This window comes from Denticeps clupeoides, chromosome 3 (genome assembly GCF_900700375.1).
Source record: "Denticeps clupeoides chromosome 3, fDenClu1.1, whole genome shotgun sequence".
Lineage (NCBI taxonomy): Eukaryota > Metazoa > Chordata > Actinopteri > Clupeiformes > Denticipitidae > Denticeps > Denticeps clupeoides.
This window is the reverse complement of record NC_041709.1, coordinates 15,858,907-16,147,264: the sequence shown is the minus strand read 5'-3', so window position 1 is coordinate 16,147,264 and position 288,358 is coordinate 15,858,907. Positions and strand designations below refer to the sequence as shown.

Below are 288,358 nucleotides of genomic sequence, written 5' to 3'. Positions count from 1 at the left end.
TAGCTCATCAGCTTGTTCCTCTGGCTTGAATTGTTGTTAAGTCAATGAAAAGCAGTCACTCTGCACAACCTTTGTTTGACCTCTCTGGAATTTAATGAACATAATGCCACTGGGATGTGTGATGAATGAATTTGTGTCCTTTCTTGGTCCTCATGTGTTTCGGTAGCATCTTTTGTAGAGTGCATTCAACTTGCACAACATTCCTCTTTAATTTTTTAGGACTTTTCTTATCTGATTCTTCTGCCCTTCCAGCAACATCCTGCAACATGAATCCGATAGCATCAATTAATTATCATGTTACATCTCCTCAGTGGTCCATGTTGTGCTAGATGCCCATGCAGTTCAGATATGCAGCACCGCCTGGAAAGGATGACATCTTCAGTCTTCTTTGGTATTTTGTCCATTTTGAATTTCACAAAATCTCATACCATGACATCAGACCACTCATTCTGCAACCCTTCAGATGGTAGAGCTTTAAATTCAGGTAGGGTGAGTCCTGCTGATCCTGTGCTAAAATCGTAAGGTTCTCTTGAGACATGCAAGACGCTGTAGTACCAGGCGTGGAACCATGCTTCAAGCATCATTCTTTCGTTTTCACCATGTACACCCTTAGGGCCGTTCTCATTAAATATTAAATATCATATGCCAGTGTGTGTGTGTGTGTGTGTGTGTGTATGTGTGTGAACAATGCCTTTGTCCTGTTTTTTTTCTCCAGCAGAAGTAGACCTCACACCACTGAAATCCTGCTGCCTCGTCTTTACTGATATAAGGGAAAGCGCTTCGGCTACTGCTGCCTGCAAAGCTTGTCTTTGAATCAGGCAAAATCAGGTCACGGTTGTATCATTCATAAAATGTTTGCACTATGCTGGTGAATATAGTGCCTTTGTAAGCATTTAAACTGTAATATATGTGTTAAATCCCTATGGGTCACAGGACAAGAAAATCACAGTGACCCAAGATATAAGGGATTATAAAACTTTAAATAGAAATTCGCTATAGCGGATAAGTCTGTGCTGATTTGTTGGTGTGTGAAATCCTGTTGCTGTGAGAAATGAAAAGGGCTGGGAGTTCAGAAAGAACGACTTAAAGGACAGAGCAGAGATTAATGTGCAGTTTGCGCTCCATGGGGAAACACATATGTAAACTCCGACCTTGAACACCTGAACTGAACTGGTTGATGATGGATGTATACACGGAAACCAAATAGGTAAAAAGAAGCAAGTTAAAAACCTGGTCTGCTGGCTGACTGGTATAAACTAGAGCAGAGCTTAAATGAATTTTTCAAGATGGGGTGGAATTACCTCCTTCAATACTTCACATAGGGGAGAGGGATTTTACTATCAAGAAAAGATAGTAGATAGACCTTTCACTTTAAAAGTTTCTTTGGATAAAAGTGCCATGCTATAGTTTAATATAATGCAAATTCTGCATACTAGAATCAAGAATGTTCTTATGAATATTAAATAATTTAGTTAAACTTAGAACAATGTTTTACAGCATATTTGACTGTTTAAAATTAATTAATGAATTAAATAAATAAATAACACTTGCCCTCAGTTCAACTGCATTCTGTTTCATCTTCATCCTTTTGCCCCAATCAGACCGTGCATTACCCAGCACCCCCACTGTTTATTTAAGGACTTGGTTTTGTTCATATCGGGGGAAATTCTGTATGTGTGTGTATGTACCGTAGGTGGACAGGATCCTGACTCATAGCCTGTGCGAGCCAGGCTGGAAGAATATGGCCTGTTGTGATGAATCACATTTAAATTCTGTGGGATGCCAGGTCCATAATACATGTAGAAGAAAAAGCAGGATGCATATATTTTTAATCTGTCATGTATTTAAATGCAATGTATTTATTATTCATAATTTTCTCAATGTAACAGTTAATGCCCTCATTTTCTGTGTGTTTGCAGTATTGTCCTTGGAGAACAGTCAATAATAAATAATATTCATTTAGGAATAAATATACCTTCTGTGTAAACTAGATAAATAGGCCTGTATAACATCGGTTACTTGAAGAGGCGAATATTTTCAGAGGTAGTACTCTTTATCCTCTCTTTTAAAAATCAGTTTTGTTAGAATTTTGTTATCACGACCTTATCATGGCCAGTGCTAAGATCTCTTTACCTATTCTTTATTCAGGTACCCTTCTCTTTGAAGAACAGATCAAACACGTAGTTTCTCTTACACACTTTCTCCTCTGACTCAGTATGTACAACTGTAGGAAAGTAAATGATGCAGAATCATAGTTTGCAGACCTTATGCTTATTTTCCATTCTGTGTGGCAAAAGTGCAGAAAGTGGACTCTGCAGTAGACTTCCCATAGACTGGCGTCAAATGCTACAACCAACCATCAGCGAGTCTTACAAACTCTGACTGAACTTTACCTCCCTTCCGCTGAATTCTCTGCATCTCTTTTCACAGTCTGTTGCCCATTGCCCTCCCCAGCAAATTCCACTCAACCTTGGGCAAAGCCACAACCCCAAACGTGACCTTCATTGACAAAGCCATCTTGACGCTGTGAGAATGTTTCACAGTGTGTTAGAGGCCATATCCAGCCTTTTTGATATTACACACTGCATCCTGTCTGAGGTCCATTTCTCCTGTGAGCAGACTGCAGAACACAAGCAGGGAAGGTGCAGCTGGGCTGGCAGTTGATGGAGCTGGTAAGATGATGCATTGAGCTGTATGGAACACAGCCCTGAGCAATGTATGGATTTCTCAGCCGGTCATTTTCATTCATACTTTTGAAACTGTTGACTTTCAGGCAAAAATAATTTGAGGACATTTCAAATTCTTATAGTTGTTATATATGTTGAAGTTTATATATCAATATAATTTCAATGCATTCATGACTATTTGAATACACTGAATACTACTACTACTACTTTAATTATTATTATCATAACTAGTAAATATATGGTGGGCCTTCAGGCTGAGGCACATATTTGATTACTGGGATGAAAAAGTTTTACAGGTAGACAACCAATTATGGGTCTATAGATAAACAAAATATGCTATATTAAACAAAATAAACTATTTAATGTTCATTTCAATGTAATTATATAATTGAACATTTAATTGCATCTAAAAATAATCTCAAAACCTACCAAACCACATTTCTTATTCTGCTACAAATGCTACCTCTACTAATAATAATGCAAATTTAATAAGAACATTAATAGGAGTAGAAACTATATATCTACTTTTGCATAAGATAGTGAAATATTGCAGCATATAAACTTTATCTAGAACGTGTCAAGCCAAAATGCCATGTGTGTTTAAGACTTTCCCCACTGATTCCGTTGTGAATTGTGCAAATGACTTTTAGGAAAATTACAATTTGACATTTTTTCCCCTTTGCCATTAATGCAGTAAAACAACCCCACTGCAGATGTTCATGATTACCATGGCTCCTAATACGCTGTGCACAGCACATTATGCTGTAAAACTGCTGTGGCCTCGATACACAAATCACATAAAATGTCACATTTGCAAATGTTTGGAGACACTAGAAAAAAACTGAATTGTTAGTTAGCACATTCCATGAGAATATGTACTGTTTGCTTCCTGTCAATAAGAAAGGTTTTGTCATCTCAAGAAAAAGGATGAAAAAAGATAATTGACTGAGTTGGCTAAAATGACAACAACAAAAAATAAATTAATAAATTATGCACACCGAAGTAATGGCCCTTTGACAGGGATTGGAACTGCAACCTTTCTACCAACTGTAATTACCTCAGTTCTCATATGAGGTCAACATTGTTGCTGCTTATCAAACGTTAATGGGTGGTAGTAGCCTAGTGGGTAACACACTCGCCTATGAACCAGAAGACCCAGGTTCAAATCCCACTTACTACTATTGTGTCCCTGAGCAAGACACTTAACCTTAAGTTGCTCCAGGGGGGGACTGTCCATGTCACTACTGATTGTAAGTCGCTCTGGATAAGGGCGTCTGATAAATGCTGTAAATGTAAATGTAATAAAAGACATGCAAAACTTGCAGGATGTGAATTTTATATCTGCCGCAAACCATAAAATATTTTGTAAGGAATGTCTGTGCTTTAAATATTTAAATATTTACTCATCCCAAAAGGCCGCACTCGAAATCCAATTTACCTCATAGAAAAATACCAAAATAATACCTAGTTAAGTCATAAAAGGTCAACTCTGCACTGACAAAAAACACTAACAATAAAAAGAGGAATGACATTATTAAATAAATTAATAAATTATAATGATTTTTTTTTTGTCTGTATTAAAACACTTAACATCAAATCCCACACAGTGCACTTGATGATTATGCCAGAGTTTCAGAACAATTAATCACATGCCTCTTTTCCAGCTTTTCACTCAGCATTGCACTAATACTGGGTTTGTTAATAACTATGTACTGCACATCACAATAAGCTGATGGGCACAATGTTGTGTTGTACAAATTAAATATATATCACACCAATTTGGGATGCAGCGCTGTGGTATGCTATTATTATCAAATTGGGTTTTACACCATTCCGTGTATTTTAGAAAACTGCAATCTCGAACTTTTCATTATGTTGTGTGCTTAAAGAAAACTAGTTGTGATGCAAAAGTATTTTAGTTTGACAGTATGTCATTTGAACAATCCTAAATAATATAATCCTCCTGAATATAATCCTTTCTGAGGGCCTCAGAAACACACTTAACCTGCTGTTGCTGGCCCTGAAGTGTTCCTCTGGATTTACATTTAACATTTAAAGCATGCGGCAGACACCTTTATCCAGAGTGACTTACAATCAGTAGTTTCAGGGACAGTCCTCCTGAAGACACTCAGGGACAAGTGTCTTGTTCAGGGACACGATGCATTTTTGAACTTGTGTATTTACACTGATATTGTGGATTGTGCTTATCGGATTTTATGTTTTTATTACAATATGTTTTGATAATGCAATATTTTAACAATTGTTCTGGAGATTTTTACTAAAATAAACTACTACTGGTATTAAATGTGTATAAGTACATTTGGGTGGAAATTAGCAGAAAAAGTTAATTCTACTAAATGAGGAGATGAGTGCCCAAGGGTTGGGGTAGACTTGCAGACTAATCTATTTTAATCATGGGGGTCTTAAAAAAGTGTTCTTCTTTGATGATCTTTCTCAGGCTTGATGACTTTGGTCTAGCCTTGTGTTTAACTTAATTGTTAATCCATCCATTTGGCCAACTAACTTATGCAAATGATGCTGTGCATCATTTTAGCCATGATCCCCCTGCAACAGGCGCATATAGTTTGTTTATTAAGCTCAGTTCCATCCCTGCTTTCCTGAAATAGAAAAATGAATGAATCTACAATCTACACCACGTGCTAGATTCACCAAACCAATTTATTTTGTTTAAAACCATTCTTGTATACGAACATCTCTACAGCATTTAAAAAATATGAGCTCCCTTCATAAGCATAGAGACAAAGGTTATTCTTCTTTTTTCTGTAAACAGAAAAATCCCCAGAGGATGATTCTAAGTCCCAACTCCCACCACTCAGTGGCATGTGTCATGCTAATAAGTGCCAAAAATGAAACAGACGGATTCATAGTTTATTTTCAGCCTGTGGAGGTTGGGTTAAAATCATTCATAAACGTTCAGTCTCTCTCCATCCTGGATATCTGTGAATTTCACGCAGTGTGGGATTACTGCTTTTCTAGCTCAGTGTCAGTGCTATTTACCAGCCTCTGTTGCCAGGTCTTTGTGTGTTCAAGTGTCTCTTCCACTAAGCAATAAAGACTCAATGGTGCCGTTTTTCAAGAGTGGACATGCATTGCCATGTCCCCATCCAATTCAGCATGATTAAGACCATTGTAAGATCCAAATAAATAATTCTCCTCTCTGAATGTTTTCATATTTCCATTAAACTCTTCAGTTGAAAATAGAGCTGCAATTCACAGCCTTTCAGAAATGTTTTCTGAATGGTGGGGTTTGAAGTAGGCTCTGATTCTCAACGTGTTTGAAATTAATTGCAGCAGATCATCGGATTTGTAGCACAGGTTATCTATGCCGAGCAAATATATATATAACAATAAAAAATAAAATGTGTGTGTGTGTTTTATGTCCCTGAATGTATGCTCCCACGTGTTCTGTGTGGCTGACTGTGTTTTTGTGTCCTGTCTCTTTTGACTTCGTGGGAGGAGTTGAAGCCTACCATCTCCACCTACCATCTGCCTATTGGTCACCTCCACCTATATAAAGAGACTTCGGATGGTGTTCTGGAGGTCCCCAGGGTCTGCTAGGCCCTTACTCTTTTGGGAGGTCATCAGGGTCCACGGAGATCTTCAAGGAGCTCCATTGGGGATCTCATTTGTGTGTCTTGTTGCTTTGTGTGATGTACCCTTTATTGTTAGCTTGTGTTAGCCTGTTTGCTTTATGTGTTTCAGTTATGCCCCCTGGACCACCCCTTCCTTTAGGCAGTTTTGATGTTAGCTGTCCTGAGTCCAATGTTTTAGTGTACCTGTTAGCTCACTGTAAATAAAAGCACTGTTTGAATCCTTTGTTTGGTTGTGTGTGAAACAGTGGACGTCCTCCTCTCCACACCCTTGTCACGTTTCGTAGACCCTTTGTTTGGTACTTCATCCCAGCAGTGTTTGTTTGGTATCTTCTACCTCTTTACCCATGGCCATTTGCTGACTGTGGACTGCTCTCCACACAGCAGTGGAGAGAGCACATGCACATGTGTTAAAAGTCTCATCACAGCCGCTGTGCTGGATACACCAACACCGCACTACTGCCCCAGTGCCCACGCTGTGAAAGGAACCCAGGTAACATCTAGCCAGCAGTGGTCCTAAGATCAGAGACCACGGAGCTTAGTAATAAACTGATTCCATTGGCTCAATAGCTACGTCTAAAAGCAGATGTTAGTATGCTCTGCATATCAACCTGCCCACTGCTCACTAAGGGCAGCCATGACAGGCGCCCGGGGAGCAGTGTGTGGGGACGGTGCTTTGCTCAGTGGCACCCTGGCGGATCGGGATTCGACCCGGCAACTTTCTGATTACAGGGTCGCTTCCTTAACCGCTAGGCCACCACTGCACATATTCATGTATTTATTGAGAAAATGCTGCACATTTGCTATATATTCACAGGAAATTTATTGAGCAGAAAATGCTGAAAGTCAAAATAAAATATGCATCCATGTGCACAGCGGAGAACAGAGGTCGAGATTTATACAATCTCCCTACATGTCCCCCATTAGGGTGAGCCTGAAGCCGCAAACGCTTGCTGGCCTCTCCAGACCAGTAATGGATGGCTAGTTGACACCTACTGTCTGCAGCTATAGTGTGCCTGTTCCAGGATGTATGGCTTTTAAAGTTGAGCTTCCTGGCAGCCCGTCCCATGCCTCCCGGGATTCACGGCAACTACACACCTTGAAGTGTAGATGTAGGACTTCAAAAGGGCTGAGAACATTTACACTTCTGACCTTTCCTAATGTGCCGTGCTTAACCCTTCTGATGTGCCGCGTGTTTCTGAAGTTCACTTTAAATGATTCTATTTGTGGCGCAGGGGAAAAGAGTGATAATACACCCAGCCTTTATGGTCCTGCTGCCGCATGCTTTGAGCTCAGTCCAGTGTGTCTGACAGTGTCCATATCAAATATGATAGCACCTCTTGTGAAGTTGCAGCCAGGGCTCCATGTGTGGAACCTGCATTGTTCAGCAAGAGAAGCATAATTTATAAAAGTTGTTGGCCGGGAGAGTGAGTCGTGTATTACATTAAAATGGACCCGCAGACGCGCCTGCGGAATATTAACTTTTTCCCCCGGACGGAAAATGGGTAACATGCCATTAGCATATGTCATTTTTATAATAGCATCTGCTGACGTTTGGGTAAAAGAGGGAGAGAGAGCGGGCGAGCCAGGGCGTCTCAACCTCCCGACCCTGCTCTCCAGAGACCCCGCGCCCTGCTGCACCTGTCTGCCACAGGTTCCTGTACAAAGCCTATTAGAAGCAGCGCCTAGATGTAATTAGAATTTCAGCATCACTAAGCATGGCCTCAGCAGTATTTAAGTCGCCTCTCCTTTTTTATTTATATATTTATCCATCTATCTAAACCCACCGAATATTCTGCACTTTCCTCCACATTCATCCTGTCATATCGGGCAGGCAAGCAAGCAGTGGAGGCAATTTTCAGGGGATTCGGGAAACACATCCGCAGGATTATGTAGGGGGACACAAAGACGCTGCACTCGCCGGCATTAGCAGGGCTTACGTGGCCTTATGTCTTGCATGTGTCAAGCATAAATATTTACCGCCGCCAGAACCCCCCTCACATGCGGGGTGGGGTGGGGTGCGTCTGCATGACGAATGCTGCGATGGTGTGGCATTAACCGTGTTATCATACACTCTCTTAAGAAGCCAGATGGTGCATCATCATTAAAAAAATGGTCCGCCAACGCGGGGTGCAGATGTATGGTTTAGTTTTCCCTTTTTTTTTTTCCGGCATGCAGTTTTATGCTCGGTAGGTGCTAAATCATTTTTTTAAAAAAGGATTACCTTAATGAGATGCTGTCAGAAGAGGCAAAGCTAAATGAAGCTGACTGGGGTCCCATTGGTGACAGATAGCCATGCTTTCTCTGGGCTGAGTGAGTTAATTAGGTAGCCCTGTGTCAGCTTAGCACCTGCCAAAAGATCGAGGCAGAAGGGGGGGGGCAGGCAAGAGTGAGAGAGGGTAGAAATTAATAAAAGATGCATTGTACAGTCCATTAGAGACAAATCAGGTCTCATGATTTAAATCCAATGATTAATATGCGTATGGGTGAACCTTGGAACATTAGAGAATATGAAATTCACTTTTAAGACAGCGACTGAGCATTGCATGAATATAAACTAGTGACGATAAAGCATTTAACACATGCATGCTCAGCACACACATACACACACACACAGAGAGAGACACACAGAGTCCTTGTTGAAATTCAGGTTGGTATTAAGGATCAAGGTTTAATTAAACCGGTTCAGGCGCAATAGCACACATAGCTGTTCGGGCAGGAGAGGAAGCAGAATGCACTGCTCAGGGTTGCATGGCAACTGGTTCTGAGGTAGAATGGATAAAGATTTTATATCTGAAAGAGCAAATCTGTACTTGGGGCAGTTCAGTTGCAATTATATTTACATGTAGGTATGTAATGTGTGTGTGCACAAAGACAATGCTTTCTTAATTCTTTAACTGGGCTCAGGTAATTGACAGTATCCTGAGAAATCTAGGAAAGTCAACATACTTAGAAATCCTCTCCCACCACTTCCAGAGTGAGAGGAAAACCACTGTGGTTTAGATCCCAACAGCATTTGCCCTTAATTAGTGGCACAGCAAGGAGAATCCTTATCTCTGGAAAAAGCCATAGGTTTTTTGGCACAGTTAGCTTTTCTAAACCAAACTTTATGCATGACAGAGAATGCAGCTTAATCCAACATCCTGTTCAGACAAAAGTCAATGTGCCGTTTTAAATTCCTATCTTTGTATGTTTCTACTCCAAATGTAGACATTTTAGGTCTCATACCTTTCTGCAAATCGCTGAGCAATTGCCAACCTCTGTATACTTTTTGTAGCAATATGATAATGCCATGTGTTCTTTGACATATAAATAACATAATTAACCTAAAAAAAAAATCCACTCTTCTTTTGTCCAGTCACATTCATTATTATCCTACTCGTTTTAATAGAAGCTTGATTGAGGTAGGCATGGAGTGGAAATATTGTGACAGGGGGTCCACCAGGATCAGGACTGAGAACAATTGATAAATATTTTAATAAATGATATAAATATGCATTGAATATAAAAAAATAATTGCCAGGACAGAAAAATGAGACCATAATAAATCATTTTAAAATTCACGAATTTTAATGTGACACATTACAATCGAATTGCCAAAAAACGTCACGTTATTCGGCTCACGTGACCAGGAGTGCTGTGGAAATGGGGCACTCTTATAAAAGGACAAGATGGCCACCACCCGTTGATCAGTCATTGAATGCCTTTCAGTATCAATGACTCACCTCTACTCACCTCGACTCTAAAGTAAGAACGTTCCTCTCCTGCCTTCCTGCCTTCCTGCCTCCTTGTTTTGTCTTTTTATGGCAGACCCCATGCTCGCAGATTAATGTTGTGGAAATTCACCTGCCTCCTTGCGCCTCTCTGCAGCTCTGTGTTGTCATTTCCACATACAGGTGCTCAATGTCCTGTCTCACTTAGTTTTCGGGACAAAAATACAAATGTAATGAGCTGGTGTGCACACTTTTACACACAATACTTTGGTGAAAGACCTTTAGATATAAGTACAGTCTGTAGATATAAGTCTTTAGATATAAGTACAGTCTAGGACACACGCATGCCATCAATTAAAGAGACTGATTGGGCCCAAAACACTCTCAGCCATCAACATGAGATTGCTTTTGTCTAAGGTGTTTTTTTGCTTTCTAAACTTGTGACCTCACAAGATCTGAAATGTTGTCCACACAGAGGCGCAGAAAACGTCCCAAAGGCTGTTTTAACCCCCTTGTGCCTTCCTGCCTCCTTGTTTTGTCTTTTTATGGTGAGTGCCAACATCCGAGGATGTCGCATCTTCGGCAGACCCCATGCTCGCAGATTAATGTTGGTCCAAGTTGAAATTTATTGAAAATTGACCACTGCGTGCATTTAAAGTTCATGTGCAAGTGCGTTGCATTGAATGCTATTTGGAATTGCGAACCTCGTGGCATACAAACGGCGCCACCATACGGCCCTACCACAAACAGCCCCGCAAAGGGCCCCAGACATCCACTGCATCCCCAACGCTCTGGAAACTGAAGAATCCATATAGCTGGGAGGCGCCTGAGTGCCTTTGACCTCCCAAGAACACAGGAATCAGATGGGAAACTGAAGTGATTGGCCAGCCCACTAACTTCAGCCACCATTACTCATCTGCCCGCCTCTCCCAATGCTGGAAGAAAACCCCTGGTGAGACCTGACACCCCTTTCATTTACATTTACAGCATTTACCAGACGCCCTTATCCAGAGCGACTTACAATCAGTAGTTACAGGGACAGTCCCCCTGGAGCAACTTAGGGTTAAGTGTCTTGCTCAGGGACACAATGGTAGTAAGTGGGATTTGAACCTGGGTCTTCTGGTTCATAGGCGAGTGTCTAACCCACTAGGCTACTACCACCCTTTCAGCTCTGCCTCCCACTGCATGCTGCCCGTGATGCTGTCCTGGGCCATCAATCCCACCTAAAACCACTAGGCGTGTGCAGTCATTGACACCGGAGTGGCCCTGATCAAGAACTTGCTGCCCATCTCCACCTTCCTATGGTCCAGATCGAACTCCCCAGAGCCATCATGGGCCAGGACTGCTGTCCCCTGGAAACTGGTTATGTTTTCTACTACTCAGCACTCCTCTGCCTCAAGATGGGCTTCCACCATAAAGAAGAAATCTCACCTCTAGCTACTGACCCACGATCCTCACATTCAATGCAGCACCAGCTGTCTACTGTAGTGGGACTGCACCTGTCGCTCCCAGACCACGCCCCCATCTCTGTTGCCTGTATAGTTGGGTTGTGAATAATATAGAGTTAACTAATTTAATAGCACCACACGGCCACACTTTTCCATAAAGTAAAGCTTCAAAATATATCAGAATCTTTCATTGTTGGAAGAATGCTAATTGCTGTCTAAGTTGACAGGTCAGGTTTAGGTAATGGATCCCTATATATTTCATTTGTTCTTGCAAGTACATTTTGTTTCAGAGTAAAATCAGGGCTGCGCATTCTAGAATTATCCGGCATTATCAAAGTTTTTTCAGCTCTACCTAAAGTAGACAGCTGTTGAAAAAAGCAAGAAGAAGCAAGAAAAATGCTTTCAAAAAAGATGACAATACATCACTTCCATGACTCTTTTCTATATTTTTGGGGTTGTTTTCCTGCTGCAGATTACATTTGGACAATTATAAACATACCTGATGATATTGCCTGTATTTCTTAGCATTGAGGACACCATGTATTAAGACGAAATCTACATTTCGATTTATAGAAATGAAGCCCCAACCTTTTGAGGAACGTCCACCATGCTTTGCTGTTGCCTGCAGAAAAACTATCTTGTGCTACAGTTACATATTTAAAACTTTTGACTTATTAGTCCAGAGCACCTGCTGCCATTTGTTTTTGTGAGTAGCTGAGTCCCTTCGCTTTGTTTCCATTTTGAAGGTATGGCTTTTTGACTGCATCTCTACTGGAGATCTTATCATTTCAAAGTGCGAAAAGCTTGATGTGTTTTTCATCTTTTGCCTTTGCCGATCTGTCTCCTTTGCCAACCACTGCATCTACAATATTGGCCATTTCTTTGAGCTTCTTCAAAACAGATTGACCAGCATATCAACCCCAGTCTATTCTGAAATCTAGAGTTAGTAACAGCAAATAATGGTTTGATTTTAGTTAAAAACATTTTATATTTTTCCAGGGGTCACACAATGAATCACATTTAACAGTGGGGTGGGGATTTTGTGTTCATATAAATTTAAAATCAAATCTATGCCACTTCCTTCCAATCCTCTCAGCTGTTTAACAAAAGACATGAATACATAGTGCCTAAACTGTTGCTGAATTCTTTCCTCTGAAAGCGGAACAAAATCCTTTAGAACAAAACCTCTGGGGCAATTTCATTCTGTTTTGCCCATCTTTTATTCTGCAGCTTGGCCTTAAGACAGCTGTGAATAATATACAGCTTCTTCTTAACAAATAAATGAATAAATAAAAACATTCCTTGATCTAAAAACAATATAGCCGGTATGCACACAGACAGAAAAAGAAGACAAGTCTGTTAACCTTCTGTTTCCTTAGCTCTGATTTAGTGGCCATATTGAGTAAATTAAAGATGTAAGGGCACCAAGCCTTTGCCTAATACCTTGTTGATGCACCTTTTGGAATTTTATGCCACAAGCTTGGCACACCTATCCTTGGCCAGTTGCACCTATTCCTCTTTGCAGCACCTCTCAGTCTTTATCAGGTTGGATGGGAAGAGTCAGTGGACAGCCAATTTAAGATCTCTCTAGATATGTTCAATAGGATTCAAGTCTAGGCTCTCATTGGGCCATTCAAGGATGTTCACACAGATTTTTTAAAACCACTCCTTTGATATACTCCTGTGTGCTTAGGGTACTTATGAAAGATGGACCGTCTGAGTTCAAGAGCGCGCTGGAGCAAGTTTTTATCCAGGATGCCTCTGTACAATGCTGCAGTCATCTTTCTCTCCATCCTAGAAACATCCTCACAGCATGATGCAGCCACTACCATGCTTCACTATGGATGGTACTGGCCTGGTGATGAGCACTGCCTGGTTTCCCTCTGGTGCATTTGGGCAAACATGGTGGGCTACAATGTTCCTTTTACTGCCATGTTCCTTTTACTCTTTGATACTCTTTGAGGCCTGATTGGTGGATTGCTGTTGAGATGGTTGTCCTTCTGGAACATTCTCCTCTGTCCACAGAGAACCTCTGGAGCTCTGACAGAGTGACCATTGGGTTTTTGGCCACTATGCTCATTGGGAACTTCAAGGCAGCAGAAATTTTTCTCTAGTCTCCAATCCTGTCTTGGGATTTTTAGACAATCCCTTTGACTTCATGTTTGGTTTGTGCTTATATAGACAGGTGTGTAGTTTCATTTTATCTTCATGGCAAAGGCTGTGAATACATATGTAAATGTGATTACTCAGTTTTTTTGTTGTTTTTTAATTTGGAAAGATCTGTAACATAGGCTGTAACATAACAAAATATGGAAAAAGTGATGTGAATGTACTGCATATATAAAGTTATAAAGTCCTTTTTCATGCTTTTCCTGTAATATTATGTTGTATGGTATAGTATTATGTATTGCTTTTTTTGTGCCAGCTGTGTGTTTTCTTAACCTTGAACAGGCATATCTCCAAAGCTACAGCCCTTATAGCTGCTTTGTGATGGATTTATAGTATTAAAAAACACAGAAATGTGCCATAGAAGGTTACAAGTGCAACTGTGACTGCCTGTGTGTGTGTGCATGTGCCTGAAAAGACTCCCAGCCAAGAAAGCCAATGCAGCGTCACTGATAGGGAGTGATTCAATTACACAGGAGCAAGATGTCCTTCCCCCAGTCACCCAGCCTGTCACCAAATGCTCCCTCCTTTCTGTTCATCTGCTCTGATGACAAAGGGAGTCCAGCAAACCCAGCATAGAAGGTGAAACCAAAGCCTACCTGCAGATGATTTGGTTTAAAGGTGAAAAAGAAATGTAAAAGGTTATTAATGTTCGTTCACTGTTACATGGCTTTCCAACAGAAGGGCAGATTGATCTGCTATTGTTGTCTTTGGAACGGTAGCTATGTTGTTTTAAAATACATAAAAACTTTTCACCTTATTTTTGGATGCTAGTTGAGACCATGTTCAAAAGTACATTGCATTGTAACATTAAAACAAACAGAAGCCGCAATTCTGTTGATGATAGTCCAATTCAACACATAAATACAGTTTTATAATTTTACTATTCTAATTTTCCCAGGTCTAGTTTTTAAGTGAAAGTGATTGTAACATACTGCAGCACAGCACACTGTGAACGAAATATGTCCTCTGTTTTTAACCCATCACCTTTAGTGAGCAGTGGGCAGCCCTGCCAGTGTGGGGACATTTACATTTACAGCATTTATCAGACGGCCTTATCCAGAGCTACTTACAATCAGTAGTTACAGGGACAGTCTCCCTGGAGCAACTTAGGGTTAAGTGTCTTGCTCAGGGACACAATGGTAGTAAGTGGGGTTTGAACCTGGGTCTTCTGGTTCATAGGCGAGTGTGTTACCCACTAGGCTACTACCACACTATACGTACTTTGCTCAGTGGCACCTGTGGATCGGGATTCAAACCGGCACAGAGCCATCAATGTTGCACTGAGAGCAAAAAAAATCACTTTTCATTCATGTCCACTTCTGTTTACAGTGATAGATTTCCCAGCAGTCACTGCTCTATGCACAAATCTGGGTAGGGAAAGGATGATCTCACAGCCACAGTGGCAACACAGGTTCAACAATTTGAAGCTTGGCCCATCTTCAAGCACTTCTCATGTGGCCTTACCTGAGAAGTCTGAGAGTGAGAGCTTGGGTCAGTAGAGCTCCACTCTGCCAAGTGTGAGTCTAGTTAAGATATGGTGTCTTGTGACCTTCATGTCAGATGTACTAGAACTCCATACTGGGAGTAATGGAGGAAAAACTGTCACACAGCGAAAATGCAGCCTTTCTTGAAAAGGATCAAAAATAGATCTGAAAATGTATTTGCACAGTGAAAGAAAACTGTACTGACCCAAATCTGAGTATGATTCAAGGTTCACATACCATCAGCACTTAATATGACTCTAAGATGCCACGGGAAGGTTCTGCTGCAGGCAATTTGTGCTGAGCTTTTGTTTTGACCCAAAAAATCTGCCCTGTCTTTAGTTTTTTGTTCTAAACATAACTTGAATATTTTACTTAATGCTGCATTATTTCGAAACTCCACATAATTATGAACTATATCATTAGTATATGGAAGTGTTTCAACAGAAAGCTGTCCACCTGTCAGGATTGACTGCAGCTGTGCTCAACACCGGTGGCCAATCCTGACAGCGCTTAAATGCCGGATGTTTCCGCCCCTTCCAGGTCTCCGGCATTTTCGTGAACTTCAGTTGGCAACAGTGTGCATGTTTGTAATTTGAGTTCTGGCAATCGCCACACGCCTACGGGTTAGTTTGTCTTCTTTATTTAAGTTAAATCGTTTTCGGCCACCGCGCCAGTCTTTATTTGTGTTTATTGTTTATTTAATAATAAAAACCCCTTCCCAGTATGTCAGACCTCTGCGCTTCCTTTCCCCGTAGGTCCCTCTGTTCCCTCTATTTTGAGAAACAAGGAAATGCACAGATCCCCTTGTCTGTAGACTCCTAATGAATGTTACTTGTGGTAAACAACAGATTTTACTTCTTAAAAACAAAAAAAAAAAAGAAAAGAACCCCAAAATTGCTATCACTGCAAGACCAAATAAAATTATTGTCTGTAATTTCTATAATATATGTGTGTGACTATTGTGCTTATAGACCACTATCAGCTTTCCCCAGAGGAGCACCAAGGAGAGACATTGTCTTGTTTGTGCTTCACTGTACCATTGTTCTAAGCTTTTCTACAGATGCACAAAAATTAATAAATCAGTAAAAGCATTTTGTTTTTATAAGTATGGTAATGTCTAGGCTATTATTATCCTCATTTCACCATCCATTCATCTACCTGACATTCCAGCCACTAACATGAGACGTGACAAATTTTAAAAAAGCTTTCAAAACATTGTGCACCACCAACAATTTACCCAGACTTTTCCAAAAACTCTCAATTTTTACTGCACTCAATATTCTTAAACCATAAAAAAAAAATAGTACAGGTAACCTTGGCTGGGAGTACTATGGAAACCTGGTAACGCAACTCCCATAAATTGGCAAGATTACTACCGACCCTGTGCTTTTTTTCTTTGGAGTGGCTTCTGTCTGGCCACTCTACCATACCAGATTGGTGGATTGCTGCAGAGATGATAATCCTTTTAGAAGATTCTCGTCTGTCCACAGAGGACCTCTGGAGATCTGACAGAGTGACCATCAGGTTCTTGGTCACCTCCCTGACTAAGGCACTTCTTTTCTGACTTTAGGCTAAAGATTTGTAGCCATTGACAAGATTTAAGGTGGCGCCCCTTGCATCGCAGTAAATTCCACAGCCGAATAGTTTAAATAAATGAATTGCAAATTTAAAATAAAAAAAATAATAATTTGAGTTTCTAAAAAATTTGCATAATCCCAAGTAGCAGGTAAAGACTAATTAGATGGAGGACTCTAGAAATTTGAAAACAGGCAAGAGCAGTACTCGAATTGAGAACCCCCAAAATAAAAACCATCCCCTTTCTAAAACAAACATCCCTCGTGCTTTTTTATGAATTAATGCATAAGTCTATTGAGTAAAATGGCGTGAGGGTGAGGGCATGCTCGAATAATGCTTTTTTTTTTTTATTTCCATCAGTAACCGGATTAGCAGGTGCTGGTGTGCCAACCTGTGGAATAAGCAGTATAGGCAAATTCTAAGGACGCTATCCATCAAAGCAGCGCCTCAAACAAAATTAGTAACAAAAGTGTTTCTTAAAACTAGTTCATATTAGTGTGTCTTAATAAGAAAAGAAAATATAAAATTTTTGTCAAAGCAATATATAACTGTCATGCTGGGCTGGACATGGTGAGGAAGTAGGACGCATACGCACGACGTAACAGGACAGGGGTTTTAATACATAACACGAGACAGGGGAACATCACCACGCACAACACAATGACCTGACGGCAAACAGACACAAACAGGATAGCTTTATACAATTATATGACTATAGAATGACTGAGCCCACTGTGAATCCCATGGATTTTGCGGCGTTATGTGATCCGGTGGCTCGTCAGTCCACCATCATTGAATGTTTGTCAGGAGAGACAGAGGAGATTTCGGAATGGTCTGTGTGCATACTGCTCTTCCCCTTTGCACCACCACGCAGTCTGCCCCATCCGTCCGGGAAACGAGGCACCCAGTTGATTGGAGCAGTGCGATCAACTGGGCCACTTCCTCCTCCCTCATCGTCACCAACATCCCGACTCACCCTCTCAGCCTCTGGAGTGGATCCAGGACACCGTCTCTACCATTGCCTTTGTGGACTCCAGGGTGGCCGGGAACTTCATAGACCATAACTTTCATCAACTTTTCAACCCTTTCATCTCCACTCAGAATCACCTCTGTGGACGGTCGGCCAGTTTCATCTGGACCCATCACCCACCGCACAGTGGCTCTGCGGCGCCGGGTCGATTCTAAGGTCGAAGAAATAAATTTCCTTATCACCACCATCATCACCTCATCACTCCTCCTCAGGTTTCCTTGGCTGTCTATCCAGGAACCTCACCTGTCGTGGTCATTGGACATTATGTTAGAGTGGGGCGTGCATTGTCATTGCCACTGTCTTCTGCCACAGTCCTCTCCACCCTCCACTTCGACTTCAGAACCTCATCTATTCACCTACCTTGGAAACCCACATCCAACACGTGAGAGCAGTCCTAATTGCTCACCCACCGACTGTACTGTAAGCTAGAAAAATGTGCTTTCCACCAGCGCTCCACCACATTTTTGGGCTTTATCATCTCGCCCCAGGGTGTGGCCATGGAGCCCAAGAAGCTGGAAGCAGTGGCATCGTGGCCCTTACCCACGACGCTGAAACAACTGCAACGGTTTCTTGGGTTTGCGAATTTCTATCGTCGCGTCATCTGTGGATACAGTACAGTCGCAGCCCCACTCACTGCTCTCACCAAACCTACAACATGTCCTTTTCACCTGACCACAGATGCCATCCATGCCTTCAAGTCCCTGTGTCGTCATTTCACCACCGCCCCTGTCCTTCCAAACCCTTCACTTCCATTTGTTGTGGAAGTGGACGCGCCAGAGGTAGGTGCTGGTGCTGTCTTCTTTCAATGCGGCCCAGACCAGAAACTGCACCTGTGTCGCTTCTTCTCACGGAAGTTCACTCCGACGCAGCAATGTTATGGGGTGGGGGACAGTGGGCTGCTAGCGGTCAACACTGGCTGCAAAGCTGTGACACCCCCTTTCTGGTCTGGACCGACCATCAAAACCCCATCACCATCAAAGCCTCTAAACCACTCAATCCCTATCAGGCGAGGTGGGCCATGTTTTTTTCAACTTCCACCTGTCCTACCGTCCTGGTTCATGCAATCAAAAGGCCGACACCCTGTCCCAACAGCACGCTCCAGACTCCTCCCCGGAGATTAAGGTCCGGGCCCCCCTGACGTCCGACCCTGTCCCATCCCCAACACCTGCTTTTCAGGTGTGCTGCACTTGGGTCACTCCTCGGTGCTCTCGGGTCATCCAGGATGCCAACGTCCAGGACCCTCTAATTAATTCACCAGGTAATCTGGTGGCCATCATTACGGAGAGATGTACAGGCCTCTATGTGGACGGCAAGACTCTAAACACTCCTGCTTTTGGTCCCCTGTACCCTCTTCCCATTCCTCATCGTCCCTGGACCCACTTAATCACAGGGGTCCCCAAAGCCAACGGAATGACTGCCATCCTGACCATAGTGGATCGCTTCTCCAAGGCGGTCCACTTGGTCACCCTGCCCGGCCTACCGTCCTCTGCCACAACTGCTGACCTTGTGCTCCATCACGTCGTCCACCTTAACGGGTTCCCCCAGGACATTGTCTCTGATCGGGGGGCCCCAATTTGTCTCAGCTGTGTGGAAGGCCTTCTGCCAGAGAGAGAGAGAGAGAGACATTAAATATATAAATTATTAACACTTTCTGAATAAAAATAATATATTAGCAACTGCAGGTTCAGGCTGGGATTTAGTTGTACCAACTACAAGGAGGTAATTAACTCTACTCACACACTTATAGGTAGGAGCCCTCAGAGCAAATTTACATACATTTGCCCTTTTAAAACTCTCAAGTGGAAAGAGAACAAGTTCAAACTAGAGAGCAGGAGTACAAGGTAAAATGGTGGAGAATATTGAAAAGGGCTTTTGAAGGTCAGATTATTGATTTATGACTAGATTAGAAGCCAATTATTGAAAAAACTAGACAAAAGAGTTTTGTCTGCATGAAATGCTGATTTACTGTGAAAATATTGGCAGTGACAATAAGGATGCTTTATTTGGTCCATACCTATGGTTCAGGGTGAAAAATTTTTAGGAATCTTGAGAGAAGTATCAACATTGTCAATGATTTTGACAATTATAAAGAAAACATTTATGTTTTCTTTTCATAGATGGTATCAAGGAATTTTGCATTAATATCCTAATGAATCTTTGTCAGGCACCTGCAACTCTGAAGTGCATAAACATGCTGTCCTTGACAACCCGGACTCTTTTGTCATAAACTTTTGCAATTTCTTTACCTGTTCTCCATTTCCTATCGCAGTATGTGTTTTGCCTATTGCACTGGGGGTGTTCTATTGCTGGTCATGCACAGGTTTTTTAATCAGTCTGCAGGACAAAGAGGTGGATGGATTTCAAATATGTCAACTTCGGTCAGAGCTTATGGTTTTCCTCAAGATCATCATTTACCACTCTCATATTGGAGGTGCGCTGCTAAGCTCATGCTTGTATAATGGGCTTTGAGCAATAGGCACAAAAATTAAGCAGCCAGGCTTTCCCCTATAAAATGAAAGAAACAGTTTGATCCTCTTGTTCTGTTCACAGGGACAATGAGTCTTACAAATAGTAAGACAAATAGTCTTTACTAGCTATACAACACAATATTGAATTGATTTTGCAGCAGGAAATTTATTTGCTGTGCATTATTAGATTGCTGCTCAAGCTCTGTTGTTACATGTAACCATAAATGAGTGACACTGAGAAAGTAAGAGGAGAAATAAAAACATTAACTTTTGATTTTTCCCCTTGAATGGTCATAGGGATGCAACCTAAAATCAGTAAATTTAAATTATTTCCTTTTAGCAGTGGCATTGCACATGTGACCAGTAGAAAATCAAAAGGCATGTTCAGTATGTGAGCTGAAAATATCAGCCACTAATGTGCTACCCACTCATTTTTGAAATACACACACGATTACCCATCCACTGGTTTCTTTCAGGCTTAGTAAATCACATTATGCACGTTAAATTAGTTCGCTGCCGTTTCTGCTGCAATCACACAGGAATGGGCAGGTTTGTGTGTTCATATGGGCAGGTTTGTGTGTTCATATATGTGCCTGAATGTTTTTAATTTGTGGGGAAACCACGTCTTATATGATCGCAGTCCAGGACTGTTAGTGTTCATCCAGGTACCTTTGTAACCATTGTATAACACTTCATACATAAAATATATGGTATTAGTTGCAACCTATTTAACCTAACAATGAAACATGCATGTCACATCCATTAATGTGCTGACAACAAAATTATTGATGACAATCAAATTCATCAGACCATTGAGGTCTAGATTTGGAGTCAGACTCAAAATTAAAGTGGAAAACATACTACAGGCTGATCCAAGTTTGATGTACTGTCTTTTAAACAAGTCGAAATGAATCTTGGTAGTGTATGTGGCCTCCACGTGCCTGCATGTCCTCCCTACAACACCTGGGTAAGCTCCTGATGAGGTCTCCTGAGGGATTTCCTCCCAGACCTGGACTAAAGCAACCACCAACTCCTACACAGTATGTGGTGCAACATGCCATTGGTGGATGGAGCGAGACATGATGTCCCAGATGTGCTCATTTGGATTCAGGTCTGAATATTGGGCGGGCCAGTCAATAGCACCAATGCCTTCATCTTGCAGGAGCTGCTGACACACTCCAGCCACATGAGGTCTAGCATTGTTTTGTGTTAGGAGGAACCCAGGGCCAACCACACCAGCATATGCTTTCACAATCTCATCTTGGTACATTTTGTCTTTTGTGAAAGTATCCTGCTAGTATCTTTGTCAAGCTGCGACCTCCCCCAAACAAGAGGTGTCAAAAGCCAGCAAATGGTTTGGGGTGTCATGATGAGAAACTGACACTGGACTAAAATCTACTATGCACTGTCCAGTACCTCCAAACATGGACCGAGGCTCTTTACAACACTTTGGACTTTGGACCACCTCTGTAGGACTTTTTCTCTTATTGGATAAATCATCACAAACCCTGCACTGACAGTATTTTCAGGCTCACTCTATCCTGAAAGGGGGTCCCTCTCTGTATCACTCCCTTTTTTTCTCTTTGGGAGTCAAATGTATAAAAACCTTTCTCTTGTGGGCTGTGCTCTCTTCTCTTTCTCCTCCACTGGGAGCTCACCTCAGTTTCAGGGATTGGTAGGAGCTTAAATGAAAAAAGAGGACCTGATGGAAATGGAACCTTCTATCATATAACAATATCATCACATATGGAATCTTACGTTATATTCATATTGTGTTCACTCAAAATAAAACACTCTTCCACATCTTTCACTGTATTATTGTCTTTGACCTTTTATTACCACGATTTTGCTCTTTCTATCTCAATTGACCATTGGTATTCAAAAACCAAATAAATAAATAAATCATTAAATCCAATTAATTTATTTTCCAAATATATTCTATGTGAAGTACTACTGCTTCTCTTTAACTGGACCATGCTAATTGTTATGTCTAATTAATGATTTGTGTTTTAAGGTCAAGTTTTGATGCCCCTGTCTCATTTGTATCCAAAGTAAATAGATCTTTTCGATTTCAACTGAGTTATTTGATTATTTTTATTTTAAAGGAAACTGATTTTTTGGAAGGTTCTTAACATCCCTAAACAAGCCCTACTGTGTAGCAATCAGGGTGAACCTACACAATACCAACCTGAATGCCTCTGATCACACACCTCAAAGACCATTGAGACCTTTAACTGAGTGACCTCTGTGCCCTGGCTGCCCTCTGTAGAATAGGGCAGAGAGGTTCAGCTCAGCTCCTTCAGCTAAAATGGCAGCCAATCATGACAGAACGGCTGGCGCCTGCTTTTTTGAGGTGCTCTTTGGAACACTGTGAATTGAAGCAAGCCTGTCTGATCTGCTAGAAATGCCATAGGTGAACATGTTTCTGCTGATCAGCAGCCATGCAGGATGCATTTGTAATGCAGTCAGGTTGTGCAAGGAAAGGAAGGAAAAAAAGCTGCTTCAAATTCCAGTCGTCTTTTTATCAGCTGTACAAGTCTGAGATGGTAATTTTGAGTCATTGATTTTGAGTCATTGTGTGGCTAAAAGTTCCAAAAACAAAAAGTATAGATTATCATTACAAGGTTTTTGTAACTAATTAAAGTTAACTAGTTAAAGATAAGTTTAAAAAATATTCTAACAATATTCCCACAGAAATAATCAGATCTACTCTATTGTCATCTCACTATATACGAGTACACAGAGGGATGAGATTGCAAAACTTCGGAGATTCGCAGTGTTCAAAAAGACAATTTCCTCCTTGATTAGTCACCTTATCATGGTGGAGGAGTTTGAGAGCCCTAATGATCCTAGGAGCTATGTTGTCTGGGGCAATTGGTTCCCCTGGTAGGGTCTACCATGACAAATTGGTCTTAGGTAAAGGGTGAGACAAAGAATGGTTCAGAAGATCTTTCATGTAAGGAACAACAAAGAGTCTGAGTACCCGGCCCGGAGGGTTACCGGGGTCCCACCCTGGAGCCAGGCCTGGTGGCCGGGCTTTTTCCCATGGGGCCCGACCGAGCCCAGCCCAAACTGAATACATGGGATCATCCAACTGTGGACCCACCACCCACAGGAGGAACATGAATGGTCCGGTGCAATGTGGATCGGGTGGCAGACCAAGGTGGGAGCTTTGGCGGGTCCCCAGTGGGGGACACTGAGTCCAAATTGACCTTGTTCCTCTCTGCGAATGTTGAGGCGGCTGTGGCTAGCTGTGGTCGCAAGGTGGCCGGTGCCAGTCATGGTGGTAGCCAGAGGTTAGGGGAGCCATCAGGCTGAAAAAGGCTGAAGTCAGGCTCAAGAAATTTGGGTAATGACAGAAAGAACGAGATCACAGATACAAGCAGCCGAAATTAGTTTTCTGCATAGGGTGGCTGGGCGAAGCCTTAGAGATATGGCGAGGAGCTCAGACATTCAGGAGGGACTCAGAGTAGAACCACTGCTGCTCCACATCGAAAGGAGCCAGTTTAGGTGGTTCGGGCGTCTGGTCAGGGTGCCTCTGGACGCCTCCCTGGGGAGGTGTTTCGGGCATGTCCTGCCGGCAGGAGGCCTCCGGGTCGACCCAGGACATGCTGGAGAAATTACATCTTCAATCTGGTCTGGGAATGCCTCGGTGTCCTGCCAGAGGAGCTGATGGAGGGTGCTGTGGAAAGGGCTGTCTGGGATTCCCTACTTGGACCCGGATAAGCGGAGGAAGATGACAAAAAGACACAATGAAAACACACAACATGACAAGGAACATTTTTTAAAGACCCATAATATAATGCAGGTCGAGACAAACTAGACAAACCAGGTGTAGCCTCAATACGATAATATGTCGGTGTATGGATATATTTAGTATATAGTGTATATAATACATGATATACTGTGATAATAATGATACTAGTAGTAGAAGTGATATAACATGATATGATACATTTACATTTACAGCATTTACCAGACGCCCTTATTCAGAGTGACTTACAATCAGTAGTTACAGGGACAGTCGCCACGTGGAGCAACTTAGGGTTAAGTGTCTTGCTCAGGCAGGGACACAATGGTAGTAAGTGGGATTTTGAGGAGCCGAACAGCCTGAGGATAAAAGCTGATGCTGCAGTACCTTCTTCAGGAGGGCAGGAGTATAAAAAGTCCATGTGAGGGGTGTGAGGGATCCTGCATGATGCTGCAGGTCTTGCGGAAGCTGCATTTGTAGAATATGTTCAGTAGTGTGGGACAGGTTCTCAGCTGTCTTCACTAGGCTCTTGTGGTTGGAAGTGTTGCAGTTGCTGTAACAGATAGCGATGCAGCTGCTCAGGATGCTCTCAATGCTCTCTGTAGAATTTTGTCAGGATAGGTGGGGGGAGGCTCATTCGTTTCGGTCTCTACAGGAAATGTAGTCTCTGTTCAGCTTTCTTGATCAATGAGGTGGTGTTGACTGTCCACATAACTTCCTCAGTGATGAACGTGATGCTCTTTACAATCTCCAGCACAGAACCCTTAATGATGAGTGGGCTTTTGGCAGGATGTGATGTCCACAATGATCTCCTTTGTCTTACCAACATTCAGAGACAGATTGTACTTGTGAAACCTTTAGGGAAGAACCTTTACACTATACCGTTCAAAAGTTTAGGATAATTTAATCATTTCATCTGGTGCAATTATTTTAGCCAAATTCACACTAGTACATTTTCTACTGCATCAACAGATGTGCGTTCGACTACATTATTATTATTATCTAACTATTATATATTATATGAGAATTTTATATATATATATTCTTTATTAAAAGTGCTATAAAACTATTTACTGTCTAGAATTTTCTTGTCTAGAAACGAATAAATTGATTTCACTCAAGAACAATGAAAATCTTTCATCTGGCACTTCAAAAATGTATGTCTTGAAATTCCATTCATTTCTAGTTTCATTTTTGTTCTTACATTTACATTTATCAGACGACCTTATCTAGATCGACTTATAATCAGTAGTTACAGGGACAGTCCCCCAGGAGCAATTTAAGGTTAAGTGTCTTGCTAAGGGACACAATGGTAGTAAGTGGGATTTGAACCTGGGTCTTCTGGTTCATAGGCGAGTTTGTTTTTTTCCCTAATTTGTTTAATTCCCTAATTAAACGTAACTTGTTGCTGTGCTTAACTGAACTGTTATTATAGCATTTTTTTTTTCTTCATAAACTCATGAACTTTTCTTCCAGTTTACTTTCTGTGTGTCATGTGCAAAGGCAGTTATGTTGTGTTTGAAAGTGCATAAAAATATCTGCTTTATTTTAGGACCTGACAGAATGAAGCACATTGTCTGAAAAGCCTCTCTCAAGCCACTGAAATTACCTTGTCTACTGTAGTAGGGTGTGTGGCAAGGACAGGGACTCTAGAGTACCCATCCTAAGATGACTGACATAAGGTAGCATGTGTGAGGGATATGTGTATGTTTGTACATGTTAGGGAAAAGCTAGACAGATAGATTTGATGAGCATTATAAATCTAAAAATCCTCATAAGAAGTCCTGAGATCATTATGCCACCTGCAATGAATCTCAATAATGCCTCTCTGCACTCACTGACTCATTTTAAGTTATTGATTTGGAATGCCCTGGAAAAACTCTCAAAATGGAATCGGGGAGAATGCAGAATGATTTAAATGCTGTCCCCAGATGCAGAGTGAATGAAAGTGAATCTTGGAAGTATATAAACATATATGAAATGAAACCAATAGTCGCCCCACTCAGAGAGAATGGTGAGAACACATGAAATGCAACACCATGGTAGCACAATAATAAATATAATGTTTTCATTTAGTAGTACTTCCTTTATTTTTTACTTTTCTTGACACACAGTATAGCTGCTCCTCAAGGTTACTGATAAGTAACCACTTGGGAATGTGAGGCCTTAACTGCTCAATTTACCACCGGTAATAAGACATAATCCTGCAGAGGATTCCCAAAGCACAAAGGGGATGACAATAAAAGAGTCCAAACACAACTTTCATTTGTTCATTTTCACATCGCAGCTGTCTCCCTGGCAGATTAAATCAAGGAACGAGAAGGGGAGAAGAAGAAGAAAAAAAAGGTGACAGGATGCATCATATCATTTGTTTTCATCTGTTTATCCGGGAAGATAGAGAGGGATTAAAAGATAAGAAGCAAATACAAAGAGATGGAACCGGCTTGTAAAGTGATTTTCATTTTGCCATTCCACGGCAAGTTTTCTTTTTCTTTCAGGAAGAGAGTCTCTCTGTCTTTTATTTTCCATTTATCTCACCCGTCTTCCATAGGACAGATACAGACAAGGCTACAATGAGAAATTTGCTGCACTTTACAAAAGAAGAGGCATGTGAATCTTTATAGTGAATGCCAGAAGTCTGAACCTTAAAATTAAAAATGTTTGCATTCTTGCTTGCTTCTGCATTCTACCATCTACGTAGTCCAGACCAATCAGCACGCACCAACCAAAGAATCCACTGCAGCCACCTACCTGTTAATCAAACGCATGTTAAACACACCTCACATCACATCACCTGTCCCCGGCACTGCGAAGCTCACCCGTGTTCACAACTGTCGTTCCCCTACATGCTTCATCCATTTCCCTTTGCTGTGAATTCCTCATTTTCTTGGACTGTTTTGCTGTTGGCTCCATTTCCTCTGTAAAATCAGTAATGGCACCATGATCAGTGCTGTGCTTTACATCTGGAGTGTGGACAAAATATTTGCCTTGCATTCTGAATTGATTCAGAAAATGAAACAATGGCAATGACGTTGAGGCTCAAACTGAGCTAATAAAACACATGCAGACAGTTGAGAACCATTTTTATAATGCCTGCTTAAGTTCACTTCAGACTCTGGCGGTGACAAAAAGCAGCCTCGCCACAGATATTTCAGGAGATAAAACGTGCCTTTGTTTGGCTTCCCTGCTTGGACGCAGTTAATGTATTATTGACTCATGAACCCTGTTTAAAAGTGAAATTGATGGAACCTTGGTGTTAAATATTACCGAAGGTACTTGTGCGTACAATAGTTCAGGAAGAGGCACTTTTAACGGGGCTGTCAGCCAGTGGTTACTATCCATCACTGCTGTCTTTGGCTGAGAAACAGCAATGATGGATTGCTGCGGTCAAACCTGTAAGCCTCGTGCTGCGATTGAGTGAGCAGTGTTGGGTAGTGAAGATGTTGGTCCCTATTTCAATAACATTTATGAGTGCAATTACAGTAGCTGCTAATGTGCAAATTACATTAAGAGAGTAAACCTGAGTGATAACACGGTGGTCTCCCATGACGGCTCTTTAATTATAGCACCATGCCACTTTTATATTTCATATCATGACCTTTATATCAATTGAAAAACAGTTTAAGCACAAGGCTCTCCAGACAAGTATTGGGTCCTAGAATGGCACCGGCCACTGTGTACCTGAGCGAGACATCTTCTCCGGGGTGACTGTCCCTGCAACCACTGATTGGAAGGTGCTCTGGATATGGTTGCCTGCTAACTGCTGCAAATGTAATATAAAAAATTACGATGAAAGCAAACAACAGAGGAACTTTTTCGTGACTGTTTATGGCCATTGTCTGAGAGTGTGAAATGCTGTCATCACAGCAAAAGTTTGCTGCTCTCAAGAGCCTTAAAAATGCAACGTTTTGCTTTGTTTACACCGTTTACTGTTAATTGGTGTATGTGGACCGCAGGCATTGTGTGGGAAGTTATGCTGTTCACATATACAATTAAATGTTTTCTACAGAGTACCGCATAAATACTGTCACTTCAGCTATGATACTTTTGAGTCATACTGACTATTTGTGGAACTTGTTGACAAGGAAGACTTGCAGGTTGTACAGCAAGCATGGTAATCTGTGCAATTTTTTCTGGTCTCCATCGGCTGTTTACACAAGGCTTGTCCTCGAAGCTGGAGTGATGCTGAGGAGCTGTTTTTTTTTTTTTTTTTGTATGCACATTGGGAGTTTGTGAAGGGGAATCCATCACTTAGCGACTGAATGCAAGCAGAGATGCGGACAGTAAATCCATCAATCTGCTCGGGTGTCACCTGTCTGCCATGCGCTCTCACTCATGCCTTATTACACAGGTAATGAACAGAATGAGATATTCTGCTACCCCTCACTCAAAAGTAGCTTATCTGTTTACTCAAACACGTGCTACGAAACAATAATCAGCGAAGCCAGAGCCAGAGAGATATCATCCCAAGATGGTATTCACAAGTCTTAATTAAATTACAGTTGAAATCTAATTTCTGCTGTAAAGCCCTTCTTGCAGTTAATAAACTATATAATAAGGAAAGTTAATGACCTCAGCAATAAAAAAATAAAGGATTACTTTTCTTCCAATTAGAGCCGGATCTCGTGCCGACGAATTTCTCAGATTTATGACTTGTTTGATTAGGACACTTAATGCAAAATGTTGCATTGTTCTTGATATTTCTTGTGTGCACATCATAATGAAATATAAAGTGTTTTGTGAAATATCGTATCTAAAATGAGGGGCTTTGAATGCTGTGTGTTCCCCCAGCAGTTTTTTCCTCACTTTGTGCAAGTTTTCCCTTCTGGCATCTGTATGCTGCCACCAGGGCTTTCCACCAACTGACGTATACAGTCCAATTAAGGCTTGCTTAGTTGCCCTGGAGTGCTCAGTCAGATTGTGCCACACGTGGAATAACACTTGGAACAGGTTACGCGAGGATCAGAGAGGATTATGGCTGCGCTTTAAGACGAGAGTCACTCCAGCAGATAAAAAGAAAATCTAATCGGGGTTTATCAAATTCTGGAGTGTTTTGTGATTCTGCAAGGCACGCTGCTCTTTGCTAATGAGTTTGGATGCCGTCTACAAAAATAAATAATTGAATTGGAATTGCTCAAGGAGTGCTGTGCTGAACTGATGCGAGGACACTGGCTTTCCCCCCCATGGCTCGTTTGACACCGGTTTGGAAATAAAAACTCTTCTGTCTGAAGGCGCTGCCTGTCATGCCCCCCACCATTAATCAGCGACTGACCCTTTTCTAAATAGCAGTGGTGGCAAAGCCTTTGTTCCAGTTAAACCCTGCTAATTATCCCTTTACCCTGCTCACCCTCATCTAATATGCAGTATTACCCAGAAGATGCAAAGCAATTAGCAAACTGGCAGCAAAAGAAAACATCCTGTGCTGCTGCACACTTTCAGCCTTTTTAAATATTTAATGGCTAAATATTCGGTAAATAAAGTTGTCAAGGATCCCTCTGTGCACGAAAAGAAGGACCAATTCAAAAAAGAAAGTGGCGATGGAGAAAAGAGAACGAAAGTGAAAGTGAAGTGATTCTGATACACTGCAGCACAGCACACGGTGACACGATGAAATGTGTCCTCTGCTTTTAACCATCACCCTTGCTGAGCAGTGGGCAGCCATGACAGCCGCCCAGGGAACAGTGTGTGGGGACGGTGCTTTTGCTCAGTGGCACATTGGTGGTTCAGGTTTCGAACCCTCAACCTTCTGATTACACGTATGATTCCTCACCCACTAGGTCACCACTGGCCCAGTGCTCCACCATGATGGGATGGAATAAAGGTTCATAGGGAATTAAAGAACAAAAGGATTTTAAGAAATTGTCAAGCTTTGCAATATTTTAGGTGGATAATAGAGGGACTACCCTTTGTCTCCTGAAGTGATAAACTATCAAAACAGGAAGTAATTTTTTTTTGACACAAAGCTTCCCGCCCGAGTAAAGAAATGCCTCTGATGAACATTCAGTTTATCCTTTCCTGACCAGTTTATCTTTTTCTGATCACAAATCATGACCTTAGTTTTCTCAAAATGTACAGCATGTGTCCCTGTTCCCTGCAGATTTTGAGGAAGGTTTGACATGGCACTTCTTTTTAAAGACCAGAAATGTGTTCCAAAAGAGTTAACATTACATTAAACAATTAATCAACCTGTTAAATAAGCTAAAAAAGATAGCATAGGTATGCTTGTCAGTTAGCGGCACATTAGCATTGTGTTTGTTATGGCGAATTAGGGAGTGCCATTTGCTAAATTAATTTCTCTTTACCGGTGCCTGTCTACGCTGTTGGCGGCACAGCGTTCGCTACCTCCAGCCTTTTGTCATTCAGTCACCCATGAACGTGACAACACACAAGCTCTTCGGCGGCTAATGCTGCGCTAACCAAGCGCGACAGCCAGCAGGTAGCAAGGCCTCTGCTTTCTTTCTGCAAGAGGCCGGAATAATGAGAAGTGACAGAGGTGCCCCCTCTCCTCCCCGCATCCCGCATCCTCACGTTCTCCATAATGCAATCACAGCTGTAGGTTTATACAAGCACTGGGACCGAAAAAAAAAAGAAATGCACGAGTTTTGTCTGCCAATTTGCAGACTGCTAAAGCTCTAGCAAAGGCCCTTTTTCAGCAGAGAGAAACAAAAATCACCCGGCTGGAAACTCAACCAATTACTTTTTTTTTTTTTCTCCCCACAGATATTAATACGGCATAATGCAATTTGCAAATACAGGAGTGATCCTCCATCATATTTTATACTGTGTGATTTCATAGCTGCTGAGCAGTCAATTCCCTGGTCAGCTTGCGGAAGCCATTAAAAGGAGCGAGGCATTACAGTAACCGGGGCCATTCTGCTGTTATGGCATTTGGGATATTTAGAAGACCTTGTATTGTCATTACTGATCACTTGCTATTTAAAATCCTCTGTATCTTCTTGTCCTGTGAGCCAAAGAGTCTTTCTAATATGTATGCTTGAGCAGATAAATGTCAACCTGATCTTTATGGTCATATCTGACCATAAAGATATACACTGTTCAAAAAATAAAGGGAACACTTAAACAACACAATGTAACTCCAAGTCACACTTCTGTGAAATCAAACTGTCCACTATGAAAGCATCACCGATTGACAATCGATTTCACATTTTGCTGTTGTACAAATGAAACAGAAAACAGTTGGACATTATATACAATTAGAAAGACATTTCTAATAAAGGCGTGGTTCTGCAGGTGGTGACCACAGATCACTTCTCAGTTCTTATGCTTTCTGGGTGATGTTTTTATAACTTTCGAATGTTGGCGGTGCTTTCACTCTAGCGGTAGCATGAGATGAAGTTTACAACCCACACAAGTGGCTCAGGTAGTGGAGTGTGACAATAAATCTCTCTTGAATCTTGAATTCGAACTGTGGCAGATAGGTTTGCTGTGTCTGTCAGCGTAGTGTCCAGAGCATGGAGGCACTACCAGGTGACAGGCCAGTACATCAGCAGACGTGGAGGAGGCTGTAGGAGGGCAACAACCGAGCAGCAGAACCGCTACCTCCACCTTTGTACAAGGAGGAACATGAGGAGCTTGCCAGAGTCCTGCAAAATGACATCCAGGAGGTCACAAATGTGCATGTATCTGCTCGACTCCATGAGGGTGGTATGAAGGTCCGACGTCCACAGGTGCACCAAGAACACCAAGATTGGCAAATTCACCACTGTTGCCCTGTGCTCTTCACATATGAAAGCAGGTTCACATTGTGACAAACGTGATACGGTCTGGAGACGCCATGGAAACGCCCTTCATGTGCTCGCCAGAGGCAGCCTGACTGCCACTAGGTACCAAGATGAGGTCCTCAGACCCCTTGTGAGACTATATACTGGTGCAGTTGGCCCTGGGATCCTCCTAATGCAAAATAATGCTAGCCCTCATGTGGCCTGAGGGTATCAGCAGTTTCTCCAAGTCTGGGAGGAGATCTCTCAGGAGACCATCCGCTGCCTCCTCAGCAGCATGACCAGGCGTTGTAGGGAGGTCATACAGGCACGTGGAGGCCACACACTACCTCATTTTGACTTGTTTTAAGGACATTACATCAAAGTTGGATCAGCCTATAGTGGGTTTTCCCACTTTAATTTTGAGTGTGACTCCAAATCCAGACATCCATAAATTTGATTTCCATTGATCATTTGTGTCATTTTGTTGTCAGCACATTCAACTATGTAATGAACAAATTATTTAATAAAAATAATGTATACATTCAGATCTAGGATGTCTTATTTTTGTGTTCTCTTATTTTTTTTGAACAAAGTATATACTGTATATAGTAGTATATAAATTAAAATATTATAGTATATAAATGATATACATATATACCCACAAATGATATACATATATAAATAAATATAAAAATATAAATTACTAAAGTGCAATTTTGACATCCTGAATTTGCAGGAAGCAATATAGGAGAGTGTACATTTTGTCTGCAGTAAGGATCATCAGCAGGTCAATATAAAAATTTAATCTGCTAAAAATACAGTTTAAAGTAAGAGTCTTGTCTACAACAAATTGAATTGCCTCATTGAAACAATGCCTCAGTGAATGCTGGTAGTAGAAGGCTGGACTGCTGGGGTGGTAGTAGCTTAGTGGTCAACACACTCGCTTATGAACCAGAAGACACAAGTTCAAATCCCATTAACTACCATTGTGTCCCTGAGCAAGACACTTAACCCTGAGTGTCTCCAGGGGGACTGTCCCTGTAACTACAGATTGTAAGTCGCTCTGGATAAGGGCGTCTGATAAATGCTGTAAATGTAAATGTAAATGAATGCGTGCCATAATCAAGACTAAAGGCAGTCCAACTAAATAATTGAGTGTCTTTTTTTTGGATAGACAGTTTATGTTCAAATCCATGAAGTCTTAACACTGGTGTTGTCCACATACATAAGACTGCATCTTCATTCTCCAGGCTTTTAACCGAGGTAATTATGATAGTTATGAGTAATTATGGCAAAGCTTGATTTAGTGTCAATAAGTATAACTACATGAGACTGATGACTATCCAGTTTGAGACACCCAATAGCAAACGAATACCTGTAATTGGCATTAGCAAAATATTTTCTCAATTCGCAATTACATTCTTTACCTGTCTTTTTGCCTGACTTTTTTCATTACTGGTTTAGAAAAACCAAACAATCCAAACAATCCCTGATATATATTCAGAATACTGAATGCCAAATATGTTTTAGCCAGAACTTGATTTACAGTGTGTGACTGATTTAAGCTTGCCAGTGGGAAGCTAAAACTCTGCTGGTAATAACTGGCTCTGCAACAGCCGTGACCTTTAAGATCAAAGTCAAATTAGGCCCCCCTCTCCTCCTCTCCTACCTTCCACTGCAAGCCCCTCGCCACAGGAGTGTTAATGTAGCACTTGCCCACAGCACTGTTAGTAATACTGTCAACAGCCTGGACCCCTGCTGGATGGATGGGTGTAAGCATGGATGGATGGATGGGTAGACAAACAGAGGACATAGGGACTCATTAATGCCATATGACAGTTTTCTGGCAGGATCCTGCTTGAATCCTGGCACTCCGCACTGTGATCTTTCCAACAAAATCTCACTCGGGGTGGGCCTGACACATCCATATAGCAGCCTCCAGCCAGCCAGCCTGCGGGCCCTCGGCACAGTGGTATGGAGGGTGGGTGGGTGCTGACACACATCGCACACATAGACATGATTTAAACAAATTATAAAGATGCAGATTAAAGATAGAAACAATTAATATTGAGGATGAAATAAAGGGTAAACAAAAATATAAATGGGGACAGTAGGGTGAGAATGAGGCGAGGGAAGGTGGCACAAAGAGAGATGTTAAAATGCAGAATGAAACAGCGCATTGTTCAAAACCACTTTACCATCTCTGAGGATGAAAACAAATCAATACCTTTTATTTATTTATTTATTTATTTATTTCCCCCCCCTCATTTTTCCTCGACACAACCGACATCAGAGGAAAATCCTGGTCTGCCACATTAAAATGCACCTTATAGCCATCTCATGTAGAGTCTCCCTCCCTGACGTTTTTGGTCCTCGCTATCAGTGCGGTGCCAGGTGTGCCCTTCCTTTCCCCAAAAGACTCACAAACAAATGGTGGCTGTGCCAGCTGCTGTCTCCGAGGAGCACATGCTCTGTTTGAAGTGGCTGTGCCTGCTCCAAGTTGTTCTGCGGTGGCTTGTCAGTGGCGCTTCCCTCAAAAAGAAAAACACCGCCAATCTTTTAAGTCATCCCAATTCTGGAGTTAACCCTTGGCCAGTGATTTAACGGAGGACCTTCTCTTTTGAATTGTGTCTTAAAACCAAAAATATTTCCTCCATGCCTTTCCTTGTTGGCATGGATGAACTGAAAACCCTTCACAGCAAAGACATGTTAATATCCGTATGCGGTTTCAGCCAGCAATGTGCTCAGCTGACCCAGGCATAATGCATTATTTACCTGTAGGTGTTTGGCAGTAAGACATTAACCTCTTTTACTCTGTTGTACTATTGCTCCGTTATTGCTTTATTACTTCACTGATTGCGAAATAAACCGGACTGGGTAATGCTGAATATTCTTGGTTGGAGATGTTTTTTACACAGTTTTTACACAAACTTTATTAGTTATTTTTTTGTTGCTTTTTTCTTGTTTTATTAATTCTCTTTCTCTACAATTTTATAATAAAGTATACACAATGTTTCTGTCACGACTGTGTGCTGACGGGGGAGAGAAGCGCAGAAGCAGGACATGCTGGGAAGGGATTTTATTAAGAAACAATAAATAAATACAAATAAACAATGGCACGGTGGCCAAAAACGGGAAAAAAAGGGGAGAACTCAAACGAGCCTGCAGGCGTGTGGTGATTGCCAGAACTCAAAATACAGCACAGAAACTCAAGTTCATGCACCAAGTCAACGAAAATGTTGTCCCTTCTGAAGGGGCGGAAATGTCCTGCTTTTATGCGCCATCAGGATTGGCCACCGGTGATGAGCCCAGCTGCAGTCAATCCTGACAGTTTCATTATTAAGTGATTGCATGATGAAATTAATGCATGGTGCATTATTGCAAATATATTCTTCATAAGACCAAACATTTCCAGGTTAAAAACACTTCTAACAACAGATCCATACATTTTCCTGACAGAGGCCATGTGAAAGCCACAGGAAATGATTTCTGAGTGAATGATAGCACTTTAGCACAGGATGCACACCTTCACCATGATGGACCCTCAAACTCTGCTCACGGTACTGCTGCTCGCTTGCTCATAGCCCCTAATTGGCATCAATCACGCAGAAAGTCTGACGGGGACAGAGGCGGTGACAGCATTTGAGAAAGATGACCTCACCGATGAGTCGTCTGTCTCCTACAGCCAGGAGCCACAAAGACCTTCGGCAAACTCATGCTGGAAGGTTAGGTTGTGTAAGAATGCCAAGAGAATGTCAACTTAGAGTCTCGGGGCTGTTTGAATCTAACACAGTTCACAAAAAGGAGAATCTCGCAGTTTCAGAATCACAGACAAACACTTTGGGGTTTTTTTTTTCAACGTCAAGAAGCACACTAAGTTCCGCCAAGCTCTTTCTTTTTCACTGTGATGTCTCTGCTGAGGAAAAGGGGTGTTGGCTTTGATTATTAGCGTCCGCCAGTTGCCAAGAGGAAGCTTACAAGGAACATAGGCTGAGAATCAGGCATGTTCTTTTTTTTTAATGAAAGCACACTAGAAAATGGTTGTGTGACAGCCTCTTAATTATGATAATTTTCTTTGATCCACAATTATCTGTGTGCATTTGAAGGCTCATTCATGCTAGGGAATGAATCAATATAAACCCATGAGTGATTGTCATTTGTGCTTTTTGTTTTGTCCTTTTTATATCCATCTTTAATAATAAAAGAGACAGCATGAAATGGCGGAGACCATATGTCATTCATGGTGTGCGTTCTGTAACTCTGCCTGGTGGATCCTTTTGTTGGGTGAGTCTTTCCCCGTTGCAGAGATGCTGCAGCGCCGCTTTGTTTGGCGTCTACCCTTTGTCTCACGCAAAAGCTGCAGTCTTTGAATCTGTTCAATTAGCCTGGATGAAGTGCGAGATTTCTGAATGCTCGAAAATGAGATGCAAATTAAATTAGGAAAAAGTACAGCTAAGATTAGAGTGCTCCAAGTTTATAAGCATGCCTTATGTACATATATACAGATTTTACTATGCTTTTTTTCCCCCTTTACACTCATATCATCCCTTTCTCTAATCACGTTACCAGAAAATGGAAAGAGTTCAGCAGTGGAGCGATAAAAGAAGTCTCTGACTTATTGCACTTTGTAACACCTGGCAGGAAGTGTAGATTGCCTAAATGTCAGCTTTGGTTTGCTATCTTTGGGTTCAGGTAAAGGTGAGGTGATGAAAGAAAAAGTGGAGAAAACTGGGAAAAAAAACAACTGTTATATTGACAGAAATGTGAACAAATTAGTTTAGAAGAATTAGTTTAATCTAAGTATTGCATTGTGGGACACAGGTGTAGAGTATCTTTATCCACTGTCTCTGTGATGTGCAAGCCATTCATCATGATCTTGGTTTTCCCAGTCATGTTTCTGAAAGGCCTTATTACAGCTGGATTTCACTAGGCGTAGCACTTCATGCTGTTTTTCCCATATATATTTTTTTCGTTTATACAGCGTGCAGAATGTTATGGAACATAGACATAGAGGTTCATAGACATGTGGAGGGGGGGGTGCACATTAAGTTGCCGCAAAGTGCTAATTGGTCATTTCTGTCCTTTAAAATGAAGAGCTTACTACATTTCAGAATCCATTTTACAGCATTTAGTACTCTGGCATTGCTGTCACTAGTGGTCCTCTCTGGCACCAGAGGACTCGGACCCTCTGGCTTACCCCCTGATGTCGTCTGGCATGTCCACTTTGGTCCCTTCAGCTACCTGCACACAGTAAACAGGGATGAAAACCTTCCAGGCACATTAAGCCCCTGATAATGCACGTCACCATTGACGCCTCAAGCTTCTCTCCTTGCCGCCCCCAGGGAGGTGGTTCTAGACCCTCCAGTGAGCACTTACCATACCGCAGGGTGGTGCCATCGGGGCATATGCATGCCCCAACTGGTCTCACCAGAGTCTCTGCATCTGGCAGTCTCGGATCACCCAGAGACCGTATACCATATCACAGAGCTGGACCTTCTGCATGACCCTGACACAACACATGGACAAAAACAAAAGAGAGGGTCATCTGTCTTAGTGCTCTCCAGAGCCTCCTCTGGAGGCGGGGTCTGGAGAGTGGGAGTTGGGACCCCTGGGCAGCCGGCTGCCACTGTTTCCTCCCTCACCGGTGGCACAGGAAGGTGGATTATGGGATCTGGAACAGGTGGCAGCGAGTTGAACACATCTCTGAATGTGGTAGTGGACGTGTGGTGGATGGTGGTAGCAGCCTGGGGGTTGTGTAGGGCGTGTGAAGAGAGTTGGTATCGGAGGTATCTGCAGGGGGCTGAGGCACTGTTGCTGTCCTGTTGTCCTGCTGGGAATAGTCCAGGCACAGAGTTATGTAGTCACTGACGATGGAAAGGCAGAGTCCCCAGGAGGCATGACTAGCAGCAAAGTTGCTGGTTGGTGACGACCCATCACCCTCTTCCCCAGCCTACCCTCGCACAGCCATCTTCCTCCTCCTCAAAGTCTGCCTCTCTCTGCTTCTTGCACCTTGAAGTGGCGGGGAATGACACAGGGCTCGCGGCTGGTCAGGACATACCCTGCAATCAGCCCCTCTTCATAAGAAACGTCACCAGGGAGCAATCAGCTCCCATGGGCAGTACTCCTACCTGTATTACCAAGTATTAACAAGGGATTTTATTAAGGAACAAAACACGAGGGCCAAAAGTAACAGGGTCCTGATCATGGACGCCTAATCATTGCACCTGTCCATGATTAGAGCCCTGTTGTCATGCTGATTTATTAAGGCTGTGAGCCCGGCTGCATGCGGCCATGACACAAGGTGGCAGTTTGAGCCAGAAAATGCTTCACAAACATAATAGACTGATACACTGGATGCATTTCAACCGTAATTACATTTGTTGTATCATACTTATTCACACATTTATGTGTACATGTCATACTGATATGATACATGATACATATATAAGGCTCCCTGTCCTGCCAAATGTTCAGTTTGATATTATGGCAAAAGTTATTTTGTTATGTGTTTGGTAGGTTGGAAGATGGGCTTTTCCTGGGCCCAAAGGTAGATGTACGAAAAAGGCAAGGTCTGTCCATGTCAACAAGACAGTAAAAGTACTACTGCTTGTGCCGAGAAGTACACACACTTGTCATGTATGGGAAAAGTAACAGCATATTCTAGAAAACAGCAGCTGAAAACAGCTGTCAGAATGCTTCTTTGAAAGACCATGTAAATACAGTGGTCAGCCATAAGATTATGACAAGGGAGGTAAGGGAAGTGGATCAGAAAAGTTGGTAAAACTTTAATATTTTTAGGCAAACGGCTGTGAAGTTCTTTAAGTTCATTCAACTTCACGGCCATGTGAAGTTCTCATTGCTCTCGACTTCACACCCATTGTATTAAAGTTGTAATTTTTTTTTCCCAACTTTTTTTAACAGTGTACAAAGGCGCCTATAAAGCAGACAAAGGTACGTACTAATCAGGCTAGAGTGAAAATTCTATGCCAGGGAATCCTCCAGGAGCAGTATTGGAAAGTACTGCCATGCTGCATTATTCAACACTTACACATGATCACAGAAAGACTAGTTAGCAATTTTCAGTGCACTCTTATATCACCACTATCTACAACCTGGCAGTTCTGGTCTGGCTGAGATGAATCCTGGGAGTCACACTATGAATACCTTTGCACCATATTACTGTTTTTAGTGTGACACAATAGTACCTGAACAGGGTTGCTTAGTAACTGGAAGATCAGATGGAGTTGTTTCACAACCAAGGCACAACATAAAGTTGTGAGGTTTTCTAAAAGTTTTTGTTGTCACAAAAGCCAGTAATAAATCTCTGCAGGTGTTAATTATACAGCAAAAAGAATTCAGCGTTGCAAAAAAGGAAAAAAACTCTCTCTACTAATGCTGCTTTGTGATATCTACTGTATAAAAGCAACAGACCACCTGTTCCTCTTCAGACAATCCTGTACTGCTGTGCTGATTTGTCCCTCTTGTACAAGAATAAAAGCTTTCTTACCTCTGGTCCAATGAGTCCAAGGGTGGTAGTAGCCTGGTGGGTAACACACTCGTCTATGAACCAGAAGACCCAAGTTCTAATCCAACTTACTACCATTGTGTCCCTGAGCAAGTCACCTAACCCTGAGTGTCTCCAGGGGGACTGTCCCTGTAACTACTGACTGTAAGTCGCTCTGGATAAGGGCATCTGGTAAATGCCTAGCATGAAGAAAATTTCTTACACATAACTTTGTATATAAGGGAGAAGCAATAATAAATATGGGAAAGGTAAGTTATTAACCACTCTTTGAAGTAATTAAAGTACAGGCCAAAAGTTTGGACACACTTACTCATTCAATGTGTTTTTTTTATTTTCATGACCATTTACATTGGTAGATTCTCACTGAAGGCATCAAAACTATGAAGAGTGATGGAGTGCTGTCGCTTTGGATAAAAGTGCCTGCAAAATAAAGTAAAGCAAAGTAAACAGTGTCAGATGACCTGGCCACCACAGTCACCAGACCTGAACCCAATTGAGATGGTTTGGGGTGAGCTGGACTGCAGAGTGAAGACAAAGGGGCCAACAAGTGCTAAACACCTTTGGGAACTCCTTCAAGACTGTTGGAAAACCATTTCAGGTGACGACCTGAATGCCAAGAGTGTGCAAAGCAGTAATCAGAGCAAAGGGCGGCTATTTTGAAGAAACTAGAATATAAAACATGTTTTCAGTTATTTCACCTATTTTTGTTAAGCACATAACTCCACATGTGTTCGTTCATAGTTTGATGCCTTCAATGAGAAGCTACCAATGTAAATGGTTATGAACATAAAGAAAACACATTGAATGCGAAGGTGTGTCTAAACCTTTGGCCTGTACTGTATATGTTTATCATCTGAAGCATGTCTTTGCCATGATCCCCCTGTTTAGAAAAAAGATAACTGAAAAGACATAGAAAGAAGTTTTCTCAATTCATGAATGTATCAAAACAAAGAATGGTTTTGATTTTGGTTTGGTTTTGTTTTCTCAGTATTTTGTGCTGGAGCTTAAATTTCCTGTTCTGAACAGTGTGTGTGTGTGTGTGTGTGTGTGTGTAACATTACAAGAGTAACAAAAACCTGCAGGCTAAAGTGAGAACAAGTGAAAGAGATGGATACTGTGGGCAAAACAGTGGTGAAAGGGAATCAATCACCAGTGGCACAGCATTTCACATTTTCATTGCACAGTGTATTGGCTCATGTGGGGTGGTCTTGTTAGTCGTTTTTATGACATGTGAATGGGGGAAAGTGGTGGTTAATTAGTAGAATCACTTTACTGGTGGCAGTTATAACTGTTCCCACAACATAAAAAGTGAAGGCCCTTCTTTCTTCTCTGGGTTTAATCGAGCTGAATATCCAAGAAATTACACTGAATGGAATTTCAGTTCAACTTGAAACAATTTACATACTACCAGTTCTACTGGATCATTGTGCCAGGTTTAAAAATGTTTTTGCCTTTGTGCTTCATGCATTTTAAAATCACTTGAGAACCCAGCAAAAGCAGAGTGACAATCCAAACCTACTGCATAAAGCTAAAATGTAAGACCATGTGATTTTCTTTTAATGCATACAATTTTGCAAACACATTCAGTTCTTCAACAGCCAAAACAACTCATGATTTGCTTTGCATTTTATTTGATTTTTACCTAAAGCTGCCCCACCTGTTGTGACGTCACCGGTCTTGTTTCCAGTTTTGGAGTTTGGAGCCAATTTTGTGGAACTTATAGCAGTTTCTTTCATTATAAACATGCGTCACAGGTTCCAGGATGAGGAAACTACATTGCAATGACACCAGCACTAGTCGATATCATTTTATGCAATTACTATAATATAAATTTTTCTAAATCTTGTCACGATCTGGTCCGGAAGGGGCCACTCTGGGTGCGCAGTTCCCATGCTTGTAAAAAAATCCCTCTTTAAGTGTGCAAGTCAGGAGATTGTGTCCTCCATGTCCACAATGGCACCTGCAACCATGACAATGACCCGACAACTTCAAGATCCAGCCGACTTCCCCCGATGCCGCTTTCTTGTCTGGATCCCATCTATGCACCTCAGGTGATCACCAGTTTCACCAGTGATGTGCTCTGAATACTTTCTGGATTCTTTTTGTCTGTGTATTCCATACATTACATTGCTCAAACTGAACAAGAGCTTTACAGTCTAATATTCTAGTATTCTGTGGGACAGGGCACTTTCATTCATATATCAGAAGTCAGTGTGCTCTTTTGACAGTAAAGAAAACTGATATTTATGTTTGCTATAGGAAGACGTAAAGTAAATTTTAAATTAGGTATTGTTTTACTTTTGCTTGAGTAGACTTTCAGCAAAGAAAAATACTTTATTTCATTTTTCAGTACTTTTCCACCTCAAACTGTACTGTATTAGTTGTGTGCATCTGTGCCTTTGAAGACACCATGGTAGGTGCCCTAATTTAGGTGAGGAGACCACATGCCTGAGTGGCAAAGGGAGGTGGAAAGAGCAAGGGAGGAGGTGTGAGCGAGGGCTTGCTGTTCGACAGCTTGATGGATCAAGTGTCCTCCACTGAAATCCACTGACCCCGCCCGCCACCTGCATCGCCCCCGGCCATCCATCACCAACCGCATTAGCCGCCTCTCTCGGGCTCTTATCAACGCCGTTTACATCCAGCAGCCATCTCAGCCCTCCATCTGTAGCGTGGTAATAGAGACCTCTGTCACTAACAGTTGGCACACACGTGTCACCCTGGAGATGCATGCTGGGGGTAAAGGGCCAGGTATTTACATTGTTAGTCCAAGGGAACATTGGCCAGAGTGTCCCTCTCATCTGTCTGTCTGAAATGGTCTTTAACTGCTCTCACTTCCATTTCCCACTCCTACTTTTTTTTTTTTTTTTTAACCACAGGGCAGAGAATACTGGACACTTCACTTCGGTGGACTTCAGTCATCATTCCCAAGCAAGGTTGGGCAATACAGTGGTGGCTGAACAACGAATACACAAATATAAATGTATTCTGTCACAGTATATATACAGTAATGTATTCTGAATGTTTGTAGAATGCATACAAAAGACATTATGTAAAACCATACTCTGTACAGAATCATGCATTTATTAGGATTTACATTTCACCACCAATATAAATATCACTATTAATATAATTTATTATTGACTGTCATTCAACGACAATGGGATCATTAAAAATATCGACTACTTTTTTCTGACTATGTCCCAATTAATACTGCTGGCAATTGCTGGTAAATTCTCATTTACATTTGCATCTATATTTGAGCATGCAAAGCAGATTCTTTTTTTGTATTGCAGCAGATGTATTCTGAACATAGTAATAATAAATCATAATAATATTTTGTCTACTCTAATATTTTAATATTACACTTTTGCATTTTAAAATGTGGACTGTGTACGATTCCTTTATTTCTTGTGCACTTTGACATCCTGGTTTAGGAACAGGAAAAAAACAGGCACACCAATGGGACATCGTAATGCACCTTGCTGTTTCTTTCTTGCGTCCCAGTCCTAGCCACAAGTCACGGCATTTCGCGCCATTAGAGAATAATGTGCCTTTGACGATGGCCTAAGATGGGCTACATCTCATGGATAGTAAAAGCCAATTACGCAGCCTCCGCGGAAGCAGCTGCCGGTTACGGGCGGCCACCTGAGGTTCCCCCCCCTGCGCTGCATTCATCCCGTTGACAAGCGCAACAAAACAGCCTCGTAGGCAGGGGATCGGTCCCCGTAACTCGGCTGGAAGCCGGGGAGCCGCGGCGGCGCGTCCCCGTGACCGTAGTGCTAATGAGCGGGTGTAATTAAGATCACCTGTTACCTTGTGACTTCATAATTTCCCGCCAGCCCTCTCCATCCCTGACACGTCTGCTGAGGATGTCAGCCTGCGAGACTCGTTATTGAAGCCCCGATGAGACTCTATTGACGGCTCTGCCGACTGTGGCATTTATGAGGTATGGCGGGGGGGATTACTGCAGATTTGAAATTGATTGCCTGCTAAGTTTACAAGAACCACGGAGCCATGAAATGTGCCTTTCTCCGACCAGCAGATTGGACTCCGCACATGACATGACTCAGGACGTCATTTGCTCTCCGTCTGGGTCACGGCGTGTGCCGCCTTAAGGAGATCAGAGCGGTGGCATTTGTTTCAGCGCAACCCCCCCCTCCCCCATAACTTCACCTGCGATTGTTTTTTCTTTGTCCTTAGCGGCTGTATCACGTACTGCTTTATATTACATCTAGGCAGGATGGCGCAACAAAGAAAAGGGCATCTGATACGGCCCCGCAAGTACCTGCTTTCTCTGCCGTGATCCCTTTCTTCACCTCGGCCTGTAATGCTAAACAACGTGCTTGTATAATGTGTCTCCTATCTGCTGCATCTATCTTGCCTACACTGTATCTACCTCCTGTTCCCCTCTCTGTGCTCTCTATCTTTCCAAAACAGAGAGGGGAAGAGAGAGAGAAAGAGAGACCTGGAGTTCTAAAAGAGAGAGAGAGAGAGAGATCTGAAATTCTCACCTCCCTTGGGAAGGTGCTGAATGCCAAATAGAGGTCACACACATTATGCAGATCAGAGATCCTTTCAACTGATATGTGTGTGTGGCATTACAGCCTCCTGCAGAATAATGATCCCTCCTTAGTATTACAATTCCCACTACATGATTTATGATGAAATCCCTGACTCAAAGCATCCAGAATAACATTTGAATATTTTAGCTTTACCCTGTGTTGGGATTGAGGAGCACACAATTTGATCGTTTTTTCCCTCCCTTCTTTTCTGTTTTTTACAGATGCTGTGTAGGGTTCATAGTGTCTGTTGTGGTAAAGCACAACCTGAAGATTAAGGTCAATCTACCTTACAATGACTAGCAGGATTAGCCTAGAAAATATTACTTTCATATTATCATTCATTGGGTGTAAAAATACACATAAAATCTAGTGAGAATGTGAACCTAATGTGAGTGGTCCTTTTGCTGGCGTGGGTTTGTTCTGGTCACAGCAAATAAATTCAAAGTGATTGTTAGTTATCACCTTTACACTCTACTGAAACCTTTCTGGCCTGATGGGACCATTGCCTTTCACAATTATTAGAAGCCAAATGGATTAAACTCCCTTATCAGAAGGACTTTTGCCCAGTCACACAATCCTATCTGCAGCAAGTACCCGGCCTAGTGTCTGGGCCTTAAAGTGGGTTTGCAGCGAGCAAATTTGCCTTCTTTTCATGTCCCCCTGATTGGCAGAGGGTCATTGTTTGAAGCTTATTTACAGCAGTAGCTGCGGAGAGCATGGCCATCGCTGCTGCACTAGGGTTAGAAGCTTTGCCTTGAGTGAGGATTACCCGTCAGCTTTAGACAGATTTTCGCCCGACAAAATCTGACGTTCCATTTCCATGATGAACACCATGTCTGCTAACTGGCCGGCCAACTTACATTGATTATAGGGAGGCGAGTGATTCCCACACTCCAGATCAATGGTATCAATTCTACACCTGTGGAGGAATAGATTTTTGTGTTCTGACCTTGAAGGAATGTCCTTTGAATAGAGCAGGGGTTGTTAGGACACTGCAGGAGTCCACAGCGTCATGTTTTGACATCCAATTACCAGCTGTAGCAGTGAGGTCCACGAACTGGTCATGACCTTTCTCTCATGCTCAGACAAAAGAGCTCTCCTTTAATTAAAGGCACATTGATTAATCTTTTGTAAATTCTTTTCTTATGAAGTCTGTGACTTTTCCATGGTGATCCTTACTCATTCACTCATTAGAACAATTTTTTTGAGTAATTGTAATCAGGATGATCAGGCTGGATTTTTGCATTTTCCATTGCGCCTATGAAGACGGGAATGCCAAGGAAGCTTCCACAGATGCTTGAGATTTGCCTGTCCATTGATGAAGACTATTTGTGCGAATGTTGCTGTAGAACTGTCCATATATTCAGTAACAATTTTATTTGTGCATTAATTAGCTTGATTTGAATACACATTTACATTGATTTAGTATTTATAAATTATATTATAAATATAAGTAAATATATTGCATTCAAAAGAATGATTTACACATGAAATTTTATATTCTTCTGTTTGCCTGCATAGTACAAAAACATTAACACATGTTTATAGAGGTGTCATGTATTACGCTTTTTAGTGCAAGGTTGTGACGTATAGCACCCCTGGACGTCACAGGGGGTGCAGGAGCCTTGAGGAGCCTTGATCACGCACAGCTCACGCTGATTCCATCTGCATGATTGGGCCTTCGATTTTAGGAGGCAGCGCCAGGGATCAAGAGAGCAATTATACAACACGCAGCCCGAGAGTTCCTCGTCCCACATGTCTCCCTCTTTCTGGTTCATGTGTGCTGTCATCTGTTTGTGTTTCTATGTAATATACAGGAGCGTGTGAGTGTCCAGGAGAGCTGGCAATTGCTCGTGGTTGTCTGAAAGGAGTGGAGGTTTTATGTCCTTTCCCAATAAACTGTTCCTTTTTTCCCATCGTCATCGTCCTTTTTTGTCCATCGTCTCCATCCCCCCTTGGTCATGACAAAGGTAACAAACCCAAATGGACCCTGAAGCTAACAAAGATAAAAAGTTGATATTTTATGAGACGGTGATTTCATAAGTAAGCCTCTTCCGTAAATGTTAATCTCCAAATGTCACTATAGTTAACAGCAAAGCCTAATCATGGTTAATGTAAATGCCCATCCATTTCCCAGCCGTGCACATTTCCCACCCTGACCCTTTCCAAATGCTATGATCGTAAGGATTGGAGTGAAAGTTGTAATGGTGGCCTTTACAGTTGGCATATTGAGAGTTTTTTTTACCCTTTTTTTTAATCCACCAACACCCCGCTCCATCCCACCCAATGCACTCACACACAGTCCTACAGAGACGAACTGGAGAGAGATGGCATATTGAGAGATTTTCCAATAACTTCTAAACCCCTTCCCCTGCTCCTTTCATACAGACATACAAACCTCAGGTCAACCCCCAGCCCCCTTCTGGGCAATCTACTTTCATCACTCAGTGTGTCTGAATCTGCATTGAAGCCAGGGCTTGATGGATAAGGGTCAAAGGTTACTGGTTCTGTAGAGCTAGGTGTGTGGAGAGAGCTCACATACTGACAGTGAGGCCATTCTCATAGGTCTTATTATTGTTATGGTCTGTGTACCCCTTTATGTATGTGTGTGTGTGTGTGTGTGAGTGAGAGAGAGAGTGTGTGTGTGCGTGTGTGTATTTGTGAGAGTAGACTAGCCAGATAGTATAGTAATTTTGATCTAAAAGGGTGTTGAATGTTCAAGAATAAGATTTCTGTACTCCTAGTACAAAACTAATTTCTGGCCTATTTCATTGAAGAAATCAAATCATTCTATACATTCACCCAAATGTGCAAGCAAACAAACACTTGAATTTTGGCTACAATGTACCATGTTGATAATATTTTAGAGATTAGATATAATACACAGAAGCCAGTATATGTATATGCCTCAAGAAAAAAAGTGTTCAGCTTGAAGGAAAAAGTGAACGTCCTGCAGTTCCACTGACTTTTGTTAAAAAGTATCATTTATGAATAATACTCTTGATCTCAGTCTTGACGCCATTGAAATTTGAATTTTGTGTGTTAATTTGAGATTTTAATTCTTATCACAGCTCAAGGGTATTGCTTAAAAAATGAAAGAAAATTTTCGATATGAAAAATGTAATAAAATATTTGTATGTTTACACTCATGTTTGCATTTTCATCAACGTGTAAAAGGCTGTAAAATCCCTGGTCCATGACATGCTCAGTGAGGCTCCTCCTTCCTGCCGCACCAGGTTCATCTACTGTCAGCCGGAGGGTTAATAGAAGGCCTGAAGTGTGGGGACCATGTTGTGTGACAGGTGGAATCCCAACCCAAAATAAATTGCTGTATCGGGGTGCTCTTTGAACAAAATGCCTATCACTCCCCCCAGAGTGGAGGGTATTTTTATTTATTTTTTTGGTTCTCTATTCAGGTCATCTTCAGCTTCTGTTGGCCAATGCCTGTTGTGCGGTGTCTAGTTAACCTTAGAAGAGCCAAACTGCATTGTTAAAAATTCATGCGGGCAGATGAGAAAGGTATAATAATACCTGACACACTGTCTATGCTGACGGCCGTATCATGCTTCTGTTTTTCAGGAGTAGCTAACCTCTGCTGGGGCTCACACTATGATTGGTGTGCCTCCGAGCTGAGGGGGATCGCCGAAGCCTTGGTGGGACTGTTTAAAGGCTTGATCCGCATGGGATGGAATGACAATATTGCTCCCTCTCACCCCCAGGGACTGGGAGCACGGCATAAAATCTTCCAGCCCAATACCTATCATCAGAGCCAGTGGCCACTGGAGTGTACAAAACCTTGCACTTTCATCTTGTCATGGGTGGAGCGAGCTCAAAAGGCAGGATAGTGGAGACAGTATTCATCTCATCAGGGAACACAAAAGGGAACACATGGATTGATTTGTAGTAGGGTTACATTTAATGGGCTTTTTATTTCTATAATACATGGGAGATGTCTGTATGTGATTCAATTTTATGGAAATTAAATTCCCTCACAAAAAATAAAAATATATTTTATTACAACAAAGAAATTTTGCATCACACTGATTAGAAAAATGCAATATGTGCATTTTTTTCTAACTGATGAGAACTGTCAGAGTTGGATAACATAGTATTAAGATATAGCATTTTTTAAGATTCTTACACATATATATAACATATATTACATGGTTATTGCTATAATTCATGATGACATAAATATTGAGGTGTGGATGTTATTATTACATTGTTATGATGGCACCTTTGCAGTTATTGTTATACATTCTTTTTATCTTTTCCAGCATGTGCCTTTCTTTCCACGCCCTCTGTCTTTCCACCTATTTTGATTCCTTTTCTGCTTCACGTACTTCCCTTCTGTTTTTCCCTTTCATTTTCCTATCCCTTTGATTTCCCCCTGATTCTGCTCGTTCCCTTTTATTTCCCTACCACTACTCTTCTCCTGGTTGATGGTGCTGCTTCGGAGGCAATATCTCTGGTAATGTGTCCCGCTCTCCTCACTCGTCCGCTCCCTCTCTTTGTTGCTTCAGGTGCAGATATAATGGACAATGGCAAGAGCTGTGTGTCCCTGCCACCGCAGCTGCCTGGGTGTTAGCGGTTAATATATGCGTCGGCCACCAGGAACAACAACACATTTCCTTTAAATTACAGTCACTTACCATTCATCAGATTCACTTAGCTAGGCTGTTGAAATGGTTGAGGACATGTGGACACCGAGCAGAAATGGGATTTGCGCTCGACATTGTCAAAATTCAACACTGCTGACACATGGCCATTGTGCAACACAGGAGCATATGTTCCACACACACTCGCACACTAAAAAGGTCTTTACTCCATATGTCTGAAAGAAAAGGACTTGGAGGTGAGCTAATGGTCTGTAATTGTAGACGCCGGGGTAACCGTTAGCCCCATTTAGCGCTGTGCAGAGACCACATCTTAGGGCCCTGATGGATTGAACGATATCAAAGAGGAGTCGACGTTTCGAGTGTGATTTCATTTATGATTGCACACACTCTGACAACCTTTTTTTTTTTTTTTGTCAGCCATTATGTCGGAGCAGCTTTGCGGTCGCAGCCATAAACTCTGTTATATAAAGGCATGGCGGTGACACAGTAATAACACTGCCCCATGGAAGATGGACGTTATTTTCATCTGACATCATTCCACGATCACCACTCAGTAATCAAGAGCGAGCAAGTATGTGGATGGTATATGGGATGTTAACAGGCAGGGGTTTGCTGTGTGTGTCTGTGTGTGTGTTGGGGGGTTGGGGGTGCGACTAAATTATTTTACTTGAGACAATGTAATCCATCTGTATCTTATTTACTTGGGCTCTGCAGTCCCCTGGGTCTGTTTATTCCCTTCCATTCCAGCTCAAATGATCTTTTATTAATTTAGTGCCACTGCAGTGCGGTGGATGAAATGTGGTGTGTCTGTGTGTAATCGCTTTGGGCACACGCCTCTACCTGTGTCCCTGCATCGGCCCATTCTGAGACACGGTCATCTGTCATGTTTTTTTTTTTTAATACCCAAAAAATCCCATTGCATGTAACTCATGCACAAGCCTTCATACACACACACACACACACACACACACACACACACACACACAAACACACACACTTCATATTAGTGTCAGCATTTTTTTTACATTTTCACTTTATAGCACATTCCACATGCACTCTTGATTAATTAAACAAATACACATATGTTTCTAGACATATGTACCAGGGAAAATCACATTACTTTAAATTGCAGCTGTTAGTAAGCCATATATTATGCTTTTACTTTTTATGAAGTTCAGGGTCTGTTCTGTTTCGCTGTTGGCTTTTGAGGATGCTCTGCACCGCAGTTATATTACTCCATCTATCATCTCTGCAGCAGACATACGAAAATGAAAGTTAAGTAATTTTTCACTTCAGAGGCACTTCCTTTAGGAAAATTACTTTCTTTTCTTTCAAGTTTTCAGTGAATAATAATCCAACCAAATCAGTAACACCACTTAGTCAAGTTAAATCTGCAAAAAATTACAAGTATTTTTTTTATGTAATGTTGTGTTTATTGGACTTTTAGATAATTCATACAATGGTATATCAAGAAACCTGAGCTGCTGATGGACAAGCTGAGGTAAAATGGTTACCAGAAGATTGAGGGATTGAGTGATTCACATTGTCTTCAAAACAGTTGATAACAAGAAGTTAATGTCATATACTGACTTTTCAGTGTGCTCCAGTTCTGTGTTCAGTGTGCATGTCCCTTATTCCCTAATTATATGCATTAGTCATGTGATCTATAAATGTATCCTGGATGTTCCGCGTTTATGCTGGTCAAGTTTTATGTCTGTCCAGTCTCATGTCTCTCTGTTTAGCAGTGTATTAGAGATTAATCTCTTTGCATGGGCGAGCTGTGGACAATGGTGGCTGCAAGAAATTCAAAATAAATCACTTTTTGTCTGTTTATGTCCTGTGTCTGTACATGAACCTTTATATTGTGCTCTTCTGCATTTTGTGTTTTACTTTACTTTACTTTATTTTGCAGACGCTTTTATCCAAAGCGACTTGGAATCTAAATTTTGTTTACTGTCTGGCCTGGTCCCTCCACCTCTGAATGTACAAGGAAGGCACTCGTCTAGACTCTTCTCTGTCTTGGCCCCTATAAGCTGAATTGAACTTGCCATTTAGGTCGGTGAATTTTCAAATTACATCTTAAGACTTTCCCCTTTAGAGAATACATTTATGGCATAGATATGTATAATACATGTTGTGTTGAATAAGGCCGTCTATAGGAGTAAATGCGTCAATAGTGCTGCCATGTTGGCATGAGCTAGAGCCCCTTTAAAAGTAATGAATTTCTTTCAAGGCCAAGGTGGCATACAGAATTAATGACAATTAACTGGCAAATTTGAGAAGCGAATTTTATTGTCTTCACTTCATTATTGTGTTCATTTCAAATGTCATACATTACGATAGAGCTGTGAATACATAGCATAATTTTATGTTCAAAATATGCATATAGGCATTTACTTATTTGAAATAAACTCACATTACACTCCTACCACATGCAAAACAATGCAAATATGCAAATATGAACACCAGATTGCAAATATGAACACCACAAAAAGGCCATCAATGTTAGCTGAAAGACCCTGACAATCTTCATGATAATCTCTGTAGCGTTACCACTCAATTGTATTCATGTTTTTATCCAAAGCAACAGTAGTTTGTATGGATTTGTAGAGAACTATAGACAACGAACTGTACACAATACTTTTTTCAACAAGGACAACACTATTTTTATATGTAATATGCTTGTATAACCTGCATATTGAAATGAACTAACTATGTGTCACGGAGTGACGCTCAGAGTGTGCACTTGGCCTTCAGCAGGCATGATTCAATCTTGGCTGCTTGTTACTGTTTGGGTGTCATGTCCAGGTGTTTTGGTTTGGAGTATGGGAATATGGGGGATACCATCACTGGGGGTGTTTGAAGGTTTGGTGTAGGTGTTTTTGTTTGAATTTTTGTAGCATATGCTTGTAAATATTTTGGGGTGTATATTTTGTGCTTTTTTTTAAGAAATGTTGAAGGTTTAATTTGTAAATTGTTTGATCCAGAGGATCATTGAACGAGGGCAGCTGAGACTGGTGGGAGACAGTGCTGCCAGAGAGAGTGAGACACACAAACGTGTGTTACTTAGTACTGGTGCATGACCATTTGGTTTAGCCTGACCTAATTAGTTTTTCATGTCTTGTGTTATCTGTGATTTTGCTTCTTTTCATTTTGATTTGAAATGGAAAAATAATAAAAACATATAAGATGATCGAATAAAATCTTACTTATGAAATGTTATGCATTAATTCTTAATTATTACAGGCATAAGCAGACACCAAGTGTGGTTAAGTGAGCTTGGAACCCTGTCCAAATATGGCAGTGTGTCACTGTGCGAATTCGGTGACGCACTTGCAGACATGCTTGGAGCGGGTAAACGAGTCGTTGTACAGGGAGATGACACTGAACAAGCTGGGGAGGAGGACCAGAGGCGCTTGGTTGGTGAGAGGGAGGCAGGAGGGAGTGGAGCAGGGGACTGGATGGGAGGACGTCTTGGGTGGCAGGAAGGTGGCGTAACATGAAGTATTGTCTTAGCAAAGTGGGCAGGCAAACTCAAGGTCAAGGATAGACAAAGGTCGTGGTCATAAGGTACAGTTGGTCAGGCTTAGGTAAAGAAGGCTAGCGTCTCTGGGGAATTAATTCAACAAAGAGCGGGCAGCGTCTACTCGGGGTTACTGCCCGCTCTCACTTCCGCTTCCGGTTTGCTGTCTCCCCGGCTGGCCAAGCGCTCTCCTGTGGGCTGGAGGTGTGTTTGCCATGACACAGTGGTATTGATGCATGCTGAGCGGCTGAATGCGACATCTATTGTATAAATCTATGTAGCATGGCTTGGGCATGGTCATGGCCTAGTTTGGGTGGCATTGCTTGCTCGGGGATGTTGCTTGGTTCTGGAGGTGTGGCTTGGTCGTGGGATTGGCATGAGCTTGGCTTGGGCATGGGTCAGCTTGATCTGGGCATGGTCTGAGGCATTGAACATGACATGGGTCTGGGAGCGACAATGGTGATCCCTTGTGTGGTGACAGGCAAGAATGGCCAAAATGTGTTCTTGGGTCAGTGATTCATACGATGGTCTCCCCACTGCTGAATGGATCCAATGGCCCACTGGGAGTAACTGTTAGAAAGAACACGGATGTTTTGTGGAGTTTGGGTACAATGTGCACTCGAATCGGCTTTATACGTTGTCCTGAGCCCAACGAGCAACCATCCAGACCCATTACAGTGTGTGGGGTGGTGCACACCCAGGGATTGGTGTTTTCCTGCTCATTGTGATTTGAATTGTGCTCTGGGTGTGGCACAAGGAGTTTCAGGGCTCACCAGGGGGAGAGTGGGAATTTTTTCCAGCATTGAAGGTCTGGGTCGCCAATTTGGGCAGTTAAAACTGAAATGGTTGTGACCACCAATATAGGTATGCTCACATCAGTGGCCACAATTGCACATCCCTGTTCTTTTCTTTGCTGTCGTCCTGGGTGTCAGGTAAAATGCTACTGGGAGTATGGCAGTACTCAGTTCAATGGCTGTCAAAGGTCAAGGCCCTTGGTTGCCATGTAATGCATAGCATAGCAACAGCGTGAGCACAGAGACATGTCACGCATTGCAGCGTGAAGTCAACTGTGTTCTTGTCGCATGGCGGGGATAACGTGGGAAGTGTTGGTGTGAGGCAAAAGGCAATCAGAAACAAGGCTTACTTCAGACGGACAACGAATGAGTTCGCAGGGATGTTTACTGTGTGTTGCTATTTATGTTGTTTGTTATCGTTGGCCGGAGGTTCCGGTGCCTGCCGCACGCCCTCTGCTGGCTTGGTGGATGGGCAGCAGCCATGACAGCTTCAAATTAAAAAAAGGTTTGCCATGGATTTTTTTGTTTGTTTTGATTTTTTCTTTTTGCTGTGACTGACTGTGCAGACAGTAACATTTTTGGAGCTTCACAATAATTGTTAACCTCTTTGTTGACTCATTCCACCGAAATCCAAGACCCCTGACACTCTTCCTTTTAACGTACTACATTAATAAAATGTACTTGTTGAATAATAAAGTGCTTATTTTGCATGTAGTGCTTATTTGTCAGTTTTTTGTTGTTTTCTGCATTTCTTTATTGTCTGCCAGTCTTGTTGTTGCCTATGATTTTTTGTTCTGGTCGTTTCTCCATCCTTTTTCTTGTGAAAGGGATATGTCAAGAACAGCTTCAGGGAATTTCTTAATATTTTGCACAAATAGTGACTTTGACTGTTCAGATAAACTGTTTTAAACTGCAGATTTTTTTTCTGGTCTAAGGTCAAGGTACCTGGCTGTTTATATTGTGATGGGATGGTTAGCTGAAGCTGAATTAGTTTTGCAGAGGCAATAATTCCAGTTAATGAAAGTCGTCTTTCAATAGAGCATCCATTTAACCTGTTTTTCAAAAGTGTCACAGGCACTACAATGTGGATAAAAGTTTGTCTTACGATGGCTATTTTTATGTGTAAGATGAAGGGGGCTGTGTTCATGATTATGCCAGTTGCTTGTTCAAAAACTCTGATCTTTGTTTCTGTGCATATTTGTGTCTGCAGTGACTGTGAAACTTATATATATTTCTTAATATATTAAACCAGTGGTACAGGTTTTCTGTGTACTGGAGCTGTAGCATGTCCAATTGGCCACTAGCCCAGTACACTTCTATAACAGAGGAAACAGAGACACAAGGCCTGGTAAAAGACACAGATACCCCCAACAGAGAAAAAGCATGTTTAGATGTCCTTCTCAACTGGGCGCCGTTCAAGGCTGTTATAGACGATGGATTAAATGCACATTGTCTCTTTTTCCACATTTCTAACCAGCAGTATTGGTTGTATTGGTTGTATTGCTTCCTGATGTACTAATAAACCAAGGCATTCTAGACTACATTAGAAATTGCATTGACTTCACTTTGGTCTACAGTGTTCTCTATACTGAAATGTGATCTGGCCAGAGAGGATTTCCTCTCTATTTGGAAGTGTAGCAGTAGTGGACCCCCTGTTGGGATTTTCATCAGCACTGCCAATTTAACTTCACTCGACTTTTCACCTTTCCCTGATTTTTCATTATACAATATAATGGCGCATAATAAAAGGCAGTGCAATAAATGTAATGATTGTAATGAATGTAAAACTATTAAAAGCTTGTACTAGATCTGATTTATTGTTTCGTGCTCTACTATGGAATTTAAAAATGCTGAGCGTTCAAAAATATTGAGAATTTTTTTTATATAAGATGTAGTAAATCAGAGGTGCACTGCAATGACACACCCACATGAAAAATGAAAATAACAGTGTTCTCATGCCTGTTCTGATGGTTCACACCACAGGACACTGCAACAGGCAGAATTGCGTACTGGAGACTCATTTGATTTGGAATGTGGGAAATTAAATCTTAGCCATGTTTACCTCAAAGAACAATTTAAAGACCTAAGAGTTTAAAAAAAAAAATTCTGCATGGCACCTTTGCAACATTCTATTACATTTGAAAGAAGTCTGAATTTGAGAATAAGAATGAACATTCTTTGAAGTATAAGGCATGCAGAAATAATCTTTTCTGCTGTATCTGGCCCAGTGCAGTAATATCACAGATAGAACCCACAAAGAGCTTCACCATGAATGGACTGCATTATGTTGAGGAGAATGAGTCCTGCTAACTGGGAGAGGATGCACCAAAGAAACTTGCTATCTTATCCATTGGAGGAATTGGAAATCATTGTGTCATTCCCATTGACACAATGATTTAATCTTCTTGTCTTGATTTTTATTATTAAGTCACAATATTGGAACAAATAACACTTTTTAAAGTGTTATTTGTCTTTTTTTTAAACAATAAAAATAAATCAATTTCCAAGGAGGAAAAAGGTTTCAGGCAACAAGAACCAGCTATGGGACATTTTGAGGGCAGCCTTTATAAGCTAGCCATTTATATTTTTAAAATTAGCTGTTTCAATGCTTTAAATCAGTGATACAATGTGAAGATGGTAAATAGTATTTGTATCTATGGCGTATATATAAAACAGAGAAACTTACAATCAGTTGTACAATCAAGGACAGTCCCCCTGGAGACACTGTTTCTTAGGCAAATGTGTTACCCTCTAGTGTCTGGGTTTTGCACATCAGATGCAGCCATGCATTTCATGCAGTGTATTTAGCAATTCTTGGCATGAAACTAGGACCAGTCATGTTTAAGCTTCTTCATTCTTTTTGTCTCTCCTATTGAGTCTCGCACTGCACCTCGTTTACTCCGAGCCTCCAGTACTGCTCGCCTGGTCCCTCCATCTCTGAAGGTAAAAGGAAAACATTCATCTAGACTCTTCCCCTTGAGGTCAGAACAGCTCAGTCACTGAGCACCTTCAAACGACAGCTCAAGACCTTCCTCTTTAAAGAATATTTAGATTAAATTGTAATTTTCTTGTTGTCGAACTTGTTGTGTACAGAATCTACAACAGAGTGAATAAAATAGATGTATTCATAGTTGGGGTCCTAGTAAAACGGAATTGATCTCTTCATCGATGGTAACTTAAGCACGTTGTAAGTCGCTCTGGATAAGGGCGTCTGCCAAATGCCATAAATGTAAATGTAAATGATGAGTCTGAAACTGAGTGAACAGGACATATTGTTCACATCTACAGTATAGTGAGTTTAGGAAGTGGGTAGTGAGGAAATATAAAATAAAAACAAAACTGTTGTACTTCTATTTTCTTTGCTTATTGGACCTTAGTTGAACTATAAACTTTGTACTAATAAAACAAAATCCACCTCTGTCTGTGCACATTTGAAGTGTTCTTGTTTTATGGTCAAATAAATAATTGAAAAAAATCAAATGTCAAAATGTCCCTGCTAATGCCCCCTTTAACTTTGCCACCACCACTGTGACTGTAAGGAGTTCGCTACATCCCCACTGCTCAGTGTGGATTTATTTAAGGAGTTAAATGCAGCTTAGCCTTGCATGCTGGTGTTATAATCATTATAAAAGTCTCTGTTGCTCACTCAGTGGTGTGGTGAGTGCTTTTTAATAGAGTCCTAAGTGCTGCAGCAGAAAGTCAAATGAATTGCAGATGTTATGTGTGCAAGGTCCTTTTAAAGCAATAATGTGAGGTCATGTGACGTTGAAGTAATTAAAAAACTGCAGAGTGGTGCAGGGAACTAAAAAGAAAATGAGGGTCATTGCAGAAAAGAGGCTGTGCTGATATAAAGTGATATTAAGTTGAGGGGAAAATGGCATTTTATAAACCTGCAGCCTTAGGTTAAATTTTTTTTTTTGTTGATAGCCATTGTTCAGTCAGTCAAACAGTTCAGTCAAATTTTTCTTTCCCAAATACTGAAAAAACAACAAAATAAATCACCAACTTTTGAAAAAGCACACTTTTTAAAAATGAAAAATCAACGACAGCAAGAAAATGAGCACCAGATTATAGAACTGTACAGTAGTGCATAAAACAGTTAAAAAATACAAAGAAAAATAAAAAAATTAAATGCCATGTGAGAGAAGGAATTTTGGTCTATAGAACTGATCAGGAAAGAGTTTTTCCCCCTCACGGTAGCAAACGAATGAAGCTTCCTCTCGCTTTATTTAAAGTTTTTCAATATTCTTATTAATTTTTAAAACACTCCTATTTCTCTTGGAGACACAATGTCTTCCCGGCCAACTGGCTCCTATTACTCAACGGCAAAAAGTGAACTAACAGCATCTACAATTCAAAATGCAAATCGAGCCAGATGGGCCACCAGAAAACTATCGAGAGTGAATGATGCAGAGTTGCAGTATTAAGAATGAAGTGCAGTGGGAGGCTACTGTTAACGTGTGACTCGAAGTGATTTATTTTTCTATAGTGTAGATAAGTGTAGTGCCAGCCTCCACTTTCCAAAATCTTTACAGACCTGACAAATGATAAAAATATACAAATGCACGTACATAAATACTGACTTCTTCAAATTAGAGTTTGATCCATTTGTTGTCTTATTAATGCACCAAACTATTTTTTTCCTATCAAAAACAGATGTTTCTAAATGACTCTAAAGTTTTGAAATGGCTGTACTTTTTTTTTTATTTATTCTTTTGCGCTTTTGGCAGAAATTGATAGATTAGCTCTTACCTCAACTAGTAAAATTAAAGTTAGCTCTGGCTCTATTATTGGAATGAAAACAGTTTGAAACTGTAGAAAATTGCTCTACCAATATAAACACTTTCAAGATGAGCACTATGAACATGCTGCATGTGGACTGGAAGACACAATCCTCATGAAATCATACGTTTATTTGTTTATTTCTAAAGGAATTCAAGTACACTGGCACATGGGCAAAAAAATGAAACCGCATGCCCAAGGCTCCGAGTGGAAGCAGGCGTCATCGACCCCACTGCATCAGGGACTGCGGAGACTGATCAGAGACCAGCAACTGGTTGGGGTTCTGTCACAAGTGGAGACAGAGATCTTAGAGGAGAAACTAGGGTTGTGTCATCGGAGCCTGACATCTGACAGCAAATTGGACTGGTTTATACACACTACCTACTCTATATTATAAACGTGAACACAGTGAACGCGATCATGGCGCGGGGCTTGTGGGTTCTGTGGGCGGGGCTTGATGGCATCAAACAACCTTGAGAGGTTTATTGTTTCAAAGTGAGAATCATTGCATTCCAAGTCCCATCAGGGTTTTTTTTTTTCTCGTTTCCTTTTCCTGTGGCTATATGATTGCCCAGCAAACTGAAGATAGTGAACATTTGTTAATGTTGCATTATTACTTGATTCTTTGTTAAATATAATAAACAAAACTAACAGCGGAATTATTGCCATGACTGTGGTTTGTCCGGCTTCACAGTTATGGTCTCTTTGTATGACACAATGTTTCCTGGACAGCATCGATATGCTGAGATGATTGTTAGGTAGGAGTCTGATCTCGGAAGGAGGCACAATCTGTCTGTGAGGAAAGGTTCTCCACCTTTCCGGTGTGTTCTTGATTATCATATTTGCCTTCTTACATCAGCCCAGTTTCCTTTTTTTGGATATATCTTTGATTACCAGAATGAGGCTCCTAGGAGAATTGAATTCTGCACACTATTAAATTGGAAAGTGCCATTCGGTGGTCACTCCATCAGGCAGACTGAAGGGCTCACAGTAAGTGTGTCACTGAAGTCATTTTAGATTTTTTTTTTCAAACAATTACTAAGAAAACATGTCCTTTTTCACGTTCTGGGACATTTTGGGAAATTGAGACACTGAAATGTTATTATAGGGAGAGAACTGATGCACGTTTTATTTTCCACTGCTCAAAGTTCACTTTTATTGCCCCCCTGTAATCAATATAAAGCATACATTTTTTGCCATGATTCAAATAACCACAGTATAACTTTCTGCAGCGTAAATGTCTGTTTACAAGTGAAGTATGACCATCGTAGTTGGCCATGCTAAAAATATCATGATGGTGTAACTCCAATGCAACAATGACATGAAATTCACTCTGATATTCAGGACACAAACACTGGGTTTTTTCCTTGTCAGAGCAGTAAAATAGCTCTAAATTGATATGAAGAATTTGGGTTTGGAGCAACTTAATTGTCTTGCTTAGGGTGGCAAAGGTTGTCCTATTTACTACTCTCCTTCTACAACCATGTGAACATGTTGTCATTAACAAAAAATTAAATATTGGTCTTAATTTATTTCATATGTAACTTTTTTAACCTTATTGTAACAGATTTTGTGATTTTTTTTTATTTGTTTTCAAACTTCCTCCTTTATAATGCATTACCACATAGTGACTGCTACACACTGCAAATAGACAACAGATTTAAATGAACATGGCTAATAATGTTGATTGTTAAACATTAATATAAAACATGCAGACAATTTAAGTGATTGGACACATCACATTACACATGCCACACAAGGAATCTGTGAAAGAGCTAAAATGTGTTACTTTTTTTTAGAAAAAGATCTTTGTAGCATTGTCACAATGAAAAACATGTGGGATAACCAGGCCCCATGATGGACACAAAAACAGCAGGAAAACTTCATCCAGAGTGTCAGGACCAGTTTGGGTTGTGACACCTTTTAAAAATCCTTTTAAGAAACAAAATAAAGCTGACAAAATGTAAATATTCACACCAATGAACTTACAACGAAGTAAGGTCTTACTGTCCATCCTAATCACATCTTGCTGATTCTGCTGCTTTTTTTCTTTGCAAACACACAGAGCCCCTCACTCTGCTGAATGACCTGAATGAAGCTGACCATTTCTCAAGAAGCTTTGCAGACAAACACCGAAGCATCACAAAATCTTGTTCCATCTGTGAAAGTATTTTCTGTACCCTGACCTGCTAACTGGGCCGTCAGAGATGTTCCTGTAATGTGAAAAAAATAGTAATAAGTACATCGTAAGTACACAATCAAAGTATCTGTAAGTCACAGTGGATAAGAGCATCAGCTAAATGAGTAAATATGCAATTTGTCTTTGTAAAATCTTCACTGTGTCTCTGAGCTTCAATTAGAAATACAGTGGAATACAGTATTTACAGGGCTTTGATTTTTCACATTCTGTTACGTTACAGCATTATTAAAAAATGGAAAACACACAAGACCACATGAATGAATATTTTTGCACATATATATTTTAATAAATAAATAAAAGTGACACAAATAGAACATAAGTGTTTACAGTCTTTTCTATGACCCTCTAAAGTGACCTCAGGTGCTTGCTGTTTCTACTGATTTTCTTTTAGAATCTAAAATTTCACTGGAGTCACTCTGTGGTAAACTCAGTAGAGTGAATCATTTTCTGTATATTAGCACTCAAACTTTATGGATCTTTTTTTACATTATATTACAAAACAGAGGACACAGCACTATGAAACAACACACATGAGATTATGTTGTAAACAAAAAGTTTTAGCTTTGATGGCAGCATTTAACACTTGACATCTCTTGACTACCTTAGTTTGAACACGTATGTGTATGTTGTATGTTCTGTCTTTCTCTCTCTCTCTCTCTCTCTCTGTAATGTTGTATCAGTCCATGATTGGACTCCTCCCGCTTCCCGTCGTGAACGGTTTGCTGTAATAGGGCAAAGGGCTCAAAATGGCATCTGTTGTGAACAGAAGTGTGGTGTGATGAGAGAAGGAATTGGTGTGAAGCGAAGGAATGTCACCAGAAGGCAAGAAAAGAACATGAATCACCACTGAACTGACCAGAACTGCTTTGTATGTGTTTGTCTGTTTATATACATTTGTTTGTAATAAAAGGTAAACCGTAAGTGCAATCGCGTCGTTTGGCGTTTCTGCTCCCTTTTTCCCATTTGCTACGTTCCTGACCCTAGACCAAGGACGTAACATGAAGGTAAAAAGAGGTGACTCTTAAAAACACAGATTCATGCATAGTTCACTTTCTCTGGCTGCAAAAATACTAAATATTTTTATTGCATTAGGTTCTTCAAAATTAACTGCATCTTAGTCTCCGTAGCAACCAGGGGCATAATGTCCAGAGGTGTCAGGGGGGACGTGACCCCCCAAAACGTCAGATCCAGCCAATATACCCCAATATAATCACAGGGCTCTACAGTGCAACCAATGTCGCACATGCAATCTAATTTCTAAGTGGTGCGCCAAAAGAAAAAAAAAAATGGCAGTAATCTCAATGTAGTTCATGCAACAAAAAAAAGTGTTAGGTCTGTGTCGTATTTTAAATCAATCAGAGCTTGTGATGGGTGGGGCCCTCCTCTGATTTTTTTTCTACACCTGAGGCTAGCATCTGTTTTATCGCCTCAGCTTCCATTTCATAGCTAATCAAAACACATTATCTGACCGCCTTTTTAATTTAGATATATAATAATTTATTTAGGCAGAGTTGTATGACAAAGTTGTGATCTCGAAAACCACCCCAAAGTTGGTGTGTCCAAACGTTTGTTTGGTTGTGTACTAAGGAAACTAATAAAGCAGGATATTGTGCTGGAATAATAATTTGGTTATGCCAAAAATCAAATCGTTTAGCATAAATAGGGAACAGATGTTTTACTGGATTTCTCATTTAGGCCATTTTTTTCTTCCAAAATATCTTTGTAAAACCTGCCCGCATCTGTGCCAGACATTATCTTTAATGCTCCTCAATGGGGATTGTTCAGAATGTCTTCATAAAAACATCATCATCAATCTCAGTCCCTGATTTGTCATACATTTTAAGTCCAGACTGATTCCACTGTTATGATAATTTGGATGAAAATAAACCTTTATGAAATGAAAAGCAACTTGCTGGTGCTGGGGGCGTGTGTGTGCGTTCTTAAAACGCAGTGACAGACATTAATAGAACTTTGCAGGATTTTTTTATTACTCATTAAACAAAAACCTAGAAATCTCCACTTTCACAAAGTCATGTATGTCTGTGAACTTATACACACACATTGGTTTTTCAATTGCTTTGCAGTGTGTTCAGTCAATGGGGAGGGTGTTTGTTGTGTTTGGGGTAGTATAAGGGTAATTGGGGTTAAGAGGGCAGTTTTGCTTAAGAGGAATAAAGTCCAGTTGAGTGAGAGTTCTGTGTGTTGAAGCACAAGTTGGAGTTAACGGCCAACAGCAGTTAAAAGAAAATCTTATATTCACCCCTGTGTTTCATCTACATTTACATTTCTTTAAAGTTTAGGTTAGAGCTTTATTTTGAAGCATTGCATACCATCAAAAGCGCAACAAGCCCTGGTTTAACTTCTAACAATACATTTTTTCATTCAAATTATTTAGGAACTGCTTTTTATTGTGGAAAATAATTTAAATCTGTTATACAGTCTGACTGAATCCGGATTGATCGACAGGCCTTGAGACGCTCGGCCAGCTCCTGTCGGCCATGCAGCTGCAGCAGGAACTCCAAGCTAACCACCCAGGTATAATCTATGCAAACCACACCCGCTCCGGTCCCCACTCTACGCACTACCCACTCCGCAGCCGTTCAACACCGCCCACAGCGACACCACTTGGTGTCGGGCGTTTCCTAACGTAGTGCCGCATTTACTTCCGTTTACATCCTGCTCTCTGATAAGATGACAAGGTGGTGGTGGCCTAAATCTCCTGGCTCACTGGCCGAGCCCTGGTCGGAGCACCGGGATCAGATCTGCTACTCAGTAGATGCATTTCTGTAGGAATTGCAGCTAGGTTTCCAAGGGGAACTCCCTGGTACAGCTTCTCTACGGTCACAACCATTACAGAGCAGAGTTCTCAAATTGGTGACGCCAAGGCCGCTGAGCCCCCTGTTGTGCTCTGAACACCCCTGCTTCGCCACCCATTGCACCCTCCCAGTCAACCTGAGCTGGGAAACACCTATCCCCAGTACCCACGTGGGCATGCACATGGATTCTGAGTTGGCCATGAATCTGATGGATGTCGATCTGGCCACTCACCTTGGTCTACCCGACAACAAGCCGTGATGGGCCTCGACGCACTTCCTCTGGGCTCAGTTGAGGTGTTGTTTCAAACTCTGCCTCTTCTGCCATGTAGCCCCTGATGGTTTTTCCTCATGACCACACTTCACAACCTCATTGTGCTGGGTCGCAACTGGCTCACCATCGTTCCCTGGCTCGCCACCCGCGTCATCACTGGGTGGGGCCCCTCTGCCACCAGCATCAGGAACCCCCAGCTTGTCATGACGTCACCTCAGTCCGCCTGGGAAACGCCCAGTTAGTCCTGTATTTGTAAACCGATATTTCTGTATAGATCACATCTCAAGCCGACTGCCTGTTTTCCTGACTATGCCCTTGGATAACCATTTTGTTTACCATCTTCCAACACGATGTTCTGTCCCTGACTTTGATTCTTGGGCTGTCTCTGGTGTACCATCCACCTGTGTGAAAGACCAGGCTTGTAAACCACGTTTACAACCTGCCGCCTTCCACTTCCAGTACGCCACTGCCACTCCTCTCCTTGTTGCTGCTCCACGTTCTCAACCAGGGCGTCCCACCCAAGAACCTTGCTCGCCAGGCGCTTGTGCACCAAATGCTTGTGAGTCTGACAAAATATAATTGATTCTAAAAGATCTTGATGAAACAGATTGCTTTAATTTTTTTACATTGACACTCTTTCTTATTTTTAGAGATTATGTAGATCATGTTAATGCTCAGTGCACTTTATCTGTACCTCTTATGCAGGTGTGAGGTCAAAGAAATTTGAGTAACAGTCACAGATTCCATAGCTGACATTTTAATTGCTAGTCTGTATATGTACAACAAATAATTATCGTGAACAACAACAATAATTACTATACTGGTATGATTCATTGTTGTATTCAGACTCATCTGCAAATGAAATATATAACGCACATGCAATTGGACAAAAAGCACAGAGTATTCATGACGTTCTATTGTTAACATCAAAAACAATGATGTGTTAAGAGGTCTGGGCGCACACTGATTAAAATCATTGCAAATGTACTGCAGCAAAGGTACCAGCTCCTCACAAGTCCTCGACAGTATGTCGACAGTATGTATGCTGCAACCTGTTTCATCAGAGACAGGATTTCTTCAGCCTAGTCCTTTTTTTATGTATTTATTTCTGGATTTTTTGGTGCAACCTTCCTCACTTTCTACGCAACAGGAATCTAATTTTATAGCAGCCAGATGTTTATTCCTTTCATTGATTCACTGAGTCGCTGTGCAAGTGTTTCCTACCTGTGTAATTAATGTCATCTTAGTGCGTCAATCCTCCCAGGGAGGCAACAACAAAAAGCTTTTTGTGATGTTGCATAATGGATTGCAGGCTTGATATGAAAGGACATCTGGTTCAGAAAATCTTACTTGTTCACATCATCCCTAAATGCAGGAGAACAATTAACAAATGTCTGTGTATGGCGTGCAAAGCCTACCTCACAGCATGAGGAAAAACTTCTGGATATTCCTGCAATTATGGAAAAAAGCACCATATAAATTGTGGTTAAAGAACAAGTGGTGAGAGACTGATTATATATCATTTTGGGCTCAACACATTAAACACAGCAATGCCGGCCCTCCCTGCAGCATCACACCATTGGCTAAGGCCTCAACCTGTGGTGTGGTCTTACATCCCATTGCCAACTTAGCAGAGAAGCGGGTAGCAGAAACGAATAAAGAACAGAAGAAGAAGCAGCAAAACAGCAACTTCTTTAACTTTCAGGCTCAACGACACCCTGCCTTTGGGTGCCAACGAGAGCACAAGAGCCAGCACAAGAGCCAGCCTAATCACCTATAAACTAGAACCGTTCTATGCCTTACTGTGTAATCATTTGTCAGACAGAGAACAAGTAATAGACTGTGCGTAGTACTGTATATTAGCATTGACTGTTCATTGCATAAGCCTGCCTCTGTGGTACTCGTGAAGCCAAGCCGCATTAAAAACATCAAAGCTTGCTCCTTAAGTTTGTACCAGGTCAAATCCAGCATTTTATCATATATCAAGATAGCCAGGTGTGAATAAAATGTATCTCGCTTTGCTCTTTCGTGTTGTTTGTAAACGTTTTAGAGCTTATATACAATAAAATTCCATAAAGGACTTTCTAATGAATGAACGTTGAATAGCTTCATTCAAATCTAGGGACCCTACACTGATAACAATCAGACTTACTCTGATTTGATTTAACGTTTAATGATCATGGCCGACCTCTGGGGACCCTCTGTCCATGCCTCATTATAAGAACAATATCATTAAAATTACCACAAGACTTACTTGGTGGACAAGTTGTCAAACATGTTGAATTATTAATGATTTACTAAAAATCACGTGCTTATGAATCAATTCACAAATTGTTTAATCAATTCACAAATTGATTCATAACCACACATTTGGGCTCAAATTACTTGACAATTAAAGCAAGTCAATTAATTTACATGTTCATACCCTCTTCATAGCAGATCGTTCATTTCAGTCATTTTAGACTTGAGACTTGACTTGGACAAAAATGTAGTAAAAAAAGGCCTCACCCCTGTTAGTGATGCAATTTTTTCAAAATCCAGTAGTAAAATCTGGTTTTAGAATTGGATCCAAAGTTGTGGCAGTAAATTTTCTACGTGCTCAAAGAAAAGTGAACATTTGAAGATATGGCTTTTGCTAAGACAAACACCTTCAGCTTTTCTCTTTTCTTGGACAAAACTGCAGTAACTTAGCTCAATATGCAAGCTGCACATACTGAAGGTTTACATGCTGCAAGCACAGCACCGTGGGACTATAACATATTGCACTATTGTTAAGACCCTCTCCATTCAAACAAATTCTATTATGTTCCCTTAATTGGATTTACTTTAACAACCGTGGTCCATTAGAGTACTGAGAATGAACTCACAGAAGAGTCGGAGGGAAAGTTTCTGATAACTCCTTTCATCTTGCTTTAAGGGAAAGACAGAAATAAAACCCCCTCATGGGCATGAAACGTGCCTGGATCCAGCACGGTCCTCAAGTGTATTTCTCCTCCTGTGTGACTGACAGAATGACAAGATATCGGTGGCATCTTCAAATATTCCTTCTCACGTCTTTTTGTGTGGTTGTATGTTATTTTTGGGCCCTAACTGGTGTCATTTCCATATTACACACTTGTCCCACTGTATGTTCAACGGAGGTTTTGTCGTGGTGTAAAAAGCCATTGGTTTGAGCCGACTCCTCTTGTACTTACACACACTTCGCCCCTTTAGGATTTTCCGCACGTCCTTCCACAGAAATTGGCATTTATCTCGACAGGGGGAATGCATTAAGAGCCACTAAACAACTTTGACAAGCCTCTGTCACCGACTTTCAAGCTGAATTTTCAGGTCAAGCTCTGAATGTGGAGAGTGATTTTTTTCCCCATCCCTTTTCTCTCACCTGCTCACGCTGTCAGAAGGCACAGGGAGAGTAAAAAGGACATTAACAAATGTGCTTTCCTGGTGATTACTCCAGCGGGTACTGCGAGGCGAAGAAAGACTTCTGAAGAAAATTGGTGAAATGGTGGCAGAGATCAGTAGAGGTGGAAAGGGAGTGGGGGGCTTTCTGAATGCACATCAGAATGACCTTATTTTAGGAATGTCATGTTTTGAACAGATGAAACACACTTGGGGCCTGGTTCCACCAAGGAACTGATGCAAGAGACCAGAGCCTTTTTGTTTCATGGCACTGTCCGGGGTGGTGATGCACACAGGGTCAAGTTGCTTTTTGCCACAATCTAATACTAAGATACTGGACATGGGGTGGTAGTAGCCTAGTGGGTAACACACTCGCCTATGAACCAGAAGGCCCAGGTTCAAATCCCGCTTACTACCATTGTGTCCCTGAGCAAGACACTTAACCCTAAGTTGCTCCAGGGGGACTGTCCCCTGTAACTACTTGTTGTAAGTCGCTCTGGATAAGGACGTCTGATAAATGCCTTAAACGTAAATGTAAATGTATGAAATCAAGTAATCAAGATAGAAGTACATAGTTTGTTTTGCATTTCCCCTGGTTGCTACAGCTACTAGGCCAACGGATTGCTTTTTAATCAAGCATTCTGAAACCACCGCCCAATCTTGCAGATTCATGTAACTTGTACAAAGGTTGTTGTTGTCGTTGTTTCTGTGCCCTAAATTGTGACCTAAACCGGCCTTGTTCACCCTTACAAAAACTTAATGGGCCGTGGTCACTAGACACTGTCATGTCGTAGCTCATGATGATTCTTATCATTGATAAGGCTGAAATCCTGTTACCCTTTAGAATCTCAGAATCTCATAATACACAATAATGTTGTGTTTTGAGAACCTCTCCGCTCTGATTTTATAAATGTGGGCTCTGCATACTTCATTTGTGGGATACAGCAGAAGACAAATTGAGTTTCATTTTGTCTTACAGAAGAATGCATTAACAATGCACTCACTTACAATCCGCTCTGGGAGCACAGGGTAGGTCAGTGTGAACTCATTTTACATGTATCTAATGCATTTCTATGTTGTTAATATCAGGGCAGGGAGCAGCATTCAGTTTTCAAGCAAGCCTTAAATACAACATGTTAAGAAATTAAGTTACCATAATGTATGATGCGGTGCTGCCCTCGTAGGAAGGATAGGTCTGCCAGGAGAGCAGCTAATGTTACTTTAATGGTTCTGGCTTCACTATTACAGACGCATTACCCTCCCAAACATAAAATTAATATTAGAATGAGGAGCGTCTCCCCAGTAGAGACTATTATTTAGACATCTATTTTTGCAGCATTATGCAACCCTGTGATTTAGGTTTTGTAGGCAAATGAATGGAAAAAAACAGCCTTGTTTTATTTAATGAACATGGCAAGTTTTTTTTTTTTTTTTTTTACATTTCAAGCAAGATGTGAAAATGTTGAGCTCTTTATGCTCTTAAGTCTGGGAAAGCATTTACAGATATTATGCCCGATTGCATTTTCCTGTTTAGTTGCTTTTCCATTCTAGGTCACTTTTGAAGGAGAGATGCAATATATGATGTCCTGTTAATGACATACTTGAGGAAGTATGTCATTTCTTGACCGGTAAAATACCATTAATGTTCAACAATCTTCATGGTAATGTGGACTCTTTAGATTACAGTGCATGGTCACCATAGTGATCATCTGGTCACCATCCCCATTAAGAAACAGTGAGATACCATCATTCGTTGTTACAACAAGCTCCTTCTGTGACACCATACACCGTTCAAAAATGCAGATGAAAGAGATTCTTGCTGAGCTTTCCCAGGCTCAGCTGAGCCGTCCAAAAGCATTCAGCAGCAAGAAAACAGTAATGTCTGCATGGGTGCTATACACGCTCAAACACTGGCAGGGGTTTTCTCTCTCTCCCTTCTCTGAGCCAGGTACTGTGCAGCACTGCCAAGCAACAAAGGTGCATTTGACAGTGTTTACAACAATGTAAATCCCTGCTGAAATTATTGTCTTGATCTGGAGAACTATAATTGAGCATTTCCAAATATTCTGATTTTTTGTTGATGTAAAATCTTCCATGACCAAATTCACAATGCAATATGAAATATACATCACTGGCATAATACGTGCAACTGTGTTTCACCAAGGTTAATAGTATAGTGAATATAATAGTAAATGAAGCAAAAGAAGTGAGCAGTTGCTTCACCTGACCTAGATCTTGGGTATCCAGACTGCCAGAACTCTTGACCACAACAACAGAGAGAAAAGCTAATTTGTATGGAGTTAAGGTGCATATTCAACATTGGTAGTACATCTTCATAGTAAAGTTAGGTAAGTAAATCTGCAATTTGCAGATGGGGTGGATTTAATATCAATTCCATGAATGTGTTATCACAAGATGATCACAGCAATGAAAGCATGCAAATTAAAGGTTTCTGTCCAATTTTAATGGTATAAAAACCTTGATTCTCAAGGTTGTTGTTTTTTTTTTTTTTTTTCAAACCAAACTGGAACTTTTCCTTGAAATGATTACAAATTGTATGTATGCTTTTATGTTGTAACATCTCACAACATGCCATTGTGTACAGCCTCTAGAAGGTAAAAGAACACTCATGGTGTAAAATAAAATATTTCTTGTATAGCCCCAGGCCCTTTTCGTTGGAATTGAGTAAGATCAGAAAGTGATGGTTGTCTTATATTCTGTGTATCCTTCTGGAAGCGATAAATAATCGATAATCCCTGGGAGGGTCCTAAAAAATTGAAAACACATGTTGCTGCAGGAATTCCGGTTCCATGACTTATCACGTGTTCACTGAAACCCTTAATTCTGTCTTCAAACTGTCCTCCCATACCCGGACAATCACCAGGTGGCCATGGGGTCAACAAATGGCCTGAAGTTTCAAGACAGGAGGATCATAGGAGGGTCACAGGAGGATCACTGAATTCGTGCATAACCGTATCAGGGGTTCTGTCTGGACAAGGTAGAAATGTCAAAGTATGTCTGATTGGTCTGTGCACCAAAATCTAGTATAAAAGAAGTGCTCAGACCTCCCCCTGTCTCTGCTCTCTGCGTCTTGCTCCTTCTTTGGAATTTTCTCCACTTTATCACACCCTCTGTATCACACATTTCTTTCGTTTTCTTCTTTTTTCTGTTAATTCTTTAACATTGCTATTACCTGGCATTCACTTTATATTCTAATCAGACATAAAACACATACATGCATAATTTGCATTAAGCTTTTTTATGTTATTTTTCATTTTGAGAAACTCAACTGTGCTGGGAGCAGAGCATCACATTTCAAGCGACAGCAATGAATCCACTATAGAGAATCCTGCAGCTGAGATTCATTAAAACCATTGAAGAACCTTTGAACAAATGTGTCTTACCTGATAATGGACCCCCAACGGTACAGCTGCCACCCACATGTCAAGATGTGGTCTTTATCTTACCAGCTGTCTCAGTAAGCCCAGATGTTCTCAACCTTCGAACAGCAAGGGAGGAACTTAGCTGTTAAGCTTCACTCACAAATGAAATCTGATTGCTGGATGAAACCTCTAGAAATATCAGCAGTCCTCTTGACAGATGCATTATGGTTACAACTACTTAAGCAAGAATCTACAAGATGTTGTTTTTTTGGCTTTTCTGAAAGGCCTTTGTCAGATTAAAGAGTACTTCACTGATTTAGACTAGTAGCATCCATGCAAAACACATTGCATCCCTTAGACAATTTACTGTTAATTTTCCAGAGACGTCATTGAAAACAAATTACATTGACATTGTGACAATTCAACCAATTACATTTAATTTCAGATGTAAAAAATGAAAACCTCAGAGACAGAAAAGGTTTTATTCAATAGTCAAGGTCAACTTATATTTTTTAATCACTTTTAAAACTTTTAACATTTGTCAAATGTGCTTCTAAAGCTTAATTCAACCCTATGTTTTGGAGCATTTCTGAACAATCATCCAGAATGCAGAAGTAGTGTAATGAAAACTGTCAATCATCACTAAAACAGCATTAAAACTATATTATGTAGGTCATGTTCAGGGAGAGAAAAATAATTACACACCAACAAAAAATGTTCATTTCTTTATTGATTTTTTATGTATAAAATCATCATCATGTCTATGACCTACAACTGACAAAAAAGTCCCATGGGTAACATCTTCCACATCAGTTTGAAAATAGGGCTTATTGGCTTGCTTTTATACAGGTAAAGTGTTTATTCATCCAATAGGGTTTCAGTGTTGTTCATTACATTGGAGATGAAGTTTACTGCTGCAATTTTCAGAAGAGTTTCCTCTTAAATTATTAGCTGCATATGAGCCTCTGGTCTGTACACTTCTGTAATTGTAATGTGACTTTGAAAAGAGCCAAACGTTCATTCAGCCTCTGAGGAATTTTTTTCTGTGTCAGCTTAATACGTGTGATGCAAGCGATGTAAATCTCCTCTGGAACGATGGCCCTTTGGTGACAGGACCGGCCAATCAATAGGAGAAGTGAGCGGTGCTTATGTTCAAAGATGTCTGCACAGCTACCGGAGAACAAAAGGGCGAAGCATACAAGCAGTTCAAAAGGAGCCAGACAGGTTGCAGATTGTTAAAGTTCAGGAATACACATGAAGAGTGATTTCAATGTTCACTCTTGGCTCCATGTTTGAATACAAGCATTCAGATCCTTTTACATTGTCCAAGCAGTAGATTAGTAGTAGCAGGGGCAGTGGTGACCTAGGTTAAGGTTAAGCAGTTAAGGAAGGTTGCCAGTTCGAATCCCGATCCACCACTGCTCTCCAAGGGTGATGGTTAAAAGCAGAGGACACATTTTGTTGTGTGCACCTGTGCTGTGCTGCAGTGTATCACAATGACAATTAATTCACTTCACCTCACTACATTCATAACTGCACCCACGCACCCACACACGAGTGTCCATCTGATAGACTATTATCTTTTTAAGCATCATGCCTTGGTGATGGTTTAGAGTTGAAAAGAAGCATTGACTATCATTAATTCCCGGACTGTGCATAGGCTCATGGAAATTGGCCGGTTGTGCCTGGGAGAAACATCTCTGTCTGATGACTGGACTGATGAATGGACACTAAGAAAGAAACATGAACAGTCAATGAACCAAGTCATTTTCTTTGACTGCAGGTGAGGAATCTGATGAGGTAAGGGCATGGCGTTCCGTTATTAGCTGTGCACTAGCCTTCTGGCTCAATGAGAGGAACCTATTGACCTGGATTATAGAATTTTCATCTTTCCAGGACATCGATTTTGCACCTATATCACTGCAACTCCACGAAGAACAGATCTTTAATGTGCTTTAGCTTCCAGATCATGCACCTTCACATCAACATTAAAAGGAACTTTATCAGCAACAACTGGCGTTCCTCACACCGATACAGTGTCTAACGCATCAGCAGATGTAGGTTCAGCTAACTATTATAAGCTAACTCATTTACTACTCTTTTGAATGGCAATGTACAAACCTTCAGCAGTATTTATTAACACCCATTCAGACATATTAACGAAAGAGTTGCTGCACCTCGAAGAGGTCGCATAGAGAAGGTTTCAGAAAGCGCAAGTTCTCCCACATTTACAGCATTCATCAGCATTCACAGCTCCCCCACTTGTTCTTCGGGTTCTGCTCTGCGTTCCTTTGGCAGCTTCAACGAAGTTTCATCACACGAAGCCCCGTCCACGCCGGACGTGCCGATTCCCTGACGGGCAGCCGCTGTCCGTGGTGCTGAAGTGCTACCGCTGCGCCACCTCACTGTCACACCTCCCGAAGCCGCCCATCTGCTACCCCGCCACGCGTCAGATGCTCTCGGCCACCCGGAGAGTTTATCGGCACGAAAGGCGCTTATTATTTCAGCGCGGATCCATTCCGTTGTACCGCGGGGAAAAAAATCTACCTTCGGTGTGTGTTGAGGCTTTCTTAGAAGAACACGATTGTGTAAAGTTGTGACTTGTTCATTTATTTATGCCTTCATTTGAGTCGGAACCTGGCATCCCAGTTATTAAGTGGAGAGTTACAAGACGTTTCATCACCGCCCCCCCCCCCGTGTTTATTAATGTGTTTATTAAATGGTTAATTACATGTGGTACTTGTGATAGGTCGACGCGGAGGACGGACTTGCGCGCACGTCACGCGGACCTCCCCACGGCCGCGGGCCACCTCCGACACGACCGAGCCCGGCGCGCCTCTCTCCGCCCATCGCCGCCAGCGATTGGCGGACGGCGAGGAGCTCCGCGCCGCGCGGCTCTCTCCGCCTCGGTCTCTCGGTCTCTCGGCGGCGGATGCGGCGGATGCGGCGGGGACCCCGTTAACCGAGGGCAGCGGCGATGGGAGAGTTCTCGGGGGGACGCCGCTACTTCCTGGGCGCCCTCGTGTTCCTGCTGTGCCACCCACCGGCCGCGGCGGCTCGAGGTAAGTTTACTGTTCCACCAAATACTTGTTTTAGTAAAGCAGGCGTCATTGGAGGGTCATTGCTAACGTATTTGTTTTATTTTATTGTTCAGTCTTCGTTCAAAATGTATTCCGTTGCTTTCCGGTTTTGGGGTCAGAGTTTTTTATTAGTATTTTTTTTTTTGTTTTTTTATGGATACCTGTTACAATGCCAGCTATCCTGAATAATATTTCATCTCGCCAAGCGGGGGAACAGCGATATTCTGTAGGACGATTTCCGAGCAACAGGCGTGAAGCGAAACGCTGTGAGGGTGACTGTGTTGATGATGATGATGATGATGATGATGATGATGATGATAATGGGTCCGTCCCCCAGCGAGAATCTGCATGTGCTCTCTCACAACTTGACCGCAGAATGATGTAGGTTAAAACTTTAACCTTTAATAGATTTAGGAGACAAGACCGTGGCGTGCAAGCAGCCACTCGATAAATAAACCGTCAAAATGTGTGAGATACTTAAAACGTTGTGTTACTGACTACGCATGGACCAGACCTGGCCATGTTTTTAAGACAGAGACAGTCCACTTCATTTCAACTTTCATTACGCTAGCCTGCGAGAAGCCCTCTGTGCTCCTGCTGTGTCAGATAATAATCGCTTATTGATCGTTTCATTCATCTTCTGTGGCATATTCAAGGGGTCAAGGTCACTTGCAGGGCCCAGTCGTCGCGAGCAGGACAGGGATTCAGATCTTAAATGTGCAGGCGTCACATGAAAAGCGTCACATCAGTTGCATTTACATTTACGGCATTTACCAGACGCCCTTATCCAGAGCGACTTACAATCAGTAGTTACAGGGACAGCAACCCCCCCCGGAGACACTCAGGGTTAAGTGTCTTCCTCAGGGAGACGATGGTAGTAAGTGGGGTTTGAACCTGTTACTTTGTGGTCTTCTGGCTTCCAAAAAAAAGAAACAACGCCTTCCGCTGTCGTGCTGCACCTCATTCCGAATGCATGACATGCATGTTGTTACTGGTGCCTCGGTAATGCGGCGCTATCAGCACTCATTAGTTGGTAATGAGCTTGAGACGAAAGCAATAATTAACCTCGTTATTAACTGTTGTCAGTGGTCAAGAAACACGGAAGGATGCCTGCACACGCGGACTCTTTGGCAATCGTCGTCGTCAAAGTTTGTGGGTCTGTAATGTCGACGAGGATAATTTTATTGGTGCGATTGTTCTTGGTTTAGTCGATTGGGTGGCGGAAGATTTGTGAGGCCATTAGTCGGTTTATTATCGTTCTCAATGCGCCTCCCGATTATTTGACATATTTTTGTAATAATTTTTTTCTTTATTCGTGATGGAAGCTCCTTTTCTTGTACAGCTTTTTTAATACAAATATCTAGCAACTCTGAAAGACTTGCACAAGCGCGTCATTGTCTGATATTTCTGCATTGTGCTCAGGCTGACACCTTGACATCCATTTAACTTATACAGCCCTTCAGATGAGCCATTTGTAAGTCAATTAGAAAATTAGCCTGAAGGATATTTTTTTCCTCCTTTTAAATGTGGAGATTAGTTTGAACTTGCGCTCCATTCATATTTAATGAGGAATCTCACCAAGACTTAAAGAAAATAAGCAGAAATGTTTAGGAGAGGTGCCCAGAGGTCCATTAAGGGCTTCATTTATGCAGAGCATTCACATGCTTGGTGGCAAAGTCTTTTTTTCATCTCTGTTTCAAGCCTGCATTCATACAAATACATATGCGTGCAAACACACACACACACACACACACTTTGTATAATAAATATATATTATGCAGCAAGGCCAAACCTAATCATGACATTGTATCATTCGATTTCTTTCTGTTTACTGTCAATTTAAACAATTTCGTAAATTATATTTCTTTACAAAAAGTTAATATTTTTTTCAAGACCATTTGGCCTTTTCTATGGCATATGGCACACATTCACACATAAATATTTATTGTCTTTTCACAATGGAGTTCCTTTGTGTAAATGTTTAACAGCCACTGTATTACACCTTAAATGTTTTGTGAGGACGTCTGGCAGATGTGTACGTGTGTCGGTACAGAAGTATTCGTAAAGATGCGTGTGATGGGTGTCTGTTTTCTGAATCTGAATTCGGTTGCTCTGCATTATTTTCATTTACTGAGCTGATCAGCAATTGCGTTGCGTCCTGAGGCCTTCGGGATGACGCTGTAAAAAACACTGTCGCCGTTATGAAAAAGAAAGAGCAACAGGGCTGATGGGCTTTTGATGTTTTCACGCAGCCTCCTGGTTTGACGGATTTGTGTAAGGCCGTGGTATTAGTTTGTTTTATTAATAAATAAAGGACCCCGCTTTATTTATTCATCAGCGCTGCCATACCCTGTTTTGCTTCATTCACGCTGCACGCAAGAAGCAGTGGGATCGGTGGTGGTCAGTTTTCTGACATGCTGGCAGGTACATGTCATGCCGTGTTAAAGTTCTTGATGTTACACGACTTCCTACATCATCTCCCACAAGCCCTCGGCTCCTCTGCTGGGAACACGCCTGTGTGCCGCGGCTGCAGTGAGGCAAGAACAACGGCGTGCCTTCACCTTGAGCTTTGTGCACGGTGACGATGGCAACGTTCATTGCCTCAAATTGTTGTGACAGGAAATGTTGAAGCTGCGCAGATCCTGCATGACTCCGTCGAGTCACATCAGGAGATGCTTTTAGGGTGATGGAGTTTTCACATAGAAAGAGGAATCCTCCCTTAATGATCCATCTATCGTTCACAGCGGTTGCTTAGGAGAGACATACAAAAACCAGGCAGGAAGTAAACTGAAATGTGTGTGTTTTGGCTGTGTGTGTGTGTGTGCGTGGAGTGTTGTGAAGCATAGTGAAGGCCATCCTCCTCCTTGTCCTCTCAAGCATTGCTGCTTACCTCCAGCTGGCTCTCCTTTTTTGTGTTTTTTTTTTTTTTTTTTATTATTTTTCTGACTCGCTTGCTCTCTCCCTCTCTCTCTCCCACTTTCTTTCTCTCTCTCTCCCCCTATCTCTCTCTCTTCCCTTCTCTGTGGCCTTGTTTATCTCCTTTCCATCTTCATTTGTGTCCCCAAAGAGGTTTTTGGAAGCATGTAGGATGAAGAGCGCAGAAAGATAACTACCTCTTCCAACACTGACCCTGGGCCGGTGCCACAAAAGCTGTGATTCATGCCATTAACAGGCACCGCGGGCCTCGGCCGGCTTGTACACCGAGGTTAGGACCAGACATTTTTCAAGCTATTTTTATTTTTTGGACCACGGACGCTTTTGACTCTGAATGTTAAACAAATAATTATGTCAGACAATCGCTGCTCTGATATAGCAGAACAATAGGTGGCTGTTTGTTGTGGAATCCACTGGTGTACGGCTGCTATCTGTCACCAGCGGCAGGCAGCTGTCTCCCCCCGGCCACGACAAATGAATTCTCGGAGCAATCAAAAGCAAATAAATATTTAACAACTGTTGTTAGCTTTAATACCAAGCTTGGCATTCAACGGGTCGAGTTCAGGAAAGTAAGAGCAATAAAGCCAGCGCAGTTTGATGAGCGCACAGGACGCGTCTCGGGACGGCAGCGCCCCTGACGCCGGGAGGACAGCGAGCTCCTCCAGGGCTTCATGTTTATTGTCATCCTGCCCAACGTAATCACCCTCACCACTGATACCCAGTCCTATAGCAAGTAGCGAAATCGATAAGCCATCTCTGTATATAACAACAGAGGACCAGACGTCATTGGACATAGTATGCAGTATTTTAGAAGCCATTTAATCTCTTCAATTCAGAATTTAGGGCCTGTCTTCTGTAGTTTTTTTCTCGAAATTTGGTCACATTAATCTATCTATCTATCTATCTATCTATCTATCTATCTATCTATCTATCTATCTATCTATCTATCTATCTATCTATCTATCTATCTATCTATCTAGCTGATGCATTGTACAATTTTGTAATAGGAACACACAAAAATTAGCTTCTAGAATTAACCAGATCTTACTCGGCAAGCAGGATATGTGTAATTCCAAACTTGCTTATTTAAACACACCAATGGCGAGAGAAAGCAGGACAGTGCCGGTGCTTCTTTCCAGCGAATAATGGCTTCAATTAGTCTCATTCAAAACCCTCCAAGGTGAGCAGGAGTGCGCATAGGGACACAAATTGGAGTTGTTATCCTCCCCGGGCATAGAGCACGGGTATTTTTTTATTCGCATATGTGGTTTCTAGGTTGGTAGGTGTGAGCAATGCGGTGACTCAATGGTTTATAGGTGGTTCAGAGCACCTGCTTGGTATTGAGAGGCTATGCCCTGCTGAAGCCTAATTGAAAACAGTAATGGTTGGCCAGCAGCCTTGACACATAAGTACCATAGAATTATTCCAGGCTTCGGAAAAAGTTCCAGATAAAGCACTGCATCTGGCAGATTTCAAATGATTTCAAGAGATCAAGTGAGTTGTTAACATGTATATGTGTTGCGTTGTATTTTGTGTTGCAAATAACTTAATAAAATTCCAAAATCCATATGAGAGCAGAGGAGAGGGTTTGTGATGTGAGATGACAGAGAAAGTGTTTTCTTTTAAGCATTGTCCTAGTTGGCATTCATACGGGTGCATTGATCTCCTGTTGTTAATCTGATTAGTGCCTTGTCTCTGTTTAATGGGAAATGGGAAGGTTAGAAATGCACATACACACAAACAGACACAGATGTATATTTCATTAAAATGGTGGCCCATGTTGGTAATGAGGTTCAGGCTGTTTGTGCTCACACATGCATAAACCCTTTAGATTTTACTTCATTGTGAGGACCTTGTACTATTAAACTACAGTTAGTTCTAAATGGGCATTATGATTGCCTGCAGGATGTCCTGGAACAAACAACATCAACTTAATAAAGAAAATTAAGAAAATCCTGATGTTAAACCCAACCTTAAACCAAAAACATATTTTTGTGTTTGATATTGAATATTTAAATATTTAAATATTTACGAACCCCCCCCAACAGCAAAGTTGCTGTTTTTGTGGGGACATTCAGTACTTGTTGTGTTCTGCTCAGTTCTCCAGCCGCAGAGAGGATTCATTGCCTGTCGTGATGAGTCATGGTACAGAGCATACATGTGTATTTTATTAACACCATTTCTCACTCCCATCCGAAGCTTTCATTGGTGGCCACTGACGCATCACTCGATTTAGGGCCTTGCAGATGCATATTGGCCGCCGCATGCTTTAAAAGCGGGGAGTGCTGCTCTCTCCGCCCGCCACCCATACTGCTGTATGGCTTGTAAAAGGGCTGGAGAGAGAAGGCTTGAAAATGGCCTGTCATCTTACTACTGCCATACTCTCTCTCAGCCATGACAAAGAAATAGCATTGGGTGAGACTCTGCACAAAAGCTGGTCATTATTTTGTCATAGTCTCAGTTTAATAGTTTTAATGCAAAACGATATACTAGATATACTTTTATTGTCACAACATGTTTGGCAAAATGAGTTCTAAAAACATATATATTCAGGGTAGGGCAAAATAACTGGAAATGGCTGAGTGTTTAATGAAGTGTATTCAGTCATGTATTCTGTTGCATTACTTTTTATCTGATGTATTCAAAATTCAAATGAATTTAGCAAATATATGTGTAAATAGGCTGTGCTATATTATTACTTGTTGTATCAATTACTTTTATCATATCAAGTTACCTTCAATGTAATTAAAGTACAGCAAGGAGTTGAAAGTGAAGTGATTGTCATTGTGAGACACTGCAGCACAGTACATGGTGCACACCTCAAAATGTGTCCTCTGCATTTAATCATCACCCATAGTGAGCAGTGGGCAGCCATGACAGGTGCCCGGGGAGCAGCGTGTTTGGATGGTGATTTGCTCAGTGGCACCTTGGCAGTTCGAGAATCAAACCAGCAACCTTCCAATTACTAGTCTATTTGCGTACCCACTAGGCCACCACTGCCCCACTTTCATCACAGCTAATTCGCTACAGTAGCAATTGACGCATCTGCACAAACAATACCACAATTGATGTATTCTAAAAGAAATTCTGTCCTTTTTAAAGGTCCCCAAGGTTTTTTTTTTTTGTTTTCATATAGGTCTTAGTGGTCCCCTAATACTATATCAGAAGTCTCTTTCTGAACTTCTCTGGGTGGAAAAAGCATAACCATCTGAGCTGTTGCTTTCTGAATGGCAAAGCAGAATGGCCAAAGCACTCTTTACGACTATCGCCATTTCTAGCCACTGCAGGACAATAGACAAGCTAGGGCAGGGCTGGTCAAACTTTTAAGCTCAGGGGCCACATTAACTTTTAAAATTTGTCAGACGGGCCGGGCCAGCACCAGCACCATACATATCAGACATAAACATAAAAAAAAACATTACATTGTTAATATTTACATGCACATTATTTACATTAGTGGGAACTGTGTTGCTGACCAGCCTTCACATTGCAGAAAGGCTTGCTAGACTAAGGAGGAAAGAAAATGTGTTGGGAAATGAGCAGGTTGAATTGCATGTTGAGATGTGTGTTACCTGGTATGTGTTACACCTGGTAATGTGTGTTACAGTTCAGTGTAGGTGGGCGGTTAGGCACGTTCTCGATCGTCAGTAAAAATGAGCGTGTTGTACTGTTGAAAATGTGTTTTCCCACACCCCAGTTCAAGCAAAATGTAATTGACAGTTTGTTTTTTGCATCTTTCTTGCTGGACTAAACGCATCACCTGACTTCTGACTTACCTCGCAAGTCACTGTACAAACCTGTCGAGTGGGGGGAAGATCTTCAGCTCCATCTACGCCTTATGTGCCACCTGGTGGAACGGCAGGCATTACAGGACAAGTTCAAAGGAACGCAAACATAATTATGGCTTTATTTTGGCAATTCTGTACAAATCTTCGGCGGGCCAGATTAAAATGACCAATGTGGGATGTGGCCCGCGGGCTGTTGTTTGCCCACCCCTGGGCTAGGGGAACTAGTATTAAGGTTAAATAATCTTACAAAGTGAAATTTTCATAATAGGGGACATTTAAACCAACTGTCTTCCAAATAAAGCCTTGTAAAATGTAACTTGGACTGAATACAGATATTCAGGTAAATGTGTATATGTTCGGATACATTCCAGTCCTGCGTGTATTGTACATGACATGCAGACGTCTTGTGGAAACACCTGCTGCTTTCTACTGTGCATCCTCTGTTCTCCCAGACAACAAGCTATTGACTTTTGTTTGAGAATTTTAACGCTTTGGTTAGGTACCCCACTGTGGATGGCAGAGTAGGCTGAGTCTGTAGCTCTCGCTCTTTATAAACACTCACCATTCCTGCAGCAAAGCTCGAGAACTTCTCTTCGCATGTCTTTTCTTCCTTACAGGTTTTTTCATCTGGTTGGACTGAATGGGTTCAGGAAACATCCCATCACAAGTAGAACCACAGTGAATGTGAGACGCAGCATACAACGCAGCAAATTAAAACGAGGTTCCCACATTGGTTTAGGTTCACCAGCTGATTGTGGGCTGCAGCAAGTTCAACTCAAAACTGTGCTTCATTTAAACGAAGGGACCATGTGATTTCCACCACCCAAGTACAGGAAAAGGCCACATTAGCTTACTTTACTGAGCAAATGACTCTTAACAGCTGAGCAAGTACGCTGTGTGAATTAAACATTCTCTCGGCGCTGGTAGAATATTCACCACATAGCGCCTCCATGCAGCATTTATTACCTAACAAACAGCTCCATGCTGCTGTCTTAAGTGCAGAGAGCCATTCCCCATCGCGTGACCCGTCATTCATCTGCGAGGCCTTGCACACCTCAAGTGCCACCCTAGGCAGATGTCAATGCCTTGCACCAGAATCCCAATCAATGCCAACTGCAGAGCAAAATGACCAATAAACACCTTGTGATTTGCTGACGTGGACTATATACTGGGTTGGAACTGGATCACATCAAACTTGAGCTCGCAGCAGCATCTGAGAAAAGGGGTCAGCAAACTATGACACCATCTACTTTTAGAGGCTCTCTCCTCCATTTTTACCATTGCCGCGGTCTCAGTTTCAGCCCAATGTTTCTCCTGATATTCTTTTCTCGGCCGCTGCTGGCCTCGCTCCTTCTTCCCTTCCCTCCCCCTGCTGGCATGCATATTTGATAAACGCTTTTTACCGCTGAGTGATGAGCCAGCCTTCCATGTCAGAACGCCACGGGCGTTTGCTTTGGCCGCGCTGCCAAGCTGTCAGTGCAATAAGAGATTATCAGAGTTTCTTTTGTTTTGCCGCTGGTAAGAGCGTACAGGTACCATACACTTTCGCAGCTTTGCATATCAGGATTCGTGTCCACACTGTTCTGCACTAAAAAATGATTTGGGCTTATTTAGCATAAATCATGCATCTATTCTTAAATGGGGTGGCACAACCTGCAAAATGTGCCTTGACTGGCCTTATTTGGACATTTTTTTAAAGGTTCGTCTGTGGTTATTGGTTTCTGCAGCCTGACATTTCAGACAACACCAGAAGCCGGATTTGGTATATATAGGACTACTGAATGTTATTCATTTGTGTGAATATGGAGCTCTGTAATCAGTAATGTGGAACACTGGAACTCTGCATGCTTGTTCCAGATCACCCTAAAAAAATAATGACTTTTTTTTTCAATCAGTCAAATTTATTACTTAGTTCAATTTCCTCTCAGTAGAATTTTGTGGTTTCTGAAAGTTGTTAGATGTGCTCCCTTCCATGGATGTTTGTACCTTTAACCTCTTAATGCATAATTTCCATGAATTGATGCAGATAATTGCGTGCAGTCATTGAAAAATAAAGGGGGATTGTCGGGGGTGCTGATTCCTAGAGTATCATGGAGCTTACGTTGCAAAATGTCGGTACCATAAACTGACAGCTGAGTTCTGTTCCATCCCACAGTAGTGTAATCGCTGCGGTAGCTGTGGGGTGGTGGGACAGCCACTCACATTGATTAAGAAACAGACCCCCCTTTCCCCCCCCGACAACAGTCAGATAAAACACAATTACTCTCCGTTTTCTCAAGCCGTCCCTTCTCTCATAAGCGCTTTGTTCCCCTATCTCCACCTGCGCATGTTATCCTAACAACTGCCGAGCTGATTGTGATCTTTTGGAGAGAAAAGGAGAAGAGAAGAGTGCGGAGTAATGGAGTTTGGGAATCGATAGTGAGCTGCGGGCAGAGGACCCTGGAAGAGACTTGCCTTTCTTTCCCTCCTTCGATGAGCTTCTCCCCCTACCAGTCTCAGCTATCCTCTTTCTTTCTCGACTAGGTGATGCTTCTTTCAGAGCCATTTGGATGCTGTCTGCCTGAAAGCTGCTGTCCGCTTTGGGGGCTAATTAAACCACACTGGAGCGTGTATGTGAGTGCGGCCTTCCTGCTCCGCCCCGGCTGCAGCGCAGGAGAGGAAAAATCCATACCTGCTCACCCAGCCGGCCTCCGAAATCCAGTTTAATTAGGATTTTGATGAGCTCCTTTTTTATGCAGAATTAACCAGTCATCATAGCTGTGTACCAGAGATCACTGGAAGGCTGACCGAAAAATAAAAATAATAATTAACAGGTACACAACCAATGTAATTCCTTTTCCATATAAATAATAAAAAAGCAGTGTGGTGCCATCATCTGTGATGTGCATAGGGGCGGCGTGACCTTTTGGAGGGGACAGTGGGGTGCTGTGCAGTTGCGCCTTGAGCTGCAGGTACTACAGGCATTGTGTTCATTAAAACAAGATCTTTTTAGCTTGCCGCTTGAACTTTGGACTTCACTGCATATTGAAGTTGTAAATGTGGTGATGTGGTGGTGAGTTGCTTTAGAGGAGACACACAACCACAATGCCCAGTGACAAAACAAAATGCCTGTTTCTGTGAATAGTTATCATCAAAAGGCAAATGACATTTATTTTAAGCAAGATTGTATTGGTTTCTATCTATTACAAATGCACAATATATAAGGACAAAAAGTACAAATGTAAAATAGTCTAATTTAAAGAGTCCCCAAATATTTGGGATACATAGTGTACTATAGTACACTATGTATTTAATGGCACTTATATGACATACATAGTGTACTAAATTATGTGGCATACATAGTGTACTCAAATTTCTTGGGGGATCTTGCATCCACTGCTATCTATAGAGACCTGTCCACAAATTGCAATGTTTTGACCAAGAAGCTCTTAATTTACTTTATCAGTCCACAGATGCCTTCTCCAAAAGGCATCAGCCTTGTTTAGATACCGTGTGGTTGGACACTCATCTGTTGACTCTAACATGAGCGTCATATTTGTTCAGCCATTGCTTAGTATACCAGAGTGCACCACTCCTACAGAGTCAGTTAAATATCCAACACATTTGCCAACAGGGTGAAGAATACAACACTGATTTCTTATTAAATTAGGTGACAATAACACGTAAAGCTTTGACCAAAGAACAGATAATATAATTACCCAGGGTCATCATGGTCACGCATAGGTTGACAAATGTGACTTTTAACACATCAAAATCTCCAGATGAGTTAAGTATATATAACTTATTCAATTCAATTATGGTTCAAGGTCATCTTCAGCTTTTGGTGATAAGATCATATTCTGGTCACATAAATGCATCGAACCTTTTAAGCAAGCCTATACTGTCGCATACAAATGTATATATAAGCACATATATTCACTGAATGGCCTTTTCTTGACAATTGCAGAAGACACGTCATTAAAATTTGCTCCTTGTTTGCCTCTCCATTCACTAACAAGGAATTAGGGGCATAAACACAGCACTGAAACGCTTTCCACCACTTTCCTACACGCCGCACTTCGCTAATGGCCGCACATTCCAGAGCTCAAATTGGTGCAGGATCGCGGGAAGAGGGGTGGGCTCATAATGAAAAGGTAACGACGTGCCATTCTCCACCATAATGGGCCATTATCTGCTGTCTGAGATTATGGCAGGTGGAGGGGATAATTCTTCTTTCTGTTGCGCTTGTGACCGGTTTTAATAATTGCGCTGTTTATTTCCTTCTCTTTTTTTTTTCTGGTCCTTAGTTTGTTCTTCCTTCAAGTGTTGGAGGCGTTTGACTGAAATGCTATGGTTCAAGCACCTGATAGGCTTTATTTGCAGCTTTGTTTTTTTTTTGCATTTTTATGCACAGTGGCACGCATGGATATTTGTTTTTTGCTGTTTTTTCCCACTTTCTCCTTCAGCCAATCTCACATCACTCACAAGCGTCAATATTTCCCCATCTCCTGCAAATATATGGGTGAGTAAATATTGTTTCCTATCAGGTGCATCAAGACACACTCCTTCATTGTATTGCCTCGGTGTTTGGACACGTTGGTGTTTCATAAATACGATGCGGAATATTGAAATGACGCAGAGTAATATCCCCTTTCTCTCAGCCTCCCTGTTGGCCTGTTGTCTTGGTTTTCCCAACTTTTCCCCCTTTTTTAAATGTATTTATTTATTTAGCTTAAATGAATGTTTACAGATGGCCGGCTGATCAAACCTGTGTTTTTATGACTAGTTCCTCTGGCTCTGTTGGCTGAGCTGGCGCCTGCCCTGGGGCTACTGCCCTGTTATTACACTGCGACGACTCCCGCCGCCTTACCCGCATCACACACACACACACACACTCGCGCCGCCTCGCTCCCCACATAAAATAAGCACACCCCCCAGCGATGCAGCGAGTAATAAAACAGCCCCGCGCAATACGCAATACCTGCACATTTTACACTGTTTTCCAAACAGCCAAGAGTAATCTGTTGTGATCAAAGGTGTGTGTGGAATCTGTGCATAGCAGCGAAGGCGAAGAAGCCATTTTTTGGTTGAGGTGCCAAGGCCGTCTGAAGCAGCAACTGTAGGGTTCTGTTGACTGATCGAGGATCTTCCGCTGGGTAGATAAGTCAATAGTTCCCCTCTTTTGTAATGAGGTTCTAGCCAGACGCAATTTTGCGAGTCAATTTAAATGTCAAAAACATCCAGCGTCATCTTAATGTCACCGCTACTGACTGGAGAGCAGCTGTGTGTGTCTTCATTGTGGGGGTTTAGTGGATTGTCGCGGGTGTTTATGAGACGGTAAAAGTCTGTTACAGGTGGCGTTCAGTCACCGTGCCGCATCGTGCCCGGCTTCAGGGGGGAAGAGCAATAAAGCTTCGTTTCACATCCATGAACAGAAAACAGCAGGACGGGATATTAGGAGGTGGCACTTTACGGAACGTGTCATTAAACGCTCATGGCGGGAGCAGAACAATTCCGAGGGAGTCCATGGTGCCGAGGCCCACAGCTGGCTCTGGATTCCTCATCCATCTGTTTTCAAAACCTGCTTATCCGTATCAGGATCTTGGGAAAACTGGCATTCATCCCAGCCAGCTTTGCAAGCAAAGGAGGTGGAGACCCCTGGACAGGATGGTCCTGTAAATTATCTGCAATTTGTTGCACTGGGAAAGCTTCACCCACCTACAAAGGTGCACAAACACACAGTCTGAAAAAACAATAAGGAATTATAATTATTTTAATTTAAAACGGAATTATAAAAATTTGGTGGCAAAAAAACTTTATACGTTTGTGTTTCCATTTTCTGAATTCACTCTTTCCTCACTCAGTTTTTTTTCCTCAAACCTCTGACAACTGCACAAAATTGCTTGCGCTGGTTCAGGTTCATCCTGTCATGTTACATGAAATAAGCCAATTTGCTTGTTGTCAATGTCACAAAAACATTGCATGTTTTCCAATGATATATGAAACCGTCGTTTGGTGAGTCAGAATGATTGTTTCATGTATTGTTTCACGCTAGATGTGACCTAACCATTTTGATGGGGTTCAGGTTGGCATTGAGAGCATGCAACGTACAAAACAAGGAACATGCATGATCCTTGACATGATCAAATCTCTATAGAAATTAGCCTTTTTAACTAAGCAAGCCATATTTTGTGACAGCACTGGTGGTTCTGATCGGTCAGTGCTGAAGTCACAAAACACACCATGAAAACAAAAATCCATTCGTTCATCAGCAGGACAAAAATCTCCAGATTTGTATTTTGCCATTTTCTTTGAAATTGCCTTTCTTGTAACATTATAGGTTCTTGGTTCCAGACCAGCAGGTTGGTGCTGGTTTTGAGCTAAACCATTAGCACAATTACTAGCATAATTTCTTTTGTCTTTACTGCAAAAAAACACAGCATGTTTTCCACATTGGAATCCGGCACCAAAATGGTACAGAATAAGCGGTAAAAGGGGTATTAATGTGCAATGGCTATAGTTTTTATAGGGCTCCCTTGTGTTCTCCAAAAGCCATTATTCCCAAATGCATGAAATGGAAATCCAACTGAAATACTAACTTGGCAATCAATAATTGATATTTCATGCTGTATTTTTAAGATGTGATGGTTCTAGGTTCACTCCTGCGGAGGGTACCGTATAAAAAGTGCCTTATCCTTGAGCCACGGTATGGCTCTGAGCCTCTACATAGTCTAGGCTCACATTAATAATTGTTCAGGTTGGGTTCTGTGGTCACGGGGCTTTGAAATGCTGGGCAGCTTGTGAGAAGAAAAGAGGGATTCCTGGAGTACCCTCATGCACTTTTAATTTAGACTGCTTCAAGTGAATGCTTGGCCTTGTATGAATTCAGCCATACCTACAGAATCTGGGGTGCATTGGATGCAACCACACCCCAAAAATTCTTTGACATCCAAACTCACAAAACTCCATGTCTTTTTTCCTCTCCTCCATTTTCTTCTACTCCTTCCAGGTCTCTTCAGGTAGCAGTGCATTAACCTTTTTGTGGTGTTTCTAAAATGAGCCTTGGGGCTTTGGGGAGCTCCATCACTCCCAAGGCCCTTCTGGTTCTTTGCCCAGCAAACTTGGATTTTACACCCCAAAGGCAGGCCTTGGTTGTGGAGACGGATCCTTTGATCTTCTAGGTCCCTTCTCTTGACGAAAAGACTAAATCTGCACAACATAGCGAAAGCTTTAAAGCACCGGGGGGCATACAAAAAGACGAGGGTAGGACTAGGCCACTTGGAACTTTTGCAAAGAGCAGGGTGATCTTTCTGACTGATGCACTTTCTTTGTTACATTCAAGTTGTGGATGAGCTGAAATGGCCCTTGTGAAAGGGGCAGATGTGATGTGAAAAGATCAGATTTTCAAAACCATTGTACTTCATCAAGCCTGAGAATTGTCTTTTTTGGTAATAGCACAAAAACAGCATGATTACTATTCATTGGAGGTTTTGAGATTCTTCCAAGGCATTAGTTTAGAGCACTAAGATGCATTGGTAGTGCATGGTAGATCCTCATGCCTGTTCCAGTGATTCAATACTGTTAACTCATTCAGACTCTCTTTTAGATGTCACATAAGTGCCATTAAAGCTTAATACAGTGGGTGTTAAATGTTATAGTCAGTGATTTTTTAGCCAGATGTACTGCTTTCAATGTTGGCTGGGCACATGGGGCTTTCTGGTCACATGTGACCTAGATATCAGCTTGTATTTTTGGTGACAGTCTCAAGTGAGACAAGAAACGCAACCCAATATATTTGGTGGTGGCATCATCTTAAGGGCCTGAAGGACATTGCTTGTTAGAGCAGTGAAATTAGTAAAAACAGCATAGTGATTTTAAGGCCAGATCAACACAGGAAGGCGAATATCCCAAACTGATCTCTAACCAAAATTAGAGGCTTCATATTTTAATAGTAAAAACAATCATCTATTGCTGTTCTCTTGATCTGTCTCTTTAATACAAATTATAAATTATTTCTGCAATCAGCAAATATTTTTAGGAAGACAGAATCAGTCATCTGCGTTTTATCCTCCTTTTCACACTTTCAACGTGCAGAGGAGGTGCTGAAACCTTAAATAGATAATGCCTGACCAAAGGCAATATGAGTGGAAGTAACAGAAGAAAAGGGCATGCTAAAAATGAAAAGTGAAATCAGTAGGAATTCTGTTAAAATAGTAACATTTTGGAGGCACATCTATATCACATCTATTTCAGTTTTTGCTATTATGTTATTTCATTCTTATTGATTAAGTAGTTACTATGTTAATACAATCCATCATTTAAAGGTTATATGTACACATTTAGCAAATTTTTTCAGTAAAAAAATTTAATTATATATTTGTTTTTATATTTTTTTCAGAGCACCTTATAGCATAATAATAATATTTCACTGCCGTGTAAAGTGAGCCTGGAGCAGAAAGCTTGATCAGGTTGGCTTTGTCTGAGACTTTGGTTTATGTTGGCTTTTGGTGAGGGCCTGCTCATGGCTTCAGAATCCAGCATCATTTCACAGTTCAGCTGCATATGCAGGCGTAGTGCCTAATGGTGTCCAATTACTGATACAGTGTTTAAATATAACGAGGCACTGAACAATGAATGAGAACCAAAAACAGAAATGCACACAGCAAGAATTGGAATCAAAGCCAATGATTTTTTTAAACACTGGAAACCTTGAGTTTACCAATTCATAGCATTTTTTTTTATATATATATATAAAATGTTATATAATATATATTTTTTATAATATATATAAAAGGCAAACTTACATTGCATCAGTTAAAAAAATAATGGATTCACAATGGCACACAATTTGGATCACTGGATTATCACATTTGATCTGATTGGTATAAAAATGCTATTTACATTGATACAACCATTTATTCACAGTGAGAACAAATGTGGACAAAGTGCACATTTTTCAGTGAATGTGGTTGGTTGTGTGGTCCCATCTATGTTCTTTTTTTCTGTGCAAGTTTTGCTCTGTATGGACACATACAGAACATAACGAAGCGGACCCGTGATCGGAAGGCTGCAGATTCCGAACTGCCAAGGTGCCACTGAGCAAAGTTGCCCCACACACTGCCCCCCAGGCTCCTGTCATGGCTGCCCACTGCTCACCAAGGGTGAGGGTTAAAAGCAGAGGAAACACTTCGTTGTGTCACCGTGTGCCGTGATTGCTGTGTATCACAATGACAATCGCTTCACTTTCACTTTTCACTTCATCTCATTCTTACCCATGGTGGGATGCCAGTGATAACTAAGACGAATCTGATGAAGATGTGCCTGCAGCCCTGCCCAACTGTCTCTATGACTGGTTGACTGACACTCAAGCCCAGTGTGTTTTTTGAAAGATAACTGTGATGTGGATTGGTTTTGACAGCTTGCTCTTCTAACCTTTAAGACAGAGCTAAGAATAAACAGAAGGTTGATTTCCTTATGATGGCTTGCTGTGTGCCTTACCTGGAAATTGTGCCACTCTTGCAGTTGGGTAAAGGTCATCACATCATCTTTTAATTAAATGCAAAAACAATAAATATGTTGCTATGCCTCTGTTGAACAACACAATAAATGCAGTAAACAAAAATGCATTTATGTCCTGGTGCACAGCGCCATGCAAAAGCAAATGTAGGAGCCATGTACTTGTAGAACAAAACAGCTTTATGTGCCTGATGCATCTGTTGACATTTAATCAAAAGGGGGTCTATGTCCTCGGTTGCACAGTAAATTGAACTTATGCAACTAAATGACAAATAAAATGATGCATGGGAGCTGAAATTTTAACATGAAAGGAAAAGCCACAACCACTACAGAACACCACAACAATTGTCTCAAAAGCACTGGAGTGCATCATGTTTTATCCATTATTTTATCCATTGTTTAAAAAACATTGTTGAACCAGAATATACACAATGTTATTGGCAACGCGCACATTTTTTTACGATTTTCCAACAATCGAAAGCAACTGCAATGTGTAATTTGAGGTCTGGTAAGCATATCATTTCTTACACTACTTGTGTGGTCTTTATTAAGAATCCACTTGGTGATAAACTGTGCGTTCAATAAGGAACATGGGAAATTTTTCATTTAAAACGGTTGAGTATTGCTACATGTGCTTTAAGGTCTTCTGCTTGTAGAATGCACCCATTAACTGTATGAACTCAAGGTTAAAATGTGCTGGAATGTCCTTGGAAACAGCTTTAAGGAAATGAAAGATGGTATTGATTCTACTACGACTACTCTGTTTTTTTTTTTATTTAAATGTTTTGTTTAATTACCTCCGTTGACTTAATTCTACTCTTTTATGGATGTAATAAGTTTGTTGTGTTCCCCATCGCTTGTCTTAAAGTTGAAGACGGCGATGGGGCCTGTTCTTTTCAGGCTGAGCAGGTATAGATGTCATTTATCGCTGTTTGTTTATGCCATGTTTTCCTAGCTGACGGATGATGGTGTGTGTCATTGCATTAGGCTGCACATTCAGCCAGCACTATGCCTGTGGTCAGCGCTCAAACCGCCATATTGATTTTCATCAGCAGCCCCCACCAGTGTCAAACGCTGAGCGTATTTTTTATTTTTTTTATGTGGACGGATGGTTTTTCCATGGAGGACAAACCATTTATTTTTGAAGCGTAATCCGTCTCTATTGCCAATAACAGCGTTGGCCTTGGCTGGGGTTAAAGAATATGTCTGTATCTTGGTGCGCATTGGTACTCGCCACCATTTGTTACATCTCCAATAACCACACCTCAATCCCAGAGTGGGAAATTACTTAAAAAAAAAAAAAAAGAATAATTACACTGTCTGGCCAGGCTGATCTTTTTCAGTTGTATGAGGTTTTGTACTTCAAAACCTCATGAAGACCACTGGTGTGAGAACATTTGTCTTGAGTTCCCCCCTGAGCAGTGTTCTAAAGTAGTGATGGAAAGCCCAGTGCTTAGATTGCAATAATTTAATGCTAATTTGTGGTCTTGAGTGGCAGATTGCTTGGGGATTAGCAGCCACCTGCCTCGTCTGTAACAGGTTCGGAGCTGTTAATTTCCGGACGTGTAAAAAGCTCCTGCGCGCCGCCAAGCGCTCCTATTTCCTTCTTATTTACTGCTGCGCTTGCTGTATTTACTGCACAGTGTGCGGGGGTTGCAGGTTCGCTCTGAAATGGCAGAGCCATAGGGAGATGTCCGCCTCTGATCTGGAATAAGGCTGTTTATTGATCCGCTCGTGTGCACGGAAGTCTTCCCGGAGGGAACACATGCGACCCTGCCAGATGGGAGAGCTCCGTCAGATAACTTTTCTTCGTCCACTGTTCGTTTATTTCGGTTAGTTTCGTTCCACACGAGGCTCCAATATATCCAGTGTCGCAGGGCCACATTTCGCTCGTCTTCTTTCAGCCCTTCACTCACTCTCTCTCTCTCTCTCTCCCTCCCCATCTTTCTCCCGGCAGTGTCCTTTCTGCCCCTTCTCTCCCACTCCATCTCTCTCTTCTTCCACTCCTGCCCATCTCTCGCTGCTTCCCTTCACAATTGCGGTGTCGGGGTTGAATCGAGCTCCGCTGGGGACCTGCACCACCCCTTCTCGGCGAGTTGTTCTTTCCTCCCAGCAGACCTTGACTGCAGAAAGAGCAAAGAGTAGCTTTGTTGATTCCTCTCCCCCCGTACACCCCCACAACTCTGTGGCTAATTCCCTCTGTCTGAGGTCTCCATGTGAAAGTTAGGACACTTGAATAAAGGGAAAGAGGGCAGGCAGAGATGAAAGCGTGACTGGGGCGGGTTACCTTTTTTTTTTTTAATGTCTTTTTGTCCTCTACCCAAAGGAAATTAAAACCAGCCCGTGAAATAGTCCGTGAATAGAACATCCGCCTTTTTTCCACCCTTCTTTTTTGGCTACCTTTTCGAAAAAAAAATGAATTCCCATTCATATTTTTGTTCATTAATATTCGGGCATATATCTGTGCTGCCTCTTGCCATTTCAAATGTGCTGAATGAAAAATTGATCAATTATGTTTTCCATCATGAAGTCTGAAAGTGTCTGGAGAAATAGAAAAAGGGTGGGGGCAGAGAAATGAAAAGAAAAGCACGGGGTCGCCTTGAACTTGCTTTGAGAAATAGGCAGATTTATAGGTAGGTGTGTAGTTCTGGAGGTAACATAATATAAAAAAAGTGCTTCCTTTTGTCTTTGGGGTGTGATTAATTTTAAATAGTTTGAGTCAGAGAAGAGAAAATTTTTTTGGCCATAAGGCAAAAGTAATTTTGGCAATCAGTACACATTGCACAGGTTCAAAAGCTCATAAGGCCTCGGACAGAACAGCATGGGTGTAGGTGAACAAAATCTGAGCTGGAAATAAAAAAAGTTTTTTAAAAAAAAGGTCAAAATGTGTTGGAGATAATTATTTTGACAAATACCTTCAATGAAGCAATTGTGGTTCTTTTCTGTTGCTGTGGTAACAGTGTCTGTTTGAATGACCCCTCCTGACCCCTGAGAGCTCAGTTGCTCTTGATGTGATGATGTTGGTGTGTTTTTTGTGACTGGTAGAAAAAGAAAGGAATGCTCCACAAATCTTTGAGACTGTGTGTGTAATTTTTTTTATCTGTTTCCACAGACTTCAAACCTGCTGCTCTTTCCCTCTTTCTCTAACTCTCCTTTATTTGTCACGTAATATGTGGCATTTCAGTTGACAGATGAGTCACTAGTTAAAGAAGGTACGGGATAAAGTGCTCAAGGCTCCGGTTTTCAATGTCAGTGCCTGTCTCTTGAAAGACCAAAGCATGGTCTATCAGTATTAATATAATTATTTGTAGTTATAGTAATCATCTATTATGTTATAATCATTTATTTTTATTATCATCCCTTATTGGTTTGCTAAACATGGCCAAGAATATGTAGTCATATATCAATGGATTCTTTTTATATGTGTTTTTAGGACAGCCATTATGTCAGACGCTTCATTTATTATCCTACATTATTAACCTGTTCCCAGGTCAGAGTAATTAGGGAGATGTGGTGGAAACCTACATACATCTGTGTGTGATGTGCTGCCCTGTCGTGTCAGGTCTGATTTGTCTATTTAATCTATTTCTATCAAATCTATTCGTTTTCTCCATGTTCCATATTTCTGCTTTAGTAAAGTGTCTTTTTTTATTCTGCACTTGTCCTTTCTCCAAAAGTGTCCAACCAAGCCAACATTGATCCTTTAATACCTTTACTACATCTCCTTTTTGAGAACTCCAAGGTGTGGGTTTATTGCAACTTTGTCTGTATAAATCAGGAACTGATCCAGCTTTCACCACACATTAGGCTTTTGGCACCAATTAGCAGATTCAGATGTACACAAAGTCACAATAAAAATGGTAAAAAAATGAAACAGGCACACAACTCTGTCCACAGATTTTGGGGACCTTTTTTGGCCGGACGTTTTGTGTTATTTTGTCAGCCCAATAAGCAGAATTAATGAGTTTTTGTCGTCATCCATGTGTGGCAGTGTTATGTTGTCAACAACTATTTTCGTCATCATTACCGTCCACCAAATCAACTCAGCAATTCTGCCGGGGCTGAGTCTTTAATTAATGAGTTATTACTTTTTTCTGTCTCTGTTCAGACAGATTGTCCTTGTATGATATAAGGACGCTGCAGCCATCAGTCAGTTGCGTTGTAGGAACCCAGTGGAGGGCTGAAATATGCCTTTTTGTACGGATATAACAAGTTTTGGGCCTATAAGGAGAGAACTGGCTGTGCTCTCAGTGGTCTGCATATCAAGCGCTTCCTGAAATTATAGCCAGAGCCCTCGGGAGGTCAGCCATTTTTGCAAAACGCGCTTTTTCACAGCGGAACACTGATCTCAGATGAAATACTTTGCCAAAAATGATCTGTGAGCTCATCTCTGAGCCTCTCAAGGGCCCGTCCAACACGAGCCAGACTGGCATCGATCAAAACTGCCCGGTGTTGTTTTTAGTTTAATTAGTGTATTTTGTGTGCATGATGTTTGATGATAAAAAGAGCACGTTGAGCTGTAGGTGAGACCCCTCCTGCTTTCTTGGGGTTTTCGTGTGCTGCTTTATGTGGGCTGTCATCTCAGGGACTTTCTTCTCAGTTATCTTCTAGGTTTTTTTTTTTTTCCCTGGAAAGCCGATACAGCTAGCAATAGCCACTGGGATCCAATTTTTCCTCCTTGCACCTCTTTTCCATATCGATATTTATATCTTCAAGCCTTCTGTCGCATGTATCTACAAACCCCCTGTCTGTTTTTATAATGGAAACTGCATTGTTTTTCCTTCCTGTCCCTTCCTTCTTATGGAAATAATTTTTTTATGCATCCTTTAAGTTAAAATAATTTTTAGAATCTCAGACTTGTCAGAAAGTTTCTAGAAATAAATGTTTCAGGACATTATTTTTGGACTGATTATTTCCATTCACTAGGTACTGGGGCGTGTTTGCTGAACAAAAAATAAACACAATCTTTAAAAATGTGATGCAGCGACAGGTGCACGTTTAAATCATCCGGATTAAGGAAGGAACGTGTGTGAGAGTTGTCAATCATCAGATCTTGGTGACAGAAATAGTACCATACAGATAATCACCAAGTGTCTTTCTTTCTTTCTTTCTTTCTCTCTTTTTCTGTGATGACTATGGATGATGTGTTGGCTCCTCATTCTTCTCTCGGATGCACACTTACAGCCTTGACCATGAGTACCTCTGCCTTATTTCAGAGGTGTCAGAGAGCTCTCAACATAGGAATGCTTTTAGATCTTGCTCCTTCACTTTTTTCCCCAGCCTCCTTCTCACGCTCCCTCTCAGAGTGTCTTGCTTTTTTTCCTCCTGCTATAATATGCATATTATAGATCTATTTATTCTTCTGCATTTGCTTCGTTCACCGTATCCAGCCCCCTTCTCGTTGTCCACCCCTCCCTCCCTGCTACAGACATCATTAGCAAGCGGAGAGGTGGAAGCAACTGTGTTTCTCCGTCGCTGTTTATCAATTATTCACACTTGATTAATGGACCCTGCGCTGTTGTGCACAAATATATCAATGTGAATTGCTGTCGGGATTAGCCCCCTAACACAGCAAATGATTTCATTCCTTGTTTGAAAATGTTCTTAGCGGGTAATTGGTAAAATGTTATGAGGACAGGGAAAGACGAGTTATAATTCGGCTTGTTCTGTCATTGTATCCTATGTGGAGGCACTTTCCCCCTCCAAATCTTTGTGTAACAGACCGAAATAAAGGATTTCCTTTGAATCGTTGACTTGAAAGGATTTGAGGAACACAATGGTTTTTATGAAAGAAAATCCTTCGCATACCTGCAAGTATTGTCTACATGTCCCAAATACGTGAATATTCCAAACACAATTCATATTTACATAGATGCATATCTGTAAGTTGAATTTAAGGTGCTCAAACCTTCATGTTCAGCATTTGTATGCCATTGACTGGATGCCACATTGTCTCTTAAAATTTATGTCACCACAAGTCTAGCACCCCTGCTGGTTGGCTGCATCTTTTTGCCCCGCCCATATTTTTAAAATTATCTTTGGATAATTTTTTTTTTTCTTATGAGAAAAAAAAAGTTTCAGATGTATTTTTAAAAACAAAATGTATTTTATTTTGCCCAATATAGTAGATACTCGAAAGCATCAAAAATTCTTCTAACATTCAAATAAGGTGTGGCCACACTGTACAGAAAGGCATTGACAGCCTTGACTGGAAAAGACCAGCTCTTCATCCAGCATTAGCAACAATGGGTGGGCTGAGTCAGCAGGCATTCCTGACATCGACTCGTCTTTACTGCAATCCTGGATCAGGAGGAGCTATTTTAGCTTTGTGTCTGTGGGATGGATTGCAATGGTTGATGCTGAATGAGGGGACTGCTCCTACCCTGTCCTATTTTTTTTTGTCTCTGCAGAGCAACTTTTTGTTTATTGACAGAGCAGAGATGTGCTGCCTTACCTGCGTGAATCTCTATAAATTAGTGCAGCTCCATTTTCTCAACAAAAGCGACGGGAATGCTCTGGAGCCATAAATCAGGCCGGCTCCATTGCCTTGAGAGCGCGTCAGAGGGAGAGGGGGAAGAGCGAGTCGAGAGGGAGACACGCCGAGACCTTTGTCATGTTTGATTTATTTTGCCTACCTGAGTAAAGCGTGGGTGAAGGTCACATGCTGTTCTTAGGCACACGGCCCAGAAGTCACCTCGGTGTAACGGCGCCCGCCCTCTATTCATTCTGCCATTTTTTACAATTAATTCCGTGTGTCAATTTCGATCAATGTCAGTGGCTTTGTGGCGTGCGAGGGGGGGTGGGTGGGTGTTGTGGTTCTGGCCTTTAGGAGCAGGGCCTGGTGGCATGCTGGACATTTAACTACATATGAACAGTGTGAAGCGACCCCGATATTGATTATTCACAGTTTACCCGAACACCTAACGCTAAGGTGAGCAAGTGACGCGGGCTGTCCCTGCTGTTAGAGGTTAAATCAGTTGATTGTTGTGGTGATTCCCCCATCCGCCAGCATCATTAATCTTTGCGACGTTGTGTACTATTTATTATCGTGATTTTTTTTTTTTTCCTTTGGTGAAAAATGTAAGCTTAATATGCACCACAGAACAGAAGAGAAATGACACAACAGTGTTTCTTAAGGAATTGCAATAACCTTGTGTGCGTCTATTAGTTCTGCTTGAAAAAGCACTCTGGGTTCATTAGAATGATTAATAATGGCTGCGAAAGGCGCAGTCATCCCTGGAAAACATTGGCGTATGCTAATTACTAAACAAGTGCGAAACAAATCTTAACTGCTCACGTCCATTCGATTATTCATTTAGAATTTAACGTTGCCCGTCTCTCAAAACTACTTCTTTCTATCTTTCTTTCTTTCTTCGCTCTTTTGATCAGCTATCACTTTTCAGCCACACTGAGTGTTGGTAGACTGTTGTCATGGTCTCGGCAGACACACTTTACGGGGATGAAATACTGCCATCCTGTCAGGGTGCCGTAATCTTCCCTGTGTAAGTCTGCATTGGTTAATGAACTTATTACAGAAAACTCTTTAGATCTTCTCTGTCTCACAGAAACTTAACTTAAGCAAGGTGACTTAATTATTCTTAATGAAGCAACTCCTCCTGGTTACTGTTCTAAGCAAAACCTTGCCACACTTAACAAGAGCTAATGATAATTCCATAGAGCCAATATGCAGCAGCACTTGTGTGGATTATTTTGACAATAAGATCATTCATGTGAGACAGAACATCTTAGTTAATAATCCTGTGGAGGAACAAAGTTATAGGGGTCTTCCTGAGGACCGACACTTGATTTCTTTGCCCTGATTTCACTCTCTTAACATGTTGCCTTGGTCTCCTCAAGTAAGAAATCAATCTGTATCGTCAACACAATACCTGCTAGACTATTGAAAGAGCTACTATCCCTCCTGGGCTAAATCAAGTCATTCATTGGTCTTAGCTATGTTCCTTTATGTCCATTCATGTCCACAATTCTAGAAAATATGACCACAAGTAACATATTAGAAAATTTTCTGTCGGGTTTTCGACAGAACCATAGTAGAGAAAGTGCATTACTGAAGGTAATTATCTCCTGACCAGGACCTTATCTCTCTGCTAGTGCTTTTAGACCTTAGTGCAGCCTTTGTTACACCATAGACTGTAACACTGAACTAAACTGGCTTGAAAAGCTAGTTGGAATATGTGAGACAACTATCTCCCGGTTCAAATCCTACTAATCGGATCACTTTCACTTTGTTGGCTTTGGCAGTGATTACTGTAAAAACCATAGTGTCACTCGGTCAGTTAATCCTTAGACATCCGGTAAATTTGAATTCTTATGCAGATGACGCCTAAGTGTACCTATCAGTCAAGCCGAATGAAGCACAGCACCTCCCTAAACTAGAAAATGATCTGAAGGACATCAGAGACTGGATGACCCGCAATTTCTTCTTGCTCAACCTGGATAAGACCAAAGGGGCAAGACATGGATTGACAAAATATAAATTGGAGTGTGCTGGACTGGTCCTAGTACGTCTGTAAAGAATTTGGGTGTTACTTTTGAGGCTAATTTGTCTTTTCATTGTCACATTCAAAATGCATTCCATGAAGGTATACTTCCACCGAAAAAACATTGCTAGTTAGGAAGTTTTTCTCCATCTCTGATGCAGAGACATTAGTTCATGCATTCATAACATCTAGACTGGATTTCTGTAATTCTCTGTTTTCTGATTGCTCTGCTGCTTCATTGAATAATCTTCAGCTCGTTCAAACCCCTGCAGCCATGTATGCAAAGTCACTGTTGGAAATAGAGCATTTGCTTATGGAGCCCCAAATCTTTGGAACAATCTTCCAAGGAATGTACGGGATACATGCACAGTATCAGTTTTTAAATCCAGGCCAAAAACGTACTTATACAGTCTAGCCTTTAACAACACTCCTCTTACCATAGTAACGCTGCAGTAGTTAGTGCCACCAGAAACATCAGTGGGTTGGTATATCCTGCCTGGGGAGTTTCCTGGTATGGAGTGATAATGTTACATGGTCAACCTCCATGGACTGTCATACTTGGCCCTCTGCTGACCCCATCAGATTGTCACTTGATGGGACTACCTGAATGCTACATATTATATACTTTATATGCCCTAATTTTTTTATGCATTACATTGTAATCCAGTGATGACCACAGGAGAATTAGGTTCCTCTGAGGTTCCTCTTAAGGTTTTCTTCCTGTTCAAGGGAGTTTTTTCCCTTGCCACTGTTGCCCCTGGCTTGCTCACCTGGGGCTTTGAGCACTGTTCTATTTGTTAGACGCTTTGTGACAATGTAAAAAGCGCCATATAAATAAATATTGGTTGATTGATTGATTGGTTCTCCCCCTGTTAAGCCCTCACAATAGAATCGGCTGAGGGCTAACAGCCAAGCCAGAGGAAACATCTCCCTCCCTTAAATCTTCCTCATCGCCTACCTGTTAGCAGACATATTTATTGGACCCTGTCTCACTCCTTACATTCCTCTTCCTTTTTTTTTTTAAGGCTTTAATAGCCAGATGCCTTTACTGTCATCTTCAGCTTCACAGTAGGACTTCTATTACAGCTCTGCTTCTCGGGCTTTTTGTCCTTGTGCCGTCACTCTTGTGATGTTGCGAAAGCGTTGTCATCTCTGGTGCGTAACACACAGTTGGAGTTGTACAGGGTCTCTGTATGAATTTGAAGAGAAAAAATGTTCCCTGTTGCATTGCTTACGGGAATAAAGTCAGGTGATAGTTGCTTATGCCAGGACCAGATGGGAGCTGCTGCTTTCTGGGGTTTAAATCTCACAGCGGGCTTCTGGATCTACCAGCACTCTACAGCCAGCAGTCCACCAAACAAGTATCACCGTTGTGCCCTTGAGAATGAATCTTAGCCCCAAGCTGCTGCAGAGGTGCTAGGCAATTGCTGTGCCCCCATGGTGCCGGCATTAAATGGGGCAGTGGTGGAATCCCGAACCACCAAAGAGCCACTGAGGTGTCACTGAGTAAAGCACCGTCCCCATACACTGTTCCCCGGGCGCTGCTCACTGCTCACCAAGGGTGATGGTTAAATGCAGAGGACACATTTCGTTGTGTCACTGTGTGCTGTGCTGCAGTTTGTCACAATGACAATCACTTCACTTTCAAAATAAAAACAATGTCAATAAAGGGAATAATCAGGAATGTGGTGGGACACTATGAATTATGTTAGTATCACATATAAAAAGAAATAAAATTTAGATTTTGTGGTTCCACACAAACAAGATTTTTGAAAAAAATTATTTTTTTCAGGATGACATTCACTTTGTTTTCTGGGAACAGAACATATCTGAGTAAATCTCACTGAATGTCATGTCTCATGTCTAATTATTTTTTTGCATATTATGGCTATAATTATTTCCCCCTCCTTAAAGAAAATGGCAAAAAAAGTGAACAGAAAGTTCTTGTCTTTTTCTTGAAAAGAAAAATCTCACTCAAATGTCTATGGCCTTGCAGTCATGTTTGGAGGAATGTGATGTGCAGGGTATTGCTGATTGGTTCAAAGATCTGTGTGGGCACATAAAATTCCACAAGGGTTGGGTGCTGTGAAATGTCTTGCATTACAAATGTCAAATGTTCCATAACTGTTCCAGAGGCACGTTATATTAATATTGATATGTGTAATAACACAAACAACATGTAATCTGTGACTCTCCTGCCCACATCTACTCCTTTTCATTGACATTGACATTCATAACCAGTCATCCGCTCAATCCAAATAATTAAACCCATGGATCTAACACATCACCATATGAATTTGCAGCATAACCTAAAATGCAGGATAGCCTTTGCAATAATAACCCTCATATATTTGCAGTGGTTTGATGAAGTCCATGCGATAACTTGACAACTCAAGGAAACCCGGTGTTGAATAGAGTCACCCGGTTTTCTGAGTGTTAGTCACTTTATGCCGATGTCCAATAAAAGTTCTTTACAAGACTTGACAAGGCTGGACCGGATATATGTGCACTCGTAGATTTGGCCAAACAGGTGGGTGAAATCACTGTCATGCTGGGAATTGTGTGGACGAAGACGACTCAGAAAATCAACAGCAGGAGAGGGAGAGCGGGTGCGTGAGTACGGGCGCGGTGCAGTTCAGAGGCAGACAGAAAACAGATAAGGACAGTCCAGGAGGCGAGGTCAAGAAAGCAAGTGGTCGGCATGGAGCAGGGTCAATCGGCAAGGTAGCGAAGGTCTTGGCAGCAAGGGGACATGTCTACAATGTTCATGGGAATTTAAACTGGCTCACTGATCCCGGTGGTTTATGCTTCCGGGTTGTTGTCGCCTTGGGGGGTCATGTGCCACCCGTGGGTCCGGTGGTGGCATGGCAGCTGTGATAAAAATTAAATGATTGATTGACTGCCAAAACAACAGTATTCCTGTTGTACTGAGTCTCATGGTATTAGCTATCTCAGCTCAGTCTTTTGCAAACAATGAGAAATACATTTTCTAAAACTTGTCTCCAGTTGGTTCATCTGCTTGCACTGAAGATCTTAGTTGGTAACTGGTGCATATTTTAGCAGCTGTGAGAAAGCTGCTAAAATGCTTACAAGGTAGAACTGTTAGAATTTTATTCTGCATTCCACAGCTAAATAAACATGATAAAGTCCTCTCAGGTACAACTATGAAGTCTATCTGGTCCATTTAACATCATCAACTGTCAAACCTGCGAAGTGATCATAGCCCTAAAACTTTCATGGTTTTATTCAAGAAGGAAATGTTACCGCAGCTGCATCGATAGCCGAACATTCAGAAACCCTCGGTGGAGAAGTCACATGTGCAGGGTGATGTGGGACAATGACTGCTTGAACCACATCTCTCATTTCATTACATTTACAGCATTTATCAGACGCCCTTATCCAGAGCGACTTACAATCAGTAGTTAGAGGGACAGTCCCCCCACTGGAGCAACTTAGGGTTAAGTGTCTTGCTCAGGGATGCAATGGTAGTAGGTGGGATTTGAACCTGGGTCTTTGGGTCATAGGCGAGTGTGTTAACCACTAGGCTACTACCACTCTCCATGTGATGCTGTTTTACATGGCAGAAAATGGCTACATAAGGGACTATGGTTGTACACATGTGAGAATGGAAACAGCTATAATGAGGGGAATAGGTTTAATGAGCTTAATTTGATTTTGGAGTCATAGGTTAGTAATTCAGATGTATTAGAATGTCACATCCTTTTTTGTTTAATTATTGGTGTAGGAAACACATTCTCCTGCATGTACGGCAGCAATTAAATCATGAAAAGGTTTTTGCATGAACCCAATTGAACTCAATACTAAGAGACAAATATGCCTTTAAACAATTCATTTACTCATTAAAGTTGCTATAATTAAAGTGGTGGTCAGTGTATTAAGTGAGGCGGGCGTAGACGCTAAGTGAACTTTAATTGCTGTTGTAACCTTGGCCAATCCTGCAAGCTGTTGTTGCGTTTGTGGTATATTTAGATTCTCTGTGATGTCTATTAATTGTTCTAGTGCTGCTCGGCTGTGACCCCTGTGTGGAGGTTACGTCTCTTGGTTGTCATGGACACACGCTCTTTGCACGTTCACATTGCGCTTTCTTCTCAGAGCCAGCCTCAAGGGTGTGTTGAACCGAAAGCCATGAGCAGACGCCCACCACACACAGAGCACTGCATAGACATGTCAGTAAGCCATGTTGGGATACACTACAGCCTTTTTACAAAATTTACAAAAAAAAATAATAATTCGATTTCTATTCACTTATGTATTTATATGTAAGATTTATTTATGAAGTTAGTCACAGAGTTCCCCGGAATAGTTTAAAGCGGCACCATGGTCTGGCGATAAGAAGCACAGGAAGAGCGTTTCGGCTCTAATAGGGGAATTTATTAGCCTGATGCCTCGGGTTTCCGTTAAAGACCCCTCTGAAATTGAAGTGTCAGCTCTGAAGTGGAGCAGATGAAAAGCAGCTCAGCATGTAGCCTCTGCCGTGTCTCTCTGTAGTGCAGGACAGACAGAGGGATCACGGCGGTAATTACGATTCAGTGGAAGTGAGCTGCCAGCGGTCAGAGGCTACCGCAGGTTTCGGTGCAGCCCAGTGAATTTCCCATTCACTTTGTGCATCCGTGCGTGTGTGAGGGTGTGTGACTGTGCGGTGTGACAGATTGTGACTATGGAATTATGCATTGGGGAAAACAGAGCCACATGATTTATTACCAAGTTGTAGGTTCAAAAACAAAATCGAAGTGGGATAGACGCAATGAAGATTTGTTTTGTATGCTTACTTGAAAATTGAATGAAACAATGTTTTGAATGATTTGTGTTTTTTTTTTTTTTACCGAATAATAAAAATAATGTTGAATATGTCCATACCAAATCAGTCTAATCTAATGGACATCTAAAATAACCCCCTAAAGCTGCAAAATATGAATTTATTTGCAAAAGAAATTTCTACAGCGTTTAAAACAGGAAGTCCCAGTCTCATTCCGACTGGACCCCCTGGTATTAAATATAAATATAAAGTGAAGTGTCACATGTGATACACAGCAGCACAGCACACGGTGCACACAGTGAAATTTGTCCTCTGCATTTAACCCATCACCTGAGGGAGCAGTGTGTGGGGACGGTGCTTTGCTCAGTGGCACCTCAGTGGCACCTTGGCGGACTGGGGTTCGAACCGACAACCTTCTGATTATGGGGCCGCTTCCTTAACCGCTAGGCCACTGCTGCACCTTAATCCTTCTCAGGTGAGTTAGTAAGGTACGGGTGGGTGGGGGGAAAGCCTTGTTCCTGGCGGGGGTGGGGGTTCAAGGCATGTAAACAACCCAATTATGATGGCAACTTTCTCATCTGCTGGCTGCGTGTGGCTGAATTGTGTTGCCCCTGTGTTTTATGAGGTCCAGGCTCGTGCTGCTTATTCAGAGCACATTACCGAAGCATGGTAGCCGTCATCCAGTGGGACTCTCAGGGCTTCAGATACCGCCGGTTTCAAGGCCCATCTGGTTCCTCTGGAGGACAACAGAATAGAAATGATGCTTTAAAGCCGAGAAACACAGCTTTGTGAGTGTAAGACCGGGGCAAACAAGCCTCTCTGGCGCAGACTATTATGATGAAGTGTTGGGTTACAAAAAGGGCAAAGGTTATGTTGGGATCACACCACTTTTCATGTTATTATGGTATGGTATTTTCATGTTATTCATGTTATTATGGACTTCTAAAAAAGATTTGTTAAAAGTGAGGAAGGTAGTAAAGGGATTGACAAGGATTCACAGTGATAGACACCAACTACATTTTCAACATTAATTAAGCTTTATGAAACTCTTATTAATTCAATGCTTCTGCCATGTTTCATGAGTAGCAAAGGTCCTGCTGAGATCTGGGACTCTGCGAATGCCGCTCCACGCAATTAGTTCATAGCCCAATACACCTAGCAAACACTGGCATGGTGATCAAGGTCAGAGATAATTGTCTCTCAAATGAGCTGCACGCGTCAGCTTAAAGATCTCTCTGTGAGCCAGATGATAATTTGTGATCGTGGCAAAGGACGGCAAAGTGACCTTCTCTGTGGCCGCAGCGCTGGCTGACACCGCTCCAGGAATAATCGCGCTATTTTTCCAGCACCATCATTTAGATAAAGTGGGTCAGTCCAAGCGGACTTCTGCCATGGCAGAATACACAGGCTGTGTGGCTAATCCTTTATGTCGACCCACCCCGCTGCTTCCAGCCCGGCTCGACCTGCTGTTCCTTTATCACGTCTACACCGTTACCCGCCACAGACCTCTTTTTACAACATGCTCGCCTGCCCCAGCCACCCGCTGGGTTTTTATAAACTCCCTAAGAACCCTATAACAGCAATGGCCAATAAGAAAAGGCCTGGGTGGATTTTATGTAGGATTAGGTTTGGAACGAAATTGAGACGTCCACCTTCTGAGATGTCCATGTTTGGTGAGCATCTTTGGTCAGGTTTAGTGCACTGTTTTCGAACTGACACACTGCTGAGGGGTGAAGTGTACCGCTTGTTCGCTTGTTTTGTTAATCAAAGACGTTCTCAAGATTTACATGAATATATTAAGCAATAAAAAAACACTGTCTTTAATGATGCTTGCGGACCCTGGTATAGAGTGTGTGAGAACAGTTCATCGTTGGGCTTCTTCCATGTCACTGGGTGCATCATTAAAGATTGCGTTCTGATTGACAGAAATGATTACAAACCAGCAAAAACACTAGTTAGTTTCTCTTTTTCCAGATACAGATAACTACCAAGTGTTTGCTTTACCACTTTCTTCTTATGCCTATCTTGATGTAAATCCTGGCGCTGTGCTTAGCGCCGGTTCGAAAATAGTGCCCTTAGTTGTAAGATAACTGCTAATACTTTCTGAAGTGCTGTATTTGGGAACAGCAGGAACTCTTGACATCAAAATGGCTTTAGTGTTGGAGGACCAGGGAGAAAATGCTTTACTCTGTCAGAGATAATGAGGAGAAGGTGCGCCATCGTTTCCGTCTCTGTGTGGGAGGGAGCTGCTGAACTGTTCCTGCTAACTTTTTCTTCATCCTCCATCTTTTAGTCCCACCACCCTTTTTTTTTTTTTTACCTCTGTTCCCGTCTTTCCTATGTTATGCTATACTGTCAACTCGCAAGAACTGATCTCTCATTTCCCAAGGATCCACCCTCATGTGGAAGGAGGAGGTCTTGAATAATGTATTAAACCAAAATACAATTCTTAATATTTTATTAGTGATAAGGCTCCTGACACGGGGAGCAATGAGCTGTTCACAGGTCTTGTGCTTCCAAAACAACGCAAGTTTCAGGCAGTGGGGGATGCACTTTGCGCCGCAGCTCTCTGATCCATGCAATAAATCGATTTGCTAAATCGCTAATTATGCTATGCATGGCTTCTGGTAATCATAACTGAAGTACGAATCCATTTTAGGGGAAACCATGCAAGATGCAGTTAAGCAATAGTCTGGGACTCTGCCTTTCTTGTCCGTGTTTTAATGATATTCACAGAAAAGTTTGCACAAAAGCACCAGTGGCTAGTTCGTGAAAGCATTTTACGCTTTTTGCAAAATGCTAATTGCTTTTCCCTCACATCGGTCCTATTTAACAGAAACTGCAGATTCAGGGGTCAACTATGCTACTTCATTACCAATAGTCCAATTATTTGTACTTCTTTTGCATGCTTTTTTAATCCGCTTTATTTCTTCTGGGTGACCTCAACCGCTGTCTAGTTGATGACTTTTCCTCTACCCCTGATCAGAACTTTAAAGCATTTGCAAGGCCAACAACCTCCAGCAGTTTTTATAAATATAAATAGGGTCAATCTGAGACTCAACCTTGACCTTAACCATCAGCCTAACACTGAACTTTACCCCAACTCCAAATGCATTAAATGTGATGTTTCCTATAACCTTAACCCCAACTCTGCTCACTTACTCTGAACCTTAACCCCATTACCAAATACCTGCAGTGTAGAAAGGTCCCCTTGAGTTGCCGAAGACACAGTTGAAATAATAATGATAGACGCCATTGTTCTTCTTTGCAGATTGTGGTCCCACATTTCATTCCGGGTTGTTGGTCAGTCTTTTTTTTTTTATGATGGTAAAAAGTATTGAACAGAGACTCATAAAACATGTTCAGTGATGGCTTGTCCAGAGATGTGCCTGGACTGAGTAAATGTAGTAGGCTCCTAGGAAAGACAACATTTAGGGCTATTCATCTGCCTGGCTGGGGCCCACAGCCAAGGAGAATGGTCATGGCATACTGTTGTGTGTAACCAGATGGCGAGTGACACTACTATCAAAATGCTTTACACAGATTACATAATGATATATTAACAAACTACATAAAAGCAAATGTTACTCAATAAGCTAGCATAGATAGATGTTACAATAATTCACACTCGATTTGTTTCTTATTTGTGGCAGACATCAACAGGACCTATTCCAGTCTAAGGTTTCCTTAACATTAATCGTTACGAACTAGAGAGAGGATATGATTTCAAATCAGTGTAAAAGGGCAGTTTTCACAGCTACTCTTGAGCCCTGTGTTGTATATTGAAAAGGACATTCCCAGGACATGTTACAGATATTTGCTTCCGAGAGCAGGAAATGACCATGACCAAAACAACACACTGTACCAAAAAAAGTCATCAGTGGTTGTGATGTCCAAAGGCTAAATGCTCACAGCAGCCACTCATGTGCCTGATTAACAGGTCCTGATAGCTGTCAGATGATCCCTATAGAGGAAAAAGAGAGGAGCTTACATGACATGGAGACTGGTCTCTTATCTGTGTTTGATGTCTTCAGTTCTTGGCAAGTACCACACACCTTTGAGTTAGTTTTACTTTACTCCTTTTCCGTTCTTTTTGGCCCTCATGCCAGTTTTGTGTTGTGAAATAAATCCCCTTTGTTCATCATAATGTCTCGCTTCTGCACCTCCTTCTCCCCACAGTGGTGCCGACAGATCAATATATGCGTAGAGACTGTGACTTTGCCCAACGCATCATTTCATATGGGAAGGCGAAAGCCCCGTTCCTGCAATGTGTTGAGGAAGCAAACTATTTGTAGTTCAGATAAAACAATTATAGGCCATACATCAATAAGCCATTAAAATAATAATGTTACAATGTTAAAAATATATATATAACCAAATGTATTGAAAACAGAATAATGTCAAACCCATGTCTCATTTAAGCAATATGAAATTAAAAGTAAAATATGTTTTTTTGGCAAATTGTTTGGCTAACTTCTGGACAATTTATGACTAGACCAATCAGATATCTCACAATAATGTGCCATGTACTCTGTGCCTAAGGTGTTTCTACAAAATGGCTAAGGACTACAGAGCAGTAGATGGATTTAACTAATCCAACATCACACATTAATGAAAAACAGTGGCATATGAAAATATTTTTGCTCAATGTTAACTGAACTGCATAGGTAAATTTCATGCTGAACACAGAATCTTCCAGAATGCATATAATTAAAAAGAGTAAATCTTTGCAAAGATATTATTATTTGTGCATTTCTGCCTTTTTTAACATCTTTTAACAAGCTTATTCAGCTTCACCCCTTTTTACTGTGGTGGCTGATGCAGCACAGAGGTCATGCTTGGCTGAGATCTGTTCCAGGAGCAGAGGCCAGTGGAGATGTGTTCTGCTTCGTACTTTTGTGTTTGTTAAGCTGAACACAGTTATGTAATGTTTGCCTTTCCGCTACCATTGGATCTGAAAGATTATGTGCTGCATTTTTAAAAACCCTGACTCGCTCGCTCCCACTTCATAACTCTCTCCCTGTTTTTTTGTCCTCAGTGACCTGAAACTGACAGAAGCCCAAAACAATAAGGGAGACATAAATAAATCAGACTACCAGATCTCAGTGCACTATCGAGTGGCCTTGTGTCTGGGTGCTTAGTGAAGATTTTCAGCATCATACCGTCATAGATCTCTGTGGTTGTCATGAGAGCGATTTCAGCATCTTCATTTTCTCTGACAATGGACCTGCAGTTTTTCAAATTATAAAGGAGCAGTCCAATAACAGCTTGCCACTAGTACATTCATTTAATTTATTGGCCATTAACCTTAATCCAATATATGCAAACAATATTTAAGCATTTGCCAAGGTTTTCAGATGAAAGTACTTGGATTTTACCTGCATGTAACTATAATATAACATAATATAATGTAATGAAATAAGGGCTAATATTCAATCTTCAGGGCAAAAGTAAAACTGTGCTGTAGACAGACATTGGCTACACCAATGGCTAGTATGTATAAATATCTACTATTATGAATAACACTAAAGATTACCCTCCAAAAAAAACAGAAAAAGGATGGGAAAATTCTTTCAAATTTGTGAACTGATTTTTTTTTTTTATTCTGTCTGTGGGATCTGTTCATGGGGTCTTTCTAATTGGCAGCCCAACATTCCTATAAATGACAAAATATTATGTCCAATGAATTTGAATGCAATGAAATCAATTTGATACACGTGAGTACTGGAAAACCAGGACCAAATATTTTGTTCATTTTTTAATCATCTTTTTTTTTTAGGCAGAACTGACAGAGTGTCTCTAGTAATTTCAGTACACTGTGCAGAAGGGTTGCCAGGCCTGTTTAGGAGGAGGGTCAGATCTAACCGATGTGAATAGATTTCTTTCTTTCTTTCTGTCTTTTTTTTACTGTTGTAGACCAAAGTCAGATCAGGTCAGGTCAGGGGAAAGAATCTCACAGTGACCCCGGTCACAAATTCAGAGCTCCACAGTGATAATGTCTGCACTTGCGGCACAGCACTGACAGTTCACGCATGCCTTAAATACTCAGCGGGGTACACGAGTAATACATGCATCAGTGGATACTGATAGCTTGCTACGGGAACAGCCTCAGCACTGGATTTCTTTCCCGTGATGCAGTGCTGCTGAGGCACAGAGGTGTCTTGCGTGTGTCACCCCTGTCTGGCGCTGACTGTGGGCTCATACGTCTCAGAGCGACGCCTCTAAGGCTGAGGTCCTGTTTCTGTTTTGTCGCTTCTGACTCTGCAGCTGGTAATGCCAGTGTGCCGCGCTGGTAATTGCATTTCAGAGGCAGAAGGGGTTCTTAGGTGACGAAAAAGATGGCAGGACCTGCGCAGTCTCGAAATGGGTCACACAGATTTGATTTTGCACCCAGCGGAGAGAAGACATTTTCCGAGGGAAAACTCATTCAGTCTTTTCATTGTGAGCAGAACTGATGATCTGCTTAGAACGACCCGAGTGGAATTGAATTATTTTCCTGCGATCCTGAGTTTCTGGCCCTTATACAAATGACACATCCCTTTTTATTAAAATAGACAGCATGTTTAATGTGGTGTTTCCTTCCTTTTTTTGTTTTCATTTTTCAAAAGCCAGACGTGACTGCAAGCGACTCAGCAGATGCTCTCAAGGCATGCGTTGTTTTCACCATGCTGCAAAGAGGGCATAAATGTGCTGTGCTCAAAGTGCTGCATTTTTTTCTCCAGCAGTTTGCTGAATTCAGGCTGCTGTGAGGGAGGTCAGGTCGATCAAGCGGCTGCGTGTATGTGCGTGTTTAACTGGTGCATCGTGAACTGTGTGTGAGGCTCGGCATGACTGAGGTTTGGCGTGCCGCCTGAAGCTGATGAGAAAGGAGAGGCTGGAGGCCGGGCTGTGCCAGCCTGACTTACCCTGTGGGCATAAGGGTGTGTGGGTGGGGGAGGCTGTTGTGATGGGGCAGCTGCGTTTGAAGGTCAGGCTTCAGCATTATAAGGGATGAACGGGTGGATAGATGGATGGATAGGACGATGGATGAAGCCTGTCTCCTCGGCCTGTCCCTCAGGTCTTACATGCAGCTGTGTGAAGGGCGGTGGTCTGTTGGACACCTCTGGCCAACACGCACACATAAATATAACCCTAAACTATATATACTGTTTCTATATATGTACATCCCTGTGACATTTATTTATTCATAGCTTAGTGACGACAAAATGTCATCACAAAGACAATAAAACCTGACCTTTTGTCACATTTACTTACAAAAATGAATTTACCGAAATTAAGCTGAGGTGTAATGTTATGTAGTCAAATATTTACTATACATACTTCACATAAAATACATTTAGTAAAAATGCAAATCATAACCACCCGTGGTATTAATTAGCATCGAACTAAGTCAACAACAGGTCTGGGGGGAAAAAGGATCCCAATTGCTAGAATAGTGCTTTCATGACTTAAGTTACAGAAAGGATGGCGTAAATGAGGCTTTAGCATGGCCTTAATTTACTAGCTTACAAACAAATCGTATGGCCCTATAATATAATAAGCAAAAAATGTATCAATTGTCTATGCCAAGCTTCCACTGGCCCTGAAAAGAAATGGTACGTTTTACCTGAGGAAGGCTGGTAACGGTGTTGCGCTTTGTAACAGGCCTGAAAAATACTATGGTGCAGCATTTTTTAAGTCAGCACATTAATTTATTAATGAGTGCTAATTACACTGTGATGGTTGCGCTTATGGTATGATGAGGTCAGTATTGCAAAATGTTTTTTTTTTTACCCAGTGAGGAGAGGGCATATGAGCTGAACGCAGCCACCTAGAGAAAAAAAAAAGTGCTCCACCCAGCATTTTTTTAAAGTGCTTCGCTGTTTCTGTGCGGCTGCACCTAATGCTTCTAGTTGAAAATCCGAGCCATATGATATGCCATATTAGCCTGTCATAGCCTAAGATGAACAAATAGATAGCGAAAATCAAAGGGGCAATGCTATTCTACCATAAAACAGCAATTAAAGTGATGATAAGATACCCCTGTCCTAGAAACAGTACCCTCATGCCGTACTTCAGCATTTCTCTGACGGAAAAAATGCTACATGGACACTACTCATGCTTTATTCCTAGTCTTTTCCAAGGGTATAAAGATAGCACATAATCCTGCTGCCTGACTATGTGAAGACAGTTGTTGGTTTATTGCTAAACTGACTGTTATGGAAGTTCATTTCAAATTCTTGAAGAAAAAGACAGTAAGGCGTTGTGGAACTTACAACTACAGTTAACAAACTGTATATAAAAAAAAAAACATACTGGGATAAAACTTGACTAATTTTCATTGAGATGCTGAAGCCCTCCTTCTGCAGGACAGAAATGCCAGCTAGTTAGATAGGAACCAGTTTTTTGAGCAGATGAGCAAAATGAAGAAGGTGCTCCTGTACACACTCCTCTTCCTGTTTGTACAATTGACAAAGTAATTCGAAAAATAGACAGAATTCAGTAATTGGATTGTGGCAGAAACAGACGGTAAAAGTTTAATATTTGTTGGTGCCTGTCCTCCTCAGAACCCACTTTCCTTAGACACAGACAGACGTAACCATGACTACTCATGGTCAACAACCTAAATTTATCAGATGTGTGTACCTGACCAGTGATGTGGCCATGAGAGTAAAGTAGAAGCTAGTGGGAATGACAGTTATCTTGTCATCTTTGTACAACAGTAATGTCACATAAGGCAGGCTTACATACAGGCAAACACAATTATGTGGAGAACATGGAGTGACACACATGAACGCAGGGTCAAAGTGCATGGGGTGGGAGCACCTAGTCTGCATGGGGTAGTCTCTCCAGTCATGTGTAGGTGGTCTAGTCACCAACCAGGCATACATGCATTTGTGTCAAATATTTCACACACACACACATATTTTGAATATATACATTGTAGTTCTAAGTTAGTTTGTCACCTGCATTATTATTATTATTTGAAGGCAGTAATGATGTCGCAATTTTGGAATGGTGACCGTAAGAGACAGGAATACCTAAATGGACTGTGCTTAACTGATGTTAACACATGTGTGTAGAGCACAGAGACCGAGAAATACCTCACATAATGCACACAGAGACACACACATTCACAAGCACAACCATCATTCTCTAAGGCGGGGGCATAGTCACCCGCTCAAGGTAAATCAGGCCAGTGTAAAAGTTGCCCTGTCGATGCTAATCACTCTTCTTAAAGATCACCAGAATGTGTGTGTGTGTGTGTGTCTGTGTGTGTGTTCATCTGACTCACAAATCCCTGAGGATTAATTTAACAAGATGTCATTCACTGGGGTTCTTGTTAGCGCTGTCATCTAGATTTTCCTCTTGACTGTTGTCCGCCGTGACTAATTGACTTATTTGCACGCTTAAGCGATGGTGAAGGCGCTCATATTTGATCCTTCCGTCTCTTTCGTCTCTTCTTTTCTTATTCTTTGAGGGAAGGTGAAGGGAAAATTAGATATTTTTCAGCAGTGGTCTGACCTTAAAACGCTTAAAAGTTACAAGCATTTTTATAGCTGCTTGTAATGTGTGTGTGTGTGTGTGTGTATGTGTCTTTGAATCTGTGGATCTCCCCATCACATGTTCTCCCGCTGAATTACCTCCTCCAGATTGAGATCTTTTCTTTATCTCTCACTAAGTTCATTATCTTTCATCAAGATTAAGGACCACGTTCTCGTCGCTCCCCACCCAGCCAGCCCCCCACCCGGCGTGCCGAAGGAATCAACACATTACGCTAATGACAGCATCAATCTGAATTTGGAGAGAGCCGGCGTTAATGCAGAGACCCATCAGCTCGCTTGTGTTTGAGTGTCATCTCTATGTTTTAATTATCTCTCCCCCCACCGTCGCCGTGTCGGGCTCTCTGTGAGGCCTTTCCGTCACTCCCCTCCCTCACTCTGTCTCTCATCCTCCCAGAGACCAGCTTTTTAAAGGCACGTTATTGACTTTTGAGTGCCTTAATTCATCTCAGAGTGAGGCCTCAGAGGTTCCCTTAAGCAACCGGATTTTTTTTTTTTTTTGGTTGAGCTCAATTTTCACATCCTTGTTAGTTTTTTTGGGGAGTATGGGAGGTAGGATACATCCATATTCCCTGTGGACACTGTGTCCATCCCTAAATAACATCAGAGGGGTTAAAAACCCTTAAAAACCTTTAAGGAACTGAGGAGATCTAAAAGCCTTTAGCGCTTATTGTTTTACTGTCAGAAAAAAAAAGCTGGGGTCTTGGACTTGCAGTGTCAGTGGAGTCCATTTTTCCTTATTTTCGCTGGAAAAAGTAAAAAAAGAAAAGTACTTTTCCTTGAGGATATGAACTCCTGTTTTCCTGTCTTACATCATTTTAAAGTCCATGCTGAAAAAAGGTCATTTTTACAGTCTGAGAGATGAGTGCCTGTCTGTCTACGCCTGTCTGCCTGGGGGTGCGGCTGAAAGTGCCGTGTACCGGAAAGTCCCATTTGATACTAATGGTTCTGCAGTGGCAGGACCGAAGCTTTTCCTGTGAATGAAAACCTGCAATCAACATGGTTCTTGTGGGAAAACTTAATCACTTAAAAAAAAGGACATCATTCCTCTACTCATCCCTCTTACCCATCCATCACAATCATCAGTCCACTTATCCATCTCTCTGTGGATTGGCCCTTCACCGGAGCCAGAGATCAATGGGAATCGCGAGACGGAACATTTATTCAGACTTCAGCTGGCGGCAGTGGAAAATGAACTACAGTAATGAATGCCCGGGCAGCCCTCTCTCCCTTTGACTCTCTGCTGATTTCAATCATTGACTGGTGGCAAGAGCAAAATCATGCAAAATCAAGCCAAGAGGGCCAAATTTGCAAATAAACCACGAGAGAAGGAAAACAACACAGATTAAAGGCCTCCAAAAATAAAATAGATAAAAAGTATCACTGTTTTTATCATAAGTGCATTTCAACCAATTTAATTCAGAATTCTAGGCATGTGTCCTTTGTAGAATGTGGGTACTCAAAGAAATACACACACGAAGGGGCACTGTTTTTAAACTGTTGCTTAGCACAGCGATATGCTATTTATGGAGATTGTTTGCTAGTATAAAGTGAAAATCCTCAGGATTTACATGAAAAATAAGTCAATGAGGTACTGTATGTGCTGCATATTTTAATTATCCAGAAGGAGTAAGTATTGTGTGTGAGAGCTGCCAGTCATCAATAATTAATCTGTTTATAAAATCAAAATAAATAATTTAACACCAACAAAAAAGGCTTAGTCTATCTGCTTAGCTATGAAAATTAAATTACTTTACAATATTGAACAAACCCCATGCTTAGCACATGGTGCCATTTTGAGAATTGTGTGCAAAAGAGCCAAGTGTTTCAAAGAAGATCCAACAGTACAAGAACAGAGAAGATTCAATGCCTTCAAATGACAGCCTAGCAATATACAAGCTGATAAAGGTAACAAGGTAAGACAAAACATGAAGGGCAAATAGGACATGGTAGTGAAATTAGACATACCTGGCGAGTGAGTTACAGTGGCTAGGAGGTAGATAACCAGGTTTGGCTTATAACATTAAGCTAAACGCAGTTTTAGACAGGTGTCCATCCACACTAGATAATCCTCAGCAAACTTCACCCTCAAACACCAAAAATCCAAGGTATAAATGGTGGCCTTGTTTTTTGGGGGAATTTACAACTTTTTAAGGATCCCTGCAAAACCCCTCTCGCGCTCGCCCAAAACGAATGGCTCGTGCTGCAAGTGGGCATGGTTTTGCATGATGTGACTTTGTCATTTTCGCTAGAAGCGGATATTTCTGCGATAGTTCAGTATAATCAAAACCTCTCCAGTTAGCCATGTTTATATAGCATAACGTTTATGCCATTTATACCGAGTCCAAATAATACACAAATATTCACAAAATACATTCAAACGACCGGCAAGTTCATGTCACATTGGTGCATTCTTATTGGACAGTAGGGCTCTTTTGATTATTACTAGGCAAATTTTCCATAGCAGCTCCATTGTTTCCACCCCGCTTCCTTCTATTCTACTGTTTCTGGAAAGCGCCGATATCTTAAAGCATAATTCATCAGACATGTCCTTCGGGTTTCAAGTCTCTCAGTGTCTGGATGTCATGCGCTGCAAATCGGCATGTCTATTTTCTCACTGATGAGTCTGTATGTGGCGAGGCGCTGTCTTCTCTAATTTAGTGAGCCGACTCTAATGTGTTTGGCTTCGACTGAGAATATTCATCTAAATCCAAGTGCAAAGTGTAGCAGAAAATGCGTTTTGTACACACATTGATTGCGTATATGCAATGTTTGTGGCAGTGGTCGGGAGTGTGGACGTGTGTGTCATCAGAGTGGCGGCCCTCTCTTCTTGTACTCTGTAAAGGATTGTGCCTTCCTGCATGTTGACAGTATGGCTGGCAGTTCATTAATCCTGACAAATCCCCACCAAACTTACTGAACTGTGGATTCTATTTTCAAATTTCCCATTAGTTCCTCTCTGTGGATTAAACGCTAGGCTTTACCAGTGAGTACCCAGACCCAACCTCAAAATCCAGCACATATAATTGGGTTGTAATGGATTTTCGTTTTTGCCTTTGCATGCTCCATGCAGAGCAGTGATTGGTGGAACACAAAGGGAGCTGTTTTAGAAAACCTTGAGGTAGTTTATTTTCAACTTTTTGCTTTTTTTTTGCTTCTAGCCTTACATGGCCTCTTCTCCTCCTCCTTTTCCTATCTCACTCTCTTTTTCCCTCTTCCCGCCCTCTTGCCCACCATATAGTACACACAGTCATTTTTATTCCTGGGGCACTTTATGCCACTAAAGAACGTGACAGGGCTCTTGATGAAACAACATGTCAGGTGTCCTACAGCCTTTAGGCGTCTGTCAGAAAGCCTTCATAGAGCCTCATTGTAATTCTGTATCCATCCCCACAGAGAGCTCACTGAGCATATGCTGCAACACATGTACTCACCATGTGCTAGGGGAACTTACTTTAGTCTCAGATGTGAGACAATGTACACCATTTCACACTTGCCCCAGATAGACACCATACCACTGGTCCCAGAAACATTTTTATTTAGTTGTATATATATATCTTGTCTTTGCTAGAAAAATCTTTCTATTTCTATTTTCTATTGTGTAGCAAGTTTAACTTAAATATATTTGTGCGCAACCAAGATGACAATTATGGTTACTTGTCTGTGTTTTGACTTTAGGATGAGATTTCAATCCCGATGACATTTCTGTCTTTGGAAAATATGTCCATGCCCAACTTTACATCTTTACAATCTATGCCCCTCTGTTCATTCAACACAGTTTATAATCAATAATAATGATTATTTGTGGTCATTCATTCCATTATAAGAGGCTATGATTATTATTGTTTTCCATTTTCTTATCCATTAGCAGAAAATAATTTATCATCAATGACATCAAAATAATCTATAGTGGTCATCAGGAAGGACAGCGTTCATATTGGTTCATCATTAGACGAACAGAACTCAATCTGTGACAGGTAGTGGGATGGTGGAGAATTCAGCACACTTCTGCCACAGAAATAGATTCATCACAGATGCAGATTCTTTTTTATCACTCTAATAGTAGCCCAGCAATCAACAAACAAATGCTTGGCAGCTTCCAGACAGACATATTGATGGGATCGTTTTGACCTGTGATTAATCCTGCGACATCCTGCACCAGCGCGTTATATTGGCAGCGCTTCACTGCGCAGTTTATCTCAAGTAACACGGCCACAAACCCTGTTTCAAAATCATAGATGATTATTAGCACACAAGCATTCATTCCTACTCGTTGTTGCAGCAGGAAATGATCTCTCCCCACTTCCGGTTTGTCCTCTCGCCCTCAACTTTGTTGGGCAGTTATTCTTCCCACCAGCTCCCAGGGAGAGCGGATAATGGCCTAACAAGCGTGCGGCCCTCTAGCTCGTTAACACTCCTGAGGCTGATGGGCCATGCCTAATCATCCCATAAAATAACGAGCTGCTAAATTAAGCCTGCTTGTTTGTGTCCATTTGAGATTTTTCTGAAATGGGCTACACATGCACAGGCTAAGTGGTGAGAAGTCAGAGTGCGCCGTCGACGGGGAGAGGCCGGGTTTTGGGGTGTGCGATGGATTCGCGTGGTTACAGCTGGCACGGCTCAGGCAACGTGTGCCAGTCGCTTGTTTGTGGCCATTACTGGCCGTAGTGACGCTCATGGTACAGTGGGTTTGCCGCCTGTGTGTGTCCCCACAGGGACGAAGAAGCCACTCTTTGCTTCACACTCATCAATTGCTAGTTGTTTGACCTGCTACTGAACCCATGCGGATGGGATTTAAAAACGGACCTGCCTGTTTCCCCATACCCGTACTATCATTCCCTTTCTATGAACCTACAACAACCCCCCCCCATCCCCACCACCACACACACACACTCCCATTCTGCCCATCCAGATGAAGAGGTGAGGAACGTGAAAGTTCTGCCTCGGTGCACTAAGTGCCCACTTTCCTTCTGTTAATGCACCCCCTCAGCTCTCCGAAACTTCCTCTTCACTCCACCCAATCCGTCTTTGAACAGTGAAAATGCAGCATACAAGCAGGGAAAAAATACAAATCTCCAGCCACTATGGTGAACATTGGAGAGCTGCGGTCTATGAAGGCCTCCCCAGGTCGTTAATTTCCTTTCTTTCTGGGTTTGGGATTAGATCAATTTATATCCAATTTAGACATCCCTCATTCCAGCCCAACCAGGGGGCTCTGTGGTGGAGCTAATGCAGTCCTCCAACACACTATGGAGTGTGCAAATGTAGTGCGAGCATGATGATGAATGATCCTTTTGATGGCACTGCATTAAAGCCACATTAGCCAAATTCCCCCAACGCTTCCCCTGCCAACAGCGCTCCCTCATTATTTATTTACCTCATCTTTTTTTTTGTCTTTTATTAATTGTTTGTGAAACGCTAGGGATTACTTCAGTTTTTTGGTCTATCTCTTTGCCTTGTTCGCTTCCTTCACAGAAACCTTCTCGTCTTGGACTCCCATATCGTCATTATCATGATTATTAGTGATGGAGTCTCCAGATCTTCTTGGGGGAACTCATTAGTTCGTCTGGTGTCAGACAGGCCTGCTGGATCCTGAATGAGCACAATCAATCTGGAGCATGGGGTCTTAACAAAACCCTCATAGCCTAATAGAGGGACTGCAAGATTAAGAAATAAACTTTGCGCTAAAATTCGGTCAAACATTGTGTGCCTTAAGGCTGATTTCAGTCTCAGATAGATCAATTCTTTAAAGCCACAGCTCCAAGGGTAATTACCACTTTTTTTTTTTCTTTCGCATTTGCTCATTTTTTACACAGATTTTTAGGAATTTCATATATTATTTATTTTTGTAGCTGTTTGCTATTCCCAGACAGGTGCATCCATCATCAGAATGCAATTTAATTTCTCTCTCTCTCTCTCTCTCTCTCTCTCTCTCTCTCTTTTTCCCCCTCTGCCTGGCATTGATAAAGTTGCTGACTTCTGCCTATCCTCCAGATGGGATCGATATCCATTTGTTTACGGTTATAATAGCAGAACGTGCAAAACCCACCATTGCTGTGTGAGGTGGGACTCTCCAAGGACAGCCCCGCCGAGCTCTACCGCTCAGGAATTTCGCCGTGAAGTGTTGTGATGCTGCGCTCGAAAAAAACTAATGCCTTTCAAACTGAATAGTTTGATTCTTCTTATATGGGCTTGAAGAGTTGAAGGTCACAGCTGAGGGTCCAAGCAGTGAAGCCTTAAGGGATACCATGGCCATTATAACTTTGAGTGTATATCTGCTACTGGACTATAAGATTTCCATAAATCATTAACATAAATCCCTCAAATATTTCACAAACTGAAATGAATATACTGTACGTGGAGCTTTATCTAAACAATAAGATGCAGACATAGATTCTACGTGTGGGTGAAGAAATGACCCAGAAGAGACCGTGTTGAGTGAACATGAGAAGATGTAAAAAGACTCTGAGATCATTAAAATGATCCGTGCCCAGAGGGGTCACAAAACCCTCAGGTGACTGCCTCTCAGCAGAGAGCATCCCATCAATTCTAAGGGCGGCCTGACACATTTATTGTTTCAGACTGAGAATCGTGTCAATAGGCCATAAAAGAATGAGACCAGGAAAGGCTGTGGACGTAATAAAAGCGGGCAGGATTAAGTTGTGAGGTGGCCCGTTCAGATAGGGGAAGGCACCGTCATTCGTTTTCAGGCGGCGGCTGAGCGAGAGGATATTAGGGCGGTGAGTGATGGCGACTGGCCCCATCACATCTTCTTTCCAAACAGAACAGTATATCAGATCCACACACAAAACATTTATCAAACGCCCTCACCTCGCAAACACGCATATTTACCTCCCCAAATGGCACACGGGTGCCGGTAAACAGCCTGTTTTTCTGCCAAACGTCAGGCAACTGAGCAGGCCTTGTATTGCTTGCCATACATTCAGCATTGCTGTGTGCCGGGTGATGGCTGGCGGCCCTGCTGCTAACTAAATGATGAGGAACAGTCCGAGGGCTGGGGGTTGGAGGAACATTCCCGCATCAATCTTCTTTTTTTTCTTTTTCTTATCTTGCTCACGCCCTTTGATTATGACTGGTCCTTATTAAAGTGCCAGAGCCTGAGATGGGTGTATACATCAGCTCAATTGGAATTAGCTCTAGGTCCTTTAATCCTGTCGTTTTTCTCTTCCACCTCTGCAGTTTGAACAAAATACACGAATCAGCACCGTGAGCCCTGGGCTTGGGTGGCATTAATTAAACTAATGATGTTGGCGGGACAACAGCCTGATATTACAGATCACGTTATAATGAGCTCTGTGAGTAACACATCAGTATGTTCTTCAGCAGGCAGTTGGAACTGTGGTCAGGATTTGGTTCAGCAAAGGCCACTCCCCGTTTTGACAGTTCTGACTAATGTAGATTTTACACGGTAGTCCAATGGAGATAATAATTAAACTAAAAGCTCGCAATGTTGTGTTAGCAGTGCGATAGAGGTACATAATTTACAAATGATGAAATATAAATGACGCTTTTGAAATTTTAATGTCGATTATCATTTGATATGTGAAGATCATGAAATGCTGATTGTGGTTTATGTTTCATTATGCTAATGCACGCCACAGTTGCTCGTGTTGATACCGATAGGTTAAAAAACAGAGTGGAAGGTACCAGCCCTGGCTGTGATTGGATTACCGTTCAGGTGGATGGTGATGTCACAGCTCAGTGACCCAGAACATTGGTGGAAACGTTACACTCGTTGAATTTTAATTCGGCCCCATCCCACGTTTCTTCATGGATCAGAGAGAGGGCTGGCTAATGCATTTCTGCTGTACTGTCTCAGATCCCATGCCATCGCTCTGCTGTATGTGTGTGTGAAATTGAATGGGAGGGAACTTTACAGGATCCCTGTATATGATGAGATGCAAACACATTACCGTCAACCTCATTGTCTCATATGCTATTCTCTTCAACTTGTTGTGGACACAGCGGGACAACATGAAGTAACATCAAGGTGCATACAGCTGTACGTGTCCAGATACTTCATACCAACTCTCATTGGAGCTCAGCTGAGAATGCTTGGAGAAAATAAGAGGATTAAGGTTAAGATTGTTATCGGTTTGCCTTCAGTTCTAAGAAGTATTTTTTAGAACTTTTTGTATTTTTCTGGTGATATACTTATTATAATGGCATTTCATTCAGACCACACAGAAGCAAGTCACGTTGAGGACACGTTATTGCATAAAACTGTCTGTATAGTTGTAACAAGCCCCAGTTAGAAGCATATTGTGTTAATTTTTTGGGTGAACTGAGCCCTATTTGTCGGAGGGAGGGATTTAAAATAGTTTACCTTTGTGGTCTGTTACTGATTTAATTTGATAAACATCAAATAATAAACTTCCACTTGATTCAATGATGCTGTATTTTAGGAAAAATTTAAATTACATCATTTTATTCTGCTGTAACTAAGTCTGTAAAAGGAGTCTGCGGTTGGTTTCCTTCTGCTCAAGGAGACCAGGCTCAGTTCTCAGCCAGGGTGCTCTCGATGAACCCTTCAATTAACCTTTCTATTGTGCATGTTAGTTCTCCCATTGATGGGATAGAGTCCAGTTAAGGGGAGGGGGGATAAGGATGGTTTCCATTGTCAGTAATTTTGATATAAACTGTATTTTCCTCTTTGTTTTCCTCCTTGTTTGATCTGGCGAGCTTTCCAATGGTCTGGCATTCACAATTACATTTTCCTCTAATTCTCACGTGACCATGGCAACAACTCAACAGTTAAGCATTGAATCGGATTCTCAAAGCTTCAGTGATTTGCAATTATGCTAGAGTTTTTGATTAGTGTTACTTTTTTAATTGTTTTTTAATGACCATAAAATTGAATTTGTGTGTAACCCATAGTCTACACACTTTACGCCGATTTTAGTTCTAAATATGGGATACTGGCGAATGTTCAGATTCTTCTAAGTGAACAGTCTTAGTCCTATATTTTTCATAAAAGAACTTTTCATTAGAAGAATATAACTTTTTAGGTAATTTTTTATCATAATATAATATAATTTAACCTGAGGTTAAGCAATCATGAGTGTTGGTATCTTATATTCACAGCTACACTTATCATTTCCTTACATATTCACTAATTAGCCATTGACTTTCATCAAGTCAGGTTACCTAAATAGAGAGTTAGGTGGAGTTAAACTTAACTGTCTGAAAGAATCCAGCAGGACATCAGCACTTTAGGAGTGTGACTGGTGATTGCCTACCCCACGTTTCTGCATCTCTTTACCTTGAAAGGGGGAAAAAGGCTCTCATTACCTGCATTTTATTACCGTTCTGTTCTCCATCTGATAATACATCATTGTTTTCATTATCCTCACCATCAGTTGGCTCACTCAGTAGACCCAGGGGATATCTCCTGCACTCTTTTAATTAGGGGGTTGGGCAAGAGCAGAATTTCCTTCGGCACCCTACTGTAATCATTAGTTCCTTACTTCATGGGTTCCTACAACAGCGAGAGAAATAGTCCTCACTGAAAGCACTATGTAGGCATACAAAAAACATCCTGATAAATGTGAAGGCCTTAAGAATAAAGACAATCCTTCAGTGGAAACATTATAAGTCCACCAATACCGTGCTGTCTCTCTTAATACTTCAAAATGTTTGAGTAGCAATAGTCTATGTTGCTAGAATTAGAAAGCTAACTCAGAAAACGCAACATTTATTTTGTCTGTCACAATTCATGTTCAGGGGTATTGGTTCCTCAAAACAAAAAAAAAAACACTTCTGGCAGCCTATATGGCAAACACTTGAAATGAAAGGAATGTGAATTATACAAGGTGATGTCTAAAGTCTGTTTTAACTACTCTGACTTCACAGATCCACAACCACCATGAAACCTTTTGCTAAATCCTCCAGAACGTTTTTAATAGCTCTTCTGGCACCTTTAAACTGGAAGGAGTTTGAGTGTTTAGTGAAAGTGAAGTTAGGACATGGTTTACGTAGCTGTCCCTTTTTCCTCTTCAGTCTGGTTTGCCTAGGGGACACCATGTGGAGGCCAAGATTTCAGATAAGTGATTTTCTTTTTTTCTTTACAAAAATAAGGACAGAATTTAGTTTGGCATTTATGATAAGTGCAGACAATGAAACAAACAGTGCGATGATTTAGGAGGACAAAATTATGTATTTACTCTCTTCAATGTCCAACCTGCTCTGTGTTTATAAGGACTGCCCCTATTCCTGGGTGAAGATATGTCATGCAGATGATTACAACTTTGAAAATCCTTGTGAATCTGGGGACGCTTGGCCGCACTGCATCCATAAATTAGAGTTCCACAACGGACAGCATACGGTGCACACAATGAAAGTGAAGTCATTGTGATACACAGCACAGCACACGGTGACACTAAAAATGTGTCCTCTGCATTTAACCATCACCCTTGGTGAGCAGTGTGTAAGGACGGTGCTTTGCTCCTCGCACCTTGCTGGCTTGGGACTTGAACCCGCAACCTTACCCACTATGCCTTTAGCTGATTTGCTTGACCACTGCATACAACACTTCTTGATAACGTTCGAAGTGCTTGTAACCCAAACATTACCATCCTAATGTGACTCATACAGTAATTTCAGATCAGGGTACATTGCATGTCTTGATCCACGGTGTCCCTTAATAAAAGGGTTAGTAATCCAATACGGTGCTGCCAGAACAACACGAAGCCCTTGCCTGGCAGACTGTGCTTGTCCTCAGATATGATGAGAGCTTTGAGTCATGAATGAATCATGTGAATCATGAAGGTCAGCATGAAAAATCTAGCCCATGAAAGCAAGCTGGGCCGTGGAAAATCTCATCAGGCTCTGGACCTGACATGCTACACCTTGTCACGTCCCCATGTCTAGGTCAGGAGACAGTGACAAAACAGTGACAAACGGACAGACGGCACAAAAAGAAGGTTTAGCGAATAACAACTATGTACAGCAAACAGTAATTAACGTAAAGAGGTACTACAGGGCAGCACAGAACATAACAACAGGACGATAACCGGAGCAATGCTGATCACGCAGCCAACCATGTCCATGTGCGGTGCCACAACTCCACCAATACCGTGCTGTCTGCACGTGACAGTCCTGCAGGCAAACAGAAGACAGACAAACAGACCTGCCCTGCAGTAGGCGGGGCTTAACACAGCTAAATCACAGAAAACGAAACATGAAGCTTGATTGCTTACTCCATCTACAAAAAAAAACACTAATTATGGAACCTATCTGCCCTGAGGACGGCTTCGCACGTACCCTAGTGAAACCAGCGCTATGCTTTGTGCTGCCCTGAGCCCCAATTGAAAAAGAAGTGCCCAAGTCTTCTTAGTTCAGCCACACTGTGACAGCAACGAAGGGTTTTGCCACAAGGCACCAGAGTATCTGTGTACAGGAGTGAGGATGGTGTGACTGAGGATGGGTCTGTTGCAGAGGCAGGAGAAATATCTTGGACCAGTTCAATTATGGCCCAATGCTTCAATGCTGCGATAAGCCACTGCGGCGATGTAAGCGTAGTGTTATCTGCCACACAATGGCATTACCACACATGGAGCTAGATTTTTGATTGCGTTACATCAACCACAAAACTAAAAAGGGGACGCCGCAAATGCCTTTCAAGTTTTATCTGAATGTTGCAGTAAAATTACGTTTGGTGGCTTGTTAAATTAAAATCTCTTTCATCTGCGGCTGCACCGACACGCCCGCTCGCCGAGTGGCATGCGGGTTTGTGTTCAGCTGACTGGAACGAAGGTTTTGTGGTTTATTTATTTGTGCCCCGGTTTATTCATTGGTTTCCCCTCACGCCTGTGCGCTCCCCGCCTTTTGGTGAATGAGTTGCCAGCCTGATGCCATTCTCTCCCCAGCTGGAGCTCTCGCTGGGTCTTCAGCAGCACGCCACAGCCCGCTGCATTACTACATTACTGATATTACTCTCCATCATGTGATCAGCAGGTACATTCATAACCAGAGCGCACTGGGCAGATTTGTATTATTTTTTCACAATACAAGTGGCAATTCATTAATAGCAATCACATTTATAATAATAATATTAATGCAGCTCTTGTGAACTTGGAGAGCGTTTGCTCATTTCTGAAACTACCTAACCAAGCCCTGATCTGTGTGTTTCCCTGAATCCCAGAAGACTAATGTTAGCGACGTTTTTGCCTAAAAAAGTTAATAATGGGAGAAGCCTATAAGGTTGACTGACAGCTCTCGTGCACCCTACTTTCTCATTCTGGATGTTTTAAAAGGACGAACATCCAGCTATAACATTGTTCCCCTATGTCCTGCTCGTTCATAATACCACTAGTACACAGGCAGACGTCAGTCATTATATCGTATACATTTTTTGTATATGTCAGGATCACAACTTCTACCGCGACGCCAACGCCGGCACCACAGCATTATGGTGGATGAAAACAGTGAACTGCTGCACCTCCGAGAGGCCGCTCCCCACCTCCCCCAGCGTCATTTGCATGGCGGGTGTGACCCTTTCCTGCTGCGACAGGAAATGGACTCAGGGTCAGAGCGTAGCATTGCAGCTGTGAGCAGTAATGACTGACAGCAGCTCCACACTGCGTCTCGCGGGCCGTACCCCCTCGCTGCACCCCGCTTCTGTTCTCTTGCCTTGAGTGTTCCATCGCGTTCTGTTTCCAGATAACCACACGGCGCACAGTGGCTGCTTTCTGGGGTTTCTGGGCTTTTTTTGTTGCCTGGTTCCAAGCGGCACCGGCTTGCGCCGTTTTCTCATTGTTGTGTCTCTGATTTTTTTTTTACCACTGAGGCAATAAAGCTGAACAAACTGAAGCAACATCTAACTGCAAAACACACATAGCTACCCTAATCTTATTCATGGTTTATATTACATGTTGTTCAGGTTGTCCCTTTCCTGAAGAAGTTGGAGGAACCGCTGTCCATAAAGCACACACCCTCACTGGTAGCCACATCTCTTTATTGCAGTGGTGCTGTACCAGTCGGCAGAGCCAAAAATAAATAAATGACTTAACAAACGGAGGGTGGGCTGCCTGTCAGCTGAAAAGCAAAGGGAGAAATTGCTCATTAAAAGTGAAGTGAGCGTGAGGGAAACACAGTCACACATAATAACTTAGCCCGCCCTAATAGGACACTTGATCATAGCTGCTTGAACGTTTACATTATTAATTTAACCACTCCATGCGAGTAACCTCAACCCCCTCCCCTCCACCCACCCACACACACACACACACACACACATACACGGAGAGAAGAAAAAGGTTACAAAACTCCTAATGATGCTCATGCATGTGAACAACAAGCAACTAAACATCAGCACCGGCTGTCTTTGTATTTTCTCTTGCCTACAGTGTGTGCTCAGATGCGCTCTGTGCAATGTCCAGAGGGCAAACACTCAGGAGAGGTAATTAGTTTGACAGCTCCGAGGTGGCGGGCAGGAGGAGGTGATCGAGTGTCTGGACCCTTACACTCATTGTAGCCACCCTCCACGCTTCAAAAACACATTTTGCAGCGGAACTCTGGAAACACGCTGGCGCTCCCAAAACCCCCTACCTGCTCACGCTCTTCAAGTGAGAGGCGCTCAGTTTCGAGTGACTCTGGGCCAGGCAGTGCCCCTATCCCCTGCGAAGCAGGCACATTTTTCACACTAAGCTCTTCCTACGTGAAGGGGAAAATAAAAATTACAAAAAAAAAGATTTCTGAGGTAGCAAAATTTCTGCTATTGTCCAGCCTGTGGGAGATCAGGGGCACCATTGTTTCACTCCCGCTGCCGTCTAATCAGGGTTGTGGGTGCCGGAGCCAGTCCCAGGACATTTGTGGCAGGTGCCAGCCGCCGGAAGGTGCACAGGCTATTCACGCGCACACTTACCACTCATTTTGAAATCGCCGGTCCACCTATTGACCTATTCCCTCTTCACGGGGTCTCCGATCCCAATCAACTCTGTTCTCCTTTGTTGTCCCTGGCTGGTGGAACAACTTGCCCTGCTCCATTCGACTAGCCGAGACTAGCACCACCTTTAAGAACCAATTGAAAACCCTCTTATTCAAAAAGTATTTCAGACAAATCTAACACTTACACACGAACATGCAGACACACTGCACAAAATAATAATCAAATATTGGATAAAAGCGTCTGCTAAATAAAGTAAAGTAAATGGGAAGGAAGCAGAATCTACACCAAAACAGGGACTGCGTGCACAAAGCTGGCCCCACAACCAGGCAAGGTGTGAGGTGACTGTGCTGCCCATCACGCCACATGCCACTTTTCAAAGGCAAAGCTTTAGGCCCCATATTAACATGGTCCGGCCGTCTCCACAGTCTGGCTGCAGCTGTTCCCAGACCCATCCAGATTGGACACAATCATTCTCTCCGCTCTGTGACACACGCTGAAAGATCAGGGGGCCGGCAGGATTATCCCAACAAACCGCATCTGCTTTCTGGATCATTTAATAGTCTGGCCCCGGAGCGAATGAGAGCACATAGCCGCCTGTCATTTCCGCCAGGAGGAGGAAGGTGCAAATTCATTTTAAATTCTCCATTGTTTGCTCCGACACCATAAAACACACTGTTACTCGTCATCTCCATTTTTCACTCAATTGCAATCGATTTGCAGCATCCGTCCAGGAGGTTGGAGATTAGTACGCGCATCCTCCGGCGCGTGTGAAGTCAGACATGCTGCGGCTGCTGCTGCTACCGCTGCTGTTGATGAGCTGCGTGAAGCAGAAGCACAGGGAAGATCCAGGAGATCTGACCCACCACGATTGAAGAGGCGGCCAGCCAGACAAGCTTGCCCGGAATCTGAACCAGGCCTCAGCTCAGTCCCGCCCATTTCAGTGTGTTTGCCCTCTTCTTGGTTTGAAAAGCTTTGCCGTGGTGATTTATTGTTGTCTCCAGTGTTCTGCTGTGTAGTGCAGGCCAGTGACAATTAATGAGCACAGAGGAGATGCTTGAAGGAGCTGATCGATACCGTTCAAAAACACAATCACACTCAAACAGCCGATTTCATCTCGCATGTCTCTGGACATATTGTTTTGTGAGTGCTGGACCTTTGTAATAATGTGTACAGACCCTAGATCTCAGGGAATTTAATTAGCAGCACGCCACCATCTCAGTGTGGACCCTGCAGCCCGTCTGCGCTCATCTAATTCCATGTTTCTATTTTAAAGATGGTGAAGTTAAACAAAAGAGACTGCAATATAAGATTCCAGAAGTTGTCTCAGTAAACAGTCTTCAACTCTGAGAATCGTAATCTTTCATTCCTATTATTGTCATGATCCGGTCCGGCATGGGTTATTCCGGGTCCGGAGTTTCATGTTAGTCTTGTGCAAAGTTCCCTGATCGTGTTCACCTGTTGTATAATTATATAATTGTATAAAACTATCCTGTTCGTGTCTGTTCGCCGTCATTGTTTGGTGATGTTCCCCTGTCCTGTGTATTTTGTATTAAACCCCTGTCCTGTGACGTCGTGCGTATGCGTCCTCCTTCCTCGCCATGTCCAGCCCACGTGACAGAATGACCCGACCAAATTTGGACGCAGCCACTGACACCCCGCTGAGATCCAGGGAGCCGTGGTTCATCGGGAGGACGTCTGTCCCACAGTGCCATGTCTGGTGGAGTCCAAGGCTCCATGTATGGACGACCCCCGACACCGCCGTCCAGCGTCGCACCTCCGGTAATCGCCAGTTCCCCGCCATGATCCATGTCCTGTTTTTATCGGTTCCCCAAGCGTGACAGACTCTCGGCGGCCTACGAAAGCTACCGTGGGGTCGAGAGGATCTGTCACGGTGTCCATGTTCCCCCTGGCGATTCCGGAGGCGGGGAGTACGGGCGAATTCGTGCGAATCAGGTGCTCCCAAGACGAGGAGAGCGGTGGACTTCCCAGCGGTGTGAGCCGGAGACTGACGGAGTAGCGGGCGCCTGACAGGATGCCGGTCCCCCACGGACAATTATATAATGTCCTATAAGAATGATTTAGGTACTCATCCCCCGAAAAGCAGACACGTTTTCCACACTAAGCTTTTCCTACGTGGAGGATTAAAAAAAAACGACGATTTCTGAGGTATCAAAATTTCTGCTGTTGTCAAGCCTGTGGGAGAGCAGGGGCACCATCGTTTCACTCACACTGCCGCTTAACCAGGGTTGGGGGTGCCGGAGACAATCCCAGGACATTTGTGGCAGGTGCCAGCCGCCGGAAGGTGCACACGCTATTGGGCATGTCTTTGGACAATGGGAAGAAAGCAGAATCTACACCAAAACAGGGATTGCGTGCAAAAATATATTGTGTGTTGGCCATATAAATATTTTTTTTTTGTGGTTTGGGACTGCTGCTCTAAGCAATGCTTCTGCTGAATATCCAGTGACACTTGAGTCACTCATTGTCACCAGTCCTACTTAAAAGCCTGTCATGATGGAGTCGTCGAATGCTCCTTTCCTTCCTGCTCCCAGTCAGTTAATACAACAGATGAGCCACATCCTGTAAGATGAGACATCTCTCAAAGACTCAGAGAGGACGTCCCCCTCTGCCCTTTTTCATTTGTCCCACAAGGCACATTTTCAGATTTTATTTCAGATATTGGCCTCCACTGTCCTGCTGTGATTTGTCCTCCCAACATCATTATTCTACTCACGAGCTAATGTTCTAGTGTGATTTTCTTTTCATTCCTAACGAGACTTCTAATTTTGAGTCAAAGCTGGAGGATAAGCTCTCGTCTCACAGATAATTGTCTACTTAAATGGTAAACAAACTTTGTCTCGCTTTCCCTACATTATTACTCCAGCCAATGTGTATTATTCATATTGGATTAATTTTGCACAATACACCCTCAACAAGTTCTCCTATTCATGGTGAATTATTTTGATTTTCAAACTGAGCATGTGACGATTAAAAAAAAAAAAGGCCGGAAAACATTACAATTCGAACTTTTGCAGAAGAGCTGAAGGATGCTTTTTCTCTCCACGATGCCACGATGGTCAAAGCTGAGAACCTAACTCAAATCTAAATAGAAAACATTCTGAGAGGGACAGGACAAAGCCCTCATTGGCAAGTTCTAGCATTCAGCTTCCATCTTCGTATTGCCCCTTTGGCCCCGTTCAGACTACACCGTTTAAGTCCAAATTAGAAGCAACCAAAATCAACAATCAGAGGATAATCAACACTTGATTGACAGTGAACGTGGTTAAAGAATCATGGCAACTAATCATGGACTCAAGATATCCAATGCTACAGCCAATAACAGTGCAGGGCGATCGTAGTCTAGTGGGCAAAACATTCACCTGTGAACCAGAAGACCACAAGGTCACAGGTTCAAAACCCACTAAATATTATTTTGTCCCTGAGGAAGATACTTAAACCTGATTGTGTCCGGGGGGACTGTCCCTGTAACTACTGATAGTAAGACGCTCTAAAGGCATCTGATAAATGTAACTATATGCTGGGCAACATGGATGATGGAAATAGGTCATTCATTAAGTGTAGATTTTTTTGTGATAGGGACACTTTTTTACAATTGTTATGGAGACCGAACTGATCAAGATTGTGTAGTATCATCCCTTATGACCTGATCACAAGCCAGTAACAAAATTAAACTGAGTCTGAAAGTCTAACAAGTCGAATGGGAAGAGAATGGAAAGAAGAGTCTGCACTTTCAGTGACCACCGAGGCATAAAATGAAAAGGTTACTGACTTAAAGAATTAAAAATCAACTGTGTGCTTGTGTCTATGCAACTAAGTAATTTGATTAATATGTCCTTGCATTATATTGTCTTTTCTGAGGAAAGGAATGGGATACATGTACACATATGCATGTTATTATTTTTTCAAAAACATGAATGTATGGAACATAAAATATAACTTTCAAACACAAAGTGGACATTTTTTTAATACTCTCCCTAAGTGGCTTTTAGGCAAGAATCCATATTTTCATTAGAGCAGAGTTTCACTTAGCTCCACTCTAATTTGAACAATGCCTTTGAGATAAAAAGAAATGTCACAGACCTTCTACTAAGTAACTGCAACAAGTCACAATGCGAAGAGTCAGACCTGCGGATCTAATTCTACAGTTCTCACTGTCTTGCAAAAATCGGAACTGTGTCACTTCAGGCCGGCCACGTGAACGCAGCCTTTAATTCCAGCATTTAAGTCTGCAACCTAAATACGATGCATTGTTTAACTGCACCATTGTGTTGAACCCTGAAATTTCCATGGCGTGTCCTGCTTAACCATGGTGCCATTAATGTAGCTTTAACATGGAATGAAGTTTCTCAGATAATGATTGCAGTGAATTATGGTTGAAAGGCCGCTCACAGCTGCAGACTGCTTTGATGGCTTTTTTTAATAGGCCCACCATTAAATCAATGTGTTTGTGTGCATTAAGGTCTCAGCTGGTCTGGAGCTTTTACGAGCTGATCTACAGGGAGGCCTTTTATGTTGTTTTTTTTTTTTTTAATCACAGGTCTCCAACACAACTTCTTTATTTAAGGCTGGAGAGCAAAAATGGGCATGAGCTCAGATTCAGAAAGAAGTGATGGTGACGTCCATCGCAGCAGTGACTGCATAGCATGTTTGTTGAAAGGAGTACAAGAGAACTCTTGACATGTTAATTGCCAATTACATCTGCCTTAAAGTGAAGTGACAGAATCAAATGACACTAAATGGGCTTTTATCCAAATTGCCAACACCATTAAACTAAAACATTTCTTAATTTGCTGAGGGACAAAAGGTTAGTCATTTTCTTAAATTGATTTTGCTTCAGCGAATGAGTTTTAACTTGCCGGGCCTTCTTTGGTAACTCAAATGGATATTACTAGCTTAAAAAAACTCAGTGGTCCTACCATAGGACCATGGGGAAAAGCTGAATGATGCTGTCATTCATACCGTTTTTTTTTTTTTTTTTTATCCTGAAAATGCTCCCTCAAAGTTGCGTTTAATTCCTATGTGGGGTCCCATGTCCAATATGCACCTTCTCTGATGTGTGTATGTGTGCACATTCATGAATAAATCATTCTTTTAATTAAATAAACATGTAAATGCACAGTGCTACTGTAAATGTGCACATATCCGCACAAAATAATAGGTTACATATGTGCCATATGTTCTTGCCATAAACCCTTGTAAGGAAGGTGCTGAAAAATTAAGCCCTTTATGTTTTTGCCATGTTTACCTGGCTGCACAATTACGCTCTCTCGCTGTAATTTGTGCGCCATATCTTAAACACCTGCTTCTTTTGATTTTATGAGCAATTTACTTGCAATTTGTTTCAAGTAATGGCCCTCCTGTGATTAACTCCGTGCTGCGTTTGACACCACCCCCTCCGACCTCGCGGCAGCATTCCAATCGCTCAGAACCCTGCCAGGTTTTCTGCTTTCTTCCGTCTCATGCTGCCCTCACTCCCTTGGCTGTTTACACGGGTTTTTGTGTGTGTGTCTAAGATGCCCTTGTGTGCCACGTCCTTGTCTGTGTTCTCTCTCTCTGTACGGAAACAATTGGCAAGTTCGGATATTCATGCTCTCTGCTTTACCTTCGTTTTGGCTATTATGCTGCTTATCTATGGTATATCATTTTACCTCAATAAAGACCCATGAAAGTTGAGCGCCGGCCCTTTGGCTTGCTTTATTTATCACGAGAGTTTCTTTTTTATGATTGAATTATTTATGCATTTCCCACACCGAAGGGAATCTCATGTTATGATGCACAACTGTATTCATTTACTTGCATTTATTCAGTAAAGATACCATTTTGTGAGCAATTAACTCTGCTTGTGGTTCCGCCATGTTATGCAGGACAGATGATGGCATAATTGTCTTTTCATTTACCCAGCCAATGCTCTGTTAAACAAAACTGTTTTACTCATTTCCGTTTTCTACTTTCATTCAAAATGGAGGCGTTCTCCACTCCACCCGACGTAATTGAGCAAGTAAAGCAGAAATCAAAGTACTGTGGTCGGCCTCCGTCTTTTAAACCGAGCGTTGGATTTGGGGGAGGGAGGGGGGATTCCTCCGAGACTCAGATAACTGCCTTCTTTGGGATTTAGGAGGGACCACACACTGCCAGCTTGCTGGGGATCTATTTAAAAAGTGACAGTGGCCTGCATGAAATGAAGAGACTGGCTTCTGGGCTACTGAATGCCATTGGTGTTTAGTTTCGGCTCTGGCTTGTGACGCCTCCTTTGATGTTCGGTTTCTTCTTTTTGTCAATACTCTTTTCCTAAATGTTCCCCAGATTTTATCTTCTCCACGGATAAGCTTCTTTCATCCAGGCTTCAACCTTGCTTCTTAATCTCCAGCATCTGTACTAGGTGTTATTGCTTCCTTGAGTCTGTCATCCACGCATTCCTACCCATCTCTATCAATCCTCTGTTTCAATTTCCCCTCCCTGTTGTGTCTTTCCTGGTCCCTGTCTCCCAGCTAATGAGGCTAACGTCAGGATCGGAGGTCAGAGTGATCCTTTGTGGATCCAGGATATGGGTGAGGAATCCCTGGCTGTCAGGATAATTGGCAAAGGCTCCCAGTGTGTCACAAGAGAGTAGCTGGCTGACACCCATTACATTAAACAGTGTTCCCTTCATCTCACTCTATTGCTAGAGAACCCCCCTGCTTGACACCCTTGTCTTCCTCATGCTTTTCAGTGGTTCTCCAGTCTTCTAAGATTAATGGAAATGTGTGTTTTTTTTTTTTTGGTGGTAGTGGTGGTGGTGTGCGTTATTCTGGGTCACATTCAAAAGCCAACCTGGTGGTAAATGCTGAACTAGGCTAGTTTTCCTCCTGTGTTGTGGTTCCTGTTTGCAGAACTGAACAAAAAATGGCAGAATCAGCAAAAAGAAAAGAAAAAAAATCCACCTTTATACACACTTTTTAACTTTAACAAGCCATCGGTGTGCCTGCATTAGAACTGACATATTATATGTATAAGGAATATTTTAAATCATCTTGATGAAAGAATATTTGATGGAACTTATTTTTGACATTTTTTCTAATAAAAAATGGATGAAATGACCAGCTGTGTTCCCCTTTTCTACTCGGCATCTTGGAGATCTCATTGGCAAGCTCAAGTATCTAATCATGACACTTTCCAGCTGTCACCTCTGCTTCCTCTGAGGCTTTCGCCTTTGCCTGCCAGTCCAGGCCTGTCAGCTGGGACTCCCTGGGCTCCTGGCTGTGTTTGCAAGCACAGTGTGTGTTTGTGTGTGTTCGCAGGGGTTGACAAACTGCCCTCGTCGGTCTATCTAGTCTCCAAGAAAACAGCAAAAAAAAAAAAACAACTCTTGCGTCCCTTTGCATTTTGTCCATTAATATTTATGAGGCATCTCGTCCAATCGCCACATTTCTCTCAGACGACAACAAAGCGATCAGATAGCTGCCGCAAAAGAAAAGCCAATGGTGACTTGTTGCACTAATTGTGTAATCACACTGAGAATGATTTGTAATTGCAGTCTACTAGCCCACCGCAATGATATTTTTATAAGAAGCAAGCCAGTCAGGTTCAAGGCTGCTTTCTTCTGCCATGGACCTGCAATCACGTCACCGTTTCTCACTCCGGTACTTAAGTGTTTATTGTAATATTGTCACATAGTTTTGCATAAATAATTTATGTAAAAATGCTACAGTGTGGTCAATCTTATGTGTGATGGATGGCCTTGTAGGACAGGTTCTTGAGAGAAGACTTGAGAGAAGCGAGGGAGAGAGCCTACCATCTCAGCAGGACTTCATCAAATGTGTGTGACCTCTCGTTACTTGACTGATCATCACTTAGCACCTTCCTGCACTGAACGCTTGTGGTCTCCGCTGCTGGTATTAGCAGTGACGTAAATAATGAGATTCTCAGATGTTGTTGTTGTTTTGTGTGTGTGTGTTACATGTAAGAAATCCGAGACAGCAGACGGTGACACCATGTAAGAGCTGACTTCTGAAGTGGATCGGTGAGCCTGGGAATCCGCCTCTCCCACAGGTGCTGGCACCGGCACGCCAACCCTTTGTTGTCGCCATGGCAGAATCGCTCAGTTATGACTAATAAATGGTGTTTGATTTTTCCTCCTCCTCGCAGCAGCATGCTACCTTATTGTTATTGCAGTCTGTTCTTGCGGAATATTACTTTTGCCAGTAGTTTTGGTGGGGGTTGTGGGGGTGGGGTTATGCAGTCTTTTCACATCTGCAATAAAACATGTTGTTTTGTTATGGAGTTGACTTAGAAGGGAAGATGTTGATGCCGTTTTCTGGCATTATGTCCTTTATGTGCAATGATTTCCTAAGTACTGGTTTCATGCCCGATCCTTCCTGTTCTCTGAGGTCACGCTAAAGGAGCTGCACGTGTTGTGTTTGCAGTAAGACTGAAAATTCAGTGGGAAGATGGAGGCGGACGGAGGTCACGATTACCTCCCCTGAAGGACTCATTTTCAAGCAGAGATAATGGAGCTGATGATCAATGGCTGAGGCTTGCGCTGTGCATGTGTGCTCAGCTCTGCCCCTGTGGACGGCGCTGATACTGAGGGCCAGGAGTTGCCAGTAGTGGGTCACACTACAGAGGGAGAGAACAGGGAGGACGTTTACAAGGTCATTTTGGCAACAAGGATGGATTGATGGAGCATAAAAAGAGATTTAAAAAAATGAAAAATTATTCACAAAAAGACTTTTCATGTCTGTTTAGGGCAATTTAAAAACAATATGACTCTGGTAGCTGGAAACATTTAACAACCTTTTAACCTGTTCATTTGAAATATTTACACCAACTACTGTGTAATTGTCGGATGATTTTTTGGGGGGGGTCAGTGCTGAACTCTAACTAGCAGTGTAATGCTGATGTATTGTATGACGGACAAACTAAAGCACAACAAATTCCTCAAATTGCTTTTACAGCACATTAACGTGAATACTGAGCAAGCAGCAAGTATTTATTTATTTATTTATTTATTTATTTTTAAATCAAATAAATGTAAAGTAGTAGGCATTAAAAACACATTTTGTGTTAAAATCTGAATGAAAATGAAGGTTGAAGTGCACTGAATAGAAATTTGGAAGTGGCGCCAATCAGCCAATGTCAAATTGTCACCGTCAAAAGGCTTTCATTTCTTTGTGAAGTGCAAAAAGTGTTTGCTTGAGCTTTTAGAAAAAAGTAACTAATACACACGAAGCATTTACCAACTAATACACACGAAGCTCATTTACCAATTTTGCCAAAATATGTATTTTTAACCTGAGACTGATTGGAAAAAAAGCAAAGGCGCAGATGTCGAGTCTAGTCTCTGTTCGTCTCCGTGGGGCTGTGTGTGAGGGGGCTGCCTGCCACTGAATGGAGCCTTAATGAGGCTGAATTCAGCCGAGGCAGGAAGGGAACAGGCTCTTAGCCCGGCGCAATCGGCCTAAGTTAAATGTCACATTAAACGGTGTGCTGCTGTCTAAGCTTTTGGGAGTCTTAGTAGTCCATGCTCAGAAGTCCATCTAAGGATCCTGCGCTAACAATGTTGTTTCCACCAGACCCCAGAAAAAAAAAGAAGAAATAGATAGAGGTGGTGGAGGAAAAATGCAGTCATCCTAAAGTTTAAAGTCAGCTTGTTCATCGCTGAAAGCACACAGGCTGTCGTATTACGGCTGAACGGGCGTGAAGGTCAAAGTCAGCGAGCAGAACATCAGAGTAGGAGAAGTGTATCTGCAGGACTAATAGAAACTCTTTGTTCTCCGTGCCACAAATGACAAAGGCGGCCGTGAGGGAGCGCCGCCATTGGCGCACAGGGGGCTCTCGGTCATGGATGGCGGGCCAGGTTGGGGTAGGACACCCCCACAGAGACTATGTTTTTTTCTTTCTCATGCCAGTTTGTGGGCTAATGAATTGAATTTTTCTTCCGTATGTGCAGTAGTGGACAGGAGAAAGTAGTGCATCTGTATCTGTAGTGTTCAAATCCTCGGTGTGACTTGTGATCCACATGCTGAGCAGGCCGCCACAGTCCCCCATATGGCATCGTGGGTAATGTGGTATATTGATGGGAGAGTCAGGGAGGACGGATCCCTCTGGTCGTTTCACTGTTGATGACTGCAGCATTTCCCTCAGACCCACCAGTCGTTAAAAAAAAAAGCTACCCAGTGCTAGCCATTGCTAGGTTGATGGTTTGGGTCGTGATGCTGCTGGTCATTGTTTCTCGTCTCAAGCACAGATGCTCAACTTTACAGCTGCTTCGTCAGACGTGACTGTTCTAAAGCTCTTAGATTTAATACGGCTTCCTCTGAAGTTCATTTGTGCGGAGTCAGGGTTGTCTGGGCAGCTATAACTAATTGAGAGTTCTGCACATTTGCGTGTACGACAACTTTTGAGATGTTCCTTGATCAAAGGGCTGCCATGCTTTTTAAAGGGCCAAGTAAATGCACTCAAATCTGGACAGTGTGGAAAAGAAGCAGAAACCATGGAGTAAACTGGACGGCGTTCTTCTCTCCGTCGAAGTAAACGCCTGCAAAACGGGTGTATTAGTAGTATGTTAACACAATACAGTCTGTGGCTTCCAGGTGTCAGTTGTATGGCAGATTTTCCAGTAGGGATTGTTCTAGGACATTCTTCAGGAAACTCTGTGTTTTTCCCATACTGCAGAGCTATCTTTAGATGGCTGGACTCCAGATTCTGCGCCACAGCAACAACCCAGAGAAGCGTAGCAGTCAGTGCACTACACAGGTGCAGAGGCGACATTTATCCAAGTTAATGTGCGTCTGTGTGTGTGTGTGTGTGTGTGTTTCGGCATGGTTTAAATCCCATGCATTATGTTGCTCATGTGGAAAACAGAGGTAGACGTTGCTGCAGTTCTCTACAGAGTGCAGTGCAGAGTGGTTTGAAATCAACCTAATGGGCTTTCCATTCATGAGCAATGAAATTGAGTTTCAAAATGCATTTCATCATTCAGATTTCTAACAAGGCTTCACAAGGGATACTGAACAATGGCTGTTTTGTAATGAGTGTTATACTCACCAATTTATCATATGAATTTGTTGTCAGTACAGAATATATGAAAGTATATTTAAACTCTCCATAGAGAGTCAAATGTTGACTTAAAGCTGGCTATCGTAGCGTATTGTTGAAAGTTTGTGTAAAAAGAAAATCATGTTGAAAATTTTCACATTTTAAAGGAGCCAAAAAGTAGGATGAAAGAATGAATGACATCAAATACCTAGCGAATTATTTATTATTAAAAAATGGTCTAAACTACGCGTAGAGACAAAGACAAAGAGTTGGGGAAGGAGGGGGTGGGGGTGGGTATGAAGCCCCTGTGTCTGAGCTGACTCAGGTGGTATTGAATGGTGTCTCAGTAATACCGCTTGCAACCGGCCTCGCTCTCCCGTTCCCTCTCGCTCGCCGCTTCACTCTGTAATCTGCTGTCAAAGCACAGAGCGCTAGCCTGTCTACAGCAGGTGTAATGGACACTCTCGGCTAAAGCTCATGACAGGAAGCTGCTTCTGGATCAAAATGGATTTTGTCTTTTATTGTCATTCTCTCCTCGACTCTTCTCAGGCGTAGCTTTCGTGGGCCTTTTTTTTTTTTTTTTTTCTAGCCTTTTCCAAATGGTGCTCGGATTATGCATTGTTTGCATGATTCGGTTAATTTTAGCCACCTGCCGGTTCCTCTAACATTGACGCTTAGCGCCACGCCAGCTGACCTTCATGCTGACAGATTTGGTCACCGGTCACCGGTGCGTCCGCATTAGGGAGTAAACAGTGTTTTGTTTGTTAAATCCCCAGGCTGAACGTCCATTACCTCTACGTGGATCCAGTCTCATGTGATAGACAATTCTGAACATCCAGCGATGGTGGGCATGTTCATCACCTCTGGAGGTGCAAATCTCCCCCAAAGAGAGAATTAGTTGAATTGTCATTGTAACCTTAGTCACGCGTGAGTCTGATGTGCAGAAAGTCAGCAGAAATTGTGCTGGTCCTGATCATCAACACAAAATGAGCAACACTATTTCCCATGGAGCACTGATACCAGGACAAACCCTGAGCTGAAAGTCATTTAAAAAGAATGCATGGATGGATGGAAGTGGGCTTGCTTTGGTGTCCCAGCTTTGTGTGTGTGTGTGATGTCATGTTGCTTAATTCATGCTGAAGTTATGTTGCTTGATTCATTGAGTCAAACCCTTGAGGGCGATTTCAACTCAAGGAGGCAAACACAAGGAGCAGCCACCATTATCACAATCACCATGACTGAAATATCCCTCCAAAGGCAGGAGAATCTCTGACAAGGTACACTGAAGCTGCTGTGATGCCAATTTTTTCTCCTTTGTCACCCTTCGGCACAGTGAAGGAAACAGATAGAATAACCTTTTGCAGGTACTGTCAGCTTTTTTGATGGTGGTGTCCACGATACCAAAGTTCCCACTGTGTTCTAAAACCGAAACTGACACTTCATAAGTATTTTTTTTTCGCTGTCGTGCTACTGTCTCTTACTAAAGTTTGTATGTTTGAAAAAAGGAATGTGTGTGAAGGACACAAGAGACAGCCAGTTTTGAAAGTGCTTTTAATATTTCAAGACCTTTCTTTTGAGCACACATTAAAAAAAAAAAACTTCCATTGTTTGTGTTGGACCAGAGCTTCATGCCGATGACCTCTGAGAGTTTTGAGTACCATGGGGAGGACACTCAAGTCAAGGTCATGCGTGGAGGATCTTATGAGGATGAGAACCCAGTGGGATAGAAAAGGACAATGCGTATCTGAGCGCGGGGAGAGCTAAATGGACAAGTGAATAAAGAGGTGTGCTTCTGTCTATCCTTTCTCCTTAATGGCCCCTTTCCTCTAGTGTGCCTAATGAAGCTAATCTGAGGTTAGCGAGACCCACAGGTGATAAGTAGCCGATTCTTTTGTCAGTCTTCTGTTGGGATTGCAAATGCATGGCTGTGAAAGGCTGTGTTTTTATTAATTCATTTTAAAATATATAAACATGGCACAATCGTACTGTGTGCCGAGCCATCTGCTGAGAATGGGAATCAATTAAAATGTTCCCCCAAAGATGGAAAGTAGCAAAAAAAAGTCTTATGCTTATTTATAAATGCTGAATATATGATTACATAACGAAAAGAAACATGTTGTTTAAAATGTTTTCATACAATTCGAATGTCTGTCATCTAATTAATGATCTGGATAGAACAATATAGAAAACATCATCTCTACAGTGTATCCTGAGCCCACCAAGGGTATTAAATTTTTTTTAATTTTGTTGTGCAAAAGACATCAGAGATATTAAAACCAGAAATACTACATAACTTGTTCAATGTCTGGGCAAGACGTAAGACATAAAATTCTGTACATTCATTTTATAAAATTAGCCATGTTAAAATCACTTCTGGGTTGTTTTTAATGGTTGTTTCTTTTTTCATGGTAAACAACAATATTTGAAAAAGTTCTAAAAACTGTGTATGAAATACAAGTGGAACTTGTAGTACTAGGTGATGATGATGTTTTATTCTAGTGGAAGTTGAAAGATCTTTTAAGGTGCCCTTTTCACTATGCTCTCTTTTGAAGGTTGAGATAGCTGGAGACCATACAGGCCGCTGAGTCATTTCAAGTGAGTCACTGGCCTGAAACTTCTCTGACAAAATCGCACCCCTTCTTTACCAAAGCATTTATGTCCTTTCATCAAAGTCATTATTGAGCCTGTTCTCACACAGTCATTAGAGGAAAATGTTGGATCTGCACTCAGTTCATATCTGGTCAGAGCCTCTAGTGTTTCAGGTGGATGGTGTTGGGATTTGCAGAGAAGGTGAAAGTATCGTAGGCAATTCCTGTGGCGCGAATGACCCCAAAACATCCATTAATCACCTCAAGCAGCTACAGCAATGATGCACGAGTGCCAGAGTTAACAAGTGTAATGCACTTGCTCGTCCCAGGCCCTCAGACAAGAGGGATGAGAATGATGGAGAAGTGGGGAGGGTTGTGGAAAGGTAGACCTAGCATACAAAGAAGAGGAGAGATGGATGATTGTTCAGCTTGGCACGGTTAATGGTTTGGAAGGGAATGCTTGGTCAGGCGACTGAGCAAGCAAGTGCAGGTTTAATCTCCCATCCTTTGGCAGCTGATTTGATTTGGTCAGTGTGGAATGGAAAAGAAAAAGGGGAAAGAGGAGTCTGTTCACTCATCTGAACTCAGCTAAGTGACACATACTTAATGGACCAGGGATGAACCAAAGGGCTGTTTTTAAAAAAAAAAATACAGAACATTGGGGAACTGGCTGCTCATTGAAGGTCAAGCAGATGGTTTTAAATGAGTTGAGAAACAGTGAATAGAATACAACTTTTCCCATGCATGGTAGCTAAGTTGAAAAAAATTTAATTGAAGTGATAAACAAATTTGACATTGATCCAATGTGTGACATTTATTCTGTTTTATCCTCCTTACCCCACTTTTATCTTCAAGCGCACCTTTTATTTAATAAAATATTATGAAAATTATTATGAAACATTGATTATGAAAATTATTCACCTGTTTAACCAGGAAATTTTGATTCCATGTCAAGAATTTCTGAAAGTTGTCCGGAAAGGCAATCTGAGCATAAGTAAGCAAGAAAAAAATTTTTTTTTAGTTTTATCCAGACTTGTTTAAAAATGCCCATTTGCCCTGCCTCCAGCACATCAACTGCGAGAATTGACTGCTTACTTTCTGCCTAAAACATCTACCCCTTGACAGGTGCCACTGTGATAAGATAATGAGTAATATGAATTTCACCTATAGGCAGTTTTAATATTGTGGCTGATTAGAGTACAGTGTAATAAAATGGAAGCATTTTTCTCCATGCTTCATTCCAGCCTGTTACCAAAAATTTCAGATTTCAGATTTCGGGGTGGGCTCATCCTAGGAATGAAAATTTGATGTCAGCTGATGGAAATGGTGATTACTGGATTTCATTAAGTTTCGATCTGGGGGATTATGTGGAAAAGTTCAGGCCAGATTGATGTTTATGGATGGGGCAAGAAATTGCAGATGTTCAGCCCTTAAAGGAAAACGGTGAGCTATGGATGGGATTTTAGTAGGCTTTAATTAAAGGGGACATATCTGAAACACACAGGCCCTGCGGCTGCATTCTGGAGCATATCAGTGCAGAAGATTACTGCTAAGCCCTGGTATTTGGTAAATGGTCGTGTTAATCAACATATTGCTGACATGGACACATACGGACACACACACACTCACGTCCACATACGTATATATATACACGGGAAAGTGATAAGAATAATATGAAATATATGGAGGGTGCTCAATAAAATGGAATCTTTATAAAGAGTTGGATTTGCATTTGTATGCTTGAATCACATTTCAGCTCTTTTTAGTCTTCCTCAGTTCTTCCCAGTTAACATCTTGACTTTACTTTACACACACACAAACGCACACACGATGAATAAACATGGACTGTAGAGCCTTAATCATTGTGGATGTCACTCTCATGTTTTTATAATATGAGTGCCCGACCTCACCTTGACCCCTCTACAGCTCTTTTAGCTCCTCATGACACTAGAGCCATTCCTGTCATTAGAATATTTAAGGCTGCTGAATGTGTATTTAAAACACTTCTGCTCCACAGTGCTGAGGCACTTCCACCTTCCATGGCTGTCAGGGTAGACGTCTTTCTTTAAAATCATTCAAGGGAGGTTATTACTGCATGTCTGATAAGACACCTGGTGCGTTACATTTCTCTTTATAGTTTTTTTATACAATCTATTAAAGATCACATTTTTTGGGTGTTGCAGTGTCCTTAGTAAAGCTGGACAGCTAGCAAAAGTTTTAAACATTGGGGATACTGTTTTCAATCTGGAATTGTCTGGGTAATATAGTATTTATATACAGTACAGGCCAAAAGTTTGGACACACCTTCTCATTCAATGTGTTTTCTTTATTTGCATGACCATTTACATTGGTAGATTCTCACTGAAGGCATCAAAACTATGAATGAACACATGTGGAGTTATGTACTTAACAAAAAGTGGAGACCTGACCTCCACAGTCACCGGACCTGAACCCAATCAAGATGGTTTGGGGTGAGCTGGACTGCAGAGTGAAGGCAAAGGGGCCAACAAGTGCTAAACACCTCTGGGAACTCCTTCAAGACTGTTGGAAAAGCATTTCAGGTGACGACCTCTTGAAGCTCATCGAGAGAATGGCAAGAGTGTGCAAAGCAGTAATCATAGCAAAGGGCGGCTATTTTGAAGAAACTAGAATGTAAAACTTGTTTTCAGTTATTTCAACTTTTTTGTTAAGTAGATAACTCCACATGTGTTCATTCATAGTTTTGATGCCTTCAGTGAGAATCTACCAATGTAAATGGTCATGAAAATTAAGAAAAGACATTGAATGAGAAGGTGTGTACAAACTTTTGGCCTGTACTGTATATAAATCGGCAAAGCAAGAAAGAAATGTAAAGATGTCTCCTCTTGTGGCAGGCATGAGACTAAATCATTCAAAATGAGAACTGTACATTTTGGGGCTCCTCCCATTTTAATCTCTTTTCATTAAAGATCATGTCCAGGGTGATAGAAATAATTACAAACAAACCAAATTGATCATTAACCAAGCTGTTCTTTCTTGTTTTACTTTGTAAATTCTGAAGACACCTTAATCTTACACTAGCCCCATGCTTAATGCTTAGTGCATAATCCTGAACTTAGTGGCAGTTTGAAAATAGTACACTACGTGTACACAGACCTATTAATTCATTTTTAACTAACTTAATTTTCAATGCAGTAGGTTTGGTGAATAAATCTCTCACACCATACCATGAATATATTTATACTTAGTTGCATTAAGAGTGCCTTTTTAATCTATTTAAACTAGGGCTTAACAATGCAATTTTTAAATTGATAAAAATCGATTAATATAAGAGTCGGCAACGAATTTCATATTAAACCAATCATGTTAGGGACAGTGTGGGGTGTCATTTAGAAAAAGGACAGTACAGATTTGCATGAAACTGCTATTAAAATGCAGTATATTAATATCAAGGTCATTTATTCCGGTTGATACGGACCACAGCAGAAAATGCAGTGAGACAGTAATTACTTTTACTTCACTGCTCCTCTTAATACCTTCCATTTAGATAGTACATCATTAATCTGCAGCATTAATAAACATTGCATCATGAACTTCAGTAATACAGTCCCCTGCAGTGCCGGTGCAAATTACAACTAAAAAGATCCTAAACAGTAGTTCAGATTTCAGAAGATTTCAGAATATAGTTTTATGATCTGTAATTGACTCCCAGGATTTGGCTATTTGTTCAGTTGATCTGAGGTTTCTGGAGGGGCAAAAAAAAATCTAAAGTTTGATATTCCTGAAACAGAATATCCCTCTGTTCATACTGATTGGAGGTCAGGCTCTGGCTGTGAGGACTTGATCACGAGTTTTATTGCCTGTGGAAATGGATGTTGCTGAAGGTGCAGACTGATGGTAACGCTTCAATTAAAAGCTCCTTAGCTCATTAGGATCGCTAATGATGAGTGATGTGCTGTAAAAGGCAGCCAGTGCAGGCACTACAGTAATGACGTAGCATCTCCTCCACCTCCTCTGATATGTGGAACATCAGGTCTGAGATACCGAACATGATCATTTCTAAATGTTTACAATTTACAATGTTAAAATTTCCTTTAATCGAATCAGTTTACATAAATGTGGACCTTGGATGCAGTTTGACCTACAAACTTCTGAAAAAAAGACACATTTATTGTCATGGTGTTATCTCCTTCAGAATGCTGCTTAAGAAATAGCAGAGCATCCTCTGTATCGGGGCATTGGTGGCATAGCTGGTACAGAAGTGGACTCGTTATATAGGGTTCAAATGCAGAACCGTCAAGCTACCACTGAGGTCCCCTTGAGCAAGATACCGTCCCCACATACTGCTCCCCCGGTGCCTTTCATGGCTGCTGAATGCTTGTAAGTGATGGGTTAAATGCAGTGGGCACATTTTGTGTACATCATTTTCAACAGAAAGCACATCACATGGTGCACACAGTCATATTCACTCTCATTTGTATTTGTCCAGATGCAAAATTATTTGTTTTCAATGCTCTCTGTCCGTCTCTGAGTCCCTCTTTTTCTGGTCACATAAGCAAAGGCAGAAATATCCAGCCCTGACTCAAACAGTGGCTAAATAAATGGTTAGCTATTGTTCAAAATTAATATTCATAAAACTCCTCCATTCAGATTTTGATTGCTCCAGACCTTTTAAATATGCTTAACCAAGGTTGCTCCAAACAAACGTGTTATTTAATGGAGCGACATCAGGACCTCTGCAATGATTAAAAGTGAGTGAAGCATGATTGAGCAATCGTGCATTATTAATGTACAGTACAGCTCATGTTTATGCTGTTCTTATGCAACAATGAAGGTTGAAGCACTTCTTTCAGCCATGCACTGTTATTAATTTGTTCAGGTAATTGCAGTGTTTTTCTTCCATTCAAAATTTTATTGTTACTGTTTGCCAATCTCCTGTCTAGTTTTCTTTCAAAGCTAAATCACTGCTGTCATAAACAGAACTGGAGTCTCAGACCCTCCCTTATCATGATGAAGAAGGTCTCATCCAGTAATGAACCCTGACCTGTCCCTCACCCGCTCTGTAACTCTTTTATCCTCCAGCTCTAGGCTAAATACATTTCCATTTAAATGCAGGACAGTCTACATATTTCCAAATTTTACTGCTGGTTACCTGAACCCACTGCCTTGAGCAAAGGGCAATCCATTGACCCTGGATGAAAATGGCAATCAAAATGCTTTACTGTTTTGCTTTGGTCTAAATGCAGTAAGCTACAGGAGTTGTGCAAATTGTCACTCTGAGCTGTAGCTCCTTTTTTCTATCAGTTTTGGTCTTCATGTCATGTAGTTTGAGTTTCATGGCCCGTGACCCAATTTTATCTCTGCAGGTCTTATATGTTGCCTGCATATTGCCTTTAATGGAAGTTTAATGCTTGAATCCTAGAAGGATCCTTCAGTGATCTAAGCTAGAGGGCAGTGACCTACTTGCACTGCCCAGATGTATATCTGTAATCTTTCTTTAATACGATTGAATACGTGACCATGTTATTACCATTATTATTATGCTTTACTAAAAAAAACATTTGAAAAACATTGTTGTGGATTTAAAAGACTGCAATACAGGGTAACTCGACTCAAAGCAAACCAGACAGTACGATTGTCTGTCTGAATGTGTGTTTTCCAGTATGTATGTAAAACTGAAAAATAAATATTCAGAATAATTTCTTATGAAATTCAAAACGTCATCACATACTGATGCAAGGAGACAAAAAGCAATTTCAGAAACAACCAGTATGTACAAGTGCACAGGTTTGCTTTTGATATTTTAATGTCACTTCATGATACAAAACAAGACACATGACTAGTTTACATAATAACAAAGCTATTCCAGAACTGACAATGATTTAATCCATTCTAAATAAAAAATTAATTCATGAATTCTGTTATTTGCCTTAAATCGGCGTAGTCCGGTCTGTATTGGACAAGTGTGTCAAAGCAAGGGTGAAAATAGCTGTGCACTCATTAGCAAGTGAATTGCATCTTGATTAGCGAAATCTCTGGATGTTGGTAGGGACGCATCATTCTACGCCCTTGAGTGCATGCATTCATAGCTTTCAGATGGGGTTGCCACATGGTGGACGGACAAGGACTAAAAGTGATAGATTTACACACATGGGAGCACAAGCAGCGTAATCAGGGAAAGACCAGGCCAATTAGTGATAATTGCTAAATGGCAACCTGCATCAAATTAACATTTAATTAACAAAAGATTTTCCTCTAGGTTTATTAAACCACTTCAAACTGTCACGCTGGCGATGCAGCACGAGGCACAGGTGCACGACATCATTGAACTTTCGTAAGAAATGAAACAAAAATGGGCACCAAACACAGCAAAATGAATCCGGCGTGGTCCAAACTGAACGCAAAACGGTACTGACGTACAATTGCACGCAAGAAGGGTGACCAGGGCTGGTCATAAAGACACTTAAATCATGTACATATGAGGGCAATTGTCCTGCCAACAAGACCAGGATGTGGCACCCACCTCCTGTTGGGCCAGGAGCGTTACACAAACATTATTTTCATTTATTTATTTCATGCAAATCATCAATGCCAGTAATAAAGTTGCTGGAAAACACGTTTTGCAGTTATCAGCTGAAGGAGTGAAATGCTGTCAGTAAATAAGCACCAGTAATCAACAATCGAAATTAAAAGAAAAAGGTAAAGAAACCAAAGTTAAGATCAGAACTACAAGGGGTTGTCGATCAGTCAACAGGGTCTCAGAACCCTTATCACTCCCTGTCTATCAAACAGAGGCATTTAAAAGATAAGTCATCTGGGAAATGTCAAAAAGACCTTAGGCTCTTCGAGATACCTTTAAGCAGAACTAAAGTCTCAAACCCCGCTAATCCTTGGCTTCCTGTCTGACATTTGGTCCCATGAGCACCGGGTACAGGTATAAAGCATGAGGAGGTGGGGACCCAGCTGGAGGAAGGCAGATAAATCTTCAAATAAAAAAAATAAAAAGTCCACATATAATCTACGAGTGAACCAAAAATAGGCCGTTTCTTTCTTTATTTACATACGTGTTTATTGAACGTTGAAGCTTCAGCCATGTTTGTTGTGCTGTAATGGCGGAGAAGGAGGTTTAATGAGGGGCCAGTAGTGAGCCAGTGTAACTGATGGAATCGGTACTTCGTAATACCCCCCCCATACCTTGCCTAGGTGGTGACAGATGAATAATGATGTTAATTAATTCACTGGAACAATGTGCGTCTGTTCTTGTGCAGGATATTAATGATTTTTTTTTTTTTAACATTTATGGAATCAAGCATCTTTTTCACCCTCTGGATGTTTAATGAAAATGACAAAAATGACAACGCTTAAGGTATATTTTAGCAGCCCATCCCTCAAATTTGCCTGGGAGATGGAAACGTAATGTATTCAATGGGGCTTTTAATAACTGGCTGATTTCTCGCCTGTTTTCACCACTTGCATGGCGGCTTTTTACTTATTCATGTGTCCCCTCCGCAGCACAAAGCTGTCACTGTTCGGAGAGAGCTGTCAGATGGACAATAGATACCGAAACTGAGATTGCATCCTCGTAAAAAAAAAAGGGGCTTCATTACCGCCCATTCTCTGCAATGAAAGATGAGATGCAATGGACGCGAGTGATATTAACGGAAACCGGGAGGCGTTGAGAATGGCGTTAATAACCTTTTCAGCGCACCAGCTCCGTCATGCCGCTGAATGAGCTCTCGGATGCCGATGAGACAAAAGCCGGGCCTGAATGCTAACCGATTAGCCACTGTAATTAGAGCGCCATGCGCAAAAATCTTGGAGGGGATGCTGCTGTTCACAGGGGAATTTTGCAGTTCGCAAACTTTTATTAGCTATCTAACAAGTTTGGCAAGCAGCTTCAACCTAGAAAGGATGGCGAGGGCTCACATAACCCATCACAGGGACTGTGTCGGATCTGATAGAAGCGAAACAGAATAATAAATTTAGCCACCTAGCCGTCAAAGCATGTATTTATAAACCGGGTTTTGGTATATGTGCTCTGCGCGGTATTGGTGAGGCAAATATTGGTGCTGCTTGATTGCAGATATAAGTGCAGATATACAGGAGGTCAGTGTCAAATTAAGCTCCTTGTAAACATGGGATACAAAGCAGTATTGATTGTGGGTGCTTCCTTAATGGATTAAGCAATTAACATTCCATTATGCTCCGGGGTGTGTATAAAAATGTCGGTCGGACTTCACTGCCCTCTTGTTTAATTTAACGCTTGTGATTAGAAGAGAAGGGCCTGGGGAATGCGTAAAGATGTTTGTGGAAGGATGTTTGGGACACCAACCAAAGTGTCAGCATCGTAACTTTTACTGTAGTTGAATGTCCTCTGTCCTCACTGGGTGCTCCAGCGTAGAGGTCACAGTAAAAATTCATCCGATGCCTGTAGATTCCTGACATCTTCCTGACATTCCTGACATGTGTTCCCATGTACCCTGATTGTAAATTGATTACAACAATGTGTCTATGTCGTTATATTTAAGCAATATCAGATTCAACCCACCAGTTCCCATCCAGAAGTTTCAATGGGAAACATTGACTGATTATATTAGTTTTGTAAAATTCAGCTACGCCTTCTTATTTAGTAACACCTCAAGAACACCTTTAGGATCCACGCGCCCATTTTCATGCAAGTTCCGAAAAAAAGTAGATGCTTATACAGAGATGTCTGTGGTGCTGAAGTTGTCACATTTACGGCACTTTTCAGACACCCTTTTCCAGAACTCAGGGTTAAGAGTCTTGCTCAGGAACACAATGGTAGTAAGTGCAACTTGAACCTGGGTCTTCTGGTTCATAGGCGAGTGTGTTACCCACTGGGCTACTACCACCCTAGTTGGCATGAGGCAGTCTCTACTGATTACCAAGTTATTGGTGATTTGTCTGTTAATGTGGGACAGATATAAGTTATGAAGTGAATTCAAGTCAGCCTGCGATGGTCCGTGCCTTTGCATATGCTTTGCCAGTTTTATAGGGCCGGTTGGTGGGTGTGTTGTGGCTGCCAAGTGAAGCACAAGTGCAATATGCAAACTAGCTCTGTTTATTTATTTTTATGTCTCTCCTCTTGCACACATTTTAATATGGAAGAGTGTGGTGTGTCTAATGGGAGAGGCTTCTGTCACCTCGAAAACCCAGTTTTGCTGGGGTATGGAAATGCTTTGATGTGTGTGTGTGTGCGTGTGTGGGGAGAGAGCTGAGTGAAGCATTATTTCCATGCTAGAAGCTGAGGCTGGCAAACTCGTGCAGAAGATGTGTCTGAAGGCTTTGGATAGAAAATATCCTGTCTGGAATGACAGCTTCAGAGGAGCCTTTGGAAGGTAACGGCTCCTGTGTTGTCACAGACACTTTCTTTCTCTGTTTGTTATACAACACGTGTCATCATAGTGTGTCTGAATGAGATGATGTGCATTATGGAGATGGGACATGACATTATTCCCTGGGATAAGATGGATGGAGCTCTAAAATCCCGGCTGCAAAAATTGTGGACCATATGAATGTATGGAGAATGGTGAAGGAATGTAGAATTTAGAGGAATAACCGCAGGGAGAACAGGCACTCTGTAGCAGATACTGTCACAACCAAGGTGGCATGACCAGGCAGGTGAACGGAGATGATGACAAAACTGGACGAGGAAGAAGGACACATTCGACTTACAATCAGTAGTTACAGGGACAGTCCCTGTTACAAGGACATTCCACATTAGTAAGCAAACTAACAATTTCAAGCAGTTTGGGACAGAAAAGGGATCTTCCTGCTGCTGGAAAACATGAAAAAGCCTTTGCCTTTGGACAAGGTATGAACACATTGGATATTTTTCAAAATCTTGAGTGTGATTATTGTACTGTTAAGAGATTTGTGGCTGATACAGAGCACACACTTGCCATGCACTCATTGACTCGGCTCCCCTTCGTATCAAGTAAGCCTGATCCTTGTTGTAGTCTCGCTTCCTCATCCCTATTACCTGAACTGTGTTCAGTGTCCACGTTATCTGTATCAGCATTAGTTGGATCATGCTCGTTGATCAAATGGAGGTGGTTCACTCTTCCCTTTTGCGCTGCTCCCAATTGGATTACTCCAACATTTGCTTTTTCCTCCTGTCCGATTTCAGCCTGTGACACAAAGCAGCAAACAGGTATTTGAATCTGTTGGTGCCTCTGGAGTTCCATGAACATCAAGGTGTAGATGCTCCACAGGCTTGCAGTTATGAATAAGCCTTCTATTTGACCACCCCGTAACCAACGGTCACAAGCAGAAAGAGCTGCAGTGGGCCCAGAAACACAGGAAAACACAGCCTTGTTCACTGATGACTGATGGCATAAAAGGAGGCATAATTATGGGCATAAACCTCGGGGTGTGGTCCCTATCCTCTCCTGACCTCAAACCTATTGAGAACATTTGGAGCATCTTCAAGAAAATGATCTATGAGGGTGGGAGGCAGTTCACATCCAAACAGCAGCTTTGGGAGGCGATTCTGACATCCTGCAAAGAATTTCAAGTTCACAAGGATCACAAGTTTAAAGATGCAAGAATTGTGAAGCTGTTATCAAATATGGGGTTCTATGTTAAAATGTAAGTTGTTTTTGATATCAGTACAAAATGAAATCCTAATGCTGAGAATTCAACAAGTGACAATTTTTCAGTTCTTTACAACCTATAAAATTTTTTGAAACTGTACATAAAAATTTAGAAAACTGCGGTTAAATAAAAAAAAAACATATCATCATTGGGAGTAACATTCAACTTATACTCTAAAGGTTGACAACTTATGCTGAAATTTTATGCTTTATGCTTTATTTGCACTGTTTTTTTCAGTCTACACGCAAAGGTTGTCCTTGGCTAGGATGCATTTCCCATCTGTGTAATATGTCAGACCCAAGACAGGAAATAAACAAAATATAGTTGATTTAATGGCACTCATTTCCTTTGACATTTTAAATACATTTTTGACAAATAAAAAATATATATTATATCTAAAAATATAATTATCTATTTCATATATTTCAAATAGATATAATAATCTATTTTGCTTCTTTCTCTTTATATATATATATATGTGTGTGTGTGTGTGTGTGTGTGTGTGTGTGTGTGTGTGTGTGTGTGTATATATATATATATATATATATATATATATATATGCATGAATTGCTTACCAGCTGTGAAGTTTTTTTTTTTTGTTCCTCCTACCTGCATCCCAGAGCATCTTCAAAGACAGACATGTGAAAGCAGCAGGAAAGGCAAGTTGGAAAACGTGAGAATCAGAGAGGTTGCCTGTGGCAAGGTTTCTTCCTGATTTTCTCCTGCTACACAGGAACTTGGAACAGGGTGTGTTTTGTTCTTTCTCTCTCTCTGCTTGCATATGATTTTAAGAAAATCAAGCTATTTTTTGTTTCTGACATTTGGGCTTGACAAGTAAGGCATTGTTTGAACTCTGTTTACCTTTTATGCAGCTCAGGCCAGTGTTTTATAGAAAAATAACCCTGTAATGTTTTTTTTCTACATATTTGTAGTGAAGTGTGCCGCATTTCGTCTCACTCGTGTCTCTGGGACAAATGTCTTGCATGATTAATGCAGCTGTCATGCTGATCACAGATATAAAAGCCTCATGTCTGCTTGTGCTCTCACTCTATTCTTTCTATCCCTGTCCCACTCTCTGCCATTCTCTTCATCTCCCTTTCTGTAAAAAAAAAAGAGAGAAAAACTGTTCTTGTTGCATTATTCATCTGCGTTGACGTGCCCATTTAAGGTCCAAGTGCTTGATTAAAGGACCTGGCAGACCTTTGGGCTGGAAGGGGAGAGGAACTGTCTGTAGGAGAAACGTTTCATCCTCCTGATCATTTTTTCTGCTTTTGGTCCTCTTGTACATTGTTTCTCATTCTTCTTGTGAGAAGAAGTGCGTGAGTGAGTGAGTGAGTGAGTGAGTGAGTGAGTGAGTGAAATGTGTGCAAGTGTGTGTGCATCAATATTTGAACAAGGCATGAAAAAAGAAGAGAGCGGCCCTGTTTCTTGTGGGCCCAGCTGGTGCCCAGGCGGCGCTTTGATTTTTTTATTCCGTGGTTTCTGTCCCAGAAAAAGGGAGGGAAACACTCAAGGCTTTAGAGGAGCCTTAGACGATCTGCATTCCGACTGAAGCCACTGCAGCCAGCGCTATTATTGCTTTGGCACAATTTCGACATGGAACAGTCTTCGGTAGCACTGCTCTTGGCATGGGTGCATGTTCCATAGCTTACTCTGTTGGTACAACGGAGGCCTGGTTTACATGGACACTAGTAATTCATTCATAAACAGAATAATAAGTGCTGTGGAATGCACAGCACAGCAACTGGATCTGACTATTCTGTGGTTTGTTCTCCAAAAGCGAAGCTGCTAAGTGGGGTGGGAAGGCGTGTAGTGGGAAGCATGCAGCTAGTATATGCAAAGTTGCTAATGGAAAGTTTGGGCTGGATCACTGTGTATCCTCCCACTTGTGTTTTACCTTTTATTTGCTTTTTGTGTACATGCTATGATGTGAAGCTGCAACTTTTGTCACCATAATGGACCAAATAATCTACTAATCTACTAACATGGAAAGGGAAAAGAAAGATCCACACCCTGGTATCGATCTGTCGTCCATCTGTGGGAGTTATATAGTCTCTTAAAATAGTATAAACAAAGATGAACTTTACAATTCACATAACCACACTGGCCTGATTGCTTTCTCACTCATAGACATGTAAAGACACAGTGAGTGAATAATGTCCAAATGAATAGAAATTGACGTGCACTGATTGACTGGAATCTCATACCAGGATGAAGTCTGTGGGACTGGAATAAACTGCAGCTCATCATTAAGCTAATGGTGATTTTCATATGCATACATCAGCTCCACTGGGGATCAAAATCAATGCTTGTTCAGGTTTGTTGAACTTGTTTAATGTCATTAAAGTTAATATTGCACAGTAATTCCCCTCATCTATAAACACATCTCTCGATCTACCAGAAATTAGGAAAATGTCAGTATGTCACATCAGACCTTAAACCATAAAATAATCTCAGAAGATCCAATGTGGCATCTGTCTCACAATACAGATGACCTTTGGTTTATTTTGCTAGCTCCTCCATGATTCCCCTTTAACTATCAATGGGTCTGGGTTCTTTTGGGTTAAATTGACACTTTTCCACATCGCCTGAGAGCTGGAATGTGCGTTGCTTAGGAGCAGTGATGGGTCGTCGTTTAATTAAGGTTTAGAAGCAAAACTATCGCCTCAGCCTGTCAAGGATGCAGTCTCCGGTGCCGGATGAGAGGAAAATGTCATCGCCCTCCTCTTCCTTGGATGCTGAGCACTGTTCTGCGCATCCCACTCTGTCAGTCAAACACGTGGCTTTGAAATTTGAGTGGCAGACAGCGCTGCGGATGAGGGGGCGGTGCGCCGCAATGTAATTGTTCCACGCGCGACTGTGTTTTGTCTGTGTGATGGAGTTTTCCCATCGGCTCCATCTGCCAGATGCCATTTTTGATGGCCGCATACGCGTTCCAAATTCGGCTACTTAGTGTTGACAGGCAGGCCGACTCGCTGGTACCGTTTCTCGCGCTCGCACTTCCCACCCTGTCCTCCACCCATGAAGCCCGCTCTCACCTCCCTCTCTTCTCCTCTTGCGGAAATACTTCTCTGCCTAAGTAAAAGTGCTACAGTGTTTAATGCAAAGTTTGGCCTCAACGAGATCTGTGTATGTAAGTGCCACCCATAATGTGTTAAAAAGGGTATTAAAATTGGCATGTCATCTTGTGCCTTGAACTCGTTAACAAAGCAACGGCCCTTAAGCTCCTTGTGTTTCCATCCCAGAAGCGAATTGGTTGCTCTTAATCCCAGTGACAGCGCTGGCTGAGAACGTTTTGTCATAATTATGTAACGATTGTCATTGCATTTGAATTAGAAAACAGAGATTTAATTAGTCACTGGTTTGTTAATTTATGTACAGGCAGCTGTTTTTCTTTTTCTTTTCTTTTTTTTTGTGCCCATTTTCTGCTAAACCAAAGCTCAAGAACATGTTCTCAGAGGAGACTGGGTTCTCTGAATTCTGTGAAATAAACAAATTAGAGTTTATTTGTTTCAGAAATGCCAAATTCACATTACATTACATGGAATCATAAACCTATGCTATAATATAATATAATCTCTCTAGAGGTGCATTAGTGATAAGCTGATGCCCAGCATCAGTGTATCAAGGTTTAAGTTGTGGGTGGGAAACTTTTTATGGCATTGGGGAAAGACATTGTGAAAATGTGGTAATGTAGTACACATCCTTCATAGTTTTCATGAAATCCTAATGAGGGGGTAACCAAACTCAAAGAACTGTAACCAGCAGTGCCGTGTTCAGTCATTTCTGAGTTTGTGGTCTGTGTTACGTCCTTTAGGCCGTAGAATGGCTTGGGGTGCTCTGTTTTGTGCGTGTTATCTTTTAGGCTGTCTGCTGGGGGAGGAGATTTGGATTTACAGCTCCACCCACCAATTCCCTCATCAACTGGCAGCCAATCAGCGCACAGGACAGAGCACTACATAAGGACCCTTCCAGCCACCATTCAGGGCTCATTGTTGTGGAGCCGGAGGAGGAGGAAGCGAGAGGAGAGTTTTGGCGTTGGAGTTTTGGATAGAGTTGTTAGAGTTGGATAAGCCTTTGTTGTGTGTGTTAGTGATTAGTGTGGTTAGTTGTGGCTTTGTTGTGTAGTTGTTTTGTCTCTCCTTTCATGGTGTGTTGTCCTCCTGTGAATTGTGTTGTTGTATTTAGCACTTTAGGTTTGGTTTGCTGTTCACCGCTCACTGTAAATAAAAGCACAATATTTCACTTGGGTTTGGTATTTGTGTCTTCTTACTGCACATATTCCCCTCGTTTGTTGTCGTGTCTCCTGACCCCTAGACAGGGACGTGACATCTGGGTCAGATGTTTTAGACAATAAAACAATGTGCTACTCTTTAAAAATGTTACTATCTGAATTCTGTTGCATGTCTAATGTTTTTTTGTAAAAAATATTAAGATGGTGAGCTGTCATATGGCCTGTAGTAAAATAAGTAGGAACAGAGGCTTTTTCAGTTCCATTAGTATCTGTATGTTCTTAGGGAGGCTGATGGGGGGAAAAAAACTGAATCCTTATACACATGTAGTCTTTTCTCACTCATTAAACATCAGTCAGATGCTCGTTCACTCATCTTTCCCAGTCTAATTATCATGTGAAGATGCTTTGAACTAGCACATGAAGGTGTCAGTCAGCTTCTCCGGCACAGTGCTGCACCGTGTGGTGCTTTTTGAGTCTATGCCAGTAGTGGTGTGTGTGCAACACTCCTGGATTACAGTATCCTGTGTATTACATTGGGGTTAATTAACTTGCGCTGAGTGGAGCGAGTTGGGGCGCTTGCCTTTTCCTTGTGAAATTTCTTGTGAATATCGGAATATCAGTTTGCCATAGCTCCTGGCTTCTCTTCTGTTGCATCAGATGGAGTGCGAAAGCCTTGTGACCTCTTTCTTTTCGGTCTGAGGGTAATACAGGTTCTTGATTCCTCAAATAGTTTTTTTTTTTTTTTTTTTTTGGAGACAGGCTAGTGACCTACCCTAAATCTTTTTGAAAGTTCCACATTGTTCATTGTGATAAAAGTATGATGGGTGGACTTTTTAAAGGAGCAGTGGTGGCCTAGCGGGTAAGGAAGTGGACTTGTAAACAGAAGGTTGCAGGTTAAAATCTCAAACCTTCAAGGTGCCACTGAGGTTACTTTGAGCAATGTACTGTCCCCACATACTGCTCCCTGGCGCCTGTCATGGCTGCCCGCTGCTCACTAATGCAGATGGTTAAAAGCAGAAGACTCAAGTGCACCATGTGCTGTGCTTGCTTGTTTTTATAATGCAATTATAAAAACAAATGCATTCACTTGTCTAGTATATTTATTAGAACTGAATGACTTCAACCATGTAATACATTTTATTATTTCTGTGTGGGTCTGACATACATCATGGATGCAAAATTCATCCTATCCAATCCCTACAATCCCTACATAAAGATGTAGACGGGGTCTAATGGCCGACACATCAGTTGACCCATGTCCAAGACTGAGCCAACATCCCACTCTTATCTGTCATAGTTTAATGGGAAGCTTTTGCAAAATGCAAAATGTGCAATTAATTAGTTACAATTAATTGATTGACAGTACTAATTTATTCAATTTGCCATTAAAATTTTATCCATTTACCTTTATTGTCACAATACGGACATGTTTGGTGCTCCGGTACCATGTGTTCCTTACTGGAGATTTATGTTAGCTGTGTCTAGTGTTTGATTATCTTGGTTGTTTTTATCTGTCAGTATTAGTATAAATGTTCTGTCTTACATTGTCTAACCGCAGTTTGGTATCGGGTGACCTGCATCTTATTCTTCCCTGCCACACGTTCCTAACATTTATTAATCAAACAGATGCCCTAGACCAGATAGACTACAGCATAGTCATTCTCGCCAAAAACATTTCAGGGATAGGTGCCTGGCTTTGGGTCACAAGTGGGTAAAATGGATCCCTAAGGAGTCTCAACCTTTTAAACAATATAAAAGACCATGCAGTAAACCTTTGAAATGTTTCTGATATTTTACTATCAACCTGCCAACTTTATCTTTGTGCATTTCCAAACGAAGTAACCTCTGATTCCTAAACATGCTGAGAACCTCTGCTAATTGAAACATAAGGATCTCCAAATGGAAGAAAAAATCAACCGAAACCCACAAACCCAGCTTTAGTTTGAAAATGAACGAAACTCCTTGAACCAGATGTTTGATTTTCATACTAGTGGTCAGGACATTTATAACAACAAAGACCAATTAAAATATATATATATATTTTTTTTTTTTTTAGTTACTGGGACAGTCAACCTGGAGACACTCAGGGTTAAGTGTCTTGCTCAGGGACTCAATTGTAGTAACCTTAATTAGATTTTATTCAGCTTGTAATAACTTTCAGTAATTATTTCACATTCACAAATATGCCTAATTATTCTTTTGGACATTTTGTGCCATATACAAAGTAGTTTTGGATTGAGAGTACATTAATCATGTACCTGTTTTTAAAAAATGTGCTATAATCAGAATACATTTTAACAATGAATGTAGTTAAGGACCTCTGTCCCAAAAAAAATCGTTCAAATTGATCAATTCCATACAGAAGGTTCCAGTGTAACTGTGTTCTGAGAAATTGTAATATACCTAGCATGATTCTTATGGAAATCAAAGGGTATGATACAAATTGCATCTGCTTAATGCAGAAATTAATGAAACGCGTACTTTGCCCACCATGTGGCAGGTGTTCCAGTGTTGAAGAAAGCGTTGCTTCTCTGGTACTGAAAGCATATATTAAAATATGCATTACAGTCCAAATTAGTACAGGAGGTTCCCTGAGGAAGCTATGTGAGCAAGACAGAATTCCATGAATGTCTAAGTTTTCTGAAACCAAACTCATATACCTCTAGGGGGGTTATCAAATAGAAATATTGGAAGTTACATGTTCTGTGCTTTATATCCTTAACTGGTAATATATTAATATGAACATGAACACTCACTCACTCACTTGCCAGATCTCATCCAATGAATATTACATTGAACAAATTTAACACTATAATCATTTTAGTGTTTTTTGGGCTAGATGTATCACCATGTATAATGGAGCTAATACAGCTTGTTTTTTTTAATTATCAATAGTCATTATAATTACTTAACTTGAAATGCGGTCCAGTTATCTTTAACCGTAAGTGCTTGTTTTGTACTTCACCGTGTTCCTTTTTAACATTTTTACTTTAAGTAGGTTTCAGAGTTCATCATTTTTCTTTCCTTCACAGAAGTTGAGTCAGTGCTTCAACATCTTTTTAACACAATTGTGTATATTTCTGCTTGAGTGACGAATATTTGTACTTTTGCCACTTCTGCAAGACAAGCTTCAATTACAGGTGACCAAACTGTCTATAAACTTACTGTATATCATACTAGTGCCTTCCTGCTTTCTTGACCTAAAAATTTCCTTTTGTATGATCAATAACGTTTATAACAATAACCTTACCCCTCCTGCACTCTGAAACCAATAACACAAGCCAATAACACAAATTATGCTCTCCATGTGTTGAGCTCTTTCATTGTTAAAAAAAATAAATATTACAGAGGGTTGTGTTCAAGTGGCCTGGCTGCTCTGGAGGGGCCTCAAATTGCCACCAGGGTCAGTTTTCCCCAATCTGTCCTACGGTATACTGCATAGATGGAAATAATTGTTTACTGCATCTAGGTCAGCACCGATACCCTTTATCATAAGTGGTGTGTGTGTGTGTGTGAAGTTGACAGACAGCAGTGTGATACACTCATTGCTCATGTACGGTGGCAATGACATCTTGTTTTCCTTGCATGCAGAGAGATGTATCTGGTGACCGTACGTTATTGCCAGGGTGGCCCGGCCATCGTAGATCACCGTGACGATGACAGGTCCCCTGACAGAGCAGGCGATTGAGTGCCGGCTTCAGCCTTTTTTGCTCTTCTGCCATGTCATGCCGCAGATTAACACAGCATGCCATCCATGTCATGCAAATGAAAATTATTAATGGCTGCCAGATGCCAGCATACCACAGACAGAGACACTACATGTAAAAGAGTGGGGGTAGATAATGATTGATTACATGTCATACATTACAATTAAAGCCTTAAATGTTCTGGAATCCTTCCAAAATGTTCTTTGTGTTCTTCTAATTTTGCTGGAAGCTCACATCCTGCTGGAAGCTCACAACTATCAAGTACAGTCAAGGCAAAAAGTTTTTAGAATGACACAAATACCGGCTTTCACAAAGTGCTGCTTCAGGGTTTTAGATCTTTTTGTAAGTTGTCTCTGTGGTGTACTGAAGTATAATTACAAGCATTTTATATGTTTCAAATATTTTTATTTACAATTACATCAGGTTTATGCAAAGAGTCAATATTTGCAGTGTTGGGCCTTTTTTTTTTTAAGACCTCTGCAATTCGCCATGGCATGCTGTCAATCAACTTCTGGTCCAAATCCTGACTGATGGCAGCCCATTCCTTCATAAGGAATGGGTTGGAGTTTGTCAGAATTTTTGGGTTTTTCTTTGTCCTTTGAGGATTGACCACAGGATCTCAACTGGATTTCTGGCTATGGACCAAAATTTCAGTGTTTTGTTCCTCAAACTACTTATCACTTATGACATGCCTTATGGCATGTATTCACTGGGTACACAACACAAGATATGCATCCAGCCAGCCACATGATGTAAAAGGAAGCATGACCCATCAGACCACCTTCTTCTTTTGCACCTCCAGTGCAGGTGTGATGGTCACATGCCCATAGGCTCCTGGATTGAGATTATCAGTGTAATGAGGGTGGGCCATTTATATGGATACACCTTAATAAAATGGGAATGGTTGGTGATATTAACGTCCTGTTCTTGGCACATTAGTATATGTGAAGGGGCAAATTTTTCAAGATGAGTGGTGACCATAGTAGCCATTTTGAAGTTGGCCATCTCGGATCCAACTTTTGTTTTTTCAATAGGAAGAGGGTCATGTGACACATCAAATTTATTGGTAATTTCACAAGAAAAAAACAATGGTGTGCTTGGTTTTAACGTAACTTTATTCTTTCATGAGTTATTTACAAGTTTCTGACCACTTATAAAATGTGTTCAATGTCACCAACCATTCCCATTTTATTATGGTGTATCCATATAAATGACCCACCCTGTAAAATCGTTCATCAGTTTAAAAGTCCCAAATTGGTAGAGATTAAAGGAGTTCTACACCCCTGTCAGCCTCGTGTGTTGCTCTGTTAAATGAGGATCTTGTTTTGAGGGGAACTGTTGGCCCCAGCCGCTGCCGGTGCTCCCAGAGAGAGTGTGTTTACTGTGCCAAACAAGAAAACGTTCAGTTAAGCAACACACTGCATGTCTGTGGCTGTGTGTGCTGCTGTTGTGCTTTATGGAAGAGTATCAGCCCTGCACAAGTGGTGCTTTTTGCCTCCATTTTGACTCTTTAGGCTTTCATCTCTCTGTGTGTCGAATGGACACACTTCCCTTTCATCAGACTTCCATCATGTCAAACAATTCTGAGCATCTGAAATGAATATAAAAGAGTGTGTGTGTTCGCCTATGTGTGCAGCTAATGAAGCTTGTTCTGTACAGGTATTCTTGAATAAATGTATTTTTTGCATTCATTTCAGGCATGTGGAGTGTGTGTTTATGTGTGCGTGTCTGTCAATACAAGCCAGCATGGTGATTGCAAACCTAAAGCTTGAATATGATTGCTTCAGACAGGACATATGTGCCCGAGGGACATCATTTTAAAATTAAAAGGATGTGCCTTTGTTCAGCCTCAGTTATGGGAATGAAAGGATGGTGTGGGAGGAATAGAGCGGGAGAGTGAACAACAGAGAGAGTGCTGGTGGGGGGGCCGAGGTAAAAGCAGTGATTTTCACAGTGTGTGTCGCACACTGACTCATTTATCCATTCACTTTAATCAGGAGACATCCAGGAGGTGGTACCTGTCAGATGTTACCTTTTGAGAATCACAAACCCATGCACGCACACACACACACACACACACACACACACACACACACACAAAAAGTCTAAACACACAACACACTCAACAGCACACAGGAGCTGAGAGTAGACATTGTATGATTACAACAATTTTGGTCTAAAGTGCTGTTTTGCAGTGATTACAACTTCCCTGTGTTTGGACAACTAGTGGTGTATTTTAAATGTGTTTGCATTTGGCTGCTTTCCTTGTTAATGAACCTCTCGTGGTACAAATGTGCCAAGTGTGGCTGTCTTTGAAGTGGAAAAGCATCGTTCTTCTGTGAAATGCCCTAAAATTGGCAGCTGTTAGCAAACATATTTATATATTGCTGCTTTTTTTTGGCCGAATTTTTGGTTTGTGATAGAGCAGACAAACTGAAGGCTGGTAGTTGTCATTAATTAGAGGTATTAATGACAACTACGAGCCTTCAGTTTGTCTGCTCTATCACAGACCTAACCTGCTGGCTAGGATTATAGACTTAGTTTAAATTCTGAATGTAATTTTTTTGCAGGCTCTCGGACTGATGGCCTGCAACATTCCCAGTCGGCTCTGTCTGGAACGCTGCCACATTTTCTGCAGGAGCCAGATGATGCTTACATCATTAAGAGTAACCCCATTAAACTGCGCTGCCGAGCCCAGCCCGCCCTGCAGATCTTCTTCAAATGCAATGGAGAATGGGTTCATCAGAACCAGCACACAGCGATGGAGCACGCTGACCAAGGAACAGGTGAGATGACCTCAAACATGCACATAGAAACACCTATCAGCATATTTTCACTGGTGTAAAGGTGATCAAAGTGGTGATCATTTATGGGAAAAATACAGTTTTAATGTTCTGTTTGGAGAAGAGCTGGACAACTTCCTGTGGATACAGCAATATTCAACACACTGCCATGTCTTCACATTTAATGGCACCCAAACAGTCCCATACTGTTGCAAATGCAATGGAACTTTTTTTTGCACGTGCAAGACAATTTAAGAGTATGATGTCCACAGAGACAGATAGTTGTCTTATTGTCACAGTGAATGGTGAAATATCTACTAAATATGTATGTCTGAATTATTAAGAAAGGAAATAAAGGATATGCTTTCATGGTGTAAAATAAGACTTCAAGACATCAAGTCTGTCTTCTGGATTGCTAGAAAGCATTGGTTTACTAGTTAGCTATCCATTGTATATCAAAACATGAACAGAATGTACACTGTTCACTAAATAAATTAAACACTTAAACAGCACAATGTAACGCCAAGTGGGAAGCAACATCAATTTCAACAATAGACAACAAGTGGGAATTATAGCCGATTAGCATAACATCCCCAATACAAGCGTGGTTCTGCAGGTGGTGACCACAGACCACTTCTCAGTTTATATGCTTTCTGGCTGATGTTTTGGTCACTTTTGAATGCTGGCGGTGCTTTCACTCTAGTTGTAGCATAAGACGTAGTCTACAACCCACACAAGTGGCTCAGGTAGTGCAGCTTATTCTGGATTGCACATCAATACAAGCTGTGGTAAGAAGGTTTTCTGTGTCTGTCAGCATAGTGTCCAGAGCGCTACCAGAAGACAGGTCAGTACATCGTGAGACGTGGAGGAAGCACATGTGACAGATGTGCCAGAGTCTGGAAATGCTATGGAGAAGGTTCTGCTGCTTGCAACATTCTCCAGGATAACCAGTTTGACAGTGGGTCAGTAAGGGTGTGGGATGGCATTTCTTTGGGGGGCTGCACAGTCCTCGGTGTACTCGCTAGAGGTAGCGTGACTGCCATTAGGTACCGAAATGATATCCTCAGACCCCTTGTGAGACCATATGCTGGTGCACTTTGCCCTGGGTTCCTCCTAATGCAAGACAATGCTAGACCTCATGTGGCTGGAGTGTGTCAGCAGTTCCTGCAAGACTGAGGCATGGATGCTATGGACTGCCCTGCCTGTTCCTCAGTTCTAAATCCAATTGACATCATCTGGGACATCATGCTCCATCCACCAACGCCACGTTGCACCACAGATTGTCCAGGAGTTGGTGGATGCTTTAGTCCAGGTCTGGGAGGAAATCCCTCAGGAGACCATCCGCCACCTCATCAAGAGCATGGCCAGGCATGGTAGGGGGGCCCACTCACACTACTGAGCCTCATTTTGACTTGTTTTAAGGACATTACATCAAAGTTAGATCAGCCTGTAGTGAGTTTTTCCACTGTAATTTTGTATGTGACTCCAAATCCAAACCTCCATGACTAGATACATTTGAATTTGGTGTCTGCTAAGTAAAGGAAAGTAAGTAAAGATTTCCATCGAGAATTTTTGTGTGATTTTGTTGTCAGCACATTCAACTATGTAAAGGATAAAGTATTTAATAAGAACATTTTATTCATTCATATCTAGGACGTTGTTGTGTTAGCGTGCTTACTTCAGTAAATATCTCAATTTTGAAATAAGGTACAGTTACTTACTTACTGTTTGATGTCATACACAAAATATCTCTCCTGGCAGATATGGGTAAATAAATATAATAAATATTACATTTTGTAATTTTTCTGATAAAAAGAGAATAACAATTTTACCATATAAAAATAATAGAATAATCAACACTGTTAAACATTAAAGTGAATAATAGGGTTAAGTGTCTTGCTCAGGGTCACGATGATGATGTGACTTTGTGGTCTTTTGGTTCATAGGCACGTGTGTCACTACGTTACTAACACACCATGTGTGGGATGCAAAGCGATGCAACAGTATGAAATAAATTGTCTCCAGTGTAGGATCGAAAGGGTCTCTTTACCATAACAAAAGGGCTAGAAATTTAAATGAACAAATCTCTAGAAGCAGCTTCTGAACATGTGAAGATCAATAAATCAGTGCCCCTTTCTCAGACTTTACATTCACATCAATTAAACCAAAAATACAAATTCATTTAAAAATGATTAAACCATTCTTTCTCTACCTAATAGGAATGAGGGAAAGTTACAGCTAATTGCCTTTATTAATTAACAATAGGTGCATTCTGTGCAATTTTTTAGGAGAATAATGTCACATTTTCTTGCATATCTTAATTCAAAGTGAAATGCATTGATTTACCCTTGGTTCCTCATGTATTTTGTCACTTCTGGACAGTTTGCTTCTGCAAGTAGCTCCTGTTGTTATTCTTGCTATTCTAACGTTGGCTCCTTTGTGTATGTGTTGACCTATCGGATCTGCATCAGCCAGCTTATCAGCACTCTGATTTGTGGCCACAAGCAGATGTGTCCATTGCCACTGATCTCATCCAAGGAAGCATCATTATGTGATGACAATTTGTTGATCTGTAAAGCTCAATGGACTTGGACATGGGTCCCCAATGAGCAGAACTACAGTCATGATAGCATATAGATTTTAAGGCTGATACCAAATCTGTAGCATATCAGCGACCTTGGGGTGCCTATCATCTGGGTGGGTGGTCATGAAATTTATAGTTTTTGAAGATGTTCAAATGGTTCAAAATGCAAGCACCTTTTAAGACTTAGATAGTGAGAACTACACATGAAATAATGGATTGATAGTATTACCACTAGAGGGTTGTTGATGCATAGACTGGGGCAGTAAAAAATGTGATTTTAAAAACAGACATAATGAAAGGACCATTTAAAGATCAATGATTCTATTCAATGGGATATTATTTGTGGCTATTTGGGAGGTTGCCACAGTGTATGCATCTGTACTGTTACTATAGGTATTTTTAAGTTAAGTGACTCCAAGCTGGATCCAAGTGAGATAAAAATAGTTCTGTGGTTCTGAACTATTGCAGTGAATCTGCATTATTCTATAGGATAAGTTTTTCTTTTTTATATTTAAAAATAACATTGTTATATAGTTGAATACATGATGCATACTGCTTAAACCCACTTAGCACCGAGATCTGTGTGACATTTATTTTAAATGGCCGTCATTTTCTCTGCATAGTCTCAAGTAAACACCTGAAGTGAAGTGAAGAGGCAGCCTATAATTATGAGATGAAAGAAAGAGACAGATTCAGTAAAGATTGTAGTTTAGCAAGATCTGGAATTATGTCTCCTCCCTCATGAAACATTTTTTTTTTTAAAGACGTATTGTGTTTTTAACATGCCAAAATACAGAAAATGTGGAAAAAGCTTTTGAATTACTGAGAAAAAGTTGAGGAAAGTTCTGCTCATCATTATTATGGATGATAATTATTTCTATATTATTTAATTTTTGTATCATCACTTCCTGTCAGGATGTCTGTATATTTAGCACTATCACAGATGAGGACGTGGGGTGCACTTATGGTTGCTGATTCAGAACACTGGCATTGTGCAATTAGTTGTACTGGAAGGAAGCTGGCTGTAATCGGGGTCAACAAGCTAAGGTGGTTTCAGTGGCAGATGAAGCATCAGATGCAAGACAGGAAGTTAGGAAGGAAAGACAGGAAGGAAAGGAAAGGAAAATGTAAACGTAAATGTAACAGTCAGAAGGGCAATTCCTTAAAAGTGGTCGGGTCGAAGGCAGTCGGATTGAGGCAAATTCTGTCCTGAAAACGGCTAAGATGAAGTGATAAAGTGAAGTGATTGTCACTTGTGATACACAGCAGCACAGCACACGGTGCACACAGTGAAATTTGTCCTCTTCATTTAACCCATCACCCTGAGTGAGCAGTGGGCAGTCATGACAGGCGCCCTGGGAGCAGTGTGTGGGGACGGTGATTTGCTCAGTGGCACCTATGTGGCACCTCAGCAGATCGGGATTTGAACCGGCAACCTTCTGATTGCGGGGCCGCTTCCTTAACCGCTTCCTTAAGCTAGGCCACCACTGTGGTTCATGCTCATGTTTAGATCTCACTATCTAAGAGCAAACATGATGGAAATCAATGAATGAGTTTGGACTTTATCTATCTCTTCGCCCCCTTTTATACTGTCTATGTGAAGCCCTTCCGGTTCGGTGGGGTCGAGGTGGCCTTGGCGCCCTCTGGGGGCTCCTCTGGGCGCCCTCTGGGGGATTTAGAAACTGGTCATTTCAGGCATAATGACATAATGAATCAATTATACTCTATATTGCATAAACAGCTGAAAACAGTTTTTTTGCAACAGTATATACATTGTGCAGATTTCCTGGTAGAAAATTTGGATGCTAATCTATGAGGATTAGCTGGCGTTGGCTGTATCTGACATTGTGTCTCACTGTACCACATGGGTAAACAAGGCTGGTAGATGACAGGTGGAGGCAGATCAAGAGAGAAGAGGGAGGAAGATGAAAGACAGCTACCTGATGAACATTTTGTTTGAGAGCAGCTCGTGTGGGAACTGCCAGACACAGCAGCGAAGTCCTGTCTCTTTCAGAACTACCCCACTTTCTCTTCCCGTTTGAATAAGAACGTGAACTTGCTGCCCTGACAGGCAACCTGCACAAACAAAGCAAATCATCAGCATGAAACCAGTCAAAACGACAGACTCTTTCAATCAAAATCACTGGATTCCCATCTATTTGCGATTGCATCGTGAGAGACAACTCCTTTATGTGATACAATTTGCAGGAGATTGTAGAGATTGTACAATTTCTATGTTTTGCCATTAAACCTCTCAAAATGTGTTTTCAAGATTATTCCCTCAATTTGGACATATTAAAAAACGGTAAATCACAGCCTCAAGTGACTTGAATATTAACATAGAATAGTTTGTGGTATTTTGATTGTCACCTTCATCGTTTCAACGTTTCTCTGGGAACCGGGGGCTACACATCACATTTAAACAAGGTTATAGACTGTCATACAGTATACATGTGGGACATCGACAAACTAGACTATATGAAGTGCAAAAGCATGGCACACAGGCAGTGCAAGAGTAACAAGAGGACCACACACAAAACAAAGAATACAGACAGCGCTACAAAACTGTGAAATAAGCTGCTGAGTAAAAAATGTGCAAATGCTGTTGTGTTAATGTGCAAATACTGCTGTAACATAAATTTAATAGAGATATGTTAGAGAAGGGGTTACTCCAGGTCCTGATTGTGTTCACCTGTGTAAGATTGTATAAAGCTGCCCTGTTCATGTCTGTTCGCCATCGGGTCATTGTTACTGGATTGTTACCCTGTCCTGCTGATCATGTATTAAACCCCTGTTTCGTGACGTTGTGCGTATGCGTCCTTCTTCAAGATCAACTGCCTCGCCATGCCAAACCAGCGTGACAACATAAGGTTTAAAAAAATAACTTATTAATGCAAAATTCTTACTTACATCTAAATAACTTGTAGTATTATTATTTAAGTAAGTCAAGGTAAAGCTCTATAGCACCATAGCACTCTATAGCAACTATATCACTATTTTCTACCTGTTTCCCTGCATCTGGTGTATTTTTGCTTAAGAAGTGATCTGACCACAGAGTTGCAGGTCACAGTGACCTCTCTTATGCAGGATTATTCATTTGCATATGATAAGTTCACAAACAGTTCACATGTACTTCTGAAAGGTGCATGTGAGTAGTGTACCCTGTGTGCCTGAGTACATGAGGGCAAAGGGCAATGTTGACATGGAGATAAGATGCCTCTCTAAGTGCTTCTCCAATGAATCTTTAAAGTGCTTCTGTAAACTTCTGGTCTTGTGAAGCATCTATACAACTCTTCTCTCTCTCCCTCTGATTGTCATCGTTTTGGCATATTGTGTGTGTGTGTGTGTGTGTGTAGCTCCATGCAGCATGCAGCCATGGCCGGGAAAAACAGTTATAGAGGCTGACAGTAGCATGGCAGCATTACAACAGCACAATCAGACCAGTCACTTTCTTTCTGTTTCCCCACCCCGCCCTCGTACAACTCGGTTCCCTCTGTCGTTCTCAGACCGGATCTGATTGCAACACGAATGCAAGACTCTCACTGTCTGTCTCTGTGATCAAAAAATCAGGAATTTTTCATCACAACGATCTGATCCAGAACGTTCCCTCTGGGCGCGGCAACATTCTTTTATGATTGCAATACATGCATTATGTCGATTCCTGCCTTTATCCTGACAAGTCTTCTGGAATTCTTGTGATGAGAAAAGAACAGAGCACAACAGAAAAATTGTCTTTGAAAATCTGTCACACAGGGACACCCAATGTCACACAGGAACATTCTTGTTCGGGGACTAACAATGTTCGTTTAAATGCCTTAGTTTTATTTTTAGACTTTAAATCTAGAGGGTTTTGTTTTTTAAACCACAAATGGATTGCGTAAAAGCTATGCAGAACCCTTGGGGTGTAATTTAACAGCATGAGATGAAGGCTAAATGGAACACATCTCACCACATATTGCGTTATCATCTTCTGCATTTAGTTCCTCCTTTCTTAGCCCTTTTCTGGTCACGTGCTTGATGTGACACTAGAGACCATGCCCCCCGCCCCTACACTAAATCTTATTTATCACCATGAAGATACATCCCCTAGATTTATGTTCATGTCGCATCTGAGACACCCCTGTGTGTTTTCAGACACTTAGTGGTACTTAACTGACACTTTTATTTTTAAAAAATCCTGTTTGCAAAGTTTCTGAGATGTCATAGCATCGACACCTCCATCACAGATGGCGCTGCAGTAAGCATGCATGATCAGAGGCATGCAAGTTAATTAAGGAGCCATTGGAGACAGCAAATTTTCAGGCTCGAGGCCAAGTGTTTCCCAAGTACCCTTCACGCAGTATTTCCCAACACCCACTGCACCTGTGCACTTGTTCAAAAAAATTATATATATTTTATTTGGTCATCCCTCTGATCATCATCTCAATTTGAACATCTAACTCCCCATCGTGCTGTTAATACGGTTTTCATAATAATCAAGAGTCAACAGGGGATGCAGATTCAAACTATTTACCCTCTATTTACCAGTCTGTGAGTGATTTCAATAAATAACTTGACAAAAGTCTAATCCCATTTATTTTCTATTTTCTGTAAGATATACTGAATCTAGAAAAGGAAAATGGGTATAAATCTCACATTGCTGTGCATTAATATCACAGTTGTCCTAGAGTGCTGCAGTCATATTCTATTTGAATTTTGAGTTTTGAAAGTGAGTAGAAATCTTCTCTGAAACATTCAGCAAGTTTTTAATCCATCCTTGTGGCTCTCTTCAACACTCAAATTTTCACATTCTTTGTCACTGTACTGCTATGTCTTTCTCCTTCAGAAAGGACTATGACATGAAATAAATAAAAATAAAAAAAAGTAAAAGGCAGGCAGAGAAAAGGACATGAGGTTTGAAGGAAAGTGGAGCATTTGTCAAGCTGAAGCTTTCCCCTTGCCCAACAAAACCCCCAGGCACTCTGAGGACATCAGGGACTGATGAATGGAAGAAATATCTCCCTTCTTTTTAAATCTGACATGTGAAAAAAAGTCAAATAAAGGAACATGCAGATTGCTTGACACAGACTATTTATACATATTTATACCCATTGCGCTTTGAAATATGGATTGAAAATGGAATTAAAAGCCTGCCTCTTTCTCTGCCTGTCTGCTGGGGTTTAACTGCATGCTTGTCACAATTACTGCTGCATTCATATGTCTGGGTGCACAAACATAGTGCTAAAACTGGGGGTACGTGCTATCTGGGGGTGTACCATTGACAAGTAACACCCGTACAAGTGCCTGCCTCGGTCCCTCACAATCCCCTTTACTGCATGGGAGGCTGCTAGTCCTCACAGACACGACAGCTGTGACAAATACTCACAAACAAGAACATACTCATGCAGACAAACACGCTAAACACACACACCCAGTCGGTACTGACACATGGTACACGGAAATCCATGCCCAAGTCAGATTCACAGATGGGCTAAGAACCCGTTCAACATATCCAAGGACAAGTTTTACAAAAATTCTGACTATTAATAATAATTTCGTTTTATATATGTGTATATTATTATCAAAAGCGAAGAGTTATAAATAAATCAACTTCAAATTCATTGTCGTATGTACAAAGTATGACGTACCCAGCTGTTAGATCCTAGGGTCTAGGGACAGAAAAGCAACAAAGGGGAGAGGAGCCATGCCAATGATGAAGAGCGTTTTAGAAATTTTATTGTACCTTAAAAACCACAAGAACAAAGACAAAACCCAAACAATGCAAAATCAATGCAATTAACATAGCTGTGGGAGAAACACAAGGCATCTGGCAACACAATTTAGTTTTATATATGTATACATATGTGTATAGAGACCTTGTGTGCCATATGCTCTGCCTTGCATTGACTTTCACATTAAACTGACTGTGTGTGTTTCTGATCATCGAGCCATCCTGTTTGTTTCACAACGTCAAGCTTGTGTGCCTCCTTCACCTTCTGGTGCAGCATTGCACATGACCATATAAAGTGAAAGTGAAGTGATTGTCAATGTGATACACTGCAGCACAGCACACAGTGCTCACAACAAAATGTGTCCTCTGCTTTTAACCATCATCCTTGGTACGGTGCTTTGTTTAGTGGCACCTCAGTGACACCTTGGCGGATCGGGATTCGAACCGGCAACCTTCTGTTTTTTGTTTTTTTTGAGAATAGGCAAGCCATTAATTATTTTCCCTTTCAGTCACTCACTCACTTGCAGAAGATGTCCTGTCACAGCCAGACATGTCACACAGCCTTCTCACTGACAAGCAATGAGAAGATATGCTTCCAAACACAGTCATGCACACACTGATTCACACACCCATGCGTCCTGCTGGAGACTGACATGAGGGAGAGCAGAAGGGGGATAAGATTAGCTGTGGGCCCTGAAAGGAGGCGAGGAGAAGAGATACCATTAAGCAGTGAGTTCAGAGCAGAGCCTCATGTCATCTCACCTCTTTACGCAGAGAGAGAGAGAAAGAGTAGAAGAGTGGGACTGCAGCAAACATCAGTCAAAAAGCTCCATGCACACAGACTTCATATACCATGCACACACACTCTCACAAACACACACCACACATCTATACATCACAATCTGACTCCTCCTGAGTTCTCTAGACATCATCTAAGAATAACTTTCTAGTATTTATACTATACACATGAGATATATTTAAAACATCAATACATTTTGTAAGGCATGAATGTATTAAAATTTTAGTTTTTCTGTTCATTCAGGTAACCTTCGGTTTAATATAATATGTAATACTAGTTTTTGGAGGCCACAAGGGCACAATATGAAAGTGGTTTGAATGAATGCTGTAAGACAGATTGTTATTTCATGTACATAGGTTTTGACACATTTATGAGTCTTTTTTTTCCCTCTATATACAATAAGTGTAAACAAATCAAAATATTTCACACTCTGTACACAATGGGGAGGGCAATGTTGAAGACTTGTTGCTGCTTTTCATTCACTCATGTTCATGAGCATCTCATAAAGCTGCCAATATTGTACAAACCATGGTCAAATAATGTAAAGAGACATAACTGATTCATGAAACATTTCTGTTTGTTTCCTTAGATTCCAGTACACCCCCTTTCATCATATAGTCTAAACCTAATGCTAAAGCCACCTCTAACTAAGCCATAAAACACACACACACACACACACACACACACACAGTTTCTTTCACCAGACCTGAGCTCTCAGGCTGCCATGTTTACCACTTGCTTAAGCTAACAATGAAGGCAAGACACACGAGCTTAGCTGTGGATAAAATAGAGAAAGCATAGCAAAGATATAACAAAGGCAAGAAAAGCTGAGAACCTTGCAAGAGAAAGATAAGGCTGCGGTAAAATGTAGAAACGTTTAAAAAAAGAAAACCTCTACAGGAGAAATCAGGGGAGCATTAGAAACAGCAATTTAATATCCAGTCGGCATAAACCCTTTAATTGGGCATTAATGCTGCGTCCTGTGTAAAGTCGAACCACCTGCACGCTGGCAGAGGAGGCTGGGGGTCCTTTGATCATTTGACACAACGGGGGACATCCCGATTCGCTCCTCCGTTTACATGCCTTGGCTTCCACATGAATCCCTCTTGGCACGATGCAGCGTCACTTACTTTACGCTGCCATTTGACTCAGGGGGATTATTTGTGATCATTAGTCACGGTTTAGTTTTGCTTTTGTTCAGCGCTCATATGAAAGCACATTTTCTTTCACTGGGGCAGACAGAAACACACACACACACACACACACACTAGACTGCTGCACAGTGACATGTCCTGGAAATTATGATTTATGCTGTTTATTCAAAGCCAATGTAGCTTTCAGGAACTTGTTTATTTGTTTATTTATTTGTTTGTTTATACATTTCTTTGCCTGGCTGGCAGCTGCAGAATTGCGTGTGCCAGCCTTGTTTTTTTTTTTTTTCTGCCCGTCCACTCGTTTTTACTATGTGAATTTTTTTTGTGTGAGTGTGTGTGTGTTTTTATATATAGTTTCTTCAAAATAGCCGCCCTTTGCTCTGATTACTGCTTTGCACACTCTTGGCATTCTCTCGATGAGCTAAATCATCATGAAAATAAAGAAAACACATTGGATATGCATGTACATATGTGTGTGTGTGTGTGTGTGTGTATATATATATATATATATATATATATATATATTTATTTATTTGCAGCAACAGCGGTGTGTCTACAATCAGCTATCAACAATCAGCGCCTATCATGGCTGCCCACTGCTCACTCAGGGTGATGGGTTAAATGCAGAGGACAAATTTCACTGTGTGCACCGTGTGCTGTGCTGCTGTGTATGACATGTGACAATCACTTCACTTCTTCTTCACTTCATCTGTCACAGAACAACCTCCTGGATCCTAACCAGTCTGGCTTCAGAACAGCTCATTCTACTGAGACGGCCCTTCTGGCTGTTTTTGAGCAGCTACATGTGGCCAGATCGGCAAAACTATCATCGGTTCTGATTCTCCTCGACCTCTCTTCAGCATTTGACACCGTTAACCACAAGACTCTCTTGTCAATCCTGAAGAGGCGTGGAATTCAGGGCTCAGCATGGCAGTGGTTTGCTTCCTACCTTGATGAGTGATCTTACCAAGTGACTTGGAAAGGGTCCACCTCTACCTCACGTAGACTCTCCACTGGTGTCCCTCAAGGCTCGGTGCTAGGTCCTGTCCTTTTCTCCCTCTCCACGAGATCACTTGGTGAGGTCATTTCCTCACATGGATTATCCTACCACTGCTATGCCGACGACACACAACTCATCTTCTCTTTATCTCCCTCTGATCTACATGCTGCTTCCAAAATGTCTGCATGTCTAACCGACATCTCATCTTGGATGGCAGCCCATCACCTCAGACTCAATCCCACCAAAACTGAACTATATTCATTCCAGCAGATTCTTCACCACATCAGGATCTTGCTATTAACTGGACAACTCACAGCTCTCTCCTTCTACAACAGCCCGCAACCTTGGAGTAACAATAGACAACCAACTCTCCTTCTCGACTCACATCAGCAACCTTTCCCGCTCATGTAGTTACTCTACAATTCTCTACAATATCAGACAAATCCGTGCTTATTTGTCAACACAGGTCACCCAGATACTGGTTCAGTCCTTAGTAATCTCACGACTGGACTACTGCAACTCCCTTCTAGCATTGCACATCATATACTCCGAGCCTCTTCTCCATCTTGGCCCCTCGGTGGTGGAATGAACTTCCCCTTGAGGTCAAAACAGATCGCTCACTGAGCACTTTCAAACGGCTGCTCAAGACCTTCCTCTTTAGAGAATATTTAGATTAACTTGTAACCTTCACAACAGAGTGAATAAAATAGATGTATTCATAGTTGGGGTCCTAATGAACCAGAACTGATCACTTCATCGTTGGTAACTTGAAAGCACGTTGTAAGTCGCTCTGGATAAGGGCGTCTGCCAAATGGCTTAAATGTAAATGTAAATGTAAACAGGACACTCTTGAGAGTCTACAAGACCGACACAATTTCTGTTTTCTACCCAAATCCCCATATTTATTCATGGGGGGAAAAGGTTTTTCTGGGAGATACCGAAGTGTGTCAGATCGCCTGGGCCTGAGCTCGATGATGCTGCTGTACATTGTCCTCAACGCTAGAGGAAATGATTCTGTACAACAACAGTGTAGACTGCTGATTTCTTGCTGTGTGTAGAACTGAGAGAACTAGAAAGGAGGGCACAGGGAAAAGTCTTGTAGTCACAAAAGTGTAAAAATGTATACAAAGGGATCTTCAAACCTTAGAGAATCACAGACTTGACACGGGTGTTCAGATAGCAGCATGAAGCAGCAGTGCTGTCCTCTTGGGGCATGAAGCACTACATTTTAAAGGATTGTAAAGGTCAAAAGTTAATTGTGCCTCTTTTTCTTGAACTAGTTGCCAAGGCTGATTTTTTTAAGATATGAAAGCAATTAAGGGCTTAAATTGAAATAAAGGGGCTTCGTTTGGTGATCGTAGCCTAGCGGTAACACACTCGCCTGTGACCCCAGGTTCAAATCCTGCTTACTACCATTGTCCCCCCCTGAGTTGCTCCAGGGGGGGACTGTCCCTGTAACTACTGATTGTTAGTCTCTCTGGATAAGAGCGTCTGGTAAATGCTGTAAATGTATATGTTTAATTTCTGACAAATATTGCAGAGTTAAGGGCGTCTTGAAATTCATACAGCTAAGATCATCTGGATCATACCCCCCCCCCAGATCATATCTGCCATGTCCACTATCTGCCTCAACCAGTATAGGCTGCCACTGGACACAAAGACAGTCGTATTGTTCCTTTTGTATTGTTTTGCTAATATTCCATATTTCCTGTTCATCCCTTTATTTGATCTTTTATTTTTTTAGTTCTTGGTTTGTCTCCTTATGTAACTTAACACAGCCTGCACAGTCACTACCTGGTAAAATCTCTGGTTCTTCTTAAACTTTCTCTTGCAGCCGTGTTTTCCCAGCTTGTATCGCCCTTAATTTTTGAACTCACCAGCTTTTGAGTACTTTTCTGGTCCAAAATATTGACTTCCACACCTGACTCCTTTCTTTTATTTTTTTTTAAATCTATTTCAACCTGCAAGGGGAAACCAATCCAGCATCTTGAAAATGACAGTCTGCATTATAAAATACCTCTTAATCTTAATCTTTTCAATCTTTTTTCACCTGTTAATGAATACAAATTGTCTTACCAAACAAGTTGCTGTAAATGTAAGCATTGGTTTGTAATACAAATTCATTAAACACCGGAGGAGTTTTCTTTGCCTTTGCCTACTTTTAGAAACCCATGCGTTGATGTGAGAGCTGGCACCATCCGGGCAGCTCACGTCTTCAGACATCTTAAAGACACACTAAGGAGCATTTGGAGGGTTTAATTGCTGCTTGTTTGCTCCAACCATTTCACACCAAATTAAAAACCTGTAGGATACAGACATTTAAAGTAGCATGCTAATTACTTAGTAACCTCGTTAAACTTTTAATTAAGCAAAATGCTTTAAGGGGGCTTTTGAATACTGGAAACAACATGCATGAAATATGCTTACTGCAATCGAATACCTCAATCAATATTATTTTAAATTATGTTTGTATCTCTATTATGAGAGCAATTTTGCTCACCGATGTGTCCACTAGCGAAGGTATCAATGCCTGAGGATATTGAAAAATAAGTGCACTGTGGAAAATATGCATGGACCCAGGGGCAGCAGCAGCCAAAGATACAGGCTTACGCAGGCTGACTGATAACCTGTTGTGTCTCTCCTCTCTCTGTAGGACTGAAGATCAGGGAGGTGATGATAAATGTGTCTCGGCAGCAGGTGGAGGATTTTCATGGCCCAGAGGACTACTGGTGCCTCTGTGTGGCCTGGAGCCACCTGGGCACCTCCAAGAGTCGCAAAGCCACTGTGCGCATTGCATGTGAGTGCAGAACCAACTGTGATAAAAATGTTGTTGCAGATGTTTGAGGACATTCATGGTATTATAATGCAAATGACTATATGAAAATAATATATAAGCTTTACAAAGTTAAAGTGAAGTGATTGTCACATGTGATACACAGCAGCACAGCACACAATGCACACAGTGAAATTTGTCCACTGAGCAAAGCACCATCCCCACACACTTCTCCCCGGGCGCCTGTCATGGCTGCCCACTGCTCACCAAGGATGGTTAAAAGCAGAGGACACATTTCGTTGTGTCGCCATGTGCTGAGAAATGTATAGGCAAACCCTCTCTTTCGTTTGTGAAAGCTTATTGCTATTCAGACACATAAAGACATTTAGAAGCACTACTACTAGATTCTGAGCATGCAATTGATCAAGGTCTTCAGAAGCAATTATTTTGCACTATTACACACTGTATGAATGGGAAAAAGAATTTAAAATAATTCATGTAATAATCAGGTCAGCTAAAATATAGTGATGAAATAAAAACTAAGTAAGAGTTAACGACAACGTCTATGATTTAAATTCGTTTCAATTTAGACACATTTTTATGTCTGGAGAATTGTTCTCATACTCATGTATATTAATATGCAAGGTACGGGTAATTATTTGCAGTCACTGACCTGAAATCAGCTTTTCCTTATGACAGTTCACTCAGTGCTGTTGATAGGCAAGATGTCCTCTAACATCGTTCATAAACAGCGCAAAAAAAAGGTCTATTTTTGAAGGCTGGTCTGATTATAATCTTCGCAGAGTCTGATCAGCTCCCTGATAAATGTGGTGCATGTGGAGGAGGGGTGACTTTGACCTGACACGTTGGAGGTGTGTGCATTGGTTATTAAAATTAAGCCTTCAGCATAATCATTAAGCATTCTGTCTCTGATTTCACCCTGAGAGAAGAAGCTGATTTCAGGTCAGCTCTTGCAAACTCATTTCTGGCTACATTGGATATTAATTGCTAAGTCTTCAAAAGCGCTGTGGCATAATTTAATTTTCTTTTGATATTGCTTTCTAATATACTCATATAAATGATTTCTTAAAAAAAAAAAAAACAGTTGAATGCACATACACTATAAGCATCATTTAATACGTTTTTCATCAGACACCATATAATTTTTTACCGCTAAGCAGTGTGTTATATGGTGTAGACGCAGTCCAGGACCAAAGCCGAACAACTTCTGAAAAACTGAATAAGCTGCTGGTTTTTTATGTTGTGAATACATTTAAACCTTTAAACCTAGCAGTATATGACAAGAAATATATGACTATTGCTGACGATTATGGTTTTAGTGTGTAGATAGTGCCCACACTGCAAAAACAAACTGAACAACCAGATGAATAAGTTGGTTAAGGAGGTAGTTTGAAGAGCTTTGACTAGCTGAAGTTCTGTTTGACCTTTTTTATTGTGAAATATCATATTTGGTTCCATCTACCAGTAGTGTTTTTGTCTAGACCCTGATCGCTCTTTTTGAGATGGTGAATATTTTTCAGATGAAAGGGGGAAAGGTGTTTCATCAGAGGTGTCTTTCTCTATACACACAGATCTGAGAAAAAACTTTGAGCAGGAGCCCCAGGGAAAGGAGGTGCCAATCAAAAGCATGATTGTCCTGCACTGTCGTCCCCCAGAGGGAGTCCCCGCAGCAGAGGTAAGGCCAGCCCTCGAGCCCCGTGCAGAGTTCCCAGACATTGTGTGGCTGGGTGCATGTTTGTTTTGAGCATGGCAACCCTCTCCTCCTCAACTCCAGATGCTGTCAGATGCCATTGCTAATTATCCTGCAAAGGCATAAAGTCTGATTATTTATTCATACCAGACATATGCGATTCTTGTGTTACAAGGAAGAAGGCTCCTATCTTCCACTAGGTGTGATTCATTGGAGGTGTGTGCGCTTGTGTGTGTGTGTGACACCACCACGTCGAATCATTTGTTAATGAATGGTTCAGCCTCACACAAATTGATGTTGTGTGTGGAGAGGATCCCATCCACGCCCAGTGATGATCAAGCAGTCGGTCCCCTCATGAATGCATGAATGATGTCGGGTGTGAGAGCAGAGGTGCTGAATAATGCAGGCAGCAATCCTGACATTTTTCCGGCACCTCTTACCCAGAAACACTCAAAATGGTCCAACTGGGAGCTGCAGTGATCTCGACTGAGCCTTAGCACCTGTTTTTTTTTTTTTTTTTTTATACACTTGCCCTGGGACTTGCTCCGCTTCTGTTGGGGAATGCAGCTTGATGACTTCCTTAGTCTTGCTTCTGCCAGCAGCTTGGAGGGCATGCTGAGAGATTCTCTGCTCTGTTTCGCTCCTTCATATGCTACGTGCGCAACGGTTTTTAACAGTTTCCAGAGCGTTCCATAGTGGACATGTGTAAACTGGGCCATTGTGTTTGTGTTACCATGCCAGTGAAAGAAAAAAAAAACAGTCTCACTCCATCTGTCATGGCGGAAACAGAGCCAGCGGCCTGGGCTCCATTTGTGAAGTGGGCTGCTGTTTGTGTTGTAGGGGCAAACAGGCAAACGCTGCCACTAGTGGAAATTAATAGGCATTAGAGCCAGCATGGTGTCCTTTGTTGATGGGAATGTTGTGTGTGCCCTGGAAGAAAACAACACGTCCCTGACCACACCACTTGATGGTGTTTAAAAGGCAGCCAACATGGCTGCATTCACTCCAGTGTGCCTCACCATGTGCTTTCCACAGGACGGCTGCTGGTAAGAGAACCAGCATGGCCTACAGTCTCAGCTTTATTTATCTGTTTGTAGGCTTAGTAACTTGTCTGAGATGAATGCTCGACTGCCAGCAAGGCAAGTAATCATGTACTGTGTTCCAAAGAGGTGGTTTGACCTCACACCTCCAAGGTTATCAGTTAGACTCTGGCACAGGTTCTTTCTCCTGGTCTGCGGTTTCCTGCCATGTATACTTGTGACTCGATTGGAGACTCGAAATTGGTGTGAGGGTGTGAGTTTTTGGTGTGTGCACTCTGTGGTGGAAACAGTTATGGATAGTGAGTGAGTGATTGGCTGAAGGATAGTGAGAGAGTACATTTATGGCAATTTGGCAGATGTCCTTTTCCAAAGCAAATACAACGTGCTTGCATGTTACCATCAGTGAATGTAATTAGTTCTGGTTCACTAGGACCCCAACTAGTTACATTACAAGAGAGACTTTACAAGTGAGTCAAAGTATTCTCTAAAGAGGAAGGTCTTAATCTGGGGTGGCGTGGGAGAATTTGGGAAGTTATGATGCTGCAAAGTGTTGAGAAAATACAGTAACAAGACAACTGTTGATTCAGGAAGTCTTTAAAGTCAGAGTATCTCTAATGTCAGAGTTTGCCATTCATGTCTAATGTGGCAGACAAAACACACAGACAAACTACACAAACATAACGGATCTCCCACATCACTTTGTCAGATGAGTTCTGATTGTGTAAATGTGACTTTACACATTAGAATATTCCTATGACCTTACTAGAACATAAGCATGAAGAGCAAAAAGCAAATAAAATTTTGTAAGCAAATTCCATTTATTGACTACATAAATACAACATTTCACAAAATTAGTGATTTCTCCTGTACTTCAATACATTTATGCAACTTATTTCTTCTTTTAGTCATAAAAGACTTGACAAACTAATTGAATACTAGTTTCAGATGTATTGGTAGGAGCATAATTGAACAAATGGTTGTCAAACACTGATCTGTACTTTCCATGATTGCTATGATAGTACCAGTGCCTGTAAAGTAAACCACTAAACCCTAGAATAAATGGATTAGCAAATATGACAGTTCCTGCAAAATGGAGTCTAGATTGCGATGCATTTCACTCTTTTCAGTTTAATTCCCTTTGTGTGTGTGATACATCCTTAATGTGTGACTGATTAAGTCATCTGTTGCTTAATTTAAGGGAAAATGTTGTATCACATCATGACTCTTCATTGCCTGTAGTGTGGGGTTTTGAGCACATCGTTTTATGCTGTGAGATTGTCTGTGTGGAATAATGAATCCAGCATAATGAAAATTGCTGAAACGAAAGTGCAATATTAACTGTCACTGGAAAGTTCATGCAGATTATTCATTGCAATAAGCCGTGCGGAAGGCAAGACTTTCAATAACTTTTTGGGAAAAGAAGAGAAGAAAAACTCGCTACCATTGGGCCTGTATGAACTTGACAACTTGTTCTCCAAGCAATTAATCATAAAGTCGGATGATCCAAAGTCGTTTGAAGTGCTTAAAAAGTAATTATTCACCAATAAACACAACACAGATGAGGAAGCATAGGATGCGAGAGATGAAGGACACGGTGCGCTTTATCCACGCTCGTGTCGCAGAAACGTTGCTGTCAGATTTGGAGAGCTCATTTCTTTAATATGATTTTCGTGAAAGTCATCGTTGCATTTGAAAGGCTTGGATGTGATTTAGTCGAAGCGATGTGGAGGGCCTCTAATGAAACTCAAAGTTAATTGAGTCGGATGGAGGGAACCCGGACATCGTGCCCTCCCTGCATAATTGCCTTCTTGTCACTTTCGCTTCCACTGTAAATGAATGTAAATCTGGATAGTGGGTTTTGCTTCCGAAATGATGACGTTATGAGGCATCTCGACCCATTCTAGGGCTTATTGGACTGACCTATTTGATGCAAGGATTGTTCTGTGTCTTCATTAGGTCTGCTCCGCTTTCATGAAGAGAAAGCTTGGAGGATCAGGCAGTGGTTCGTTCATGTACTCGTCAGCCGCTCTGCTTGTGTTATGATGCAAGCTTTTCAGAGCATGTCAGGCAAAAAGAAATTTATTCCTGGATTTGCGATGTGCACTATGCAAACCCCGGATTGAGAAAGTGCCCAAGTTATTTCACCGTCTCTCTAGTTGTAAAGCAGCGGTTGCATCAGCCAAAAGTGTGAGTGTTTTTTCTTTCTTTCTCAAGTCCCTTTAACCCATAGGGCCTGTTAAGGCATCCTTTGGTTAACTTCACAAATACGTTTCAAACATCGCCATACAAGATGGTTCTCCCACGTTTCCCTTGAGAACACTGATCACACTCCACAGTCCCACACTTACAGTATAAAAAAGCGCTTGAGAGTTTCTCCTGCACAGCTTTGTAAATGCTTTTGCAAGCAAAGACAGAAATAATACGTAGAAATGTCACTTCGGCAGTTGGTCTGGGGCAAACCAGCATGATGCCAGAATAGATCCACTTGTGGTGCTGTTGCTTTATTTAATTTTATTTTATTTGTATGTGTGTGTGTGTGTGTGTGTTTGTGCGCATGTGTGTATGTGTGACATGGGTAGCAGAGCCTGGCACTGTATTGCTCGTTGTTCCTCAGTCGCTAATTGGAACAAATGTGCCAATTAAGCAAATTCATTTCCTCTGGTCCCCAGGCACAGTCTTATCAAGCTCATTTGAATCTGTTCTTTTTTCTTTTCATTGCAGGCCACAACTCTCTGTGAGTCTTCCAGAGGCCGCACACAAAGCCTATGAATCAAAAAAATGGCACACAGACTTTATTCTAGATAAATACCAGTGAGAAAGTGGGCACCAGACTCTGGGGAGAGAGAGCGAGAGAGAGAGAGAGAGAGAGATAGTATATAACATTACATTGAGATTTATTCACTGACGGACCAAAAATAAATAAAAAGGAAAGCAAATGAGAAAGAGAACAGATGGGAGAAGACTGAGGAAAGAGACCTGTAAAAAAAGGAAAATGCAGTTAATTAAAGCTTTTTAAGATAAGGACGGAATAATAAAAAGGGTTGTGGAGTGGCAGGCAGCGGCTGACCCAGACCACAAATCTCCCACGGCCTCATGTTGGGCCACTGGACACCGCCTGGCATTGCCAGGGAAAGTAAACATAATGGAGTCGGAAGGACAACAGGACTTTTGATTGGGTGTTGAAGGCCAGCCGAGGGGGTGAGGGGAGTGTGGGGAGGGATCTGTCGGGTTGAGGATGGAAGTAGCGCCACAACGCCGCCACTCAAAAGCCCTCTGGAGTGGAACAGTGGGGAGAGAGAGCGAAATTAAAAGGCTATGATGAAAGAGAGGGCTTTCGCCCCGGCCATCAGAGGGTGTGCAAACGATAAAAAACACACACACACACACACACACAAAAAGCAAGAAAATTCCACCCATGACAATGTGATGCTTGATTTATTGATTTCCCCACACCCCCATTATTCTTTTAAGGACACGAGGAGAGAGTAAAGCAATCTCAGTGGCGGTGTGCTGTTTTCCAGTGACGACACACACATGCACACATAACCACACAAACAGAGGTTCCTAGGGGGGGCGTCTAGTGTTTTGAATCCTCAAATACACACACATAAATCAACTCCACCAACCCACTACCCTGTGGTCCCTTTACTGGCCTAAAGAACCTGCAGCTGCTGGCAAACGATGGCAGTACATCGGCCCAGGCAGCATTGTGATCGTTCCTAATGACTTCAGCAAGGAACACAACCATTGAATGGCTTCCGCCTGTGGAGGTTCTGACCTTTTGTGCACCTCTAATCTTGCTGTGCTCGTCAAAGAGGCACAGAGGTCATGACCTCTAAAATATGCATAGCTGCACTTGCTGTCATACAGGAGTATATAGCCGGTCACTGAAAAATCATTTGTGATGTGTGTCAGCCTCCGTGTTCCTGGAAAGTTCAACTATCCTGATGTTTACACATGTGATGTAGTGATGGGCATGGGTTCAAATCATCAGGCGCCGCCCATTTTAAACTATGTTAAAGACGTCATTAAATATCGTGTTCTGGATGACACAAATCATCAGGATCCAATATAGATAGCTATCAAGTGGATGTGTCATGTTTTTAAACGCTGAGGCAAACTAGTGAATTAGCCCCACACTTTGAGAATAGGGCTACGCTTAGCGTCAGTTAAAAAATAGTACCGTTCGTGGATTACGTCTGATCTGCTGGCTGGGCCAAGTGTATGCAGCCATAGTCTTGTATCTATGCCGGTTACAGATGGAGAAGATAATGACTCTTGCTAGACCCGATTCGTATGCTGTGTCCTGATTGGCCGCGCTGAGAGCACTTTGTTGTCTCATCTGCATTCTGTTTCCTGACAGGTGGAGTGGCTGAAGAATGAAGAGCCCATCAGCTCCCTTGAGGACGATAACATCGATACGCGGGCCAGCCATAATCTGATCATCAGCTTGGCCCGGCTCTCAGATTCGGGGAATTACACCTGCCTGGCCAGCAACATTGTCGCTAAGAGACGCAGCGCCACGGCAACGGTTATTGTGTTTGGTAAGAAGATCACACTGAATGCCCAGCCGTGGTATTAAAGACACACATCACCATTTCTGCTTGGAGGAAAATAGTTTAGTTCTCTTAACAGGATTGTGGATTGGAGTTTGGTTGATGGTTATGGTTTCATTTAATGTCTTTAGTCGTGTACAGCCATCAAGCACAAATTTCTAAAATGGTACATATTGATATTACACAAGATTTTATTATACCCTGTTGCCTTGTCTTGTGCCGTGAGGGTTTTAATCAACTCCACTGTTTACTATTGGAAATTGGATAGCATTGTTTTGTCTTGGATTTGTTTCTCCCAGCCCAAGCCCACCTAACCTCTTGAAATCAGAGACACAGAATAGCAGGCGCTTTGATCAAGTGCCTCATCAACACTTTCTAATGAGTCAGTGATTCTGTGGCACCGTATGTGGCAGCCACGTAATGCATTCAGGCATCATTAACCTAAAAACTGTGCCATCCCACTGTTTCTCCACACAATGTTGTGATCGTTAGGTAACGGGGCGTGCGCCAGTCAGACCACGGCCTGACAAGCGGACTGAGTGAGGGCTTGGTGTAAAACAGGGCCTTGTCAGAAGCTGTCAAAATGACTGAGTGGAGTAATGCAAGTGTTGCGCCTGAAGCAAGTTTAGCAGTTAGTGGCTATTTATTATGTGCACTGTTTGATTGTAATTATTACTTTTTTTTTTTTACCTTGTTCTTGCTTATGCTGCAGCCTATTGATTGACATTGTTTCCTCACCAAACCTTCGGGCACCTTGTCAGGAACCTGTCCCTGCTGTCTCAGTGAAGTCTCAGTGAATGACTGGCCTGCTAGCGAACATTTCACGCGACAATTACACCGGCAGTCAATCAAACTCACTTACTTTGACTTCCATCAGACAAGTTCCTCTGTGTGTCTTGGTGTGTGTGTGTGTCACAGTAAATGGCGGTTGGTCCTCCTGGACAGACTGGTCGGAGTGTAACGTGCGCTGTGGCAGGGGCGTCCAGAAGCGTTCACGGACCTGCACCAACCCGGCACCTCTCAATGGAGGAGCCTTTTGTGAAGGGATGTCTGTGCAGAAGAGCACCTGCAATGCCCCCTGTCCAGGTACGGTCAGTGGTGGGTTATTGTGATGATCTTCATTTCACGTCTTCATCTCAATCTACACACACTGAAGCTTAATTACAACTGGATTTTTTATTTTGATTAACTATAACGAAGGGACAAAGGAAGACTCTCCCTGTGTGGCCTTATGATCAAAAATATTTCACCCATACCAAGTTCCCTGCATAAACCTGACTGCATGTCTACATGTTGTCTTCTAAGCCAGGAGATCCCAGTTCGGTACCGGGAGGTTTCCATTCTATCCGTTTTTCTGTGCTTTCAAACACCAAGCCGTTTAAAGTTCCTTTTCTAAGATTTATGTTCCTTTACATTAATCTACAGCCACCCTGCTGACAAAAACAGCACATACTGTTGAAGCTGAAACTGAAACAGAGGAAGTTAAATCTAACAACTAAGACAAGGTTAATATTGGCTTTTATTTTATTGTTTACTTAAATTCAGTTGAAATAGTAACAGTTACTGCTGCTTTATAATTTTTTATACATTTAATGATATAAAGTGATCACACTGTGGATGGTGACCAACTAAAAACTGGTTCTCAAACTTTTTCCATTACTCACCAGATGGATTTGTATTCAAGCCCCACTAGTAAAGGGTTTTAAGAATGGCAAGTTCATTTATTAAATTCTCAGGACTTGATTTTTTTCGTTCTGCTTCCTGTGTCTTATTTTATGCACATTTTATGCACTCTTATTCCACCATTCCCTTAAAACCAAAAAAGCTATGGCCACTGATTCCTGTCACAGCTACCAGAGACAAATGGATCGAGTAGCCTGCTAGTATCATCTGGATTGTGTCTGCAGAATTCACAAAAACAAAACAGGATTATCTATGTTCATCTGTTGGCTTGCATATTAATTAGAAGCTTATTTCTCTGGTTGGATATTACTTAAGGGCTTTGTATGGCTGCCACTGTGGCTTTTATCCTGCTAGATATCTGGCGCTGTGCTAGTTTTCATACTGTACATAATTACTGTCCTCTTGAGTAATGCCCCCGAACAATATTTTATTGCAACCGCTCCATCACAGTGGGGAGAAGGAGTAGAAGTGGAGATTAAGGGAGAGAACCGGACGCGCGGCAGCATCAAATAAGCGCCTTATGCTAATACACACGGTGGAATGCGCTGCATCTGCAGGTGATGAATAGATGGCGTGAGGTGTTCATTAAGCATTGTATAAAGATAATTGTTTTCGGGGAAATGTGCTCTGAACAGCTCCGATGTCTTATCAATTCAGGCTTTCTATACATCATCTAGACCTCTACTTCCGCAGTCCAATCTATATCTTCTGGCTAAAAGGACTCACGTCAGCACCTTGTCCTGCCAATCAAAATTGCTCCTTATTTATGCATCCATCTTGCCTTTACTGTGCTGTTCACTTTTTTCCCATGTTTGTTGAGCTGGCCGATATTACTTTTTATTCCCACAATAAATCAGCATAAATCAATATAAGTTTTTTTTTTTTTAAATAGGTAATACAAAATGAAAATGTTTCACAGGAAAACACACCAGTTGTTTTGTTTGACGAATGCAGGCCTCTGTTTTGCTTACAAGCAGTGATGAGAAGTTATTTTTTATTATCCACTTGTGTTCAGACTAGAGCACATGGCTGGTGTGACTTCGCCACTGACAGCTGCTATTATAGAACCGGTTTGGAGCGAACCCCTCCTACTCGGCATTCAGCACGGTGGGCACTATTATCAGACTGGCACTAAGCGTACTTCTGCCTGTTGACATGCCACTGTTCTGATGATAAGTGTCTTTTCTTGTTTATTTCTGTATTTTTTTATATATAGATAACAAACGCCCAAAGTTTATCATTGTTATGATGATCTCAAGTCAAGATTGTTTAAATGCCAACCTGTACATGTTTGCATATCCTTCATTAGGTAATATTGTATGGGATATGGTCGCCATCTCACACCATTGGTGGAAAATTATTATTCATGCTAGACGATGAATAATTTCACTCTGCATTTGAGGGTGAGGTTGAGGGTGAAGACCTGGCTTTGAGTGCCTAATAATATAATATATGCCTGTGTGTTCCTGCTCATCCCCTCTCATGTCCCAGAACTCGACATGTGTGTATGGACAATGCATTTAGCACCTGTATTCTGTATTCCTTTATCATGATGACACTCCAGTCGTGTCTGTTACAGTTATGAAGATAATGGATTATGGTTTTTATTTGAACTTGAACATTGTGGCAGTGCGTTGTTGTTGGTTGTTGTGGTGTGTTGTGTTGGCTGCTAACGCCACAACATGTGAATGTGGGAAGTGAATGATGGAAGGTCAGCTGTGGGTCAGCTCAGAGCTTTTGGACCAATTATGTTGTAAACGAAAGCCACACAAAATTCAAGCATTGCAATTCAAAATGAAAAAGCTTTGAGTGAGTCCCTGGATTGAGAATGTTTAAACAAAACTGACTGCAGTGTGAGATTATCTTTTGTATATAGTCTCATGATTCAGTAGTTTCCAAGCAACATGAAAATGTAATTTTAATTTCAACTGTCTGAGACTTAAGCTTCTTTAATTTAGCTCACTTGGACTTGATCATTAGCTGATTAATTGAATCAGCATATGCTGGAGCATTGAAATTCACCAATACCTCAGAAATGCACAAGTAATGTCTGTCTATTAACAAATGTGCAGAAATGTATGCAAATGTCTGGCATTGAACCATATATAATAAAATTGATCGGATCAGTTCCCTCTATGAACTATAATACTATTATGGGATAAAAGGTTGTTGCATTTTTGTCTGCTTCCATTTTTCTGCTGTCTTATTACCATGCATAATCTCAAAATTAAAAGTAAACATCTCAGATAATACAGCTGTAATCAGTGATGTAAATGGACAGTGCTGTACATAGCTCAAAATATGACTATGCCATGCTTCCTGAGAATGTTACGCTTAATAATTCATCTAATTGCCCTCACTCAGCCAGAAATGATAAAAATTGTGAATCATGCTCATCATGGAGGCTGTTCTCATTTAAACATTTTTATTTCTTGCAGATGTACCTTTTGAAAATATGTATTCATGGATTGTTATTGTCTCCTTCTGCAATGACTCATTAATTAGTTATGGAATTGAACACACACCCAGATAATCCATCTGTAGTGGGTAGGCGTGAGAACTGGTTTAATGTGTGACGGATGGGATTGGCGGGGTCTTTTCGTCTGTCACAGAAAAGCTGTCTGAAACTTATGGTTCATCTGTTCGAACCTGTCAGAGAAAAGCAGTTCTGAAAATGCGCCACATGACCTCTTTTTTTCAGTTGGGTGTCTGAAAGGCAATTTAGGACTGGTCAGAGTGGAGAAGGAGACAAAGGGATAGAGAAGAGGAGAGGGGGAAGACATCCCAAGCACAGACCACAAAGCTGGAGGACACAGAGAAGGGATGAGAAAAAAACAAGATAAAAGGGCCAGAAGTGGGAGATTATGGTGAAAAATGGTAGAATGGAAAGGCACAAAGGGGAGAGACTGAGGTAAAACTTCCCAGTTCACAAAGTAGAAAGACTGAGAGAGTAAGAGAGAGTGGGCGAGAAAGGGAGAGCGGGAGCTATCACCATCCGCCGTGTAATCGCCGCTGTCCGAGTTCACGTTTACATTGGCAAAATTTATGGTTCCTTCGGCAACACCAATCAAAAAAAGAACTGGTGGTGGAAAATTTATCTGAGGAAAGTGGCACCCCTCCCCGACCCCAAATGTAATCTACACTCCCCACAAAACCGTTTCTTTTTCTCCATTGGACTGTTTCGGGCTTAGCTGAAATGTGTATACATCATTTGCATTTATATTAGCCTGAACGGGGAAACTTTGAAAACCTATGGAGTTGTTAAGGTAGCAAGAAGATTTGATGGAACAGGACAAAAGTAAATTGTCTTTTTATTTAGGTTTTGTCAGAGAGGAATGTCGCAATATAAGACCAGTGTTGTCATAAATGCCAAAAACACGCTGAAAAGAGTTAAAAGGTCAACAAGATTGGCACCCTTTTAGTTTAACTAAATGAACTGTTTAACTTATTAACAATGGAGAATCAGACTAAATCAAGAATGTGAAAAGATAAATGTGAAAGAGAGAATCCAGTTTTATTCCCTGGTATTTATAGCTAGATATGTTATTTATCTTGCTCTTTATGTGTAAAGCAGATGCCTTCATATGCTGACCCTGTTCTCTCTGTACATGCTATTGCTTTTACAAAAGGACCAAATAGATTTGATGTGAGAGGCACCAGAAGCACAGAAAAAAATGGACTTGTTACATTAATGTACAATAGTACATTACCAGTACATCTGCTACCCTACAGTGGTTTTCACAATTTTCTCTATGAAAGCCCAGTACTGCCATTATGACTTTTAAGGTCTCTTGACGTATGGCACTTTCACACCCACAGACTTTAGTTTACTTGAATCGAACGTAACTTTGTGTTCCCCCCTTTGGTGCAGTTCTTGTCTTACGGCGTGAACACAGTAATCGTACTCTGATCAAAACATCAAAACAACCGCACCAAGACCTATAAAAGAGGTTGTCTTGATTTGAATCAAATTGCAAACTAATTCAAGCATACAGCAGGTGAGAACCTGGCCGGCAGGAGCCATCTTTGCTTTTCAAGTGCACTGACTTGCAAATGTTTAGGAAGCTGCAACCAACGGCAACAACGGCATCAACTTGGAGGACTACACGGCATCAGTGAACAGCTACATCAAATGCACTGATGACGTAACAGTCTCCAAGCCCATCACAACAAGACCAAACCAGAAGCTGTGGATGACTGCAGAGGTACGTGAGCTGTGACGAGGTGGCCCTAAGATCAGTGAGGGCCAAACTGTCTCGAGCCATGCGTGACATGCGACGCATGTGGCAGGCCGTCACAAACTATAGGACTAAAGCCTCGGCCTGTGACAGTGACCCCTCCCTACCAGATCCACTGAATGACTATGCATGATTCGAGAATAACATGACTGCGAGGAAATCCAACCCTCCTTCCACTGATCAGGTGCTGTGTCTAACCATGGCGGACGTGAGGAAAACTCTTCAGAGAGTTAACTCACGAAAGGCTGCTGGACCAGACAAGCAGAATGTGCAGACCATCTGGCAGATTGTCTCGCCGACATCTTCAACATCTCTCTGAGCACCACCATTGTTCATACATGTCTCAAAGCCACCACCATCATACCCATACCCAGAAATTTTCAGTGTCATGATGAAGTGCTTCGAGAGGCTTCGAGAGTCATGAAACGACCCTGCTGCACTTAACACCATCATCCCTCAGCACCTGGGCGAGAAGCTGAGCCTGCTGGCCTGAACACCTCCCTCTGGACTCCCTGACTGAGAGACCTCAGTCTGTCCGGATGGGGAACAGCATCTCCAGCACCACCACAGTGACCACTGGAGCTCCTCAGGTCTGTCTGCTCAGTCCACGCTGTTCACCCTGCTGACCCACGACTGTGCAGCGATGCACATCTCCAACCACCTCATCAAGTTCGCCAATGACACGACTGAGGTGGGTCTGATCAGCAAGAACAACGAGTCAGCGTACAGAGAGGAGGTGCAAAGACTGGCGGACTGGTGTAAGTTCAACAATCTATTTCTGAACGTGGACAAAACGAAGGAAATTATTGTTGACTTCAGAAAACAACGGAGGGATCACTCTCCACTAAACATTGACAGCTCTTGTGTGGAGACACCAAGTTCCTTGGTGTTCATTTAGAGGAGAACCTCTACTGGAATCTCAACACCAGCTCAACAGCCAAGAAAACCCACCTCCCACCACCCATCCTCACTAAAGAAGGACCATTGAGAGCATTCTGACCAGCTGCATCACTGTCTGGTTTGGGAACTGCACCGCATTGGACCGCAAGACCCTACAGCGGAAATTGAGGACAGCTGAGAAGGAGTCTCTCTTCCCTCCATAACGGACATTTACCACACATGCTGCATCTTCCCTCTGTAACGGACATTTACCACACATGCTGCATCAAGTCACCAGCAATGTGGATTTAAACACCCCTCACATGCACTCTTCACCTTCCTACCATCCAGAAGCATTCTGGCCCTCACTGCCAGACTCTGCAACAGCTTCGTCCCACAAGCCATCAGACACCTGAACACTTAGGGACTTTCCCCTCTGGACTGACACCCTCACTGATTCCCCACCTGACACACACACACGCTACCTCTGTTATATTCTATGATTATCTATCTGTATTATCATCTACTAATGCACTGTTCCATTTTGCACACAATATTTTACTTCACACATTTATTATTCATTTCGCCTGTTTAGCGCAGTCTGTCTCATTGTACATGTTTTTTTTTATGTTATTCTTGCACTGCGTGTGTCCCCTGTTTGCACCTTATGTAGCCCAGTTTGTTGGTGTCGCACACGTGCACTTTATGTCAGTATGTAACTTTGTTTAATTGTTTAAATGTTACATGTACCGGAGAAACATTGTTTCATTTCACTATGTACTGTCTAACATTTATATAGCTGGAATGACAATAAAACTCAACTTCAACTTTTGTTGTGGCGATACATCTGACCAATCAGCAGAGAGAGAGTGATGCATTTTATTTTGCTTGGATTTTTCCCTTTGTGAAAATAATCCAAACCAAAAGGAAAATGTTATAATGTTCAAATTCGGGAAAAAATTACGTATTAAGATGTGAAAGCACCGTCAGTTCACACAGGAGGTCCTGTGTGTTGTTCCCTTCAATGAATATATTTTGCAGTCAAACACATATATTGTAGGTGCACTGCAGCAGACAATAATCTCAATCCCATTTACATTTAAATGTATGGCATTTAGCATTAGGCCCTTATTCAGGGTTAAGTGTCTTGAACCTGTGACTTTCTAGTCTTCTGGTTCATAGGCAAGCGTGTTACCCACTAGGCTATTGCTCCCTGCTGTACTGTTTGAAGAAGCCCTGGTACCACAGTTTGAGAACCAAGGTTATTCATCATCAGAAGTAAGCATGGGGAAGCCATATCACCAACATATCATTTTTCTAATGCTGAGCAGGGTTTGAGACTTTATTTGATGCCTTATTGTGGTTGGATGGAGTGTTGGCAGTTCAGATTTCAGAATTTTCTGAAAGAATTGCAAAAAGATTCAAGTTGCTGAAATCAACAACTACATTATATTAATGTGGGAACTATATGCTGTAAACAGGGCTGTAAGTATGCAGTATCTACTAATACTATGATAATTGCTACACACACGCAAAATGTCAAGTGTTTGACTTGCGTCTATATTTGAATTGTGTCAATATTTTTTGCATACAGATGCATAAATTATGTGGTTGTTGTTGTTGCTTACATCAGTGGACGGGGGCTGGTCTGAGTGGAGTCAGTGGGCGGAGTGCAGCACAGAATGTGAGAGACATCGCAGCAGAGACTGCTCCGCCCCTGAGCCCAAACATGGAGGACAGCTGTGTGACGGAGCAGCGCTGGACACGGAGAACTGCACCGGAGGCCTGTGCACGCAGAGTGAGTCATCCTCGTCTTCCTCACGTGACCACAACCTACGGCAGGAACCCCGTCATTGACATAGTCATTACCCTGTCATTGTAATCAGCATCATTGCTTCAACTGTCACCATCGCTTGTTTCTGTAACAGTTCATTGTGGATTGAAACTAAAGTGTGTCATTGTGATCCACATGGCCATAATCACAGTCCTCATTTTTGCCTTTCCTTTCAATGACCTTAAAACTCGAATTAAAGTCCCTGAGGGACAACAAAGCACTGTTTATAATTCACCCTGCCTTATCCAGGGACAGGGTCATGATGAAATCACCAACACTAAAGATGGATCGGTGGTGCACTACTCATTGGCCAGTGACTCAGCACTGAAAATTAGGCCAAATTTATCCATCTTCCTTGAGGCCATGTGTCCTGCAGGTATTCATCTAGCTGCACTTGATTTAAATAATTAGCCAGTGGTTTGAATCCAGGCAGGAAAGTCATTTGTTGTTTTAGGTTGAGCAGAACTTGATTTAAAAAAAAATTACTCTGAGGGATATCTGCAGGCCCCCAGGGTCCCTGATTGGACAAGCCAGAATAAGCTGGACTATTTTCCACTTGCATTTACAATCACTGGCATTACCATTGGGCCACCACTGTTCCTGTCATTGCCATCATCGTCCTCACGTTCCTTTATTTCAGCGCTGATCACCGCTGGTCTAACATACTTCAGTTTCCGATCTTTCAGCCACTTACGAAATGCCATCAAGATGAAGGGGACCGACTTTTGATAGATCTGCAGAGGCAAACACGGCAACCACAGCCATCAGCAGTTAAATGAAACACGTCTGCTGAATACAGAGACACAATGACGCTGACAGGCCTGTTCTGACAATTCCACTGAGGAGAAGGGGAACATTTCCATTTTAAACACTCATTTTCCCCACCTGTCTTTCCTATAATCTGTCTCTCCTGCCTGCCTCTCCCTGAGGGGCTTAAGGGGGAACTTATCAGGCTTATCGTGTTCTTTAGATGAATCTGTAGTCGTTCGCAGCCAGAGAGTGATGGACTCCACGCAAACGTTGCACTCTTGGATTAAAGCTTGGCAGCGTGGTGGTTAACTCTCCCCCACATGTTCTGGTGCTGGGCTTTGCATTACAGGATCCCCTTGTAGAACACAAACGGTTTGTATTATGTCCCTGCCTTTCAAGCCTACAAACAACTGCTTATATGTAAGATTTTTTTCTTCTTCTTGATGGGGGGGCAGATTATGTGTGGAGGAGATTTTTTACATTTTACATCTCTCACCTTTCTTGCAAGAAGAAAAGAGCTGACAGTTAAGCTTAAATGAGGCAAACCAGCAAAATAGAAAAGAACTAAATAAAAGAATTGGCAGGCTCTCACCCATCAGTATGGGAAAACGCTCTCCCCTCTGACAACGCAGGTCAGCATGTTAAAACTTGCTTTGCTCTCTCGTATTTAATTATGTTTTACGTTGTGTTGTACAGGACTCGAGTAGTTGTTGAAAGCAGCTCCCTTCGCCATATTAAAGAGGACGCTGAAAGGCGCAGCACTCTTCTTCCTTTCATCGCATGTGTCTCCTCTTGTTTTCTTTTTGTTGCTGTCTTTGTAGATCGAAAGCTGCTGCACGACGTCAAGCCTGATGGTGAGTTTGAGGCTACCCTAACTGCCTAAAAGTGAGGGACAAATAGTGATGGGGCGGTGGTGCTACTGTGCAATAATACACAAGAGGAAGTCCTCCAGCAGGTTTCCCAGTAATGTTCCTCTGTTTCAGTGTCCTGCCACATGCATTATTACGCTGTTTACCATTACCCAATCCTCATTAAACAGGCTCCAGGAAGTGAACTGGGAACCACTTTGTTCTGTCATACTGGTGTGCTGCAGTGTATTATTGCACATATTCCACAGTTGCACTGACGGGACAATAACAAGCAGAAAACTTCTGATTTATCCTCCACCGTGAAAAATGGTTCATCTAGTTATTGTTGCTAAGCAACTTCAGTGGGCAATTAGGCAGATGCAATCGTTAGAATCTATCTGATGGAGTCAGAGTGCTGATAACTTGTGGGACACGACATGACCATGGAACTGTGTTATAATTATCATCACACAGAACCTTTCATCATGGGTAATCACTGGTTCAAACCGGCAGACATCATTCAACCACAAATTCCACAATCACTTTTTTTTTTGCAGTCTTGTATTTTGGAACACGTTCTCGTCCGCATTTCCATCCCACTGTGCCAACACACATAATCTCAAGATTTCTCCATAATGAATTGGTCCCACACATTCTGTCATGTGGCGAAGGCTGCCCACAATGGCTGTTTTCTCACAGTCGCAGCGCTTATCTCTCCCTGAGCATTGCAACTGCAGCAATCAACCCCGACTGTCTTAATGTGCGCTCGCATTCTCGCACACACACACACACACACACACACACACAGAATGCATAAGAAATATATATATAAATATATATATATAAAACCGGAAAGCGAGGAGAGATATTCATTTTCCTGCCAAACTTTTCTGAGCTCCCAATTAACCTGACCGAATAGCTGCTAATGCTTTTCCTGCTGCTGCTGTCAACACATCCCTCATCACCAGAGGCCACATGGCGGTTTTCGTGGCAGTTACGCTATTGTCCTGAAACACTGGGGTCGCTCATCTCTCAATTCCTCCCGCTTGCAATTTTAATGTCGGCTGTTCAACAAATTGTTTTGGTGATTTGGACCGAGCAGCTGGAACCGAACAATCGCAAGTGAGCTAATCTAATAAATCGTGTCGTGGGTGCGGCACCTATGGAGCAATGAGCGTGCACAGCTCAGTTCTTTCGAATGGCAGGCAGGTGCAAGTCGATAGTCATGACAGCAATTGGGACACATTTCGTTGGCATCCATGTGCTTGCGTGGTGCAGAGCAGGGCGGCATTAAACCTCGTTCTCTTTTTTTTGGCTGTTCTGGCCTGTGTGTTAGTGTTCTGCCCCCTAAGGCTGCACATCATCTTTTTTCCGGAACCTTTTCTCTCCTCCTCTGATATGTGTGTTTATGCTCCGCTGATGCGTGGCTGTCTCCAAACTTCTATCTTGTTGTTAAATGTGTTTAATGTGATCTTTCTCTTTTTCTCTATTTCTGTCATGGCGAATTTAGCCGGGATCGAGGGAAACAACGACGTGGCTCTGTACTCAGGGCTGGCGGTGGGTTTAGTCACCATGGTGCTGCTAATCGCGGCCTTCATGCTGTATCGGCGGAACCAGAGCGAGTACGGCGTGGACGTGATCGACTCCTCGGCCCTCACCGGAGGCTTCCAGTCCTTCAGCTTCAAGACGGCTCGCCAGGGTCAGTGCAAACAAGCGCAGCAGATTAGAACATTTCATGAAAGTGAACAAACACAGTCCTTCCACAGCACCCTCTTTTCTTACAATCATTGGTGCTAAGGCCACTTGAAATTTGTATTACCATCATGCAAAGACTTCTGTTAATGTAACTACATTTTGTTTAAAAGTACTTCTTCAAATTTGTGTTAATATGAATTAAAAAGTATGTAATGGGAATTAGCTTATTATACACTATTGCAAGGAATAACACGTTTGAATAAAACATTAATATTTTCTAGCAAATTACAGAAATAGGCCAGAGAAATAAGCGAATGGAGCTGATTCTGATTATTACTGTCTTGCTTGGCCAGTGAATTTAACTTCTTACTAATTTCCCTTTTAATGATTTACAATACCTATTAAAGTGAGCGCTCTCTCGCCTACTTTGGTAAATATTTTATTATATCTTTTCTTGAGACAACACTAAAGATATGACACTTTGATGCAACGTAATGCAATCAGTGTACAGCTTGTATAACAGTGTAAATTTGCTGTCCCCTCAAAATAACTTAACAAACAGACAAAAATTTCTAAACCGCTGGCAACAAAAGTGAGTAGACCCCTATGTGAAAATATCAAAAGTGTGCCCAATTAGCTCTTTTTCCTCCCCAGTGTCATATGACTCATTGGTGTTGCAAGATTTTAGGTGGGGAGCAGGTGTGTTAAATGTGGTGTTATCGCTCCTTTGTGAGAAAATGCATATATGAATGTCTATACGGCCAGCATCATTTATTTCTGTAAAGTTAAAAACACTGGCGAAGTGATTTCAAGTGGTGCTGTGAATGATTATGAGCTTGCCACAACACCAGTGCAATAAATAAACTTGTTTGTTCCTAAGAAGGTCAACAAGATAGCACCCACATTCAAAATGACAGAATAAAAAAAAGTGTCCCTGTCAGGCCTGCCTGTGTTCTGAAGAAGTCCTCTGTTATTTGCCTCCCCCTCGTTTGCGTGGCCTCTTCAACTTTCTGCTGCAGCATGGAGTTTCACTTCCTATTGTGTCTGCAGCTCTTGAAGTTTGGATGAGCAGTGAGGGCTGTCTCACATATCAGCCTGCCCCTTGGTGCCAGATCCCATCCTCTTCACGCTAGAGACGTGAAGAATGACGGGCACCCTATCTTCACCCAGCTGTCGTCCCAATTTCGCACTCTTTCACTTTTCCTTATCATCACTGTGAAAATCTACAGATCCACTGGTGGGGATAAGGAAGAATAAGCAGAAATCCGAAACTTATTGTGTGCTCTGTATATAAGTCTTAGTGAGTACCAAATGTCCTGACAAAGGATGAACTCTAAATTGGGGATTTTGATGGTTTAAAAATATTGTTGTTGTCACCCATAATGAGCAGTAAGCAGCCATGAAAGGCACCCTGGGACCTTGCTCAAGGGGACCTTAGTGGCGCCTCTGCAGTTTTGGATGAGCGCAAGAGACATGAGGCTGGCTGGAAATACAACAGGTGGACAAGGTCATTGTATCAGTGATTGAACGCAATCACTAAAAAAAGTGAATCAGTGAAAAAAACAAGCGGTCAGACTCTCCAAGGGCGGGAGCATAGTCAGAAAGCCCATTTTTTACTGCATGGAGCATTGAAACACTGTATGCCATGTTGGGCACCGTTCTCAGGAAGACTAATACTGCAGCCAGGATGAAAAATGCTATAAATTGCCATTAAAGAACTGTGCTGCTGTTTTCCTATTAGGAAAAGGTTTACAAGCATCAGTGTGCTTTGTATCTTTGACTGAGACAAACACAAATGACAGTGTTTTCTATTTATTTCCAGTATTCCACTGAGGAATTGATTGCACATATTGTAATAAATTAATTATAATGAATCATTCATATTTTTTAAGAGCTAAGGTCTCTTCTGTACATTTAACACTAGCCAAAGACAAGGGGGGAAAAAGATGATCTGCTCATGTTCTTTAAGTAAACTTACCAGTAAATAAAATATTGTTTTGGCTTTCTCAGTAGTTCAGGCTTGGACTGTGTCATAGGTCAGACCCTGCAAAGAAAGTAAACAAAACCCAAATGTCATTTATTTATTTTAATATGTTCAAAATGTAATTTTGATAGCCCCATATATACACATACATATCTTACTAGCTATCACTGTATGTCCTTACAAATATCTAAAAATAAATTGTGTATGTTAATTTGTGTCAACTCCATCATCGTCTCTGCTCCTTACTCCTTACCTACCACTGTTTCCCACATAAGAGAGATGGATGTTGATGGAGGGATTGAAGAACGAGTGTCGTTCTGTAATGGGTTCTGTTCAGCCAGGCATCTGGCGTCACTGACCCCACCACTTTCCTCCCCCCATCCAATCCAGACATGGCCATAACTCAACAGTATGTGACACCCATCAACCTCCACGGCAAACGGCCGTCTGAGCAGGAAGTGATAAACAGCCTCTCAATCTGATAGCTCTTCTGAAGCTGCCTCTCACCACTCCATTCCCCCAAAGAGCCACGCTGGCCATTACTCCACACGCCGCCTGACGTGCCAGCCGTTTCTCCAGCAGCTAATCTTAACTAATACCGCATCTACTTCCCACTCATCAGTGTCCTAAAATAGAAGCTGCACACTTCACTGTTCTGATATGAGCCTTTGTGGAGCAGAAAACAGAAAAAATAATTTTATTAAGCCCAAAAACTAACAGGTTTACGGTGGTGAAGGAATGTTCTAGAATTCTGCCAGCGGCGCTCCTTCATGCTCTGAAAATCACATCTTTCCATTTTGCCACATGTTCTTGCTGTGAACCGCAGAGTGAGACCTTCAGATGAATCTGTCACACTTTTTAGACAGTTATGAGATTTCAGGAGTCAAAGGGTGTGATTGTTAAACCCCCTCCTGCTTTTCTCCGAAAGATGTGAAGGTGTCAGTATTCTTAGAGTGGAGATTTGTCAGTGTCACAGCCTCTTTCCATATGCATATTTATGTGACATAGTTCAGTGACATGTTGTGGATGCGTGGCTCTGACACTCCTGTTCCCATGGAGATGGTCTTCTGACAGATATGTTGGTATTGATAGGCAAGTGAGGCCATGAAAGTCTAGCCAATATGATTATATGACTAGAAGATTCCACGAAAGGATTAATTTTTTCATCTTTTGTTTTGCTGTTGTAGGAAACCCTCTGTTGATGAACTCATCCATCCAGCCAGACCTGACGGTGTCGCGCACCTACACCAGCCCTATCTGCTTCCCCGATTCCATGGACAAGGAGCTCATCTCTGAACCCTCACTTTTCGACCCACTGCCCGACCTAAAGGTCAAAGTTCAGAGCTCATTCATGGTGTCCCTGGGTGTGTCAGACAGGGCGGAGTACCACGTGAAATCCCCGCCGCAGACATTCCCGCGGGGCCTGGTTCCCGATCGCAGCGCGGTGGAGACCTTGGACAGGAAGGAGAAGAGCCTGCTGATCCCACAGGGACTGAACCCCAGCTGCACCTCCAGGCCATTGCTGAGGACGGATGGTGTGTTTGGCCATGCAGGGGGTCGGCTGGTGGTTCCCAATACAGGTAAGTTATGCAAGTTGCTATGCTGATGTGAACCTCTGGCCCAGATCAATAATCAGATAGATTAATAGATAGATGTGCGTAGTGACAACACAGGGAGCTGAGGGTGCGGTAGATGAGGCGGGTGCAGCGCAGCGTAATTTTGTGTGGCAGTGAGTGTGAATGGAGAGGCAAGAGGAACAGCAGCAGTGCCGTTCAGCATTGATTTAAGACACCCTGGGGATCTCCTGCCATCACCAGTTCCCCACCTCTCCCTCTCGCTCTTTTCTCCATGCTCTCTCTCAGCAAGTCTGCGGCGGTACTCGCTTCCAGCTCGATTTAATGGGCTTATTGCCATGACTGCTTAGATGCAATATTGCCAAAGCAAATATCATATGCGATTCAATACAACATCATGTTCCATTTAAACATCTATATTCATGCATATATATGTAATATATTTCATTTAAATAGTGCTTTTTAGAGTACTTTACGACCAGAAAAATAACCATCAAAGCAGTGTCATCAAAATGCACACAATGCACATTTACGTGAATAATCACACATGGAAAGCAAAAAAAAAAATGGTGGCCTATTGGTTAAGGAAGTGGCCCAGAAGGTAATCAGAAGGTTGCCGGTTCAAATCCTGATCCGAGCAAAAGAAGCGCACTGCTCCCCGGGCGCCTGTCATGGCTGCCCGCCGCTAACTAAGGGTGATGGTTAAGAGCAGAGGTCACATTTCATTGTGTGGCACCATGTGCTGTGCTGCAGTGTTTCACAATGACAATCACAATGACAAATGGACCTGAGTTAAATATATGAGTCTCACATAAAAGGGTCTGAATACTTAGGACCATGTAATATTTCAGTTTTTCTTTGTTAATAAATCTGCAAAAATGAGGAAATAATGAATTTAAATGATTTTAGCAAATGGCTGCAATATAAGAAAGTGTGAAAAATTTAAGGGGGTCTGATTACTTCCTGTACCCACTGTATGTCCCTTATCAGTGCAGGACACTTTATCTTGACTCATTTACATTTACATTAATGGTATTTGGCAGATGCCCTTATCCAGAGCGACTTACAACTTACTTTCAAGTTACCATCGATGAAGTGATCAGTTCTGGTTCATTAGGACCCCCAACCATGAATACAATCTTTTTATTCACTCTTGTTGTAGATTCTGTACATAAGTTAGACAATAAGAAGGTTACAAGTTAATCTAAATATTCAATAAAGAGGAAGGTCTTGAGCTGTGACTGAGCTCAGTGACTGAGCTGTTCTGACCTCAAGGGGAAGTTCATTCAACCACCGAGGGGCCAAAACAGAAGAGTCTAGATTATGGAGGTAAAGAGATGGCAATCTTTACAAAAAAAAACTTTAAAAACTTTATTAATAACCTGATGCAGTCATTGAATAAATAGAAAAAAAATCTAGAAAAATCTAGCATGGTATTGTATTGGTTATTTATAATGTAGTGATACTCTGATTTACTCCAGTTTTCTCATTGAACTTTGCGGTTCAAATAGATTCTAAAGTAAATTGTTATTGTAATCTATCACTGACTTTAACTTTTTCTATGTTAAGATTGTGCTTCCTTCTCCCACTCTCTCTTTCTCTCTCTCTACTTTTCAGTTCCTCTCTCTGTTTGACAGTTTCTTTTCTTTGCTTTCTATCTCACCAGCACCTCTCTTGCTGTCACCTGTGCTGCTCTCACATTGGGTAAAGGGCTCTGACAGTAGAGGGTGGTGTGTGGAGAGAGAGAGAGAGCAAGAGAGAGTGAGGGAGAGAGAGAGAGAAGCAAATCTAAAAATGTAAAACAGGAATGACATTAACATATTATGTGGTCATTTAATGACACAAAACTGCCAATTTTCTCTATTCTTTCTCTTCTATGGGTATCTTGCATTAAATTACAGTCTCTTTGCTCCAAACTGGTGCAAAGTGTGTGGCTTGTTCATTAGTGTAAGGTGGAAGGAGTCCTCAGGATTTAAATGAACTAAAAGATTTAACAATAAAGAAACTGTCTTTACTGATGTTTGTGCATAAAACATCATTAAAGAAATAACAGTAGTTTCTGTCCTTCAAATCTATCTATTTTTATCTTTTACCTATTTTATCTGTTTATTTATGTAAATCATAAAAAGCATTTTACAGGCACTTGTCTGTGTATGTGTGTGAGAGAGAGAGAGCAAGAGAGAGAGAGAGAGAGAGAGAGAGAGAAAGAGGTCAGCATACACAGATAGCTTCAGGGGTTACATTACCCTTTGTTCCTCCTATGAGATCAATAGCTTGTAATTTTATGGTTTCTGGGTTTGTTATAATGCGTTTGTTTGGCAGGAAAAGACCTTTGGGAAATAATCTCGACACTCTTACAATCTGTCCTTCGGTTGAGTGGAATTAAAGGATATTTGTCTCAATGTTGTTTCATAACAGTTTCAGTGTGTGTACATATAAGGCTCTACAGATGGCTAAAATGCGTATGTCTGTGTGTGTGTGTGTGTGTGTGTGTGTGCACGTGAAGGAGTCAGCTTGCTAGTACCCCACAGTGCCATCGCAGAGGATACCACCTGGGAACTGCATATGATCATCAGTCAAGAGGACACAGGGTGAGATGTCTTCTGATTTCATCTCTCTCCTCTATCTCCACTTCCTCCTCCGCCTCGCTCTCCCTTCCTTCACTCCTCCTCTCTTCGTCTTCATCTCTTCCCTCCATCGCTCTCATTTTGCGCCCTCCACGGGGGACGACATGATGGCTCAGGGACGGAGCAGCAGTTGCAGGGCTGCCCTGCCGATTGCAGCATGGTCCTGTGCGACCGGCTCCCGCGGGGGCTCATTTAGAGTGCGGTACAGAGCGGCCCCGTCCTCGGCCTCCTGCTGGCCGACGGGTTAAAGAGGACGAATTTCCGTAGGGTTATCTGCAGTGCCGTGGCTCTCAACGACAGCGAGCACGAGGGGGAGAGCAGCGCCGCCATTTTAACCACGCTAGCCTCCTGATTCCCGTAATGCTGCTTCCTCTAGAGGGATTTTCTGCCAATTGTTCTCCTGGCTGCCATCGCCATTGAGACCTCCAAGCTATTAGCACAGGAACAGAAGATAAGGCTCCAATAAAATGGGAAATACCACGGAAGCATTCCTTTGAATGCTAGAACATTTTTAGGAGCAGAAGCAGCCAGGTATCCATCAATCTGTCCATTTGTCTGCCAGCTTACCTCCAACTTTGAACCCGTGGAACGAGGCTTAAACCACAGAGACAGAGATTTAGAGAGGAACAAAATGAAGCAGGAAACACTGAATATCAGCCTGCAGCAAATATCCGAATGTAATGCGATTCCAGACTGTTCTTTTGTCCTTTTCCTCGCATCTGGGACCCGCTTAGATAGATAGAGATCAAAGATCACGCGAGGACACGCTGTGTCTGGCTTAAGGGGCGCAACAGGCCTGCCAGCGGCTTGAAGCTAACCTCAATCTGGACTGCCCATACCTGAAAGTCTCTGCCTGCGCGCGATAAGCCCAGAGCAGTTTGCTTCCCTGGCTGCCGCCTGACAATCGGTGGGAGACAGCGAGACGTCTGCCCACGGTGTATCTGTTCAGCCGGGCTGTCAGTCAAGCGCAATCTTCTGACAGTCTTGCAGGAAGGGCCGACCAGAAATTGAATCCCTGCGTCTCTGTTTGAAGCTGAAAGCTGAGGCGTGAGAGAGGGACTCTGAAGCCATATCAATTAGCGCTGACCTTCTGCACCACTGCTGCTCTTCGGTCTGGTCCCATGGGCCTTTGTCTCTTTGTAAAAATGGTGCATTAGATACCAAAGCTTTCAATGGAAGTCCTTTCCCACTTCCGTTCTTCTTATAGGCAAATCTTAAAGCTTTACAAACAGATATACATGGACACACATGGAGCATTTAAGTACGTACATCGAAAACACAGGCGGTGACGGAAAGTTAACTTTTAAAATGAACATATTTTGCAAGCTGCATATCTGCCAGTGTCTAGTCAGTGTCTCTGACAGCCTTTAAAATAATGTGATTAGTGATACATTTACATTTACAGCATTATCCAGAGCGACTTACAATCAGTAAGACTTACAGGGACAGTCCCCCCTGGAGCAACTTAGGGTTAAGTGTCTTGCTCAGGGTCACAATGGTAGTAAGCAGGATCTGAACCTGGGTCTTCTGGTTCATAGGCGAGTAAGCGGGATTTGAACCTGGGTCTTCTGGTTAATAGGCGATCAACGACAATCAACTTCTGCAGGTATTTTGGTTGGTCACTGTCACTAACATCAAAATCACATAGTTAAAACTAGACATAATGCTATCCGTTGAACCCCCAATACATTGTCAGTGCAAGAAGTGGTGGTTGTATTGACAGCGCACCAACACTCAAAACAATGTAGAGAGGAACTGACGGCCTTGTTGGTTTGTGTGTCGTATTGCTGTCATATGTGAAGTTTTGACTAGATTATTCCATAGCAATGTACAGCTCGGTCACATTGTCTAATTAGTTTGATACATGTTCTGAAGTCATTCCAGGCTTTTAAAAAGTTATAATAATCTAATTAATGTAAATTCGCTATAATCTTATGAGTACAAATCTTGATATACTGCTCTGGTGAAATTTACAGACAAGCTCCAGTCAGGAGCAGAAAAGACTTGTTGATCAATTTTGATAATTTTGCTCAATGTGCATCTCTCATTTCCCACTTGAGTTGCTTCATCGTTCATCACTGAAATCAGTGGTGGAGAGTGTCAGAGGGGTGTCACTGGAAGCCCACCACCTCATAGTGACAACAGAATTATGTTAGTAGACTCTGCTTTGTATGATGTTGCCAGGCTATGTCTCTGTATAATGAAACTAAGAAAATATCTCTCTCCTACTCTTCTGTAATGTACAATAAAATTAAAAATGCAAAATTAATTAAATTGAGGGTGATGTGAGGTTGCAACTGACCTATTATTGTTATACACATCTTTTTGTTATAGTGTAGTTATATTTGGGAAAGATGCACAAGAGTGGTAGTAACCTAGTGGGCAAGACACTATGAACCAGAAGACAACAACAACATTTATTTTTTGTATAGACTAAAATCATACAGTGTGTCTCAATGGGCTTTGACAGACCCTGCAGTTGACACCATCCACATTTGACCCTTCTGCACACAAGGATAAAATCCACTAAAAACTCATAAGAGAAAGAAAAAAGAAAAGAAGAAACCTTGGGAAGGAGTGAACCACCTTCCAGGGTAGAGTGAGTCTGCAGTTGGTGTCAGTGCAGGTCTGGTAATGACCAAGATAAAAAGAATAGTCCAACACGTGTAGTGGCAACTGTCCTTGTTTAGTGTTTTTTTTATTTTTTTTGTCCACTGTCATGGTCTACACTGCAGAATCAATATAATTTTCATATAGTGTAAAACACAGATCTGATGCAGCGTTCTGCTGTCTGGATCATTCTTTCTATGTCTAACCCTCTCTACCACCTTTGCAATTAAATCATTTGCCTGCTGAGAATCTGTGCCACCGTTGCAAATCTTGATCCAAAATCAAGGTCAACCTAGTCTACTCAGCATTTAATACCAATGCCACAATGCATGTTAACTTCTTTCATTACAGCAGTCTGGACATACAGGTTTCACCACTAGTTTATTCACTACTGGTTTATTTCAATTTGTTTCATTTGTCCAATAAAAAAAATTGAATCAAAGGCCTCCAAAACTATGTAGGAACAAATATGTACAAACCTTCGAAACAAACCTGCATTCTACAGTAATTAGAGATATTAAAGAATTCAGTGATGTGAAGACTATTTGTTGTGACGCCCAGGGGCCATGGGGGCAACATGCCGTGGATCTTGCACCTGATTTATAGAGTCCTGATCCAATTAGGCTTGATGGACCAGGACACCATAGATAGCGAGTGGGTGCTGCCACATTAATGTGGACATTAACACGGACCTCGTGTTTGCTTTGTTCCTGTCTTAATGACACACACCTTAAGGTCTGTTTCTGTTCTTTTTGGCCTTTGCGCCATGTTAATTTTGTGTTTAATAAATATTGCTTACCTTCACGATGTCCTGTTTTCTGTGCCTTTGTCCCACATTGACCCCAAAGACATGACAATTGTTCACAGACGGACAAACATTTTGCCCCCTAGAAATCGTATCTACAAACTGTCAGACAATTAAGAGAAGTGCATAGTTCAGTTAGAGATCTATTTTAGGTTCACAAATAGATAGACTCATTACACAGACATTAATTTTAAATCCTGTCATTACCAGTTCTAAATTGCTTTTTTTTTTCTCTGTCTAAAGTGACGCTGTATATTCTTGTGTTGTCTTGTGTTTGGAAAATTGAAATGAAGAAGCTCACTTTTCTTTTATCTTTTTGAGGGTAATTTAAATTGCAGATGCTTCACATCGAACCGAACTGACAAATTCATTAACACACCCTCAATTTTCCCTGTTATCCCCCAATAAACTTGCAACAATTTTGCTTGAATTTATTGCTTCAATCACCTTTTTTTTTGTAATCTCAGCAGTACTGTCCTAGTTAGTTCTTCAACCCTGGTTATTGTAGGTAAGGGTGTGTAGATGTGGAGGTCTACAGAAAGGAATATACTTTTAATGGACCTTAAGAAAAATCTTAGTACATCATGGCAGGTGAATTAAAACGTAACAGGTCAAATGAAGCAAGTTCCTTTTCATTTTAATGAAAATTGTTTGTCTTCAAGGTTTTATGATTGTTATCATTTTGATAGGCAGTCGTAATTTGGAAATCAAGAATTTATGATATTATATTCTTTTCACCATGAATTGATTAAGCAACCGTGCTGTTACAAAATGTCTAATAAATAGTCATATTTTTATAATAAATAGTCCCACTTTTAGTTTTGTAATATACTTCCATATACTTTTGCACTTAGGTGGAGTTATACAGAGATGACTTCTACTTATATATTTTACTTTGGTTATCTCTATTTCAACTCAAGTACATGGTCCACCACAGAGATATGTATGTGTATGATGAAGATAAAATAGGAGGAAAAAGTTGCATGTGTGTGAAGCTGCCCTGAACTACTTTTATTTCATTATTTAGTTTTGATGGCATTAAAACTGGCACTTTGGGAGGAGAATCTAGTTCAGTCTCAGTCCGACAGTCATGTGATGTCGTAGCAGATGGCAGCGCAGCAAGGAAAAGTGCTGGGCTACCATCTCCCCCACTCTCTCTGAAGTGAAATGAAGTCAACAGCGCACCTCTCCCGGCTCTCCCTAATCTCCTGTGTCAGTCGCCGCAACACCCCCTACCACCACCACCACCACCCACCCGCCCACCTCGGTCCAAGTCAGGCTGGCTTTCCCCTTGCCTCTCGGCCTGAGTGACAGTGCCTCGCCAGGAGGAGGCGGCGGCCCCCATTGATCGCCGACGCTTGCCCAGAGCTTTTTCCAATCTATCACGGCGCCTCTCTGAAACCACTTTAAACGGCCGCTGCTACAGAGGTTCCGCAAACCCCACGGACCTCATCAAGCCCCGAGTCTTCACCAGCACTTTTCATTTCTGGCAGAGCTATTCTGAGTCGCCGAGCTTCAGCAGGGTCCGTGGACTGTCGTGGCCTCCTGCAGATGCACAGGATATTTATGACCTTAGGAATGTCAAGAAATAGATAGTTTGTTCACAGTTGGTTCACATCCCTTATACAGTGTATCCTGCACAGATTGACCAAGTATACCAAGTTTATAGATACAGTGGTGGAAAACTACATTTGTGTCTTGACCAAGCTGCAATGCAGCAGTTGAGCAGCTGATAACAACCAATACCAATAGGTCCCACCTGTCTTACTTCGAAGTGATATTTAGATTGTTCTCTGAAAGAAGACCAGGAGGAGGGCCGATATTTACCTCTTGTATTGGCTTTCAAATCATCTGCTGGGATCTCAGAAGTAAACAAGCTTAACTCAGCATTTATTTAATTATTTGATTAAAAATCATTTAATTTAAAGGTACATTTATTTTGTTTATGTTTATTTTCACATCATATAAACTTCCGTGATGCCTTTTCTTAAAAAATAGTTTTCAATTACACACATACTTTTAGAACCTTGTATTGCTATTTGCACAAAATGTGCTATATAATTAAAGGCTGATGGCTTAAATCACTATTTAAAAATAATTTAAAATGTCTATTAAGCACAGTTGACCCTAATGTCAAAGCAATATGATTGAAGGACTTTGTGTAGCAAACCATGAACCTTCATGTAATTGATGTAGCCACAGCAGGACAAAGGCAGGTTACATAATGTCTGAAGCACCTGTCTGCAGACACTGACCCAGTGTCCAGCAGCTTCATCCCACTCAGCTTCGGGGCGCTGAGGTCAAGAACAAGTAGAATGAAGGACAGTTTTTACAAGCAGACAATAGCACTCATTAATTCAAACACAAACTGCAAACATAGACACTGCATCTGTTCTGCTGCTACTACATTTCATTATACTACATCTAATACCAGTACACTACCTCGCTCGTCTGACTTGTTTTGCACACTCCTGTACAGATGTGCATTTATTACGTATTTATTTTATGTGTATCTTCATTTGATGTTACTACCTTTTAATATTCTATTTTTTATGGCATTTTGCACCGGGGGTTGAGCAGGACCTCAATTTCGTTGTACTGTTGTGCTCAAGTATGGTTGTGCAATGACAATAAAGTATTTAAACTTTAATTTTTAAACTTAAACTTAACTCTCTTGCACAATTCAGAGGTTTCTCTGCTCTGTGCACTAGTAGTGCTGCACAAAAAGAACTGGTTCAGAATTCGTGAGTCTGGAGGCAAAGAATGGTGTTTATTACAACTTAACAAGGACAGATGGCAACCAGGGCTGAACATATCTCAGAGGAGACGCCACTCCTGAATCTTCTTTAATGATGAAATTTACATAAGCGTGCATACATTTATGAACGCTGACCTCAGCAAAGATGGGTTGATGTCTCAGGCAAGTGAGGCCCTTGGGATCAAAGAAATCACAGTTTTTATGTAAAACAGGTTCCCTGTGAGGTAGCAGCGTCACAACTACTGAGGCTGCCCTATCAGTGCTGTGACAGTCATGTTGCGTGATATTACAGAGAAGAACCAGGGTCATGACCTGGTGGGGTGACGACGCACTTCCTTTGCTACAGACCCATGACTGCTACAGACCTTGCAAAGGCTTAAATTAAAAAAGACTGCTTGCTAGTGATTGGCTGACAACTCTAACACGCACTACTACCTACTCTTCAAAAATTATGTACAATATCTGAAATTTGATATATGAATGCAGTGTCCATAACCTCCAGTGTGCGCATCTTCCATTGTGTCTTTTGCATTTGTTTTGTGGCATTCGCATTTGTGTCGACCCGTCTGGGCCACCGTAACGTCCTCATTACTAGTTGCTACATGGCTGGCCACTGTTCACTAAGGGTGATGGTTAAAAGCAGAGGACACGTTTTGTGCATCATGTGCTGTGCTCTGGAGTCGCTGTGGATAAGGGCGTCTGATAGATGCTGTAAATGTAATGTTTAATGAAAAAAACAATGCCTTTCACTTTCATTCAGGACGATTCAGCCCATCAGAAATGAGCCAAACAAGAGACTTGTTCATAATGTTTACATTGTTGCACTTCTACTCTACATTTGATGTTAATTGTTGATATTCTCTGTTGCCTGTTATAGTTTTATAGCATGGTTAGAATATTTTATTACAGTTTTACGGTTACACAGTCAAACGTAACTGCCCATGTACATACTGTATATTGTGTTACGTGATTATGCGGTCAAGGGTAAAAGCTGTGACCGCTGCTTTCTTGCTGTCTCTTCATATTCTTCAGCCCCCAGTCAGAAGACGACAGTGAGGTACTGCTTAGCCCGAGCGTTACATACGGCCCACCTGGCCTGGATCTCTCCTGCCCCATCAGCATGACGATAGCCCACTGCGCAGACGTGAGCGCCGCGGACTGGAGCATCCGGCTGAAGAGGCAAACTCAGGACAGCGGCTGGGAGGTGGGAGCTCCCCGCAAGACATCAAACAGCCCGACACCCGCCATAGCCAACCACGCCCGAGATTACACCAGGCAGCGACCGTTATCACCGGCGCGGTGTCAGTAACATCAGCCTGGCAGCCGTGTTTACTTTATTTAACTTTTTTTTTTAAATTGCTTGCAGCAGAGATTGCGTTAGCCTTGTTTATCTGGATCCGCACATTTATAGATTCCCTATAATCTGAAAACCAGCCCTGCAGCACCCAACCAATGCTAATTGCTATTTAAAGGCATGACAACAAAATGGGCTCATTTAATTGGAAATGGTCCGCTGGCATAAAAAGGTGGTCTTCTTACAGAATTGCATGGCAAGAGCTGCAGGGAGACTGGGGGGGGAAGAGGCAGGCGGGCCCTCATCCCATTACTTCTCTTCCGTAATTACCTACCATTTCGGCTATCCTGTCAAGATGACTGCAGGCCCCTGCAGGGCACTGTAACGTTCCCCTGACAACCAGATGGACTTTTGTTCTTCGCTGGTATTCTTTGATCAGGAAGGGAAGACGGGGCACCGGTAGTGCAATCCAAATTCGGAGGTGTTCGTGTTTTGGCGACTGATCGTTTAATCCGCATGGCTCTTGATAGAGAAAAGCTACCGGCTATGCAAACATTAGTGGCGCGCCCCTCACGCCTTTTAAAATTGAGACTAGACGAGAACGCTTCAGACCCGCCACCTCAGTCTGCCCAGGCTCCGGCGCCCTGTCCTTTTCAATGAGGGATAGATTGATGACACCGCGCAACGTTGGACTAACCTCATCAAAGACACGCGGAGAGACTAGGGCAGGCAAAGTGACCCTGGAGATCTTGTTCTTTTGTGCGCGCGAGCTGTGCGTGTCGGTGAAAATCACCCAATCTGCGTCCTCTCCCAGGAGCTGACATTTACACAGGATATAATCAAGGAGAGCCGCCTCGCACAAAGGACTATCAGAGCGCCAGTCAACTTTGTCTCTGTATTTCTGCAAGCCTTGGTGTGTGTGTGTGTGGGTGTGTGAAAAGCCACTCTGACTTCCTTGATTGGCTCCAAAATAATGAGCTTTTTTCCCCTGAGGGATCAAATGTAAGGAGAGAATTGTCTGACTCTTCTTCAGTGCTGGTAATTTTATTGTGATTGAGTATTTTTACCATTCAAGTTCTGTCCTGATGATTGAAATGGTGTCGTCAAGAATTCTGTTGACCCCATTCACCAGACACAGGATTTGTGAATGGTTGATGACTATGAAAATGATGTAAATCATGTGACATGACCTTCAGTTGGCAGACTTTAAGCCAGCAGACCACCTATAAGAGATTTTGCCCCAATACCTTTTATGAACAGTATCCCCACAACCATCATTAAAACTTAACATGTTGGGAGTTGGAAGAATTGTCTTATTCACTCAGTTCCGACAACTGAAACGCAATGAAGATTAGTGATATCCAACTTAATATGTTGCTTGTGGAGATCTGTTGAGCCCTTTTTTGCATATATGGTCAAAATGGTTTTCTATAATTACTGAAGTCCATTCAGCATCCGGTAAGCACACTGAAAGTCAAAACCTCTGTATTTGTTATTGCTTGATTATGGGCCATTTCTGAAGGCCGTTTTTAATCTCTGAATGGCAGATAAGTTGTAACAGGTACATATTTATCGTATCACTTCAGCAGTTTGTGTGTGTTTTTGGTGTATTTTTGGACTGTTGTGCACGGAGACTATTACATACCAGGCAACACTGCTGCTTGTATTGAGAAACATGCTGCAGGCTTCAGGCTTATAGAAGCATCTTTTCAAGGTGTCAAAATGATACAAAAATGGCATAGAAAGGACTGGGTGAGCAGTAGTTTCTTGTTTCTGGATCACAACCAAAATGTTTCAGCATAGACTGTGTTTATCATTTTGACGCTGTTTCCCTCATTTTTGCATGTTCCGTTGCCACAGGAAGTAATGACGGTAGATGAGGAGAGTGTCTCCTGTTACTGCCAGCTGGAGTCACAGTGCTGCCACCTCCTGGTAAACCGGCCGGGCCGCTACGCCCTGGTAGGAGAGGCACTGACCCAAGCTGCAGGGAAGAGACTGAAGGTGGCTGCATTCGGCAGCATGGAGCCCGACGCTGTCAGCTACAGCCTGAGGGTCTACTGTGTGGACGACACGCCTCATGCATTCCAGGTACACCTCGGAGAATGTTGCACATGAATGTTATTGTAGTTCACACTTTTCACAGGGTCACTTTTCAATATTTATCTCTGGGAAAAAAATATGTTTCTCATTCATTAATTGCAAATGTATAGTTAATTTACGCCGCTTTTGTTGTAGGACATTTTGTATCCTGAATCCACAGCTCTTGACTTCCATGTGTCCTTTTAGGTTTTATGTTGTTCTTTACTTTATTGTGTATTTGTATGTGCTGTTTGAGAGACTATTTGAGTAAACTAGGTAAACTAATTAGCACAGATCATCAGAAGGCACTCACAGAAAAGCTGTGTGACAAGGCAAGACAACGAGTTCCAGGCCTCCAAAGAAATTGAATAGTCTTCTCTGCTAAGTACAGTTATGGGCAAAAATTTTGATAATGACACAAATACTGTTTTTTATCACTGACCTGGCGTGGGGCGCATTAGAGGCTGGCGTTCGGGGTGATGCCACTTGATCTGGGGGCGTGCTTCCGTGAGGGAGGGAGAGCAGGCATGGCTGTGGTTTGGAACATGAGGGACGCCTTGTCTTCTCTCTGTGGTACTGGCTTCCGTGTAGGAGACGTGGTACTGGCCTCAGTGTAGTGGTAGTGGAAGGCGGCTGGCTGTTAACGTGGTGGATAGACTTGGTGGGGCTTGGTGGGGGGTGGATACAGTATAAGAGGCTGGGCTGATATCTTGGTTGTGGACAGACATCGGTGGCAGACAAAAGTCAGAAAGGCAATCTGGGTCAAAGGCGTAGTCGGGTCAAAGAGGGTTGGTCGATCAGTATGTGGCTTACAGCAATCGTGAAGAGATTTCAACGAATGAGCTCACAGTCTGTTCCTGCCTCCGCTATTTTATACTGTGTGTTTACGTGGCCGTGGCGTCGTTCCAGCCCGATCCTGGATCCTGCGCTCCCTGGCGGCCCAGCAGATGGATGGCAGCCGTGACAGTTTTCTGCTTTAGTGTTTTTAGATCTTTTTGTATGTAGTGGAAATGGGTATTTGGGGATTAAGTTTCATTTTCACTTTATGGAAACCAGTATTTGTGTCATCCTCAAAAGTTTTGGCCACAACTATACTAACATGGGTCATTATTTGGGGTAAGAAGACAACTGGTTGGATTTTGACCTTTGTATGGTTAAGGGCCTCCTGCATTTCATCTGACTTGGAGATTTTTGGATTCAGCCAATTGTTTATGCCTCTGTTCGTGCACTGCAGACACGTGGCAAGCCCCATAATTGGAAGGTGAGCACTGTTCACTAATGATGTTGGTTAAAAGTAGGGGACACATTTTGTTGTGTGCACCATGTGCTGTGCTGTGTATCACAATGAAAATCACTTCACTTTCACTTCACTTTCACTAAAAGTGTTCTGTCCAGACCAATCAAGTTCCTTCACGCAAAAAGTCTCATCCATGTTTATATGGACTTTGATTTGTGCGCTGGTGTCCAGATGTTTTTTTGGAAGGAATGAGCCATCCTAAAAACACAGGAGCGTGAAATGGAGCATTCAGAGTTCCTTTCACTGCCAAAAACATCCCCACACCATGTTCCCCCCTCCACCAAAACGTGACAAAATGCAATCAGGCAAGTACTGTATTCGTGGCATCCACCAAACCCAGATTCATCCATCAGGCATGCGCTGGCAGCGCTCTGTGATTTAACATTGCCCACCACGTCATGGCTGAACTGCTGTTGTTCCCAATGGCTTGTTGGAATATCAGTAGAATGGACTTATTGCAAAGCATTCTGTCACGGTACCACTCCGGAATTCAGTTCTTGAGAGTCTCTCACAGTTCCCAGTCTCTGGTTATGTTCTGGTTTTAAACCTCTGTCACCATGGAAGCGACTGGAACACCTGGAGGGTGTTGGAGTATGCGGGTTTTCCCAGTACTGCTTAGTCTAATAAGCAATTAAAGTCGCTATTCATTATTCTGGTATTGGACCCCTGTGGTATGTGGTAGTGGGGTGAATGTCACGGTCACAGCTGCAGTGTCCATGTTGGGCACAGGGCGGTGAACAACCGAATAGTCATCTAGCGGTCATCCTGAGGTCAGTATGGAATACATTAACACAACGATGTACAGTTTAGAGCCAGGATTTCATGATGGATAAACAGGAAAATTGTATGCATTAAGTCAAGAATCAGTGGACTCTATAAATGCCCCTGATTTCCACAGTACATTTGGTACATTTCTGACCTCTGCAGTAATGTACAATAAAAAATTTCCTTAGCAACGTTCCCCTTTGGCCTCTTTGTGCATCCAGCATGTCAGGGGCTGCAGCTTCATTTATTGTTCAATGGTGCCAAGCTGCCAACAGTTTGTGATTGCTTGTGTGAAATCCAATCACACTGCACTCCCTCCTACACCATAGGCAGGTCTATAATAAAACGTGATGCAACGGGTTTTGGTGTGTGTTTGTTTTTCTAGAGTAAAAAGCTAATGTCTTGGACTAGCATTTATTGAGTGCTCCTTTATTTAAGGTCATTTTTGAACGATCATAGTGCTGTGCTAATCCTGTGTTTGAAGAGGTGGCCATGTTGTAATGACATTGGGTAGGTGGCAGATCTGTGGCCCCCAGCATCACTTTCACCTGAGTCGGGGCTCCACGAAGGCAGGGTGAGTGGTCAGAGATTGCGTTTCACTGAAGCAAATCATTCTCTGTCACTCTTTCCCTCGCTCATTCATCCTCCCTCCGCCCCTGAGTTTATTTGTTTACATTTTTCCCATCCCACACACACACATGCTCATGCATACTCACGCCCTGCAAAGAAACAAACACACACACACACACACACACATGCAATCGAGGACCAGAATCGATCTGAGGCCATTGAGTCTGGCACCCATTTCCCGCCTCCTTCCTTTGTGATTGAGAAGATGGGGAGAAAGGACTGACTAATGCCTTTAATCCTCGCGACTACACACAACAATGCCTGCAGATGAAAGCCAAAGAGCACAAAATCATGTGGGCCAGGCCTCGATAGAAATGCTATTCAGGAGATAGCACACCATTTCTGTCACAGCCTTTCGTATGGGTGTGCATGAGTGCCCGTTTTTTGGGGGGAGTGCTGGGTACGAGTGTGTGTGCTTGTGCTTCCTTTCGACGTACTCAACTGAAACAGCAATCGAGGCCATTGTGTCTGCTGATTTATTAGATGTTTATTGCCAGATCTTTTTTCCTTTTAAAAAAAGGAAAACAGAACAAAACGGTGCTAGCTGGCCTTGCCGGAGCTGGTATTGCAATTCCATTCCAGTTGGTGAAAAATGCAATCCTGTCATTTCTCCAGCGTGTCTTTTTTTGTGTTAACATTTAATGAGTTTAGCCTGCTGTGGATCCCAGGAGGATTGCTTAACAGGGGAAAGAGTAAAGAAGCACCCATTCTTGTATAAGAAAGCTGGGGGTGCAGGAAGGAGAATGATTGCACTTCCTGTTACTGTGGTATCCTGCAATGCATATTGGAAGATTAATAAGTGTGCACACATTCTTTTGTTAATTATCCACAGGAAGTGGTGTCGCTGGAGCGGGGCCAAGGTGGGCGTCTCCTGGAGGAGCCCAAGACACTGCTTTTCAGACGAAGCTCTTTCAGCCTGCAGGTGTCGATCCAGGACGTCCCCCAGTTCCTCTGGAGCATCAAGCCTTTTACCACTTGCCAGGTACAGATAGGGTTTCATGAATATGCACGGGCAATTGTGAATATTCATTCGGAGTCTATGAATATGCATAGTGGCTGGTTTTAATATTGATGAAGGTCTGTGACTCTTTTTATTAGCATGAGGGTGCAAATAAGGGCACTGAGATGACCACGGTTATTCATCCGTCCATCCCCCTTTTCCTTTATATACATGACCGTGTGCACACAAACACACACACAGACACACACACACACACACACACACACAGAAACTTTGTCTTATGCTCATACTTACACAGATAAATATGTGCAGACATCTCCAAATGCACACTCCCCCAACCACACACACACACACACACAAACACAGCACAGCAATAATTTCTAGACTGCCTAATGCACTTAGGAGTGAAGCAATTTCTTGATAGTCATCAGCGAGATAGCACTTAATTACCAAATTATGCTGTGCATGCTAGTCTGCTTATTGATTTGTTTATTTATTTTAGAAAGTAATTATCTTGATGCTAACAGAGCATCAACAGTATATACATTATACGCTTTATTTACATACTGTTTGCCTTGCGCATATACATGAGCCTAAAACTATGACCTGTTGTATAACTACAACTGAAAGGTCTCATTGGTACCAGAGAGAGAATTTCTCTCTCTCTCTCTCTCTCTCTCTCTCTCTCTCTCTTTTCAAATGGCAATGAAATGTCTATTTCATATTGTTATTTTTTTTTCCCATTTGCACCTTGAGCAAACTCATTCAGAAACACCAGTCACTTCAATATGCCGAGCTCATCTTCAGAGCTGCTAGGCTAAAGATTATTTTTATATCCAAAGCTGTGGCTGCACCAGCAAGGGAATACATTTCCGCCAGCGTAGAGACCTGCATTAAGCCACGCATTTGGCTATGTTCACTTATGTGATGTTTAGCCCATTGGTGACATCCCATTAAGTGAATTACTGAAAAACAGGGATAACTGGTACATGGCACAGAATACCCTAAAGCATACTAAAGTATTTGAAAAGCTTTTATAAGTCACTACTAATGATTTGAATTGTTGGTTAATGCAGTTGTTGACAATTTGAGGCGATAGTTCCTTTTAGAACTAAATAAAAGCTCTGTACGTCTTGAGATATTGTGAGTTAAAGAGTGGCAGTAGATTAGTGGGTTAGCCTGTGAGCCAGAAGATCACATAGTCACCAAACTCCACTTACTACCATTGTGTCCCTGGGCAAGACACTTAACCCTGAGTGTCTCCAGGGGGACTGTCCTTGTAACTACTGATTGTAAGTCGCTCTGGATAAGGGCGTCTGATAATTGCTGTAAATGTAAAAGTATATATGGTATATAAAGGCATATATAAATGTAAAAGTTAAAGATGAATGAAATTGAATTAATGGTTGAATAACATTACATTATTCTACATCATCATCAAAAAAGAATCTTTAAAGGTGTTTTCTTAAAGAAGGGGGTGCTGATTTATATTCAGGTCACCCGAGTACAACAATGTGTGAAGACGTTCATGTGTCTCTCTCTCTCTCGCTCTCTCTCTCTTTCTTTCTCACACACTACTCCTCTGGATTCAGGAGTTCACATTCTCTCAGGTGTGGTGCAGTAACCAGACTCCTCTGCAGTGTGCCTTCTCTTTGGAGCGCTTCAGCCCGGCAGCCAATCAGCTGTCCTGCAAGATCAGCGTGCGGCAGGTCAAAGGGCACGAGCAGATCCTCCAGGTGTATACCACCGTGACAGAGGTAGTCAAACACTGTCTTGGAAATTCTTCCTCTGGTCATGTGAATATCAGTGGTGATACATGGCATCCTTCTGACCTTTAGAGAACATTTTTGGACCAACTTGCAAAGTCAGCTGTTGGAGAACAATGATTGACACATGAAATGGCATCACAAAATTTGTCTTGAAAGAACTCTTTACATACTTCAGACTTAACAGAAAAGGACAAAGCAGAGGACATCGCACCACTGCCTTGAAAAATGAAACATTTTATAGAATCAGCATTTCCCTGCATCCCACATCTTCTCCAACATAGAGATGGTAACCAATTAGTATGAAATCGAAAATTATATATACAAAAATCTGCTGTTTCTAGAAGATTTTGAATTCTCATTAAAAACCATTTTAATGCACTAATGATTCAATCAATCCAGATCACTATCTGCTGAACCCCCATATAGCCAAAGTAATGATTTTCGTTATATTGTGTGAAATTGTTTCTTTTTTTCTAGTCCCTGAATGTGGTGCAATGTCTTGGAGATGACTCTATGGGGCTTTCCACTCACAATACAACATTTCTATCTGCATTTGCGGTTTAGGGAGCTCATCTGAAGCGTGTTCTGACCATGTCCACCATCTGTACCCGTTATATTTTATTTCAGAATGAAAAGGACACGGTCCCATTCTTCACTCAGTCAGACTGTACCATCACGTCACAGACCGGGTCCCGAGCCTTCAAAATCCCACCATCCATCCGGCAGAGAATCTGTGCCACTTTCGACACGGCCAATGCCAAGGGCAAGGACTGGCAGCTTTTAGCGCAGAAGCTTAATATAGAGAGGTGAGGAGCTTAAACAAAGACACACACACACACACACACACACACAGTCCTACATCCAGAGTACAGATGTATGCATTGCAGCCGGGAGGTGAGATTCCTACACTGATTGATTAGATGTTGTTTAGCACAGGCAGCCAGACCACCAAATCTCCAGCTGGTCATGGAACAGCACATACGGTCCTACCCACGTTCACATTTTTCTGATCCAATTATAGATGTGCACAACACACACACACACACACACACACACACACATAGAACGTCTAGATTCACATATGTAACACTCCATCTCCTGGACACCTTGTGTGTGTCTAAGAGCATAATTGTGTTTGTGTGGTAATGTGCATGTGTGAGTGGGGGGAAATGGGTCTGCTTGCGTTGGTTTCATGGCGACTGGAACCAATGGTGCACTCAGATCCTCATTAATGGAATTCACACATCTGTTTTTTTTTTCTCGGTCAAAAGCATTCTGGGACTATTGCCAAGCCCTTGTTTATTCAAAATTATTAGAAAATCCAGTTGAACAAACTGTTGATATTTTCCAACTCACTACAACAATTTTCAGTGTTGTTATGCCAGTTGATATGATCATCTCATTAGAGAGCGTGGTTATCATCAGAGACCTCACAGAAGACTAGTGTTTGTAAGAACAAATTCCAGGTGTGGTAGAAATCATTTTTGGAGGGAATAGGCTGAGCTGGAAGGATCGTGGAGGATTTGGGGAGCATTTTCCAGCCCGCTGCAGCTCCAGACGCTGTGTAATGAGAATGTCTCTACCTTGTTAAGCGGATTTCTGCAATTATTTCTCTGGCTGTGTGGGTGCATCTAAACATCAGAGAGGGCGACCTCAGACAGAGGCAGAGAGTGGAGGAAAGTGGGGAAAATAGGAAATGGGGAGTCCGATGCAAAAGTGAGTTTTATATACATGGTGATGGTGTAGTGCCCTCTGCTGGTGACATGGCCTAACTGGACTGAAATCTGAGTCTGAAAGTCTGAAATCATGATGAAGAGTATTGCCCAAATCTTGCAGAGAAGGTAATAGTATTAAAAATGAGCAGCATTTGACTGTAAAACTGCCTCATTGAGCTCAGCCCTTGGTGACTTTAGGGGTCGCAGCGACGGGAAATGAGGTTATTTTCTTCACTCAGTCAGACACCCTGTAGGATTTCCTTGATATAAATTTCAATTTGATTCTGGCTTATCTCATTTCCCATCCTATTCTTATTTTACATATTAATGCATGTTATTGATTTATCAAGCCAGTGGCATATTAAATATTTCAATTTATTTGAATTTAGAGAGTTGGTAAACACCAGCTCCATACTTAATCTAAGGACATTTTGGGTATTTTGTTTTCCTAGATTTTGTCTGTTTTGACCTTTTTGTCCTTTTGGTTCTTCCACACAGAAACCTGTGCTACTTTGCGCAGCAGGCCAGCCCTTCTGCTGTGATTCTTAATCTGTGGGAGGCTCAGCACCAGGAGAAAGGAGACCTGGACTCACTGGCCAGAGCCCTGGAGGAGATCAGTAAGGTCCACTGCAAAAGTTCTGCCTCCAGCTGCAGCAACGAGGACCTGGACTCAGACTACACTTAGCAAATGTGTCACCTAGGGGTTGAAGATACCAAAAGCTGACATCTCACCTGGAAGGGGCTAAACGGGGTTCAACAGGATGTTCACCTGCAGCAACTGAAACATCCCCTCAGCCCTCTTGTATTCTGGTGCGACCGAGATGAGAGAGGAAAAAAGACAGGGTCCTGACCCTTTATGGACAAAAAATACACTCAGAAATATACACACACACACATACACAGACACACACAAACAGAGTTTTGCTCCTGATGTGCTGAATAGAGACTTGTTCTAAATAGATCCCTACAGAGAAAGATTATGTGTGTTATGGTCTTGTGTGGACCCTTGAGGTGTAACAATAAAAGAGACAGTGACATTGTCTACACCCCTGGACTCACAAGTGTGAATGCTGGCAGGATGCTTAGTGTCTTATTCTAGTTTTGCTTTGGTTCGTTTTGTTCCTATCCCCTGCATAACACCTCCACGGATGTTCTGTTTCTCAGCACATGCCTCCATTTACCTGCAAACAGGCGGCTTGTTGGCTACCCTTGGCAACAAGGCTTTTTGATTTATCACCATTATAAAGCACCGTTGTCGCAGAGGGCATCTGACTGCATTTGGAAAATGGGTGGTGGGGGTTTTTTTCTTTCTTTTTCTGGCTGTGGAGCCAACAGTGTGCGTTAGAGCGGAAGGAAAATGACCCTGTAATAAGAGGAATGGGAAGGGCTGTGTCTTTCAGTTACCTGCAAACAGAGGACGCTCGGTGTGTCAGAGACGCATTCGAAGGGTGCGCTGCCTTAGCGTCCACATCACCCGCACCCGCCCCAGGGGATGATATTTGCTTGGCATAGTCCAGCTGGCACTTAGAAGTGATTGGCGGCTGCGGCGGAGAGGGGAAAAATTGTGATTACTCCGAAGGCCGAGGGAGTCTTTTATTTTTCAACCTGCTGATGCGCAAACCTCACCTCGGTAAATTGTTCATTTGAATCAGAGCTGTGTCTGCAAGCGGCCACCACTTTGAAAAAGGCCATTGCAGTTTTCAAAAATGGGATTCCTGGGTTCTGGCAACCAATACTAATGTTGTATGTCGCTAAACCTGGGCCGGGATTTTTGTTCATTTGAAAAACAATGGAAGTGGTGTATTTACTAAAATTTAGTAAGTTTTTAGTTTCAGATTTCTTTTTATTTGATGTCATTCTCTCTCTTTCACACTTTTGCACTTGATGTGATGTTAAGGGCATGGCATCCAGTGATAAGGGTGTGGAATATTCAGTGGCTTGTAATTATTTGTAGTCATGCATTTTTTGGACTTTTTTTCTAATATGTAGCTGCTTCTTTGGAGCTGTCCCAATCTTTTCCCACCTCTGCATTGCTTGTCCTGTTGCAACTTCAGTTCAACTCTACATGAAAGCATATATTGAAAGAACTTTGTATTTAGATTGGAAAAAAATGACTTTTGTTTGCAAGTTCAAGATCAAAACCTTAACTTACATGTTTAAAGTGTAGTTTTTACTTACTTTCTATGCATTCAAATGAAGAAAAAAATAATTGGCCCAAATTTAGCCCCCAAGAAAAGTTACAGGGTTTGCTTGACCCAAATTCTGTCTGGTTTTATATTTTTGTTTTGTTTTGTGCAGTGATATGGTCTTTACTGAAGATAGCTGAATATGCAAGCTTTCATTTTTTATTTGTTTAACCAAGGAAGTCCCGTTCCAGCATATAAAATACCAAATGTGAAGGTGGTAATCGAGTACTGTTGGCAGATTGGACACCGTGTGGTGAGTTCACATGCTCAAATATCATCTTGTGTTAAGGAATGTATTCTGTGTCTGTGGGCTCTTCTGTTTTCTTGCACTGCCCCTGTTCTCTAAAAGAGCTGAGCCTTGTTGTTCAACTTGTTTTTTTTCCCAGTGTCGGCTGCTAATGCACACATACACAAACACACTACACACAAAGTAGGAAAAAAGGCAATGTGCTTTTACAGTAATGTGCCAGTCAACTGGGTTGGTTTTTGCTTTCATTCTTTTTTCCTCATCCAACACTGGGAACATGTGACTGATTGCGGACCAAGATAAAGAATTGAAACCGGTCCCGTATTGTAGCACACTGCAGCAAGTTACGTGATCTTTCAAGAAATGTTACCGCATTCTGATATAGAGCATTTAATGTTATACTTTTCTTTATTTTGCTTTTGAGCAAAGATCTACATGTATTAAAATACAAAGGATGTAACATCTGCATGTGTTGTGTTGTGATCATTTCAAGGTCCGCTGACAGTACAAAGTTTTTAACACACAGCAGAATGCAAGAAGGTTCCACATGTCTGAGTTCATTAGCAAAGCTCCATCATATTGTGTAAACTGTGTTTTCACGTGATGTCTGCTCAGGTTATATATAGTGATGCTGAAATGGACATCTGGCAGTGTGTGTGTGTGTGTGTGTGTGTGTGTGTGTGTGTGTGTGCGCATGTGTGCATATATTTCTCATAGTTCTAACAAAAATATAACTTGACCTGTATTTGAAGAATGCAGCATAGCGATAGCCCGTTACTTATCGAGTTGGTCATCTACAATGTTTGTGCTTCTTTGAAAATAGAAGTATTTCTGCTGTGAAAGTATCATTGATTTCTGTGTTTTTAATCTTACTGTGTCACCATGTGACCTCCTGTTTTTTAGTTCAAATTCTTGTCCTAAAGTGTTCCAGGAAGGACTGTTGAGATGGTGAAATCTAAATGTGATTGCAACCAATTGTCACGTCCATGCGGGAATGACGCGGCGGGTGAACATAGAGGAGGACGAGGAGTGACGAGGAACGAAGAATGAAGGACGCTTTCACCTGACATCACGGAACAGGGGTTTAATTGGTGAATCACAGGACAGGGGAGACATCCGAGACGAAGACACTGGTGAACATAGAACATAACTTCAAAGACCTGACAGCGGACAGAAACGAACAGGGCAGCTTTATACATTTGACACAGGTGAAAACGATTAGGGAACATTACACAGGACAACAATGAAACTCCGGTCCGGATCCTGATCCTGACCCGGACCGGAGTAACCCCCATTTCGGACTGGATCCTGACAGAATCCCCCCTTTTATGGCACGACACCTGGCGGGCCAGACGGAGCAGTCCATGAAGGAGGGGGGGAAAAGTCCATACACAGTCTTAAATGGTCCGAGTGGACAGGAGGAATCGAACGGAATCGATTCGTAAACCAGAAAGGATGAGATGAACAGAGGAATGATAAATGACTGAATGAATGAATGAATGGTCCAGTATTTCAGATGGACGAGCGGCGGATGTCCAGCGCAGACGGCTTCGGGCCAGTTTGGTACCGGCACCTCGTCCGCCGTCCGCATGCGTCCGCCGCTCCCTGTCAGTCTCCGGCTCGCCCCGCTGAATGGCCGCTCCTCACCTTCAACGCCGCCAGACACGGGACTGAGAGGCAGGGGTCGGGACCCTGCTGAAAATGAAGCCATGGAAGGCCAGGGACAAGGAAGCTGGCGGCGTCCTCCCGGCGAGTCGCGGCTCCTCCGATCTCAGCGGGGCTGCGTCAGGTGGCGTCCAAATGCGGGTCAGGTCTTTCTGTCACGTCCATGCGGGAATGACGCGGCGGGTGAACATAGAGGAGGACGAGGAGTGACGAGGAACGAAGAATGAAGGACGCTTTCACCTGACATCACGGAACAGGGGTTTAATTGGTGAATCACAGGACAGGGGAGACATCCGAGACGAAGACACTGGTGAACATAGAACATAACTTCAAAGACCTGACAGCGGACAGAAACGAACAGGGCAGCTTTATACATTTGACACAGGTGAAAACGATTAGGGAACATTACACAGGACAACAATGAAACTCCGGTCCGGATCCTGATCCTGACCCGGACCGGAGTAACCCCCATTTCGGACTGGATCCTGACACCAATCTGACATCTTAAAGCATTTAAGAACCATATGCAACAATTTCAGAGTGAAATAATCCTAAGAAGTAAACATAATCTCAACATTCTCCTAATATTACAAAATATACAGCTGCCTAAATTATACTTTTTACTGTTTGGATTTGTTTGCACTTTAACAGTTCATTTTAGATTGGCCCGGATGGAGTGATACTAAATTACATTTTTTAAAGCAGATTTACATTTGAAAATTATGATTTTCTTATTATCACAATATGAGAAATATGAGTTTGTTGTGTGGGCTGCATTATGCATTACAAAACTAATTTATTTAAAGTATTGAAGCTCTTTTTTTATTTGTTTTATTTATCTGGCCACAAAACAAAAATTCACACGCATGCAAGTTCTTTCAAATAAGTTTTGCCTCAGTGGAAATGTGCTATTTTGTACTGCTGCCATGGTGGAAATCTGTCATTAGTGGTGGTGGCAGGTGCGAAGATCTAAGCTGGATGTGAGATTTTTCTGGATCTTCGGCCTTTTTCAGACGCTTTGTACTGTTTGCCTTCTTTCTGTTTTTCATTTGTGAGGGCGACGTGGTGCAAACTATGACTCCATTTTGACACTGTGTCATGTTTCATTTTGCTGCAGAAGTCGAAAAATAAAATGGGCTTCAATACCCCAGCTGGGTCCGTTCTCTCGTTTTGGCAAATTTGCCGGCCTCCCCGCCACAAGACTGTGTCCTGCCGAGAGGTGATGCGTAAACGTAGACGTGCTCCGTCATGCACTGCCAGATCAAAGCGCCGAAGGACAATATCCTCTGACGACTCCTCACGGAAATTTAGTGGGAAACATGTCATGGGTGAGTGGCAGTCGGGAGACTTGTGTAATTTTCCGCTCTTCAGTGATCCACTTCGAAACCCAAACCCGTGTTCTGCCAGAGCGGAGGAAAGAACGAGTTCCGCCCCTGTGATGTTGCAAGATTTTTAGTTGCCAGTCACCTGCCACCAGTTATTAAGTGTTTCCAAACCTGATATTATGACATCTTGATTATGCTCTTAACTTCTTGCCCAGAGCAATAAACAATGTAAATTATATTTATTAGTGTTATTATAATTAAATGATATTATTATTCTAACTTTTTTATCAGTGATGCATTATGCATTGGTTATATCTACTGTTTTGTTCCATTAATTAACACACATCATAGGCCCTGTTTTAAAATTGCTATAATTAGATTAGGGCATGTTTGCTAGTGTCCTCAGCAAATTACATAAATAATTAAGAGGAGGCAGTGTTGCCAGATACCTGATACTTAAGCCTAAAATCATCCATAATGTAAAAAAAATGCACACATTCAAAACTACCGAAAGCATCTGATAAGGATTTAACTGCCAAGACCACTTAATACACCTAAATCTCTATTCACCTCCCCCCTCCACTTAAGAAAACCTGTTACAGGCATGACAGGGCCATGTCTGCTGCCAAAAGATACATGCAGAGAGACTATCAGAGCTTATATACAACAGTTGGTGCATAAAGGAAAGAACTTCAGCTAAAGTAACATGCAGCAGATAGCAGGTTGGTGATGTGGTTCTGTGAGTGTAAAGACACATTAAATATTTCACCTGGAAAATGGTGAGAGACACAGGAATAGAAAGTTGGAGATTCTAGCAGCCAAACAGGTGCCCAGAATAACAGACTGTAAATGAAGCCAGTGGTGTGTTTCCAGAAACTGCCTATTAAGACATTCAGACAATCTAATCTTATGTTGCAGTCAAAGTTTGTTCTGACTTGGCATGAAATGTATAATAATTACGATGAAGTAATTCTCAATGGGGCATTACTTGGCCTCATACCTCGGTGCACACAGTGAAATGTGTCCTCTGCATTTAACCTTGGCATATCGGGATTTGAACTGGCAACCTTCCTTAACCGCTAGGCCGCCACTGCCCCGGGGACATTATAACTACACCAGTTTTGCACCACAGTTATATTTACAGGACAATGACAATGCCAGCAAAAAAAAAGTAAAGTATGCCATCGTGGGCCACATTTTATCTTGCAACTGGATAAACTCTATAATTTTTTTTCTTGAGCATGTGAATTTGCATACCCGTTCATGTTTGAATGTACTCAAATGTACAATGTGTTGTGGAAATGTATGTAATTGTTTGTATAGAAGGTGTGTTTTGTTCACTTTGTTCTGCTCTTTAAGAACACAAATTTGATTGGTAGGTGAGTCCTCGAAGTACCTAAGAATGCACTGAATGCAATGAAGAGTCCCAACCCAGTCCATGAAGTCCTTAGTAGATGCAGTAAATGTCTTTGCACAGCAGAGGGCAGCACCAAATAGTTTTTCATACCTTAGTAACGTTTTGTGTGTGTTTGTACCTGTAAAGCAAACCAAACATATGAGATTTAAATTGATCCGAGCAAATTCTTCACTAAAAGTGCCCGGTGATAAATGGCATCAGAATGTTACCAGAATGTTATCTGTGTCATGGTGCCTCTGTGGAACAAAATAATTAATCTAGCACCTCACACAGATGATCAGATTTGAAATTATGAAGGCCAAATCAGTAATGTGAAACAATAAGCTTTCCTGATTTTTTTTATATAGCAGTTTCTTGCTGAATAATTGCAATTAGGATGTATTATGCTAATGAATGGGTGTCCAAAGTCTGAAATGTTGTGTAGGAAGGTTTTATGGGTCAACGTAGCATTCGCAGGAATTTAGGGTCCAAGAGTTCCAAAACAATGGCACACACTGCCTCCTTCCCACAGTGCATTGTGCTGCTATCTCCTCCCCAGGAAACCAACAGACACACACCCCTCCACAAGACATGATTTATTAGACCAGGCCACTTGGTTCATTCTGATGCTCATGTCTCCATTGTAGGTGCATTTGGTGATGGTCAGGGGGTCAGCATGGATGTTCAGACTGGTCTGCAGCTCGAAAGCCCAAAAGCAGCACCCTGCTTTTCTGTGCATTCTGACATCTATCCATCATGGGATTGAGTTTGCAGAAATGGGGATTACTGGCCTGCTGGAAGGCTGGAATTTTTATTTTCCCCTATGAAGTGCTGCTGAGGGAATATCACAAGCTCAATGATACGGTGGCTCCCGCGGCTTCACTTAAAATTCAACAGGTGCACCGTGTATATCTGGACCTCTTGCAGTAACCACAGTTACTGTATACCTTCACTCTTTTAGTTAATGCTGTCACATCCATGATTCAATTAATTCAGGGTTTAATTATTTGCTGAATCAGGAGCATGAGGGCAGTGAACGGTGAGTTACAGAGCCACAGCCTCTAGGAACACAGGCTTTCCCCTTAGTATCTTGGATTTTGAAACTAAAGCAATTGTTTTAACTATCTGCACTATTTTCAAACTGCTGCAAAGCACAGTGTGGGACTTCTGTGCAAGTTTAACCTCCCATTTTAACCTCTATTTTGATTTTAATCATTAAGGATCATGGGTGACAGAAATATTATAGTCTTGTGTTCCAATAGAATTATGTGTTCATTTTAAAATGAAGGACTCTTTGGCCCAACAAATGTGAATAAAAGTAACTATTTTGAAATAGTTGTGGGGCAGTGGTGGCTTAGCGATTTAGGAAACAGCCCCGTAATCAGAAGGTTGCTGGTTCAAATACCAGTCCGCCAAGGTGCCACTGAGGTGCCACTGAGCAAAGGGGACACCAAGGGGACACATTTTTGTTGTGGCACTGTGTGCTGTGCTATGTATCACAGTGACAATCACTTCACTTTCACTAATTCTTATTTGTTTTGTAATGTATTCATTTGTATTAGACATATTTTGGTAATTTTTTTGTCTAATGGTGAAGGAAATTTCTAAACTTCTGAATGTTAGTGTATATTAGCCTCTTACCAGTCTCTGAGATACAAGATTCTGTGCCCAGCCCCCCACCCTGCTAATACACCCAGTCTGTTCAAACAACCATGCAAACTCAAATGGATTAAAGATGTCTCTCTCTATCCTTCCCACTCTCTAGTTTTCTGCTGCCTCTTTCGTTCCCTCACCCTCCTTCTGTCCTGACCGGATGAAAGGCCTCCCAGACACCCACTCCATGTGCATACCATTCAGTCCAGAACACACAGGAAGCCTGTGAGAGAGAGTATCTGTGTGTGTGTGTGTGTGTGTGTGTGTGTGTGTGACACAGAGAAAGAGGGGGGGGGGGGGGGGGGACTAAACACAAGTCATGTGAGGCTCATGAGAGGAGACCTTTAGAAAGGTCTGAGCTCTGTTCTCCTCAGCTAACCCAGCCTTGTTTTGGAGCTGGTACTTTATTTACTTGGAGACAAGTGAGTTCTTATTATCTTCATTCCTTTTCCCATTTTTATCAGTGTTTCAAACACACATTCACCTCGACCCTCCTTTGTCTGTGGGAAAAATTGGCTCAATTATGCTCGCACAAAGAACTTGAACTCTGTCTTTCATGGGCCGTCGGGGCCAATTTACATTTGTCTCTTGAGCGGCGGCCTCGGAAAGGCGCGAAAGTGTAAAAAGGCATCCTCTGTAGTCTGGCTAAGTGTCTCTCGCACATCTGGTTTTCCATTTAAACTGTAGCAAGCAGTCCGTTCCAGCATGACCTCACTGAGTTGTGTGGAGATCACCTTCATGGGCTGAGCTGTGCCTGCCGCCCCCTCTCCCTGAATAAAGGCTTCAATGCAGGGCCTGTGCCAAATTGCCAAGGCGATGACAGTAAAAATGCAGCTTGTCAGGTTTGCCGCATAAGCACATGATGCTTGCTGTGCGTTGAGTGGATCCCGAATGTTGCCGACATTGTGATTATGCAAAGGGGGAAATATGTTGAGCTGGGCCAGAACAGGTAAACTGTCACCATTTTCTGTCAAAGGATCACTTATTCCCGCTGCCTTCCTGTGTGTTAACTGTCAACAGTCTTCCATAAGGATTATACAGGTGTGACCAACGTTGAATGGAAATGTTTCTGAGGAAGAGCAATAGACTTATTACTCTTAAAATGTAATTGTTGTGTAATTATGAGTTTTACAATTAACTGCTTACATTGCTCTTCATATCAGTTTTCAAATTAACACCCACCTCCTGAGAACAGGGTGGTGCAGCTAGATTCTGTTCTAAATTAATCTACTTTATTGGAAGAGTTCGCCTTGCAGTGAACGCATTTTGCACTGTGGTATTTTACTTACTTCAATTTGCTGTTTCCCTCGTTGGGGAAAGTAATAATATGATAGTAAAGCTTTACTGAGGTCATTCAAACACTAATGGCCAACCTAACCTAACACTCCCATCCTCTCAGGCTGGTAGTTTGACATTTCTTCTTATTGTAGTGGCGATCCGATCTATAGATAAAGCTGTCAAACATCAAAACCAGTCTGATGTATAACCTCAATTCCAAAGATGTTGTGACAGATAGTTAAATGCTGCTGAAAACCAAACACAGAAAGTACTGACACATTGTTTACGTTTTTAGATGCATTGCCTTGTGAATTGAATGAATTTGTGATAGTTGCAGCACCACTGGGAGTGTTAAAAACATTTTTAAAGCATTTTGGGCATGGAAGATTAGAAATGATTGTAGGCCACTGTAAGCACAAAAATCAGCACTCACTCACACACAACATGGTAAACACTGACTTTAGGACAACATACACATTTTCATGTTTCTTGATTTTGAAAGCATGATGGTTGTCTTATAGTCCTCCAGCCAAACCATCCTGGCTTTTCATGGACTCGGCCTTATTTGAAAATGGTCATTTCCGTATCATTAATTGACCATATCAACTAGGGGGATGTAGTAGCCTAGTGGGTAACACACTCGCCTATGAACCAGAAGACCCAGGTTCAAACCTCACTTACTACCGAGTGTCTCCAGGGGGGACTGTGCCTGTAACTAATGATTGTAAGTCGCTCTGGATAAGGGCATCTGGTAAATGCTGTAAATGGAAAATGGAAACTTCACTGTCTGAAAGCATCACTATCCGAATAAGCATTCATCTTTACAAAAAGTCTTCAAGAAGAACATTTCAAACCCATATTGTCTGTTTAATAGTGGTTGTATGTCGTGCAGTGCACGAGACATAAAAAAAAAGTACATTAACCTAAATAATGTTATTACCCTCGACTGTGACTTGTCATGTGTTTAACAGTAGACAGAAGGCAATGTGTACACGAGTACACGTATGGGATTTGTAAGTGAGTGAGTGAGCCTCTGTGTGTCTGGGCCTCTGCCACACATGCACACAAATGCAGGCTGCCCAGGCCGGCGTCAAGTCGCATGCTTTGAATTACTGTACATTTACGCCTGGTCGACGGCCAAGTGCCAGCTGCCTCAGACTGGATGGCAGCTCAGTTAGCAGCACAGGCCACAGCCTGTCTCAGCTCCACGCTTTCTCCCTTCCTCTCAGTCCTGGCATTTCCTTTCTTTTCCCCACACTCGGCCTTTTTATGTGCTACTTATTTCTTTCGTCTATCTTTTATTGCCTAATGGCAGCTTTCTCTCCCTCTCTCTCCCCCTCTCTCTCTCTCTCTCTCTCTCTCTCTCACAACCGGTTGTCACAAAGTGCATGATAGAACCTGCCTGTCTGATAAAGAAAAGTGCATGAGCAATTGTCAGGTGACTGATCAGGCCACATAGCTAAGTATGCTGATCATGGCTGTGATTGTGTCTCCACCCTTGGACTAAAACAACAGTGAGGTGCCATGGAGACTCACTGACATCATACTGTGTGTCAGTAAGTGTGAGTGTGTGTGTGTGTGTGTGTGTGTGTGTGTGCGTGTGTGCGACTATTTCAAACCTGATAGGATACCACCCCTGCACTGGTTAGTGTTGTTTTTTTAATTATCACCATGTTAATTTTTACTACATTTCTCTACTCCTCGTCAGATCCTGTGCCAAAATAAACTAGGACTCCCCCTGATTCTCCTCCCCTGCTCATCTGGCTTTGGCCTTCAAGCCTCCCTGCTCTACTATGCCTCTTTCCCTGTCCTTGTCTCTTTTTAAGGCTCAACTGGTTAGTTGGTTGAAATAGACAAATATATCTGTTGATTTAACATACTTTTTCATAAAATGCATTGTGGACGACTCCTGGATTCTATAAACATACACCCAAAAAGTAATTTTTTTTTTTTCATCAAAATGTCCCGGCACATTTGTAAATTGTGGCTTCCCTGCTGCTTTTGTAAACCAGTCCAAAGACGGTAACGAGGAAGGAAGGGAGGAAGGAAGCACAGAAGATCGTTTAGAGAATTTGGACAGGACTATTGTGTTGGTGGATACTCAACCACGGGCAGACAGTGAGTCACAGCAGGTCGGAGGACTATGTTTGCAGAAAGGTGTGTTAAACAGATGCTGATAAATACCGGAAATTAGCTTGATATGGAACAGTGATGAAAGATCTAAACATAAAAGAAAATCCTGAAAGTCTGATCAAGGTGTAAACAGTCAAGGTCACTGTCATGTTTGATGCTACACAACAACTGTACTACTCTTAGCTCAGGTTTCATACTGCATAATATTGGGGCCAACTGGCTATTACCATACACCAGATCCTGATAGTCCTTGCCATTTAAAATGGCAGCCTGAACAGAATAAGGAGGTCCACAGATGCACGGGTTTTGTTTCAGTGTCTCCCAGAGCATTGAGAATTGATCTTGATCTCATCTGCTGAAAGAGACTCCAATGGAATTGTTATCTCCACACAACCCTAGGGCCTGAAATATATAGGAATTCAAGAATACACCCCTACTCCTGACCCCATCACACTGAAGATGGTGATCTTATGGCCCATTTGGCCTTTACGGACAGGCCAGGTCGGCATGAAGCTGGTCATCATGACATTATTATTATCCTAATGAATGTATTTTTCTACTCATACCAGATATTCTTTTTTGTTACAGTGATATAATGATCTTATTGTGATAAAGCGTTTAAAATGGTTTAAAATGTTGTGCTTCGTGCAGGAAAAAAAGCAGTCAGTTTTGAGACAGGCAAACTTCATATTACCCAAACTGATCAGCCTCTAATGACCCACCATTACATGTTTACTAGGTTTACATGTCCCGTGTTTGTCATAATTAAAAAAAAAAAAACCACTACAGGTCATCGCCAGTCCAGCGCAACATTATTAAACATGTGTCTTCCTGTCTCGAGCACAAAGACCCCGAAGGAAGGAGCAAACTGCTTTGGAAGAGGCCCCTTTAGGGTGCGTTTCACTGGAGCAGGTGATAAACAGAGAAAACAAGACGTGACTCAGGAAAAAACATGATTCGGTCACTGGGAGCCGCTCCAAAATAATGACCTGATAAGCCAGAGCAACAGGATGCTGTGTAGAACAACACTGAAACGATTATTTTTTAGTGTAAACAGTTAAATCTTGGACATCCTTAAACAGAGAAGTTGGACCATTTGCAGTGACATTAAATTGCGGAGTGTGTAGGGTTCTAGGATGAAGGTTCAAGGATCCTTTTGATTACGCATGGCATACGTCCCTGAGTTGATCTTTTGTCACGTTTTCCCGAGATGGTGAACAGTGACCGCAACGAGAAACACACATGCATTCATTCGCACACTAACAGACAATTTAGAGTAGCCAAATCTCCCTGTGGACACGCCCCTGGACACTAGAGGAAACCGGAGGAAGGAACACGGGGAAGGTCCGTCGCTAACCACCGTCACCGTACTGGGATGCAGTTTGGATATGACCGTTAGTCGTGTCACGTCAACGCGTGAGCGGATTAACTCGCTCCGGTCAGCACAAGTTCAAGCTCATATTTAGCTGAAAACTGGGGGTGGGGGGACAATAAGTGACACGAGCAGCCGCTGGATAGGTTTCAGGCGCGCACCACAGTTTTCCTCCCATTTATTTTCATTCGTCTTTCCTCTGTGGCGGTTCCTTCTGTGTCGCCCACCCCCTTCTCTCCTTCCCACCTCCGTTATCTCACATCCCGTCTGTTCTCGAAGGAAATGTGGACCGATGGCTGGCCAGAAGGCCACATGATATCAACATGGTCTGATAATCATTGTACGCATTACGCTTAAAATGTGATGGATTTAATGTCTTAAAAATGGCACGATGGCTTTTTCAGGAGTGATTTTTTAAAAGTGCATTTTGTCTAGAGGGCAAGGATGGTTGTGCTCTGTCTACATTGTTGGAAAGCTGGAAAGGCCTTGTTTTTAGTGTTTGATGTGGTGTGATTATGAATATGAATGAGTGTTTGTGCGTGCAAGATCATTTGGGAAAGAGTGACATGTAAACTGCATTTCCTTCCTGTTTGCATGAGCGTCAGTACTTAGGTCATACCCTGGCAAACACAGGAAATGATCATGGAGGAAGTAATTATTCACTGATTTCTTAGATAGTTTAAGTCAACTGTACACAGTAATGTGGGAATTATCAAGTTAAAATATTTTTAAAGCATTTTGTTTGATGCTATTGCTTTCCTGTATTGCTGCTGCGCTGCCCTCAATCTGGATTCTTGTGTGAACTTAGGCTCAAATTTAATGTTTAATGTCCTCCGATTTAATTTTCACTGCATGTGCTTCTTTAATAGAAGCACAAAGCCTGTGTTATTCTTAAATGGTCCGTTTCCTGCCGATGGATTATGCCTAGTCCTTGACTGAAAAACGTAGTCTTAGTATGAAACAGGAAACTGACCCAAAGAGCCCAGCATTATCACGCTTCCCCTGTGGAATTAGCATACTATTTATATACTCAGGCCATGTATAGTACACTTTTATTAAGTTGTTATGAATCGGCTTTATATATTTAAGTATATTTAAGTAACGATCATTTAATTTTTTTTATGCATATTCATTGTACATGAATATTGTACTAAATATTCCTTTGACCCGGCTTATTTCCTGAACATTAAATGTGTTTACAGTGAACTAAACAGTGATTAAAACTTACACTGATTACACTGCAATACGACGCTGTACCTTTTCACAAGGGGTTTCAACCAACAGGATGTGCATTTTGAGCCTTCAGGAAAACCAACCACTTATGACGGGCCCTTGTTTATAAAAGGCTCCAGTGACCTTTGACATGACATGCACATCTGCACTCAGTGCAATGTTTACTTTAAGGCGGTGCTGTTATGGCCAGCAGCCTACTTTTTCTTAGGCAGTATGTCTGACTGAACTTCATACTTCTTTTTCTGGATGAACCTTGTGATATACATACACAAACACACACAGTTGATTTGGCTCCTACGCAATATATAAAAAACATTTCATCTGGAGTGTTCCTATTTAGATCAGATGACACTTGTATATAGATGGATAATGTCTCGCATACTCTCTGTGCTCAAAAGACTTTGCGGGTCAGAACGCATGAAGTAATCATGCTCCAGTGAAATGTGACAGCTAGATACATGTAAACAACGTCCTCCTTCGACATAGACCTCTGCCGCCCGGGTGACAAGGCAGAAAGGGATCCTTACAACATCCAGCCACAGTCAGGAGCTAAGCAGCAGCTGTACGTACAACCACTCTTCCACAAAAATGAACAACAGGGGTGCGTTACTGTTTACTGTCCTAACAGCCATGTTGGTTTTGGTGGCCAGGTTGAAGTTGCCTTAATGGCATACATATTACCGAAGGTTTTCTGATGGTAAGTTAGGTTGATGGCGTCTTTCTCCCACACATAAGCTGCCAGTACATTATCTGCAGGTATCTTCATCTGTTTCAAATAGCAATCGTAACTTTTACATTGTGCTGGCCTATTTAAAAAGTGAGCCAGTCCTTATTTCAGTTTACAGTACAAATTCTCATTTGTCTCCTCATTTAAATGGCATTTTCAAACATTAATGTTAATGGTAAAAGCTAATGGAAAAAAGTAATGGAGAGTCGCCTGCCACTGATAACGTATGAGATTTGTTCGACTCTTTAACCTTTCGTTTTGTTTGTTTTTCTTATCACGGCAAGTTAGAAAAATAGACAAAAAGAATTAATGATGTTTTGGCAGGCAAAAAAAAACTATATAAGAAACTGGGCCATTTTCATGTTGGGGTGTTTCAGACAGACACACCTTCTCAGTCACGAGTACCTGGTTGCACAATACTTTTGTTGCATCAGACGCAAGGAATGAGCTTGTTGTCTGGAATTTCCCCCCACAACTTTCCATCTCTCCTCTTTTTTAATGTCATTAATAGGGCTGGCATTGGGCAGGCATGCATTCACTTGTGTCAATAATGAGTGCTTGTTTTTAAGCCTAATTTGTGTTATTTAAGAACAACTTTTAGTCATTACATTTTTTTGTTCACAACAAAATGGGTTAGAGCAAGGAACAAAATATGATTAGGTTGATTCAGTTAGTATAATTTGTAAAATGGAAGCCCAAGGTCTAGTAAACAAAATCGGACTTTTAAAACCCCGCTTGTTACTTTTCAGTACAACACGATAATGCACTTGCTGCATTCAGCAACCAATAATGAATACAGCGGATATACAGTACAGGCCAAAAGTTTGGACGCATCTTCTCATTCAATGTGTTTTCTTTATTTTCATGACCATTTACGTATCAAAACTATGAATGAACTCATGTGGAGTTATTTATTTAACAAAATGTGGAGACCTGGCCTCCACAGTCACTGGACCTGAACCCAATCCAGATGGTTTCACCTTTTTTTCACCTTTTTTTGTTAAGTACATAACTCCACATGTGTTCATTCATAGTTTTGATGCCTTCAGCGAGAATCTACCAACGTAAATGGTCATGAAAATACAGAAAACACATTGAATGAGAAGGCGCGTCCAAACTTTTGGCCTCTACTGTACTTCACTGTAAAGACGTCGCTTTACAGTGAAATCGACCGAAAAGAAATCACAGTCCCGTCAACGCGCCGTCCTTTTCGTGCCTCCCTCTGTGATTGGCTGACGCGCGCTGACGTCACCCGCGTCGCCCAGAGTCGGAGAGAACTTTTTTCTTCTCCTCCTCCTCCTCCTCCTCCTCCTCCTCCTCCTCCTCCGTCTTCGTGGTCGTCGTCACTTGCGCTTGTCGGCGGGGGAAGACGGGCGGAGCTCTTCGTCTGGGTCCGACATGCCGACGAGCGGATGAGCCGCGCCGCGTTTCTGGGATATGTGCTGTACGTGTGGCGCGCCGGCACCGTGACTGTTCGTGGAGCGTTGAAATAAGAAGCGTGGGGCGCAATGATGTTCTGCGCCGTGAAGTCCACGGTAAGAGGAGCCGGCCGTCGTGTAAGCTGCACGTCGTGTGTGACGTTTGACATCAGTTGCGTGATTCTTCTGTACTTTTTGTCCGGGAGTTTCGGCTCGCGCGGGGATCTCGGTAACCGAAGAGCCCGAGAGCCGGAATCTGGTCCCCGAGTCCCCCGCTCCTTCGCGGCTGTGTCCCCCGTCCGCTTCTTCTGTGGAGGCTGACGCTTCGTAGCCACCTCGCTTCTTATGTTCCCGCCGTCATTTAAAAAGTGTGTGTGTTTTAAAGAGAAAAGAAAAATCCCCGTCACGGTGTTTTATCCACGGCCCGTGGTGTGTTCAGCGGTTCCTGGGCCTGCCTGTCTGCTGCGAGAACTTTTTCTCGTTTTCCGTTCAAGGGATTTTAATATTCTATAATACATGTTATTGTATAATACAAGGGATTTTAATATTCTATAATACATGTTATTGTATAATACAAGGGATTTTAATATTCTATAATACATATGATTGTATAGGCCTAGGAAGTTTCCTCAACTCAAAATTCAAGAAATGACTCTTTCCATCATTAACCATCAGAAAGAGTACTGAATATGAGTACAAGATCTTATTTGATAAATGCTTTATATATATATATATATATATATATATATATATGTGTGTGTGTGTGTGGTGTGTGTGTGTGTGTGTGTGTGTGTGTGTGCGTGCGCGTGTGTGTGTGTGTGTGTATATATATGTGTGTGTGTGTGTGCTTGCGCGTGTGTATATATATATATATATATATATATGTGTGTGTGTGTGTGTGTGTGTATGTATGTATGTATGTATGTATGTATGTATGTATGTCTCAGACAGGATGTACTTAAATAAGTCATTTGAAATCAGACTGAAAGGCTCATTCATGCCCCCAGTGTTGCTTTTTCCAGCTTTCCCTCGCAGGGACCTGCCACTATAAATAAAGTCCCTTCCCAGTAAACAATGCGAACCCACCTGGAGGGGGCAAAAGGAAACTTTTACTGGAATACGGGCGAGGAACAGACACTTCTGTTCATTTAAGTCCTGTGTCTGTATAAAGGCAGTGAGGTGTTTTTTTACAGTCAGAATGTGTAGGCGTCTGTACCATAATGTGACCCCGTGTGTAATACTATGCATTGCACCCTAGCTGTAACATTGCAACATAAGCACATGGTTTAGTTGCGTTTGTCATGTATAGATGCGCTGTGAGAGGGCCCAGTATAATAAAATATGAGCTGCTTGCATTATAAAGGCCACTGAGAGCTGACAGCACCGTGCTGGTATGGATGCTCCTGGCTGTGGCTGTTTATGGTTTATAGCTCGGACTGTTGCTATGATGGCTGACGGGCCTCGCAAACCTTTCAAGCTTGCATCAGACATTCCTTGGCCAATGAAAGTGGAGAGGAGCGCTGTAAGCTGCACGCAGCCCATTCCACTGCAAAACTCCCACCGGCACAGTACCAAGGGACAGGAATTTGATAATTAAGACAGTACCACCCACCCATCTAGCCATAACACACAAAGACACACAAACACATACACTCTGACGTCTGTGCACGTACTCATCCTGCTTTCTCACACACACACACACACACTTAGAAATACACACACAAACGACACTCTTAAACACACATGCAATTTTCTCTGTACACACATCAGATGTTATCTGACCATGCTGTCTCCAGGGTTTGGGCACAGGCAGGAAAAGGGGGTGTTTTATCTCTGAAAGTGGACAGTCTCAGCTCCAAACAGGACATGTGTGACATACTTCAGAGTCCACATGAAAGGCTCAAGAGGATTCTGCACGTCCCAGAACATGTTAACGACCACTTATGTCTTTTTTCAGACCATGAAGTGTTTACAGGAGCCTAAAGCAAGGAGCAGGAAGAAATGAACAGAAATGATGCAATCAACTGCAAGTCTCTGTCCTAGTGATAAGAGGTGGGGGGTGGGGGCATGCACTGACAGCGTTTAGTTTTGTCATGTGAGCGTGGACTGAGTGGAGATGTATGAGAAAGTGCTGTCTGACCAGCGTGGTGCATTTGTAATGGTCATCATGTTGAACAGGAGCCGATCTCACGTGGTTTGGTCTGTTCTGTAATGAGCAGTCATGTGATCTTGCACGCTCTGGAGGTGTGTGTGTGTGGGGGGGGGGTGCGCTTAATACAAGCTCCTTGCTCTGGAAACACACCCCGTGCCTGACCTTGACCCTTGACGTGGTGACTTGAGTCACACCGGATGCATCCAGGAGACACGTTTTTCTCGCCACTTCACATAACGTACACATGCACGCTTGTATTTAGTTTCGTCGTGTCACCGTGTGCCACGCTGCTGTATATCACAATGACAACCACTTCACTTTCAATTTTATGTTCCTTAAGTTCCATAGACAAATCACATAATATTGTTAAACTGGCTAAAGTCCATTATTATATAGTTATTATCATATTATCAAACCGTATGAAACAGTCGGATTCACAGCAGTCCCAATCCAGGTCTAATCAATACATTTGCGGTGCAAAGATTTGTAGTCTCCTGCATTTTTAGATTTTGTGTATAATTTGTGTATTTCCTTTGCATTGCTCTCTGCAGCTGTCCTTCCTTCCTAGTGTGACGCCATGCGAGACCCACAGATTGTGGTTTATAGTTATGACGCTCATTAAAATAACACAAACAAATAGGGTTTTTGTCATTTGGCGTACCACGCCGTTTTGTACAAGGATACAAAACTTTTCTCTGTTGCGCTCTTGACTGATGGCAACCGCTATCATAAAAAAAAAAAAAAACAAGCTTACAGTTTAGTACTATTGGTCTGTTTTGTTCACATTGAGATTTTATTTTATTTTTTAAACATTTACACACTGTAAAACGTAATATATTCAATTCAATAGTGAGATACTGAGTGGACACTTAATTTGATTCTAAATTTGACGTCTTTGTGGCCTAAAAGATCAAGCAAATTAATGTCCTTTATCTGAATTAATGCAATAATTTTAAGTATATAACAAGTGTGGCGAGGGGGAACTTTAAGATAACAAGGTAAAGGGTTGTTGCGTGTTGCAGGACTATTTAAAACCAGGGTGAACTGGTGGTTCTGATGCTGAAGTTGCCATGTATTCAGTTCTGGAGGAGAAGGGGACACTCCACTTTCTTCTCTTTAAGGTTATTTGTTGGAGTCTTAGGTCTGTTATCGCGCGTTTAGCAGAGGACTGGGTTCCTTCTCCTGTAAAATTGTGCAAGTCATCTTACTGCCATGATGTGTTGCTGCTACTCACTGCTATTTCAAATGAAGTTGTAGTAGAGCTGGTAGTAGTAACAGTATTACAGTATAAATGAAACATGTAGTAGTAATAGCGCTTACGTTTTAAAAACTAATTTTTTTTTTTAAGTAAAGCTAACTTATTAGGTTTTTAACTGCTGTGAAAAAAAAGTAAAAACCCGTTGGCCCCTGAAATGATTGTTATTATTTTAGGTCCTATTTTTTGCCCCAGTTCCAGCTGTAAGGGAGGCAGCACGACGTGACTGCTTTGTGAATGAAAGGTGCCATTAAAGCAGCGATGGCACTCGGACAATAAGAGGCGTCACTCAGCACTGCTTGAAATCAGAGCGCAGGTGTTTGACTCCCGTAATGGTTTTGGGTTACAGGTCCACGCCCGGCTACACACTCGTCGCCTGTGTCTCGGTGATGACCGTAGCCGAAGAAGCATTGCAATGCTTTGAAGTGAAGACGGCGTTTCCGTATGTGTGTTTTATACCTCGTTGTTCGCCGTTTTATAACCGAACGCGCAGACACGCTTCGCCTTGGCAGTGGCCTTTGATCAGATGTAGGTTAAACACATTCCCAGATGAAAAGAAGGCTTTGTGTGAGGGACTGGGAAGGTATGCAGGACAAAAGCGCCTGTCTCTCGCCTGGGCCGTGTCCGGTGAGCTAAAACTAATGAGCGAGCGCATGCTGCGTGGGACATTTCACTTTGTCCGGCAAATGACTCAATGCTTCTGAAAATAGTCACAGAGTTTATTAACCCCCCCCCCCTCCATAAACCCCATTCCCGAATCTGCAGAAGTGGGTATTCATTAACCGTCGAGCAGCACTTGTCTCCAGTGAGTCACGGTCCAGGAATTGTCACTTTTTATGAGACAAAGGGCTTTGATGATAAGAGGCTCCGTTAGAATGCATGTCAAATTTGTCGAGCACTTTTGCAAACAGTCATATCACCAGTCATTTTTTTTCTTTTCATTTTATGTCTGTGGAGTGGAGTCTCATGTTCTGAGACAAAGGTGTGGACATGGAAGGGGTCATAAACCTTCGCCTTTTAACTGTATACTTGTTCTTTTCCACCTTCTCTCTCTCTCTCCTTGGAGAAGTACTTTACCAATCATGTGACAGAACAATGTTTGAGAGCCAATGCTAATGTGTCTTGTTGTCCCACCTTCCCGTCTGAATCTCGCCAGTTTGAGCAAATCCTACCCTCCACGAAAATAGCAATGAAATAAATCACGCGATAAGGACCAGTTTTAAGATGAGACACGGAGCAGCCCGTCAGGACTGATTTTAAACAGATGACCCATTTTGATAGTTCTGTGAAAGGTATGGATGTTCTATAGAGTCCCTCCACATTGTGCAGTCCCTTTTCAGAGAGGGACAGAAAGACGGATCATGTACCAGAGACTTAAAAAGAAACTCCCAGCATAGAGAGCTCAATACGCCGGTATTATCTTACCCATTGACCAGTGTGCGATCCCCCCCTCTCCTTTTTTTTCTCCCACACAATGCTCTTCTGCCTTATTCCCTGCCACATTGTGAGCAACCGCAAGTGTGGTTACAGGCAGGAAATGATGTGTAAATCATCTTAGTGTTTTTCTAAAAGGGCGGGGGGGCTGTCATGGGAGTGGTCTTTACACCAAATCGTGTTACTGGTGGACAGAAAAGCAGAGGAAACTGAATAAGGAGACCTGTGTCGCCGCGGCTTTCCATGGGCTGGAAATATCCGCCCACGCTTCTTTTTTTTTTTTGTTGCTCTGGACTGTGAAAGTTCTGTCACGTCTGCTGCACAGGACCCCAGCATGTGGGGAAGACCTCAGACGGATCCATACTGCCAGCGTCGCAGTTGTCCCTTTCCATAACGATAGTCCCGCGTGTTGGACGCACAGCACGCTGCCGAGCAGAACTCCTGCTTGAAAGTGTCTGCATTGTCTTCGGCTTCCTTTGCTCGCCGAGAGGAGAGGCGCTCAAATTTTCGCACGCTGGGGCCATGAGAGGAGCTGCGTACGTGTGTGTGTGTGTGTGTGTGTTTGTCTGCCTGTCCTCCTCTGTCACTAATTTCCTTCGTATCCTTTCCTTCCCCTTGACCCCACCCGCCAGTCTTCTGCGGCCCTGTGGCCCCTCGGTCGCAGGCATCAAGCCCTATTGCATTAGTGAATGGAGATGGTTGCTAATGGGAGGCACATGATTCCCGAGATCCCCTGCTCCAGATTGTTTGGCGTAATGAAGAACGGTGCGTCCTTCCTTATCTGGCGGCAAAAGGTTGAGTTTATCTGTCGGACTTAAGATTGTAGACAGGTCCACTTGTGTGCTACCACAGGGTCATGCTAATGGATCTTTCGGCCGCACGGAGATTTCAAGATATATGTAGAGGCACGTTTAATAGGTAACATGACCTGCTTTAAACAGGGGTTTTATGTTGGGGCTTGGGGGTGATGGACCTCTGGGTTTTGACTTGGGGCATAAGTTCTTAGAAGAAGCAAAGCATTTGCCATGCTGTTTAGGACATCTACGTTGTGGATGGCATGAGTAATAATTAAAAAAATATATATACACTGGATAATTTATTTCTCACCATGTAAACTGTGCCTTCAAACTCCTTGAAAAAATTATATAGCCAGTTATAAATTATAAATTATTACAAATGTACCACAAGAATACATCTAAATTGGTTGGGGGGAAAAGGCTGAAGGACAGCAAAGTCAGGGTGTATGAGCAAGGAGGTCTACTAACACGACACGTCACACCATCGTGTTTGGCCATCGTTCATGAGAAGCTTGTGGAAGTTAAACAATTTTTCAGACAATGCTACCAATTACTAGAGAGCACATGTCACATCCACTCGACATTAAATAAAAGAAGCTGTTTCTGGGACCAGAACTTACATTTGAATGTATTTGGCCAAATTGTATTTAGACTTTGACTCCATCTGAACGTGTAATTTCCAATTTGCCGCAGCAGACGTGTTCTCTGGTGTAATATATCATACTTCACCGTTTCAGTCAGGCGATAAAACAGGACGCTTACTACTGAGATATTTACTTTGGGATTGTGCATATTTGAAATTCCGAAAGGCTTGACTTCAGTGTCGTCCTCCTCAGCCAGGGTGTGTCTGGAAAGCTAGATGCTTGCCTAGTGTGCAGTGCTTTTAATTCCACCGTCCCTTGCCGCGGTGCTCAGCGTAAAACCACACCAAAACACGCGCAGAGCGCCAGTCTCTTCACGCGGCGTGCCTTGAGCAGGTCCACGCCGCCGTGGCATTATCCGCTGGTGGGCCGCCAGTGCTAACAGGGCTAAGTGATTGTGGCTTTGGAGGAGGGAGGTTAGGCTACCACACTGACCAGCTGGAAGAGGGAAAGTTCCACCACAACGTGTGTGTGTGTGTGTGTTTGTCCAGTTGAGCGGTGCTGGTTTTACTCCACCGAAAAACCTCCTTTCATCTGCTTTCCTTTTCAGCATATGGTTTATTCCTGTCGTTTTTTTTGTCACACACTGAATTATATAATAATGAGTCCCCTGTTGAATAAAAGATCATCTCATTTTTCCTCTTATGTGCTTTTTGGCAGAGAAGAACCACCCGGAAATGCATTTTACACTCAGTAGACCTTAATAGTACTCTCTTTTCGATTCGACACTGAAGCAGTACGGTCAGCAACTGCACAGCTTGTGACTGGCAGCACAAAAAGCGGAATGATTCACACGAAAGGAATTCCTACAGGAAGTGATGCCATTGGCCACTTGTGCCTCTTGTGCAAAGCTGCCACCTGCTCACAGTCCAGGCCCATCGCTGTGGTGATAATGGCGACTTGATGACCGCGACGAGAGCCACTTCACTGATTTATGGCCCCGGGGTGTTTGTATTCCGTATGGGTGGATTGTTACAGTCTTTTCTTAAAGGAATAAAGTAGTCGCAGCACGGACTGTAAACCCGTCCGTCAGGTTCAACCACACCGCCGGATGACGTCAGCAGCGCAATAAAATAAAAGCCCTATAAACTCTGAACCATACGCTGACACGAAATGCAAAGCGGGCACGCTGTTTCCGAAGGCAAACAGAAATAATGGCATGTGGACGAACTCTCTCGCCCCGCCGAGGCAGAACGCGGTGCGACGGCGCCGCTGGAAAAATATCTCAAGGCTGTGCGACTTTTTTTTTTTTTTTTTTTTTTACTGTAGTTCCCAGCCTGAATGGCCTTCACTGTGTGAAAAGGAGTAAGGAATCTTTCTCCTTCCTGTCTCCTCCTTCCTCGAGTCTTGCCCCCCCCCTTTCCTATTTCTCCTCCCTCAGAGCTGCCCGTTGCTCCGGATCGCCCCTCCCTCGGCCTCCCTGGGAATCTAAATGGCGCGATTGTGAGCGTACGCACACCGCGGCCGCCCATACGTGCGCGGCTCGTCTCTGGAAACTCTGACGTGAGCCGAGAGTGTGGCCCGACAGCGCTGCGCAGTCCAGGAAACTCCCTTAGAACAACAAGGCATGGCCGCCTTCCAGAGAGTTCCACGGGAGCCAGCTATGCCTCAGTCTTCCCCCTCTCCACGCGGCTGCGGCAGCCTCCTCGGCCCGTTTCCTTTTTTCGTTTTATTACGGCACTCGCTCCCATTACTTCACCCCACTCCGGCTTAATGCTAACGACGCTAACTCACGAAGGCGCGGTGTGACGTCCCGGCGTTCAGACTCAGGCCTTGGTTCGGAGACCGCTTGTTTGTTCTTGGCAGCTCCACCGGTAGTCAGTGCTGCTGAGACACGCCCATGTGTTTTACACCTGACGTTCTGAGGTGGGGTGGGGGTCGCAGTGGTACCCGGGACAATGAGGACACTGGTTTGAATAGGCCTGTCCTACAGTGACGGGGCTGGCCTTAACCTCGGTGAAAGACGAGTCTCACGGTCCTCTTCCCTCCATTGTGCCCCTGCGCGGTGGAGAAACCGGACCGCCGGTCCGAGCAGAGGTGTAGCGTTTCCATCTGAGGTGTACAGCGCCGGTGTCGCATGTCCCCACGCTCAAAGGGAAGAATGTGGGTCATTTGAAGTGGCATCTCTAAAGTGTGTTGTTTGAACGGTAAATGGGGCCGTCTCAGTGTGCCGGGCCTTGAAAAAAGCGTGTGAATAAAGTGAGGCGCCCGGGGGCCTGAGGTAAGTGCTCGTCGCCATTGTTCCGGGGTCCCGCCACGCAAACCTGCTGTTCTCCCTTGCAGGGAGGGATCAGTCGCCGCCTTTTTTTACTGGACACTACGGTGGCTCAGTAATCGCCTTAACCTTCACATTGTGCGAATAGAAACCTCAGAAAACCTTTTCTTCTCATTTTCACACTCGCATGAGATGTTTTTTTAAAAAGTGCAATTGGGGGGCACCTCTAGATCCCATGACTTACAGTACAACGGTCACACATGTAACACATTGCATGGTTTGCCTGGATGGACCATTACTCGGCCAGTCGCTGCAGTAGAGAATAAACCTGCCGTGATTGTTGTAATGAGAATGGAGAGGAGGGTGATGCTGATGGTGGAATCACAGTTCTTTCTCAAGAGTGTTTGGAAAATGTTGCTTTTGTTTCTGTGAACGTGCTCCCTATGAAATTTCAGATTTGTAGGAGGGTCCGTAATATGTGTGTGCTTTGGACCGAGTCTGCGTGAGGACGGGACCAAGTCTCCATGGAGACGCCGCGTCTGCTCCTGGAGCCTCTCCTGTCTGTTCGCTAATCTGTTTTCCCCTGCAGATGTTCACATCAGATGTTTTGGATTAAGGCCCCAGGATTGCTCACACAAGGTTGTTAATGAGATCTCTGACTGCCTCCCTGTCCGCATGGATGTGGTTGGGGGGTGTGCGTCGGTGAGTGAGTGAGACTGATGGAATGGCGGTCCACTTGCAAGGATTGGGTGTGTGTGGGTATACATGGCAGAGGGTAGGGACATATTGTTTGTGGTGAAGGTTGATAGAACTGCGGTTTTTGTATTGCTGCAGATGATAAGTGCGGGGGCAAATCTTAAAAATGCTACATCAATGTTCAATTTCAAGGTAAACCTTCATATATGTTTAATGTTATTTTTAATGATTTGATGGTAATGCTAACAATTAGCTAGCCAGCTAGCGCTAACAATCTTCTTTTGATCAAACAGGCAATTATCCAGTTCTGAAATGTGCTTTTTTCACCACTGTCTCTCTCTCGCTCTCTCTCTCTATAGGTTCTACTCGTGGTCCTGTCCTTGCACCTGGTTCTAGGCACAGAGCTGTCTCTGAACCGCACAGCGAAGCTAATCAAATGCGTAGAGAATCAGCAGTACGAGGCCGATGGCCATTGCTGCCTCAACTGTGGAGCAGGTAAACTGGAGCTGAGAGCTTCTCTGATTCGGTATTCAGTTGCTAGAAAACGAAAAATACACCTTCAAAAACAAACAAGGGAAAAAGTTCCATAAAATTGCACAGCTTGTAAAAGTAGCTCACTCACACATACTACTCCCAAGTACACAAAAGTGGTCCAAAGCTGTACTCCTACCAGGTATACAGCACTGTAATTAGAAAGTGATTGTAAACACATGCACACACACAACAGCATAACTTATTAAAATTGTCAGCATATGGCAGTAAGTTTTTATTTTCATTCGCAGGGACCTTCGTAAGCAAACCCTGCACGCTGCGATTGAAGCAGGGGACATGCTCTCCATGTGAACAGGGCAAGACGTACACGGAGCACCCCAATGGGATGGACCGGTGTCTGCAGTGCACCCAGTGCCGCATGGGTAATGAATGCAGTTCTCTTTCAGACGTTTGCTTGGCATCTCACTATGGGATATTGAGCGTGGAAGCACCAACGGGTAGAATGAGTTGCTGCAGTCCTCCGGAATGGTCTTCTTGTACTCTTCCCCCTGAAGACTGTTGAAGTTTTCATCACCAAGGTGTGGTTAGTCCTTATGTGTGGAGCTTTTTTTCTGTGGGCAGATAGCGGTCTTAACCCTGCTATCTTTTAATACCAGCTAATGCATCTAGGCCAATTGGTGTTAAAGGTGTCCTTATAGGAAATTTTTTAGTCACTTTTAGCCAGTCCCACAATGAGATTTCTGTGTAGCTTTAAATGCAAATGAGGAGGAGAGAGGTGGGACCAGGAGGAGAGCAGCCTATAGAAGTGAGCGGGCATTCACAGAAATTACGTCATCAACACATTCACCAACCACAATGTGGTGCAAACAGGAAGTCGTGTCGACGTTTTTCCAGAAAAAATAAATTAACCAACTGGTCCTTCACAGTCTATGGGTCACAGTGGCTACAAGAGATATGCTAGCCCCCAAACCTGTGGTGGAGAGCACTTCAAAACCCCCGCTGCCTGGGCTGATACTACTGGCCTACTCTCGTGGGCAACCTTGGGACTTTTTAGACTTAAAAAGAATTTCCTGGGAACCTCTTGTCTTAGGCGCGGGGAGAGAACTGGCACCCTGGCATGGGTCAGCTAGATTTATGGTTCTGGCCCATGAACAGATGAATTTGGATGCAGCCAGTCTCCCTGCTTGGTTGATTGTCACCATCTAGGTTACCTGTGCACCATCCATGACTCTTGTATGATGGTGTGTTTTCAAGCACTTGTGCAAAGAGAGAGAAATTGGTTGTTTTTTGTATTTTTTTTATGCTTATTTAGACAGGACAGGGCCAGAGGGTTCTCCAAACTGTACCTGGCTGTTATTTTGTCCTATTCCATATTAGAGGTGTGAACCTTCACTGGTCCCTTGATTTGATTAGATTACAATTATCGATGCCTTGATGATCATCGTGATGCATCCAATAAATTTTCTTTCACATGATGTTTTCAAATACAAGTCTCATGTACAAGAAGTTACTGACATTTACCCGGGCGTGGCTGAAATTAGCTTCCGTAGGCATAATAAATAGAGACCTTGATGGAAACCCCAGCAGCGGCATAAGACGATAATGTTGTAGGTCTCTGGACACTCAGAGACTGTTAAGCTCAGCGTTTTCTTTTTGATTTGTGTGTGGTGTGTGTGTGTGGTGTGTGTGGGTTTGAAGAATACTAGCCTGCTTTGATTCTATTGGTCGAAAATACATCATGACGTGCAGCGGTCAAAATGTAACAAATTTTAACTTTGACCACGGTGCAAGAACAATGTGCCACTGTACTCAGGTCAGGCAGCGACAGTCACTACCAGCACTAAGAAAATCGCCTTCACAAAATCACCAAGCAACGTCATTATGATATAGTCAATGCATCGCGATGCATCAATTATATGAATAATTTCAACACGCCTGTTCCGTAGTGAGATATTTCACTCAAGTTATCAGAGAACCAGGGTTAATCTAATGGTTTTGAGTTTGGATTGTGAGTCAAAAGTGCAGAATCTAAATATTATGTTTACTTTAACAGATGTCAGTAAGGAAATCCAGTTCATCTACTTCATCTAGATGAACGTTATGTAGTTCATCAGCCACAGAAGCCTGATTCATTTACCCTGTGACCGACGATTTAATGAGGGCTGCTTTATTATCCTGTCAAAAAAGAATGTTTCAGCCATCTCATATACTCTAAGCTGAGGTTTTTATTTGCTGTCCTAAAAGTCCTGAAACTGTGGACCCGCTCTTGCTCCAAGTTTATTGTTTTAGCTCGCATAGAGACATTCACAGAATGAGAATGAGAATCAGCTTCACCCAAACATGCATGCTCTCTCCCATAGGACTGCGCATCCAGTGTTTGCTCTGATATAAACACCGAGTTCTCTCCTGTAAACACCACTAAGACTGCCAGTTCTGTACGGCATTTTTCTCCCATAGAAAGCTGTCAAGACACCCAAGAGCTGGGATGCCTTAGAAATGCTGAATAGATCTGAGGTTTGAATTTCTCTTGCTGGATGTTTTCACTCATGGAATCTGATCATCTTATGTTACATGACCAGGGTGTGGCCATCTGCTCTTCTTTTTGTTTTCACTTCCCGATATGAGTGTCTTTCTTTGTGCTTATGTTTATGTGCTGATGCTTATCTGTGAGAAGAGGGCGTGATTTGTGGTGTGTGGTGTTATTTTTCTGCCTTTTTGGTTATACAAAGGCTCAACTTTGTAAAGAGGTTATCAATATAATAGACCTGAGCTTCGTCATGAGGCTGCCACCTCTTTCTTGTTGTGTTGCCTCCCTTTCACACATGTCTTTCTATCTTTCTTTCCACAGATCAGACAGTGACTCAGCAGTGCACCAGTGTGAGGGACACTCTGTGTCAGTGCAAAGACGGTTCCTTCTGCATGCCTGATGAAGCCTGTGAAGTGTGCAAGAAATGCACTAAGTTAGTTGGTTACTTCATTTTTCACTCCCAACCTTTTATCTCAAAACTGTTCTTTAGACTGAAATTAAACTAAATAAGCTTCCTTTCTGCTGAATCATATGATGATGGAGATTTGGCAATATTTTGTGATTCCTTTTGTTACTATGGCAACCTCAGGCACCAAATCCTGCACTTTTTTCCATGCCTAATTGGTTGCATCAAATTGCTTGCACTCTCTACATAGTCATTACAGACTTAAGTGTTCTGCAGAGACTTGTGCAGTGTATTTATTTTATCAATAGTGTATTGGGTGTCTGTTAAGTTGAGAGGTGTTGGATGTAACAGCGTAATATTTACAGCTCCGGATTTCTTAGTGGCACACTGTGGAATTCTGCGGTTATCGTTTCTGCTGTGCAGCTACTGTCAACAATCTCCTCTCAAGGCCACAAAACAATAAGAATATTTGTTCTGGGACTCATGTGAAGAATATGATACTGCTGGACATCCCACTTGACAGTACTGCTTTTCTTTGTAGAATTTGCACAATTTACAATTTTAAGCACCTTTAAATATACACTGTGGTAGTAGCCTAGTGGGTAAGACACTTGCCTATGAACCAGAAGACCACAAGGTTCAAGACTCACACATTCAAACCCCACTTACTACCATTATTCATTAACCATTAATTTTTTTTCTTTACTCAATGTACAGATGTAAACTGGAAGAAGAGGAGGTAAAGAAATGCACTCCGACGTCCAACACTGTCTGCAGACTGAAAGAACGAGCTGACCCAACGTCACCTTCACCTGATGCCACTAGTAACACAGTCGGTATGTACAGAACCCATAGACAATGGTTGTGTATGTATCATGCACTGTTCGCTTAAAGGTCCCCTATTATGAAAATTTCACTTTGTGAGATTATTTAACATTAATTTGCATAAAGAACCCCTCGACTAAAAAGGGAACTCATGAGTGTTTTTTAGGTCCATTATGTGAGCCTGAGGAACCAGGCTTTTTTTTCTGGAAAAACACAGACATGGCGTCCTTGTTGCGCCAAACGTTGTGTTTGGTGAATGGTGTTGATGACATAATTTCTGCAAATGCCACCTCAATTGCCATAGGCTGCTCTCCTCCTCTTTCCACCTCTCTCCTCCTCATTATCGTTTAAAGCGACACGCACCGAAACAGCACATCCTGGAGAAATCTCATTGTGGGACTGTTTAAAAGTGGCTGCAATTCTTCACCACAGCTGATTTTCAGAAAGAGACTTCAGATACAGTATTAGAATATCACTAAGACCTATATAAAAGCAAACTAGATTTCATAATAGGGGACCTTTAAGCATGTCATGGCTTATGTGGTTAGTTCTAACATATTTGCATCTTTTTTTTACAGCAGTTGTGCTTGGGGTTCTTTTTGGACTTGTCATTATTGTTGTTATTGTTGTTTTGGCAATTTCTGTTTTGAGGTACCAGAGAAGACACCGTGGCCCTGGTGAGTTAAAAGTTCTGCTCAGCTTTTCTACTGATTTCTTTCTGAGCATTAATGTCTGATTTTTAAATTAAATCTTTTTTACCCTTCATTTAAGATACAGAGAGTGAGTGTCCCTCAGTTGAGGAGGTGAAGATACCAATTGTAAGTTTAAAGAACCTCTTGGTTTTTCTGTCACAACATATCTTGGAGTTAGACTGCATAATTGTAGAGGCTTTATATGGTCAGGAGGCAGTAATCTTGCATCACCGGTGTTTTTCTGTCTGTTGACCATCACTTTAGGATATCCCCTCTGCAGAGGAAAAGCAGAACACCACGAACGCTGATCTGGAAGAAGTGGATGGACCTCAGTATGAGTCCCGTCCCTTAATCCAGGAAACACACACAGAGTGCACCAAAAGCTTTCCTGTGGAAGATGAAGACCGAGGTTTGGGGGACAGCTTACCCAACACCACCAACTCATCCCAGACTAGCCTTCCCACAGCTGCTCAGAATTCTCCAGGACACAGCCCGTTGGCCCAGAGACAGCCCAGAGAGGAGATCGTGGAGACCGTGCAGGAGAACAGGCCCAAGGTGTGTTAATGACTTAAACATACTTACTGAAAATATGAACACTAGCAACTCAACATAGACCGGGTTTTAATGCTGTTCCAATTTTTATATATTTCTTTTAGGATGATGTGCGGTTTGGACGGCTGGTGCCTTTGATTGGTAAGAGATGAAATGGCATTTACATGCAAAATATATCAATTGTCAAAGCAACTTGACACATATCACAGATATGCTTTTATCTTGCTTATGCTAACATTTGCTAAGCAACAGCTATCTATTAACAAATTATATTTACTTGAACTGTATTAGTTCAGTTGTTATTAGTTGTTGTAATTTTTAAAAAACAATAAGCCTCTTGATACGATGAGTTACAGTGATTATCATGGTTAAAAGGGCTTTAAGCTCTGAGCTATGTCTTGTGCCCAAGAATCTGCCCTCAAGCATGATCAAATCTCTGAAACCCATGTCGTCTCATGGCTCAGTGCTTGATTTTGAACGTTCCTATAAATAACTCCTTGCTCTGTAGTCAGGGTTTATTCATGAGCTTCACCATTGGTTGTTGTAGCCTTTCTATTTACTTTCTATTTACTGAATACTACAACACATTTTAACACATTATTACGAAGAACTGTAGGTCCTTGTCTAGCCATAGACTTGAAAGCCACCTCATCTTCTCTACAGGTGAGGCGAACTCCCTCAGGAAGAGCTTTGACCTTTTTGACTCCAACCTGGACGTCCGATTCCACAACAAGTTCTTCCGCAGCATTGGAGTGCCCGACAATGCTATCAAGAATGCAGAAAACAATCATCCTAGTGACAAGGTGTATGAGTTGCTGCAGGGGTGGATGCAGCGGGAGGGACTTCGAGCCAACATCAACACACTCATCCAGGCCTTAGAAGATCTGGACCAGCGCTACTCGGCTGAGAACATAATCAGCAAGGCAGTGGAGAGAGGCTACTACAGGATTGAGTGAGGGTGCTGTGTCAAAATGGACTACGGTTGGGCAGATAAAGAGATTTTTCTTGAGAACATGGAAGGGTGAGAAAACCTGTGGTTGGCCAATGCTGCAGGATTTGGACTCCAAACCTGGGATCACCGCAAAATTATCTTGTTGCTCTCTGTAACACCTGAAGTCAACACTGGACTGCCATGGACTTGGACAGATTTGGACGTGTGACAAGCAGTCACTGAAGGTTTGTCCTGGCTTTACTTGATGCACTGGCCTCAGGCACATTTGATTTTAGATGTATTTTTTTCTTGAGTATAGATCTAGGTCATCTGTCTGATTTCAAACACTGGTGAATACTGGCGTTGGCACACTCCGAACCCTGTCAACCCCAGCCAAGGAGCAGCTGTCGGTCCTTCCTACACGGCTTCTTCGTTCTGTGTCATTCCAACAGCTGTACACTACAGGTGAATATGATATCAGATAGAGGTTTCAACAACTCTGCATTCACGGTTGTTACCATGGAGATGGTGTGTTGTTCAGTGCAGATGTAAAGACTACGAGCACAATCTAGTGTAGCACGAGAGAAAAGACATTGTACATTAATAATTTGATTGTATAGTCTATTTCTTATGTCTATGTTAATGATCATTGAAAGCCTCAAAAGCACAAAATATAAAAAATAGCTTTCCTGAGTCTGAGAGAAAAGGGCTGCTATCATTTGAATGCTGCCAAATCAGACTTTAGAGAATGTTCAATTAGAATTGCAGATTGTAATACAGTGTTATTTTTTATTTAAGTGAATGCTACCAGATTCTTTAGCCAGTTTGGAATGGGACAGAGCTTATGTCTGGCTCTTTTACAGAATGAAATTCACACAATGTTTGAAGTTGTATGTTTTCCACCTCATTAATTTGATTTTGAAGCAATATCTCTGTCCATATTAGGCTCTGTAGTTCTGCCTAAAAATGCTTTAAGGCTACTGTTCATTTTTCCTTCATGTAAGTATAATTCAACTTTTTTCTGGTCAGTTCAATTTCTTATTTATTTGTTTTGTATTTATTTTTTTTCCTTCAATTTTTGTTTAATTTATACTGAAAGCTAAAGTCACAATTGACATACTTACCTAAGGCTGTACTGCAGTTTATTTACTTTGACTAGACAGACAGAGAGGCTTTTACTTCTTTTCTTCATGGTTTGGAGGAATGCTTCTACAATGTCAAGTACCTTTGTCAAGCCCTGCTTCTTCCACAACAACTGCGAATCAGGAATATTTCACACACACACACACACACACACACACACACACACACACACACACACACTAAAATCGTAAAATCATAAACACTAAAAAAGGAAGTTTCTTATTGGTGATCCTGTTTATTTGTGTGACATCACACAGTTTGTTACACTGGTCACCGGAAACTCATAACCCATCACGGCCTGATTATTCTCAGTAAAAATGCTCAACAAAAGACGCTTAGCACATGGTGATAATTCGCTGATGTTGCGTCAGTAGCCACAGCAGTGCATAATTAAACATGCATAATTAAACATGAAACAATAGAATGTCGTTTTTTTTCTTTTAATAGAACAAGTCCATAGGGATGACTGACTGCTCTTACAAGCACTACGTCTTATATAGCACAAGGAAATATCCCTCTAGAAAAGTATATAGAGGTACGGTTTAATAGTCTGTCATTATTATTATTATTATTATTATTATTATTATTATACTAATGTCATGTATAAAAATTGAAGGAAAAGAGTGAATGTACAAAGAATGTGCAAAATCAATTTAATTTTAATATTAATTTTTAAAGCATTTCCAGTAAATGATTAAATGAACTATGACCCCTGACTCAGCTATGTGAACTTGTATAATAGCTGTATAAGGTGTAGTGACCCAATATCTGTGCCCTAATATAAGTGCTAAATTTGGATGAGGTTTACCATTTCACAGCATGGTGTGACGCCTGAATCTGAGTCTGCACTTTAAAGCACTTTTTCAATAGGGACTGAAATGTGGAGCTACAGTACAGTGCTGGCACTGCCACCTATAGTTTAAAGACAGGAAAAAATATTAAATCTGCATCAATTTCAAGGGATCTTTACTCTCCTCTTCAGTCCTTTCTTCTCAAAGGCAGTGTAGTCGTGTTTTTTGTAGCCTAACTCAGAATTTACTCTGCATTTTGAGAAAGTTAAACACTGAAGTGTCCAGGTATTTCTTCATGCTACATGCTTTTTTTTTTTTAAATCCCCACACACATTCTGTGCTGTTACCTTGAAGTTTTAGCCCATTGTTTGCCCATTTAACCATTTCCCTAGAACATCTATTTCTGTTGCCCTTAGACAATTGTTTGCTTGTTTATAAACCATTTATTTGCTGTTGCAAATATATTTGTAGGATGTTTCCATTTTTAAATAAAGATTTTATATAAATATTTATTATGTGTCATTTTTAATCAATATATACACCATTTTGATACCAGATGATCATACCTGAAGACCTCTCACAACCACCACATTTTTGTGCTTCTTTTAAGTTCCACAAAAATACTTACATATAATCTGATTGCATTTTTAATACAAGAAGACCTGAACAGTCTGTTACAATTCAGTTCTTAAAATGCTTGTGACAAGCGACGGTGGTGAAAATTCGTGTTTCTCTTGATTTCTGATATTAGAGGTTTTACTGCTATGAAGCTCATGCCTTCCTAGGTGGCATCCATGTCACGACATTAGGTATTGGTATGGGTTTCCTCCCACCATCAAAAGGCATGCACACTAGGTGAACTGGTGTCTCAAAAGTTGACCGTACAATGCATCCGGAAAGTATTCATGGTGCATCACTTTTTGTTACGTTACAGCCTTATTCCAAAATGCATTAAATATTTTTTTCCCTCAGAATTCTACAGGCAACACCCCATAATGAAGATGTGAAAAACATTTACTTGATGTTTTGGAAAATGTATTAAAAATAAAAAACTTGAGAAACCACATGTACATATGTATTCACAGCCTTTGCTCAATACTCTTTGATGCACCTTTGGAACAATTACAGCCTCAAGTCTTTTATGATGCCACAAGCTTGGCACACCTATCCTTGGCCAGTCTCAAGCTTTACTGGGTTAGATGCAATGCGTCGGTGCAGCCATTTTAAGATCTCTCCAGAGATGTTCAATCGGATTGGTGTCTGGGCTCTGGCTGGACAACTCAAGGACATTCAGGAGTTGTCCTAAACCCACTCCTTTGATATCTTGGCTGTGTGTTAAGGGTCGTTGTCCTGCTGAAAGATGAACTATCGCCTCAGTCTAAGTTCAACAGCGCTCGGGAGCAAGTTTTTTTTACCTGGACAACTCACAGCTCTCTCCTTCTACAACAGCCTGCAACCTTGGAGTAACAATAGACAACCAACTCTCCTTCTCCACTCAGATCAGCAGCCTTTCCCGCTCTTGTAGATTCCTTCTCTACAATATCAGATGAATCCGGCCTTATTAATCAACACAGGCCACCCAGATACCGGTTCAGTCCTTAGTAATCTCACGACTGGATTACTGCAACTCCCTTCTAGCTGGTTGACCTCTATGCACCATCCAACCTCTACAACTCATACAAGCTGCACGCATCAGATTCGTTACTGCTCGCCTGGTCCCTCCATCTCTGAAGGTAAAAGGAAGACACTCATCTAGACTCTTCTCTGTCTTGGCCCCTCGGTGGTGGAATGAACTTCCCCTTGAGGTCAGAACAGCTCAGTCACTGAGCACATTAAAACGGCAGCTCAAGACATTTGCGTTCTCAGTTTTTTTTTTATATTTAATAAATTTGCCCAAAACGCCAGAAAACTTGTTTCACATTATGAAACAAGTCATTATGAGATGTTGTGTGTAAAATTCTGAGAAAAATATAATTAAATCAATTTTGGAATAAGGCTGCAACATAACAAAATGTGGAAAGAGAGATCCGCTATGCAGTGTAGATGTGAGTGTGTGTGTGTGTGTGTGTGTGTGTGTGTGTGTGAATGGTCTGTGTGTGTCCTGCCCTGGGTGACTTCCCGCCCTGCACCCAGTGTCCGGGGATAGGCTCCAACAGCCGCGACCCTGCATAACAGGACAAAGCAGTTAATGAGTGAGCATGGAAGTAAGCTAATAATGTATCTTATGCCTGCACAAATAATGCTAATGTACATATATAACTGAAAAAGGATCTGTAATACACCACTTGTATTTCAGTAGGCCAAAATCCATCTTATGGTGGTGGTAGTAGCCTAGTGGGTAACACACTCGCCTATGAACCAGAACACTCAGGTTCAAATCCCACTTACTACCATTGTGTCCCTGAGCAAAACACTTAACCCTGAGTGTCTCCAGGGGGTGACTGTCCCTGTAAATACTGATTTGCTCTGGATAAGGGCATCAGGTAAATGCTGTAAATGTAAATGTTATGTGAAGAATCACATATTGTCACATGGAAAACAGATGTTAAATAGTGCCCTCTGCTGATACGGGATGGTATAGGATTTGTTTGCTCAAGGGCAAAAATTATTTTTTTTTACATTTACAGCATTTATCAGACGCCATTATCCAGAGCGACTTACAATCAGTAGTGACATGGACAGTCCCTTCCTGGAGACACTCAGGGTTAAGACACAATGTATAGTAAGTGGGGTTTGAATCTGTGACTCAGTGGTATTCTGGGTCCTAGGCGAGTGTGTTACCCACTAGGCTACTACCACCCTATATTGGCTGATTGTGCACCATCCACTCCATCCACAATTATTTTTATATTTGTGCTTCTATATAGAGGGTCCATTAACATACAAAACAAAGGCCAGATGTTAATGCAGTTTTTCCTCAAAGCAGGATTCATCGGTATGAAGGGTAAACCTTAGCTGTAAGTCATAATTGCCCTATTAGAGTTTAATGATATGGTGTAACCATGACTCCTATCTTAATTCATCCCAGCTAAGTGATAAATACAATTTTGACAAACCCACCTGCGGTCACTGCTAAATGAAACATATGGGTACAATTGGACAAACTGAGTGGCAAGAAGACAAAATCTTTGCAAAACAGGAGTTATAATTTATTCACCAGTACAGAGTAAAAGAACAGATATTTCAGCTTTGTGGCTAATATAATAGTGTTCATGGTGAAGCAACTGCAAACATTCAGATCTCAGATAAGGAGACAGAAGTGTCCAGGCCCAACCTGCACACAAGCTTCACAGCTTTAAAAATGAATAAAGACATATGCATGTATGAGTAATAACTGTTATTCACTTCTTCTAATCCCAAAGATCCGAAATATCTTATTGAGATCACCACATCTCCTTTTTGGGATGTGCCCGCTGGATTGAAAGATGAAATCTCGTCAAGTCACCTAATTATGGAATGCTACGAGTGATACAACTAAATAGATAAACGCTGTAATGGCCCGCAGGTCGTACGTCCCCGTACTGACAACGTGCGCACGGTCTGCCGCCGCGGTCTTGTTTACGTCTTGCGTCATGATCTACGTACGCTTGCGCAGGCGCATGCGCAGATGGGCAAGAAGGGCAGCTTGCGATGTCGCGCGACTGGATTCACACATTTAAACCAATAAAACGTGGCTTTTCGCGTGTGTCTTTTTCTCGGCGCTGACTGGACAAATGGCGGCCTTCATTGTAAGTCTTCTGGTCGTTTAAAGGTCCGAGAAATATTTCGAACAGTTGAGAGACAGCAGTTGATTTCTACAGTTGTCAGGGCCTGTGCTTACGCTTGTTAGCATTAGGCTAATCACACTATCCTGCTAAAAGATAGATTGCTATTAGTGCACATTCATTTGGACCGATATATATATTTTTTTTATCTTCATTAAAAGCGAGGTTACATTATCCGTACAATTTAAGTCTGTAATTAGCTAATGTGTTAGTGTGGTAGAAACCTAGTGGTTAACACACTCGCCTATGAACTAGAAGACCCAGGTTCAAGTCCCACTTATTACCATTTTGTACCTGAGCAAGACACTTAACCCTGGGTGTCTTCAGGGGGACTGTCTCTGTAACTACCGATAAATGCTGTAAATGTAAATGTAGTGTACATGCTAAATATCTGCACGCATATTTTATTTAAGTTAATGAAGTGGTTTGAGCTTGAGTGCATGTCAGCTCAATGTTCATATTTAGGGTTTATATAGTGGACGAGAGAAGTTTTTTTCAACAGTTCTTCTACATTTTATTTCTTAATACATAAGACTGATTCATTATTTGGTCATTGGAAATCATGATGGCCTTCCAGGGATCTTTCAGGGAAAGGACCAAGAACCACAGTCTTTGACTAAATAATTGATCAAAAAAAATCTTTCTGTGTCTCATCTAGGCTCACCCTTCTGTGCGGATTAAGGGCACAGAGCACACCTATACACCAGTCCTATGCCAGGATAAGTCATGTAGGCCCCAGGAGAAGGGTGTTCACATGCACTGTCCTCTCTGCAGTGTGTCTGAGGCCTACCAGGACCCCATCATTCTACGGGCACATTATCGAATCAAACATGTGGACAAGGGCATTGACTTTGCAGGTAAGGCGATATTTGGTCCCCATGCTTTGCTCCAACTGAAAGGTTAGTCAATGTCAAGGAGTTTGGCTACACATAGCAAATACCAGGGCAATGGTGGCCTAGGAAACAGCTTTACTGACTACAAATTCTTTCATCTCACAATTTTATTTTTGTGATTATTTCTTTCCCTAATTGACAATTCCCAGGCCTGAAAGTGCTCCGGTGCTGTAACCATTGTGAGATTGTTGGCACCATCAAAGGAGAGAAGAGGTTTAAAGGTGCTCACTGGCACTGTTATCGTTGCCGCAATGGTTTCAACCGCAGAGACGAAGCCATCAAACACTTCAAAACCCATTTCAGAAATCCCCATACCACATTTCAGATTCAGGTCACACAGGTACGACTACAACCTTTCACATAAAAAACACTGCTATGTAGCACGACCATTTTATGCATAACTTTCTATTTAGTGTTTGTTTAGAAATAACATACATTTTGAGAATCAATTGCTCATGACTTAAATATCACATACAAAGAATGTTTTAAGCTTGTCCACTATGTTGTAGGAAGTGAATAGTAGACAGTACTATGACCAGAGTGCAGAGGCCCACCCAAAGGCCTACAGTGGGTTATCAGTTAGCCTGAGCCCTTGTGCGGTTGGCTCTACATTTGGCTCCATCTTGACACGACCTGCTCTGAGTCCATCTGTTACTACAGAGACTCTCCTTACTGTGGAACCAAAGGTAAGTCCAGAGTTGAAAGCTAATACCTCAAATCTCATATCTGATATGAAGAATCAAATATCTGAAGGGCTGATCCATGATCATTCTGACCATCATGATTGTTTTTGAAATTGTAATGAACTATGTGATGCCACAGCAAAGCTTCCAGAAGATCCAGGAGTCTTTTGAATATTGATAGCTGCTCCCTGATGACCACAAATTGAATAAAATTTCCCAGAAACAAGAGCAAGCAAACAAGAGACAGTAGCATGTTCATTGTACACTAGAGAGAAGCTCAAACATGACTGAATGAGAGAGTTAATGTGTGTATGTGTGTATCATTGCACATGTTGCAAGTTCATGTAGCCCATGTTAGACAAAAAGCATCCTGATTGGTTTACTTAACAAAATAAGATAGTCAGATTTCATCATGGGGACGTTAACCTCCCTGAAATAAAGTTGTCTGATTTATACATGTACATCTCACATAAAAGATATAATGTGATTTTTTTTTTTTTGATATCTGTGATGTGTTGCATCAATGATATGTAGTAAACGTGTGCATTTGTCCTTTGTACTATAAGGAAAGTCCCATGGACAATGGGATTATCCTGGGTGCTGAGGAGGAAGTGGGTGCTTGTCAGAATTCAAATCAAACTCAAACACTAGTTGTAATGAACCCTGATCGGGAGATGGACAACCTGATTTATGAGGAAGCAACAAGTATAGTCTCTCAACAGGTACTGTAAAGTGGTGTGCATCGATGAATCCTCATTTGTTGAACCTTCCCGTATCTGACATATGCACCTCTTCATGCATGTCTTATAGGGTGGGGAGAGTCTGGAAAAGCAGATGTTTGAGCTCCACCAGCAGAACGAGATCCTGAGTCGGGAAAAAGAAAGTGTAGAGAGGAGGCTAAAGGCTGAAATACAGCAGCTGAAGGAGCAGGTATGGACACCAACTGAATCATTTTTTCAGGTCCACACTACATAGGCCAAATTTGTCAGATCTGTCACGATTTGCCAGTTTATAATAATGACGTATACACTGAACTCACATGAATTGGGTGCACCTCTGTGTGCACTGTGACTCTTTCAGGTGGCCAGTCTAGTCCAGTCCAATGTGAAGATGTTTGAGGAGTTGCAGATGTACCGTTCCTCTGAAAATAACCAACTTAAAGTGGAGAAATTGGTCAGTGTGGACCAAATCTGAAAAAAGTAACTGCAACTGAAGTAACTGTTAGACATCTAAACATCACTTCATTAAAGTTAAAGAAAGTGATTGGTTGGTCATTGCAAAACACTACAGCACAGCACACGGTGCACACAACAAAATGTGTCCTCTGCTTTTTACCCATGACCCTTAGGGGCAGTGGTGGGCAAACTACAGCCCGTGGGCCACATCTGGCCTGTTGGTCTTTTTAATCCAGCCTGCTGAAGATTAGTATAGAATTGCCACAAAAAAAAAAAAGTCACAATTAGGATAGCTCTCATTTGAACTCGTCCTGTAATACCTGGCATTCCACCAGGTGGCGCATTAGGCACTGATGGACCTGAAGATCTTTGCCCGAACCCGATGAGTTTTTACCCTGACTTGCGTGGTACATGAGCAGTCAGCACGACTAGCAAGAAAGATGCAAAAATAGTGAGGAGGTGCAGAGTTGAAACGGGCTCTAGCCTTATGTTCGGCGATTATGTTTTTGTTGCACTGGCAGCGAAAGCAATGTCTGGGGTGTGGGACAAATTTGACCATGATGTTAATAAATGTGTACGACATATTCTTGACAAAAGTAAAAAAAAGCTGTGTGCATGGGCACATTTTAATAATGTGGCAAGATTTCGCTCGGTGCTCATTCTGGCTGGAATAAGAACTTTTTATTTGTATAAGCTGGTAGCCGAAGTAAACAGTACAACGTGCTAATTTTCTTACTTCTTGACTAGCGAGAATGCGGCTGCTCTTTCTCTCTGGCACCACGCAATGGAGACTGTGCTTAACCACCCACCTTCACTAAACTGTGTTTAACCCCCATGTAATACACATCTCAACATGCAACATTCAACAACTTCATTCCAACACGCCCTTTTCCTTTTTTTTCTTAATTTAGCAAGCCTTTCTCTGAAGTGAAGCTTGATAAGCAACAAAGTCCCCACTAAATGTGAATGTAAATATTAACACTGTAATCCCTTATTTATGATTATGTATGGTGCTGGTGCTAGCCCCTCTGTCTGACAGATTTAAAAGTTTTCCCACTCCTGGCCTAGCAGGTAAGGAAGCAGACTCCTAATCGGAAGTTTGCCAAAATTTCACTGATCAAAGCACCGTCCCCACACACTGCTTCCTGGACACCTTTTAAGAAGTCCACTTCCTTAAATGCTAGGCCACCATTTGCATTTACGGCATTTGGCAGACGCCCTTATCCAGAACGACTAACAACGTGCGTACACCACTGCGACCCAAAACAGGAAGACACAAATACTCTTGTCAGGACCTGCCTCAAGCATTTACTCAGAGGCAGCTGTTATGGTTTATTTAAATTTGTATGTTTTTTTATGTCTGCCTTTGTGACAGATAGAGACTCTGGAAGCCCAACACAGGGAGCTACTTCAGACCCAGCTGGCTGCTCTGAGGAGGGAGGTTCTTCACGAGACGGACTCTCTGCCCATCAATGGACACACAGTCGTCCTGGAGCTCACCCTAGACAACGAAAACTGTGTCAGGAGAGAGGCCACAGAGGAACCTCCCCATGAGGAAGAACAGACTGAGGAAAAGCCTGAGCTGCAGATGGAGGACATTTCACCTTCCATGGACATTGGCAAGGTGCAGCTGGACCTGAAGTCTGGCAATGAGTCTCTAGAGCCGGCTAAGTTGGTGCAAGAATCAAATATGTCCATGGCTGGGGCGCCCTCATACACAGACACTGTGCCAGAGGAACAGGGTATGTCTCTATCACAGTTGTCAAGGAAACGAGCGTCTGAAGATGAAGCTGGGACTACGGGTAAAATAAAAGTGCAACGCTTTGGTTGACACCAACAATACTGTTTCTTAAGACACTTTCCATTCCAGTTTTCTGATGCCTTCTGTCACACAAGGTTCATCTCTCCCATGATTTGCTGCTTACTTTCTTTTTTTTCTGGGGGGGGGTAATATTCCTTTGGCTGCATCAGTGCTGGCATTGTAGCTGCTTAGGAGAAAGGAGATTTTTTTTTTGTAATGTATAAGCTTGATTTTAGGCTCAAAACCAAATATCAGTTGAGGGTTCATGTCCGAAATGCACATGAGGGAGTTCTATACTGTGAGAGAATTGCATGGGTGTGTTGTATGTATACCACTGCCAATACTCTCTTTTATGTATTATTGTAATTTTGCCTCAGTTGTTCTGCTCACATGTATGAGTAGCTGTTGCAACAATAAATAGTTGTAACCAATAAGTTTAGATGTGGCCACAACAATGAAAAATATTAAATCAGTCAGTGGTCCGGTACTGTATCAGCAGTTTTATGATTTCTCTGTCACTCGATAATGCAAAATGCATTAACTGTATTAGAAAATGTCTTCGTACTGATTGTCTCACATCACGTCTGAATGAAATTGCATCAAAATGGATACAAAACACAGAAATAATATAAGTAACAGGGCTTATTTTTGTATTCCACTTTAAGCTGCCTAACACTGACAATATCCCAAAGCTGTAGAGAACATAATGCCTTAAGAAGCTTATGCAACAAAATATGATTAATTAAATAAAATCCTTTGTTTAGCCTACAATGTTGCTAGATGTTTACATCACGTCTTTGTGTCCAGGGTACACTCCTAAAGGGTTCCTGGCAGTGTCAGATTTTGTTGGTCAGAATAAGAAAATGACATGTTTATTACAATAGCTGAAAACTTCTTTGATTTGATATTTTTGTTTCTCAGTGGGAAGCTACCTCTGCCAAAGGTACACTGTAAACAGGACGTAAGTATTCACAATGCTCATATAAGTCAATAAGCAGCCACAGCAATGCACAATGAACTGACACTTCAAAAAGTACTTAACCAAAAGTGGAGACCTGGCCTCCACAGTCACCGGACCTGAACCCAATCGAGATGGTTTGGGGTGAGCTGGACTGCAGAGTGAAGGCAAAGGGACCAACAAGTGCTAAACACCTCTGGGAACTCCTTCAAGACTGTTGGAAAAGCATTTCAGGTGACGACCTCTTGAAGCTCATCGAGAGAATGCCAAGAGTGTGCAAAGCAGTAATCAGAGCAAAGGGTGGCTATTTTGAAGAAACTAGAATATAAAACTTGTTTTCATTTATTTCATCTTTTTTGTTAAGTACATAACTCCACATGTGTTCATTCATAGTTTTGATGCCTTCGGTGAGAATCTACCAACGTAAATGGTCATGAAAATAAAGAAAACGCATTGAATGAGAAGGTGTGTCCAAACTTTTGGCCTCTACTGCATATTCATGTTTTATCAATCACGTACGATGACGTCAGACGCACAGACGTCATCGCGTCACTTGCCGTTCGGGTTTCCGTGCGGAAGTAGAGGGCGCATCGAGCTAACTGGCGCTGGGAATGAGCACCCGCTCTTTAGAATCAACAGCGGCGACAGCCGTACGTGAAGGCGGGTTAGATCCACGAGTCGTGTTGCCCTGAAGTGTTTTTTTTTACACGGAAGTTTCCGATGTACACAATCGTGTAGGATCGTTTTTTTTTACCTTAGGGACTCTGCGAATAGATTTTGAGAACAGGGGCGTAACGTTAAACTAACGTTCCGTGTCGGTTAGTTCACAACTCCGTCACTGGCGGCGTTCTGTACGTGTAGCGACGTTTGACGGACCGCGGACATGTCCCATCCGACGCCCGCTGCGCCGGACTCCCCCGCCCTGGGCGTGACGGTCAGCGGGACGGCGCAGAAGTACGCCGCCAAGAAGAAGAAGGTCCTGAACGCGGAGGAGGGCGACCTCCACGATCTGACCCAGGCGGCGGGGATCGTCGTGGACCCGGAGGTCTTCAAGTGAGTTGCCGCCCAGAAATAAAGGCGTGTCCGCGCCGAGGATGGATGTTGGGCTAAAACTGGACGATGGTTTTACATTTCGCACACTGTGCTGCTAAAATGGACAGTTTGTTGACCCTTTGGAACCGAATATTTTGATGTCGGTCGATATAATAATAGATGGAAAAAACACTTCGTATTTTCAGACATTCTTTTTGTTGTGAAATTTGTAAAACTGTTCCTTCTCAGTATGTGATTGTTGGGTATTGATGTGCAATTTTGTGTGAGTTCTCATTAGTAAATACTGAAATTGGTATTGGTACATGCCTAGTATAATTCGTTTTTTTCTTTTTAATAAATCTGTTTGAAGCTGTTTGCTTGGGTGTATAGTGTGTGTGTGTGTGTGTGTGTGTGTGTGTGTGTGTGTGTGTGTGTGTGTGTGTGTGTATATATATATATATATATATATATATATATATATAGAGAGAGAGAGAGAGAGAGAGAGAGAGAGAGAGAGAGAGAGAGAGAGCATTGGAAATCTGGTTCTGGAATTTTGCCGTCAAAGATAAATCTTGTGTGTGCCTATGTTCAGTAGCAGCTTGGTAGAAAATACATTCTTAATAATAATAAAAAAAAATTTTTTGCACTTTCACACTTAAAAATCCAAGCAGTGAGGATTTTTCTCTCCCCTACATTCTATTTTTCCGACTTCAGGATCATCGTAGACCTCTTGAAGATGAACGTGGCCCCTCTGGCCGTTTTCCAGACTCTGAAGGCCATGTGCGCAGGTCAGCGCATCTCGGATACGACCGACACCTCTGCAGCCTCCCACTCCACCGCTGCCGCCCCCTCGGAACCCAGAGGTCAGTGCCGCCGAGTCACATGTCACCGGTCAGGCCACGGCCAGGTCCGGGTTCGGAAACGCTGATAGAAATTGTTAGCATTTCGAGCAACCTTGTTCACCTACGTACAGCGTAACCAAGTCCGAGTTTTTAAATAATGAAAGAGCGCAGTGTGGCAAGGGTCCAAGATGCAACTGTATGCAGAATTTCTCTCTTTTTTTAAGGTTACACGGTTAGACAGGTTATGAGACTGCTGTATATGAGTAGACGGCGGCGTCTTACAGGCACCGTGCAACGTCTAAAGCAGGCCTGTTGAGATGAACAATATATTCTTATTGTTGTCTTCTAATGTGATCATTAATTTAAATGTAGATTCATTTTTCTCATAATTCCAGCAATAAAATAATGTGACTCACTAATCAATATTCAATAAATAGACGTGTAATAACTGCTTTAGCATTCGGCCCTCTGTTTAATGTAGCCTGGGATAATACATTTCTGAGAACACAAGGGGACACTATATATTTTATAGTTAATTAGCTTCTTCACTGGACATTCACAACTAGCAGATATATGAAGTTTGTTGCAGCTCTTGCGGTGCTTGTCTGACAGTGAATCACCCTGTATGTTATTTACAAAGTCATCGTTGAAGAAGGTGAGAATCGTGTTCACTCGCCCAAATGAATCCCGTTCACGTAGTAATGTCATACTTGCAGATGTTGGTGATTAAAGAATTACAGGAATCAAATTTCTCTGGCAATAACCAGCTCCTGCTCACTTGCTTTTATCCCTTAATGCTCTTAGATTATAATTTTTCTTTCTATCTTTAAATTTTTTTTTTATCTAACCTATGTCTATGTTGTGGCATGGGGAAGCTTAAAATACTACTGAAAAGTTTAGAATTAAAATTGTGAAATAATGCTTTATCAAGAAAATGAACACATGGCATGTGGCCTCCTGAATGGCCCAGCGTTGGAACGTATTGCTTGCTGCCCTCCCTGCATGACCCTAACTCTTGTCCATCCAGTGTAACCTTATGTCGATTCCACATTAGCAGCTGTCCTTCAGCACTTCCCACCTGCTAGTTCATCAGACTTTTTTTTTGATTATTAAATAACAGACGTAGGTCCTGTTTATCTGTGAAGTGCAAGCGATAGTTGCAATAGAATGGCTTCAAGAGGCTTTCGTACGAGTGCCTAGATTTATAGCTGATTGAGCGGTTATCCCAAGAGCTGGGCTATGCCTGGGCATGCGGCATTTGCTCTGTCGTACGAACACTGGAGATATTAAAGGCTGGTCAGAACAATGACAAAGGTGAGTTAAACCAGCTTCTTTCTGGTTGATCGTGGAGAGAGTTACTGCTGGGAAAGCTCTGGTCAACCTTGCAAAGCCGACAACCAACAAAGTACAATAAAAGCACACTGTCTATTTCTAAGCAGCTTGGGCTGTTTTCATAATACAACAATGGTATCAAAAATCTCCAAAAGGAACCTTTTCCTTTTCCAGTGGTGATCTAGCGGTTAAGGAAGCGGCCCAGTAATCAGAAGGTTGTGGGTTCGAGCCCCAAACCGCCAAGGTGCCACTGAGCAAAGCACCGTCCCCACACACTGCTGCCCGGGCGCCTGTCATGGCTGCCCACTGCTCACCATGGGGTGATGGTTAAAAGCAGAGGACACATTTCATTGTGTCACCGTGTGCTGTGCTGCAGTGTTTCACAATGACTTCATCACTTTCGCCTTTATTTATAAGCACTTGAGTTTGCTTTTTTGGTCAGGAGAACTTTCTTATGATGGTTGAGTTCTTTTAGCAAACAATCTTCCCTCGATTTTCGTCCCATTGGTCAACCTCTGTGTTTCAAACCTTGGATTTGAAATTTCCCATTTCCCCAGGTATTCTTTGATTGTTTATTTAAAAAAAAAAAAAAGAATCATTTGTATAACTAAGCGAGGGCCTGACTACAGAGTGAAACATTCATAGCACAGCACATACCTGCAAATTAAAATGAGTAAAGTATCGTTTTTTTTTTTGCCCAGGAAGAACAGCCCAGTCTTCTGTTCTCTCTGTATCTGTGTGTAACTTGTTCTATATGTGTGGTGTGTGCACATCCTGTGTGTCTCTACTGTCCTTAAGAGGAGAGCACTGTGGTCTCTGGAAAGGGCAGTAAACCTGCTGCCCCTGCCCCCCGGCCGGCCAAGGGAGGAGCTAAGATAGTGGTCTACCCCCCCGGCGACGCCTCTTCCCTCTCTCAAGGTTTTCTGCCTGATCTCACCTGCAGCCGTTTCTTCCTCTTCTTCTGTCTTTGCATGGCTTCTTCTTTAGTGTTCCCGTTCTCTGTAATAAATTGGTGTGTGTGTGTGTGTTTTCTACACAGCAGTAGTGTACTGCATCAGTGGTACGCTCCTGTCTTAGTGTGCATGTGGGTCTGTATGTCTTTGGAAATGAAGCCTCTAACCTTCTGCCTTTGTGCGCTTAGAAGGTTTGTTGCTAATCTGTAGTACGGAGATGGTAGGTATTGGAGCTTGTAATTGGTGAATGTTGAAAGTAAAATCATTTCATTCTCATCCCAACTTGATCCGTTAGTCAACCATCTAAGTTACTAATTATAAGGTGCTTTATGCAGACTCATATTTTCCTCCATACTGCCTTGCCTGGCTCCTCCACTTTGCAATTAACATTGCATGTATCTCCTGGCTCGACAGAACCATGCTTGTTTCATTCAGTGGTGAAAATGTTTTTTTTTTTTTTTTTTTTTAATCTGTTTATAGCTGGTATGGGCGTGGTTTTCACAGCCAGCCTGTCTGTGTGTTGTAGTGCGCAGCAAAACCTCACAGGGACACGGGGAGAAAAGCGGGACGGGACGGGACGCCTCCAGCCACAGAGTGCCGCGGCAGCCCAGCGCCACAAGGGGGCAGAAGAGCGCCAAGAGCTCCGGCAGCAGCAGCTCCTCCTCCCAGCTGGCCTCCAACTGATGTCCTCCTCCGGAGCGCTGACCCAGCATCTCCCAGCATGCTTTCTTCCGGTGGAGGTCGACTTTTTACGTGTGCTGTTGAATAGCCGTCCAGTCGCTTCTGTGAGCTTTGGTCCACCTGGGCAGGAGACAAAGGGTCTCCTACAATGGCGAGGGTGTCCTACAATGGCGGCTAACCCTGGTTATATCACAATATATATGTCTTTTCCCTTTTGTACATACCCATACGTTGCATTGTATACATGTTTGGCAATGTTTTTTTATATGTCATTAAAATTACTTGTTTATTGTCCATATTTATTAATAAAACGTTGCCACAATTGTCTAATTAATAATTTGGATCTTGTGATTTGCTTTTCTTTAATGTAGTAGTGCTTTTTTTTTGTGGCTTTGCCCGTGTCGTAGTCTCGAGTTTCAGTCAGTGTATTTTCAGGATGTTGAATTCAATGTTTAACAAAGTTTGTTAATGCCACTTTGGCATTGGCCATAATTTTTGTCTTTGATTTGAGATTATGTATGTGAGATTATGTATGTGTTTAAGAGTGCTGGATTTTAGTCAGATTTGGGCAATTTGTTTGTCTTTTTTGGTAATGTGTGCAGTGCATTTTGCATTGTCACCCGAACAGGAGCACCGTTTTCGAGTGCACCAGAAAAAAAAAAAGGGCACGCCAAGGACAGCAGTCAAGGGTCCACACCTTCAATCCTGATGTTTCGCAGATTAAAAAGCAGACACAGAATTACAATACCTCCAGACTTTTAGTTCGGTAGAGCACACAGACTGCCCTTGGAGCCTTTTCCCCTTTCGGGAAGCACTTTCCAGTCAACACGGCTACTTACAATATCAACCCCCTTTTTGTAGGAGCACTTGAACAGATCAACCAAGAATTTAAACAAGGGAACCTCTGCTCTGGGTCCTTTGGAGAGGTCTTCATTGTGATCAAAGTGACTTGATGCTGAGGTTTTCAAGAGGCCATTTAGAAATTCCAGTGAACAATACGCTGTTACTTTCCTTAAATAAGAAACCTTTCATGGGGCGGGGGGGACTTCTGAATGGTCCCCAGTCCAAATGAACCACAACGGTCAGCGCTTGATATTGTTTTTATTGAAATGGTGCACGTTGCTGTGCAACTCATTGATATTGGATGGACTTTGACATTAAATGATTTCAAGAGAGTGATTTAATATGGTTGTGTGTGTGTGGGGAGGCGGTGGTTCCATACACCTGTGTGTGTGTGTGTGTGTGTGTGTGTACATAGGTGGTCTCTGTATTTCTTTAGACCGGACAAGTTAATATGATGACAAGCCAGTGCATTTTCTCCCTCTGTGTCAGTTAATGTACATTTGGATGAAGTGTGTGTGTGTGTGTGTGCGTGCGAGTTTGTGGATGGATGTGTTTGCGTAGATTGATCTTTGTGTGCCCGTGTGTGGGAGGGTTTGGCGGTGAGAGATGAATGTGTAGGTGTGTGCTCGCTCTGAAATACGATTCAGGTTGTGTTGGGGACCTATGAAAAGGTACACTGTGCCGGGCTAATCGGCAGACGGGGCGGTTTGGCGGGTGGTAATAACCCTCACTCTGACATTCAGAGCAGAGAGAGAAGGATAGAAATATGAGGGGGGGAAAAGCAGGGCAGAAGGACAGAGGGGAGCGAGCGAGATGGAGAAAGGGAAAGGGCAAGAAGGGAGGAGAGGAGAAGGAGAGAGAGATAAAAAGAGAGAGAGAGAGGACCGTAAAGCTGGGCTGGAGAGATTGAGGAGCACGGAGGCAGGGTGGAGAGAGGGAGAGCGGGAGGTTTTTATGTGGCCGTTTGTCCTGTTTATGTGCCTGTGTCTCTCCTCTCCCTTCCGCCCCGTATTGATGGCAGTGCGGAGCTGCGGTAATTGATGGCGCCATATTGCTGTGGTACAGCGGGTGTAATGGGGTGCGACAGAGCAGAGGAGAGCACAGCAGGAGTGTGGTGGGGGACTTAACCCCTTACTCACCCCCCCTAAACATGCCACGCGCACAGCCCCCATGCGCTGTTGTGTGTGTGTGTGTGTGTGTGTGTGTGTTTACCACCATACATGCACACCACTGATAGGGCTGGCTTCTATAGAAATGGAACGCACACACACACACCGTGTCTATAAATCACTGTGAGTCTTGTTGGGGTGTGGGGAGCAGAACCTTGCCTAGGGCTTGGCTGTGGAAACTGCTGTGGGAGCTTCCATCTTCACTTCAGCCACTTGATTGGTATCATTCGAATAAAGTTCTGAATGGCCATCGCCCTCACGTTGCCTTCCTCTCTGATTAGTGGTGGTGGATTTGGTGTTGTGGTTGGTTAGGTGTGTGTGTGGGTGTGTCTCTTCTATTCGCACAGCCGGCTTGGGCCAACAGGGGGCAGTGTTCTTCTGTGCCTGCCAGCTCAGCGTCTGTTTACTTGAGAACGTGTGAAATTCTCCGGCAGAGTGGGGGGCCCACGCCAACCGGCGCACTCCCACAAGTGTTAACATATTTGTTTAGAAGTGTTGATATAGATTTTTTCTAACCGAGAGCATGACTAACCCCGACCATTAGCAGACTTATACACAGTTTCACCTTGTTAATGCAAGCGAACCTCAGGATAATGTCAGTTTATTATTAACATTGGTTCATATTTATTTTTCTCTGTTGTTGTCATTATTACTATATTTAAATCTGGGCTCCACCATATGGAACTGTAAATTGCAATAATCCTGCTGATAATTATGTGCCTTTCGGTCACTTCTTGTCATTACGCTCCTGCTTATATGTGTAGCTCGTCTCCGCCTATTGTTTTAGTCAGAGCTCGCTCTCGATTCAGAGCTCTTTCGCAATGTCAACACGCGGACGCAGGAATTCAAGAGTGCTTTTCAGCCCACATACCTTCCAGCCGCACATTTAAGGCAATTAAAAAGCATCCCAATCAGAGTGTTTGCCGAATGCATTGGAAAAATAACCGTAACCGCTGTAGTGGATCCTCCTAACTGGGTCCTATTCGCAAGGTCTCTCGTTTGACATCTTTTTCTTTTTGCTTCTCCTTGCCCCCCCCCAGTCTCTCCTTCCTTTCATCTCTTTTTCATCATTTCCCCAGGTGAGGAGGCCTGAAGGAACTGTACTATTTTTAAGAGCCTGGTGTCACACCTTTCTTTCCTTTCTTCCTCAAATCATGGTCTAAGTGTACAGTGTGTATGTCTGTGACGTGAGCCCTGTGTTTGTGTGTGTGTCTCTCTATGTGAACATATGAATAGGATCCAGACATGTAAACCACTGTTGACATCTGATCACTTATTAGCCCAGGAACTTGTAAATGTTACCAAAGAGGTTTATGTCACCTTTAATTTTCATGTTTTGTGACATGTTTCTTTTGTGTCTCTTCTCACAGACACACAAATTTCCCAAGTTTTGGCATGACAAGTTGACTCCTATTTCCAGTACATCCACATACATTCACCCGCTCCTCCTCTCTCCATCTGCCCTGTTCCTCTGTCGGTAGAGTCCCTCTTCCGCACGTGCTCAGTGGCATCCTTATCAGAATGCGAGTGCTGATTGTTGGCCTGTCTCTCAGTTTGACTGACAGCTCTGGCTTTGCAGCGGAACGCCTGATTTTGTCAGTGTTTGTCTGTGCCGCCTTATCTCCAAACCGTATATTAACTGCCTCCACGGCGTGTGTAGACAGTCTCTCTCCATCTCCTGCTCCCACCGCCCTCCCCCTTCCCTCCTTCCATCTCTCTCTTTCTCGCCATCCGTCCCCTCCTCTCCCTCTTGTTGTGCGCCTCCTCTCTCCACCACCACCACCCCGTCCACGCAGCAGTTTGTTTTTTTTTTTTTCAAGGACGAGCTCTGCCGGCCACGCTTCAGTGTGACCAGAGAAATGTGCACTACACCCAAGTTCCCAGTGTTCAGATTCTTCCTTTTAAGGAACTCCTAAATTTACAGTGTGTGTATTTACAGTTTGGAAAGCGATGCCCGGGTCTCTTTATTACTAACGGTGTAGTATATAAACCAATAGGGCACCAGCCGGTGACCTTGACTGTGCCAGTGTCAGTGAGAAAGTGGTCATGATCCCGCACTTATTGAGTTCAAATAATTATGTCCAATTAGCATAGCTACTCTCGTCCAATTATGAGCGTTGTTTTGCCACGTGCAGTCGATCCAGACACGAAGAGCATGAGTAATTGTATACGTCTTGCTATTTAGGCGATTCAGTCTAAAAACACTGTATTACAGAAAATATAACGACTTATTTAGGATTTTCTACTTTCTAATCATCACATACAACATATGACCAGTATATGTGTTTATAGTTAATGATATTTTGGGCATATTGTAATGCAATATTCAGGTTGAATGCATAAAAATGCAGATCTCGCATTTTATTGCATTGCAGAGGGTAGTAACAATTTGGTCATGTTTTTAGATGTTAATCTGTGCACTTTGGTTGATTGCATGCACAGAGCACTTAACACAGACAATCAGTTTAAAACTCAGTATGTCGCACTGTCAGGCCGTTCAGTTTACTGTACTAAGCCCTATTTTACAGATTTAGTGTAGGCACAAAACTGACACAAATGCATCTTTTAAAGTTTGAACAGATTTGCCATTCTGGTAATAATCCCTCTTTATGATGTAAAATCCAGGCAGAGTGAAGTTCCATGAAATGTTGGCACCTCGGGGTACATAAGCCTGATTCACCATGTTGGCAGATTTGTCAGCTGTCGGGCTTCTTCAGGGTCGTATCCTCTGCCTCTTTACCTGCCTCATCTTGTTTAGCATTATTTTCAGTAGCCCCAAAGGCAGTGCGGCTGAACCATCCTTTAACTGTGGAGTTTAGGATTATTATTATGATCTGGCTGAAAGCAGGGCGGAGTTACGATGACGTCGAGTTCTTACTGGTACATGCTCAGTCTGATCAGGTGATCAGACTACAGGTCTGAAATCAGCACTTATGAATTATTCTCGTTGCTATGATGCAATGCCTATCCTCATCTTCTGGTTTAATATAATGTGATTCGTGATGAATTGGTGCCATGGTGTGCTATGGATATTTCCTGTTGGATTTTGTAAAATGAGACTCTGTTTATACAGTGCTTATTAAATATTCCAGGACAGATAGCCAGATGTCCTGGGAAATCCTAGTTTGGTGGCAACCCTGCTGGCTGTAGTTTTCTTGTGGAAAGCTGGAATCATCCAGCCAGTGGTTGAGTCCTCTTGTGGAATATAAAGAGAAATTATCTCAGTTTAGCTGTGCTCTTTGCCTGCAGGCTGTGTTTTTGTGGGCTGTTAAGTAAGTAAATATTAAAAGGAATCAGTATGGTAATAGCATATTTGAATAAAATTCCTTTGTGAGATCAGCAGCCTGTTCTGTGGTATTGGTGTCTGGTGTTGACATCCACGCTTTTGCGTTCTGTTTTTCCGACCAGTTATGTTTCTGACCGCCCCAGTTATGTCCAGTTTTATTCTCAGCGGCAATGTTTAGGTTTTTATTTTAAAAGCATAAATGATCAAAAACGAGCTAACGTTGGGTACTTGCTCAGAATATTTCTGTTCCTGAATATAAATAAATAACTATCAATAATTCGGAACAGTTAGGATTTACCAGCTGTTCATTTCAAAAGCCATTTATTATATTTATTGAACAACTTATTGATTCTCCCTTTAAATTAGCTGGGTGAATTTTATTCTTTGTTTGTATATAATTTAATTTTTAAAAACTGCAGGATCATGTGGGTTACTATATTTTTTTTCAATTAAGTGTATTAAATGAATACTTCTAAGACTATAGTGGGTGAACTTTAATCTGGCAGAGCTTCAAAAGCTTAATAACCTTAATTACCGTGGATTTATTCCTGTGTTCACAAAAACGCACAGAAAACGCTATTCAAAGGGCAGCATTGAACCAAGTTCTGAGAAATAGCTGTATTCTGAACTGTGTGTGTGTGTGTGTGTGTGTGTGTGTGTGTGTGTGTGTGTGTCTATGTGAGCACACAGCAGATATGTTTGTGTGCAGTTGCTTGTCTGCTAAACTTTTCTTTCATTGTGAGTCATTGAAATCTTAGAGCATGCTTTCATTCTGTGTGTGTGTGTGTGTGTGTGTGTGCATGTGTCTGTTGGGGGGGGAGAGTTTGTCTGCTTCAGTGGAGATATGCTAACATCACCCTTCTATTGTATTCCTGCTGTTCTCTTTTGCTTTAGTGAATGGAGCTTCAGTCCATACAGGAAAACACGGCTGTCAGTTGTCAGAGTCTGACCTACTACACATACACGGGCACACACACACACACACACATACACAGGCACACACACACACAAGGGGGGTGGGAGAATGTGAGACCAAATGAATCACTGGTCAATATAAAATTGACATTTAGAACGTAATCATTTTTATTAATTACTCATTACATGTAATTATATTTTAACATTTTGTAAAATTTTTTTGGTGAAATGACAACTGCTAAAAAATATAATACTGCGCCATTTGCTCTTTGTTTTGTTGTTATTTTAGTCCTTTTCAGCGTTGATTGTCCAGCCATCTAGTGAATCTTTTTGAAACTCCAGCTTGATTGTCATCCTGCAAACATATCATCGCGACCCTGAAATCTGTGAAGTATGTCCTCTTATACGCCAGTAAGGTTGACCGGGGTCAGTAAGGTCAATGCCATGTGCATCTTTTATATACCGGTGCCTCTCCAGCCAACTGATATCATCCAGCAAAGCCAATATTTTTACATTTACATTTACGGCATTTGGCAGACGCCCTTATCCAGAGCGACTTACAACGTGAGTATATATTGATGTATGGCCGATATATCTGGGCATCCCCATTTAATTCACATGTGTACCTATGACACACTTTCATTCTTGTGTATGAAGTTGCAACTTCAACTTATTCATATTTACTGAGCACAAATACATTAATATTTGTAGAACAGAGAGAAGAGCTGCTTCTGTAACTGAGCAGTAAACATGCAGGGTTTTGCATTCTGCAGATCTAAATACAACCTTTTGAAATGCTTTTGAAATGTAATTTCTTCTGGACAAACTATTACCAAAGCAGTTTTCATGTTTCTCCACAAATGTAAACAGGCAACTGAGCCAAGCTGATGTAATTGGTTAATTTCTATTTAAAGCATCTGATTTCATTTATTTATTTCTATTCTGCAAATTCTCAAGTGAAACTGTGCTGTACGGGGCATTCAGACTCAGATTCAGTTTCCTCTTTCCATCCTCTCACACACACACACACACACACACACACACACACACACACACACACATTCTCAAACCATCACTCTTCTCCATTCCTCTCACATGCTTTGTCAGCCTTCACTCTGTACAGCTCTGTCCTGTCTTCCCTTGTAGTTTTTCTGGCCATCCCTGTTTCCAGCCTTTCAGTGTTTCTTTTGAATAGTCAGTCCCTGCATTGCTTTTTCATCCTCATGTCCGTCATGTCTTGCCGACACGCTTCTGATTTTCTCCCCTCCTCGACACCTTTTCTATTCGAACCATCTATTTTTCTCGCTTTCTACCTTTTCATTCTTTGCCTTTGCTTCTTTGCTCCACCATCTCTCTTTCTTTCTCCATCTCCACCCCCCCCCCCCCTTGTCCCCCTGTCTTAACCCCCCTCCTCTCTCTCTCTCTCTCTCTGTGGCTTGGTGATTGACACTTACAAATTACCCTGCGGTGGAGGCATTGTGTGTGACCCCTCTCTCTCTCATCTCCAGCAAGCCGAGCGTTTTGTCATCTAATTACTGTGAATCCCCGGCCTGTTCCCTGCTGCTGAATTTTTAATGGGGCTGCCAGCCAGAGCCTGCCTGCCTGCTGCCTCCCTCCCTCTCTCTCCCTCTCTCTCTCTCCTCTCCTCGCCTGCCTGCCTAGTCCAGCCCCCCCCCCCCCCCCCCAAACTACCTGCACACATTCCATCCACTTCACCTTCCCTAGCGAGTCCAGGCCCAGGCCGTCCACACCCAGTATTCCTGATTCGGTGGGACTCTGCCCTGTCTACCCTCTCCAGTTTAAAATTCCTAGCTCCTGTCTAGTCATCCCACCCACCTCACTACCTCCAGCTTTTCTTACTGGATCTACCTGTTCCGTGCTTGCCCACTTCCTCGTGTTTTATTGAATTTCCACTCTTAAAATCACGACTCTCTGCTACCTTTCACTGTCTCCGGCACCTGCTTACTTCACTTCGTACCTCAAGAACATAATTCTCCTCCCAGCCACACACCCACTCACTATTTCAGAAACACAAATGGACGCACAGTTCTGCAGAAATTCACTTTAAAACTGGTTTAAAACAGTTGTCAGTAAAAAAAAGAGATTTCACCTGAAAGCTTTTTTCCCCTCAATGCACACGTGGGGGCTGAATGGTAGAAATACACAGAAACATTTCCTTGATGTTATCGGACCAGAGTGGACCCATTTCTCTGTTTGTAGAGCTAACAACACCACAAAGTCCGCACACACTTGTGTCCATACAGGCATTGTCTCTTGGTTTGTTATTAAGCTCCGTGACTGGATAACAGTGGATGGGCTGTTCACGCCTGCTCTGTGTCAAAGTGAAGGGCTGTTATTGATTGAGATGATCATCTCCTTTTCAGGCAAGGTGACATTTTGAATAAACTAAAAAAAAACGCTAAATGCTACAAGGTTATGGCAATTGTAGGATTCACCACAGAAACAATGGCTGAGTGGCGTACAGAGGGTAGGTGTGTTTGCTTGTTTGCCGGCTGCTGCTAGGCCCGCACACTCCCTCGCTCTGTGATGTATGCTCTCTGTACGTTCCTCTCTCCGCGGAGGGACGGCAGGATGAAGACAGCGGGGTTGTGGGTCGGCGCTGCTCCAATCAGCGCCAGGCTCTTCCATCTGCTGCATGGATACTGAGAGGCAGACCTTACGTCCTCCGAGACAGGAAACCAGAGACAACGTCTGATGAGCCAATAAAAGGAAAAAAAAAAAATGAAAGAAAGAAAGAGGGGGGTGGAAAAATGGTTACAAACCACCCAGAATTCCCTGCAGTCTGTCTGACGGGGCGGCTCGGCTGCAGACCAGAGAGAAACTCCCCTGCCGCTCGAGCTCTCGTAGCTAGAAATCATCAGACCTTATCGGCCCGCCATGAGATTGAGGTAGAGTTGGAGGGGGTAAACCAGGCGGAGAGGCAGTGGAAGGGGATGTAGAGAGAGAGAGAGAGAGAGAGGGAGTCAAGGGAAAATATTGGGACGCTGTGAGGGAGAGAAAGTGGGGCCGAGAGCAAGAAAGTCACCAAAAAAACGAGACCAAAATGAGACAAACACACCCGAAAAGAATACGGTATAAAATTTGCAAGATAATGAGGGGTCTCTGGAAGTATATTTTAATTAGAACTGTCCAATTGAATGCTTTAAATGCTGTGATTCGTTTCTAAATATTTAATGCGTTAAAATTAATTAATGCAATTAATTGCACTAATTGCAGCTTCGTGTTGTTTACTTCCTGTGTTGGTCTGACCCATGACACATTTTTTTTTCAGACACACAGAAAATAGAAATCAGGTTAAATCAGATGAAAATATTTAACCAAACCAAAGTTATCTGCATGAATTTTGGATTTTTCAAATAAAAACACCAGATCATCTCAGCCTCTTTCCACCTTTAATAGTTTTAAATATGCATTTTAACAAGCTTTAGTCTAAAGAGTTAATTATGACTGATTAAACATTGAAAAATGTTTGATTATTTAGCTACAATATTCTTAAATCGATGGACATCCATAGTTATGATGGTGTAAATGACATTTTACTGCTATTTCCAAACTTCATCCTCCTGTGAGCTGTCCGGAAAAGTGGGTGCAAGGTTTTTTGGACTCTTTGTTTGCTGTGGATTCTTTGCTTTTAGACTCTTTGTTTGCCTGATGACAGACGTCATTACAACGCGTCGTTGAGCAGCTCTGTGCATACATAGAAATAAATAACCCAACGGCGAGTGGCAAGTGGCGGAGATTAAGTCCTTCGCTAGCACCCTGGCCCACGGCCTCACGGGAAAAGGGTGGGGTGTGGCTGCTGCCCGCTGTGAGAGCTCATTACTGTGTCACGGGTGAGGAGAAATATTGGCCTTGTAAACGAGGGGCGAGAGATGGCGGTACGGAATGTGCGGCGATGGGGGGTAAGGGGGGGGGGGTGGGGTGAGGATGGAGGGACGAGGTGAAACAAATGGCCTGGCCTGGAGAGATAGCACTCAATCAATCATCTTTAAACAAAAGCTGCAGAGCCCAGGAGAGCGTTTAAGAAGCGCTTATTTAATTAAAAAGTCCCTCTCTCCATATTTATGGCCCTCCACTTTCAAATATTAACCTTCTGGGCTGGACCAGGGTCCTACACAGCACATATAGGATGAATGCATTGTGTGTGTGTGTGAGAAAAAAAATAGATAAGAGAGTAGGAACAAGGCATTTTTTTTTTTTTTTTTTTTTTGTTCTTTTTAAACTATTGCGTCATTTCATTTGCCATTTCATTTCATTGTCTTTTGAGATTTCCTAATTCTAATCACCCCTCTACCTCTATAGTTTTGTCATAATATTAGCTCCATATATAGATACCCTACGTAGTTGGTATGTGTTTTCATACGCCCAAAAAACACTGGTTATAGTCCTAGTAGCAGGAAGCTAAGCAAATAATGCCATACATCATTTGCCGCAATGTCTTCTTATGCATGATGGTCATGCAGTCTCACCTGTCCACACTTCTAGTCAATGATTACGTTCTGCTCTATACTGATATACCATTCATTTTTCTGTTCATATTCTATGTTTTTTTATATATATATATATATATATAAAAACTTGTTTGGTTTGGCTCTGGTGTCTAGACACCACATGGCTGTATGGTCCAGCTATACTTTTTTTTGTTTAGGACCAAGCCTTTATACCAACTTTTTTAATGTGGCATATCCAATTTGTGCATTTACACTGGGATTATGCCTGCTGGAGTTGCACGTGTGTGAAAGGCACTACGCACCTCACTAATGGGTGACAGCTAGATTCTAATGTCCTTAGTTGTGTGCTTGTCTCACTATCGGTGTATTTTCCTCTGTGTTTCTCAAATTGCTACTTGATATGCGTTTATCAGTGAGGTCATGCTTTTGTTCAGGACAAAGACTATCACTAGGGTGCAAAACAAAAAATCCAAAAAAACCCACATAGACGGGCGGGGGGGCATAGCATCCTTAGCACTTAAAAAATAAACTGCGCACACACACAAGTTTATAAGTGGCATATCTAACACGTTTACCGTGGGCTGAAATGAACATCTGTGACAGCAGCCTTGCTGTGCGGTAACTGCCGGCATTCCTCGGTGCGTTCTCACCTTGAGCTGGGCTGTTAGGCTAGCACACTCTTCGTGTGGCATATTTAGGGGATGCTTTGTGTCCTCAAGGCCCACTGGCGCTAAAGCATTCGCCACACACACACACACACGTGTGTGTGTGTGTCTCCTCCACTAGACCAAGTACAGGGACATGTGGAACCCCCCACCCCCACCCCCCAACACACATACACACACACACATACACACGTACAAACACACATGCTGTCAACTGTCAACACTAGTAAAATCTGCAAAAATAGAGAGGGTTGTGCAGTCTGTGATAATGCTCACTTTAATACAGACCCAAGAAAGCGGGCCCATCTCTCGCAGTTCTCTGGGGGATGTGGGATGCCATCTTTTCACATGCGGTATTGATACCATGTGCTTGCCACTCTGACAGATGCCGGAACCTGCGCTAATTTTTTCCCGTAAAAGACTTTCCTGCAGATGGTTTCCATGGCATTAGAATCTACAACTCAAGTAACGTTACCTTCTCAAGTTGTCAACGATTTAAGGGGCGATATGCCGTATACCGGCAGACAGATTCTTCAGTGGTCTACATCCTGCTGTGAGATTATCTGATGCCAGGAGTCTGTAGGGTATTTTAGTGGTGGGATTATATCACATCAGTGCAGCGATCCGCAGCATTTCAGCAGTTGCATTTAAAATAAAAAATTTTAAACGACACACTGATTTTCCAGCAGGGCTAATTATTCTGTTTCTTTTTTTCTGTGACACGCTCTGGTCAAAATACCACAAGGTTCATGCACTAGAGCATCTTCCTCACACTTTAAGCAGACCTGTTCGGAACAGCCGGTTTATATGGCAGTGAGCCAGTTTCCTCCCACCCCGTGGTGTGTGCTGACATGGATGCAACTTCGAGCATCTGACTGTTGTTGAAGTGCAACACACTAGTCTGTCTTCAAATTAGACATATTTGTAAAAAAAAAAAAAAAAAAAACAATATCTTGAGCCTTAATTTGTTAATACAGATTACAAATCTGATTTCTTATATTTTCTGAAAAAAAAAGATCTTCTGTTGCAACATGCTTAAAAGCCTTAATTACTTAAGAGAAACACAATGGCAGACCAGCCACTTGGTGAGGGAGGGGTTGGTGAGACTTCTACACACAGTCTCATTTGACTCACATGTTTAAAAAAGTGCTGTGAAGACCAGGTTCACCCACACACGGCTGGAATGGGCTACAAGACCATCGCAGATCATGGTGACAACAGTTAATGCGATTATGCGCAAATGGAGTAACCATAATATAACTGCCAATCGGCCTCAGTCTGGAGCTCCACACAAGATCTCACCTTGTGGACATTCAGGGATAATGAGAACGTTGTGGAACCTGCCCAGAATTACTCAGGAGGAACTTAATAATCTCAAGGCAACTGGCACTATAGTCACCAAGACTCTAGTAACACTCAACGCCGTGAATGACTGAAATCCTGCAGTGACTGCAAGGTCCTCCTGCTCAAGAAAGCACATGTACAGGTTTACCACTGAACGTCTAAATGATTCAGTGGAGGACTGGGTTGTGGTCAGGTGACACCAAAATTGAGCTCTTCGGAACGCTGCCAGTGACTCCAAGATCACCAAATTCAAATTTTATTTGTCACGTACACAGTCATACACGGTATGATATGCAATGAAATGCTTTTGCGACTGTTATATACCTCAATATTGTAAAAACTGCAAGTATTCAAGTGAACCAATATGCAAATAACAAATTGCAAACATAACCAAATATTACAATTTTATGTTTTTAGACATAAAATACAGTTCAGACCAAATGTTTGGTCACACCTTCTCATTCAGTGTGTTTTCTTTTACATTTACATTGGTAGATTCTAATGAATGAACACATGTGGAGATTGTCCTTCACTCTCCTGGTCCAGCACCGCTTGCTGTAGATTGATTGAAGGTCAGATCAGCTTGGTACAGATGATGCGTTCAGCTGATCGTGCTGCATGGTGCTGTTCCCGATGTTCCCAGGTTGAGATGTCAGGATGCTCTCTATGGTGCAGCAGTAGAAGTTCCTGAGCACCTTGGAGGGCAGTCTAAAGTCTCTCAGGCGTCTGAGGTGGTAGAGATGCTGCTGGGCCCTTTTCACCACAGTGTTGATTTGACAGGACCATGACAGGTCCTGCGAGATGTAAACACTGAGGTATCAGAAGCTGTCCACTCTCCCCACTGGGCTCCTGTTGATGACATCATCAAACATTATGCTTTGGAGGCGTTTTTCTGCCAAGGGGAGAAGACAACCTCGCAACTTCAAAGGTAGGATGTATGGGGGGGGGCCATGTACCATCAAATCTTGGGGGAGAACCTTCTTCCCTCAGAGGAGTTGGACAAAATGCCTCCTGAGATATGCTCAAACCATGTGGCCAACTGCAACTTACAAAATCGGCAGGGGATAAAATATATTTACCCCACTGTATGTGGCACAATTATTTTATTTAACATTTTCACTCACAGCAATGTTGGTGCAAAGAATGTGGTAAAGGAAAATCTTTAGTAACCATTTAACGCATCAGGACACAAGTACCGACAGTGAACATAAAAACATGAATGGGGTGATGTCCAAAACAAAGGTTCATTATCAGGATATATACACTAATGAGCAGCAGTCAGGCCTGGGTCCAGTATAAAGAAATAAATATATTTTTTAAAAAGATTCGATCTGAAAGGAAATTGCCTACTCAAACCCAGGAACCAGGCTGCTAGTTGCCAGGACAACATCATGATACCCGTTTGTACAGGGTATGCCCGACTGTTTGCCCGATTTTTCAATCAGCCAAAATACACCCATGTTACACCTCTTCTTACCTCCCTCCACTGGCTCCCGGTAGCTGCTCGCATTGAGTTCAAATCCTTGATGCTGCCTACAGGGCTGTAAACGGAAGTGCACCCTCCTATATCAACACAATACTACCTAGCTACACTCCTGCACGCTCTCTCAGATCGGCAAACGAAAGGAGACTAAAAATTCCTTCTTCACGGGGTCTCCGATCCAAATCATGTCTGTTCTCCGTTGTTGTCCCTGGCTGGTGGAACAACCTGCCCTCCTCCACACGACTAGCCGAGACTATCACCACTTTTAAGAAGCAGGTGAAAACCCTCTTGTTCAAAAAATATTACAGACAAATCTAACACTTACACACGCACATGCGTACACATTGCACAAACAATACAAAAATGTATAAATACATTATAATTTTTCTTCGTCTAGCACCTAACAATCTCTGAGCATGCTCTTCACTGACAAGTCTGAGCCTTATCAGGGCTCTTAGTTTGTAAACTCAATATTCTATAGAAATCGAACAAGAATTGCTGGTGTTTTCCTCTTGTAAGTCGCTTTGGATAAAAGCGTCTGCTAAATAAAGTAAAGTAAAGTAAAGACTGTAACTGGCACGTTCTACTGTTCTCAGCAGACACGGGAGCTTTTGCGCTCAGGACTTCAGATATCAAAATATTGCTTTGGTGCTTGCAAGGAAAAAAATTGTTCATTAAAGAACTTAAAATACATAAATGGGGTACAGTATTGTGACAGAGTCATAATCCATTGTGGATTTCATGTTTCCAACCATGGAAGTTGCTGTCATAGCTATGTCATAGAAACATGAAGTTATTTTTTTTAGCTAATATCCTAATAATTTTGGACAGGTTAAAAAAAAAAACACGCACTCCCACATATCTCCTTTTTTACTGCTTTATTCTGTCTAAAGTCTTGGCTAAGGGTTCCAGTATTTCCTGAGGTCAGTGCAGTATCAATACACCATACAGACCATGATAAATGTTTCCCAGTGTAACTGGTAATGGTACAAGTTAATCATTTTAAAGGGGATTATTGGTATATATTACTAACGGATAAAGACGGCTGATTTTATCAACTGCCACAACGTTGTGCCTGTATTAATTTAGATCACCACATGACGCCGTGGGGGAAAAAAAGGATGTGTTTGGAAAGGTCCCTCTCATGCAGCTTCGCTGCGGCACACGACTGGCGGAGATCTGGCGTCCTCTTTTCTCTGCTGACAGCATCTAATCAGCTCCAGCCTGAGACAGTGAGAGAGATGTAAAGCTGTGGCGTGATGTGTGTGCGTCTTACAGAGCTAAAAGCTCCGAAATGTAGATTTGGTTCTAGTGTTAAACTCCGCGCTCTGTTTTTTTCTCACTCGTCAGAGGAGGTGTTGTTGCCACCACCACCACCGCTCAGTGTGAATGTTCATTTAGCTGTCCCCAGAAGGTTCCTCCTCCACCTCCTCCATCTCCGTCACTTGATTATTTTAAGGGCATGTCATTTGAAGTGACCTGTCCAGCATGTCATTTTTTCTTCCTCATTTTGTATGTTTTTGTTGCTTTTTTATCTCTAATGCCTTCAACCAATTTTGTGTTCTGGATCCAATGTGATGTCCCAGTCCTGGCGCCACATGACCACCAGAGAGCGTTACCGGTAACGGACTGGGAAGGTGCGTTTCCATCCTTTCCTCCAAAATCCCACACTGACAGGCTATATAGTATTTTAACACGGTATGTTACAGTATGTAATGTTATTAGTACGAAAGCTTAGGTACACAAATTGCCCATGTTTCTGGTCAACATCGGATTATACCACCACCGGACACTATATCACCTTAAATATCGCACAATGCAATGCAGTAGGGATGGCAACAACATACAATGGTGGACAGGTCTGGCAGGTCCGGTGTAATCGCATGTATACATGTCGTCCTATGTGTATCACCATCCTTATGTACCTGTGTTTATGTGTGTGCGTGTGTGTGTGTGTGTGTGTGTGTATACAGCCTGTAAGGCACAGGGTGGTGACTCACTGCAGGGTGCACACACACACAAACCCTCCACTCACACGCTCATACCTATGGACAGCTTAAACTCGCCTAGTGTGCGTGCCTTTGGATGACAGGAGGAAACCAGGGAAATCGGTGGAAACCCACGGCAACACTGGGAGAGCACGCAATCTCTACACACAAAAAGCCATAGCCTGGATTCAAACTCACAACCTTTGGGGGTTCATGTTATTTTTCAATAAAGTTACGTAATGCACTGCCAAATAAAACAATATTTTGTGTGAATAAGTGGCCTGTATCTGAATGCTTTTTTTAATTCAGTGTTATTGACACCTCATTGTGAAAAGTCATTGTTCATCCAGATTTATTACAGTGGTAGTGGGTCTTTATGTAAAATTCATGTATGTTGGTAGTTATGCGGCTCATGTGAATGAATAATTCTTTGTTTATCAATATTAAACTTCTAAACAGCCTTGAGAGTTCCAAGACAGTCTTTTCTTTGCAAATGAATGTGAACAGCTGAACACTGAAGAGTTTTTTACTTTCATGGGAATAATGTGTAAGCTCAAAAGAGTCAAATGAAAACAGTGTGTGTATATACACACACACACACACACACAAATTAAACATATTTGAATATATATATAAAGTGAAGTAGTTATATGTATAATATGTGAAAGTTTAGTTTGTTTAATTCTTTTTTTTATCCGACTTTTTTTCTTTTAACTTCCTGTGTTTCTCTCTAACCTTCCTTATCTCCTTTCCTCTGCTTAACCCTATTCTACATTCACCTATGAAAGGTCTTGTTTGCAGTGGAGGCTGGATCCCACTGGACCCTGGGTCTGTGTACATGATGTGTATGTCTGTCTGCTTGTATTTGTGTGCATGCATGCAGTGTGTATTTGTGCATTGTGTTTGTGCATACGCAAGGTGTGTGAGTGTGCATGAATTATGTGTGTGTGTGTGTGTGTGTGTGTGTGTGTGTGTGTGTGTGTGTATATATATATATATATATATATAGGTGTGTGTGTGCTCTGTGTGTGCGTATGTATTTGCACACTGCATGTCTGTTTAAATGAACTGGACGCAGTGGGTGATGTCTGTGCATCTGTGCCTGTGCCTGTGTGTTTTTCCCCATTGTGAGACAGCGTGTTTCAACACACACGATGCTGCTGCAGTTATATGATGAGGGGAGGAGTGGAAAGCCTCCGGCTGTAAATGATGCGCATTGTGTGCAGTTGCTTGCGCGAGTTAGTCTGTGTGAGTATGCGGAGACAAGGTTCACTAGAGAGTGAGAAGACAATAATGCAAACTGACACTTCAGAAATGAGATGGTGGTTGTCTGGGCGACAGTCGCCGGGGCGGCTGTTCCCGGGGGAACGGGGTGAGATGGAACCTAAATGATGTTTGATTAGAACTTAGATCATTTAGGCGGGTACAGAACAGCCTGCAGTCATCGGCAGGCGCACGTTACGTGCAGGAGAATGTGTTTGTTTGTGTACAGTCTCTCAGCCCCAGAAAATGCACAGCGCCGTCTAAATTTCCCCGCTGTCAAAACAAGCGCCTCTGTTCAGTTGGACGGTTGGTGAGGTGAAATTTGTGGATTCATTGTTGCATGAGCTGCACCTGCAGTCCATGTACACTGCTCTGCCTTTAAAGGCAAGGAGTTGTAAAGTAACTACAATTTCAAATGAGATGACCAAGGAAGGTTTAGGAACCAGTTGCTGGTTTCATATGTGGGGAAACTAAACTTAAAATAAAGCAAAGGATATTCTGTATTCTGTACTCCAAAATTTTATTATGTAAAACCATTTTTTTTTCCAAAATAAAATGTTTCCACTTAATCACAGCAGTCATAGAAAATGTCTTAACACTGTCTTAAAGTAAATGGTTTTCTATGCACATGGTGCCACTCTAATTCTCATCATGGCAGACTTGCAGCGACTTACCAGTAACTGAGGGGACACAGATTATGAAATGAAGGAACGCCAGATATGAAATTAGCTTTCTGGCTGATTTGATTAAACAAATACATCATTTTGTAGCATAAAGCATTCTCTTACTATTCATTGCTTTTTTAAGATTCACAGGTTAAGCCTGTTCACAATAGCAGAACATAAGATTTTTTTTTCTAGCTAGACATAAAAGAGCCAACATGATACTGAAGGTTCTAGAAAAAATAGCTCTTGATCATTTGTAAAATACAAAGGAGTTCAATTTTATTCTAATTTACTTCCTGCTTCAGCCCACAGATGGTGCTCAAGATGTAGAAATATACATTTAAAGCAATGAGGTCTGACCTTTGACCTTTCCATTGGCCTTGTAATGCCATAATAAATCAGTAAAGATAAAAAAAAAAATGTATTTTGCCACAATAGGTCTGCGCTCCTCGCAGCTGCAGTACAGGTTGGGAAATGGTCTTTGTGGGAAATGATGCTTGTCATGCAAGTGTGCAGAAACTCCGATTGGTACTTTGGCATGGACCAAAAAAGTTTACCAGGTGCCATTTACTTTTCCTACTGACAAGTGAAACTTTCAACTGTCAAAACACACATGTGAGCAGAGATACCTTCAGCTGTCACCATGACAGGCGTGTCACTCAAGGATAAAAACCAGTGAGAGCTATATTAGGAAAACGTGAAGAGAGTAAAAAACTACTGCACCAAATGAGTCAGAGACCAGGAGGTTGAGCAGATCACGAAAAAGCAGATAACCCGTGTCTACACGCAGAACCAAAAAGTATGCCTTTGAGAGCTGAAATGGCAATATGCAACTGGTGCACTGTGTGTGTGTGTGTATGTGTGTGTGTGTGTGTGAGGAGAGTGAAATGTATGCCCATGACAGGATAATAAATTTACCATTTCATGTAGGTAGTCCATAAAGTAAATAACCTTGTAGTGAATATGGAACTCACACATTTTCGTCTCATCACTGTGTGTGTGTGTGTGTGCGTGTGCGTACACCTGGCCTCACAGATACACAATCGCTCACACAAACAATACAGACAAAAACCTGGTAAGCACACAAATGTGGGAACACACAGACGCATGCACACAGTCACACAGCCACGTGCGTATGCTGTGTGCACACACACACACTTGCGCGCACGCACACTCACACACACACACAGCAGAATTGAATGCGATAGGGAAGTGAAAAATGATTAACCCAGGGTCAGCTCTCAGCCTCAATCTCGGCAGCGCTCAGAGAACAGCGGTGGCTGATTTAAAGTCGTCATGTTCCGCCGCACATATTTGCATATATTTATTAAATTCAGGTTGCACCGAGGAATAAAATAAAACAGAGCAGAATAGGAGCGAGAAATAGGGAGCGAGGGTGGGAGGGATGGGCCGAGGGGCGGAGGGAGTTATTTAAAGGAGGAGTGTTTCTGATAGATTTACCTTTTCATTCATATTCATTTCACTTCTTGAGAGTAAAACTGTGCTGAAATGTTCTCCTTTCAGCTGCTGCACAGAATAGGCACACAGCTGCCTGGAGACTGGATCTTACTTTGTGCAAAATAATGGACGTTCATTCATTAATGCATTCATATATATTTGTGGCATATATTTGTGGTTTGGTTCAACCGGAACCGGATGAAGGTTTAACAGTCCTCACATCTGCCAAATGCTCTACCAATGTCAATTTAGTGAACCTTGCAGGGTTACTCTGGGGTAAAGGTTGCTCATCATTGTTATCTCCCATTAGTATATACCGAACACCGTTGCATGCGTGAATGATGACAGACTGGGGCCAGAGACAGTTAGGGAATCAACTTATTATGGAGGTCTGATATTATAGCATTATGAACATTGTGAACCAGTTCAGCACGAGTGTCAGAAAGCTTCTTTATTTTTTTTTACCCAGGCCAGAATACGTGAACCAATCATTATCTTTCTTCATATGTGTACAATCACAAAAGCCTATTTATATTTTTCATCCCCTTTTTAAATGTTTGTTTGGGTCACCATGTGATCTCTTCTGCTTCAAATAAAACTATTAATATAATACAGAACTGGCAACATATTTCTATAGTGTTGTATCATCCATGTGTATTCATTAAGGACACACATCACCCTGTTTGTGTCATCCTTCTTGCACAGGTTCAACAACAATGCTGCAGTGGAGGTTAAAAAAAATATATTAAAGGCCAGGTTTTTCTAAGCTAACAAGGGTTTTTCTTAATGAATTAAATATGGATGTGAACTCAAATAAATACATAAATCAGTACAATTATGCATCAAAATTATGCAGGTTGTTTGCTAAAAATAGAGAATAATGACTGCTACATTTCTTCCTGTCCTCCTTACTTATAATATTATTTACATGAACTGTCCTCAATGATCTCTGTGTTTGGTGGAAATTTTCTTTGTCAGAGTATTGTGAATTATTACTAATGTTAAAGTCCTTCTCACTGCAGCTTACTGTTAAAGTGGCCACCATTAGGTCGTGTAGGTTAAAGTTTTAGTCTTTTTTTTTTTTGTCTCAGTCTAAGATTCTGAACCTTTCTGTCCTTTAAGGTTTTTCTAAGGGGACTATAATAATTCCATAAGTGGAAGCTAGATAAAAAGATTAGATAAACTCCAAGTAAATTCTAATTAATATTAATACCACATGTAGTTCAGTCATGGTCCTAACCTCATTAGGGCTGACCTGTGAGCCATCATACCTGAATTCCTACACATATGCATATGTTGCTGTCTTGTCTGGGTCTTGTTAAGGGTCAATTATGTCCTTTAAAAAGGCTCTAAATAAAGGCAAACAAAACTGCTTACTCATACATATAATAATATAGTACCCGTTCCACAATGCTGTAAGGATACCAAGACCAGGTCAATCAGGGTCTTCGTCTTGGACATGGCCTTGATCACTGCTCTTCAGGATGAACTCTTTTGCTGGATTTTGCAGACAAAAGGCTCTGACCTCAATGGTGGTGATTCATCCACCGCTGTGCAATGAATTTCTCCACACGTTTTCAGACATGTTTTGAAAAGGGAAAAAAAGGCAAATGTGAATCTGTATGAGCCCCAAACTGTTTTCTTTAATTTAACATGGAGGATAAGACTGTGTAATGTAAGGTAAAATCATCACAGTTTGACTGTTGTCCATTTAAATATGATGAGCATAATCTGATTTAATTTGATCTCTTAATTAACCGTCAATTATGGGATTATCTTCCTCCATTTCCATAAACAAATCTGATCTGAGTATCATGCTTAGAATATCTATAATACAGGAGACAATGTATGATGCTTAATGGTTTCTTGACATTCCTTTTGCAATAAAATACAATTTGTGACAAGTGGATTTTAATCTGAAAGTTATTTTTTAGACCATGTCGACCTAATCTACTGGTAACTGAAAACAAACCATAGGCTCTTTACTAATGTTGCAATAGTATTGCATTAGACTCTACATTCCCTCTACTCTACATGCACTCTTCAAGTGCGCTCTGTCTGATGCACATTTTTACCAAACAGCACTGTCTGGTTCTTATCTGACTACAACCTTGGCACCTTGAATTTTCAGTTTAGAAGTGATGTGTTGGACTCAACAGAGGCACTGAATCCCTACCGTGGATCATGGTGGGACCGAATCGTCTTGACACTATACTTCATCGGTTGAACCACATAATAAACATGCTGAAATGAAAGTAATGCTCCAGTTTGGTGTCGCTTGAGTGAAAGGTATATCAGCAAGACAATGATCCCAAACATGCCCAAAGCAATACTGCAAAAGCGGAGCAGGCAAATGTTCCGTGGTACCCATCCAACACGCTTTCTCATCGAGAATCTGAGGCCCTTTGGGGCAGTCTGTGGAGGAGAATGTGCCAAAAACCTGCTCCAAAACTATTGCTGCTCAAGGTGATGGTCAAATCATTAATGGTATGCATAAATTGTGCTAGAAGGACAACAAAAGGTAGATGTTTAACTCATGTTTAATCAGCTTCAATAATGACCAATAAAGCGGCTTTTTGGCGTTTATGAATGTATAAACACTTCTGTTTGTTCGTAGCAGGTGGAAATCCCAATGGATGGCTTTAGAGTACAAACTGTGACATCATATCATCCTGCACCTGAAGAAACACATTTGTGTTACCCTTGGTGAGCATCTGTTGGGCTGAACGTAATCCACGTGCAAGGAGCGGTAAAGTCTGCCAACTGCGTGTTTGCACTGTATTCATTTTCATTTGAAGAATGAGCGCACGTTGGCACTGGCCAACTGTGAATTAACACAGAGTTCATGTTCAGCTTTTCACCCCTTTCTTGGGAACATTATCAGATCAAACAACAGCTGCGAAACCAACAAAATGCTGGATATGTCATTTCCGTATGTCCTAGCAAGTCACTTACACACACATTAGCCCATACCCACACGCACCCACACACACACATGCACACAGAATAGAGCCTTTTAACACTTACACCTTCAGCACAATATGATTAAACTGGCCTAATTGTGTGTGGATGTTAAATGGCTCTCTCAGAGGAGCAGTGCTCTGTTGGCCAGGTCTCCCATCCTCTTTAAAACTGTAATCCCTTCACTCTTCATTTCTTAAGTCTTAAATATATGTCAAGAGACACAGGACAAACAAAGCAACAAAAAGGCATGGACGGGAGGTGTTAGTGGGCACACACCAGTGCTCTCTAGGTGCCGGTCTCTCTGGAAACCGTCCCCGTCAGCGATAGGTTGCATGGGCGATGCCAACGTGGCAGAAATGGCATGGGATCGCACCAGGGCTGCCAGGAAGGAGCAGTGCCAGGGCTGGCTACGGTGCAGCTGTGCCTGACACCGGCAGCCAGAGACTGGCAACGAAGCCTCTTCCTCAACACCCCCCCCCCCCCTTCCACGTCATCCTTTTTCCATGCAGATTCTGGGTTCCTGCCATTTGCCTCAGCTGTGCCAAGCACCCCCAACACCCTGCAACCATCCTCAGCCTCCCCCTCATCCACCCAAAACCCTCTCACAGGCCCCCAGGAACCGGACCCCCCTGCCTGTGTGGGCTCCCCACGCCGCCAACACCCCCCCTCCCCAATGTTCTGGCTTTGTGGGCTAATTAGCGGTGAAATTGGTGAATTGCAGGCTCGGGCACACATGCACAGACACTTCAGCAGCTCCAAGCGCCACTTTAGCCTGTGAAAGGGCCCTGCAATACAGCACACAAAGAGAGGGGGAACATGAGAGAGCGAGGGAGAGGGAGTGAGGGGGGTGGGCAAGCAAGAGCGAGAGAGAGAGAGACGAGGGGAGTGCCAACGTCTGAGAGTGGTGACCGCTTAAACAGCAA

The 288,358-nt window shown here is 42.1% G+C and overlaps 4 protein-coding genes across 13 annotated transcripts; all 4 read left to right on the top strand.

The window, feature by feature from the left end:
• The first annotated feature begins 71,927 nt into the window (after nt 1–71,927).
• On the top strand, nt 71,928–219,523 carry unc5da (unc-5 netrin receptor Da). Of its 3 annotated transcripts, XM_028973413.1 has the most exons (18): nt 71,929–72,083; nt 72,281–72,593; nt 160,290–160,505; nt 174,403–174,546; nt 176,115–176,218; nt 181,637–181,817; nt 182,748–182,915; nt 190,263–190,427; nt 192,035–192,067; nt 193,572–193,760; nt 196,928–197,320; nt 199,821–199,905; nt 207,147–207,318; nt 209,269–209,496; nt 213,012–213,161; nt 214,733–214,897; nt 215,537–215,715; nt 217,123–219,523. In XM_028973413.1, exons 2-18 carry the CDS (start codon nt 72,509–72,511, stop codon nt 217,307–217,309), a joined length of 2,844 nt encoding a protein of 947 aa, XP_028829246.1. In that variant the 5' UTR covers nt 71,929–72,083; nt 72,281–72,508; the 3' UTR covers nt 217,310–219,523. The 3 variants fall into 3 exon arrangements, with proteins under 3 accessions (XP_028829247.1, XP_028829246.1, XP_028829248.1); XM_028973414.1 differs by lacking the exon at nt 192,035–192,067 and having other exon boundaries at nt 71,928–72,083; XM_028973415.1 differs by lacking the exons at nt 71,929–72,083; nt 72,281–72,593 and adding an exon at nt 148,425–148,520.
• A 13,658-nt stretch (nt 219,524–233,181) lies between these two features.
• tnfrsfa (tumor necrosis factor receptor superfamily, member a) lies at nt 233,182–251,316 on the top strand. 5 transcript variants are annotated; one of them, XR_003749258.1, is made up of 11 exons: nt 242,502–242,639; nt 242,807–242,942; nt 243,230–243,361; nt 245,788–245,899; nt 246,590–246,708; nt 247,276–247,374; nt 247,469–247,515; nt 247,654–247,944; nt 248,046–248,082; nt 248,605–249,117; nt 249,192–251,316. XR_003749258.1 is itself a non-coding variant. In XM_028974388.1 (10 exons), exons 1-10 carry the CDS (start codon nt 233,348–233,350, stop codon nt 248,895–248,897), a joined length of 1,293 nt encoding a protein of 430 aa, XP_028830221.1. In that variant the 5' UTR covers nt 233,182–233,347; the 3' UTR covers nt 248,898–251,316. The 5 variants fall into 5 exon arrangements, 4 of the variants coding, with proteins under 4 accessions (XP_028830221.1, XP_028830220.1, XP_028830219.1 ...); XM_028974388.1 differs by lacking the exon at nt 242,502–242,639 and adding an exon at nt 233,182–233,374 and having other exon boundaries at nt 248,605–251,316; XM_028974387.1 differs by having other exon boundaries at nt 242,477–242,639; nt 247,475–247,515; nt 248,605–251,316.
• Nucleotides 251,317–254,400: 3,084 nt separating this feature from the next.
• On the top strand, nt 254,401–259,614 carry LOC114786524 (uncharacterized). 2 transcript variants are annotated; one of them, XM_028973703.1, is made up of 8 exons: nt 254,401–254,534; nt 255,229–255,427; nt 255,613–255,803; nt 255,973–256,149; nt 256,713–256,868; nt 256,957–257,076; nt 257,227–257,319; nt 258,697–259,614. In XM_028973703.1, exons 1-8 carry the CDS (start codon nt 254,520–254,522, stop codon nt 259,150–259,152), a joined length of 1,407 nt encoding a protein of 468 aa, XP_028829536.1. In that variant the 5' UTR covers nt 254,401–254,519; the 3' UTR covers nt 259,153–259,614. The 2 variants fall into 2 exon arrangements, with proteins under 2 accessions (XP_028829536.1, XP_028829537.1); XM_028973704.1 differs by lacking the exon at nt 257,227–257,319.
• A 1,024-nt stretch (nt 259,615–260,638) lies between these two features.
• Nucleotides 260,639–266,095, top strand: mzt2b (mitotic spindle organizing protein 2B). 3 transcript variants are annotated; one of them, XM_028973088.1, is made up of 4 exons: nt 260,639–261,133; nt 261,827–261,975; nt 264,085–264,204; nt 264,766–266,095. In XM_028973088.1, the coding sequence occupies exons 1-4, from the start codon at nt 260,964–260,966 to the stop codon at nt 264,921–264,923; spliced, it is 597 nt and encodes a 198-aa protein (XP_028828921.1). In that variant the 5' UTR covers nt 260,639–260,963; the 3' UTR covers nt 264,924–266,095. The 3 variants fall into 3 exon arrangements, with proteins under 3 accessions (XP_028828921.1, XP_028828922.1, XP_028828920.1); XM_028973089.1 differs by lacking the exon at nt 264,085–264,204; XM_028973087.1 differs by lacking the exon at nt 264,766–266,095 and having other exon boundaries at nt 264,085–264,709.
• The last annotated feature ends 22,263 nt before the right edge of the window (nt 266,096–288,358 follow it).

Coding starts and splice junctions, on each gene's coding strand:
- unc5da (XM_028973413.1), top strand. CDS start 72,509: ATGGGAGAGTTCTCGGGGGGACGCCGCTACTTCCTGGGCGCCCTCGTG. Junction 192,068..193,571: donor GCACGACGTCAAGCCTGATG/GTGAGTTTGAGG, acceptor TGGCGAATTTAG/CCGGGATCGAGGGAAACAAC. Junction 193,761..196,927: donor CTTCAAGACGGCTCGCCAGG/GTCAGTGCAAAC, acceptor TTGCTGTTGTAG/GAAACCCTCTGTTGATGAAC.
- tnfrsfa (XM_028974385.1), top strand. CDS start 242,517: ATGGCAGAGGGTAGGGACATATTGTTTGTGGTGAAGGTTGATAGAACT. Junction 242,943..243,229: donor CTGCCTCAACTGTGGAGCAG/GTAAACTGGAGC, acceptor TTTCATTCGCAG/GGACCTTCGTAAGCAAACCC. Junction 245,900..246,589: donor GTGTGCAAGAAATGCACTAA/GTTAGTTGGTTA, acceptor CTCAATGTACAG/ATGTAAACTGGAAGAAGAGG.
- LOC114786524 (XM_028973703.1), top strand. Junction 256,150..256,712: donor TCCTTACTGTGGAACCAAAG/GTAAGTCCAGAG, acceptor TTGTACTATAAG/GAAAGTCCCATGGACAATGG. Junction 256,869..256,956: donor CAAGTATAGTCTCTCAACAG/GTACTGTAAAGT, acceptor CATGTCTTATAG/GGTGGGGAGAGTCTGGAAAA.
- mzt2b (XM_028973087.1), top strand. CDS start 260,964: ATGTCCCATCCGACGCCCGCTGCGCCGGACTCCCCCGCCCTGGGCGTG. Junction 261,134..261,826: donor GTGGACCCGGAGGTCTTCAA/GTGAGTTGCCGC, acceptor TTCCGACTTCAG/GATCATCGTAGACCTCTTGA. Junction 261,976..264,084: donor CGCCCCCTCGGAACCCAGAG/GTCAGTGCCGCC, acceptor ACTGTCCTTAAG/AGGAGAGCACTGTGGTCTCT.